The sequence below is a fragment of the Pseudophryne corroboree genome, chromosome 1 (genome assembly GCF_028390025.1).
Source record: "Pseudophryne corroboree isolate aPseCor3 chromosome 1, aPseCor3.hap2, whole genome shotgun sequence".
NCBI classification, from domain to species: Eukaryota; Metazoa; Chordata; class Amphibia; order Anura; family Myobatrachidae; genus Pseudophryne; species Pseudophryne corroboree.
In genome coordinates, this window is record NC_086444.1 from 311,566,889 (window position 1) to 311,855,246 (window position 288,358).

Here is a 288,358-nt window from a genome sequence, read left to right on the forward strand (position 1 = left end):
ATCGGAGAATCCTTGTGGCTTCTGCCATCGCCATCCTTCTTCTTGTGCCGCCCTGACGGTTTACATGGGCGACCGCCGTGATGTTGTCTGACTGGATCAGCACTGGCTGGTGTTGAAGCAGGGGTCTTGCCTGACTTAGGGCATTGTAAATGGCCCTTAGTTCCAGAATATTTATGTGTAGGGAAGTCTCCTGACTTGTCCATAGTCCTTGGAAGTTTCTTCCCTGTGTGACTGCCCCCCAACCTCGAAGGCTGGCATCCGTGGTCACCAGGATCCAGTCCTGTATGCCGAATCTGCGGCCCTCTAGAAGATGAGCACTCTGCAGCCACCACAGCAGCGACACCCTGGCCCTTGGAGACAGGGTTATCAGCCGATGCATCTGAAGATGCGACCCGGACCACTTGTCCAACAGATCCCACTGAAAGATCCTTGCATGGAACCTTCCGAATGGAATTGCTTTGTAAGAAGCCACCATCTTTCCCAGGACTCGCGTGCAGTGGTGCACCGACACCTGTTTTGGTTTTAGGAGGTCTCTGACTAGAGACGACAACTCCTTGGCCTTCTCCTCCGGGAGAAACACTTTTTTCTGTTCTGTGTCGAGAACCATCCCCAGGAACAGTAGACGCGTTGTAGGAACCAGCTGCGACTTTGGAATATTCAGGATCCAGCCGTGCTGTTGTAGCACTTCCCGAGCTAGTGCTACTCCGATCAACAACTGTTCCCTGGACCTCGCCTTTATAAGGAGATCGTCCAAGTACGGGATAATTAAAACTCCCTTTTTCCGAAGGAGTATCATCATTTCGGCCATTACCTTGGTAAATACCCTCGGTGCCGTGGACAGACCAAACGGCAACGTCTGGAATTGGTAATGACAGTCCTGTACCACAAATCTGAGGTACTCCTGGTGAGGAGGGTAAATGGGGACATGCAGGTAAGCATCCTTGATGTCCAGTGATACCATGTAATCCCCCTCGTCCAGGCTTGCAATCACCGCTCTGAGCGATTCCATCTTGAACTTGAACCTTCTTATATAAAAGTGTTCAAAGATTTTAAATTTAAAATGGGTCTCACCGAACCGTCCGGTTTCGGTACCACAAACATTGTGGAATAGTAACCCCGTCCTTGTTGAAGGAGGGGTACCTTGATTATCACCTGCTGAGAATACAGCTTGTGAATCGCCTCCAGCACTGCCTCCCTGTCCGGGGGAGCTGTCGGCAAGGCAGATTTGAGGAAACGGCGAGGGGGAGACGTCTCGAATTCCAGCTTGTACCCCTGAGAATCCAGGGATCCACCCGTGAACGAGCTCACTGATTGCTGAAGTTCTTGAGACGGGCCCCCACCGTACCTGGCTCCGCCTGTGGAGCCCCAGCGTCATGCGGTGGACTTAGAGGAAGCGGGGGAGGACTTTTGTTCCTGGGAACTGGCTGTATGTTGCAGCTTTTTCCCTCTACCTCTGCCTCTGGGCAGAAAGGACGCGCCTCTAACCCGCTTGCCTTTCTGGGGCCGAAAGGACTGTACCTGATAATACGGTGCTTTCTTTGGCTCTGAGGGAACATGGGGTAAAAAATAAGATTTTACTCACCGGTAAATCTATTTCTCGTAGTCCGTAGTGGATGCTGGGAACTCCGAAAGGACCATGGGGAATAGCGGCTCCGCAGGAGTCTGGGCACAACTAAAAGAAAGCTTTTAGACTACCTGGTGTGGACTGGCTCCACCCACTATGACCCTCCTCCAAGCCTCAGTTAGGATACTGTGCCCGGAGAGCTGACACAATAAGGAAGGATTTTGAATCCCGGGTAAGACTCATACCAGCCACACCAATCACACCGTATAACACGTGATACCATATCCAGTTAACAGTATGAAACATAACTGAGCCTCTCAACAGATGGCTCATAACAATAACCCGTTAGTGAACAATAACTATGTACAATTATTGCAGACAATCCGCACTTGGGACGGGCGCCCAGCATCCACTACGGACTACGAGAAATAGATTTACCGGTGAGTAAAATCTTATTTTCTCTAACGTCCTAGTGGATGCTGGGAACTCCGAAAGGACCATGGGGATTATACCAAAGCTCCCAAACGGGCGGGAGAGTGCAGATGACTCTGCAGCACCGAATGAGAGAACTCAAGGTCCTCCTCAGCCAGGGTATCAAATTTGTAGAATTTTGCAAACGTGTTTGCCCCTGACCAAGTAGCAGCTCGGCAAAGTTGTAAAGCCGAGACCCCTCGGGCAGCCGCCCAAGATGAGCCCACCTTCCTTGTAGAATGGGCTTTAACTGATTTAGGATGCGGCAGTCCAGCCGCAGAATGCGCCAGCTGAATTGTGCTACAAATCCAGCGAGCAATAGTCTGCTTAGAAGCAGGAGCACCCAGTTTGTTGGGTGCATACAGGATAAATAGCGAGTCAGTTTTCCTGACTCCAGCCGTCCTGGAAACATACATTTTCAAGGCCCTGACTACGTCCAGCAACTTGGAATCCTCCAAGTCGCTAGTAGCCGCAGGCACTACAATAGGTTGGTTCAAGTGAAAAGCTGATACCACCTTAGGGAGAAACTAGGGACGAGTCCTCAATTCTGCCCTATCCATATGGAAAATCAGATAAGGGCTTTTAAATGACAAAGCCGCCAATTCTGATACACGCCTGGCCGAAGCCAAGGCCAATAACATGACCACTTTCCACATGAGATATTTTAGATCCACGGTCTTTAGTGGCTCAAACCAATGTGATTTTAGGAAATTCAACACCACGTTGAGATCCCAGGGTGCCACTGGAGGCACAAAAGGGGGCTGAATATCACTAGAGCGTCCACCGCTATCGCCTGAGGGTCCCTTGACCTGGCGCAATATCTCTCTAGTTTTTTGTTTAGGCGGGACGCCATCATGTCCACCTGTGGTTTTTCCCACTGGTTTACAATCATTTGAAAGACTTCTGGATGAAGTCCCCACTCTCCCGGGTGGAGGTCGTGCCTGCTGAGGAAGTCTGCTTCCCAGTTGTCCACTCCCGGAATGAACACTGCTGACAGTGCTAGCACATGATTTTCCGCCCATCGGAGAATCCCTGTGGCTTCTGCCATTGCCGTCCTGCTTCTTGTGCCGCCCTGTCGGTTTACATGGGCGACCGCCGTGATGTTGTCTGACTGGATCAGTACCGGCTGGTGTAGAAGCAGGGGTTTTGCCTGACTTAGGGCATTGTAAATGGCCCTCAGTTCTAGAATATTTATGTGTAGGGAAGTCTCCTGACTCGACCATAATCCTTGGAAGTTTCTTCCCTGTGTGACTGCCGCCCAGCCTCGAAGGCTGGCATCCGTGGTCACCAGGACCCAGTCCTGTATGCCGAATCTGCGGCCCTCTAGAAGATGAGCACTCTGCAGCCACCACAGCAGAGACACCCTGGTTCTTGGAGACAGGGTTATTAGCCGATGCATCTGAAGATGCGATCCGGACCATTGGTCCAACAGGTCCCACTGAAAGATTCTGGCATGGAACCTGCCGAAAGGAATTGCTTCGTAAGAAGCCACCATCTTTCCCAGGACTCGCGTGCAGTGATGCACCAACACCTGTTTTGGTTTCAGGAGGTTTCTGACTAGAGACGACAGCTCCATGGCTTTTTCCTCTGGGAGAAACACTTTTTTCTGGACTGTGTCCAGAATCATTCCCAGGAACAGTAGACGTGTCGTCGGAACCAGCTGTGACTTTGGAATATTTAGAATCCAACCGTGCTGGTGTAGCACCTCCTGAGAATAGTGCTACTCCTACCAACAACTGCTTCTTGGATCTCGCCTTTATTAGGAGATCGTCCAAGTATGGGATAATTAAAACTCCCTTTTTTCGAAGGAGTATCATCATTTCCGCCATTACCTTTCTGGAATTGGTAATGGCAATTCTGTACCGCAAATCTGAAGTACTCCTGGTGAGGATGGTAAATGGGGACATGCAGGTAAGCATCCTTGATGTCCAGGGATACCATGTAATCCCCCTCGTCTAGACTTGCAATAACCGCCCTGAGCGATTCCATCTTGAACTTGAATTTTTTTATGTATGTGTTCAAGGATTTCAAATTTAAAATGGGTCTCACCGAACCGTCCGGTTTCGGTACCACAAACAGTGTGGAATAGTAACCCCGTCCTTGTTGAAGTAGGGGCACCTTGACTATCACGCGCTGGGAATACAGCTTGTGAATTGCCTCTAGCACAGCCTCCCTGTCCGAGGGAGTTGCTGGCAAGGCTGATTTGAGGTAACGGCGGGGGGGAGACGCCTCGAATTCCAGCTTGTACCCCTGAGATACTACTTGAAAGATCCAGGGATCCACCTGTGAGCGAGCCCACTGATCGCTGAAATTTTGGAGGCGGCCCCCCACCGTACCTGGCTCCGCCTGTGGAGCCCCACCGTCATGCGGCGGACTTGAAAGAAGTGGGGGAGGACTTTTGCTCCTGGGAACTAGCTGTTTGTTGCAGCCTTTTTCCCCTACCTCTGCCTCTGGACAGAAAGGACCCGCCTTTTCCTCGCCTGTTTTTCTGGGTCCGAAAGGACTGTACCTGATAAAACGGCGCTTTTTTAGGCTGTGAGGGAACATGGGGTAAAAATGCTGACTTCCCAGCTGTCGCTGTGGAAACGAGGTCCGAGAGACCATCCCCGAATAACTCCTCACCCTTATAAGGCAAAACTTCCATGTGCCTTTTGGAATCTGCATCCCCTGTCCACTGCCGGGTCCATAAGCCTCTCCTAGCAGAAATGGACAATGCACTTATTTTAGATGCCAGCCGGCAGATCTCCCTCTGTGCATCTCTCATGTATAAGACTGAGTCTTTTATATGCTCTATGGTTAGCAGAATAGTGTCCCTGTCAAGGGTGTCAATATTTTCTGACAGGGAATCTGACCACGCAGCGGCAGCACTGCACATCCATGCTGACGCAATAGCTGGCCTAAGTATAATGCCTGTGTGTGTATATATAGACTTCAGGATCGCCTCCTGTTTTCTATCCGCAGGCTCCTTCAGGGCGGCCGTATCCGGAGACGGAAGTGCCACCTTTTTAGACTGTATATGCAGTACCCCTTTTACAAACGTCTGAACTTCAGGGACTGAAGCTAGTTCTTTTTGGAAGAAAATTGACAGGGCCGAAATTTGAACCTTAATGGACCCCAATTTCAGGCCCATAGACACTCCTGTTTGCAGGAAATGTAGGAATCGACCCAGTTGAATTTCCACCGTCGGGCCTTACTGCCTCGCACCACGCAACATATTTTCGCCAATTGCGGTGATAATGTTTTTGCGGTTACATCCTTCCTGGCTTTGATCAGGATAGGGATGACTTCATCCGGAATGCCCTTTTTCCTTCAGGATCCGGCGTTCAACCGCCATGCCGTCAAACGCAGCCGCGGTAAGTCTTGGAACAGACAGGGTCCTTGCTGGAGCAGGTCCCTTCTTAGAGGTAGAGGCCACGGATCCTCCGTGAGCATCTCTTGAAGTTCCGGTTACCAAGTCCTTCTTGGCCAATCCGGAGCCACGAATATAGTGCTTACTCCTCACCATCTTATCAATCTCAGTACCTTGGGTATGAGAGGCAGAGGAGGGAACACATACCCTGACTGGTACACCCACGGTGTTACCAGAGCGTCTACAGCTATTGCCTGAGGGTCCCTGGACCTGGCGCAATACCTGTCGAGTTTTTCCCAACGGTTTCTAATCATGTGGAAGACTTCTGGGTGAAGTCCCCACTCTCCCGGGTGGAGGTCGTGCTGAGGAAGTCTGCTTCCCAGTTGTCCACTCCCGGAATGAATACTGCTGACAGTGCTATCCCATGATTTTCCGCCCAGCGAAGAATCCTTGCAGCTTCTGCCATTGCCCTCCTGCTTCTTGTGCCACCCTGTCTGTTTACGTGGGTGACTGCCGTGATGTTGTCCGACTGGATCAACACCGGCTGACCTTGAAGCAGAGGTCTTGCTAAGCTTAGAGCATTGTAAATGTCCCTTAGCTTCAGGATATTTATGTGAAGTGATGTCTCCAGGCTTGACCATAAGTCCTGGATATTCCTTCCCTGTGTGACTGCTCCCCAGCCTCGCAGGCTGGCATCAGTGGTTACCAGGACCCAGTCCTGAATGCCGAATCTGCGGCCCTCTAGAAGATGAGCACTCTGCAACCACCACAGGAGGGACACCCTTGTCCTTGGTGACAGGGTTATCCGCTGATGCATCTGAAGATGCGACCCGGACCATTTGTCCAGCGGGTCCCACTGGAAAGTTCTTGCGTGGAATCTGCCGAATGGGATTGCTTCGTAGGAAGCCACCATTTTACCCAGAACCCTTGTGCATTGATGCACTGAGACATGGCTCGGTTTTAGGAGGTTCCTGACTAGCTCGGATAACTCCCTGGCTTTCTCCTCCGGGAGAAACACCTTTTTCTGGACTGTGTCCAGGATCATCCCTAGGAACAGAAGACAAGTCGTCGGAACCAGCTGCGATTTTGGAATATTGAGAATCCAACCGTGCTGCAGCAACACTACCTGAGATAGTGCTACACCGACCTCCAACTGTTCCCTGGATCTTACCCTTATCAGGGAATTGTCCAAGTAAGGGATAACTAAAATTCCCTTCCTTTGAAGGAATATCATCATTTCGGCCATTACCTTGGTAAAGACCCGGGGTGCCGTGGACCATCCATACAGCAGCGTCTGAACTGATAGTGACAGTTCTGTACCATAAACCTGAGGTACCCTTGGTGAAAAGGGTAAATTTTGACATGAAGGTAAGCATCCTTGATGTCCCGAGACATCATGTAGTCCCCTTCTTCCAGGTTCGCAATCACTGCTCTGAGTGACTCAATCTTGAATTTGAACCTCTGTATGTAAGTGTTCAAAGATTTTAGATTTAGAATCGGTCTCACCGAGCCGTCCGGCTTCGGTACCACAACAGTGTGGAATAATATCCCGTTCCCTGTTGCAGGAGGGGTATATTGATTATCACCTGCTGGGAATACAGCTTGTGAATGGCTTCCAAAACTGTCTCCCTGTCAGAAGGAGACATCGGTAAAGCCGACTTTAGGAAACGGCGAGGGGGAGACGTCTCGAATTCTAATTTGTACCCCTGAGATATCACCTGAAGGATCCAGGGGTCTACTTGCGAGTGAGCCCACTGCGCGCTGAAATTCATTGAGACGGGCCCCCCCACCGTGCCTGATTCTGCTTGTAAAGCCCCAGCGTCATACTGAGGGCTTGGCAGAGGCGGGAGAGGTTTTCTGTTCCTGGGAACTGGCTGATTTCTGCAGCCTTTTTCCTCTCCCTCTGTCACGGGGCAGAAATGAGGAACCTTTTGCCCGCTTATCCACGAAAAGACTGCGCCTGATAATACGGCGTCTTCTCATGTTGAGAGGCGACCTGGGGTACAAACGTGGATTTCCCAGCTGTTGCCGTGGACACCAGGTCTGAAAGACCGACCCCAAATAACTCCTCCCCTTAATAAGGCAATACTTCCAAATGCCGTTTGGAATACGCATCACCTGACCACTGACGTGTCCATAACCCTCTACTGGTAGAAATGGACAACGCACTTAGACTTGATGCCAGTCGGCAAATATTCCGCTGTGCATCACGCATATATAGAAATGCATCTTTCAAATGCTCTATAGGCAAAAATATACTGTCCCTATCTAGGGTATCAATATTTTCAGTCAGGGAATCCGACCACGCCAACCCATCACTGCACATCCAGGCTGAGGCGATTGCTGGTCGCAGTATAACACCAGTATGTGTGTAAATACATTTTAGGATACCCTCCTGCTTTCTATCAGCAGGATCCTTAAGGGCGGCCATCTCAGGAGAGGATAGAGCCCTTACAAGCGTGTGAGCGCTTTATCCACCCTAGGGGGTGATTCCCAACGCACCCTAACCTCTGGCGGGAAAGGATATAATGCCAATAACATTTTAGAAATTGTTATCGGGGGAAACCCACGCATCATCACACACCTCATTTAATTTCTCAGATTTAGGAAAACTACAGGTAGTTTTTCCTCACCGAACATAATACCCCTTTTTTTTGGTGGTACTCGTATTATCAGAAATGTGTAAAACATTTTTCATTGCCTCAATCATGTAATGTGTGGCCCTACTGGAAGTCACATTTGTCTCTTCACCGTCGACACTGGAGTCAGTATCCGTGTCGGCGTCTATATCTGCCATCTGAGGTAACGGGCGCTTTATAGCCCCTGACGGCCTATGAGACGTCTGGACAGGCACAAGCTGAGTAGCCGGCTGTCTCATGTCAACCACTGTCTTTTATACAGAGCTGACACTGTCACGTAATTTCTTCCAACAGTTCATCCACTCAGGTGTCGACCTCCTAGGGGGTGACATCACTATTACAGGCAATCTGCTCCGTCTCCACATCATTTTTCTCCTCATACATGTCGACACAAAAGTACCGACATACAGCACACACACAGGGAATGCTCTGATAGAGGACAGGACCCCACTAGCCCTTTGGGGAGACAGAGGGAGAGTTTGCCAGCACACACCAGAGCGCTATATATATATACAGGGATAACCTTATATAAGTGTTTTTCCCCTTATAGCTGCTGTATAGTTAATACTGCGCCTAATTTGTGCCCCCCTCTCTTTTTTTAACCCTTTCTGTAGTGTAGTGACTGCAGGGGAGAGCCAGGGAGCTTCCCTCCAACGGAGCTGTGAGGGAAAATGGCGCCAGTGTGCTGAGGAGATAGGCTCCGCCCACTTATCGGCGGCCTTATCTCCCGTTTTTTTATGTATTTTGGCAGGGGTTAAATGCATCCATATAGCCCAGGAGCTATATGTGATGCATTTTTTGCCATCCAAGGTGTTTATTATTGCGTCTCAGGGCCCCCCCCCCCAGCGCCCTGCACCCTCAGTGACCGAAGTGTGAAGTGTGCTGAGAGCAATGGCGCACAGCTGCAGTGCTGTGCGCTACCTTGTTGAAGACAGGACGTCTTCTGCCGCCGATTTTCCGGACCTCTTCTGCCTTCTGGCTCTGTAAGGGGGCCGGCGGCGCGGCTCTGGGACCCATCCAAGCTGGGCCTGTGATCGTCCCTCTGGAGCTAATGTCCAGTAGCCTAAAAAGCCCAATCCACTCTGCACGCAGGTGAGTTCGCTTCTTCTCCCCTTAGTCCCTCGATGCAGTGAGCCTGTTGCCAGCAGGTCTCACTGAAAATAAAAAACCTAAACTAAAACTTTCACTAAGAAGCTCAGGAGAGCCCCTAGTGTGCACCCTTCTCGTTCGGGCACAGAGATCTAACTGAGGCTTGGAGGAGGGTCATAGGGGGAGGAGCCAGTGCACACCAGATAGTCCTAAAGCTTTCTTTAGATGTGCCCAGTCTCCTGCGGAGCCGCTATTCCCCATGGTCCTTTCGGAGTCCCCAGCATCCACTAGGACGTTAGAGAAACTACGGGTAGTTTTTTCTCCCCAAACATAATACCCTTTTTTGTGGTACCTGGGTTTAAATCTGAAATGTGTAACACCTCTTTCATTGCCTCAATCATGCAGCGAATGGCCTTAGTGGACATTAGATTAGACTCATCGTCGTCGACACTGGTATCAGTATCCGTGTCGACATCTGGGTCTGCCATCTGAGGTAGCGGGCGTTTTAGAGCCCCTGATGGCCTTTGAGACACCTGGGCAGGCACAAGCTGAGAAGCCGGCTGTCCCGCATTTGGCATGTCGTCAAATTTTTTGTGTAAGGAGTCGACACTTGCACGTAATTCCTTCCATAAAACCATCCACTCAGGTGTCTGCCCCGCAGGGGGTGACATCACTTCTACAGGCATCTGCTCCGCCTCCACATAATTTTCCTCCTCAAACATGTCGACACAGCCGTACCGACACACCGCACACACACCGGGAATGCTCTAAACAGAGGACAGGACCCCACAGAAGCCCTTTGGGGAGAGAGAGTATGCCAGCACACACCAGAGCGCTATATACTGCAGGGACTAACTGAATTATGTCCCCTATAGCTGCTATAATATTTACTGCGCCTAAATTTAGTGCCCCCCCTCTCTTTTTTACCCTTTTTCTGTAGTGTAGACTGCAGGGGAGAGCCAGGGAGCTTCCTTCCAGCGGAACTGTGAGGGAAAAATGGCGCCAGTGTGCTGAGGGGGATAGCTCCGCCCCTTTTTCGCGGACTATTCTCCCGCTTTTTTTAAGGATTCTGGCAGGGGTAATAATCACATATATAGCCTCTGGGGCTATATATTGTGATTGTTTTGCCAGCCAAGGTGTTTTTATTGCTGCTCAGAGCGCCCCCCCCCAGCGCCCTGCACCCTCAGTGACCGGAGTGTGAAGTGTGTATGAGAAGCAATGGCGCACAGCTGCAGTGCTGTGCGCTACCTTGGAGAAGACAGAAGTCTTCATGCCGCCGATTTTCCAGACTTCTTCTTGCTTCTGGCTCTGTAAGGGAGACGGCGGCGCGGCTCCGGGACCGAACACCAAGGCCAGTTCCATGCGGTCGGTCCCTCTGGAGCTAATGGTGTCCAGTAGCCTAAGAAGCCCAAGCTAGCTGCAAGCAGGTAGGTTCGCTTCTTCTCCCCTTAGTCCCTCGTTGCAGTGAGCCTGTTGCCAGCAGGTCTCACTGTAAAATAAAAAACCTAAAATATACTTTCTTCTAAGAGCTCAGGAGAGCCCCAAGTGTGCATCCAGCTCGGCCAGGCACAAAAATCTAACTGAGGCTTGGAGGAGGGTCATAGTGGGAGGAGCCAGTGCACACCAGGTAGTCTAAAAGCTTTCTTTTAGTTGTGCCCAGACTCCTGCGGAGCCGCTATTCCCCATGGTCCTTTCGGAGTTCCCAGCATCCACTAGGACGTTAGAGAAATGCTGACTTCCCAGCTGTCGCTGTGGAAACGAGGTCCGAGAGACCAGCCCCAAACAACTCCTCACCCTTGTAAGGCAAAACTTCCATGTGCCTTTTAGAATCTGCATCTCCTGTCCACTGCCGAATCCACAATCCTCTCCTGGCAGAAATGGACATTGCGTTTATTTTAGATGCCAGCCGGCAAATATCCCTCTGTGCATCTCTCATGTATAAGACTGCGTCTTTAATATGCTCTACGGTTAGCAATATAGTGTCCCTGTCTAAGGTATCAATATATTCTGACAGGGAATCTGACCACGCAGCTGCAGCACTGCACATCCATGCTGAAGCAATAGCTGGTCTCAGTATAATACCTGAGTGTGTATAAACAGACTTCAGGATAGCCTCCTGCTTCCTATCAGCAGGTTCCTTTAGGGCGGCCGTGTCCAGAGACGGTAGTGCCACCTTCTTTGACAGGCGTGTGAGCGCTTCATCCACCCTAGGGGATGTCTCCCAACGTGACCTATCCTCTGGCGGGAAAGGGTACGCCATTAGTAACTTTTTAGAAATTACCAGTTTCTTATCGGGGGAAGCCCACGCTTCTTCACATACTTCATTTAATTCATCAGAAGGGGGAAAAACCACTGGTAGTTTTTTCTCCCCAAACATAATACCCTTTTTTGTGGTACCTGGGGTAATATCAGAAATGTGCAACACATTTTTAATTGCCGTAATCATGTAACGGGTGGCTCTATTGGAATGTACACTAGTCTCATCATCGTCAACACTGGAGTCAGTATCCGTGTCGACATCTGTGTCTGCCATCTGAGGTAGCGGGCGTTTTAGAGCCCCTGATGGCTTTTGAGACGCCTGGGCAGGCACGAGCTGAGAAGCCGGCTGTCCCACATCTGCTATGTCGTCAAACCTTTTATGTAAGGAGTTGACACTGTCACGTAATTCCTTCCACATGTCCATCCATTCAGGTGTCGACCCCACAGGGGGTGACATCACATTTATCGGCCCTTGCTCCGCCTCCACATAAGCCTCCTCATCAAACATGTCGACACAGCCGTACCGACACACCGCACACACACAGAGAATGCTCTGACTGAGGACAGGACCCCACAAAGTCCTTTGGGGAGACAGAGAGAGAGTATGCCAGCACACACCAGAGCGCTATATAATGCAGGGATTCACACTACACACAGTGATTTTTCCCCTATAGCTGCTAATATTACACAGATTGCGCCTAAATTTAGTGCCCCCCCCCTCTCTTTTTTACCCTATGGAGTCTGGAAACTGCAGGGGAGAGCCTGGGGAGCGTCCTTCCAGCGGAGCTGTGAGGGAAAATGGCGCCAGTGTGCTGAGGAAGATAGCTCCGCCCCTTTTTCGGCAGACTTCTCCCGCTTTTTTATGGAAAGTTATGGCAGGGGATTTTACACATATATAGTCTTAATGACTATATTATGTGGTAATTTGCCAAGTAAGGTACTCTTATTGCAGCCCAGGGCGCCCCCCCCTGCCCCCCCCCCCCAGCGCCCTGCACCCATCAGTGACCGGAGTGTGTGGTGTGCATGGGGAGCAATGGCGCACAGCTGCAGTGCTGTGCGCTACCTTAATGAAGACCGAAGTCTTCTGCTGCCGATTTCCAGGAACGTCTTCTTGCTTCTGGCTCTGCAAGGGGGACGGCGGCGCGGCTCCGGGACTGGACGACCAAGGCTGGGCCTGTGTTCGATCCCTCTGGAGCTAATGGTGTCCAGTAGCCTAGAAGCCCAAGCTAGCTGCAAGCAGGTAGGTTCGCTTCTCTCCCCTCAGTCCCTCGTAGCAGTGAGTCTGTTGCCAGCAAATCTAACTGAAAATAAAAAACCTAATTTATACTTTCTTTTCTAGAAGCTCAGGAGAGCCCCTAGTGTGCATCCAGCTCGGCCGGGCACAAAATTCTAACTGAGGTCTGGAGGAGGGGCATAGAGGGAGGAGCCAGTGCACACCAGGTAGTCCTAAATCTTACTTAGTTGTGCCCAGTCTCCTGCGGAGCCGCTATTCCCCATGGTCCTTACGGAGTTCCCAGCATCCACTAGGACGTCAGAGAAAAAGAAATTACTTCACAGAAAGGGTAGTGGATAAGTGGAATAGCCTCCCATCAGAGGTGGTAGAGGCTAAGACAATAGAGCAACATGCTTGGGATAGGCATATGAATATCCTTACAAAGAATTAAGGTTAAAAAAATAAGATTTTACTCACCGGTAAATCTATTTCTCGTAGTCCGTAGTGGATGCTGGGAACTCCGAAAGGACCATGGGGAATAGCGGGCTCTGAAGGAGGGTGGGCACTCTAGAAAGATTTAGGACTACCTGGTGTGCACTGGCTCCTCCCACTATGACCCTCCTCCAAGCCTCAGTTAGGACACTGTGCCCGGACGAGCTGACATAAGGAAGGATTTTGAATCCCGGGTAAGACTCATACCAGCCACACCAATCACAACGTACAACTCGTGATACTATATCCAGTTTGACAGTATGAAAACAACTGAGCCTCTCAACAGATGGCTCAACAATAACCCTTTAGTTAGCAATAACTATTTACAAGTATTGCAGACAATCCGCACTTGGGATGGGCGCCCAGCATCCACTACGGACTACGAGAAATAGATTTACCGGTGAGTAAAATCTTATTTTCTCTAACGTCCTAGTGGATGCTGGGAACTCCGAAAGGACCATGGGGATTATACCAAAGCTCCCAAACGGGCGGGAGAGTGCAGATGACTCTGCAGCACCGAATGAGAGAACTCAAGGTCCTCCTCAGCCAGGGTATCAAATTTGTAGAATTTTGCAAACGTGTTTGCCCCTGACCAAGTAACAGCTCGGCAAAGTTGTAAAGCCGAGACCTCTCGGGCAGCCGCCCAAGATGAGCCCACCTTCCCTGTGGAATGGGCTTTCACTGATTTAGAATGCGGCAGTCCAGCCGCAGAATGCGCCTGCTGAATCGTGTCACAGATCCAGCGAGCGATAGTCTGCTTAGAAGCAGGAGCACCCAGCCTGTTGGGTGCATACAGGATAAATAGCGAGTCAATTTTCTTGACTCTAGCCGTCCTGGAAACATAATTTTACAAGGCCCTGACTACGTCCAGTAACTTGGAATCCTCCAAGTCCCTAGTAGCCGCAGGCACCACAATAGGTTGGTTCAAGTGAAAAACTGATACCACCTTAGGGAGAAACTGGGGACGAGTCCTCAATTCTGCCCTCTCCATATGGAAAAACAGATAAGGACTTTTATATGACAAAGCCGCCAATTCTGATACACGCCTGGCTGAAGCCAAGGTCAATAACATGACCACTTTCCGCGTGAGATATTTTAGATCCACGGTTTTTAGTGGTTCAAACCAATGTGATTTTAAGAAACTCCACACCACGTTGAGATCCCAAGGTGCCACTGGAGGCACAACCGGGGGCTGAATATGCAGCACTCCTTTTACAATGTCTGAACTTCAGGTACTGAAGTTAATTCTTTCTGGAAGAAAATCGACAGAGCCGAGATCTGTATCTTAATGGAGCCTAATTTTAGGCCTATAGACACTCCTGCTTGTAGGAAATGCAGAAATCGACCTAGTTGAAATTCCTCTGTTGGGGCCTTTTGTGGCCTCACACCAAGCAACATATTTCCGCCATATGCGGTGATAATGTTTTGCAGTTACATCTTTCCTGGCTTGAATCAGCGTAGGAATGACTTCCTCCGGAATGCCCTTTTCCTTTAGGATCCGGCGTTCAACCGCCATGCCATCAAAACGTACCTGCGGTAAGTCTTGGAACAGACAGGGCCCCTGCTGCAGCAGGTCCTGTCTGAGCGACAGAGGCCATGGGTCCTCTGATATAATTTCTTGAAGTTCTGGGTACCAGGCTCTTCTTGGCCAATCCGGAACCACGAGTATCGTTCTTACTCCTCGCCTTCTTATTATTCTCAGTACCTTTGGTATGAGAGGCAGAGGGGGGAACACATAAACCGACTGGTACACCCACGGTGTTACCAGAGCGTCCACAGCTATCGCCTGAAGGTCCCTTGACCTGGCGCAATATCTTTTATAGCTTTTTGTTGAGGCGGGACGCCTTCATGTCCACCTGTGGCCTTTCCCAATGGTGTACAATCCTTAGGAAGACTTCTGGATGAAGTCCCCACTCTCTCGGGTGGAAGTCGTGTCTGCTGAGAAGATCTGCTTCCCAGTTGTCCACTCCGGGAATGAACACTGCTGACAGTGCTAACACATGATTTTCCGCCCATCGGAGAATCCTTGTGGCTTCTGCCATCGCCATCCTGCTTCTTGTGCCGCCCTGTTGGTTTACATGTGCGACTGCCGTGATGTTGTCTGATTGGATCAGGACCGGCCTTTTGAAGCAGAGGCCTTGCCTGACTCAGGGCATTGTAAATGGCCCTCAGTTCCAGAATATTTATGTAGGGAAGTCACCTGACTTGACCAAAGTCCCTGGAAGCTTCTTCCCTGTGTGACTGCCCCCCAGCCTCAAAGGCTGGCATCCATGGTCACTAGGACCTAGTCCTGTATGTCGAACCTGCGGCCCTCTAAAAGATGGGCACTCTGCAGCCACTACAGTAGAGATACCCTGGTCCTTGGAGACAGGGTTATCAGCCAATGCATCTGAAGATGTGATCCGGACCACTTGTCTAACAGGTCCCCCTGAAAAGTTCTTGCATGGAACCTGCCGAATGGGATTGCTTCGTAGGAAGCTATCATTTTTCCCAGGACTCGCGTGCAATGATGCACCGATAACTGTTTTTGGCTTCAGGAGGTCTCTGACTAGAGAGGACAGCTCCTTGGCTTTCTCCTCCGGGAGAAACACTTATTTCTGGTCTGTGTCCAGAACCATCCCCAGGAACAGTAGACGTGTCGTAGGAAACAGCTGTGTCTTTGGACTGTTTAGAATCCAACCGTGCTGTTGTAGCACTTTCCAAAATAGTGCTACCCCGACTAGCAACTGCTCCTTGGACTTCGCCCTTATAAGGAGATTGTCCAAGTACGGGATCATTAAAAACTCCCCTTTTTCGAAGGAGTATCATCATTCCGGCCATTACCTTGGTGACACCCTCGGTGCCATGTACAGTCCAAACGGCAGAGTCTGGACTTGGTAATGGTAATCCTGTACCGCAAATCTGAGGTACTCCTGGCGAGGATAGGAAATGGGGACATGCAGGTAAGCATCCTTGATGTCCCGGGATACCATGTAATCCCCCTCGTCCAGGCCTTGCAATAGCCGCCCTGAGCGATTCCATCTTGAACTTGAATTTTTTTATGTATGTGTTCAAGGATTTTAAATATAAAAAAAGGGTCACACCGAACCATGCGGTTTCGGTACCCCAACCGTGTGGAATAGTAACCCCGTCCTTGTTGAAGTAGGGGCACCTTAAGTATTACCTGATGGGAATACAGCTTATTAATTGCCTCTAGCACAGCCTCCCTGCCTGAAGGAGTTGTCGGCAAGGCATATTTGAGGAAACGGCGGGGGGAAGACATCTCGAATTCCAGCTTGTACCCTTGAAATACTACTTGAATGAAAGAGATCCACCTGTGAGCGAGCCCACTGATCGCTGAAATTTTTGAGACGGCCCCCCACCGTACCTGGCTACACCTGTGGAGCCCCCGCGTCATGCTGTGGACTCAGAGGAAGCGAGAGAAGAATTATGATTCTGGGAACAGGCTGACTGGTGCAGCTTTTTCCCTCTTCCCTTGTCTCTGTACAGAAAGGAAGCGCCTTTAACCCGCTTGCTTTTCTGAAGCCGAAAGGACTGTACCTGATAATACAGTGCTTTCTTAGTCTGTGAGGAAAACTGAGGTAAAAATATTTCTTCCCAGCTGTTGCTGCGGATACGAGGTCCCAGAGACCATCCCCAAATAATTCCTCACCCTTATAAGGCAGAATCTCTATGCGCCTTTTAAAGTCAGCATCACCTGTCCAGTGACAGGTCTCTAATACCCTCCTGACAGAATGGACATTACATTCATTTTGGATGCCAGCCGGCAAAATATCCCTCTGTGCATCCCTCATATATAAGACGACGTCTTTAATATGTTCTCATGTTAGCAAACTAGTATGTTTGACAGGGTCACCGACCACGCTGCAGCAGCATGCTCTGCAGGTTTCAGTCTAGTACCTGAGTGTGTAAAAACAGACTTCAGGATAGCCTCCTGCTTTTTATCAACAGGTACCTTCAAAGTGGCCGTTCCTAAAACGGCAGTGCCACCTATTTTGACAACCGTGTGAGCGCCTTATCCACCCTAGGGGATATCTCCCAGCGTAACTTATCCTCTGGCGGGAAAAGGTACGCCATCAGTAACTTTTTAGAAATTACCAGTTTCTTATCAGGGGGAACCCACGCTTCTCACACACTTCATTCATTCATCTGATGGGGGAACAAAACACTGCCTGCTTTTTCTCCCCAAACATAAAAACCCATTTTTAGAGGTTAATGTCAGAAATGTGTAACACATTTTTTATTGCCGGGATCAAGTCACGGATGTTCCCAGTGGATTGTGTATATGTCTCAACCTTGTCGACACTGGAGTCAGACTCCGTGTCGACATCTGTGTCTGCCATCTGAATGAGCGGGCATTTTTGAGCCCCTGATGGCCTTTGAGACGCCTGGGCAGGCGCGGGCTGAGAAGCCGGCTGTCCCACAGCTGTTACGTCATCCACCCTTTTATGTAAGGAGTTGACACTGTCGGTTAATACCTTTCACCTAACCATCCACTCTGGTGTTGGCCCCACAGGGGGCGACATCACATTTATCGGCATCTGCTCCGTCACTATATAAGCCTCCTCCTCAAACATGTCGACACAGCTGTACCGACACACCGCACACACACAGGGAATGCTCTGACTGAGGACAGGACCCCACAAAGCCCTTTGGGGAGACAGAGAGAGAGTATGCCAGCACACACCAGAGCGCTATATAATGTGGGGATTAACACTATAATTGAGTGAATTTTCCCCCATAGCTGCTTGTATATACAATATTGCGCCTAAATTTAGTGCCCCCCCTCTCTTTTTAACCCTTTGAGCCTGAAAACTACAGGGGAGAGCCTGGGGATCTTTCTTCCAGCTGCACTGTGAAGAGAAAATGGCGCCAGTGTGTCTGAGGGAGATAGCTCCGCCCCTTTTCCGCGGCCTATTCTCCCGCTTTTTTCTGGATTCTGGCAGGGGTATTTACCACATATATAGCCTCTGGGGCTATATATTGTGGTATTTTTGCCAGCCAAGGTGTTTTTATTGCTGCTCAGGGCGCCCCCCCAAGCGCCATGCACCCTCAGTGACCGGAGAGTGAAGTGTGCATGAGGAGCAATGGCGCACAGCTGCAGTGCTGTGCGCTACCTTGGTGAAGACTGATGTCTTCTGCCGCCGATTTTCCGGACCTCTTCTTGCTTCTGGCTCTGTAAGGGGGACGGCGGCGCGGCTCCGGGACCGAACACCAAGGACTGGGCCTGCGGTCGATCGCTCTGGAGCTAATGGTGTCCAGTAGCCTAAGAAGCCCAATCCGGCTGCAAGCAGGCGAGTTCGCTTCTTCTCCCCTTAGTCCCTCGCTGCAGTGAGCCTGTTGCCAGCAGGTCTCACTGAAAATAAAAAACCTAATTCTATACTTTCTTTCTAGAGGCTCAGGAGAGCCCCTAGTGTGCATCCAACCTCGGCCGGGCACAAGATCTAACTGAGGCTTGGAGGAGGGTCATAGTGGGACCAGCATCCACTACGGACTACGAGAAATAGATTTACCGGTGAGTAAAATCTTATTTTCTCTAACGTCCTAGTGGATGCTGGGAACTCCGAAAGGACCATGGGGATTATACCAAAGCTCCCAAACGGGCGGGAGAGTGCAGATGACTCTGCAGCACCGAATGAGAGAACTCAAGGTCCTCCTTAGCCAGGGTATCAAATTTGTAGAATTTTGCAAACGTGTTTGCCCCTGACCAAGTAGCAGCTCGGCAAAGTTGTAAAGCCGAGACCCCTCGGGCAGCCGCCCAAGATGAGCCCACCTTCCTTGTAGAATGGGCTTTAACTGATTTAGGATGCGGCAGTCCAGCCGCAGAATGCGCCAGCTGAATTGTGCTACAAATCCAGCGAGCAATAGTCTGCTTAGAAGCAGGAGCACCCAGTTTGTTGGGTGCATACAGGATAAATAGCGAGTCAGTTTTCCTGACTCCAGCCGTCCTGGAAACATACATTTTCAAGGCCCTGACTACGTCCAGCAACTTGGAATCCTCCAAGTCGCTAGTAGCCGCAGGCACTACAATAGGTTGGTTCAAGTGAAAAGCTGATACCACCTTAGGGAGAAACTGGGGACGAGTCCTCAATTCTGCCCTATCCATATGGAAAATCAGATAAGAGCTTTTAAATGACAAAGCCGCCAATTCTGATACACGCCTGGCCGAAGCCAAGGCCAATAACATGACCACTTTCCACATGAGATATTTTAGATCCACGGTCTTTAGTGGCTCAAACCAATGTGATTTTAGGAAATTCAACACCACGTTGAGATCCCAGGGTGCCACTGGAGGCACAAAAGGGGGCTGAATATCACTAGAGCGTCCACCGCTATCGCCTGAGGGTCCCTTGACCTGGCGCAATATCTCTCTAGTTTTTTGTTTAGGCGGGACGCCATCATGTCCACCTGTGGTTTTTCCCACTGGTTTACAATCATTTGAAAGACTTCTGGATGAAGTCCCCACTCTCCCGGGTGGAGGTCGTGCCTGCTGAGGAAGTCTGCTTCCCAGTTGTCCACTCCCGGAATGAACACTGCTAGCACATGATTTTCCGCCCATCGGAGAATCCCTGTGGCTTCTGCCATTGCCGTCCTGCTTCTTGTGCCGCCCTGTCGGTTTACATGGGCGACCGCTGTGATGTTGTCTGACTGGATCAGTACCGGCTGGTGTAGAAGCAGGGGTTTTGCCTGACTTAGGGCATTGTAAATGGCCCTCAGTTCTAGAATATTTATGTGTAGGGAAGTCTCCTGACTCGACCATAATCCTTGGAAGTTTCTTCCCTGTGTGACTGCCCCCCAGCCTCGAAGGCTGGCATCCGTGGTCACCAGGACCCAGTCCTGTATGCCGAATCTGCGGCCCTCTAGAAGATGAGCACTCTGCAGCCACCACAGCAGAGACACCCTGGTTCTTGGAGACAGGGTTATTAGCCGATGCATCTGAAGATGCGATCCGGACCATTGGTCCAACAGGTCCCACTGAAAGATTCTGGCATGGAACCTGCCGAAAGGAATTGCTTCGTAAGAAGCCACCATCTTTCCCAGGACTCGCGTGCAGTGATGCACCAACACCTGTTTTGGTTTCAGGAGGTTTCTGACTAGAGACGACAGCTCCATGGCTTTTTCCTCTGGGAGAAACACTTTTTTCTGGACTGTGTCCAGAATCATTCCCAGGAACAGTAGACGTGTCGTCGGAACCAGCTGTGACTTTGGAATATTTAGAATCCAACCGTGCTGGTGTAGCACCTCCTGAGATAGTGCTACTCCTACCAACAACTGCTTCTTGGATCTCGCCTTTATTAGGAGATCGTCCAAGTATGGGATAATTAAAACTCCCTTTTTTCGAAGGAGTATCATCATTTCCGCCATTACCTTTCTGGAATTGGTAATGGCAATTCTGTACCGCAAATCTGAAGTACTCCTGGTGAGGATGGTAAATGGGGACATGCAGGTAAGCATCCTTGATGTCCAGGGATACCATGTAATCCCCCTCGTCTAGACTTGCAATAACCGCCCTGAGCGATTCCATCTTGAACTTGAATTTTTTTATGTATGTGTTCAAGGATTTCAAATTTAAAATGGGTCTCACCGAACCGTCCGGTTTCGGTACCACAAACAGTGTGGAATAGTAACCCCGTCCTTGTTGAAGTAGGGGCACCTTGACTATCACGCGCTGGGAATACAGCTTGTGAATTGCCTCTAGCACAGCCTCCCTGTCCGAGGGAGTTGCTGGCAAGGCTGATTTGAGGTAACGGCGGGGGGGAGACGCCTCGAATTCCAGCTTGTACCCCTGAGATACTACTTGAAAGATCCAGGGATCCACCTGTGAGCGAGCCCACTGATCGCTGAAATTTTGGAGGCGGCCCCCCACCGTACCTGGCTCCGCCTGTGGAGCCCCACCGTCATGCGGCGGACTTGAAAGAAGTGGGGGAGGACTTTTGCTCCTGGGAACTAGCTGTTTGTTGCAGCCTTTTTCCCCTACCTCTGCCTCTGGACAGAAAGGACCCGCCTTTTCCTCGCCTGTTTTTCTGGGTCCGAAAGGACTGTACCTGATAAAACGGCGCTTTTTTAGGCTGTGAGGGAACATGGGGTAAAAATGCTGACTTCCCAGCTGTCGCTGTGGAAACGAGGTCCGAGAGACCATCCCCGAATAACTCCTCACCCTTATAAGGCAAAACTTCCATGTGCCTTTTGGAATCTGCATCCCCTGTCCACTGCCGGGTCCATAAGCCTCTCCTAGCAGAAATGGACAATGCACTTATTTTAGATGCCAGCCGGCAGATCTCCCTCTGTGCATCTCTCATGTATAAGACTGAGTCTTTTATATGCTCTATGGTTAGCAGAATAGTGTCCCTGTCAAGGGTGTCAATATTTTCTGACAGGGAATCTGACCACGCAGCGGCAGCACTGCACATCCATGCTGACGCAATAGCTGGCCTAAGTATAATGCCTGTGTGTGTATATATAGACTTCAGGATCGCCTCCTGTTTTCTATCCGCAGGCTCCTTCAGGGCGGCCGTATCCGGAGACGGAAGTGCCACCTTTTTAGACTGTATATGCAGTACCCCTTTTACAAACGTCTGAACTTCAGGGACTGAAGCTAGTTCTTTTTGGAAGAAAATTGACAGGGCCGAAATTTGAACCTTAATGGACCCCAATTTCAGGCCCATAGACACTCCTGTTTGCAGGAAATGTAGGAATCGACCCAGTTGAATTTCCACCGTCGGGCCTTACTGCCTCGCACCACGCAACATATTTTCGCCAATTGCGGTGATAATGTTTTTGCGGTTACATCCTTCCTGGCTTTGATCAGGATAGGGATGACTTCATCCGGAATGCCCTTTTTCCTTCAGGATCCGGCGTTCAACCGCCATGCCGTCAAACGCAGCCGCGGTAAGTCTTGGAACAGACAGGGTCCTTGCTGGAGCAGGTCCCTTCTTAGAGGTAGAGGCCACGGATCCTCCGTGAGCATCTCTTGAAGTTCCGGTTACCAAGTCCTTCTTGGCCAATCCGGAGCCACGAATATAGTGCTTACTCCTCACCATCTTATCAATCTCAGTACCTTGGGTATGAGAGGCAGAGGAGGGAACACATACCCTGACTGGTACACCCACGGTGTTACCAGAGCGTCTACAGCTATTGCCTGAGGGTCCCTGGACCTGGCGCAATACCTGTCGAGTTTTTCCCAACGGTTTCTAATCATGTGGAAGACTTCTGGGTGAAGTCCCCACTCTCCCGGGTGGAGGTCGTGCTGAGGAAGTCTGCTTCCCAGTTGTCCACTCCCGGAATGAATACTGCTGACAGTGCTATCCCATGATTTTCCGCCCAGCGAAGAATCCTTGCAGCTTCTGCCATTGCCCTCCTGCTTCTTGTGCCACCCTGTCTGTTTACGTGGGTGACTGCCGTGATGTTGTCCGACTGGATCAACACCGGCTGACCTTGAAGCAGAGGTCTTGCTAAGCTTAGAGCATTGTAAATGTCCCTTAGCTTCAGGATATTTATGTGAAGTGATGTCTCCAGGCTTGACCATAAGTCCTGGATATTCCTTCCCTGTGTGACTGCTCCCCAGCCTCGCAGGCTGGCATCAGTGGTTACCAGGACCCAGTCCTGAATGCCGAATCTGCGGCCCTCTAGAAGATGAGCACTCTGCAACCACCACAGGAGGGACACCCTTGTCCTTGGTGACAGGGTTATCCGCTGATGCATCTGAAGATGCGACCCGGACCATTTATCCAGCAGGTCCCACTGGAAAGTTCTTGCGTGGAATCTGCCGAATGGGATTGCTTCGTAGGAAGCCACCATTTTACCCAGAACCCTTGTGCATTGATGCACTGAGACTTGGCTCGGTTTTAGGAGGTTCCTGACTAGCTCGGATAACTCCCTGGCTTTCTCCTCCGGGAGAAACACCTTTTTCTGGACTGTGTCCAGGATCATCCCTAGGAACAGAAGACAAGTCGTCGGAACCAGCTGCGATTTTGGAATATTGAGAATCCAACCGTGCTGCAGCAACACTACCTGAGATAGTGCTACACCGACCTCCAACTGTTCCCTGGATCTTACCCTTATCAGGGAATTGTCCAAGTAAGGGATAACTAAAATTCCCTTCCTTTGAAGGAATATCATCATTTCGGCCATTACCTTGGTAAAGACCCGGGGTGCCGTGGACCATCCATACAGCAGCGTCTGAACTGATAGTGACAGTTCTGTACCATAAACCTGAGGTACCCTTGGTGAGAAGGGTAAATTTTGACATGAAGGTAAGCATCCTTGATGTCCCGAGACATCATGTAGTCCCCTTCTTCCAGGTTCGCAATCACTGCTCTGAGTGACTCAATCTTGAATTTGAACCTCTGTATGTAAGTGTTCAAAGATTTTAGATTTAGAATCGGTCTCACCGAGCCGTCCGGCTTCGGTACCACAACAGTGTGGAATAATATCCCGTTCCCTGTTGCAGGAGGGGTATATTGATTATCACCTGCTGGGAATACAGCTTGTGAATGGCTTCCAAAACTGTCTCCCTGTCAGAAGGAGACATCGGTAAAGCCGACTTTAGGAAACGGCGAGGGGGAGACGTCTCGAATTCTAATTTGTACCCCTGAGATATCACCTGAAGGATCCAGGGGTCTACTTGCGAGTGAGCCCACTGCGCGCTGAAATTCATTGAGACGGGCCCCCCCACCGTGCCTGATTCTGCTTGTAAAGCCCCAGCGTCATACTGAGGGCTTGGCAGAGGCGGGAGAGGGTTTCTGTTCCTGGGAACTGGCTGATTTCTGCAGCCTTTTTCCTCTCCCTCTGTCACGGGGCAGAAATGAGGAACCTTTTGCCCGCTTATCCACGAAAAGACTGCGCCTCATAATACGGCGTCTTCTCATGTTGAGAGGCGACCTGGGGTACAAACGTGGATTTCCCAGCTGTTGCCGTGGACACCAGGTCTGAAAGACCGACCCCAAATAACTCCTCCCCTTAATAAGGCAATACTTCCAAATGCCGTTTGGAATACGCATCACCTGACCACTGACGTGTCCATAACCCTCTACTGGTAGAAATGGACAACGCACTTAGACTTGATGCCAGTCGGCAAATATTCCGCTGTGCATCACGCATATATAGAAATGCATCTTTCAAATGCTCTATAGGCAAAAATATACTGTCCCTATCTAGGGTATCAATATTTTCAGTCAGGGAATCCGACCACGCCAACCCATCACTGCACATCCAGGCTGAGGCGATTGCTGGTCGCAGTATAACACCAGTATGTGTGTAAATACATTTTAGGATACCCTCCTGCTTTCTATCAGCAGGATCCTTAAGGGCGGCCATCTCAGGAGAGGATAGAGCCCTTACAAGCGTGTGAGCGCTTTATCCACCCTAGGGGGTGTTTCCCAACGCACCCTAACCTCTGGCGGGAAAGGATATAATGCCAATAACATTTTAGAAATTGTTATCGGGGGAAACCCACGCATCATCACACACCTCATTTAATTTCTCAGATTTAGGAAAACTACAGGTAATTTTTCCTCACCGAACATAATACCCCTTTTTTTTGGTGGTACTCGTATTATCAGAAATGTGTAAAACATTTTTCATTGCCTCAATCATGTAATGTGTGGCCCTACTGGAAGTCACATTTGTCTCTTCACCGTCGACACTGGAGTCAGTATCCGTGTCGGCGTCTATATCTGCCATCTGAGGTAACGGGCGCTTTATAGCCCCTGACGGCCTATGAGACGTCTGGACAGGCACAAGCTGAGTAGCCGGCTGTCTCATGTCAACCACTGTCTTTTATACAGAGCTGACACTGTCACGTAATTTCTTCCAACAGTTCATCCACTCAGGTGTCGACCTCCTAGGGGGTGACATCACTATTACAGGCAATCTGCTCCGTCTCCACATCATTTTTCTCCTCATACATGTCGACACAAAAGTACCGACATACAGCACACACACAGGGAATGCTCTGATAGAGGACAGGACCCCACTAGCCCTTTGGGGAGACAGAGGGAGAGTTTGCCAGCACACACCAGAGCGCTATATATATATATATACAGGGATAACCTTATATAAGTGTTTTTCCCCTTATAGCTGCTGTATAGTTAATACTGCGCCTAATTTGTGCCCCCCTCTCTTTTTTAACCCTTTCTGTAGTGTAGTGACTGCAGGGGAGAGCCAGGGAGCTTCCCTCCAACGGAGCTGTGAGGGAAAATGGCGCCAGTGTGCTGAGGAGATAGGCTCCGCCCACTTATCGGCGGCCTTATCTCCCGTTTTTTTATGTATTTTGGCAGGGGTTAAATGCATCCATATAGCCCAGGAGCTATATGTGATGCATTTTTTGCCATCCAAGGTGTTTATTATTGCGTCTCAGGGCGCCCCCCCCCCAGCGCCCTGCACCCTCAGTGACCGGAGTGTGAAGTGTGCTGAGAGCAATGGCGCACAGCTGCAGTGCTGTGCGCTACCTTGTTGAAGACAGGACGTCTTCTGCCGCCGATTTTCCGGACCTCTTCTGCCTTCTGGCTCTGTAAGGGGGCCGGCGGCGCGGCTCTGGGACCCATCCAAGCTGGGCCTGTGATCGTCCCTCTGGAGCTAATGTCCAGTAGCCTAAAAAGCCCAATCCACTCTGCACGCAGGTGAGTTCGCTTCTTCTCCCCTTAGTCCCTCGATGCAGTGAGCCTGTTGCCAGCAGGTCTCACTGAAAATAAAAAACCTAAACTAAAACTTTCACTAAGAAGCTCAGGAGAGCCCCTAGTGTGCACCCTTCTCGTTCGGGCACAGAGATCTAACTGAGGCTTGGAGGAGGGTCATAGGGGGAGGAGCCAGTGCACACCAGATAGTCCTAAAGCTTTCTTTAGATGTGCCCAGTCTCCTGCGGAGCCGCTATTCCCCATGGTCCTTTCGGAGTCCCCAGCATCCACTAGGACGTTAGAGAAACTACGGGTAGTTTTTTCTCCCCAAACATAATACCCTTTTTTGTGGTACCTGGGTTTAAATCTGAAATGTGTAACACCTCTTTCATTGCCTCAATCATGCAGCGAATGGCCTTAGTGGACATTAGATTAGACTCATCGTCGTCGACACTGGTATCAGTATCCGTGTCGACATCTGGGTCTGCCATCTGAGGTAGCGGGCGTTTTAGAGCCCCTGATGGCCTTTGAGACACCTGGGCAGGCACAAGCTGAGAAGCCGGCTGTCCCGCATTTGGCATGTCGTCAAATTTTTTGTGTAAGGAGTCGACACTTGCACGTAATTCCTTCCATAAAACCATCCACTCAGGTGTCTGCCCCGCAGGGGGTGACATCACTTCTACAGGCATCTGCTCCGCCTCCACATAATTTTCCTCCTCAAACATGTCGACACAGCCGTACCGACACACCGCACACACACCGGGAATGCTCTAAACAGAGGACAGGACCCCACAGAAGCCCTTTGGGGAGAGAGAGTATGCCAGCACACACCAGAGCGCTATATACTGCAGGGACTAACTGAATTATGTCCCCTATAGCTGCTATAATATTTACTGCGCCTAAATTTAGTGCCCCCCCTCTCTTTTTTACCCTTTTTCTGTAGTGTAGACTGCAGGGGAGAGCCAGGGAGCTTCCTTCCAGCGGAACTGTGAGGGAAAAATGGCGCCAGTGTGCTGAGGGGGATAGCTCCGCCCCTTTTTCGCGGACTATTCTCCCGCTTTTTTTAAGGATTCTGGCAGGGGTAATAATCACATATATAGCCTCTGGGGCTATATATTGTGATTGTTTTGCCAGCCAAGGTGTTTTTATTGCTGCTCAGAGCGCCCCCCCCCAGCGCCCTGCACCCTCAGTGACCGGAGTGTGAAGTGTGTATGAGAAGCAATGGCGCACAGCTGCAGTGCTGTGCGCTACCTTGGAGAAGACAGAAGTCTTCATGCCGCCGATTTTCCGGACTTCTTCTTGCTTCTGGCTCTGTAAGGGAGACGGCGGCGCGGCTCCGGGACCGAACACCAAGGCCAGTTCCATGCGGTCGGTCCCTCTGGAGCTAATGGTGTCCAGTAGCCTAAGAAGCCCAAGCTAGCTGCAAGCAGGTAGGTTCGCTTCTTCTCCCCTTAGTCCCTCGTTGCAGTGAGCCTGTTGCCAGCAGGTCTCACTGTAAAATAAAAAACCTAAAATATACTTTCTTCTAAGAGCTCAGGAGAGCCCCTAGTGTGCATCCAGCTCGGCCAGGCACAAAAATCTAACTGAGGCTTGGAGGAGGGTCATAGTGGGAGGAGCCAGTGCACACCAGGTAGTCTAAAAGCTTTCTTTTAGTTGTGCCCAGACTCCTGCGGAGCCGCTATTCCCCATGGTCCTTTCGGAGTTCCCAGCATCCACTAGGACGTTAGAGAAATGCTGACTTCCCAGCTGTCGCTGTGGAAACGAGGTCCGAGAGACCAGCCCCAAACAACTCCTCACCCTTGTAAGGCAAAACTTCCATGTGCCTTTTAGAATCTGCATCTCCTGTCCACTGCCGAGTCCACAATCCTCTCCTGGCAGAAATGGACATTGCGTTTATTTTAGATGCCAGCCGGCAAATATCCCTCTGTGCATCTCTCATGTATAAGACTGCGTCTTTAATATGCTCTACGGTTAGCAATATAGTGTCCCTGTCTAAGGTATCAATATATTCTGACAGGGAATCTGACCACGCAGCTGCAGCACTGCACATCCATGCTGAAGCAATAGCTGGTCTCAGTATAATACCTGAGTGTGTATAAACAGACTTCAGGATAGCCTCCTGCTTCCTATCAGCAGGTTCCTTTAGGGCGGCCGTGTCCAGAGACGGTAGTGCCACCTTCTTTGACAGGCGTGTGAGCGCTTCATCCACCCTAGGGGATGTCTCCCAACGTGACCTATCCTCTGGCGGGAAAGGGTACGCCATTAGTAACTTTTTAGAAATTACCAGTTTCTTATCGGGGGAAGCCCACGCTTCTTCACATACTTCATTTAATTCATCAGAAGGGGGAAAAACCACTGGTAGTTTTTTCTCCCCAAACATAATACCCTTTTTTGTGGTACCTGGGGTAATATCAGAAATGTGCAACACATTTTTAATTGCCGTAATCATGTAACGGGTGGCTCTATTGGAATGTACACTAGTCTCATCATCGTCAACACTGGAGTCAGTATCCGTGTCGACATCTGTGTCTGCCATCTGAGGTAGCGGGCGTTTTAGAGCCCCTGATGGCTTTTGAGACGCCTGGGCAGGCACGAGCTGAGAAGCCGGCTGTCCCACATCTGCTATGTCGTCAAACCTTTTATGTAAGGAGTTGACACTGTCACGTAATTCCTTCCACATGTCCATCCATTCAGGTGTCGACCCCACAGGGGGTGACATCACATTTATCGGCCCTTGCTCCGCCTCCACATAAGCCTCCTCATCAAACATGTCGACACAGCCGTACCGACACACCGCACACACACAGGGAATGCTCTGACTGAGGACAGGACCCCACAAAGTCCTTTGGGGAGACAGAGAGAGAGTATGCCAGCACACACCAGAGCGCTATATAATGCAGGGATTCACACTACACACAGTGATTTTTCCCCTATAGCTGCTAATATTACACAGATTGCACCTAAATTTAGTGCCCCCCCCCCCCCCCCCCTCTCTTTTTTACCCTATGGAGTCTGGAAACTGCAGGGGAGAGCCTGGGGAGCGTCCTTCCAGCGGAGCTGTGAGGGAAAATGGCGCCAGTGTGCTGAGGAAGATAGCTCCGCCCCTTTTTCGGCAGACTTCTCCCGCTTTTTTATGGAAAGTTATGGCAGGGGATTTTACACATATATAGTCTTAATGACTATATTATGTGGTAATTTGCCAAGTAAGGTACTCTTATTGCAGCCCAGGGCGCCCCCCCCTGCCCCCCCCCCCCCCAGCGCCCTGCACCCATCAGTGACCGGAGTGTGTGGTGTGCATGGGGAGCAATGGCGCACAGCTGCAGTGCTGTGCGCTACCTTAATGAAGACCGAAGTCTTCTGCTGCCGATTTCCAGGAACGTCTTCTTGCTTCTGGCTCTGCAAGGGGGACGGCGGCGCGGCTCCGGGACTGGACGACCAAGGCTGGGCCTGTGTTCGATCCCTCTGGAGCTAATGGTGTCCAGTAGCCTAGAAGCCCAAGCTAGCTGCAAGCAGGTAGGTTCGCTTCTCTCCCCTCAGTCCCTCGTAGCAGTGAGTCTGTTGCCAGCAAATCTAACTGAAAATAAAAAACCTAATTTATACTTTCTTTTCTAGAAGCTCAGGAGAGCCCCTAGTGTGCATCCAGCTCGGCCGGGCACAAAATTCTAACTGAGGTCTGGAGGAGGGGCATAGAGGGAGGAGCCAGTGCACACCAGGTAGTCCTAAATCTTACTTAGTTGTGCCCAGTCTCCTGCGGAGCCGCTATTCCCCATGGTCCTTACGGAGTTCCCAGCATCCACTAGGACGTCAGAGAAAAAGAAATTACTTCACAGAAAGGGTAGTGGATAAGTGGAATAGCCTCCCATCAGAGGTGGTAGAGGCTAAGACAATAGAGCAACATGCTTGGGATAGGCATATGAATATCCTTACAAAGAATTAAGGTTAAAAAAATAAGATTTTACTCACCGGTAAATCTATTTCTCGTAGTCCGTAGTGGATGCTGGGAACTCCGAAAGGACCATGGGGAATAGCGGGCTCTGAAGGAGGGTGGGCACTCTAGAAAGATTTAGGACTACCTGGTGTGCACTGGCTCCTCCCACTATGACCCTCCTCCAAGCCTCAGTTAGGACACTGTGCCCGGACGAGCTGACATAAGGAAGGATTTTGAATCCCGGGTAAGACTCATACCAGCCACACCAATCACACCGTACAACTCGTGATACTATATCCAGTTTGACAGTATGAAAACAACTGAGCCTCTCAACAGATGGCTCAACAATAACCCTTTAGTTAGCAATAACTATTTACAAGTATTGCAGACAATCCGCACTTGGGATGGGCGCCCAGCATCCACTACGGACTACGAGAAATAGATTTACCGGTGAGTAAAATCTTATTTTCTCTAACGTCCTAGTGGATGCTGGGAACTCCGAAAGGACCATGGGGATTATACCAAAGCTCCCAAACGGGCGGGAGAGTGCAGATGACTCTGCAGCACCGAATGAGAGAACTCCAGGTCCTCCTCAGCCAGGGTATCAAATTTGTAGAATTTTGCAAACGTGTTTGCCCCTGACCAAGTAACAGCTCGGCAAAGTTGTAAAGCCGAGACCTCTCGGGCAGCCGCCCAAGATGAGCCCACCTTCCCTGTGGAATGGGCTTTCACTGATTTAGAATGCGGCAGTCCAGCCGCAGAATGCGCCTGCTGAATCGTGTCACAGATCCAGCGAGCGATAGTCTGCTTAGAAGCAGGAGCACCCAGCCTGTTGGGTGCATACAGGATAAATAGCGAGTCAATTTTCTTGACTCTAGCCGTCCTGGAAACATAATTTTACAAGGCCCTGACTACGTCCAGTAACTTGGAATCCTCCAAGTCCCTAGTAGCCGCAGGCACCACAATAGGTTGGTTCAAGTGAAAAACTGATACCACCTTAGGGAGAAACTGGGGACGAGTCCTCAATTCTGCCCTCTCCATATGGAAAAACAGATAAGGACTTTTATATGACAAAGCCGCCAATTCTGATACACGCCTGGCTGAAGCCAAGGTCAATAACATGACCACTTTCCGCGTGAGATATTTTAGATCCACGGTTTTTAGTGGTTCAAACCAATGTGATTTTAAGAAACTCCACACCACGTTGAGATCCCAAGGTGCCACTGGAGGCACAACCGGGGGCTGAATATGCAGCACTCCTTTTACAATGTCTGAACTTCAGGTACTGAAGTTAATTCTTTCTGGAAGAAAATCGACAGAGCCGAGATCTGTATCTTAATGGAGCCTAATTTTAGGCCTATAGACACTCCTGCTTGTAGGAAATGCAGAAATCGACCTAGTTGAAATTCCTCTGTTGGGGCCTTTTGTGGCCTCACACCAAGCAACATATTTCCGCCATATGCGGTGATAATGTTTTGCAGTTACATCTTTCCTGGCTTGAATCAGCGTAGGAATGACTTCCTCCGGAATGCCCTTTTCCTTTAGGATCCGGCGTTCAACCGCCATGCCATCAAAACGTACCTGCGGTAAGTCTTGGAACAGACAGGGCCCCTGCTGCAGCAGGTCCTGTCTGAGCGACAGAGGCCATGGGTCCTCTGATATAATTTCTTGAAGTTCTGGGTACCAGGCTCTTCTTGGCCAATCCGGAACCACGAGTATCGTTCTTACTCCTCGCCTTCTTATTATTCTCAGTACCTTTGGTATGAGAGGCAGAGGGGGGAACACATAAACCGACTGGTACACCCACGGTGTTACCAGAGCGTCCACAGCTATCGCCTGAAGGTCCCTTGACCTGGCGCAATATCTTTTATAGCTTTTTGTTGAGGCGGGACGCCTTCATGTCCACCTGTGGCCTTTCCCAATGGTGTACAATCCTTAGGAAGACTTCTGGATGAAGTCCCCACTCTCTCGGGTGGAAGTCGTGTCTGCTGAGAAGATCTGCTTCCCAGTTGTCCACTCCGGGAATGAACACTGCTGACAGTGCCAACACATGATTTTCCGCCCATCGGAGAATCCTTGTGGCTTCTGCCATCGCCATCCTGCTTCTTGTGCCGCCCTGTTGGTTTACATGTGCGACTGCCGTGATGTTGTCTGATTGGATCAGGACCGGCCTTTTGAAGCAGAGGCCTTGCCTGACTCAGGGCATTGTAAATGGCCCTCAGTTCCAGAATATTTATGTAGGGAAGTCACCTGACTTGACCAAAGTCCCTGGAAGCTTCTTCCCTGTGTGACTGCCCCCCAGCCTCAAAGGCTGGCATCCATGGTCACTAGGACCTAGTCCTGTATGTCGAACCTGTGGCCCTCTAAAAGATGGGCACTCTGCAGCCACTACAGTAGAGATACCCTGGTCCTTGGAGACAGGGTTATCAGCCAATGCATCTGAAGATGTGATCCGGACCACTTGTCTAACAGGTCCCCCTGAAAAGTTCTTGCATGGAACCTGCCGAATGGGATTGCTTCGTAGGAAGCTATCATTTTTCCCAGGACTCGCGTGCAATGATGCACCGATAACTGTTTTTGGCTTCAGGAGGTCTCTGACTAGAGATGACAGCTCCTTGGCTTTCTCCTCCGGGAGAAACACTTATTTCTGGTCTGTGTCCAGAACCATCCCCAGGAACAGTAGACGTGTCGTAGGAAACAGCTGTGTCTTTGGACTGTTTAGAATCCAACCGTGCTGTTGTAGCACTTTCCAAAATAGTGCTACCCCGACTAGCAACTGCTCCTTGGACTTCGCCCTTATAAGGAGATTGTCCAAGTACGGGATCATTAAAAACTCCCCTTTTTCGAAGGAGTATCATCATTCCGGCCATTACCTTGGTGACACCCTCGGTGCCATGTACAGTCCAAACGGCAGAGTCTGGACTTGGTAATGGTAATCCTGTACCGCAAATCTGAGGTACTCCTGGCGAGGATAGGAAATGGGGACATGCAGGTAAGCATCCTTGATGTCCCGGGATACCATGTAATCCCCCTCGTCCAGGCCTTGCAATAGCCGCCCTGAGCGATTCCATCTTGAACTTGAATTTTTTTATGTATGTGTTCAAGGATTTTAAATATAAAAAAGGGTCACACCGAACCATGCGGTTTCGGTACCCCAACCGTGTGGAATAGTAACCCCGTCCTTGTTGAAGTAGGGGCACCTTAAGTATTACCTGATGGGAATACAGCTTATTAATTGCCTCTAGCACAGCCTCCCTGCCTGAGGGAGTTGTCGGCAAGGCATATTTGAGGAAACGGCGGGGGGAAGACATCTCGAATTCCAGCTTGTACCCTTGAAATACTACTTGAATGAAAGAGATCCACCTGTGAGCGAGCCCACTGATCGCTGAAATTTTTGAGACGGCCCCCCACCGTACCTGGCTACACCTGTGGAGCCCCCGCGTCATGCTGTGGACTCAGAGGAAGCGAGAGAAGAATTATGATTCTGGGAACAGGCTGACTGGTGCAGCTTTTTCCCTCTTCCCTTGTCTCTGTACAGAAAGGAAGCGCCTTTAACCCGCTTGCTTTTCTGAAGCCGAAAGGACTGTACCTGATAATACAGTGCTTTCTTAGTCTGTGAGGAAAACTGAGGTAAAAATATTTCTTCCCAGCTGTTGCTGCGGATACGAGGTCCCAGAGACCATCCCCAAATAATTCCTCACCCTTATAAGGCAGAATCTCTATGCGCCTTTTAAAGTCAGCATCACCTGTCCAGTGACAGGTCTCTAATACCCTCCTGACAGAATGGACATTACATTCATTTTGGATGCCAGCCGGCAAAATATCCCTCTGTGCATCCCTCATATATAAGACGACGTCTTTAATATGTTCTCATGTTAGCAAACTAGTATGTTTGACAGGGTCACCGACCACGCTGCAGCAGCATGCTCTGCAGGTTTCAGTCTAGTACCTGAGTGTGTAAAAACAGACTTCAGGATAGCCTCCTGCTTTTTATCAACAGGTACCTTCAAAGTGGCCGTTCCTAAAACGGCAGTGCCACCTATTTTGACAACCGTGTGAGCGCCTTATCCACCCTAGGGGATATCTCCCAGCGTAACTTATCCTCTGGCGGGAAAAGGTACGCCATCAGTAACTTTTTAGAAATTACCAGTTTCTTATCAGGGGGAACCCACGCTTCTCACACACTTCATTCATTCATCTGATGGGGGAACAAAACACTGCCTGCTTTTTCTCCCCAAACATAAAAACCCATTTTTAGAGGTTAATGTCAGAAATGTGTAACACATTTTTTATTGCCGGGATCAAGTCACGGATGTTCCCAGTGGATTGTGTATATGTCTCAACCTTGTCGACACTGGAGTCAGACTCCGTGTCGACATCTGTGTCTGCCATCTGAATGAGCGGGCATTTTTGAGCCCCTGATGGCCTTTGAGACGCCTGGGCAGGCGCGGGCTGAGAAGCCGGCTGTCCCACAGCTGTTACGTCATCCACCCTTTTATGTAAGGAGTTGACACTGTCGGTTAATACCTTTCACCTAACCATCCACTCTGGTGTTGGCCCCACAGGGGGCGACATCACATTTATCGGCATCTGCTCCGTCACTATATAAGCCTCCTCCTCAAACATGTCGACACAGCTGTACCGACACACCGCACACACACAGGGAATGCTCTGACTGAGGACAGGACCCCACAAAGCCCTTTGGGGAGACAGAGAGAGAGAGTATGCCAGCACACACCAGAGCGCTATATAATGTGGGGATTAACACTATAATTGAGTGAATTTTCCCCCATAGCTGCTTGTATATACAATATTGCGCCTAAATTTAGTGCCCCCCCTCTCTTTTTAACCCTTTGAGCCTGAAAACTACAGGGGAGAGCCTGGGGATCTTTCTTCCAGCTGCACTGTGAAGAGAAAATGGCGCCAGTGTGTCTGAGGGAGATAGCTCCGCCCCTTTTCCGCGGCCTATTCTCCCGCTTTTTTCTGGATTCTGGCAGGGGTATTTACCACATATATAGCCTCTGGGGCTATATATTGTGGTATTTTTGCCAGCCAAGGTGTTTTTATTGCTGCTCAGGGCGCCCCCCCAAGCGCCCTGCACCCTCAGTGACCGGAGAGTGAAGTGTGCATGAGGAGCAATGGCGCACAGCTGCAGTGCTGTGCGCTACCTTGGTGAAGACTGATGTCTTCTGCCGCCGATTTTCCGGACCTCTTCTTGCTTCTGGCTCTGTAAGGGGGACGGCGGCGCGGCTCCGGGACCGAACACCAAGGACTGGGCCTGCGGTCGATCGCTCTGGAGCTAATGGTGTCCAGTAGCCTAAGAAGCCCAATCCGGCTGCAAGCAGGCGAGTTCGCTTCTTCTCCCCTTAGTCCCTCGCTGCAGTGAGCCTGTTGCCAGCAGGTCTCACTGAAAATAAAAAACCTAATTCTATACTTTCTTTCTAGAGGCTCAGGAGAGCCCCTAGTGTGCATCCAACCTCGGCCGGGCACAAGATCTAACTGAGGCTTGGAGGAGGGTCATAGTGGGAGGAGCCAGTGCACACCAGGTAGTCATAAATCTTTCTAGAGTGCCCAGCCTTCTTCGGAGCCCGCTATTCCCCATGGTCCTTTCGGAGTTCCCAGCATCCACTAGGACGTTAGAGAAATAAGAATTTACTTACCGATAATTCTATTTCTCGTAGTCCGTAGTGGATGCTGGGAACTCCGTAAGGACAATGGGGAATAGCGGCTCCGCAGGAGACTGGGCACAAAAAGTAAAGCTTTAGGACTACCTGGTGTGCACTGGCTCCTCCCCCTATGACCCTCCTCCAAGCCTCAGTTAGGATACTGTGCCCGGACGAGCGTACACAATAAGGAAGGATTTTGAATCCCGGGTAAGACTCATACCAGCCACACCAATCACACCGTATAACCTGTGATCTGAACCCAGTTAACAGCATGATAACAGAGGAGCCTCTGGAAAGATGGCTCACAACAATAATAACCCGATTTTTGTAACAATAACTATGTACAAGTATTGCAGACAATCCGCACTTGGGATGGGCGCCCAGCATCCACTACGGACTACGAGAAATAGAATTATCGGTAAGTAAATTCTTATTTTCTCTGACGTCCTAGTGGATGCTGGGAACTCCGTAAGGACCATGGGGATTATACCAAAGCTCCCAAACGGGCGGGAGAGTGCGGATGACTCTGCAGCACCGAATGAGAGAACTCCAGGTCCTCCTCAGCCAGGGTATCAAATTTGTAGAATTTAGCAAACGTGTTTGCCCCTGACCAAGTAGCTGCTCGGCAAAGTTGTAACGCCGAGACCCCTCGGGCAGCCGCCCAAGATGAGCCCACCTTCCTTGTGGAATGGGCTTTCACAGATTTTGGCTGTGGCAGGCCTGCCACAGAATGTGCAAGCTGAATTGTACTACAAATCCAACGAGCAATAGTCTGCTTAGAAGCAGGAGCACCCAGCTTGTTGGGCGCATACAGGATAAACAGCGAGTCAGATTTCCTGACTCCAGCCGTCCTGGAAACATATATTTTCAGGGCCCTGACTACGTCCAGCAACTTGGAGTCCTCCAAGTCCCTAGTAGCCGCAGGTACCACAATAGGCTGGTTCAGGTGAACGCTGAAACCACCTTAGGGAGAAATTGAGGACGAGTCCTCAATTCTGCCCTGTCCGTATGAAAAATTAGGTAAGGGCTTTTACAGGATAAAGCCGCCAATTCTGAGACACGCCTGGCTGAAGCCAGGGCCAACAGCATTACCACTTTCCATGTGAGATATTTTAAGTCCACAGTGGTGAGTGGTTCAAAGCAATGTGATTTTAGGAACCCCAAAACTACATTGAGATCCCAAGGTGCCACTGGAGGCACAAAAGGAGGTTGTATATGCAGTACCCAGCAGGACTTTTGCTCGGGGCGCCGCCTTCCGGAGGGCGCCGGCACCATCCGGAGGGCGCCGCACCATGGCAAGATCCTCCACTGTCAGTGTGCGCCCCAGCAGTGTCCCCCCGCTGTGCCCCCCCTCCCGCTGTGAGAAGGGAACCAGACGCTATGCGTCTGGTTTCCCTTCGTGGCGCTGGTCCTCCCCCGCTCTGAAGGGAATCAGACGCTAAGCGTCTAGTTTCCCTTCATGGAGAGGACCTTTGGTGTGCGGTGCGCGATGACGTCATCGCGCACCGCACAGCATTGTGGCATAGACGCTAGGGGTCATAATTGACCTCTAGCGCTTATGCTGTGCTATGGGAGAGACGTCATGACTGACGTCTCTCCCATAGATCCGAGGAGAAGAGCGGCGCCGGTCTGCAGGGTCTGGAAACAGGAGCGGGGTACAGTAAGTATACTTTTTTTTACTTCTTTTTTTTTTTCAGCGGCGCTACAAATGGGGGGCGTGACTGACCACGCCCCCATTTTAAGCCACGCCCCTAACTTTTGCCCGGGGCGCCGCAAGGGCAAGAACCGGCCCTGGCAGTACCCCCTTGACAAACGTCTGAACTTCAGGAACTGAAGCCAGATCTTTCTGGAACAAAATCGACAGGGCCGAAATTTGAACCTTAATGGACCCTAATTTTAGGCCCATAGACAGTCCTGTTTGCAGGAAATGCAGGAAACGACCCAGTTGAAATTCCTCTGTAGGGGCCTTCCTGGCCTCGCACCACATTTACGCCAAATACGGTGATAATGTTGTGCGGTTACATCCTTCCTGGCTTTGATCAGGGTAGGGATGACTTCATCCGGAATTCCTTTTTCCTTCAGGATCCGGCGTTCAACCGCCATGCCGTCAAACGCAGCCACGGTAAGTCTTGGAACAGACAGGGTCCCTGCTGGAGCAGATCCCTTCTTAGAGGTAGAGGCCACGGTTCCTCTGTGAGCATCTCTTGAAGTTCCGGGTACCAAGTCCTTCTTGGCCAATCGGGAGCCACGAGTATAGTCCTTACTCCTCTCCTTCTTATGATTCTCAGTACCTTGGGTATGAGAGGCAGAGGAGGGAACACATACACTGACTGGTACACCCACGGTGTTACCAGAGCGTCCACAGCTATTGCCTGAGGGTCCCTTGACCTGGCGCAATACCTGTCTAGTTTTTTGTTTAGGCGGGACGCCATCATGTCCACCTTTGGTTTTTCCCAACGGTTCACAATCATGTGCAAGACTTCTGGGTGAAGTCCCCACTCTCCCGGGTGGAGGTCGTGTCTGCTGAGGAAGTCTGCTTCCCACTCCCGGAATGAACACTGCTGACAGTGCTATCACATGATTTTCCGCCCAGCGAAGAATCCTTGCAGCTTCTGCCATTGCCCTCCTGCTTCTTGTGCCGCCCTGTCTGTTTACGTGGGCGACTGCCGTGATGTTGTCTGACTGTACCAGCACCGGCTGACCTTGAAGCAGAGGTCTTGCTAGGCTTAGAGCATTGTAGATGGCCCTTAGCTCCAGGATATTTATGTGAAATGATGTCTCCAGGCTTGACCACAAGCCCTGGAAATTCCTTGGTGACAAGATTATCCGCTGATGCATCTGAAGATGCGACCCGGACCACTTGTCTAGCAGATCCCACTGGAAGGTTCTTGCGTGGAATCTGCCGAATGGGATTGCTTCGTAAGAAGCCACCATCTTTCCCAGGACCCTTGTGCATTGATGCACTGAGACTTGGCCTGGTTTTAGGAGATTTCTGACTAGCTCGGATAACTCCCTGGCTTTCTCCTCCGGGAGAAACACCTTTTTCTGGACTGTGTCCAGGATCATCCCTAGGAATAGAAGGCGTGTCGTCGGGATCAGCTGCGATTTTGGAATATTGAGAATCCAACCGTGTTGCCGCAGCACTATCTGAGATAGTGCTACCCCGACTTCCAACTGTTCCCTGGATCTTGCCCTTATCAGGAGATCGTCCAAGTAAGGGATAACTAAAACTCCCTTCTTTCGAAGGAGTATCATCATTTCAGCCATTACCTTGGTAAAGACCCGGGGTGCCGTGGACAATCCAAACGGCAGCGTCTGAAACTGATAGTGACAGTTCTGTACCACAAACCTGAGGTACCCTTGGTGAGAAGGGTAAATTGGGACATGTAGGTAAGCATCTTTGATGTCCAGAGAGACCATATAGTCCCCTTCTTCCAGGTTTGCAATCACTGCTCTGAGTGACTCCATCTTGAATTTGAACCTTTGTATGTAAGTGTTCAAGGATTTTAGATTTAAAATTGGTCTCACCGAGCCGTCCGGCTTCGGTACCACAAATAGTGTGGAATAGTACCCCTTTCCCTGTTGCAGGAGGGGTACCTTGATTATCACCTGCTGGGAATACAGCTTGTGAATGGCTTGCAATACTGCCTCCCTGTCTGAGGGAGACGTCGGTAAAGCAGACTTTAGGAAACGGCGAGGGGGAGATGTCTCGAATTCCAATTTGTACCCCTGAGATACCACCTGAAGGATCCAGGGGTCCACTTGCGAGTGGGCCCACTGCGCACTGAACTTCTTGAGACGGGCCCCCACCGTGCCTGAGTCCGCTTGTAAAGCCCCAGCGTCATGCTGAGGACTTTGCGGAGGCGGGAGAGGGCTTTTGTTCCTGGGAACTGGCTGTTTGCTGCAGCCTTTTTCCTCTCCCTCTGCCACGGGGCAAAATGAGGCGCCTTTTGCCCGCTTGCCCTTATGGGGCCGAAAAGACTGCGCCTGATAATACGGCGTCTTCTTAGGTTGAGAAGCTACCTGGGGTAAAAATGTGGATTTTCCAGCAGTTGCCGTGGCTACCAGGTCTGATAGACCTACCCAAAATAACTCCTCCCCCTTATAAAGCAATACTTCCATGTGCCTTTTAGAATCCGCATCACCTGACCACTGCCGCGTCCATAAACCTCTTCTTACAGAAATGGACAGCGCGCTAACTCTCGATGCCAGTCGGCAAATATCCCTCTGTGCATCACGCATATATAAAAATGCATCTTTCAAATGCTCTATAGTCAGTAATATACTGTCCCTATCTAGGGTATCAATATTTTCAGTCAGGGAATCCGACCACGCCACGCCCGCACTGCACATCCAGGCTGAGGCGATTGCTGGTCGCAGTATAACACCCGTGTGAGTGTATATACATTTTAGGATATTCTCCTGCTTTCTATCGGCAGGTTCCTTTAGGGCGGCCGTATCAGGAGAGGGTAGTGCTACCTGTTTAGACAAGCGTGTGAGCGCTTTATCCACCCTAGGGGGTGTTTCCCAACGTGCCCTATCCTCTGGCGGGAAAGGGTATGATGCCAATAACCTTTTAGGAATTATCAGTTTTTCATCGGGGGAAACCCACGCCTCATCACACACTTCATTTAATTCCTCGGATACAGGAAAAACTACAGGCAGTTTTTTCTCACCAAACATAATACCCTTTTTAGTGGTACTTGTATTATCAGAGATATGCAATACATTTTTCATTGCTTCAATCATGTAACGTGTGGCCCTACTGGAAGTCACGTTTGTCTCCTCATCATCGACACTGGAGTCAGTATCCGTGTCTGTCATTTGAGGTAACGGGCGTTTTAAAGCCCCTGATGGCGTTTGAGACCCCTGGACAGGCACAAGCTGAGTAGCCGGCTGTCTCATGTCGTCAACTGTCTTTCGTAAAGAACTGACACTGTCACGCAATTCCTTCCATAAGCTCATCCACTCAGGTGTCGACTCCCTAGGGGGTGACAACTCTATAATAGGCAATTGCTCCGCCTCCATCTCATTTTCCTCCTCAAACATGTCGACACAATCGTACCGACACACCACACACACACAGGTAATGCTCTGATAGAGGACAGGACCCCACTAGCCCTTTGGGGAGACAGAGGGAGAGTATGCCAGCACACACCAGAGCGCTATATATAGACAGGAATACCACTATAAAACGTGCTTTTCCCTTTATAGCTGCTGTTATTATTAGAACTGCGCCAAATTAGTGCCCCCCTCTCTTTTTTACCCTTTTCTGTAGTGCAGGACTGCAGGGGAGAGTCAGGGAGACGTCCTTCCAGCGGAGCTGTGATGGAAAATGGCGCCCGTGTGCTGAGGAGATAGGCTCCGCCCCCTTCTCGGCGGCCTTTTCTCCCGCTTTTTGGTGAGTTCTGGTAGGGGTTAAAATACATCCATATAGCCCTGGGGGTTATATGTGGTGTAGTTTCGCCAGCCAAGGTGTTTACATTGCTGCTCAGGGCGCCCCCCCCTAGCGCCCTGCACCCTCAGTGACCGAAGTGTGACTGAGTAACAATGGCGCACAGCTGCATTGCTGTGCGCTACCTTGTTGAAGACTGATGTCTTCTGCCGCCGATTTTTCCGGACCTCTTCTTGCTTCTGGCTCTGTAAGGGGGCCGGCGGCGCGGCTCTGGGACCGGACTCCGAGGCTGGGCCTGTGTTCGGTCCCTCTGGAGCTAATGGTGTCCAGTAGCCTAAGAAGCCCAAGCTGGCTGCAAGCAGGCAGGTTCGCTTCTTCTCCCCTTAGTCCCTCGATGCAGTGAGCCTGTTGCCAGCAGGTCTCACTGAAAATAAAAAACCTAAAACTAAACTTTCACTAAGAAGCTCAGGAGAGCCCCTAGTGTGCACCCTTCTCGGCCGGGCACAAAAATCTAACTGAGGCTTGGAGGAGGGTCATAGGGGGAGGAGCCAGTGCACACCAGGTAGTCCTAAACTTTACTTTTTGTGCCCAGTCTCCTGCGGAGCCACTATTCCCCATGGTCCTTACGGAGTTCCCAGCATCCACTAGGACGTCAGAGAAAAAGGGTTGAGATTGCGTAAAGGACAAAAAAAAAAGGGGGCAGACTAGATGGGCCAAGTGGTTCTTATCTGCCGTCAAATTCTATGTTTCTATTACGTGCATTTGGGACTTTACCCAAAGAATGGTTTCTGCACGAAGTCACTTGGCTAGGTTGTGTAGCAGCTGCCAAAATGTTGTGTCCCCCCCCCCCCCAAACTCATGTACCTTTTTCGTACACCGCCGAGATCATTTAATACATCCCTTTGTACTAAATGTAATAAAATTTTGTCTTGTTATGTTTGGAAGGGGGCTAGATCTAAGATAGCCAGAAATGTCCTCATTCTTCCCAAAGGCGAGGGAGGTGTGGCCTTTCCTGACTTTGACACTTATCATAAAGCCTGTTTACTTAGTAAGCTCACAGACTGGTTTAAGGTGGATGATCCTAAACCATGGGTAATTATAGAACTTTCCTTTATGGACCCTATTCCGCTTCCGGATCTACTGTGGTTGCCAGTAGGCAGTATTCCGAAACGTTCTGGTCCGGGCAAAGCCATACAGTATGGGCGACCTTACAAGCATGGTAAAAGCATTTGTCACTTTCGGACATTGCTCATCTTATTCCTAATCTAAGCCTTAATTCTTGGGCATCCAGGGGTCTGTTGAAACTTAAGGATATTTAGGATTCCCACACCTTGGTAACTTTTAGTTGTCTGCAATTGACTTTTAATGTCCCACAACAGGATTTTTACAAATACCTACAGGTACGACATTGGCTAACTAGCCAGCCTCTGAATCCTCCTGGGTCCTCGGCAACATTGAGGATGGTATGTTTCAGTTTGCAAAATTCACGCAGTGGTATTTCTTGGTGTTACCTATATTTACTTATGGAGAATAAGAAAGGGAAACTACCGTCTCAGGTTAAATGGGATGCTGATCTGGCTAGACCCCTCTCAGTGAAGGATTGGAATTATATCAATCGTTTATGTTTTAAAATTTCTAAGTGTATAGGTCAGTGGTTTCCAACCTTAATTGGGGTGTGAGCTACTTTCGGAAAACAAAACCTCTGAAGGAGCTACCCCTCCTCCCAATGCGCGTGCATTCCTGCGAAAGTGGGTGTGGCCTCACAACTACAAGTAATGTCCACCCCCTGCATAGTGCCAGATACACAAATAATGCCCCTCAGCAGTGCTAGATACACAAATAATGCCCCCCACCAGTGCCAGATACAATTCCCCCGCAGTGCCATTAAAAATGCCCAAGCAGCGCCAGATAAAATGTTCCCCCGCAGTGTGCGATAAAGTGCCCCACGCAGTGCTAACCCTTGCTGGCTTCTTCTACTGCCGTTGGTGCTGCTTCTCCTGTATGAGGGACGGAAGGGGAGGAGAGAGCGGCGCTCGCCTCTCCTGTGAAGTCCGGAGAGCGGCTGCGGTGAGGGTGACAGGGTCTCCGGCGGCGGCGGGCATTTAAAATATGGTGCTGGTAAGTGAGCCAATCAAAACTCGCGGTCCGGCAGCCAATCAGATGCCGCCATCGCCAGTCAACAAGCTCTGATTGGCTGACAGCCAACACCATATTAAAAATGAAGGGAGGATGAGTGCCAGTGACCGCCCAAGCCCGTGCACTCTGTGAGCTACCAAAAATACTACGGCAAGCTACCGGTAGCTCGCGAGCTACGGGTTGGAGATCACTAGGTATAGGTCATTCTGAAATGTACTATAAATTGTGCCACAGAGTGTATTTTACCCCAGAAAAACAACATAGGACATGGCATTCCACCTCAATATTTTGTTGGAGACAATGTGGTTGTATAGGCACCTTGTATCATATTGTTTGGTCCTGATATGTTGGGTGTGGTTGTCCCTGTCCCTCCGAGTTGGAAGGTCCGAGCATGAAACCTCCCGTACTGGAGAGCCTCGTAGGAGGCCACCATCTTTCCCAAAAGGCAAATTAACTGATGAACCAACACCCGGGGTGGCTTCAGGACATCCCGGACCATGGATTGGATCACCAAGGCCTTGTCCCGCGGAAGGAACACCCGCTGTACTTCCGTATCCAGGATCATTCCCAGAAACAACCACCTCCGGGTTGGTTCCAAATGTGACTTTGGAAAATTCAGAATCCACCCGTGGCTCTGAAGCAGCAGTGTTGTGAGAGCAATGCACTGCAGCAACTGTTTCCTGGACAACGTCTTTATCGGGAGATCGTCCAGGTAAGGAATGATGTTCACGCCCCGCTTCCGGAGTAGCATCATCATCTCCATCAGCTTGGTAAACACCCTCGGCGCTGTCGAGAGGCCAAACGGCAAGGCCTGAAACTGAAAATGACAATCCAGAAACGCAAAGCGGAGATAAGCCTGATGCGGTAACCAGATCAGAATGTGAAGGTACGCATTCTTGATATCCAAGGATACCAGGAATTCCCCCTCTTCCAGACCTGATATCACCGCCCTGAGAGACTCAATCTTGAACTTGAACTCCTTTAGAAAGGGGTCCATTGATTTCAGGTACAGGATGTGCCTGACCGAACCATCCGGTTTCGGTACCACGAAAAGATTAGAATAGTAACCTTTCGCCAGCATGTGCGGTGGGACTGGCACAATGACTTGTGCCTCTACCAGCCTTTTGAACAGCCTCCTGTAGCACTGTGCTGTCCTCCAACAAAGCTGGCAAGCCCGACTTGAAAAACCGATGAGGGGGGAAGACTTTGAAATTCCTGCCTGTATTCCTGAGAGACAATATCCACCATCCAGGGATCCAGGCGGGAGGAGACCCAGACATGACTGAACTGTCCGAGTCTCACCCCCACAGGCCCCACCTCCGGGCCGTCCCGTCCACCGTCATGCTGAGGATTTAGGTGTACCCGAAGCAGGCTTTTGGTCTTGGGAACCAGCAGCGGCAGGCTTCCTGGACTTAACCTTACCTCCCCTGAAGAAGGAACTGGAAGATTTGGCCTTTCTGGTCTTGTTGGGCCGAAAGGACTGCTGCGAAGCTGAGAAGGACCTCTTCGGAGCAGGAGCTGTGGAGGGAAGATACGGAGACTTACCCGCTGTAGCTATCACGCATCTAGGGCTTCCCCAAAGAGAGCTTGACCTGTATATGGCAGCGACTCCACACTCTTTCTGGATTCCGCGTCGGCCGACCACTGGCGGAGCCATAGTCCCCGACTAGCTGAAACAGACATGGAAGAAATTCCCACAGCGATGGAACCCAGGTCCTTCATAGATTCTACCATGAAACCTGCAGAATCATAAATGTTACGTAAATACAATGCAACGTCATCCCTATAGATCCCGGTACCGGCAAAACCACCTTTTTTGAGAGTCTAGTTACAGAAGAGTCAACAATCGGCGGGTTTTCCCACTTTTTCCTATCCTCCTCAGGAAAAGGAAACGCTACCAGAATCCTTTTAGGGATCAGAAACTTCTTTTCAGGATTCACCCAGGCCTTTTCAAATATAGCATTCAGCTCTTTTGACGCAGGGAAAGTTAGCGAGGCTTTCTTGTTTTCAGTGAAGAAAGCCTCCTCAACCTGCTCAGGTGTGGTATCATTAACATTTAACACATCCCTGATAGCCTCTATCAACAATTGTACCCCCCTTGCAAGAGATGCGGACCCCCGCAACACATCCCCGTCACCATTCGTAGTGTCAGAATCGGTATCCGTGTCGTCTTGTGTTACCTGCACAAGCAAACGTTTGTGGGGGTATATAGCAGGGTGACCTGAGGTACATGACAAGGGCCACACAGCCATATAGGACTGTAAGACCTGGGTTGCCGACTCATTACTGGTAACCCTGTCAGAAATATGAGAAATCCAAGTCCTGATAGAGGAAAACCACACTGGTTCCCTTGCTGGAATCTGTGCTAATCTGATTGCATGGAATGGGATCATCCTCTGAGGATATATCCTAGGCAGCATATGACACTATCTCTGGACATTGCTGCTAGTGACCACCAAACACACACAGGATGGGGTAAGAGAGTTCCCCCCCCAAGAATGGCAAGAGAGAGAGAGATTGAAGCCAACCCACACCAGCACCCAAACCAAGGAGAAAAACCCCTTTTCAGCGCTGACTTGTGCACCTTAATAGGACACACAGTGAAGTACTTAGCTTCCCCCCCCCCCTTCTACAACCCCCTGGTACCGTTACAGTAACTGGAGCTGCTGTGGAGGGATCAGGATCTTCCTTCTGCTAGTCAGCATGCAGGAAAATGGTGCTGGAACGCTGCAGGTGCGCTCTGAGAAGCTCCGCCCCCTTCCCGGCACTGTCTTCCTGCTCATCTGAGTTCAAATTTGGTCTGAGGAGTTGTGCTGGCTGGGATCCCTGGGGCCCGACAGGCTTGCTGACCAAGTGTGAGGGGTAAGCGCTGGCCCAGGGCGCCCCTTACAGCACGCCACTGGTACCATCCGGGAGCATGGTTAATACCGCGCTCCCACCCCTGTTGCCGGCCCCCCGCTTACAAGGGGGGTCGGAGACTAACTCACCACTGCTTCAGCTCTGTAAGGGGTCGGCGGCATGCTGCTGGGGTGAGAGGTTCCCCTGCTGTGCAGACCGATCAGCCCCTCTGGAGCGCAGTGTCCAGTCAGCGGAGTCAGTGGCTCAGACCCCCCCCCCCCCCCCCCCCCCCCTTAGTCCCACGCTGTAGGGAGGCTGTTGCCAGCAGCCTCCCTGTAAAATAAAAACAACTCTAAACTAAACTTTTCCAGGAAGCTCAGGAGAGCTCCCCTTGCTGTGACCGGCTCCTCCGGACACAATTTCTAAACGGAGTCTGGTAGGAGGGGCATAGAGAGAGGAGCCAGCCCACACTCTCAAACTCTTAAAGTGCCAATGGCTCCTGGTGGACCTGTCTATACCCCATGGTACTAATGTGGACCCCAGCATCCTCTAGGACGGTAGAGAGAAAAAAATAGGATTTTAACACCTACCGGTAAATCCTTTTCTCTTAGTCCGTAGAGGATGCTGGGGACACGTCAAGAACCATGCGGTATAGACGGGATCCGCAGGAGACATGGGCACTTTAAGACTTTAAAAGGGGTGTGAACTGGCTCCTCCCTCTATGCCCCTCCTCCAGACTCCAGTTATAGGAACTGTGTCCAGGGAGACGGATATTTCGAGGAAAAAGGATTTATTTTGATTTAAACTAAGGTGAGATACATACCAGCTCACACCTCAAACATGCCATACAACATGGCATTCAACCCAATGCATGCAACGGCATGAATAAAGACAGCAACAGGCTGACTATAACCGCAACACAACACGTGTGTAACCATAACCAATAACTGCAGATACAGTACGCACTGGGACGGGCGCACAGCATCCTCTACGGACTATGAGAAAAGGATTTACCAGTAGGTATTAAAATCCTATTTTCTCCTTACGTCCTAGAGGATGCTGAGGACACTTCAAGAACCATGGGGTTTATACCAAAGCTCAAGAACAGGCGGGAGAGTGCGGATGACTCTGCAGCACCGATTAACCAAACAAGAGGTCTTCCTTAGCCAGGGTATCAAACTTGTAAAACTTTGCAAAAGTGTTTGAACCCGACCAAGTAGCTGCTCGGCAAAGCTGTAATGCAGAGACCCCCCGAGCAGCCGCCCAGGATGAGCCCACCTTTCTGGTAGAATGGGCCTTCACCGATTTCGGTAACGGCAATCCAGCCGTAGAATGAGCTTGCCGAATCGTATTACAGATCCAGCGTGCAATAGTCTGCTTGGAAGCAGGAGCCCCAAGCTTGTTGGGATCATACAGGACAAACAGAATCTCCGTTTTCCTAATCTGAGCCGTTCTGGCTACATAAATTTTCAAAGCTCTGACCACATCTAGAGACTTCGATTCCTCAAAGGCATCAGTAGCCACTGGCACCACAATAGGTTGGTTCATGTGAAACGATGACACCACTTTAGGCAGAAATTGCTGACGAGTTCTCAACTCCGCTCTATCTTCATGGAAGATCAAATAGTTGCTCTTGTGAGACAAAGCCACCAATTCAGACACCCGCCTTGCAGAGGCCAAGGCCAACAGCATGATCACTTTCCAAGTGACGAATTTCAACTCTACCTTACGTAAAGGTTCAAACCAAAATGAGATTGCAGGAACCGCAACACCACGTTAAGATCCCATGGTGGCACCGGGGGCACAAAAGGGAGGTTGGATGTGCAGCACGCCTTTCACGAAAGTCTGAACTTCCAGAAGGGAAGCCCATTCTTTTTGAAAGAAAATTGACAAGGCCGAAATTTGTACTTTAATTGAGCCTAACTTTAGGCCCGCATCCACCCCTGCTTGCAGAAAATGGAGAAAACGGCCCAGCTGAAATTCTGCCGTAGGAGCTTTCTTGGATTCACACCAAGACACATATTTTCTCCAAATACGGTGATAATGTTTCATCGTTACCTCTTTTCTAGCCTGAAGCAGTGTGGGAATTACTTCACCGGGAATACCCTTTCAGGCTAGGATCCTGCGCTCAACCTCCAAGCCGTCAAACGAAGCCGCGGTAAGTCTTGGTACACGCACAGCCCCTGCTGTAACAGATCTTCTCGTAGAGGAAGAGGCCAGGGATCTCCTATGAGCAATTCCTGAAGATCTGGATACCAAGCCCTCCTTGGCCAGTCTGGAACAATGAGGATTGCCTGAACCCTTATTCTTCTTATGATCTATCACTTTTGGAATGAGTGGAATCGGAGGGAACACATTTACCGACTGAAACACCCATAGTGTCACTAGGGCTTCACTGCTATTGCTTGATGGTCCCTCGACCAGGAACAATATCTCGGAAGTTTCTTGTTGAGACGCCATCATGTCTATTTGAGGAATTCCTCAACGACTTGTCACTTCTGCAAAGACCTCTTGATGAAGACCCCACTCTCCTGGATGGAGATCGTGTCTGCTGAGGAAGTCTGCTTCCCAGTTGTCTACACCCGGAATGAAGACTGCTGACAGAGCGCTTACATGCCTTTCCGCCCAGCGGAAAACTTTTGTGGCTTCTGCCATTGCCGCTCTGCTCTTCGTTCCGCCCTGGCGGTTTACGTACGCCACTGCTGTTATGTTGTCCGACTGAATCAAGACGGGCAGATCGAGAAGATGTTCCGCTTGTAGAAGGCCGTTGTAAATGGCCCTTAACTCCAGAATGTTTATGTGTAGACAAGCTTCCTGGCTTGACCATTTTCCCTGGAAATTTTCCCCCTGTGTGACTGCACCCCAGCCTCGGAGACTAGCATCCGTGGTCACCAGGATCCAGTCCTGGATCCCGAATCTGTGTCCCTCTAGGACATGGGTCTTCAACCTGCGGCCCTCCAGCTGCTGTGAAACTACACATCCCAGCATGCACTGCCTCAGTTTTAGCATACCTTAATAGCAAAACTGTGGCAGGGCATGCTGGGATGTGTAGTTTCACAGCAGCTGGAGGGCCGCAGGTTGAAGACCCATGCTCTAGGAGGCGAGAGCTGTGCAGCCACCACAGGAGTGAGATTCTGGTTTTGGAGGACAGGATTATCTGTCGGTGCATGTGCAGATGGGATCCGGACCATATGTCCAACAGGTCCCACTGAAACACACTGGCATGGAATCTGCCAACCTGAATGGCCTCGTAGGCCGCCACCATCTTCCCTAGCAACCGAGTGCATTGATGAATTGACACTCTTGCTGGCTGCAGAGTCTGTTTGACCATGTTCTGAATTTCCAGAACCTTTTCCACTGGAAGAAAAACTCTCTAATTCAGTGTCCAGAATCATACCCAAGAACGACAGTCTTGTTGTCGGAACCAACTGTGATTTTGGCAAGTTTAGGAGCCAACCATGTTGTTGCAGAATTGTCAGGGAGAACGTCACGCTCTGCAGTAATTGCTCCTTCGACCTCGCTTTTATCAGGAGATCGTCCAAGTACGGGATAATTGTGACTCCTTGCTTGCGCAGGAGAACTATAATTTCCGCCACAACTTTGGTGAAAACCCTCGGAGCCATGGACAGACCAAACGGCAGCGTCTGAAATTGGTAATGACAATCCTAAACGGCAAACCTCAGGTAAGCCTAATGTGGAGGATATATGGGGACGTGTAAGTAGGCATCCTTTATGTCGACTGACACCATAAAATCCCCTTCCTCCAGACTGGAGATCACTGCTCGGAGAGACTCCATCTTGAATTTGAATTTTTTTAGATAGAAATTGAGGGATTTTAAAGTTCAGAATAGGTCTGACCAAGCCGTCCGGCTTCGGGACCACGAACAGGCTCGAATAAAAGCCTTCTCCCTGTTGTGACGGGGGCACCGTGACAATGACTTGATTTTGACATAGATTTTGTATAGCACCGCATACCACCTCCCTGTCCGGAAGAGAAACTGGTAAGGATGATTTGAAAAATCGTCGAGGAGGCACGTCTTGAAATTCCAGCTTGTACCTTTGGGACACTATTTCTAATACCCATGGGTCTAGGGTCGAACTAACCCAGAAATGACTGAAGAGTCGGGAGACGTGCCTCCACCAGTGCGGACTCCCGCAGAGGAGTTCCAGCGTCATGCAGTGGATTTGGTAGAAGCCGGAGAGGACTTCTGCTCTTGGGAACCTGCCACAGCCGGTGTCCTTTTTCCCTTTCCTCTTCCTCTAGAAGCAAGGAAGGAAGACCCTCGTCCTTTTTTGTATTTATTGGGCCGAAAGGACTGCATCTGATAGTGGTGCGTTTTCTTTTGTTGTGCAGGAACATAAGGTAAAAAGGATGACTTACCCACGGTAGCCGTAGAGACCAGGTCAGCGAGGCAGTCACCAAACAAGACAGAGACTCCATAGCCTTCTTAGAGTCAGCATCAGGATTCCATTGATGAATCCACAATTCTCTCCTAGCTGAGAGTGCCAGAGCATTAGCTCTTGATTCCAAAAGGCCAATGTCCCTCGCGGCTTCCTTAAGGTAGGCTGCAACATCCTTGATATGACCCAGAGTCAAAAGAATGTTATCCCTATCCAGGGTATCAAACTCAGATGACAAGTTATCTGCCCACTTTTCAATAGCGCTACTCACCCACACTGAAGCAACGGCAGGTCTGAGTAGTGTACCCGTAGGGACATAAATGGATTTCCATGTATTTTCTAGCTTACGATCCGCAGGTTCTTTTAGGGCTGCAGTGTCAGGAGACGGAAGCGCCACCTTTTTGGACAGCCGTGACAGAGCTTTGTCCACAGTGGGGGGTGACTCACACTTTTCCCTATCCCCAGAGGGGAACGGATATGCCACCGGAATTCTCTTGGGAATCTGAAACTTCTGGTCAGGATTTTCCCAAACCTTTTCAAAAAGTGCGTTCAGTTCATGAGGGGGAGGAAACGTTACCTCAGGTTTCTTTCCTTTAAACATACAGACACTTGCATCAGGAACAGCAGGGTCCTCCGTGATATATAACACGTCTTTTATCGCCCCAATCATGTACTGAATGCTTTTAGCCAGTTTTGGATTTAATCTGGCATCACTATAGTCAACACTGGAGTCAGAGTCCAGGTCGGTATCTGTATCTGCTATCTGGGTAAAAACGCTTTTGTGACCCCGAGGGGGTCTGAACTTGTGACAACACATCCTCCATGGATTTCTTCAATGCCTGGGTCTGAGACTCAGACTTATCCAATCTCTTATTTAATAGAGCCACATTCGCATCCAAAGCACTCAAAACATTTACCCAATCAGGCGTCGGCAGTGCCAACAGAGTCACTCCCACAGTCCTTTCTTTCCCTAATACAGTCTCCTCCTGGGAAGAGCACTCCGCCTCAGACATACCGACACCACAAACACACTGGGCATATAGGGGACAGACCCACAATAAAGCCTGCCAGAGAAACACAGAGGGAGTTTGCCATCTCACAACCCAGCGCCGATCCCGGTACTGAAACGTTTTATACAATGCCTTAGACCTGTTAGCGCTTTTATTATTAAAACAGCACCAAATTAACTGTGCCCCCCATTTTGCACCCTGTTACTTGTACAGCAGTGTAGGAGGACAGGACCAGCGTCACTGCAGCTCTGTGAAAGAAAATGGCGCTAATGAGAGCTGTGAGGGCTAAGCCACACCCCCTTAATGGCACGCTTCAGCCCTGCTATTTTTCAAATATTTATACTGGCGGAGGTTCAGATTCAGTGCCCAGGCACTATATACCACTTTTGCCAGTTACTTAAAACGAGTTTTATGGTAAGAACTTACCTTTGTTAAAACTCTTTCTGCGAGGTACACTGGGCTCCACAAGGAAAGACATTGGGGTGTAGAGTAGGATCTTGATCCGAGGCACCAACAGGCTGAAAAGCTTTGACTGTTCCCAGAATGTATAGCACTGCCTCCTCTATAACACCACCTCCCTGCACAGGAGCTCAGTTTTTAGTTTACCAGGCCAATGCAGTAGCAGGAAAAGAGATGACAACGGTTAGTAGCCACATACACCACACTCTCACGACAGGAGAAGTGTCAGCGGCTAATGCCATACCAACCCAAAGAAGCTAAGTGCGTCAGGGTGGACGCCTTGTGGAGCCCAGTGTACCTCGCAGAAAGAGATTTAACAAAGGTAAGTTCTTACCATAAAACTCGTTTTCTGCTGCGGGGTACACTGGGCTCCACAAGGATAGACATAGGGGATGTCCTAAAGCAGTTCCTTATGAGAGGGGACGCACTGTAGCGGGCACAAGAACCCGGCGTCCAAAGGAAGCGGCAGTATTAAAGGCATAGAACCTTATGAACGTGTTCACAGAGGACCACGTAGCCGCCTTGCACAATTGTTCAAAGGTCGCACCACGGCGGGCTGCCCAAGAAGGTCCAACAGACCGAGTAGAATGGGCCGTAATGTGAGCAGGAGCTGATAGACCAGCACTCACATAAGCAAGTGCAATCACCATTCTAATCCATCTGGCCAAAGTTTGCTTGTGAGAAAGGCCAGCCCCGTTTGTGAAATCCAAACAGCACAAAAAGAGAATCAGATTTCCTAATAGAAGAAGTTCTCTTCACATAGATACAGAGAGCCCATACCACATCCAAAGACCGCTCTTTGGGAGACAAGTAAGGAGAGACCAGGGCCGGAACCACAATCTCCTGGTTAAGGTGGAACGAAGAAACCACCTTAGGTAAATATCCGGGACGAGTCCTAAGAACCGCCCGGTCACGGTGAAATATCAGATATGGGGAACTACAAGACAAGGCACCCAAATCAGACACTCTTCTAGCTGAAGCTATAGCCAGCAGAAAATAAGATTTTACTTACCGATAAATCTATTTCTCGTAGTCCGTAGTGGATGCTGGGACTCCGTAAGGACCATGGGGAATAGCGGCTCCGCAGGAGACAGGGCACAAAATAAAAGCTTGAGATATCAGGTGGTGTGCACTGGCTCCTCCCCCTATGACCCTCCTCCAAGCCAGTTAGGATACTGTGCCCGGACGAGCGTACATAATAAGGAAGGATATTGAATCCCGGGTAAGACTCATACCAGCCACACCAATCACACCGTACAACTCGTGATCTGAACCCAGTTAACAGTATGATAAATTTAAAGGAGCCTCTGAAAAGATGGCTCAACAATAATAACCCAAATTTTTTGTAACAATAACTATATACAAGTATTGCAGACAATCCGCACTAGGGATGGGCGCCCAGCATCCACTACGGACTACGAGAAATAGATTTATCGGTAAGTAAAATCTTATTTTCTCTAACGTCCCAAGTGGATGCTGGGACTCCGTAAGGACCATGGGGATTATACCAAAGCTCCCAAACGGGCGGGAGAGTGCGGATGACTCTGCAGCACCGAATGAGAGAACTCCAGGTCCTCCTCAGCCAGGGTATCAAATTTGTAGAATTTAGCAAACGTGTTTGCCCCTGACCAAGTAGCTGCTCGGCAAAGTTGTAAAGCCGAGACCCCTCGGGCAGCCGCCCAAGATGAGCCCACTTTCCCTGTGGAATGGGCTTTTACTGATTTTGGCTGTGGCAATCCTGCCACGGAATGTGCAAGCTGAATTGTACTACAAATCCAACGAGCAATCGTCTGCTTTGAAGCAGGAGCACCCAGCTTGTTGGGTGCATACAGGATAAACAGCGAGTCAGTTTTCCTGACTCCAGCCGTCCTGGAAACATATATTTTCAAGGCCCTGACAACGTCCAGCAACTTAGAGTCCTCTAAGTCCCTAGTAGCCGCAGGTACCACAATAGGTTGGTTCATGTGAAATGCAGAAACCACCTTAGGTAGAAATTGAGGACGAGTCCTCAATTCCGCCCTGTCAGAATGAAAATTTAGGTAAGGGCTTTTACATGATAAAGCCGCCAATTCTGACACACGCCTAGCTGAAGCCAAGGCCAACAGCATCGACACCTTCCACGTGAGATATTTTAAATCTACCGTAGACAATGGTTCAAACCAGTGTGATTTTAGAAATCTCAACACAACATTGAGATCCCAAGGTGCCACTGGAGGCACAAAAGGAGGCTGTATGTGCAGCACCCCTTTCACAAATGTCTGAACTTCAGGTACTGAAGCCAGTTCTTTCTGGAAGAATATCGACAGGGCCGAAATTTGAACCTTAATGGACCCTAATTTTAGGCCCATAGACAGTCCTGTTTGCAGGAAATGCAAGAAACGACCCAGTTGAAATTCCTGTGTAGGGGCCTTCTTGGCCTCACACCACGCAACATATTTACGCCAAATGCGGTGATAATGTTTTGCGGTTACTTCCTCTCTGGCTTTTACCAGAGTAGGGATGACTTCTTCTGGAATGCCCTTGTCCTTCAGGATCCGGCGTTCAACCGCCATGCCGTCAAACGCAGCCGCGGTAAGTCTTGGAACAGACAGGGTCCCTGCTGGAGCAGGTCCTTTCTTAGAGGTAGAGGCCACGGTTCGTCCGTGAGCATCTCTTGAAGTTCCGGGTACCAAGACCTTCTTGGCCAATCCGGAACCACGAGTATAGTTCTTACTCCTCTCCTTCTTATGATTCTCAATACTTTCGGTATGAGGGGCAGAGGAGGGAATACATACACTGACTGGTACACCCACGGCGTTACCAGAGCGTCCACTGCTATTGCCTGAGGGTCCCTTGACCTGGCGCAATATCTGTCCAGTTTTTTGTTTAGACGTGACGCCATCATGTCCACCTTTGGTCTTCCCCAACAGTTTACAATTTGGTGGAAGACTTCTGGGTGAAGTCCCCACTCTCCCGGGTGAAGGTCGTGTCTGCTGAGGAAGTCTGCTTCCCAGTTGTCCACTCCCGGAATGAACACTGCTGACAGTGCTATCACATGATTTTCCGCCCAGCGAAGAATCCTTGCAGTTTCTGCCATTGCCCTCCTGCTTCTCGTGCCGCCCTGTCTGTTTATGTGGGCGACTGACGTGATGTTGTCCGACTGGATCAACACCGCCTGACCCTGAAGCAGAGGTTTTGCTTGAATTAAGGCATTGTAAATGGCCCTTAGTTCTAGAATGTTTATATGAAGAGATGTTTCCATGCTTGACCACAAGCCCTGGAAATTCCTTCCCTGTGTGACTGCTCCCCAGCCTCTCAGGCTGGCATCCGTGGTTACCAGGATCCAATCCTGAATGCCAAATCTGCAGCCCTCTAGTAGATGAGCCCTCTGAAGCCACCACAGGAGAGACACCCTTGTCCTTGGCGACAGGGTTATCCGTTGATGCATCTGAAGATGCGATCCGGACCATTTTCCCTGACTAGCTCGGATAACTCCCTGGCCTTCTCCTCCGGGAGAAACACCTTCTTCTGGACTGTGTCCAGAATCATTCCTAAGAACAGTAGACGTGTCGTTGGAATCAGCTGCGATTTTGGAATATTTAGAATCCATCCGTGCTGACTTAGCACTACCTGAGATAGTGCCACTCCGACTTCTAACTGTTCCTTGGTTCTTGCCCTTATCAGGAGATCGTCCAAGTAAGGGATAATTAAGATGCCTTTTCTTCGTAGAAGAATCATCATTTCGGCCATTACCTTGGTAAAGACCCGAGGCGCCGTGGACAATCCAAACGGCAGCGTCTGAAACGGATAATGACAGTTTTGTACTACAAACCTGAGGTACCCTTGGTGAGAAGGATATATTGGGACGTGGAGATAAGCATCCTTGATGTCCAGCGACACCATATAGTCCCCCTCTTCCAGGTTCGCTATCACCGCTCTGAGTGACTCCATCTTGAATTTGAACCTTTTTATGTAAGTGTTCAAAGATTTTAGATTTAATATTGGTCTCACCGAGCCGTCCGGCTTCGGTACCACAAATAGTGTGGAATAATACCCCTTCCCCTGTTGTAAGAGGGGTACCTTGATTATCACCTGCTGGGAGTACAGCTTGTGAATGGCTTCCAGAACTGCCTCCCTGTCGGAGGGAGACTTTGGTAAAGCAGACTTCAGGAACCGATGAGGAGGAAACGCCTCGAATTCCAGTTTGTACCCCTGTGATACTACCTGTAGAATCCAGGGATCCACTTGCGAGTGAGCCCACTGCGCGTTGAAATTCTTGAGACGGGCCCCCACCGTGTCCGAGTCTGCTTGTAAAGCCCCAGCGTCATGCTGAAGACTTGGCAGAAGCAGGGGAGGGCTTCTGCTCCTGGGAAGCGGCTGCATGGTGCTGCCTTTTTCCTCTTCCTCTGCCCTTGGGCAGAAAAGAGTGACCTTTTGCTCGCTTGTACTTATGGGAACGAAAGGACTGAGTTTGAAAAGACTGTCTTTTTTCTGTTGATGTGAAGTAACCTGGGGTAAAAAGGTGGATTTTCCAGCCGTTGCCGTGGCCACCAGGTCTGTTAGACCAGCCCCAAATAACTCCTCCCCCTTATACGGCAATACTTCCATGTGCCGTTTGGAATCTGCGTCCCCTGACCACTGTCTGGTCCATAATGCTCTTCTGGCAGAGATGGACATTGCGCTTACTCTTGATGCCAAGGTACAAATATCCCTCTGCGCATCACGCATATATAGCAATGCATCCTTTAAATGTTCTATAGTTAACAGAATATTGTCCCTATCCAGGGTATCAATATTCTCAGTCAGGGAATCCGCCCATGCGACTCCAGCACTGCACATCCAGGCTGATGCGATTGCTGGTCGCAGTATAACACCAGTATGTGTGTATATACTTTTCAGGATATTTTTCCAGCCTCCTATCAGCTGGTTCTTTGAGGGTGGCCGTATCAGGGGACGGTAACGCTACTTGTTTAGATAAACGTGTGAGCGCCTTATCTACCCTAGGGGGTGTTTCCCACCGTGCCCTAACCTCTGGCGGGAAAGGGTATAGTGCTAATAACTTATTAGAAATTAGCTGTTTTTTTATCGGGGGAAACCCACGCTTTATCACACACCTCATTTATTTCCTCAGACTCAGGAAAAACTATTGGCAGTTTTTTCACACCCCACATAATACCCGCCTTTGAGGTATTTGTAGTGTCAGAAAGGTTCAATGCCTCTTTCATTGCCGTGATCATGTAACGTGTGGCCCTACTGGACATTACGTTTGTCTCGTCACCGTCGACACTAGATTCAGTATCTGTATCTGGATCCGTGTCGACCCACTGAGGTAGCGGCCGTTTTAGGGCCCCTGAGGGTGTCTGAGACGCCTGAACAGGCACTAATTGATTTGCCGGCTTTCTCATGTCGTCAACAGTTTTTTGTAAATTGCTGACATTATCACTTAATTGCTTAAACACAATCATCCAGTCAGGTGTCGACTCCCTAGGGGGTGACATCACTAACACAGGCAACTGCTCCGCCTCCACCTCATTTTCCTCCTCATACATGTCGACACACGCGTACCGACACACAGCACACACACCGGGAATGCTCTGATAGAGGACAGGACCCCACTTAGCCCTTTGGAGAGACAGAGGGAGAGTCTGCCAGCACACACCCAGCGCTATATATATATATACAGGGATAACCTTATATAAGTGTTAATCCCCTATAGCTGCTGTTAATCTAGTTATTTGCTGCCAAAATGCCCCCCCTTCTCTTTTTTACCCTGAATCAGATGCAGTACTGCAGGGGAGAATCAGGGAGCCGTCCTTCCAGCGGAGCTGTGAGGGAATAATGGCGCCAGTGTGCTGAGGAGATAGGCCCCGCCCCTTCACGACGTCCTTAACTCCCGCTTTTTTGTGTAAAATGGCAGGGGAAAAAATACATCCATATAGCCCTGGAGCTATATGTGATGTATTCCTTTTGCCAGCTAAGGTATATGTGTGTTATATTGCGTCTCAGGGCGCTCCCCCCCAGCGCCCTGCACCCTCAGTGACCGGAGTGTGAAGTGTGCGGAGAGCAATGGCGCACAGCTGCGGTGCTGTGCGCTACCTTAGTCTTGAAGACAGGATGTCTTCTGCCGCCGCTTTCACCGGACCTTCGTCTCTTCTGGCTCTGTAAGGGGGACGGCGGCGCGGCTCCGGTGACCCATCCAGGCTGAACCTGTGATCGTCCCTCTGGAGCTAACGTCCAGTAGCCTAAGAAGCCCAATCCACTCTGCACTCAGGTGAGTTCGCTTCTTCTCCCCTTAGTCCCACGATGCAGTGAGCCTGTTGCCAGCAGGACTCACTGAAAATAAAAAAACCTAACTAAACTTTTATTCTAAGCAGCTCTGGAGAGCTACCTAGTTTGCACCCTTCTTGGCCGGGCACAAAAATCTAACTGGCTTGGAGGAGGGTCATAGGGGGAGGAGCCAGTGCACACCACCTGATATCTCAAGCTTTTATTTTGTGCCCTGTCTCCTGCGGAGCCGCTATTCCCCATGGTCCTTACGGAGTCCCAGCATCCACTTAGGACGTTAGAGAAACACCACCTTAAGGGAAAGCCACTTAAGATCAGCTGAACCAAGAGGTTCAAACGGAGACTCTTGTAATACCTCCAAAATCACCGACAAGTCCCAAGGAGCCACAGGCGGGACATAGGGAGGTTGGATACGCAACATACCCTGAGTAAAGGTATGCACATCAGGTAAGGTCGCAATTTTTCTTTGAAACCACACCGACAAGGCAGATATTTGAGCCTTGAGGGAGGCCAGACGCAGGCCTAAGTCCAGGCCCTGCTGAAGAAAAGCCAACAACTTGGCCATACTAAACTTGGAAGCGTCATAATCGTTAGATGCGCACCAAACAAAGTAAGAATGCCAGGCCCTATAGTAAATCCGAGCCGAAGCCGGTTTCCGGGCCCTTAAGACGGAAGCTTCAAGAGCCATGCAGTCAAACACAGCCGGGCTAGGTCCTGGTAGACACAGGGGCCCTGAACGAAGAGGTTTGGGCGTTGTGGAAGTAGAATTGGATGCTCTGACGATAGGCCCTGCAGGTCTGAGAACCAGTGCAGTCTGGGCCACGCTGGAGCTATGAGAAGCAGATTTCCTTTTTCTTGCTTGAACTTCCGAATTACCCTGGGCAGGAGTGACACCGGAGGGAACACGTACGGCAGCGGAAACCTCCACGGCATCGCCAGCGCATCCACGAATGCTGCTCGAGGATCGCTTGTCCTTGCTCCGGAGACCGGAACCTTGTGATTGTGTCGAGATGCCAGCAGATCCACGTCTGGAAGGCCCCACTTTTCCACTAGTAGTTGAAACACCTCTGGATGGAGGCCCCACTCGCCGGCATGTACGTCCTGACAACCGAGAAAGTCCGCTTCCCAATTCAGGACTCCCGGAATGAATATTGCCGGTAGATGGCGTTCCGCCCAATGTACAATCCGTGAGACTTCCCTCATTGCCAAGCGGCTTTGAGTGCCGCCTTGATGATTTATGTAAGCCACTGTGGTGGCGTTGTCAGACTGTACTTGAACAGGACGGTTCTGAATTAAATGCTGGGCCAGGTTCAACGCATTGAAGACCGCCCACAATTCCCGAATGGTTGATCGAGAGGAGAGATTCCTCCTTGGTCCACCGACCCTGAAGGGAGTGTTGCTCCAGCACTGCGCCCCAACCTCTTAGACTGGCATCTGTCGTCAACAGGACCCAGTTGCATATCCAGAATGTACGGCCCCTGCACAATTGTCGGTCCCGGAGCCACCATAGTAGTGACAGACGGATCTCTGGAGTCAATGAGATCATGCGACACCTGATCCGGTGAGGCAGGCCGTCCCACTTGGCTAGAATCAGCTTCTGGAGAGGGCAAGAATGGAATTGAGCATACTCCAACCCTGTCGAATGCTGACACCATGAGGCCCAGCACCTGCATCGCCGAATGTATCGACACTTGCGGACGAGAAAGGAAGCAACGAATCCTGTCCTGAAGCTTCAGGACTTTCTCCTGAGACAAGAACAACCTCTCGTTGTGAGTGTCCAATAGCGCTCCCAGGTGCACCATGCTCTGAGCAGGGACCAGGGAGGATTTCTTCCAGTTGATGAGCCACCCGTGGGCTTGTAGAAACTGGACAGTCATATCCAGATGACACAGGAGAAGTTCTGGGGAATTTGCCAGGATTAACAAGTTGTCCAGATACGGCAGTATCCTGACCCCTTGACGGCGGAGTACCACCGTCATTACCCCCATAACTTTGGTGAAGACTCGCAGAGCCATAGTTAAACCAAAAGGTAACGCCCAAAACTGGTAATGGAGGTTGCCAATCGCAAACCTCAGGTATTGCTGATGTGACGCTGCTATAGGAATATGCAGGTAAGCATCCTGTATGTCCAGGGAGACCATGTAGTCCCCAGGTTCCAAGGCCAGAACTATAGAACGAAGGGTTTCCATACGGAACATTGAAACCTTCACAAACCTGTTCAATGCCTTGGAGGTTGAGAATGGGCCGGGAGGACACATTCGGTTTCGGGACTAGAAACAGCGGAGAATAGTAACCCCGGCCCCTCTGCGCAAGAAGCACCTGTACTACGACTCCTGTATCCAGGAGGGTCTGTACCACCGAATGTAGAGTGTTTGCCTTTGGTCCGACGGGACGCCTGTCCTGCAAAATCGATGAGGGGGTCGGTTTTTGAAGGCTATGGCGTAACCTTGAGTAACGACTTCCCGTACCCAGGCATCTGAAGTGGTCTTCAACCACTCCTGGGTATACCCTAGAAGCCGGCCCCCCACCCTGGGATCCCCCAGGGGGAAGCCCGCCCCATCATGCGGCAGGCTTATCGGTCTTGGAAGCTGGCTGACAGGCCGCCCAGGCTCTTTTGGGCTTTGGCTTACCAGGTTTGGAAGTGCGGGCCTGCTTGTTATACACCTAACCTTTTGCTTTACCTGAAGGGCGAAAGGAAGTACCTTTAGCCTTCGAGACAGAAGCAGCGGTACTTGGCAGACAGGCGGTTTTGGCCGTAGCCAAATCAGCCACAATCTTATTTAAGTCCTCCCCAAACAGAATATCTTCCTTGAAAGGGAGTACCTCCAGGGTTTTTCTAGAGTCCAGATCCACAGACCAGGATCGCAGCCACAAAATCCAGCGAGCCAGGACTGATGTAGTAGAGGCCTTGGCTGCTAGGATACCGGCATCAGAAGCCGCCTCTTTAACTTAGCGAGAAGCTGTGACAATATATGACAAGCATTGTCTAGCATGGTCAGAAGAGATTTCAGCTTCTAACTCCAAGGCCCATGCTTCAATAGCCTCTGCAGCCATGTTGCTGCAATAGTGAGCCTCTGTGCAGCACCCGTGAAGGTGTAAATCGCTTTTAGACAACCCTCCACATGTTTATCCGTAGGCTCTTTTAGAGACGTGACGGTAGTGACAGGTAGAGCTGAGGAAACCACCATCCTAGCCACATGCGAGTCTACTGGAGGTGTTTCCCAATTTTTAGACAGCTCTGGCACGAGGGGATAGCGAGCCAGCATCTCCTTTTGAGGCACAAACTTCTTACCTGGGTTTTCCCAGGGTTCCTGACGTATATCCACTAGGTGGTCAGAGTGAGGTAAAACTTGTTTAACCACCTTCTGACGCTTGAACCTATCTGGTTTCTTAGGAGGGACGGATGGCTCGGGATCATCCGTAATCTGTAAAATCAACTTAATAGCCTCCAACAGATCAGGAACATCCACATGTGAGCCACCCTCCCCATCAGCAGTATCTGAATCAGAATCTGTGGGGTCAGTGTAAGTGCCATCTTCATCAGACGAAGTGTCAGTGACAGCAGTGGATTGTGAGGAGGTAAGAGCTCGCTTAGAGGACCCCTTGGACTTAGGCGAGCGAGGGTCAGACTTTTTAGTAGTCAGGGACTGGTTCAACTTCTTCAACTGAGCAGATAAATTGTCCGCCCACGGCGGATTAGCGGCAGGGACCACGTACGGTTGTACCGGCATAGGGGGTCCCAATTTATTAACTAGCGTATGCAGAAGCGTGGAAAAAGCAGCCCACGGTGGGTCATTATGGACCTCCGTTGCCACAGTTGCACTGGGGGGCAAGGAGCCCCCAGAACCAGAACCCACAGCTGCTATATTCTCCTCATATGGATCTGTGGCTTCAGCAACACCAGCAGTGTGTTCCGCCCCAGAACCGTTACCGTCAGAAGCAGACATGATATAACTTGCAGTATCAGGTAACACCGTACAATTGGCAGCAGCACAATACCTCTTACCCAAACCCCTGCGCAGTGTAGTCAGCACAAGCAGGGACACAGGAGAGATACGGTGACTAAAATCACAGAGAAAAATACGTATTAGAGTATATCTTGTGAATATCCTATATTATTATAAGACCTGACACACCAAGCCCCCCTCAGGTTATAGAATATAGGGATAGCAAGTTGAGTGAGAGACACGAAATGGAAACCACTCAGCAAGCTTATGCACACACATAGTCACAGTTATACAATGCAGAGGTTATTACCAACAATAATACTGCACTGGACCAGCTGATATAGCTATGTAGTCAATAGATATAACACTGCACAGTAAGAACTGGATGTATATCACAGGGTAATTGTACTAGAAAACCCTGAATAAATGCACTCTCTTAACTAACACTGTCTAATTGACATGTAGAATACTTAAGTGTCATGTAAAGTCACAGCGCTGACAACCAGGCAGCGTTACACAGGAGGATTTGCCCAAGCAGTCCCAGGAACAATGTAGCTGAGAGAAATGGCGCCCAGACACTGACAGGGAGTGAGGAAAAGACAGATATGCAGCTCTGCAGCTCCAGGTCGGGAACATTTGCGGGAAATGGTGCCCTGGGGCTGGGGGAGGGGCTCCAGGTCAAAGCCTTATCCCCCTGCTGGCAAAACCACCAGGTACTGTGGGCTACTATTAAAATGGCTTTAAGAGAAAACCTGACCTGCACCCATGCCCTGGTGATCTAGTGGGATCGCCTGTACTGCCACAGTGTCCACCGCCAACACGCGCAGCCAGCCTCCCACTGACCGCGCCGGATCGCGATAAAGTACGGGTCCCACTCACCACCTCCCGAAGCGCGGCCACGCGATCCCGGAGAGCCCCCGTCGTGTGTGCCTGAGCATGGAAGAAAACCGGAGCCTCCTGCTGTAGTTACCCGGCAACCAGGGCTCGGGAGTGTACAGCGCCGCTGGGGAGAGATGGAGCCGCAGCAGTGTGTATACGTCTTTTGACATTCACTGCTGCGGCTCCATCTTCACTTTTCTTCTAAAAAGCTCTTCTCAGGGCTGCCCAGCGCAGCCCCTCTGTTATGTGCCTGCTATCTGCGGCACCAACTACAAAAACTGAGCTCCTGTGCAGGGAGGCGGGGTTATAGAGGCGGCGGCGCTATGCATTCTGGGAACAGTCAAAGCTTTTCAGCCTTTTGGTGCCTCGGATCAAGATCCTACTCTACACCCCTATGTCTTTCCTTGTGGAGTCCAGTGTACCCCACAGCAGAAATGAGGATTTATGCTGCCCAGGGCGCCCCCCCCCCCCACGCCCTGTAGTACTGCTGTGTGTGGGAGCATGGCGTGCTGTGCGGTACCTCAAAGCCGTCACTAAAGTCTTCTGATCTTCTTCTACTCACCCGTCTTCTGACTTCTGGCTCTGTAAGGGGGGAGACAGCGGGCTCCGGGAACGAGCATCTAGGCGTACCTAGCGATCAGACCGTCAGGAGCTAATGAAGACCTGTAGCCTAAAAAACAGAGCCTAGAAACTCACAGAAGTAGGTCTGCTTCTCTCCCCTCAGTCCCACGATGCAGGGAGCCTGTTGCCAGCAGGTCTCCCTGAAAATAATAAACCTAACAAAAAAGTATTTTTTCAAAGAAACTCAGGAGAGGCTCCTCAATGTGCATCCAGTCTCACTGGGCCAAGAATCTAACTGGAGTCTGGAGGAGGGGCATAGAGGGAGGAGCCAGTTCACACCCCTTTTAAAGTGCCCATGTCTCCTGCGGATCCCGTCTATACCCCATAGTTCTTGAAGTGTCCCCAGCATCCTCTAGGACATAAGGAGAAATCATAAACTAACAACTTCTGAAGAAAACTCTCTGGAGCTCCAGAGAATGCACCCAGCTCCTTGGCCACATTTTTCTAAATGGAGTCTGGTGGAGGGGCATAGAGGGGAGGAGCGAGCACACACTAATTATTTCTTAAAGTGCCAGGTTCCAATGGTTCAGGTGAGTTTAGGTACAAATAATTCTCCCGTTGCTTCCTGTTACCATATGGTGGTATACTTGCCAATACTGTAGAAACAAAGGAATACTCCAACGCTGTGTCATCCCTTTTCTTTTTATTATTTGTGTATTAAGTGGATTGGTTATCCATGGGAGGATTCCAGTTGCTGGATCATCATCGCAGGGTACATATCTATTATTCTGTTATTGATAAGAGTTAGGAGCTGATTGGCTGGTACTTTATCACTCTACATGGCTTAGTACATAGGTGGTCATTCAGAGTTGATCGCAGCCAGCAACTTTTTGCTGCTGCTGCGATCAACTAGAACACGCCTATGGGGGAGTGTATTTTAGCTTAGCAGGGCTGCGATCGCTTGTGCAGCCCTGCTAAGCTAAAAATTTTTTTTTAAAGCAGAACAAGACTAGGCCTATACCTACTTACCCTGTGCGATGGATCCAGCGATGATGGGCTCGGCTTTGACGTCACTCCTCCGCCCTCCGTTGTCCTGGACACGCCTGCGTTTTACTTACCACTCCCCGAAAACTGCTCCAAACGGTCCGGATCCACCCTGCCACGCCTCCTTCCTGTCAATCTTCTTAGCGATCACCTCTGCGACCGCTTCCATCAGTATCCGTGACGTAACCCAGCAACCAGTCGCCGAGCAATGTTGCACATGCGCACTGCGGCTGCCGCGCATGCCGCACCCATTCGCACCATGCGTACGAACAGGTCAGAATGATCCCCATAGTCCCCCTAATCTTATGTAGCCAGCCTGTTCTAGAACCAATTGATTGCTTTTAATTACAAAATAAGTTGCAAGACCAGATAGCAGTGCTTGCAATTTTATTTTTTACTAATAAATATTTATTCCACAGAATCCTCATTCTTTTGATACAAAAAAAAAAAAAAAAAAAAGTCTTCACATGATATTTTACACTCACTGCATAAAAAAGCCTCACCAGAGCAATCTGGACTTTTACAGTAACAAAATGTATGTCATTCTGGACTATGTTCATGAATCTACTTCAACACTATTTATACAACACATTTTTAGACCGGAACGGTCATGGCAGGGTACAGAATGGCATTTAAAATTTATATTATGCTAAAAAGGTGCTACTTTCCCACAGTTTCTGCTATATAGACAGATAAACCATTGCGGTTCAATCTCACAGATGGAAAAGCTTAGATTTCATAGTATATTGACTGAAGTTTAAAAAGTAGTTTCACAGGGAACAGCACACAAAAACAGTTTCAGAAGAATACTGCAAGGGGAGGGTAAAGGAGAAGAAAAAAAAGGGGGGGGGGGGGGTTTGGAATGCCACTTAATATAGGGGAATGCAACCTAGGACTTTTGAGATGTTGGAACAGCTGGAGGCGGAGCTTAGAGATGCAGCTTCCACATGCTGAAAACTACAGCTAAAGAAAAGGAACTTACAGGGCGTCTGCACCTTATTCTACAGGAGTGACTAGTAGCTATGAATGGAGTTGTGATCTCTTTGAGATTTAGACAATATTGACCCATGAAACATTTCCTTCTCCATTATACGCAAAGTATGTGGCAAGAATAAAAATCAGTGTCCAGTACATGGCCTTAACCCCCTGTAAACAGGAACAGAGTGGGCCACTATCATACAATAAGGATTGCTGCATATCCATATACTTACTGCTAATAATTATATGAAAGGGATCTAAATGGAATTGGACTTCCCATCATTAACTACTCTGGAAGAACAAGAGATAGTGTAGTACCGAGGGGGAAGGAGAAGATAAAATGATGCCTATAATTCTGCTAGATACTTGGGAAGCACAGACTTGCCTCTATGTAAAACACAGAAGAATGGAATATAAAAATAGCCTACATTTAAATTCAAGTGATCTGTGCATGTGCTAATGGAAGGAAACGAGGGAAAGGTTTTAAAACCAAGTCAGTTCACAGGAAAAAGGTGAAAATTCAGTGAATCCATATGACAGTCAGTGTTTAAGCCATGGATGTGCTTCAATGGAAGACTTGCTTCGATCTCCATAGTCATACAACAGTTCCTCCCCTGCTTCTATGTCCCTTGATGCAATCAATATTAGGTGAGGTACATCGTTTATACTGTGAAGTTTTGTATGGCAATTTCCAGCTTTGCTATGATTTATCAGCCTCCCAAGACGTTTGCTTTCTTTTGTGGCATCAACACTGAAAAACATTGGATAGTTTTAAGTCAAAATCAGAGATAAAAAGGAATTAAACTAGTTTAGTAAAACACTCAACATTGCACACATGGTCAGTTAATAAACTTTAAAACAGTGGTTCTCAATCCCAGTCCTCAAACTTCCCTAGGCCATGTTTTCCGGATCTCTGTCTGAACACAGATGTGTTAACAACTACTGAACTAGCAAAATAAATGAACTCTAAATCTTTAAATGAAAAGAAAGTATTTATTGGGACACGCACACATACAGGAATTAACAGCAAAAACACATAAAAGTTTAGTTTTTATTAGAACATTGAATTCTAAAGCCCAAGTGATCTGAAATACTGCTGCGTGAATGAAATTAGTAACTGTTAATAATGGGAAGTAGTCACCATACCGGTAGTCGGGATCCCGGACGTCACAATGCCAACACCAGAATCCCGACGCCACAGGCTTTTCTCCCACTATGGGTGTCCACGACACCCATAGAGGGATAATAAATACTGTGGTGAGCGCAGCGAGCCTGCAAAGGGCTTGCTAACGCTCACCACGCTGTCGGCATACCGGTGGCTGGGATCCCGCTGTCTGTATACTGGCCGCCGGGATTACATACTGATCCCCTGTACAGATATATACATAATCAATATTATCCCATGTGTTGGCCAATATCAGCAATATCCGCATGTGAATACCTTGGTTTTATAAGCTTTGCCACCAATTATTTGCATTAATGTGATCTCTCTCTGTATCCATCTCTATATATCTATATCCCTCTATATCCAAGTCTTGCCCACTGTAAAATGATCAGAGAAACGGCTACACACATTGTATGGTCCGTCACCAATTAAGATTTTTACTTAGCGGTAAATTTCTCGTAGTCCGTAGTGGATGCTGGGGACTCCGTAAGGACCATGGGGAATAGACGGGCTCCGCAGGAGACCAGGCACTTTAAGAAAGAATTTGAATTCTGGTGTGCTCTGGCTCCTCCCTCTATGTCCCTCCTCCAGACCTCAGTTAGAGAAACTGTGCCCGGAAGAGCTGACAGTACAAGGAAAGGATTTTGGAATCCAGTGCAAAACTCATACCAGTCACACCGTATAACTTGTGATAAACTTACCCAGTTAACAGTATAAACAACAACGGAGCATCAGATCAACCCTGATGCAACCATAACATAACCCTTATTTAAGCAATAACTATATACAAGTATTGCAGAAGAAGTCCGCACTTGGGACGGGCGCCCAGCATCCACTACGGGCTACGAGAAATAGATTTACCGGCAAGTAAAATCTTATTTTCTCTAACGTCCTAGTGGATGCTGGGGACTCCGTAAGGACCACGGGGATTATACCAAAGCTCCCAAACTGGCGGGAGATTGCGGATGACTCTGCAGCACCGAATGAGCAAACACAAGGTCCTCCTCAGCCAGGGTATAAAACTTGTAGAACTTTGCAAAAGTGTTCGAACCTGACCAAGTAGCTGCTCGGCAAAGCTGTAATGCCGAGACCACTCGGGCAGCCGCCCAAGAAGAGCCCACCTTCCTTGTGGAGTGGGCTTTTACGGATTTTGGCAGCGGCAATCCAGCCGCAGAATGAGCCTGCTGAATCGTGTTACAGATCCAGCGAGCAATAGTTTGCTTTGAAGCAGGAGCACCCAGCTTGTTGGATGCATACAGGATAAACAGCGACTCAGTTTTCCTGACTCTAGCCGTTCTGGCTACATAAACCTTCAAAGCCCTGACCACATCTAGTAACTCGGAATCCTCCAAGTCACGAGTAGCCACAGGCACCACAATAGGTTGGTTCATATGAAAAGATGACACCACTTTTGGCAGAAATTGTGGACGGGTCCGCAATTCTGCCCTGTCCATATGGAAAACCAGATAGGGGCTTTTATGTAACAAAGCCGCTAATTCTGACACACGCCTAGCTGAAGCCAAGGCTAATAGCATGACCACCTTCCACGTGAGAAATTTTAACTCCACGGTTTTAGGTGGCTCAAACCAGTGTGACTTCAGGAAACTCAACACCACGTTAAGATCCCAAGGTGCCACAGGAGGCACAAAAGGGGGCTGAATATGAAGCACTCCCTTTACAAAAGTCTGAACTTCAGGCAGTGAAGCCAGTTCTTTCTGGAAGAAAATCGACAGCGGAAATCTGGACCTTAATGGAACCCAATTTTAGGCCCATAGTCACTCCTGACTGTAGGAAGTGCAGAAAACGACCCAGCTGAAATTCCTCTGTAGGGGCCTTCCTGGCCTCACACCACACAACATATTTTCGCCAAATGCGGTGATAATGGTTTGCGGTTACTTCTTTCCTGGCTTTTATCAGCGTAGGAATGACTTCCTCCGGAATGCCCTTTTCCTTTAGGATCCGGAATTCAACCGCCATGCCGTCAAACGCAGCCGCGGGAAGTCTTGGAACAGACAGGGCCCCTGCTGTAGCAGATCCTGTCTGAGCGGTAGAGGCCATGGGTCCTCTGATATAATTTCTTGAAGCTCTGGGTACCAAGCTCTTCTTGGCCAATCCGGAACCACGAGTATCGTTCTTACTCCTCGCCTTCTTATTATTCTCAGTACCTTTGGTATGAGAGGCAGAGAAGGGAACACATAAACCGACTGGTACACCCACAGTGTCACTAGAGCGTCCACAGCTATCGCCTGAGGGTCCCTTGACCTGGCGCAATATCTCTTTAGCTTTTTGTTGAGGCGGGACGCCATCATGTCCACCTGTGGCCTTTCCCAACGGTTTACCAACAGTTTGAAGACTTCTGGATGAAGTCCCCACTCTCCCGGGTGTAGGTCGTGTCTGCTGAGGAAGTCTGCTTCCCAGTTGTCCACTCCCGGAATGAACACTGCTGACAGTGCTAAGACGTGATTTTCCGCCCATCGGAGAATCCTTGTGGCTTCTGCCACGACATCCTGCTTCTTGTGCCGCCCTGTCGGTTTACATGGGCGACTGCCGTGATGTTGTCTGATTGGATCAGTACCGGCTGGTTTTGAAGCAGGGGTCTTGCCTGACTTAGGGCATTGTAAATGGCCCTCAGTTCCAGAATATTTATGTGTAGGGACGACTCCTGACTTGACCAAAGTCCTTGGAAATTTTTTCCCTGTGTGACTGCCCCCCAGCCTCGAAGGCTGGCATCCGTGGTCACCAGGACCCAGTCCTGTATGCCGAATCTGCGGCCCTCTAGAAGATGAGCACTCTGCAGCCACCACAGCAGAGACACCCTGGTCCTTGGAGACAGGGTTATCAGCCGATGCATCTGAAGATGCGATCCCGTCCAAGAGGTCCCACTGAAAAGTTCTTGCATGGAACCTGCCGAATGGAATTGCTTCGTAGGAAGCTACCAATTTTCCCAGGACTCGCGTGCAGTGATGCACCGACACCTGTTTTGGTTTCAGGAGGCCTCTGACTAGAGATGACAGCTCCTTGGCTTTCTCCTGCGGGAGAAACACTTTTTTCTGTTCTGTGACCAGAACCATCCCCAGGAACAGTAGATGCGTCGTAGGAACCAGCTGCGACTTTGGAATATTCAGAATCCAGCCGTGCTGTTGTAGCACTTCCCGAGATAGTGCTACTCTGACAAACAACTGCTCCCTGGACCTCGCCTTTATAAGGAGATTGTCCAAGTACTGGATAATTCTTTCGGCCATTACCTTGGTAAATACCCTCGGTGCCGGGGACAGACCAACGGCAACGTATGGAATTGGTAATGACAATCCTGTACCACAATTTTGAGGTACTCCTGGTGAGGAGGGTAAATAGGGACATGCAGGTAAGCATCCTTGATGTCCAGTGATACCCTGAAATTCTCCAGGCTTGTAATAATCGCCCTGAGCGATTCCATTTCGAACTTGAACCTTCGTATATAAGTGTTCAAGGATTTCAATTTTAGAACGGGTCTCACCGAACCGTCTGGTTTCGGTACCACAATATTTTTGGAATAGTAACCCCGGTCCTGTTGAAGGAGGGGTACCTTGATTTCACCTGCTGGAAGTACAGCTTGTGAATTGCCGCCAGTACTAACTCCCTATATCCGAGGGCAGCAGGCAAGGCTGATGTGAGGTAACGGCGAGGGGGAGTCGCCTCGAACTCCAGCTTGTATCCCTGTGATACTACTTGCAGAACCCAGTGATTCACCTGTGGGCAAGCCCACTGGTCCCTGAAGTTCCCGAGACGCGCCCCCACCGCACCTGTCTGTGGAGCCCCAGCGTCATGCTGTGGACTCAGAGGAAGCGGGGGAAGATTTTTGATCCTGGGAACTGGCTGTCTGTGCAGCTTTTTCCTTCTTCGCATGTGCAGAAAAGAAGCGCCTTTGGCCCCCTTGCTTTTCTGAAGCCGAAAGGACTGTACCCGATAATACAGTGCTTCCTTAGGGTGTGAGGAAACCTGAGGTAGAAATTTTTCTTCCCAGCTGTTGCTGTGGATACGAGGTCCCAGAGACCATCCCCAAACAATTCCTCACCCTTATAAGGCAGAATCTCCATGTGCCTTTTAAAGTCAGCATCACCTGTCCACTGCCGGGTCTCTAATACCCTCCTGGCAGAATGGACCTTGCATTAATTCTGGACGCCAGCCGGCAAATATCCCTCTGTGCATCCCTCATATATAAGACTACGTCTTTAATATGCTCTATGTTAGCACCATATTCTCCCTGTCTAGGGTATTAATATTATCTGACAGGGTATCAGACCCTGCTGCAGCAGCACTATTCATGCTGAGGCAATTGCAGGTCTCAGTATAATACCTGAGTGTGTATATACAGACTTCAGGATAGCCTCCTGCTTTTTTTATCAGCAGGCTCCTTCAAAGTGGCCGTATCCTAAGACGGCAGTGCCACCTTTTATGACAAACGTGTGAGCGCCTTATCCACCCTAGGGGATATCTCCCAACGTGACCTATCCTCTGGCGGGAAAGGGTACGCCAGCAGTATTTTTTTATCGGGGGAACCCACGCTTCTTCACACACTTCATTCACTCATCTGATGGGGGAACAAAACACCGGCTGCTTTTTCTCCCCAAACATAAAACCCCTTTTATGTGGTACTTGGGTTAATGTCAGAAATGTGTAACACAATTTTTATTGCCGAGATCATGCAATGGATGTTCCTAGTGGATTGTGTATATGTCTCAACCTCGTCGACACTGGAGTCAGACTCCGTGTCGACATCTGTGTCTGCCATCTGAGGTAATGGGCGTTTTAGAGCCCCTGATGGCCTTTGAGACGCCTGGGCAGGCGCGGGCTGAGAAGCCGGCTGTCCCACAGCTGTTACGTCATCCAGCCTTTTATGTAAGGAGTTGACACTGTCGGTTAATACCTTCCACCTATCCATCCACTCTGGTGTCGGCCCCACAGGGTGCGACATCACATTTATCGGCATCTGCTCCGCCTCCACATAAGTCTCCTCATCAAACATGTCGACACAGCCGTACCGACACACCGCACACACACAGGGAATGCTCTGACTGAGGACAGGACCCCACACAGCCCTTTGGGGAGACAGAGAGAGAGTATGCCAGCACACACCAGAGCGCTATATAATTTTGGGATTAACACTATCACTGAGTGAATTTTCCCCAATAGCTGCTTGTATAAACACTATTGCGCCTAAATTTAGTGCCCCCCCTCTCTTTTTAACCCTTTGAGCCTGAAAACTACAGGGGAGAGCCTGGGGAGCTGTCTTCCAGCTGCACTGTGAAGAGAAAATGGCGCCCAGTGTGCTGAGGGAGATAGCTCCGCCCCCTTTTCTCCCGCTTTTTTATGGATTCTGGCAGGGGTAATTATCACATATATAGCCTCTGGGGCTATATATTGTGATTATTTTGCCAGCCAAGGTGTTTTTATTGCTGCTCAGGGCGCCCCCCACCCCAGCGCCCTGCACCCTCAGTGACCGGAGTGTGAAGTGTGTATGAGGAGCAATGGCGCACAGCTGCAGTGCTGTGCACTACCTTGGTGAAGACTGAAGTCTTCTGCCGCCGATTTTCCGGACCATCTTCATGCTTCTGGCTCTGTAAGGGGGACGGCGGCGCGGCTCCGGGAACGAACACCAAGGACGGGTCCTGCGGTCGATCCCTCTGGAGCTAATGGTGTCCAGTAGCCTAAGAAGCCCAAGCTAGCTGCAAGCAGGTAGGTTCGCTTCTTCTCCCCTTAGTCCCTTGTTGCAGTGAGCCTGTTGCCAGCAGGTCTCACTGTAAAATAAAAAACCTAACATATACTTTCTTTCTAGGAGCTCAGGAGAGCCCCTAGTGTGCATCCAGCTCGGCCGGGCACAGAAATCTAACCGAGGTCTGGAGGAGGGGCATAGAGGGAGGAGCCAGTGCACACCAGGTAGTACCAAATCTTTCTTTTAGTGTGCCCAGTCTCCTGCGGAGCAGTCTATTCCCATGGTCCTTACAGAGTCCCCAGCATCCACTAGGACGTCAGAGAAACATGATTTTCCGCCCATCGGAGAATCCTTGTAGCTTCTGCCATCGCCATCCTGCTTCTTGTGCCGCCCTGTCGTGTACATGAGCGACCGCCTTGATGTTGTCTGACTGGATCAGCACCGGCCGGTGTTGAAGCAGGGGTCTAGCCTGACTTAGGGCATTGTAAATGGCCCTTAGTTCCAGAATATTTATGTGTAGGGAAGTCTCCTGACTTTTCCATAGCCATGAAAGTTTCTTCCCTGTGTGACTGCCCCCCCCAGCCTCGAAGGCTGGCATCCGTAGTCACCAGGACCCAGTCCTGTATGCCGAATCTGCGGCCCCCTAGAAGATGAGCACAATGCAGCCACCACAACAACGACACCCTGGCCCTTGGAGACAGGGTTATCCGCCGATGCATCTGAAGATGCGACCCGGACCACATGTCCAACCGATCCCACTGGAAAATCCTTGAATGGGACCTGGCGAATGGAATTTCTTCGTAAGAAGCTACCATCCTTCCCAGGGCTCGCGTGCATTGATGCACCGACACCTGTATACGTATTAGGAGGTCTCTGTCTAGAGACGACAACTCCTTGGACTTCTCCTCCGGGAGAAACCCTTTTTATCCTGTTCTGTGTCCAGAACCACACTCAGGAACAGTAGACGCCTCGTAGGAACCAGCTGCGACTTTGGAATATTCAGAATTCAGCTGTGCTGTTGTAGCACTTCCCGAGATAGTGCTACTCCGCCGAACAACTGCTCCCTGGACCTCGCCTTTATAAGGAGATCGTCCAAGTACGGGATAATTATTTCGGCCATTACCTTGGTAAATACCTCGGTGCCGGGGACAGACCAACGGCAACGTCTGGAATTGGTAATGACAATCCTGTACCACAATTTTGAGGTACTCCTGGTGAAGAGGGTAAATAGGGACATGCAGGTAAGCATCCTTGATGTCCAGTGATACCATCCAGGCTTGCAATCATCGCCCTGAGCGATTCCATTTCGAACTTGAACCTTCGTATATAAGTGTTCAAGGCTTTCAATTTTAGAATGGGTCTCACCGAACCGTATGGTTTCGGTACCACAACATTTTGGAATAGTGACCCCGGCCTTGTTGAAGAAGGGGTACCTAGATTTCACCTGCTGGAAGTGCAGCTTGTGAATTGCCGCCAGTATTACCTTTCTCCGAGGGCAGCAGGCAAGGCTGAGGTGAGGTAACGGCGAGGGGGAGTCGCCTCGAACTCCAGCCTGTATCCCTGTGATACTATTTGCAGAACCTAGGGATCCACCTGTGGGCAAACCCACTGGTCCCTGAAGTTCCCGAGACGCGCCCCTACTGCACCTGTGTGGAGCCCCAACGTCAAGCGGTGGACTCAGAGTTAGATTTTTGATCCTGGGAACTGGCTGCTGGTGCAGCTTTTCCCTTCTTCCCTTGTCTCTGTGCAGAAAGGAAGCGCCTTTGACCCGCTTGCTTTTCTGAAGCCGAAAGGACTGTACCTGAAAATACGGTGCTTTCTTAGGCTGTGAGGAAACCTGAGGTAAAAAAAATTTTCTTCCCAGCTGTTGCTGTGGATACGAGGTTCCAGAGACCATCCCCAAACAATTCCTCACCTTTATAAGGCAGAATCTCCATGTGCCTTTTATAGGCAGCATCACCTGTCCACTGCCGGGTTTCTAATACCCTCCTGGCAGAATGGACATTGCATTAATTCTGGATGCCAGCCCGCAAATATCCCTCTGTGCATCCTTTATATATAAGACGACATCTTTAATATGCTCTATGTTAGCAAACTATTTTCCCTGTCTTAGAGTATTAATATTATCTGACAGGGTATCAGACCACGCTGCAGCAGCACTATTTATGCTGAGGCGATTGCAGGTCTCAGTATATAACCTGAGTGTGTATATACAGACTTCAGGATAGTCTCCTGCTTTTTATCAGCAGGCTCCTTCAAGGTGGCCGTATCCTAAGACGGCAGTGCCACCTTTTTTGACAAACGTGTGAGCGCCTTATCCACCCTAAGGGATATCTCCCAACGTGACCTATCCTCTGGCGGGAAAGGGTACGCCATCAGTAACTTTTTCGAAATTACCAGTTTCTTATTGGGGGAACCCACTCTACTTTACACACTTCATTCATTCATCTGATGGGGGAACAAAACACTGGCTGCTTTTTCTCCCCAAAAATAAAACCCCTTTTATGTGGTACTTGGGTTCATGTCAGAAATGCGTAACACATTATTATTGCCGAGATCATGTAACGGATGCTCCTAGTGGATTGTGTATATGTCTCAACCTTGTCGACACTGGAGTCAGACTCCGTGTCGACATCTGGGTCTGCCATCTGAGGTAACGGGCGCTTTTTTAAACCCCTGATGGCCTTTGAGACGCCTGGGCAGGGGCGGGCTGAGAAGCCGGCTGTCCCCCAGCTGTTTTACGTCATCCAGCCTTGTAAGGAGTTGACATTGTCGTTTAATACCTTCCACCTATCCATCCACTCTGGTGTCGGCCCCACAGGGGACGACATCCCATTTATCGGCCTCTGCTCCACCTCCACGTAACCTTCCTCATCCCACATGTCGACACAGCCGTACCGACACACAGCACACACACAGGGAATGCTCTGACTGAGGACAGGACCCCACAAAGTCCTTTGGGGAGACAGAGAGAGAGTATGCCAGCACACACCAGAGCGCTATATAATGCAGGGATTAACACTATAACAGTGATTTTTCCCCCAATAGCTGCTTGTATAAACAATATTGCGCCTAAATTTAGTGCCCCCCATCTCTTTTTAACCCTTTGAGCCTGAAAACTACAGGGGAGAGCCTGGGGAGCTGTCTTCCAGCTGCACTGTGAAGAGAAAATGGCGCCAGTGTGCTGAGGGAGATAGCTCCGCCCCTTTTTCGGCGGACTTTTCTTCCGCTTTTTTATGGATTCTGGCAGGGGTATTTATCACATATATAGCCTCTGGGGCTATATATTGTGATATATTTGCCAGCCAAGGTGTATTTATTGCTTCTCAGGGCGCCCCCCCCCCCCCAGCGCCCTGCACCCTCAGTGACCGGAGTGTGAAGTGTGTATGAGGAGCAATGGCGCACAGCTGCAGTGCTGTGCGCTACCTTGGTGAAGACTGATGTCTTCTGCCGCCGATTTTCCGGATTCTTCTTGCTTCTGGCTCTGTAAGGGGGCCGGCGGCGCGGCTCCGGGACCGAACACCAATGGCCGGTTCCATGCGGTCGAGCCCTCTGTAGCTAATGGTGTCCAGTAGCCTAAGAAGCCCAAGCTACCACCAGTTAGGTAGGTTCGCTTCTTCTCCCCTTAGTCCCTCGCTGCAGTGAGTCTGTTGCCAGCAGATCTCACTGTAAAATAAAAAACCTAAAATATACTTTCTCTCTAGGAGCTCAGGAGAGCACCTAGTGTGCATCCAGCTCAGCCGGGCACAGGATTCTAACTGAAGTCTGGAGGAGGGACATGGTGGGAGGAGCCAGTGCACACCAGGTAGTCCTAAATCTTTCTTAGCTGTGCCCAGTCTCCTGCGGAGCCGCTATTCCCCATGGTCCTTACGGAGTCCCCAGCATCCACTAGGACGTCAGAGAAATAAGATTTTACTTACTGGTAAATCTATTTCTCGTAGTCCGTAGTGGATGCTGGGGACTCCGTAAGGACCATGGGGAATAGACGGGCCCCGCAGGATACAGGGCACTTTAAGAAAGAATTTGGATACTGGTGTGCTCTGGCTCCTCCCTCTATGTCCCTCCTCCAGACCTCAGTTAAAGAAACTGTGCCCAGAAGAGCTGACAGTACAAGGAAAGGATTTTGGAATCCAGGGCAAGACTCATACCAGCCACACCAATCACACCGTATAACTTGTGATAAACTTACCCAGTTAACAGTATGAACAACAACGGAGCATCAGCTCAACCCTGATGCAACCAACATAACCCTTAGCAATAACTATATACAAGTATTGCAGAAGAAGTCCGCACTTGGGACGGGCGCTCAGCATCCACTACGGACTACGAGAAATAGATTTACCGGTAAGTAAAATCTTATTTTCTCTAACGTCCTAGTGGATGCTGGGGACTCCGTAAGGACCATGGGGATTATACCAAAGTTCCCAAACGGGCGGGAGAGTGCGGATGACTCTGCAGCACCGAATGAGCAAACACAAGGTCCTCCTCAGCCAGGGTATCAAACTTGTAGAACTTTGCAAAAGTGTTTGAACCTGACCAAGTAGCCGCTCTGCAAAGTTGCAACGCAGAGACCCCTCGGGCAGCCGCCCAAGAAGATCCCACCTTCCTTGTGGAGTGGGCTTTTACTGATTTTGGTAGCGGCAATCCAGCCGCAGAATGAGCCTGCTGAATCGTGTTACAGATCCAGCGAGCAATAGTTTGCTTTGAAGCAGGAGCACCCAGCTTGTTGGATGCATACAGGATAAACAGCGACTCAGTTTTCCTGACTCTAGCCGTTCTGACTACATAAACCTTCAAAGCCCTGACCACATCTAGTAACTCGGAATCCTCCAAGTCACGAGTAGCCACAGGCACCACAATAGGTTGGTTCATATGAAAAGATGGCACCACTTTTGGCAGAAATTGTGGACGGGTCCGCAATTCTGCCCTGTCCATACGGAAAACCAGATAGGGGCTTTTATGTAACAAAGTCGCTAATTCTGACACACGCCTAGCTGAAGCCAAGGCTAATAGCATGACCACCATCCACGTGAGAAATTTTAACTCCACGGTTTTAAGTGGCTCAAACCAGTGTGACTTCAGGAAACTCAACACCACGTTAAGATCCCAAGGTGCCACTGGAGGCACAAAAGGGGGCTGAATATGCAGCACTCCCTTTACAAACGTCTGAACTTTAGGTAGAGAAGCCAGTTCTTTTTGAAAGAAAATAGACAGGGCCGAAATCTGGACCTTAATGGAACCCAATCTTAGGCCCAAAGTCACTCCCGACTGTAGGAATTGAAGGAAACGGCCCAGCTGGAATTCCTCCGTGGGGGCATTCCTGGCCTTACACCAAGCAACATATTTTCGCCATATACGGTGATAATTTTTAGCCGTCACGTCCTTCCTAGCCTTTATCAGCGTAGGAATAACCTCATCCGGAATGCCTTTTTCTGCTAGGATCCGGCGTTCAACCGCCATGCCGTCAAACGCAGCCGCATTAAGTCTTGGAACAGACAGGGCCCCTGTTACAACAAGTCCTGTCTTAGAGGCAGAGGCCATGGGTCCTCTGTGAGCATTTCTTGTAGCTCTGGATACCAAGTCCTTCTTGGCCAATCCGGAACAATGAGTATTGTTCTCACTCTTCTTTTTCTTATGATTCTCAGCACCTTGGGTATGAGAGGAAGAGGAGGAAATACATAAATCGACTGGAACACCCACGGTGTCACTAGTGCATCTACAGCTATCGCCTGAGGGTCTCTTGACCTGGCGCAATATCTCTGTAGCTTTTTGTTGAGGCGGGATGCCATCATGTCCACCTGTGGCAGTTCCCACCGCCTTGCAATCTGCGTGAAGACTTCTTGATGAAGTCCCCACTCTCCCGGGTGGAGGTCGTGCCTGCTGAGGAAGTCTGCTTCCCAGTTGTCCACTCCCGGAATGAACACTGCTGACAGTGCTCTTACGTGATTCTCCGCCCAGCGAAGAATTCTGGTGGCTTCTACCATCGCCACCCTGCTCCTTGTGCTGCCTTGGCGGTTTACATGAGCCACTACGGTGATATTGTCTGACTGAATCAGAACCGGTTGGTCGCGAAGCAGGGACTCCGCTTGACGTAGGGCGTTGTCTATGGCCCTCAGTTCCAGGATGTTGATGTGAAGCCTGACTTGACCACAGCCCTTAGAAATTTCTTCCCTATGTGACGGCCCCCCACCCTCGGAGGCTTGCATCCGTGGTCGTCCAGGACCCAGTCCTGAATGCTGAATCTGCGACCTTCGAGAAGGTGAGCACTCTGCAGCCACCACAGGAGAGACACCCTGGCCCTGGGGGATAGGGTGATTAACCGATGCATCTGAAGATGTGATCCGGACCACTTGTCCAGTAAGGCCCATTGGAAGGTCCTCGCATGGAACCTGCCGAAGGGAATGGCCTTGTATGATGCCACCATCCTTCCCAGGACTCGAGTGCAGTGATGCACTGACACCTGTTTTGGTTTTTATAGATTCCTGACCAGTGTCACGAGCTCCTGAGCTCTCTCTATCGGGAGATAACCCTTTTCTGGTCTGTGTCTAGGATCATGCCTAGGAGAGGCAGATGAGCTGTAGGAACCAACTGCGACTTTGGAATATATAGAATCCAGCCGTGTTGCCGTTACGCTGTTCAGCCACTGCTCTCTTGATCTCGCTTTTATGAGGAGATCGTCCAAGTACGTGATAGTGACACCTTGCTTCTGCAGGAGCACCATCATTTCCGCCATTACCTTGGTGAACATTCTCGGGGCCGTGGAGAGACCAAACGGCAACGTCTGAAATTGGTAATGACAATCCCGTACCGCAATTCTGAGGTACGCCTGATGAGGTGGATAAATGGGGACATGAAGGTATGCATCCTTTATGTCCCGAGTCAACATAAAATCTCCCCCTTTCAGGCTTGCAATGACCGCTCTTAGCGATTCCATCTTGAACTTGAACCTTTCCAGGTATATGTTCAGGGATTTTAAATTCAATATGGGTCTGACCGAACCGTCCGGTTTCGGGACTACCACATGGTCGAATAATAACCCCCTCCTTGTTGAAGGAGGGGAACCTTGACCACCACCTGTTGAAGATACAATTTGTGAATTGCAGTTACCACTGTTTCCCTCTTGTGGGGGGAAGCCGGCAAGGCCGTCGGTGAGGGGGCATCTTCTCAAAGTCCAGCTTGTATCCCTGAGACACAATATCTATTGCCCAGGGATCTAACAGGGAGTGAACCCACTTGTGGCTGAACTTACGAAGGCGTGCCCCCACCGGGCCTAGCTCCGCTTGTGGAGCCCCAGCGTCCTGAGGTGGATTTTTGTAGAGGCCGGGGAGGACTTCTGTTCCTGGGAACTAGCTGTGTTGTGCAGCTTCATTCCTCTGCCCCCGCCTCTGGCAAGAAAGGACGCACCTCGGACTTTCTTGTTTCTTTGTTCGAAAGGCTGCATTTGATAATGTCGTGCTTTCCTAGGCTGTGCAGGAATATTAGGCAAAACAACAGAATTACCAGCTATAGCTGTGGAGACCAGGTCCGAGAACCCTTCTCCACACAATCCTCAGCCTTCCATATACCATTTAAGTCGGCATCATCTGTCCATTACATATTCTACAGGACACGTCAAGCAGAAATCGACATAGCTTTGACTCTCGAACCCAGTATACACTCATGTCTCTGGAGGTGTGTGTGTCTGTATGTATATATGTATATATATATATATATATATATATATATATATATATATATATATATATATATATAATAATTTACTTACCGATAATTCTATTTCTCATAGTCCGTAGTGGATGCTGGGGACTCCGTAAGGACCATGGGGAATAGCGGCTCCGCAGGAGACTGGGCACATCTAAAGAAAGCTTTAGGACTAACTGGTGTGCACTGGCTCCTCCCCCTATGACCCTCCTCCAAGCCTCAGTTAGGATACTGTGCCCGGACGAGCGTACACAATAAGGAAGGATTTTGAATCCCGGGTAAGACTCATACCAGCCACACCAATCACACCGTATAACTTGTGATCTGAACCCAGTTAACAGTATGATAACAGAGGAGCCTCTGAAAAGATGGCTCCCAACAATAATAACCCGATTTTTGTAACAATAACTATGTACAAGTATTGCAGACAATCCGCACTTGGGATGGGCGCCCAGCATCCACTACGGACTATGAGAAATAGAATTATCGGTAAGTAAATTCTTATTTTCTCTAACGTCCTAAGTGGATGCTGGGGACTCCGTAAGGACCATGGGGATTATACCAAAGCTCCCAAACGGGCGGGAGAGTGCGGATGACTCTGCAGCACCGAATGAGAGAACTCCAGGTCCTCCTCAGCCAGGGTATCAAATTTGTAGAATTTAGCAAACGTGTTTGCCCCTGACCAAGTAGCTGCTCGGCAAAGTTGTAAAGCCGAGACCCCTCGGGCAGCCGCCCAAGATGAGCCCACTTTCCTTGTGGAACGGGCTTTTACAGATTTTAGCTGTGGCAGGCCTGTCACAGAATGTGCAAGCTGAATTGTACTACAAATCCAACGAGCAATAGTCTGCTTAGAAGCAGGAGCACCCAGCTTGTTGGGTGCATACAGGATAAACAGCGAGTCAGATTTCCTGACTCCAGCCGTCCTGGAAACATTTTCAGGGCCCTGACAACATCCAGCAACTTGGATTCCTCCAAGTCCCTAGTAGCCGCAGGCACCACAATAGGTTGGTTCAGGTGAAAACGCTGGAACCACCTTAGGGAGAAACTGAGGACGAGTCCTCAATTCCGCCCTGTCCGAATGGAAAATCAGATAAGGTCTTTTACAGGATAAAGCCGCCAATTCTGACACGCGCCTGGCCCAGGCCAGGGCCAACAGCATGACCACTTTCCATGTGAGATATTTTAACTCCACAGATTTAAGTGGTTCAAACCAATGTGACTTTTGGAACCCAAAAACTACATTGAGATTTTAAAGTGCCACTGAAGGCACAAAAGGAGGCTGTATATGCAGTACCCCTTTTACAAACGTCTAAACTTCAGGGACTGAAGCTAGTTCTTTTTTGGAAGAAAATTGACAGGGCCGAAATCTGAACCTTAATGGACCCCAATTTCAGGCCCATAGACACTCCTGTTTGCAGGAAATGTAGGAATCGACCCAGTTGAATTTCCTCCGTCAGGCCTTACTGGCCTTGCACTACGCAACATATTTTCGCCAATTGCGGTGATAATGTTTTTGCGGTTACATCCTTCCTGGCTTTAGATCAGGATATGGATGACTTCATCCGGAATGCCTTTTTTCCTTCAGGATCCGGTGTTCAACCGGCATGCCGTCAAACGCAGCCGCGGTAAGTCTTGGAACAGACAGGGTCCTTGCTGGAGCAGGTCCCTTCTTAGAGGTAGAGGCCACGGATCCTCCGTGAGCATCTCTTGAAGTTCCGGTTACCAAGTCCTTCTTGGCCAATCCGGAGCCACGAATATAGTGCTTTCTCCTCTCCATCTTATCAATCTCAGTACCTTGGGTATGAGAGGCAGAGGAGGAAACACATACACTGACTGGTACACCCACGGTGATACCAGAGCGTCTACAACTATTGCCTGAGGGTCTCTTGACCTGGCGCAATACCTGTCGAGTTTTTTAATCATGTGGACGACTTCTGGGTGAAGTCCCCACTCTCCCGGGTGGAGGTCGTGCTGAGGAAGTCTGCTTCCCAGTTGTCCACTCCCGGAATGAATACTGTTGACCGTGCTATCACATGATTTTCCGCCCAGCGAAGAATCCCTGCAACTTCTGCCATTGCCCTCCTGCTTCTTGTGCCACCCTGTCTGTTTACGTGGGTGACTGCCATGATGTTGTCCGACTGGATCAACACCGGCTGACCTTGAAGCAGAGGTCTTGCTAAGCTTAGAGCATTGTAAATGGCCCTTAGCTTCAGGATATTTATGTGAAGTGATGTATCCAGGCTTGACCCTAAGCCCTGGATATTCCTTCCTTGTGTGACTGCTCCCCAGCCTCGCAAGCTGGCATCCGTGGTCACCAGGACCCAGTCCTGAATGCCGAATCTGCGGCCCTCTAGAAGATGAGCACTCTGCAACCACCACAGGATGGATACCCTTGTCCTTGGTGACAGGGTTATCCGCTGATGCATCTGAAAATGCGACCCGGACCATTTGTCCAGTAGGTTCCACTGGAAAGTTCTTGCGTGGAATCTAACGAATGGGATTGCTTCGTAGGAAGCCACCATTTTTACCCAGAACCCTTGTGCATTGATGCACTGAGACTTGGTTCGGTTTTAGGAGGTTCCTGACTAGCTCGGATAACTCCCTGGCTTTCTCTTCCGGGAGAAACACCTTTTTTCTGGACTGTGTCCAGGATCATCCCTAGGAAACAGAAGACAAGTCGTCAGAACCAGCTGCGATTTTGGAATATTGAGAATCCAATCGTGCTGCCGCAACACTACCTGAGATAGTGCTACACCGACTTCCAACTGTTCCCTGGATCTTACCCTTATCAGGGAATCGTCCAAGTAAGGGATAACTAAAATTCCCTTCCTTCGAAGGGATATCATTTCGGCCATTACCTTGGTAAAGACCCGGGGTGCCGTGGACCATCCCTACGGCAGCGTCTGAACTGAGCAGGAAAATGGCGCTGTGTGCCGAGGAGAATAAGCCCCGCCCCCTATTTCGGAGGGCTTTCCTCCCGTAGATTTAGATGACTGGCATTGGTTAAATACATACATATAGCCTTAATGGCTATATGTGATGTATTCTTTTGCCATAAGGTATTAAAATATTGCTGCCCAGGGCGCCCCCAGCAGCGCCCTGCACCCTCCGTGACCGCTTGGTGTGAAGTGTGTGACAACAATGGCGCACAGCTGCAGTGCTGTGCGCTACCTTCATGAAGACTGAAGAGCCTTCTGCCGCCTGTTTCCGGACCTTCAATCTTCAGCATCTGTAAGGGGGGTCGGCGGCGCGGCTCCGGGACGAACCCCAGGGTGAGACCTGTGTTCCGACTCCCTCTGGAGCTAATGGTGTCCAGTAGCCTAAGAATCCAATCCATCCTGCACGCAGGTGAGTTGAAATTCTCTCCCCTAAGTCCCTCGATGCAGTGAGCCTGTTGCCAGCAGGACTCACTGAAAATAAAAAACCTAAAAAACTTTTCTAAGCAGCTCTTTAAGAGAGCCACCTAGATTGCACCCTGCTCGGACGGGCACAAAAACCTAACTGGGGCTTGGAGGAGGGTCATAGGGAGAGGAGCCAGTACACACCACCTAATCCTAAAGCTTTATTTTTGTGCCCTGTCTCCTGCGGAGCCGCTATTCCCATGGTCCTGACGGAGTCCCCAGCATCCACTTAGGACGTTAGAGAAACTATTGGTAGTTTTTTCACACCCCACATAATACCCTTCTTTGTGGTACTTGTAGTGTCAGAAAGGTTCAATGCCTCCTTCATTGCCGTGATCATGTAACGTGTGGCCCTACTGGACATTACGTTTGTCTCGTCACCGTCGACACTAGACTCAGTATCTGTGTCAGGGTCTGTGTCGACCCACTGAGGTAACGGGCGTTTTAGCGCCCCTGACGGTGTCTGAGACGCCTGGACAGGCACTAATTGATTTGCCGGCTGTCTCATGTCGTCAACAGTTTTTTGCAAATTGCTGACATTATCACTTAATTGTTTAAATACAATCATCCAGTCAGGTGTCGACTCCCTAGGGGGTGACATCACCAACACAGGCAACTGCTCCGCCTCCACATCATTTTCCTCCTCACACATGTCGACACACGCGTACCGACACACAGCACACACACCGGGAATGCTCTGATAGAGGACAGGACCCCACTTAGCCCTTTGGAGAGACAGAGGGAGAGTCTGCCAGCACACACCCAGCGCTATATATATATATACACAGGGATAACCTTATATAAGTGTTATTCCCTTATAGCTGCTGTTATTATCGTTATTTGCTGCCAAAAATGCCCCCCCTTCTCTTTTTTACCCTGATTCTGAAGCAGGACTGCAGGGGAGAGTCAGGGAGCCGTCCTTCCAGCGGAGCTGTGAGGGAAAATGGCGCTTGTGTGCTGAGGAGATAGGCTCCGCCCCTTCACGACGTCCTTATCTCCCGCTTTTTTGTGTAAAAATGGCAGGGGTTAAAATACATCCATATAGCCCAGGAGCTATATGTGATGTATTCTTTTTGCCACCTAAGGTATATACTGTTATATTGCGTCTCAGGGCGCTCCCCCCCAGCGCCCTGCACCCTCAGTGACCGGAGTGTGAAGTGTGCTGAGAGCAATGGCGCACAGCTGCGGTGCTGTGCGCTACCTTAGTCTGAAGACAGGATGTCTTCTGCCGCCGATTTCACCGGACCTCTTCGTCTCTTCTGGCTCTGTAAGGGGGACGGCGGCGCGGCTCCGGTGACCCATCCAGGCTGAACCTGTGATCGTCCCTCTGGAGCTAATGTCCAGTAGCCTAAGAAACCCGATCCACTCTGCACTCAGGTGAGTCCGTTTCTTCTCCCCTTAGTCCCACGATGCAGTGAGCCTGTTGCCAGCAGGACTCACTGAAAATAAAAAAACCTAAACTAAACTTTTATTCTAAGCAGCTCAGGAGAGCCACCTAGATTGCACCCTTCTCGGCCGGGCACAAAAATCTAACTGTGGCTTGGAGGAGGGTCATAGGGGGAGGAGCCAGTGCACACCACCTGATCCTTAAGCTTTTATTTTGTGCCCTGTCTCCTGCGGAGCCGCTATTCCCCATGGTCCTTACGGAGTCCCAGCATCCACTAGGACGTCAGAGAAATACAGCTTAAAAGCTGTATTGTGTGTCAATTAGCCATGTAAGGTACTCTAATTGCTGCCCAGGGCACCCCCCCCCCAGCGCCCTGCACCCATCAGTGACCGGAGTGTGTGGTGTGCATAGGGAGCAATGGCGCACAGCTGCAGTGCTGTGCGCTACCTTAATGAAGACCAAAGTCTTCAGCCGCCGATTTTCAGGATTCTCTTCCGTCTTCTGGCTCTGCAAGGGGGACAGCGGCGCGGCTCCGGGACCGGACGATCGAGGTCGGGCCCTGTGTTCGATCTCTCTGGAGCTAATGGTGTCCAGTAGCATTAGAAGCCCAAGCTAGCTGCAAGCAGGTAGGTTCGCTTCTCTCCCCTCAGTCCCTCGTAGCAGTGAGTCTGTTGCCAGCAGATCTCACTGAAAATAAAAAACCTAACAAATACTTTTTACTAGAAGCTCAGGAGAGCCCCTAGTGTGCAACCAGCTCGGGCCGGGCACAAATTCTAACTGAGGTCTGGAGGAGGGGCATAGAGGGAGGAGCCAGTGCACACCAGATAGTACCTAATCTTTCTTTTAGAGTGCCCAGTCTCCTGCGGAGCCAGTCTATTCCCCATGGTCCTTACGGAGTACCCAGCATCCACTAGGACGTCAGAGAAAATACTTTTACTTACACACAAGGCCAATAACCAAAGTACACCAACGTACATCTCAAGGCTTATTTAAAGATTTCACACAACCTCCCCACTCTGCATCTCTCGGCTACACTCCTTACTTGCTCCTATTCACAATTGCAGGACTTTCTTCGGGCTGCACCCACTCTGTGGAATACCCTTCTACGCACAGTAAGACTCTCCTCTAGTCATTCCCTGAAAGCTCACCTCGTCGGGCAAGCTGATCAAATTCTGGAAACGCCCACATAACTTCCATAAACTTTCCTATCCAACTGCATCACCACTGTACAGTCCACACATATCCTCACGTTACTCTATTATATACACTGTATACCTGGACACTACTTGCTGGGTACCCTGCTTGAACATTGCAAGAAGATTACACTTGCTTATAAACCTGATGTTTTTGAATCTTTCCCCGATGACTCCTGTACTCCATCCTCGACACTCCCCCCATCTGGACCTTGGTGACCAGACAGTGAGCTTCTGCCTCACAATCTTTCCTGATGCTGCTATAAGCTGGGGCTCTGTTATCTGCTCCCGCTGATCACTGGAAGACTAAAAAACTCTCTCTGCACCACTATTCCCGGAAGCTGGGGAGCATACTCCAGATCAGGTACAAACCCACTAAATCCAGGACGTACAGCATCCCTACCCTAACCTAATGGTTTTAGAGATGAATGGGCATCTTCATACAGTCTGCTGGACATTAGTTCTAATGAAACACTCACCAGTAGGTTTTGTTCAGAAACTGAAAGTAGTACATGTAGCAGCCAACGGATGACTCTTCAGCATAAGATACTTCTCGTTCTTTGGCAGCTGTGATCTCTAGCAGGTCCCCATGGTATTCTACCACAAACTCCCCACGTAAGAAATTCCGAGTTGCAATCACCCCTCTACCTTTGCCAGGAGTCATATCAACCTGAGCAGAAAGAAAATTAGAATTGGTCAGTATACACAGACAAGTAAAGCTGGGTACACACTTTCAAGATTCTATAAACACACCGATCCACAGAGCGATCGGATGAGTGTTCACCTTGTACACACAAAGCTATATTTTAGCTCTGTATTTTCTTCAAGGAGATCCGAAAGAAGAGGAAAAAACAAAACACACACACACCCCAATTGTGCAGGACACCAGCACATTTCAGTGAATGAATACTTAACATGCAAGTAAAGATCAGGCAGGTTTATATACCAAGTATATAATTAACAGGCGCTGAAATGAGTGGTTCCTCCAAGCAGCTGTAGATAGTAAGGAGAGTCACTTTCTCCTAAGAATGAATGAACAATTAATAAAATTACAGCGCTATACAAAAGATGCTGATGGATGAATGAATTTATTAACTAAAACACATTTAAAAATTCTAAACATATAAAAAACTGATGATACACTTTTACTCAATTTGCTCAAAGACCAATTATTGGACATACAGTATACTCCTTATGGCAACCTTATTAAAGGCAATGAAGTCCATATAATGAATTAGGACACAAAATCTGTTTATAAGACCAGGACTGATGGAAATTATTACCCAGCTTGTGTTCCAATGCAGGGATCCAAATTGAGGGTCCTTAGTATGTAGAGTGGATTCTGGTTCAGTCTGTGGTGATGACACTTCGATATCCTGCACGCTGTGTTCCAATTGAATGAATCCTGTAGAATTGTTTCTCATAGGACCAAATCGAATAAGGGATCCTGGTTCACTTTTAGCAAACAGGTGGGTTGTCCTGGATTTGAAGCCGACAATAGTGGTGCCTTAGGTGGAGTCCAATGGTCTGGAGCAAAGTTCCCTTACACGTTTCGCTGCTCCTGGCAGCTTTGTCAAAGGGTAATGTGATGTTCAAATCAGCCCCTTTTTATAGGGGAAATTATGTAATCAATTAATTTGCATTACCGATCATGTGACATACACAGACAGTGACTTCCTATGTGGCTGTATCTTCATTGGAACAGCCACCCGTCACTCACATCATATAACCACGCTCCCGGGTCACGTGGGTGTATGGTCATCGGAAGTGATCCGCTTCTATAACAACGAAGCAGTCACTTCCTGGTGGGCGCTGTTAGCAACCACACAGGTGCTGGAAGATGAGAGGGAGGGAGGATTCTCATAGGTTACGTAAAACCTAGTGAGTTAGCGGGCACGTGACAAACATAGTTACGTAAAGCCTGGTGAGATGGCGGGCACGTGACCTAAACAAACGTCCCATGATCAGGCACATAATTGTATATAGGTGATATATTAACTCCCAAATTGCCTGATTAAGTTCTAATGTTTTAATTTAAAAGCATGCATTAGAAATAATAAATTAATAAACCAGTTATATAATACAGGTTGAGTATCCCATATCCAAATATTCCGAAATACGGAATATTCCGAAATACGGATTTTTTTGCGTGAGAGTGAGATAGTGAAACCTTTGTTTTCTGATGGCTCAATGTACACAAACTTTGTTTAATACACAAAGTTATTAAAAATATTGTATTAAATGACCTTCAGGCTGTGTGCATAAGATGTATATGAAACATAAATGAATTGTGTGAATGTACACACACTTTGTTTAACGCACAAAGTTATAAAAAATATTGGCTAAAATAACCTTCAGGCTGTGTGTATAAGGTGTATATGAAACGTAAATGCATTCTGTGCTTAGATTTAGGTCCCATCACCATGATATCTCATTATGGTATGCAATTATTCCAAAATACGGAAAAATCCCATATCCAAAATACCCCTGGTCCCGAGCATTTTGGATAAGGGAGACTCAACCTGTATCTGTTGGAACCAAAAATCACACGGTCAAAGCATTTTTATCTGTTTAGATGCAATATTCAGGTACTAAAAACCATGAGAGAACAAAAAGCAGAAACCACTAACGCTAAATGGCACATAAATCACCTCACTAAAGGGAATGAAAAAGTGGGTAAGGCTAAGGAAGGGATCTTATCTCTTGGCTAAAAGTAGAGAGAATCAAACATACCCCTCATAATGAGGACCAATTTTCATAGTTTCTTCCAGTAGTTTCTAAACGGTAATTTCACTTAAAATATATTAAACCTAGATTGATGACTTCTGTATTACTCAAGTATTGTATTAAGCTCTAAAGCTTCATTCAAACCTTGCAGATGCAATGAATTTAATTGAAAAGTCCAGTAAATCTCTTGCTTACAAAGCCTAGCAAATCTATCCCCTCCCCGTTCGGTTATTGGAATATGTTCCAGTCCAATAATTTTGAGAGATGCTGGATTACCCTCATGAAATTTATTGAAATGTCTGGGGACACTATGGTTCGTAACTTTATTGATTACGTTCCTCCTATGTTACATAAATCTCGTTTTAAGTGGCCTGGTTGTCCTTCCCACATACCTCATGTTACAACCACATAAAAGAGGATTTTGGTACTTACCGATAAATCCATTTCTCTGAATCCTCTAGGGGACACTGGAGTCCTATACAGTAGGGGTGTGAAGCCTTGAACCGGAGGTGTGGCACAATCTAAAATTAGCATTGTCTGCACAGCCAGTTCCTCCCACTTCACATCCCTCCTCCCTCAGTTTGAAAAATTTGACTGAGAGATTAGGACATGACACTATAGCACATAGCGAGGAACCGAACCGTACAACATATCAAACAGCGGCCAAGAACTCTTGACCGAATAAGGAACACCGTTTATACGAACTGTTTAAAACAAGAACTTAAAACACAGCAGGTCGACAGCACCGAGGTGGGCGTCCAGTGTCCCCTAGAGGATTCAGAGAAATGGATTTATCGGTAAGTACCAAAATCCTCTTTTCTCTTTCATCCACTAGGGGACACTGGAGTCCTATACAGTAGGGGACGTCCCAAAGTTTTCCCCCAGGGAGGGAGTGCTGTCGGTGGCCTGCAAAACTAAACGTCCGAACTTAGATTCTCCGGACACAAAAGTATCAAACTTGTAAAATTTCGCGAACGTGTGGGCTGAAGACCACGTCGCCGCCCTGCAAAGTTGAGTAGTGGAAGCACCCCTGACAGCCGCCCACGAGGCACCCACTGATCGGGTAGTATGAGCACCCATCTGAAACGGAACCTGTTTGCCACAGGAAATATAAGCTTGCCGAATGGCAAGTCTAATCCATTTAGACAAAGACTGCTTAGATGCCGGCCAACCCTTCTTTGGCCCATCATAAAGAACAAACAAATGGTCCGACTTTCTGAAAGACGACGTAACCTGTACGTATACCCTTAAAGCTTGGACAACATCCAATGACACGTCCTCATCTGTGAGACCCTGGAAAGATGGTACCACTATTGGCTGGTTTACGTGAAAACCCGAAACCACCTTCGGAAGGAAGTCTGCTCTTGTACGGAGTTCCGCCCTATCCTCATGAAAAACTAAGAAAGGACTCTTACAGGTTAAGGCTCCCAACTCAGAAACCCGCCTAGCCGAAGCCAAGGCAAGTAATAACGTGACCTTCCAAGAGAGATATTTCAGGTCTGTTCTTGTCAACGGCTCAAAAGTCGGTGACTTCAAATATTCTAACACCAAATTTAAGTCCCATGGTGCCGTGGGAGGACGAAAATGGGGTTGAATCCTCAAAACCCCCTGTAAAAAGGTTTGAATCTCTGGCAAGGATGCTAGCCGCTGTTGAAAACGGATAAGAGAGACGAAATCTGAACCTTCAAAGAGCCCAGTCTGAGTCCTCCCTCTAGACCGGCCTGAAGGAAAAGTAGAAGTCGAATAAATGGAAATTCGTTGAATTCCATCCCCGCTCCCGACACCAAGCACAGTCTCCAAATCCTGTAGTAGTGCCTGGCTGTGACCGGCTTCCTAGCGGCAATCATTGTAGCAATGGCCGTTCGTGGAATCCCTCTGTTTCTTAAGATCCGTGTTTCAATAGCCACGCCGTCAAACGCAGCCTGTTCAGGTCGGGTGTAGGAACGGTCCCCGAGATAGCAGGTACTCTCTCTGAGGTAACCTCCAAGGATTGTCCGCAAGTAACCCCCGCAGGTCGGAGTACCAACTCCTGCGGGGCCAATCTGGTGCGATTAGAATGGCCCACACTCGTTCCCGTTTTACCCTTTTTAGAACCCTGGGTATGAGTGGGAATGGGGGAAATATGTAAACCCTCCTGTAACACCAAGGAAGTGTTAATGCGTCCACTCCTTCTGCTGCTGGATCTCGAGTCCTTGACACATATCTGGGTAGCTGATGGTTTTGTCGAGACGCCATTAGGTCCACCTGAGGCAGACCCCATCTTCTCACAATCATGTTGAAAATCCGTGGATGAAGGCACCACTCTCCCGGATGCATGTCCTGGCAACTGAGATAATCTGCTTCCCAGTTCTCCACACCTGGAATGAACACTGCCGAGAGAATGATGTCTCGTCTTTCTGCCCACAACAAGATCTTTGTGGCTTCCTTTAACGCCATCCTGCTCTTTGTTCCTCCTTGACTGTTTATGTAAGCCGTCGTCGTGACATTGTCTGACTGAATCCTGATGTGTTGTTTCATGACTAGGTCTTCTGCTAAGAGAAGTGCATTGTAAACTGCTCTTAGTTCGAGGATATTTATGGGTAGTTTGCTCTCCTGTAGTGTCCACCGTCCTTGAAACTGATGGTCCTCTAGGACGGCTCCCCAACATCTGAGACTGGCGTCCGTTGTCAGGATCCTCCAATCCCAAATGCCGCATTTCTTGCCGGCTGCAAGGTTCTTGTGTAACGACCACCATATCAAGGAGACCCGTACTTGTGGTTGAAGTCGGATTCTCCTGCTCCGAGCAATGAGGTTTATTTGGAATGGTCGGGAATGAAGTCTGCCGTACTGGAGAGCTTCGAATGACACCACCATCTTCCCGAGAAGTTGCACACAGAGGTGCAGAGAAACGGTTCGCGTCCTCAGTACCTGAGCCACTAATCTCTGTAAGTCCTGGACCTTGTTCTCTGGTAGGAACACACGTAATAGGACAGTGTCCAAGATGAGACCGAGGAATTGAATCCGTTGAGTCGGTATGAGGTTGGACTTTTGGAAATTGACAATCCATCCATGTTGAATTAGAAATTGATGGGATGTCCGAACATCCTTGAGCAGTCGATTCTGAGATGGAGCCTTGATCAGTAATTCGTCCAGATAAGGTATAATCGTGACCCCCAACAGTCTCAGTCCTGCAACCATGATCGCCATGATCTTTGTGAAAATTCTTGGGGCTGATGCTAGACCGAACGGCAAGGCCCGGAATTGGTAGTGATCCGCCACCATTGCGAACCTTAAGTAAGCCTGGTGAGGAGTCCAGATTGGAATATGCAGATATGCATCCTTTATGTCCATGGATACCATGAACTCGCCCTGTTCTAAGCCTGCAATGACGGATTGGATTGATTCCATCTTGAATTTGTAGACTCTTAAAAACTGGTTGAAAACTTTTAAATTGAGTATTGGTCTGACCGTCCCGTCTGGCTTTGGCACGACAAAAAGATTGGAATAGAACCCCGTCGTTCCTCTCTGAGAAGCGGGAACCGGAATAATGACCTCTGCTTGTAGCAATTTGAGAATTGCTGCCCGTAGTGCCCCTGCTTTTTGAGGGCACCGAGGCAATCCTGTTGTAAAAAAATAAGAATTTATTTACCGATAATTCTATTTCTCGTAGTCCGTAGTGGATGCTGGGGACTCCGTCAGGACCATGGGGAATAGCGGCTCCGCAGGAGACAGGGCACAAAAAGTAAGCTTTTAGGATCACATGGTGTGTACTGGCTCCTCCCCCTATGACCCTCCTCCAAGCCTCAGTTAGGTACTGTGCCCGGACGAGCGTACACAATAAGGAAGGATATTGAACCCCGGGTAAGACTCATACCAGCCACACCAATCACACCGTATAACTTGTGATCTGAACCCAGTTAACAGTATGACAAACGTAGGAGCCTCTGAACAGACGGCTCACAACAAATAACAACCCGATTTTTTTGTAACAATAACTATGTACAAGTATTGCAGACAATCCGCACTTGGGATGGGCGCCCAGCATCCACTACGGACTACGAGAAATAGAATTATCGGTAAGTAAATTCTTATTTTCTCTAACGTCCTAAGTGGATGCTGGGGACTCCGTCAGGACCATGGGGATTATACCAAAGCTCCCAAACGGGCGGGAGAGTGCGGATGACTCTGCAGCACCGAATGAGAGAACTCCAGGTCCTCCTCAGCCAGGGTATCAAATTTGTAGAATTTTGCAAACGTGTTTGCCCCTGACCAAGTAGCAGCTCGGCAGAGTTGTAATGCCGAGACTCCCCGGGCAGCCGCCCAGGATGAGCCCACTTTCCTTGTGGAATGGGCCTTGACAGATTTAGGTTGTGGCAAGCCTGCCACAGAATGTGCAAGTTGAATTGTGCTACAAATCCAACGGGCAATCGTCTGCTTAGAAGCAGGAGCACCCATCTTGTTGGGTGCATACAATATAAGCAGTGAGTCAGACTTTCTGACTCCAGCCGTTCTTGAAATATATATTTTCAATGCCCGGACCACGTCCAACAACTTGGAATCCTCCAACTCGTTAGTAGCCGCAGGCACCACAATAGGCTGGTTCAGGTGAAACGCTGACACCACCTTAGGCAGAAAATGAGGACGCGTCCGCAGTTCTGCCCTGTCCGTATGGAAAATCAGATATGGGCTCTTATATGATAAAGCCGCCAATTCTGATACTCTCCTGGCTGAAGCCAGGGCCAGTAGCATGGTTACATTTCCATGTAAGATACTTCATCTCCACCGATTTGAGCGGCTCAAACCAATGGGATTTTAGAAAATCCAAGACATTAAGATCCCACGGTGCCACTGGGGGCACAACCGGGGGCTGTATATGTAGTACTCCTTTTACAAAAGTCTGGACTTCAGGAACTGAAGCCAATTCTTTCTGGAAGAAAATCGACAGGGCCGAAATTTGAACCTTAATGGACCCCAATTTGAGGCCCATAGACAATCCTGTTTGCAGGAAATGTAGGAATCGACCCAGTTGAAATTCCTCCGTAGGGGCCTTCCTGGCCTCACACCACGCAACATATTTCCTCCAAATGCGGTGATAATGTTGTGCAGTCACCTCCTTCCTGGCCTTTACCAGTGTAGGAATGACCTCTTCCGGAATGCCTTTTTCCTTTAGAATTCGGCGTTCAACCGCCATGCCGTCAAACGCAGCCGCGGTAAGTCTTGGAATAGACACGGTCCCTGCTGAAGCAGGTCCCGTCTTAGAGGTAGAGGCCACGGATCCTCCGTGAGCATCTCTTGAAGTTCCGGGTACCAAGTTCTTCTTGGCCAATCCGGAGTCACTAGTATCGTTCTTACTCCCTTTTGCCGTATAATTCTCAGTACTTTTGGTATGAGAGGCAGAGGAGGGAACACATACACTGACTGGAACACCCACGGTGTTACCAGAGCGTCCACAGCTATTGCCTGAGGATCTCTTGACCTGGCGCAATACCTGTCCAGTTTTTTGTTGAGGCGGGACGCCATCATATCCACCATTGGTTTTTCCCAACGGTTCACAATCATGTGGAAGACTTCTGGATGAAGTCCCCACTCTCCCGGGTGTAGATCGTGTCTGCTGAGGAAGTCTGCTTCCCAGTTGTCCACTCCCGGAATGAATACTGCTGACAGTGCTATCACATGATCTTCCGCCCAGCGAAGAATCCTTGCAGCTTCTGCCATTGCTGTCCTGCTTCTTGTGCCGCCCTGTCTGTTTACGTGGGCGACTGCCGTGATGTTGTTCGACTGGATCAACACCGGCTGACCCTGAAGCAGGGGTTTTGCCAGACTTAGAGCATTGTAAATCGCTCTTAGCTCCAGTATATTTATGTGAAGAGACATCTCCAGGCTTGACGATACTCCCTGGAAGTTTCTTCCTTGTGTGACCGCTCCCCAGCCTCTCAGACTGGCATCCGTGGTCACCAGGACCCAGTCCTGTATGCCGAATCTGCGGCCCTCTAACAGATGAGCACTCTGCAACCACCACAGAAGAGACACCCTTGTCCGTGGCGATAAGGTTATCTGCAGATGCGATCCGGACCATTTGTCCAGCAGATCCCACTGAAAAGTTCGTGCGTGGAATCTGCCGAATGGAATCGCTTCGTAAGAAGCCACCATCTTTCCCAGGACTCTTGTGCATTGATGCACAGACACTGTCCCTGGTTTTAGGAGGTTCCTGACAAGTTCGGATAACTCCCTGGCTTTCTCCTCCGGAAGAAACACCTTTTTCTGAACCGTGTCCAGAATCATTCCCAGGAACAGCAGACGTGTCGTCGGGGTCAACTGAGATTTTGGAAAATTCAGAATCCACCCGTGTTGTTGCAGCACTAGTTGGGTTAGTGCTACTCCGTCTTCCAGCTGTTCTCTGGATCTTGCCCTTATCAGGAGATCGTCCAAGTAAGGGATAATTAATACGCCTCTTCTTCGTAGAAGGATCATCATTTCGGCCATTACCTTGGTAAAGACCCGAGGTGCCGTGGACAACCCAAACGGCAGCGTCTGAAACTGATGACAGTTTTGCACCACGAACCTGAGGTACCCTTGATGTGAAGAGCAAATTGGGACATGCAGGTAAGCGTCCTTTATGTCCAGGGACACCATAAAGTCCCCTTCTTCCAGATTCGCTATCACTGCTCTGAGTGACTCCATCTTGAACTTGAATTTTTGTATGTACAGGTTCAAAGATTTGAGATTTAGAATAGGTCTTACCGAGCCGTCCGGCTTCGGTACCACAAATAGCGTGGAGTAATACCCCTTTCCCTGTTGTAGGAGGGGTACCTTGACTATCACCTGCTGAGCAAACAGCTTGTGAATGGCTTCCAATACCGCCGCCCTGTCCGAGGGAGACGTTGGCAAAGCAGACTTTAGGAACCGGCGAGGGGGAGACTTCTCGAATTCCAACCTGTAACCCTGAGATACTACCTGTAGAATCCAGGGGTCCACCTGTGAGCATGCCCACTGTGCGCTGAAATTCTTGAGTCGACCCCCCACCGTTCCTGAGTCCGCTTGTAAGGCCCCAGCGTCATGCTGAGGGCTTTGCAGAACCCTGGGAGGGCTTCTGTTCCTGGGCAGGGGCTGCTTGCTGCCCTCTCTTACCCCTTCCTCTGCCCCGAGGCAGATATGACTGTCCTTTTGTCCGCTTGTTCTTATAGGAACGAAAGGACTGCGGCTGAAAAGACGGTGTCTTTTTCTGTTGGGAGGGGGTCTGAGGTAAAAAAGTGGATTTTCCGGCAGTTGCCGTAGCCACCAGATCCGATAGACCGACGCCAAATAATTCCTCCCCTTTATACGGCAATACTTCCATATGTCGTTTGGAATCCGCATCACCTGACCACTGTCGCGTCCATAAACTCCTTCTGGCAGATATGGACATCGCATTTACTCTCGATGCCAGAGTGCAAATATCTCTCTGCGCATCTCGCATATAAAGGAAAGCATCCTTTAATTGCTCTATAGTCAATAAAATACTGTCCCTATCCAGGGTATCAATATTTTCAGTCAGGGAATCCAACCAGACGACCCCAGCACTGCACATCCAGGCTGAGGCGATGGCTGGTCGCAGTATAAACACCAGTATGAGTGTATATACTTTTCAGGGTAGTTTCCAGCCTCCTATCAGCTGGATCCTTGAGGGCGGCCGTATCAGGAGACGGTAACGCCACTTGTTTTGATAAGCGTGTGAGCGCCTTATCCACCCTAGGGGGTGTTTCCCAGCGCGCCCTAACCTCTGGCGGGAAAGGGTATAATGCTAATAACTTTTTTGAAATTAGCATTTTTCTATCTGGGTTAACCCACGCTTCATCACATACATCATTTAATTCCTCTGATTCAGGAAAAACTACAGGTAGTTTTTTCACCCCCCACATAATACCCCTTTTTGTGGTACTTGTAGTATCAGAGATATGCAAAGCCTCCTTCATTGCCGTGATCATATAACGTGTGGCCCTACTTGAAAATACGTTTGTTTCATCACCGTCGACACTAGATTCAGTGTCTGTGTCTGGGTCTGTGTCGACCGACTGAGGTAAAGGGCGCTTTACAGCCCCTGACGGTGTCTGAGACGCCTGGGCAGGTACTAACTGGTTTGCCGGCCGTCTCATGTCGTCAACTGATTTTTGTAATGTGCTGACATTATCACGTAATTCCATAAACAAAGCCATCCATTCCGGTGTCGACTCCCTGGGGGGTGACATCACCATTATCGGCAATTGCTCTGCCTCCACGCCAACATCGTCCTCATACATGTCGACACACACGTACCGACACACAGCAGACACACAGGGAATGCTCTTATCGAAGACAGGACCCCACTAGCCCTTTGGGGAGACAGAGGGAGAGTTTGCCAGCACACACCCAAGCGCTATAATATATATGGGAACAACCCTATATAAGTGTTGTTCCTTATAGCCGCTTAAATATATAAAAATATCGCCAAAATATGCCCCCCCTCTCTGTTTTACCCTGTTTCTGTAGTGCAGTGCAGGGGAGAGTCCTGGGAGCCTTCCTCCCAGCGGAGCTGAGCAGGAAAATGGCGCTGTGTGCTGAGGAGAATAAGCCCCGCCCCCTATTCCGGCGGGCTTTTCTCCCGGAGTTTTAGACATTTGGCATGGGTTAAATACATACATATAGCCTTCATGGCTATATGTGATGTATTCTTTTGCCATAAAAGGTATTATATATTGCTGCCCAGGGCGCCCCCAGCAGCGCCCTGCACCCTCCGTGACCGTCTGGTGTGAAGTGTGTGACAACAATGGCGCACAGCTGCAGTGCTGTGCGCTACCTTCATGAAGACTGAAGAGCCTTCTGCCGCCTGTTTCCGGACCTTCAATCTTCAGCATCTGTAAGGGGGGGTCGGCGGCGCGGCTCCGGGACGAACCCCAGGGTGAGACCTGTGTTCCGACTCCCTCTGGAGCTAATGGTGTCCAGTAGCCTAAGAATCCAATCCATCCTGCACGCAGGTGAGTTGAAATTCTCTCCCCTAAGTCCCTCGATGCAGTGAGCCTGTTGCCAGCAGGACTCACTGAAAATAAAAAACCTAAAAAACTTTTTCTAAGCAGCTCTTTAGGAGAGCCACCTAGATTGCACCCTGCTCGGACGGGCACAAAAACCTAACTGAGGCTTGGAGGAGGGTCATAGGGGGAGGAGCCAGTACACACCATGTGATCCTAAAAGCTTACTTTTTGTGCCCTGTCTCCTGCAGAGCCGCTATTCCCCATGGTCCTGACGGAGTCCCCAGCATCCACTTAGGACGTTAGAGAAACTGACTGAGGCCTCTGTTGAAATTCCAGCTTGTATCCCTGAGAGATTAAGTTGTTCACCCAAAGTTCTGGTGAGGTTTTGGCCCAGATATCCTGAAAACCTTCCAGTCGGCCGCCCACCAAGGGGGACCCCAGGTGAGCTGGGAGGCCGTCATGCCATGGTCTTGTCAGCAGGTTTATCGTGCTTTCTGGTTGCTGCTTGTGAGCGGCCTGTACCTCTGTCCCCACGTGCTTGTGTACCGAAACCCCTTCCTCTGGCTCGAAAGGACTGAGATCTAAATGAAATAAATGCTGGTCCCGAATAACCTCTCCTAGTTTGTGGAGCAGTTCTCGTATAAGGAGTAGGCAGAAAAGTGGACTTTCCCGCTGTAGCCTGCGAAATCCACTTGTCTAATTCTGGTCCGACAGCATTTCACCCCCAAAGGGGATGGATTCTACCGCCTTTTTGGTCTCGGAGTCTTCCTGCCATTCTCTGAGCCATAAAATCCGTCTAGCCGATATGGCCGATGCAGATATGCGCGATGCTATTCTGCTAATAGCCTTAGAAGCTTGACATAAGTACGAAGCAGATTCCCGAATGTGTTCCGCCAGTTGGTAATCTCTTCTAAACTGTTTTCCTCCTCAATAGCTTGTACAATACGGCCAGACCAGGCACCCATGGCCTTGTTGACCCAAGCACAGACTATCGCAGGTCTCTGCGCTGCACCAGCTGCAACAAAAATTTACTTTAACGCAGTGTCAACTTTACGGTCTGACGCATCCTTTAAAGTAGTTACGTTAGGAATCTGTAAAATTGTCTTTTTTGACAACCTTCCTAGTGAGGCGTCCACTACCGGCGGAGTCTTCCACTTGTCCATTACACCCTTAGGTAGGGGATAAGTTACCTGAAACCGTTTCGGAAATTGAAACCGTTTGTCAGGTTGTTTCCAAGCCTCCTCTATCCGAGATTGGAGGGATTTAGGAATGGGAAACACTGCTGAACGCGGCTTCTGGGATTCGAACAAATCGAAATCTTCCGGCTCCCGTATTTCCTCGTCCTTAAAGCTTAGGATCTCTTTTACAGCATCAATTAAGGCCTGAGATTGCAGAGTCCTCTTCTGGAAAGTCGGCGTCTAGGTTAGGTTCAATTAACTCACCTTCCTCCGTATCAAGAAGAAAACCCTCTTCCTCTTCTGATTCTGGTATCATAGGGAGAGTTCTTTTAACAGCCTTGCGCACACTTGTGTCTGCGTGTGCATGCGGCGTTAACCTGATGAGAAATTCCTCCATCGTCTTTGAGAATCCCACAGCCCATTCTGATTGCTGCTTGCGCGATTCTGCCATCTCCATGGAGATTCTATTAGCAAGGTTGTCTTCCCATGCCTTAGCCAGAGCACTACTCCCCGGTGGAGCGTCCTTGTCTAAGCAGGAGTCGCACACCCCGGAGCTGCCAACCCGCGTGCTCTTCTTGTTACATTTCGTACAAACATAACAGGTCTTGGAGGTCTTGGTTGCCTTAGACATGTTTTGAAAACCCTGTACCAGGGTAACCCGCCGCGCTTTCACCCTTTAAACTAGGAAGAGAAAGACTGGGAGATGACGGAAGCGAAGGTATTGGATCCGGCTGGAATTACCTGTCCTTTTCGTATATAAAAAGGAGCAGGCCAATATCTTTACTTTCATTTAATAAAAAAAAAAAAAAAAAAAAAAAAAAAAAACCACCAGCCGACTCGCAATCCTCACACCCCAACTGTAAATCAGCTACGATGTTAGAGTTGGTATTCGCTTGCTTCCGTGAATTTTCAGCGGGATCTTTGAAACAGAAGTCCCTTGAAAATATAAATTGTAAAGTTATAATAAGATTTTACTCACCGGTAAATCTATTTCTCGTAGTCCGTAGTGGATGCTGGGGACTCCGTAAGGACCATGGGGAATAGCGGCTCCGCAGGAGACTGGGCACAGCTAAGAAAGATTTAGGACTACCTGGTGTGCACTGGCTCCTCCCACTATGACCCTCCTCCAGACCTCAGTTAGGATACTATGCCCGGCTGAGCTGGATGCACACTAGGGGCTTCTCCCTGCAGTTTCTGACTGAAAAATGGCGGGGGTTTTACACATATACAGTCACAGACTGTATTATGTGTATTTTTATGCCAAAAGGTATTTTATTGCTGCCCAGGGCGCCCCCCCCCCCCTCCACAGATTCTAACTGAGGTCTGGAGGAGGGGCATAGAGGGAGGAGCCAGTGCACACCAGGTAGTCCTAATTCTCTTAGTTGTGCCCAGTCTCCTGCGGAGCCGCTATTCCCCATGGTCCTTACGGAGTTCCCAGCATCCACTAGGACGTCAGAGAAATAAATAATTAAAAACTATACTTGCCCCTAGCTATATGAAACCTGTAAAAGAACCAGAAAAAAAAACAGACTACAAGCATGGTTACCAACAAAACAAAGGATTTTTTAAATGTGGTAAAACAAAAATGTACCACATGTCAACATACAGTGAACAAAACATTGACTCTGCCTCGAGATTGGGTACAAAAAGAGCATACCATCACAAGTTTCATTAACTGTGACTCGAGCTGGGTCATTTATTTACTTTTATGTGGTTGTAACATGAAGTATGTGGGAAGGACAACCAGGCCACTTAAAACGAGATTTATGGAACATAGGAGGAACGTAATCAATAAAGTTACGAACCATAGTGTCCCCAGACATTTCAATAAATTTCATGAGGGTAATCCAGCATCTCTCAAAATTATTGGACTGGAACATATTCCAATAACCAAACGGGGAGGGGATAGATTTGCTAGGCTTTGTAAGCAAGAGATTTACTGGACTTATTAAATTAAATTCATTGCATCTGCAAGGTTTGAATGAAGCTTTAGAGCTTAATACAATACTTGAGTAATACATAAGTCATCACTCTAGGTTAATATATTTTAAGTGAAATTACCGTTTAGAAATTAATGGAAGAAACTATGAAAATTGGTCCTCATTATGAGGGATATGTTTGATTCTCTCTACTTTTAGCCAAGAGATAAGATCCCTTCCTTAGCCTTACCCACTTTTTCATTCCCTTTAGTGAGGTGATTTATGTGCCATTTAGCGTTAGTGGTTTCTGCTTTTTGTTCTCTCTTATGGTTTTTAGTACCTGAATATTGCATCTAAATAGATAAAAATGCTTTGACCGTGTGATTTTTGGTTCCAATAGATATTATATAACTGGTTTATTAATTTATTATTTCTAATGCATGCTTTTAAATTAAAACATTAGAACTTAATCAGGCAATTTGGGAGTTAATATATCACCTATATACAATAATGTGCCCGATCATGTGACGTTTGTTTATGTCACGTGCCCGCTAACTCACTAGGTTTTACGTAACCTATGAGAATCCTCCCTCCCTCTCCTCTTCCAGCACCTGTGTGGTTGCTAACAACAGCGCCCACCAGGAAGTGACGGCTTCGTTGTTATAGAAGCGGATCACTTCCGATGACCATACACCCACGTGACCCAGGAGTGTGGTTATATGATGTGAGTGACGGACGGCTGTTCCAATGAAGATACAGACACATAGGAAGTCACGTGATCGGTAATGCGATCACGTGACTAATAGTTAGAAAATGTAAATATAAACTATTTTAACCAATTTGTGAGTATATTTATGATTATTGGTTTACTATTTATTTTATCTGTGAGTCTCTGCTGTTTCTGCTTGATTATATTGTAGAAATTATGATGCTTGTTTTTAATTGACTGTCAATGCAAATTAATTGATTACATAATTTCCCCTATAAAAAAGGGGCTGATTTGAACATCACATTACCCTTTGACAAAGCTGCCAGGAGCAGCGAAACGCGTAAGGGAACTTTGCTCCAGACCATTGGACTCCACCTAAGGCACCACTATTGTCGGCTTCAAATCCAGGACGACCCACCTGTTTGCTAAAAGTGAACCAGGATCCCTTATTCTATTTGGTCCTATGAGAAACAATTCTACAGGATTCATTCAATTGGAACACAGCGTGCAGGATATCGATGTGTCATCACCACAGACTGTGAACCAGAATCCACTCTACATACTAAGGACCCTCAATTTGGATCCCTGCATTGGAACACAAGCTGGGTAATAATTTCCATCAGTCCTGGTCTTATAAACAGATTTTGTGTCCTAATTCATTATATGGACTTCATTGCCTTTAATAAGGTTGCCATAAGGAGTATACTGTATGTCCAATAATTGGTCTTTGAGCAAATTGAGTAAAAGTGTATCATCAGTTTTTTATATGTTGTTTAGAATTTAAATGTGTTTTAGTTATTAAATTCATTCATTAGCATATTTTGTATAGCGCTGTAATTTTATTCATTGTATATTCAAGTAAAGATCAGGCCCCAGGCTTCAGCCTGCTCTTGCCCACACCACCATAGCGCTTCTGGAGCTGGTAATCACTGCATTTCTATAGCAATCACTTTGTAGTGAGAACTTAAATTATAAAGCATTTTTTTTAACCAAGCACTTTTGGACACTTGTTCTAAAACACTGCACTTTGTATATGGGGTTTTAGGTGCCTGTGCAGACATTTAATACCTACATCCCGATTTAAGTTACTTGTTACCTCCTAAAAGGTGGCTAAGACTATAGGATATATTTGTGCAATCTTGGTACTTTCTGCACAACAGTCGTATAGTGCATACACCCAAATCTATTGTTTACACGTTATTCACTGCATCGTCCCATCTGATCTTCTGCATGAACGATGAAGCGTTGTTACGGTAAGCATGTAACAATATATTGGGTCAGTGTCAGACGGATCATGTAGTGTGTACGGCAGTGTGATATATAGTTGCTCCCCATAGCACCCACTTTTTCTCCAACATTTCTATTCACCGAGACCTTTAGATCAATAATGCAGTCTGCGATTTAATTTGCCCTTGGTTAGGACACATTAGCTGCGTTTTATACAGTTTTGTTTTAACATAGAGAGAGGATTTTGGTACTTACCAATAAATCCATTTCTCTGAAACCACTCAGGGACACTGGAGATCTCAAACAGCAAGGGGTGTGAAAGATGCAGACCGGAGGTAGCATAATATTATTAAAAAAATAAGATTTTACTCACCGGTAAATCTATTTCTCGTAGTCCGTAGTGGATGCTGGGAACTCCGAAAGGACCATGGGGAATAGCGGCTCCGCAGGAGACTGGGCACAAACAAAGAAAGCTTTTAGGTCACCTGGTGTGCACTGGCTCCTCCCACTATGACCCTCCTCCAAGCCTCAGTTAGGACACTGTGCCCGGACGAGCTGACATAATAAGGAAGGATTTTGAATCCCGGGTAAGACTCTTACCAGCCACACCAATCACACCGTATAACTCGTGATACAATACCCAGTTAACAGTATGAAAACAACTGAGCCTCTCAACAGATGGCTCAACAATAACCCTTTAGTTAACAGTAACTATGTACAAGTATTGCAGACAATCCGCACTTAGGACGGGCGCCCAGCATCCACTACGGACTACGAGAAATAGATTTACCGGTGAGTAAAATCTTATTTTCTCTGACGTCCTAGTGGATGCTGGGAACTCCGAAAGGACCATGGGGATTATACCAAAGCTCCCAAACGGGCGTGAGAGTACGGATGACTCTGCAGCACCGAATGAGAGAACTCAAGGTCCTTCTCAGCCAGGGTATCAAATCTGTAGAATTTTGCAAACGTGTTTGCCCCTGACCAAGTAGCAGCTCGGCAAAGTTGTAAAGCCGAGACCCCTCGGGCAGCCGCCCAAGATGAGCCCACCTTCCTTGTGGAATGGGCTTTTACTGATTTAGGATGCGGCAGTCCAGCCGCAGAATGCGCCTGCTGAATTGTGCTACAAATCCAGCGAGCAATAGTCTGCTTAGAAGCAGGAGCACCCAGCTTGTTGGGTGCATACAGGATAAATAGCGAGTCAGTTTGCCTGACTCCAGCCGTCCTGGAAACATACATTTTCAAGGCCCTGACTACGTCCAGCAACTTGGAATCCTCCAAGTCCCTAGTAGCCGCAGGCACCACAATAGGTTGGTTCAAGTGAAAAGCTGATACCACCTTAGGGAGAAACTGAGGACGAGTCCTCAATTCTGCCCTATCCATATGGAAAATCAGATAAGGGCTTTTACATGACAAAGCCGCCAATTCTGACACACGCCTGGCCGAAGCCAAGGCCAATAACATGACCACGTTCCACGTGAGATATTTTAGATTCACGGTTTTAAGTGGCTCAAACCAATGTGATTTTAAGAAACTCAACACCACGTTGAGATCCCAAGGTGCCACTGGAGGCACAAACGGAGGCTGAATATGCAGCACTCCCTTCACAAACGTCTGAACTTCAGGCAATGAAGCCAGTTCTTTCTGGAAGAAAATCGACAGAGCCGAGATCTGTACCTTAATGGAGCCTAATGTCAGGCCCATAGTCACTCCTGCTTGTAGGCAATGCAGAAATCGACCTAGTTGAAATTCCTCTGTTGGGTCCTTTTTGGCCTCACACCAAGCAACATATTTCCGCCATATGCGGTGATAATGCTTTGCAGTTACATCTTTCCTGGCTTTAATCAGCGTAGGAATGACTTCCTCCGGAATGCCCTTTTCCTTCAGGATCCGGCGTTCAACCGCCATGCCGTCAAACGCAGCCGCGGTAAGTCTTGGAACAGACAGGGCCCCTGCTGCAGCAGGTCCTGTCTGAGCGGCAGAGGCCATGGGTCCTCTGAGATCATCTCTTGAAGTTCCGGGTACCACACTCGTCTTGGCCAATCCGGAACCACGAGTATTGTTCTTACTCCTCGTTTTCTTATTATTCTCAGTACCCTTGGTATGAGAGGCAGAGGAGGGAACACAAACTGACTGGTACACCCACGGTGTCACCAGAGCGTCCACAGCTATCGCCTGAGGGTCCCTTGACCTGGCGCAATATCTCTCTAGTATTTTGTTTAGGCGGGACGCCATCATGTCCACCTGTGGACGTTCCCATCGATTTACAATCAGCGTGAAGACTTCTGGATGAAGTCCCCACTCTCCCGGGTGGAGGTCGTGCCTGCTGAGAAAGTCTGCTTCCCAGTGGTCCACTCCTGGAATGAACACTGCTGACAGTGCTAGTACGTGATTTTCCACCCATCGGAGAATCCTTGTGGCTTCTGCCATTGCCATCCTGCTTCTTGTGCCGCCCTGTCAATTTACATGGGCGACTGCCGTGATGTTGTCTGACTGGATCAGTACCGTCTGGTTTTGAAGCAGAGGCCTTGCCTGACTTAGGGCGTTGTAAATGGCCCTTAGTTCCAGAATATTTATGTGTAGGGAAGTCTCCTGACTCGACCATAGTCCTTGGAAGTTTCTTCCCTGTGTGACTGCCCCCCAGCCCCAAAGGCTGGCATCCGTGGTCACCAGGACCCAGTCCTGTATGCCGAATCTGCGGCCCTCTAGAAGATGGGCACTCTGCAGCCACCACAGCAGAGACACCCTGGTTCTTGGAGACAGGGTTATCAGGCGATGCATCTGAAGATGCGATCCGGACCACTGGTCCAACAGGTCCCACTGAATGATTCTGGCATGGAACCTGCCGAAAGGAATTGCTTCGTAAGAAGCCACCATCTTTCCCAGGACCCGCGTGCAGTGATGCACCGATACCTGTTTCGGTTTCAGGAGGTCTCTGACTAGAGAAGACAGCTCCTTGGCTTTCTCCTCAGGGAGAAACACTTTTTTCTGGACTGTGTCCAGGATCATACCCAGGAACAGTAGACGTGTCGTCGGAACCAGCTGTGATTTTGGAATATTCAGAATCCAACCGTGCTGGTGTAGCACCTCCTGAGATAGTGCTACCCCCACCAACAACTGCTCCTTGGACCTCGCCTTTATTAGGAGATCGTCCAAGTACGGGATAATTAAAACTCCCTTTCTTCGAAGGAGTATCATCATTTCCGCCATTACTTTGGTAAACACCCTCGGTGCCGTGGAGAGTCCAAACGGCAGCGTCTGGAATTGGTAATGGCAATTCTGTACCACAAATCTGAGGTACTCCTGGTGAGGATAGTAAATGGGGACATGCAGGTAAGCATCCTTGATGTCCAGGGATACCATGTAATCCCCCTCGTCCAGGCTTGCAATAACCGCCCTGAGCGATTCCATCTTGAACTTGAATTTTTTTATGTATGTGTTCAAGGATTTCAAATTTAAAATGGGTCTCACCGAACCGTCCGGTTTCGGTACCACAAACATTGTGGAATAGTAACCCCGTCCTTGTTGAAGTAGGGGCACCTTGACTATCACCTGCTGGGAATACAGCTTGTGAATTGCCTCTAGCACAGCCTCCCTGCCTGAGGGAGTTGTCGGCAAGGCAGATTTTAGGAACCGGTGGGGTGGAGACGCCTCGAATTCCAGTATGTACCCTTGAGATACTATTTGCAGGATCCAGGGATCCACCTGTGAGCGAGCCCACTGATCGCTGACATTTTTGAGGCGGCCCCCCACCGTACCTGGCTCCGCCTGTGGAGCCCCACCGTCATGCGGCGGACTTGGAAGAAGCGGGGGAGAACTTTTGCTCCTGGGAACCTGCTGTTTGTTGCAGCCTTTTTCCCCTACCTCTGCCTCTGGACAGAAAGGACCCGCCTTTTTCACGCCTGTTTTTCTGAGTCCGAAAGGACTGTACCTGATAAAACGGCGCCTTTTTAGGCTGTGAGGGAACATGGGGTAAAAATGCTGACTTCCCAGCAGTTGCTGTGGAAACTAGGTCCGAGAGACCATCCCCGAATAACTCCTCACCCTTATAAGGCAAAACTTCCATGTGCCTTTTTGAATCTGCATCCCCTGTCCACTGGCGAGTCCATAAGCCTCTCCTAGCAGAAATGGACAGTGCACTTATTTTAGATGCCAGCCGGCAGATCTCCCTCTGTGCATCTCTCATGTATAAGACTGAGTCTTTTATATGCTCTATGGTTAGCAGAATAGTGTCCCTGTCTAGGGTGTCAATTTTTTCTGACAGGGAATCTGACCACGCAGCGGCAGCACTGCACATCCATGCTGACGCAATAGCAGGTCTAAGTATAATGCCTGAGTGTGTATATACAGACTTCAGGATAGCCTCCTGCTTTCTATCAGCAGGTTCCTTGAGGGCGGCCGTATCCGGAGACGGTTGTGCCACCTTTTTAGACAAACGTGTGAGCGCTTTATCCACCCTAGGTGGTGTCTCCCAACGTGACCTATCCTCTGGTGGGAAAGGGAACGCCATTAGTAACTTCTTAGAGATTACCAATCTTTTATCAGGGAAAGCCCACGCTTCTTCACACACTTCATTTAATTCTTCTGATGGGGGAAAGACTACGGGTAGTTTTTTCTCCCCAAACATAATACCCTTTTTAGTGGTACCTGGGTTTATATCAGAAATTTGTAACACCTCTTTCATTGCTTCAATCATGCAACGAATGGCCTTAGTGGACATTAGACTAGACTCGTCGTCGACACTGGTGTCAGTATCCGTGTTGACATCCGCGTCTGCCATCTGAGGTAGCGGGCGTTTTAGAGCCCCCGAAGGCCTTTGAGACACCTGGACAGGCACGAGCTGAGAAGCCGGCTGTCCCGCATTTGGCATGTCGTCAAATTTTTTGTGTAAGGAGTCGACGCGTGCACGCAATTCCTTCCATAAGTCCATCCACTCAGGTGTCTGCCCCGCAGGGGGTGACATCCCTTCTATATGCAACTGCTCCGCCTCCACATCATTATCCTCATCAAACATGTCGACACAGCCGTACCGACACCGCACACACACAGGGAATGCTCTAACAGAGGACAGGACCCACAAAAGCCCTTTGGGGAGACAGAGTGAGCATGCCAGCACACACCAGAGCGCTATATAATGCAGGGACTAACTGAATTATGTCCCCTATAGCTGCTGTTATATATACTGCGCCTAAATTTAGTGCCCCCCCTCTCTTTTTTACCCTTTTCTGTAGTGTAGACTGCAGGGGAGAGCCAGGGAGCTTCCTTCCAGCGGAGCTGTGAGGGAGAAATGGCGCCAGTGTGCTGAAGGAGATAGCCCCGCCCCTTTTTCACGGACTATTCTCCCGCTTTTTTCTGGATTCTGGCAGGGGTAATTATCACATTATTTTTGCCAGCCAAGGTCTTTTTATTGCTGCTCAAGGCGCCCACCCCTAGCGCCCTGCACCCTCAGTGACCGGAGTGTGAAGTGTGTATGAGGAGCAATGGCGCACAGCTGCAGTGCTGTGCGCTACCTTGGTGAAGACAGATGTCTTCTGCCGCCGATTTTCCGGACCTCTTCTTACTTCTGGCTCTGTAAGGGGGACGGCGGCGCGGCTCCGGGACCGAACACCAAGGCCAGTTCCATGCGGTCGGTCCCTCTGGAGCGAATGGTGTCCAGTAGCCTAAGAAGCCCAAGCTAGCTGCAAGCAGGTAGGTTCGCTTCTTCTCCCCTTAGTCCCTCGCTGCAGTGAACCTGTTGCCAGCAGGTCTCACTGTAAAATAAAAAACCTAAATATATACTTTCTTTCTAGAAGCTCAGGAGAGCCCCTAGTGTGCATCCAACCTCGGCCGGGCACAAAATCTAACTGAGGCTTGGAGGAGGGTCATAGTGGGAGGAGCCAGTGCACACCAGGTGACCTAAAAGCTTTCTTTAGTTGTGCCCAGTCTCCTGCGGAGCCGCTATTCCCCATGGTCCTTTCGGAGTTCCCAGCATCCACTAGGACGTCAGAGAAATATATATATATATATATATATAAATGTATGCACAGCTGGCTCCAGCACCTTCACGCCCCCTAATCTCTCCAGATTGAAAGTTTGACAGAGAAGAGGGAACATGAAAAAAAATCAAAGCCATACGGGGAGGAACCAACCGTACTACCAAGTCAAACAGCAGCCAAGAACTTATGAAAATAAACTGTTTGAACTAAATTTAACAAGACCACGAAGCACTGAGGCGGGCGTCCAGTGTGGATTCTGAGAAATGGATTTATCAGTAAGTACCAAAATCCTCTCTTCCTCTCTTCTCTTTCATCCACTAGGGAACACTGGAGATCTCAGACAGCTGGGGACGTCCCAAAGATACTCCCATGGGCGGGAGTGCTGTCCAAAGCCTGAAGAACCAAACATCCAAACCTTGCATCTCCTGGTACAAATGTATCAAACCTGTAGAAACAAGTGAACGTGTGTGCTGATGGACACGTTGCAACTCTGCAACATCGGGTAGTGGAGGCTCCTCTAGCCACAGCCCATGAAGCCTCCACCAATCTAGTGGTACCTGAAATGGAACCCTCTTACCACTAGAGATACATGCCTGTTTGATGGTTAGCCTTATCCATCTAGCCAAGGTTTGTTTTGAAGCTGGCCATCCCCTCCTGGGCCCATTATACAGAACAAGCAAAGCGTCATATTTCCTAATCGAAGCCATAGCCTGTACATAAACCCTTAAGCTCTGACCACATCCAAGGCCAAGTCCCCCTCTGCCAATCCTTGGTAGGTGGGGACCACAATGGGTTGGTTAATGTGGAAACCCGAAACCACCTTAGGTAAAAACTCACTTTTGTACGGCGTTCCGCTCTGTCCTCATGAAAAACTGGGAGAGGACTTTGACACGACAGAGCCCCTAACTCCGAAACCCTCCTTGCGGATGCCAAGGCCAGGAGCAGGGCTACTTTCCAGGACATGTATTTCAGATGTCTTCTCCAAAGGCTCGAAAACAGAATTAAAAAAATTCCAGCACTAAATTTAGAGCCCATGGGGCAGTGGGAGGCCGAAACGGTGGTTGTATCTTCAACACACCCTGCAAAAATGTCTGGACTCCCTGCAACGACGCCAGACGTTGCTGGAAAACAATGGAGGGGGCTGATACTTGTACCTTCAAGGATGCCAATCTCATACCTCCACCCAAACCATTCTGGAGAACCCTAAAAAAAAATAAAAAAAAAAATAAGATTTTACTCACCGGTAAATCTATTTCTCGTAGTCCGTAGTGGATGCTGGGGCCTCCGTAAGGACCATGGGGAATAGCGGCTCCGCAGGAGACTGGGCACAGCTAAGAAAGAATTAGGACTACCTGGTGTGCACTGGCTCCTCCCACTATGACCCTCCTCCAGACTTCAGTAAGGATACTGTGCTTGGAAGAGCGGACACAATAAGGAAAGGATTTTGAATCCCGGGTAAGACTCATACCAGCCACACCGTATAACTCGTGATATTATACCCAGTTAACAGTATGAACATAACAGAGCCTCTCAACAGATGGCTCAACAATAACCCTTTTAGTTAACAATAACTATATACAAGTATTGCAGACAGTCCGCACTTGGGACGGGCGCCCAGCATCCACTACGGACTACGAGAAATAGATTTACCGGTGAGTAAAATAAGAATTTACTTACCGATAATTCTATTTCTCGGAGTCCGTAGTGGATGCTGGGGTTCCTGAAAGGACCATGGGGAATAGCGGCTCCGCAGGAGACAGGGCACAAAAGTAAAGCTTTCCGATCAGGTGGTGTGCACTGGCTCCTCCCCCTATGACCCTCCTCCAAGCCAGTTAGGTACTGTGCCCGGACGAGCGTACACAATAAGGGAGGAATTTTGAATCCCGGGTAAGACTCATACCAGCCACACCAATCACACCGTACAACTTGTGATCTAAACCCAGTTAACAGTATGATAACAGCGGAGCCTCTGAAAAGATGGCTCACAACAATAATAACCCGATTTTTGTAACTATGTACAAGTATTGCAGATAATCCGCACTTGGGATGGGCGCCCAGCATCCACTACGGACTCCGAGAAATAGAATTATCGGTAAGTAAATTCTTATTTTCTCTATCGTCCTAGTGGATGCTGGGGTTCCTGAAAGGACCATGGGGATTATACCAAAGCTCCCAAACGGGCGGGAGAGTGCGGATGACTCTGCAGCACCGAATGAGAGAACTCCAGGTCCTCCTTAGCCAGGGTATCAAATTTGTAGAATTTAGCAAACGTGTTTGCCCCTGACCAAGTAGCTGCTCGGCAAGGTTGTAAAGCCGAGACCCCTCGGGCAGCCGCCCAAGATGAGCCCACCTTCCTTGTGGAATGGGCATTTACATATTTTGGCTGTGGCAGGCCTGCCACAGAATGTGCAAGCTGAATTGTATTACACATCCAACTAGCAATAGTCTGCTTAGAAGCAAGAGCACCCAGTTTGTTGGGTGCATACAGGATAACAGCAAGTCAGTTTTCCTGACTCCAGCCGTCCTGGAACATATTTTCAGGGCCCTGACAACATCTAGCAACTTGGAGTCCTCCAAGTCCCTAGTAGGTGCAAGGCACCACAATAAGCTGGTTCAGGTGAAACACTGACACCACCTTAGGGAGAGAACTGGGGACGAGTCCGCAGCTCTGCCCTGTCCGAATGGACAAACAGATATGGGCTTTTTTGAGAAAAAACCACCAATTTGACACTCGCCTGGTCCAGGCCAGGGCCAAGAGCATGGTCACTTTTCATGTGAGATGCTTCAAATCCACAGATTTGACTGGTTTTAAACCAATGTGATTTGAGGAATCCCAGAACTACGTTGAGATCCCACAGTGCCACTGGAGGCACAAAAGGGGGTTGTATATGCAATACTCCCTTGACAAACTTCTGGACTTCAGGAACTGAAGCCAATTCTTTCTGGAAGAAAATCGACAGGGCCGAAATTTGAACCTTAATGGACCCCAATTTGAGGCCCATAGACACTCCTGTTTGCAAGAAATGCCGGAATCGACCGAGTTGAAATTTCTTTGTGGGGCCTTCCTGGCCTCACACCACGCAACATATTTTCGCCACATGTGGTGATAATGTTGTGCGGTCACCTCCTTTCTGGCTTTGACCAGGGTAGGAATGACCTCTTCCGGAATGCCTTTTTCCCTTAGGATCCGGCTTTCCACCGCCATGCCGACAAACGCAGCTGCGGTAAGTCTTGGAACAGACATGGTACTTGCTGAAGCAAGTCCCTTCTTAGCGGCAGAGGCCATAAGACCTCTGTAAGCATCTCTTGAAGTTCCGGGTACCAAGTCCTTCTTGGCCAATCCGGAGCCATGAGTATAGTTCTTACTCCTCTACGTCTTATAATTCTCAGCACCTTAGGTATGAGAAGCAGAGGAGGGAACACATACACCGACTGGTACACCCACGGTGTTACCAGAACGTCCACAGCTATTGCCTGAGGGTCTCTTGACCTGGCGCAATACCTGTCCCGTTTTTTGTTCAGACGGGACGCCATCATGTCCACCTTTGGTATTTCCCAACGGTTTACAATCATGTGGAAAAAACTTCCCGATGAAGTTTCCACTCTCCCGGGTGGAGGTCGTGCCTGCTGAGGAAGTCTGCTTCCCAGTTTCCATTCCCGGGATGAAACACTGCTGACAGTGCTATCACATGATTTTCCGCCCAGCGAAAAGTCCTTGCAGTTTTTGCCATTGCCCTCCTGCTTCTTGTGTCGCCCTGTCTGTTTACGTGGGCGACTGCCGTGATGTTTTTCCCACTGGATCAATACCGGCTGACCTTGAAGCAGAGGTCTTGCTAAGCTTAGAGCATTATAAATTTACCCTTAGCTCCAGTATATTTATGTGGAGAAAAGTCTCCAGACTTGATCACACTCCCTGGAAATTTTTTCCTTGTGTGACTGCTCCCCAGCCTCTCGGGCTGGGCTCCGTGGTCACCAGCATCCAATCCTGAATGCCGAATCTGCGGCCCTCTAGAAGATGAGCACTCTATAACCACCACAGGAGAGACACCCTTGTCCTTGGATATAGGGTTATCCGCTGATGCATCTGAAGATGCGATCCGGACCATTTGTCCAGCAGATCCCACTGAAAAGTTCTTGCGTGAAATCTGCCGAATGGAATTGCTTCGTAGGAAGCCACCATTTTTACCAGGACCCTTGTGCAATGATGCACTGTTTTTAGGAGGTTCCTGACTAGCTCGGATAACTCCCTGGCTTTCTCTTCCGGGAGAAACACCTTTTTCTGGACTGTGTCCAGAATCATCCCTAGGCACAGCAGACGTGTCGTCGGGATCAGCTGCGATTTTGGAATATTTAGAATCCACCCGTGCTGTTGTAGCAGTATCCGAGATAGTGCTACTCCGACCTCCAACTGTTCCCTGGACTATGCCCTTATCAGGAGATCGTCCAAGTAAGGGATAATTAAGACGCCTTTTCTTCGAAGAAGAATCATCATTTCGGCCATTACCTTGGTAAAGACCCGGGGTGCCGTGGACAATCCAAACGGCAGCGTCTGAAACTGATAGTGACAGTTCTGCACCACGAACCTGAGGTACCCTTAGTGAGAAGGGCAAATTTGGGACATAGAGGTAAGCATCCCTGATGTCCCGGGACACTATATAGTCCCCTTCTTCCTGGTTCGTTATCACTGCTCTGAGTGACTCCATCTTGATTTGAACCTTTGTAAGTGTTCAAAAAAATTTTTAGAATAAGTCTCACCTAGCCTTCTGGCTTCAGTACCACAATATAGTGTGGAATAATACCCCTTTTCTTGCAGTAGGAGGGGTAATTTAATTATCACCTGCTGGGAATACAGCTTGTGAATTTTTTCCCATACTGCCTCCTTGTCGGAGGGAGACCTTGGTAAAACAGACTTCAGGAGCCTGCGAAGGGGAAACGTCTCGACATTCCAATCTGTACCCCTGGGATACTACTTGTAGGATCCAGGGGTCCTGTACGGTCTCAGCGCCATGCTGAGAACTTGTCAGAAGCGGTGGAACGCTTCTGTTCCTGGGAATGGGCTGCCTGCTGCAGTCTTCTTCCCTTTCCTCTATCCCTGGGCAGATATGATCTTATAGGGACGAAAGGACTGAGGCTGAAAAGACGGTGTCTTTTTCTGCAGAGATGTGACTTAGGGTAAAAACGGCGGATTTTCCAGCAGTTGCCGTGGCCACCAGGTCCGATGGACCGACCCCAAATAACTCCTCTTCCTTTATACGGCAATACACCTTTGTGCCGTTTGGAATCTGCATCACCTGACCACTGTCGTGTCCATAACATCTTCTGGCAGATATGGACATCGCATTTACTCGATGCCAGAGTGCAAATATCCCTCTGTGCATCTCGCATATATAGAAATGCATCCTTTAAATGCTCTATAGTCAATAAAATACTGTCCCTGTCAAGGGTATCAATATTTTTAGTCAGGGAATCCGATCAAGCCACCCCAGCTCTGCACATCCAGGCTGAGGCGATCGCTGGTCGCAGTATAACACCAGTATGTGTGTATATACTTTTTATGATATTTTCCAGCCTCCTGTCAGCTGGTCCTTGAGGACGGCCCTATCTATAGACGGTACCGCCACTTGTTTTGATAAGCGTGTGAGCGCCTTATCCACCCTAAGGGGTGTTTCCCAACGCGCCCTAACTTCTGGCGGGAAAGGGTATACCGCCCATAATTTTCTATCGGGGGGAACCCACGCATCATCACACACTTTATTTAATTTATCTGATTCAGGAAAAACTACGGTAGTTTTTTCCACATCCCACATAATACCCTCTTTTGTGGTACTTGTAGTATCAGAAATATGTAACACCTCCTTCATTGCCTTTAACGTGTGGCCCTAATAAGGAATACGTTTGTTTATTCACCGTCGACACTGGATTCAGTGTCCCTGTCTGTGTCGACCGACTAAAGTAAACGGGCGTTTTAAAACCCCTGACGGTGTTTTTGAGACGTCTGGACCGGTACTAATTGTTTGTCGGCCGTCTCATGTCGTCAACCGACCTTGCAGCGTGTTGACATTATCACGTAATTCCCTAAATAAGCCATCCATTCCGGTGTCGACTCCCTAGAGAGTGACATCACCATTACAGGCAATTGCTCCGCCTCCTCACCAACATCGTCCTCATACATGTCGACACACACGTACCGACACACAGCACACACACAGGGAATGCTCTGATAGAGGACAGGACCCACTAGCCCTTTGGAGAGACAGAGGGAGAGTTTACCAGCACACACCAAAAACGCTATAATTATATAGGGACAACCTTATATAAGTGTTTTCCCTTATAGCATCTTTTTTATATATTTCTAACGCCAAATTAGTGCCCCCCCTCTCTGTTTTAACCCTGTTTCTGTAGTGCAGTGCAGGGGAGAGCCTGGGAGCCTTCCCTCCAGCCTTTCTGTGAGGGAAAATGGCGCTGTGTGCTGAGGAGATAGGCCCCGCCCCTTTTTCGGCGGCCTCGTCTCCCGCTCTTAACGGATTCTGGCAGGGGTTAAATATCTCCATATAGCCTCCGGAGGCTATATGTGAGGTATTTTTAGCCAAAATAGGTATTCATTTGCCTCCCAGGGCGCCCCCCTCCCAGCGCCCTGCACCCTCAGTGACTGCCGTGTGAAGTGTGCTGAGAGGAAAATGGCGCACAGCTGCAGTGCTGTGCGCTACCTTTAGAAGACTGAGGAGTCTTCTGCCGCCGATTCTGGACCTCTTCTTACTTCAGCATCTGCAAGGGGGCCGGCGGCAAGGCTCCGGTGACCATCCAGGCTGTACCTGTGATCGTCCCTCTGGAGCTGATGTCCAGTAGCCAAGAAGCCAATCCATCCTGCACGCAGGTGAGTTCACTTCTTCTCCCCTAAGTCCCTCGTTGCAGTGATCCTGTTGCCAGCAGGGCTCACTGTAAAATAAAAAACCTAAGCTAAACTTTTCTAAGCAGCTCTTTAGGAGAGCCACCTAGATTGCACCCTTCTCGGCCGGGCACAAAAATCTAACTGGCTTGGAGGAGGGTCATAGGGGGAGGAGCCAGTGCACACCACCTGATCGGAAAGCTTTACTTTTGTGCCCTGTCTCCTGCGGAGCCGCTATTCCCCATGGTCCTTTAAGGAACCCCAGCATCCACTAGGACGATAGAGAAAATCTTATTTTCTCTAACGTCCTAGTGGATGCTGGGGACTCCGTAAGGACCATGGGGATTATACCAAAGCTCCCAAACGGGCGGGAGAGTGCGGATGACTCTGCAGCACCGAATGAGAGAACTCAAGGTCCTCCTCAGCCAGGGTATCAAATTTGTAGAATTTTGCAAACGTGTTTGCCCCTGACCAAGTAGCAGCTCGGCAAAGTTGTAAGGCAGAGACCCCTCGGGCAGCCGCCCAAGAAGAGCCCACTTTCCTCGTGGAATGGGCTTTTACAGATTTAGGCTGTGGCAGGCCAGCCACAGAATGCGCAAGCTGAATTGTGCTACAAATCCAGCGAGCAATAGTCTGCTTTGAAGCAGGAGCACCCATCTTGTTTGGTGCATACAGGATAAATAGCGAGTCAGTCTTCCTGACTCCAGCCGTCCTGGAAACATAAATTTTCAAGGCCCTGACTACGTCCAGTTACTTGGAGTCCTCCAAGTCCCTAGTAGCCGCAGGCACCACGATAGGTTGGTTCAAGTGAAAAGCGGATACCACCTTAGGAAGAAATTGGGGACGAGTCCTCAATTCTGCCCTATCCATATGGAAAATCAAATAGGGGCTTTTACATGACAAAGCCGCCAATTCTGACACCCGCCTTGCCGAAGCCAAGGCCAAAAGCATGACCACTTTCCACGTGAGATATTTTAAATCCACGGTTTTGAGTGGCTCAAACCAATGTGACTTTAGGAAACCCAACACCACGTTGAGGTCCCACGGTGCCACTGGGGGCACAAAAGGAGGCTGAATATGCAGCACTCCCTTGACAAATGTCTGAACTTCAGGTAGTGAAGCCAGTTCTTTTTGGAAGAAAATCGACAGAGCCGAAATCTGGACCTTAATGGAACCCAATTTTAGGCCCATAGTCACCCCTGACTGTAGGAAGTGCAGAAATCGACCTAGCTGGAATTCCTCCGTTGGGGCCTTCCTGGCCTCACACCACGCAACATATTTTCGCCATATGCGGTGATAATGTTGTACGGTTACATCTTTCCTAGCTTTAATAAGCGTAGGAATGACTTCCTCCGGAATACCCTTTTCAGCCGCGGTAAGTCTTGGAACAGACAGGGCCCCTGCAGCAGCAGGTCCTGTCTGAGCGGCAGAGGCCATGGGTCCTCTGAGATCATTTCTTGAAGTTCCGGGTACCAAGCTCTTCTTGGCCAATCCGGAACAATGAGTATAGTTCTTACGCCTCTTCTCCTTATTATCCTCAGTACCTTGGGTATGAGAGGAAGAGGAGGGAACACATAAACCGACCGGTACACCCACGGTGTCACTAGAGCGTCCACAGCTATCGCCTGAGGGTCTCTTGACCTGGCGCAATATTTTTCCAGCTTTTTGTTTAAGCGGGACGCCATCATGTCCACCTGTGGCCTTTCCCAACGGTTTACAATCAGTTGGAATACTTCTGGATGAAGTCCCCACTCTCCCGGGTGGAGGTCGTGCCTGCTGAGGAAGTCTGCTTCCCAGTTGTCCACTCCCGGAATGAACACTGCTGACAGTGCTAACACGTGATTTTCCGCCCATCGGAGAATCCTTGTGGCTTCTGCCATCGCCGTCCTGCTTCTTGTGCCGCCCTGTCGATTTACATGGGCGACAGCCGTGATGTTGTCTGACTGGATCAGAACCGGCCGCTTTTGAAGCAGGGGCTTTGCTTGACTTAGGGCATTGTAAATGGCCCTCAGTTCCAGAACATTTATGTGTAGGGAAGTCTCCTGACTCGACCAAAGTCCTTGGAAGTTTCTTCCCCAAGTGACTGCCCCCCAGCCCCGAAGGCTGGCATCCGTGGTCACCAGGACCCAGTCCTGTATGCCGAATCTGCGGCCCTCTCTGAGGTGAGCACTCTGCAGCCACCACAGCAGAGACACCCTGGTCTTTGGAGACAGGGTTATCAACCGATGCATTTGAAGATGCGATTCGGACCATTGGTCCAACAGGTCCCACTGAAAAGTTCTGGCATGGAACCTGCCGAATGGAATCGCTTCGTAGGAAGCTACCATCTTTCCCAGGACTCGCGTGCAATGATGCACCGACACCTGTTTTGGTTTCAGGAGGCCTCTCACTAGAGACGACAGCTCCTCGGCTTTCTCCTCTGGGAGAAACACTTTTTTCTGGACCGTGTCCAGAATCATCCCTAGGAACAGTATACGTGTCGCCGGAACCAGCTGAGACTTTGGAATATTCAGAATCCAACCGTGCTGGTGTAGCATCTCCTGAGATAATGCTACCCCGACCAACAACTGCTCTCTGGACCTTGCCCTTATCAGGAGATCGTCCAAGTATGGGACAATTAAAACTCCCTTTTTCCGAAGGAGTATCATCATTTCGGCCATTACCTTGGTAAATACCCTCGGTGCCGTGGACAGGCCGAACGGCAACGTCTGGAATTGGTAATGACAATCCTGTACCACAAATCTGAGGTACTCCTGGTGAGGATGGTAAATGGGGACATGCAGGTAAGCATCCTTGATGTCCAGAGATACCATGTAATCTCCCTCTTCCAGGCTTGCAATAACCGCCCCGAGCGATTCCATCTTGAACTTGAATTTTCTTAAATATGTGTTCAAGGATTTCAAATTTAAAATGGGTCTCACCGAACCGTCCGGTTTCGGTACCACAAACATTGTGGAATAGTAACCCCGTCCTTGTTGAAGTAGGGGCACCTTGACTATCACCTGCTGGGAATACAGCTTGTGAATTGCCTCTAGCACAGCCTCCCTGCCTGAGGGAGTTGTCGGCAAGGCAGATTTTAGGAACCGGTGGGGTGGAGACGCCTCGAATTCCAGCCTGTACCCCTGAGATACTACTTGAAGGATCCAGGGATCTACCTGTGAGCGAGCCCACTGATTGCTGAAGTTTTTGAGACGGCCCCCCACCGTACCTGGCTCCGCCTGCTGAGCCCCAGCGTCATGCGGCGGACTTAGCAGAAGAAGCGGGGGAGGACTTTTGTTCCTGGGAAGTGGCTGTATGCTGCAGCTTTTTTCCCCTACCTCTGCCTCTGGGCAGAAAGGACGCGCCTCTACCCAGTCTGCTCTTTTGGGGGCGAAAGGACTGCACCTGATAATACGGTGCTCTCTTTGGTTGTGAGGGGACATGTGGCAAAAATGCTGACTTCCCAGCTGTTGCTGTGGACACTAAGTCTGAAAGACCATCCCCGAACAACTCCTCACCCTTATAAGGCAAAACTTCCATGTGCCTTTTGGAATCTGCATCCCTGTCCACTGCCGGGTCCATAACGCTCTCCTGGCACAAATGGACAGTGCACTTATTTTTGATGCCAGCCGGCAAATATCCCTCTGTGCATCTCTTATGTAAAAGACAGCGTCTTTAATATGCTCTATGTTTAGCAATATAGTGTCCCTGTCTAGGGTGTCAATGTTCTCTGACAGGGAGTCTGACCATGCAGCTGCCGCACTGCACATCCATGCTGAGGCAATAGCTGGTCTCAGTATAATACCAGTGTGTGTATATATAGCTTTTTGGAGAGCCTCCTGCTTTCTGTCAGCAGGTTCCTTTAGGGCGGCCGTATCTTGGGACGGCAGTGCGACCTTTTTTGATAAGCGCGTAAGTGCTTTATCCACCTTAGGGGGTGTTTCCCAACGTGACCTATCCTCTGGCGGGAAAGGGTACGCCATTAGTAATTTTTTTGAAATTACAATTTTTTTATCAGGGGAAGCCCACGCTAGTTCACACACGTCATTTAATTCTTCAGAAGGGGGAAAAACTACTGGTAGTTTTTTCTCCCCAAACATAATACCCTTTTTTGTGGTACCTGGGGTCACTTCAGAAATGTGTAATCAGGATTTTGGTACTTACCGATAAATCCCTTTCTCCGATTCCACAGGGGCCACTGGAGCGTAGTTACAATGGGGAATAGTAGGCAGTAATTGGGAGCTGGCACTTTAAAAATTTTCACACTGTGGCTAGCTCCTCCCCTACTATCTCCCCTCCAAGCCAGTCTACGTAAAATTGTGCCCGAGGAGAGCTGGAATAAACAAACCGTAAGGTAGAGGAGGTTAATGAAGCCCTGTAAACCAGGATAACAGACCAAACCTGGAACAGAACCTAACAAACAAACGGCTAGCCCGAACTCAACAAGCAGTCATGTGGTGATCTGCAAACCGTTAAGCAAAAAACCAGGAGGAACAGCGCTGGGCGGGCGTCCAGTGGCCCCTGTGGAATCGGAGAAAGGGATTTATCGGTAAGTACCAAAATCCTGATTTCTCCTTCATCCACTAGAGGCCACTGGAGCGTAGTTACAATGGGGACGTCCCAGAGCTCCCAAAACGGGTGGGAGAGCGCTGAGAGTCCTGTAAAACCGCTCGGCCAAACTGTGATGCAGAGGCCACAAAAGTGTCAAACTTGTAGAATTTGACAAAACGGAAGGCGGTCCGACCAAGTAGCCGCCCAACATAAAGTATTCATGGAGACCCCACGGGCAGCTGCCCACGAAGGTCCCACAACGCGCGTAAAGTGCGCTGAAATGGAAAACGGAGGCTCCTGAGCAACCGCCAAGAAGACTGTCTGATGGTCAGATGTATCCAACAGCCCAGCATATGCTGGGGACCCCGGCTATTTAGTACAGGAGCATCGTACAGAACAAAGAAGAAAAGCCCTTCGTCGAATAGCCTAGGACCGCTGTAGAGAGAGTCGGTGAGCCCTGACAACAGTCAAAGAGGACCGAAAAACACTAGTGTCAGGTTTATATGAAAAACAGACATCCCCTTTGGAAGAAACGATCGCTGAGGCCGAAGCTCAGCCAGGGGAGTTGCCAATAGAGAACTCCCTGAAAGAGAGCCCGAACTTATGGCCGCCAGGCTAATCTCTTTTGGAAGAAAACCGAAAAAGGCAGAGTCCTAATATTCAGGTCAATGTGGTTTGAAGCGCAGCGGAGCAAAACCTCCCAGAGAAGCCAAAGATGACGGCTGAATGGTAACTGAAAGAAGGGGAAAACCCCTCTTATCCTTAGTATGTCCCATACAGTTTTCCAAAAGTGGCAAAAGCGAGAAGAGGTAACCGACTTCTGAAATCAGGGCCCAGTAGGCCTAACCGAACTAGGGAACTCGTCCCTTCTGAGGTCTCGTGAAGTGTCACACGGTTAAATGAAACCAGTGTAAGATTGAATAAAGAAAAAAGGGGCCCTGTTGAAGTAGACAGTCCAGTCGAGGTAGGAGCCAAGGCTCCTCTACTGACAACAGGTGTAGCTGTATCTTCAAGTCATGCGTGGCCCAACCAGAGCCACCGAGAGGACTAGCACGCATATTTCCCTCCTGTGATACCGAAAGAGAGGTAGAAATAGAAAAGGAGGCAGGATAGAATAACCAGAAAACTCCCAGGAGCCCTGAGGGCATCCTCGGCTACTGCCGCCAGAGCTCACATCCGAGAGTAGTAAAGGGTTAGTCAGAACGCCCTGAGGTCGATCCGAAATCTCCGCCCACAGCGGACCAGTTGACAAAACTCCGGGGAATGTCCCCTCACCCGTGAGTCTGACCTGGCGGTGTGTGGAAAGAAGATTGTTGTCCCCCGCTTAAAGGGGAATGTAGGCGACCACTCATTGCGTCGCAGCTTGACTGAAGAAACAGAGTACCTGGTGCCGAGGAAGGAAAAATCCTTCGACGGACCGTGCTGAGAAACGTCTACGAGGAGCATAATTTTTTTGGATCAGTGTTGAACCAGAAGCTCCTGGATCCTCCGGATATTCAGAAGCCACCTAATGTACAAAGTGGGATAGTAGCAGTAGATTGTCCCATTAGGGAACCAACGTACTTTCTGCCCTTGGGAAAGATTTATTCTGTGATCTTCCTGAACCCTGTGTGAGCGGAAGAGAGACCGAATGGAAGTGGACTGACGTTGAAAATGAGTATCCTGTAATGCGAATCTGAGAGAAGCCAGATGAGGAAACCCAACGGAAATCAGTAAACAGGCCTCCCTGCAGACAAGGGACACGTAGAACTCCCTATCTTGTCCAAAACTAGCAATCACAGACTGAAAGGATTCTAAGGCCAGAATAGGCCTGGCCGAGCCAACAGGCTTCGGAACGTGAAAAGAAAACAAAGGCCTGGGAACTGTCCTGATTCAAATGATATCTGAAAAATAGGGATCAACATCCTTTGCGGTTAGAAGCATATGGAGCGCCGACTGCAGTATGACTCTCTTGACTCTTGAGACGGTTGTACTCCAAAATTTTGTCTGTGACCACCCAGGCCTTCTCAGTACTCTCCGTAGGACCCCGACATGCGCCTACCCTGGGACCCTCCAGGTGTTAGGAAGGTTTGACCTGTAGTAGGTGTATAGGATGACTTAAAATCAGACTGGATCGAGGATGCTGAACATCTGCTTCAGCTTTTTGCCCTGAGATCCCCTGGCGACGGAGATATCGCCCGTGTGGAGTCGAAAGCTTGAAAGGGCACGGAAAAATCTAAAGGAAAGACCGGTAAAGGTCTGTCTTGGAGCTGGGGCAGTAGTAGGAGAAAGCAAAGTGGACTTACCTCCAAAGGTTTAAGAAATCCTGCAAAAAATTCCTTCCCTTGAACCATCTGCCCCTTAGGATTTCATGTTCACCTGTCACTGTCGCAGCCCAAGCGAAAATGCAGGTTCCGAGTCCGCAGACGTGAAGACCTCCAAAGAACATTAAGCAGAATCGTGATTCTGACCGTACCAAAGTATCAATTGATCCTGTTGCGAAACATCCTGTAACCTAGAGGACAATTGTTCCACAACTTACCTGCTCCGGACAAGGTAGAAACCCCGCTGCCGTATATGTGCGTTCGATGGATCCCTGAGCAAGGTTGCCTCGGGAAAAAAACGGCAGCTTGTTGGACTGGCGATACATCGAGGGGTATACCCTGGAGAGGTACTGATACCTTTTTCTGCCATCTGCGGGGAAAGGATAGGAAAACAAACATTGTTTGATACCTGAAATTATGTATTCGGGTGTCTACCAGAGCCTGCCCCGCTCATCCGATACTGGACCAGTCGCTGCCTGATGTACTTGACGTGTCCGCCTCCTTTACCTGCAGTATCAGACGAACTGCTGTATAATGCACCTGGATATTCTGAGACACTGGTTCAGACTCCACAGAAAACAGACATCAGTATTGTAACATGGAAGGTTAGTTAGCAAGGTTCCTTTAGAAACTTGGAGAGGTGAAATGACGTACAAGGTCTCTGGTTAAGAGTGACATTACCTGCATAATCTGAGCTGTTCAAACAGGAGTGTCCTGCAGGTGCGTGGAGGGTTAAGCAGATGACTCTACCGCATATTTTACACCTAAGAGGGAATTCTTTGACTATTCCAGGTGACACAAACGAAAGGAGAAAAAGGTGGGTTAAATAAACACAGCCCTATGTAAGGTCTGTGCTATAATGTGTGACCGACACGATTCAAATAAACTTTCTGGAGCAGGGGAGACCTGAACCATTAGTGCTGCGCTGTTCTTAGCCCTAGGCTATAGGAGCTCCCCTTAAAGTTTTTTTTTTTTGGATTCAAACCTCTGTTCAGATACCCGCTACTAGCGTACTGAGCCACCGCGCTATTTGTCTGATGTCTCACACTCCTTCCCAAATTCCAAATAGCATTAGTAACTAGTGACACCAAGGAAAAATAAGAATTTACTTACCGATAATTCTATTTCTCGGAGTCCGTAGTGGATGCTGGGGTTCCTGAAAGGACCATGGGGAATAGCGGCTCCGCAGGAGACAGGGCACAAAAAAGTAAAGCTTTTACCAGATCAGGTGGTGTGCACTGGCTCCTCCCCCTATGACCCTCCTCCAGACTCCAGTTAGGTACTGTGCCCGGACGAGCGTACACAATAAGGGAGGCAATTTGAATCCCGGGTAAGACTCATACCAGCCACACCAATCACACCGTACAACTTGTGATCTAAACCCAGTTAACAGTATGATAACAGAAAGAGCCTCTTAAAGATGGCTCCTTAACAATATAACCCGAATTTGTTAACAATAACTATGTACAGTATTGCAGATAATCCGCACTTGGGATGGGCGCCCAGCATCCACTACGGACTCCGAGAAATAGAATTATCGGTAAGTAAATTCTTATTTTCTCTATCGTCCTAAGTGGATGCTGGGGTTCCTGAAAGGACCATGGGGATTATACCAAAGCTCCCAAACGGGCGGGAGAGTGCGGATGACTCTGCAGCACCGAATGAGAGAATTCCAAGTCCTCTTTTGCCAGGGTATCAAATTTGTAGAATTTTACAAACGTGTTTTCCCCCGACCACGTAGCTGCTCGACAGAATTGTAATGCCGAGACCCCTCGGGCAGCCGCCCAAGATGAGCCCACCTTCCTTGTGGAATGGGCCTTAACAGATTTAGGCTGTGGCAGGCCTGCCACAGAATGAGCAAGTTGAATTGTGTTACAAATCCAACGAGCAATCGTCTGCTTAGAAGCAAGGGCACCCAACTTGTTGGGTGCATATAGTATCAACAGCGAGTCAGATTTTCTGACTTCAGCCGTCCTTGAAATGTATATTTTTAAGGCTCTGACAACGTCCAACAACTTGGAGTCCTCCAAGTCGCCAGTGGCCGCAGGCACCACAATAGGTTGGTTCAGGTGAAACGCTGATACCACCTTAGGGAGAAAATGCGGACGAGTCCTCAGTTCTGCCCTATCCGAATGGAAGATTAGATAAGGGCTTTTATAAGATAAAGCCGCCAATTTAGATACTCTCCTGGCGGAAGCCAGGGCCAGTAACATAGTCACTTTCCATGTGAGATATTTAAAATCCACCTTTTTCAATGGTTCAAACCAATGGGATTTGAGGAAATCTAAAACTACATTTAGATCCCACGGTGCCACCGGAGGCACCACAGGAGGCTGTATATGCAGTACTCCTTTAACAAAAGTCTGTACCTCAGGAACTGAGGCCAATTCTTTTTGGAAGAATATTGACAGGGCCGAAATTTGAACCTTAATAGATCTCAATTTGAGACCCATAGACAATCCTGATTGTAGGAAATGTAGGAAACGACCCAGTTGAAATTCCTCCGTCGGAACACTCCGATCCTCGCACCACGCGACATATTTTCGCCAAATGCGGTGATAATGTTTCGCGGTGACTTCCTTCCTTGCCTTAATCAAGGTAGGAATGACTTCTTCTGGAATGCCTTTCCCTTTTAGGATCTGGCGTTCAACCGCCATGCCGTCAAACGCAGCCGCGGTAAGTCTTGAAAGAGACAGGGACCCTGTTGTAGCAGGTCCCTTCTCAGAAGTAGAGGGCACGGGTCGTCCGTGACCAACTCTTGAAGTTCCGGGTACCAAGTCCTTCTTGGCCAATCCGGAGCCACTAGTATTGTTCTTACTCCTCCTCACCGTATAATCTTCAATACCTTTGGTATGAGAGGCAGAGGAGGAAACACATATACTGATTTGTACACCCAAGGTGTTACCAGTGCGTCCACAGCTATTGCCTGTGGATCTCTTGACCTGGCGCAATACTTGTCCAGTTTCTTGTTGAGGCGAGACGCCATCATGTCTACCATTGGTCTTTCCCAACAGTTTATTAGCATGTGGAAGACTTCTGGATGAAGACCCCCCTCTCCCGGGTGAATATCGTGTCTGCTGAGGAAGTCTGCTTCCCAGTTGTCCACGCCCGGGAAGAACACTGCTGACAGTGCTATTACGTGATTCTCCGCCCAGCGAAGAATCTTGGCAGCTTCTGCCCTTGCACTCCTGCTTCTTGTGCCGCCCTGTCTGTTTACATGGGCGACCGCCGTGATGTTGTCCGACTGAATCAACACCGGTTTTCCTTGCAGGAGTGGTTCCGCCTGGCTTAGAGCATTTTAGATTGCTCTTAGTACCAGAATGTTTATGTGAAGAGACTTTTCCAGGTTCGTCCATACCCCCTGGAAGTTTCTTCCTTGTGTGACTGCTCCCCAACCTCTCAGGCTGGCGTCCGTGGTCACCAGGATCAAATCCTGTATGCCGAATCTGCGGCCCTCCAATAGATGAGCCTTTTGCAACCACCACAGAAGATATACCCTTGTCCTTGGCGACAGGGTTATTCGCAGGTGCATCTGAGGATGCGACCCTGACCATTTGTCCAACAGATCCCTTTGGAAAATTCTTGCATGGAATCTGCCGAATGGAATTGCTTCGTAAAAAGCCACCATTTTTCCCAGGACTCTTGTGCATTGATGTACAGACACCTTTCCTGGTTTTAGGAGGTTCCTGACAGGTCGGATAACTCCTTGGCTTTTTCCTCGGGAAGAAAAACCTTTTTCTGAACCGTGTCCAGAATCATCCCTAGGAACAGCAGACGTATCGTCGGAAAACAGCTGCGATTCTTGGAATATTTAGAATCCAGTCGTGCCGTCGAAGAACTACTTTAGATAGTGCTCTTCCGACCTCCAACTGTTCTCTGGAACTTGCCCTTTTTAGGTCGTGCAAGTAAGGGATAATTTAGATGCCTTTTTTCTTTGAAGAAACATCTTTTCGGCCATTACCTTGGTAAAAAGGCCCGGGGTGCCGTGGATAATTCAAACGGCATCGTCTGAAACTGATATTGACAGTTCTGTACCACGAACCAGAGGTACCCTTGATGAGAAGGACAAAATTTGGACATGGAGGTAATCCTTGATGTCCAGGGACACCATATAGTCCCCTTTTTTCCGGTTCGCTATCACTGCTCTGAGTGACTTTATCTCGATTTGAACCTTTTATGTAAGTGTTCAAAACATTTTAGATTTAGACTATGTGTCACCAAGCTGTCTGGCTTCAGTACCACAATATAGTGTGGAAAAATAATACCCTTTTCCTTGTCGTAGGAGGGGTACTTTGATTATCACCTGCTGGATATACCGCTTGTGAATTGTTTCCAATGCTGCCTCCCTGTCGGAGGGAGCCGTTGGTAAAGCAGACTTCAGGAACCTGCGAGGAGAAGATGTCTCGACTCTCCAATCTTTACCCCTGGGATAATACTCGTACGATCTAGGGGTCAACTTGCGAGTGATCCCACTGCGCCCTGAGACTCTTGAGACTACCCCCCCACCTTGAGTCCGCTTGCACGGCCCCAGCGTCATGCTGAGGACTTGGCAGACGCGGTGGAGGGCTTCTTTTCCTGGGAAAGGGCTGCCTGCTGCAGTCTACTTCCCTTACCTCTATGTCTGGGCAGATATGACTGGCCTTTTGCCTGCATGCCCTCATGGGAAAGGAAAGATTGAGGCTGAAAAGACGGTGTCTTTTTTAGCGGAGATGTAACTTGGGGTAAAAAAGGTTGGATTTCCCAGCTGTTGCTGTGGTCCCCAGGTCCGATGGACCGACCCCCAAATAACTCCTTCCCTTTATACAGCAATACTTCCATCTGCCGTATGGGATCTGTATCACCTGACCACTGTCGTGTCCCTGACATCTTCTGGGAGATATGGACAACGCACTTATCTTGATGCCAGAGAGCAAATATCCCTCTGTGCATCTCACATACATATATATAGAATGCATCCTATTAAATGCTCTACATGAATAAAATATTTTCAGTCAGGGAATCCGACCAAGCCAACCCAGCACTGCATCTCCAGGCTGATGGCGATCGCTGGTCGCAGTATAACCACCGTATGTGTGTATATACTTTTTAGGATATTTTTCCAGCTTCCTATCAGCTGGCTCCTTGAGGGCGGCCGTATCTGGAGACGGTAACGCCACTTGATAAGCGTGTGAGCGCCTTATCACCCTAAGGGGTGTTTCCCAACGTACCCTAATTTCTGGCGGGAAAGGGTATAACGCCAATATTTGCTATCGGGGTAACCCTACGCATCATCACACACTTCATTTTATTTTATCTGATTCAGGAAAAACTACAGGTAGTTTTTTCCACTCCCACATAATACCCTTTCTTGTGGTACTTGTAGTATCAGAAACACGTAACACCTCCTTCATTGCCCTTAACGTGTGGCCCTAATGAGAAATACGTTTGTTTATTCACCGTCGACACTGTATTCAGTGTCCGTGTCTGTGTCTGTGTCGACCGACTGAGGTAAATGGGCGTTTTTAAAACCCCTGACGGTGTTTCTGAGCCGCCTGGACCGGTCCTAATAGATTGTCGGCCGTCTCATGTCGTCAACCGACCTTGCAGCGTGTTGACATTCTCACGTAATTCTCTAAATAAGCCATCCATTCCGGTGTCGACTCCCTAGAGAGTGACATCACCATTACAGGCAATTTCTCCGCCTCCTCACCAACATCGTCCTCATACATGTCGACACACACGTGCCGACACACAGCACACACACCGGGAATGCTCTGACAGAGGACAGGACCCACTAGCCCTTTGGGGAGACAGAGGGAGAGTCTGCCAGCACACACCAAAAAACGCTATAATTATATAGGGACAACCTTATATAAGTGTTTCTCCCTTATAGCATCTTTTATATATATACAATATCGCCAAAATCAGTGCCCCCCCTCTCTGTTTTAACCCTGTTTCTGTAGTGCAGTGCAGGGGAGAGCCTGGGAGCCTTCTCTCCAGCTTTTCTGTGAGAGAAAATGGCGCTGTGTGCTGAGGAGATAGGCCCCGCCCCTTTTACGGCGGGCTCGTCTCCCGCTATTTTTGAAGTTAGGCAGGGGTTAAATATCTCCATATAGCCTCTGTGGGCTATATGTGAGGTATTTTTTGCCTCTAATAAGGTTTTTATTTGCCTCTCAGAGCGCCCCCCCCAGCGCTCTGCACCCTCAGTGACTGTTGTGTGAAGTGTGCTGAGAGGAAAATGGCGCACAGCTGCAGTGCTGTGCGCTACCTTTATGAAGACTCAGGAGTCTTCAGCCGCCGATTTTGGACCTCTTCTCTCTTCAGCGTCTGCAAGGGGGCCGGCGGCGCGGCTCCGGTGACCATCCAGGCTGTACCTGTGATCGTCCCTCTGGAGCTAGTGTCCAGTAGCCAAGCAGCAAATCCACTCTGCACGCAGGTGAGTTCACTACTTCTCCCCTAAGTCCCTCGTTGCAGTGATCCTGTTGCCAGCAGGACTCACTGTAAAGTAAAAAACCTAAGCTAAACTTTCTCTAAGCAGCTCTTTAGGAGAGCCACCTAGATTGCACCCTTCTCGTTCGGGCACAAAATCTAACTGGAGTCTGGAGGAGGGTCATAGGGGGAGGAGCCAGTGCACACCACCTGATCTGGTAAAAGCTTTACTTTTTTGTGCCCTGTCTCCTGCGGAGCCGCTATTCCCCATGGTCCTTTCAGGAACCCCAGCATCCACTTAGGACGATAGAGAAAATAAAGTGAAGGCAACACCCCGCCCTGCGTTGAGGGCTGAAGAGATGGCTGTCCCGCACAATCCCCACCTAACATGATATGAACGAATTAAAGATGCGTAGCTGCGGTATAACCTGCAGTGACAGAATAGGAGCTTTAAAGCAGGTTTTTGTTGGGATCACAACCCTGGTCCCTGTGTTCAGAAGTCCCCGCTACTATCTGATGCCACACACATTCCCCAAAGTACCAGTGACATAAAGGAATAATAAAGGGAAAGAGAACCTGGATGGTCACCGCAAATGGCGGTTAGCCAGTGATAAAAGCTGGGGGGAAATGTTATGTGGCAAGGCGGAGCTATGTAAACTCTTATAACTGAACTTCCAATATACATGGGACTTTACTTCTATTTGTCTCTGAGTATGCAAGATTAGCCCACTAGGCTATAGGAGACACTGCAACTATGAACCCAGGTCTGTACCTGGATGTGGCAGAGGTTTCCCCTGCAGGGAGGAAATGGCCGCCATAGTGAAACTCCTCTCTATGAGATAAAATCTATATAGTGGATAACTGGATTAGTGCTGCTGACTATATTACATTCACAACAGCACCATTGCATGAACCTCACATAAATGGCCATTACACTATAACAGTGGCCGGAGAGCGGAGAGCGCTGAGCCCGCTGTACAGAGCGGGAGTTAGCTCCGCCCCCCGGTTATGGCGCCTTATTGAAAAACTATATTTACCTAAGCGGGAAGCGCCCTGTACCCTCCTCTGGACCTGCGAGTCATCGCGGGGAGCGTTGAGCCCGCTATACAGAGCTAGTAGAGCCCTGTATCTGCGAGCCGCCGCCGGGGAGTGTTGCGCTGTACAGAGCGCGAGTCGCCGCCGGGGAGCAGGGAACGCTGAGCCCGCTCTACAGAGCGGGACTTAGCTCCGCCCCCTCCGTACAAGGCGCTAAATTTAAAACTTGCTTTGCGCTCCAGCGGGATCCCTGTGCCGGCTCTGTGAGTCGCGCAGAGCGGGGATCCGTGCAGGGGGAGCGGGGAGATGAGCCACAGCCGCCGGAGAGCTGGGGGAGCGGAGGGGGGGCCGCACTAATTTACAGACAATGCCTTATGATCCTCAGTAAGCGATGGATATCAGAATGACACACACCCCGTAGTTGTGCAGGGGATCTGTATAATCACATACTCAGCCTCCCCCATTCATCATGTCTGTTTCTCCATAAGGAGGAACAGGTAATACAATGAAGCACTCAGTACATTACAGCCCCAGAGAGCCCTTCTGGAGTGGTTGTACAACAATAAACAGTGCATTGCTCTAAAAACAAATAGCCACCACAAATAAAGTACAGCTCACTCACCACTGCTGCTGCTGCTGTTCTTGGTGGATCGGCCCCGACACTCGCCGCACGCAGCGGTGTCCGGCCATTTTTGATACTCACCGCTGCCTTGCTGCCGGAATCTTCTGCTGGATGGAGTGGCCGCGACACGCGCCGCACGCAGCGGTGTCCGCCAACTCAGGAGAGCTCAGTGTCTCCCTCAGCCGGGGCCCATCCCGAGCCGCACGCAGCTGCGATGGGACCCCGCCGGCAGCTCCCGCGGTGCAGACTGGCAGTGGCAGAGCTGCCAATCTGTGAGTGTAAGTAAGAAAAAATTAAATAATAAAGAAAAAATAAAAATTCTTCAGCTAAACCCAAGTGAACCAGCTACCTCGGGCACTAAACTAAGACTGGCTTGGAGGGGAGATAGTAGGGGAGGAGCTAGCCACAGTGTGAAAATTTTTAAAGTGCCAGCTCCCAATTACTGCCTACTATTCCCCATTGTAACTACGCTCCAGTGGCCCCTAGTGGATGAAGGAGAAAAACATTTTTCATTGCCTCAATCATATAACGAGTGGCCCTATTGGACATTACATTAGTCTCTTCGTCGTAGACACTGGTATCAGTATCCGTGTCGACATCTGTGTCTGCCACCTGAGGTAGCGGGCGTTTTAGAGCCCCTGATGACTTTTGAGACGTCTGGGTAGGCACGGGCTGAGAAGCCGGCTGCCCCACATTTGGCATGTCGTCAAATTTTTTATGTAAGGAGTCGACACTTTTGCGTAATTCCTTCCACAAGTCCATCCACTCCGGTGTCTGCCCTGCAGGGGGTGACAACACATTTATAGGCACCTGCTCCTACTCCACATAAGTCTCCTCATCAAACATGTCGACACAGCCGTTCCGACACACCGCACACACACAGGGAATGCTCTGACAGAAGGCAGGACCCCACAAAGCCCTTTGGGGAGACAGAGAGAGAGTATGCCAGCACACACCAGAGCGCTATATAATACAGGGATTAACTAAATTATATCCCCTCATAGCTGCTATATATGTATTTTGCGCCTAAGTTTAGTGCCCCCCCCTCTCTTTTTTACCCTTTTCTGTAGTGTAGACTGCAGGGGAGAGCCAGGGAGCTTCCTTCCAGCGGAACTGTGAGGGAGAAATGGCGCCAGTGTGCTGAGGGAGATAGCTCCGCCCCTTTTTCGGCTGACTTTTCTCCCGCTTTTTTATGGATTCTGGCAGGGGTATTTATCACATATATAGCCTCTGGGGCTAGATATTGTGATGATTTGCCAGCCAAGGTGTATTTATTGCTTCTCAGGGCGCCCCCCCCCCCCCCCCCCAGCGCCCTGCACCCTCAGTGACCGGAGTGTGAAGTGTGTATGAGGAGCAATGGCGCACAGCTGCAGTGCTGTGCGCTACCTTGGTGAAGACTGATATCTTCTGACGCCGATTTTCCGGATTCTTCTTGCTTCTGGCTCTGTAAGGGGGCCGGCGGCGCGGCTCCGGGACCGAACACCAATGGCCGGTTCCATGCGGTCGATCCCTCTGGAGCTAATGGTGTCCAGTAGCCTAAGAAGCCCAAGCTACCACCAGTTAGGTAGGTTCGCTTCTTCTCCCCTTAGTCCCTCGCTGCAGTGAGTCTGTTGCCAGCAGATCTCACTGTAAAATAAAAAACCTAACATATACTTTCTTTCTAGGAGCTCAGGAGAGCCCCTAGTGTGCATCCAGCTCGGCCGGGCACAGGATTCTAACCGAAGTCTGGAGGAGGGTCATAGTGGGAGGAGCCAGTGCACACCAGGTAGTCCTAATTATTTCTTAGCTGTGCCCAGTCTCCTGCGGAGCCGCTATTCCCCATGGTCCTTACGGAGTCCCCAGCATCTACTAGGACGTTAGAGAAAGGCTATTTAGGCGGAACTCTCTGGGATTCCAACCCTTAGACTGACACCAGTCCATGTACTTCTTCCATATTTTATAGTAGTGTGCTGCAGTGACTGGCTTCCTTGCAGCTAACATGGTGGGAATAGGCGATTTCGGAATAATCGTCTTAGTATCCTGGTTTCAAGAACCACGCCGTCAAACGTAGACTGTTCAGGTCAGGATGAAGGAACAGGCCTTGTGACAACAGGTCCTCCCCTCTATGGCAGCTTCCAATGTTCTTCTGCCAAGAGTCCCCTCAGGTCCGAGTACCAACTTTTGTGAGGCCGGTCTGGTGCTATTAAAATCCCCCACGCTCTTTCTTGTTTAACTTTAAAAAACAAAACCCAAAAAAAAACAAAAACACCTCTCGGTAACAGGGGAAACGGCGGGAAGAAATACACCAGATCGTATGACCATGGAATCGCCAGCGTATCCACTGACTCTGCTGCTGGATCCTGTGTCCTGGCCACATACCTGGGCAGCTGTTGGTTGTTCCGAAAGGCCATTAGGTCTATCTGCGGTAGACCCCCACCATCGTATCACTGCCTCGAATACCTGTGGGTATAGACACCACTTTCCTGAATGCATATCCTGACGACTGAGGTAGTCCGCTTCCCAATTATCCACTCCTGGAATGAAGACTGCCGATAGGATTATGTTGCGCTTTTCTGCCCAAGACAGAATCCTTGTGGCCTCTTTTAAAACCATGCGGCTTCTTGTTCCTCCCTAATGGTTTATGTATGCAGTCGCCGTCACATTGTCCGACTGCACTCTCACGTGTTGAGCCCATAATAGGTCTTCCGCCAGAAGTGCATTGTAAATGGCTCTTAACGCCAGTACATTTATTGGGAGACTGCTCACCTGTGGTTACCATCTTCCCTGAAACTGATGGCTGTCCAGTACTGCTCCCCATACTCTGAGACTGGCATCTGTTATCAAAATCTTCCAATCCCATATTCCAAACCTCTTTCCTGCTGCTATGTTCTTGTGGACAGACCACCAAATTAACGAGGTCCTGGCCTGGGGTGACAAGCGAATGGCATACCTGCCCCCTGAGCAATCAGATTCAGCTGAAAGGATTGGGAATGTAGCCTGCCATATTGGATTGCTTCGAAGGATGCTACCATCTTTCCTAGGAGCCGTACACAAAGATGCAGAGAGAGACTGTCTGGTTCTGTAGAACCAGACGTACCATTTCCTTGATGTCTCGAATCTGGTCTTCTGGGAGAAACAACTTCATTTGAATCTTATTTAAAATGAGGCCCAGGAATTGAATCCTCTGCGTCGCTAGCAGATTGGATTTCTCGAAATTTATGATCGATCCGTGTCGAATCAGGAACTGATTAGTGATCTGAGCATCTTGGATCAACTGTTCCAGAGAGGAGGCCTTAATCAGGAGGTCGTCCAGATACAGTATTATCGTTACCCCTAACGATCTCAATTTCGTTACCATGACTGCCATGATCTTCGTGAAGATTCGAGGCAGATGACAGGCCGAACGGAAGGGCTCTGAATTGGTAATGAGTCTTGCCCACCGCAAACCTTAAATAGGCTTGATGCGGGGTCCAGATTGGGACATGGAGGTACGCATCCTTTATATCCATCGACACCATGACATTCCGATGCTCCAGGCCCACAATAACTGACTGGATTGATTCCATTTAGAATCTGTAAATTGTCAGGAATTGATTTAACACCTTTAAATTGAGGATTGGTCTGATGGACCCATCCGGTTTTTGGCATTATAAACTAGGATTTTAATACCAACCGGTAAATCCTTTTCTCGTGGTCCATAAGGGACAATGGGGGGAAACTAGTACGATGGGGTGTAGAAGGGGTCCAAAAGGAGCCAGTGCACTTTAAGTTTCTTAAAAATTTCTTTCCCCTCTATGCCCCCTCCCACAGGCAGTTCTAGGTAAAAATGTGCCCGAATGAGAAAGGACATATGAGAGAAGGAACATAACAAAAGATGGTGAGATTTACATACCAGCACACCATTAACATAACCAACGGGTGGCGTGGCCTGGCACAGCATGGAGTAAGCAGCAGGCTGCTGTAGCTCCCTATTCTTCATCCTTGAACCCATCCTTAACCCCAGTGTTTTTGGAATTCACACTCCTCTGCTGCTGTGTGAACCTCTCCTGCACCCCGAGACGTCTGGCGCCGCTGTACGCCTTGTACCTGCAGAAATTTGGACATTGTGGAGGGACCTCCCCGGCCCGCAGCAGCGCCTTCTGCCCTGCTTGTGACCTCTCCCTGCACAAGGTACTCTCCCCTCCCCTCTCTGTGGTGCTGGGCACATGCTCCATTATTAACTGTTCCTGGCAATTACAGAGGCCTGCTGCTTCCCACCCAGTGTGCTGCAGTATATATGTTTATACCTGGGCCTTGCATTGAGCTGGTTGCCTGAGTCTGTCTCAACATATCTGGATTACAATTCTGATGTGCTGCACTGCCTTCTATGAATACTGACTGTGCCCTGTTTAACTTGGATCCTGTTTGATCACACTCAAGGGTGCATTTTGTGTTTCTAAATTCCCTGAAGCAGCTACTGTACTCCAAGCTTCACAATATAAGACTTTGCCACTCTCTTTGTGCTTACTCTTTTTCCTGAAGCGGTTATTCCTCCTGCAGTAGTATGGGAAAAACCGGCAATGCTGCTGCCACTGCTGCGCGCTTGGAAAGATTTGCTAGAAATCCACGCGGGCAGACACCCCCGCGTACCCAGGCTACACCGCCTCCCTCACCGCAGCACGCTTCGGAGGAAACCTCTGTTACTGATGTTATGCAATCCACACAGCAAATTCTGCAAGCCATCAATACGTCTGAGACGAGGGTGATGGACAAGATCGGCCAGGTTCAGGCCGATATCTCAATTATTCGTCATGACATGCAAAGGCTGCGTGAGCGTGTGGGGGGTGTAGAGCAACGTGTCTCTGACATTGAAGATGTGACTGCACCACTCAAGGATAGTGTCGCTGACCTTTCATCCCAGATGGCTGCTATTAAAACCAAGTTGTCGGATATGGAGGGCCGCTTACGAAGAAATAACATATGCTTTGTGGGGCTGCCTAAGCGAGCTGAGGGTACACATCCAGAAAAATTCTTGGAGGACTGGCTACTCAGTGTGTTTAAAAAAAAAGATGATTTTAGTGCGCAGTTCACGGTGGAGCGCGCACATAGTTTACCCTTTCAGGCACCCCCTCCCGGTGCCCCAGCGCGCACCTTTATTGCCCGCATGCTCCACTTCAAGGATCGGGATGCCATTCTCCGCCTGGCCAGGTTGCACGGTCCGTTGCAGTTTGATAACTACTCTGTGTCTGTTTTCCCTGACTTTGCTATGGACGTACAGAAATCCAGGTCCCAATTTCTTCAGGTCAAACGAAAGCTGAGGGACAGGCAGATTCAGTATTCAATGCTGTTCCCTGCCAGAATGCGGGTAATATATGAGGGCTCTACCCATTTCTTCAACTCTCCGAGAGAGGCCGAGGCGTGGCTGGAGCAGAGACCCCATGCACCTCGCTGAATGGAGCTCCTATTGTACCGCCAGTTTATTCTGTGGGTTTTTTCTCTCTCGGGTTCTTCTTTTTTTTTTATTATGTGAGAGTTCATATGGTTGACTATTGTATGTGAAGGTTTATTTGTATGTCTTTTTACCGGGGGCCACTCTCCTTTACAGGGAGCCCTTGCTGTGATATAGTAGTTGGGGGTGTCTACTCCTAACTGTTCCCTTTTTACGACCTTAACTATTTAGTTTTTTTTTTAGTTTAGGTAACAGGAAGTTTGGTTGGGGATATAGGTATATCTAGGTTCCTGATGGATGTACAGGGTGGGGGGTGGTTGGGTTGTTGCTGTTTTATTGCTTTTTTGCTTAAATATTGGTATTTTTTGTTATGGTCAAGTACTGCTGGTGATTTAAGGCTGCAATGTATCTTTATATTCATGGGGGATGTGTTCTGGTGTCCTTGTTTCTCGATTGCTCTGAACTTTTTCTCTTCCTCTCTTTTGCGTATTTGTACGCCTGCTGCTCTGATCTACATGTGCTCTGATGAGGTATTCTGTCATTGTGTCATTTCACCTTTTTCTCCTGTTTTCCAGTCTAACGTCTTTCAATGTTGGTAGCATCTGAGAGGCTTCACCTACTCGGCTGGAACGTGAGGGGCCTTAATAAAATAAAGAGCATTGGTCCTGTCGCAAGCTAAAAAATATAAGGCGGATATTATTTGCTTTTCAGAGACTCATTTGGTTGGTGTTAAGACGATGGCCCTGAAAAAAACGTGGGTGGGATGGCTGTTTCATTCTACCTTTTCACAAAATGCCAGGAGGGGGTGTCTGTACTTATCAGAAAATCTGAAAATGTTCATTTAGATCATAGTCAGGTGGATCAGTATGGTCGCTTTGTTTTTCTTAGAGCCTTCGTTAACTCCACCCTTCTACATATTCTTGCAATATATGTCCCCCCCCCCCCCCCCCCCTTACAATAATGATGTTTTGCGACAAGCTATGTCGTTTGTTGCATTGTCACCATCTACTCCCACCATCTGTATTGGTGACTATAATAATGTAATGGACTTATCTTTAGATAGGTGGAGAGAGAGCCCCCATACTGATCTATCATCTCCTTCTCCTACCCCCTTCTCTAATTTAACTACTGAATTGGGATTAATTGATATTTGGAGGGTCCGGTTTCCCCATGAGAGCCAATACTCCTGCTATTCGGCTACTTTTAATACATTCTCCTGTATTGACCTGGCCCTCATATCACCAGATTTGACCCCTAAGGTAACTCCGATTAAATACTCACCCAGAGGGATTTCCGACCATTCACCTGTCTTATTGGTCTTAGATCCTTTGTCTCCCCATGGGGTCTTGTTTTGGAAGCTTAACCCATTCTGGCTGTCCTTAATGGGTGATGGAGCTGATTTGCTTGCTGACTGGCGAGACTTCCAGGATTTTTACGCCTCCTTCCCTACTGTTAAGCATGATGCATTTAAAGCCTCTATCCGTGGCTCCCTTATTAAAAGGGTGGCTGCTATTAAAAGGTCTAGTAGGGAAGAAGAATCCCACCTTGAAAAAATGTTGTCGTCAATTAGAAGCCGACTATATTTTGCACAAATCCCCCTCCTTGCATGCTAGCTGGGAGATGGCCAGACGGGAGTGGACGACGTTTCTTTTATATAAATCCAAGCGTTGGTTATTGTTCTCCAAGCATTCTCTATACTAACAGGCGGAGATTGGGGGTAGTTATCTCGCCTTCCTATCTAGGGAAGAGAGGGGTAGTATTTCTGTCCAACAGGTGTGTGATCCCCAGGGTGTTATGAAGTACTCGTGCCCTGATATTACTGAAGTATTTTTTGATTACTACTCTTCGATGTACGGGTCTAAAGTGTCTTATACAATGGATCAACTGAGAGACTCTCTCCCATATACAATTGCCCCAACTGTCTCCGGAATCTGTTGAATATTTGGATTCCCCATTCACCACTGAGGAATTAGATGCTGCTATAGCATCGTTCCCCAATAAGGCTCCCGGGTGTGATGGAATACCCATTGAATTGTACAAACGCTTTAAAAAATTCTATACCCCTTATTTGGTTGAACTATTTAACACTTTGTTTGACTACGGTTCTTTGCCCCCCTCGATGTCTGAGGCTATAATAATAGTAATTCTTAAGCCAGGTAAGGACCCCACCTCCCCGGACTCCTATCGCCCTATCTCGCTATTATCTACAGATGTAACAAATGTGGCTAAAATTTTAGCTGTTCGTTTAAATAAAGTTGTTACATCTATTGTCCACTGTGACCAAACGGGTTTTATGCCGGGGTAGTCTACGGTACAGAACCTCCGAAGACTCTTTTGCCATCTGCAGAGAGGGGATAGGTCCGAGGCGGGGGCAGTGGTGGTGTCCCTGGATGCTGCCAAGGCCTTTGACTTGGTAGAATGGGGGTACCTGTGGGAAGTGCTTCATAAATTTGCGTTCGGTCCTAAATTTGTTCGGTGTGTCCAGTTGCTCTATTCTTCCCCGGCTGCTCGTGTTTCAGTCACTGGTCATGTGTCACGACCCTTTTCACTGGAGAGGGGTACGAGACAGGGCTGCCCACTCCCTCCGGCCCTATTTGCCCTTGCCATTGAACCGCTAGCTAGTTGCATACGTATGTCCCTGGACATTGTATGCATTAAGGTTGGGAGCCATGTTGATACTATCACACTATATGATGATGATATGCTTTTATTTCTTAATGATTCTGAGAATTCGTTACTCACTATGTTGCAGTTAGTTAATCATTTTGGAACTTATTCTGGTTTACAGATAAATTGGAACAAGTCCAATATCTACCCCATATCTGGTGTTCTCCCTGATGTGACGGACTCCTCTTGCCCGCTGCAGTGGACCCTCCAGTTTAAATATTTGGAGATTTGGATCTCTCCTTGTCCGCAGGACTATGTTGCGTTAAACATGTAACTTTAAAAAGAAGGCACACCTGTGGAAGAAGCTTCCTCTCACTGTGATGGGCCGTATTAATTTATTTAAAATGTCTATCCAACCCAGGTATGTGCTGCAACATTCTCCTGTGTACATACCTAAAAAAGTTTTTTTCTCTATTGACAGCGTATTGAACTCTTGTTTGGGGAGGCGGGCAGCCTAGGGTGGCTATGAAGGCCCTGGTTAAGTCCAAGTTAGATGGAGGTCTTGGCCTCTCTAATTTGAGACTATACTACTTGGCCTCTCAGCTGATTTACCTTTCTTGTTGGCTCCTGGATGCAGGTGGGGACACATTGTTGGGGTTCTATGCCGAGTGGGTGGAGTCTCCTCTCACTCTACTTCAGTTTTTGCTATCTGGCTCTACTCTCTCTGGTCTTCCCCCTATTCTTAGACAGGCTCTTCTGGTCTGGCGATTGGCGCACACCTTTTTTGACTGGCAAGACATTGATACACCCCTGTGGTTTAATGCCTCTTATAGTGAGCTACTGCCCCTATCCTCGGATACTTTATGGCGGCGGATGGGAGTTATAACATTTGCTCAGCTTTATGATAATGGTATTCTTAAATCATTTGAGCGGCTACGTGGCGACTATGCTGTTGCTAATTCTGCTTTTTTTCACTACCTCCAGCTGCGTCATGCACTGCAGGCGCAGCTGGGTACGGCCCCCTTAACTATATCGGTGTCTCCAGTCAAGAAATTGCTCCTTTCGTTGGGGTCCAGGGGACACATCTCCGATTTATGCCGCATTGAATGTGCAGGTTAATTCTCATCTGTTTGAACCCTTGAAACTTAAATGGGAAGGTAATATTGGCGCTCTCCAATGAACAATGGATACAGATTTTGGGATCCATTCGTTATACCACCCCGTGTGTTCGATATCAGCAGGTATATTTTTATACCTTACATAGAACATATCGTACCCCAGTAATGTTGTATAGTGCACATCTTCGCTCGGATACCTGCTGTCCGAAGTGCAATGGGGAGGGTGCTGACTTTTGGCACCTATTATGGTCATGCCCAAGGTTGGCACCATTTTGGGCTGCAGTTTGGAATGATATTGTCCTTACAGAACCATCATTGCCAGTAATGAACTCTAGATTGTGCTTGTTCGGGTTAGACCTTTAAGAGACGCATTCTCTGGTCATATATCGTTATGTACTATGCTTAACCACTCTGGCAAAAGTCTTGATAACCAGAAAATGGTTCTCCCCTGAATTACCCAATATATCTCATTGGCGGGCTCTGGTCAACGAGGTTTCTGGCCATGAACGAGCAATGTTTAGATCTAGTGACATGCTGGTTAAATACTCTAATAAATGGGATAGACTGAATACGTCAGCCCTTGGAGTGGGTGGGACGTGATGGTAAGGGGAAGGTATCCTGTGTAATGTATACTGTAGCTAATACGGAATGTGATATTATGCCTGTTTGCTCTGGGGCGATGCGGGAAGCATGGAGGCTTTAGAAATGACTCATTGTTGTATTGACTATGTATATGCGATATGTTGCCTGCTACATGTCATACTGTATCTTGTTTAACAGATATACTGTAAATCCAATGTCATTGATGTTTTTTATATACTATTTTTTGTACTTGACCTGTTTGTTGAGCTAGGTTTAGCTGCTGTATGGTTTTTTTTTGTTTGTATATGTAAAACACTATCGATAAAAAATTACTGAATTTAAAAAATAAAATAAAAAAACATAACCAACAACAACACAGGTAACCACATAACAAGAACCTGCAGAAAAGTCAATGCACTGAGGCAGGCGACCGGTAGGTATTAAAATCCTATTTTCTCTAGCATCCATAAGGGATATTGGGGGAAACTAGTGCGATGGGGACGACCCAAAGCTTCCAGAATGTGCGGAGACTGCTGCAGCACTGCCTGCCCAAACTGGGTATCCTCTTTGGCCAGGGTATCAAACTTGTAGAACTTCACAAAGGTGTTCTTCCACGACCAGGTAGCAGCTCAGCATAGCTGCAAGGCAGAGACTCCACGGGCAGCTGCCCAGGAAGAGCCCACTGATCTTGTAGAGTGGGCCTTCAGAGACAGGTAAGGCTGCCAACACAGGCCTGTTGCATAGTAAGCCTAATCCAACGAGCAATGGACTGCTTAGAAGCAGGGCAACCCATTTTCTGCGAATCATACAGCACGCACAAGGAATCCGTTTTTCTGACCCGAGCGGTGCGCTTGACTTAGATCCTCAAGGCACGCACAGCATCCAAAACCACTGGAGGAGCAGAAGCGTCAGAACTGGACGGAACTGCTGTCTAGTCCTGAGCTCCGCTCTGTCCACATAAAAGACCAAAGTACGGACTTTTACACGATAAGGCCCCCAAATTCGGAGACACGTCGAGCAGAAGCCAGGGCCAGTAACCTCACCATCTTCCACGTGAGGTACTTGTCTTCTACAGTCATCTGAGGTTCAAACCAGGAGGACTGTAGAAATTCCAACACTACATCCAAATCCCAGGGTGCCGTAGGTGGCACAAAAGGAGGTTGTATGTGGAGTACCCCTTGCAAGAAGGTCTGAACTTAAGGCAACACTGCCAATTTCTTCTGAAAGAAAATTGAGAGAGCTTAAATCTGGACCTTAATGGAACGCAGACGTAAGCCCTTATCCACACCAACCTGCAGGAAACATAAGAAACGTCCCAAGTGAAACTCTGCAGGCGGATATGTGCGTTTCTCGCAACAAGAGACATTTCCTCCAGATATTATGATAGTGTTTTAACGTCACAGGTTTCCTGGCCTGAACTATGGCAGCAATAACCTTCTTGGAAAGGCCCTTGTGAGCTAGGATGTTCCGCTCAACCTCCATGCCGTCAAACGAAGTCGCCTTAAGTCCGGGTAGACGAATGGTCCTTGTTGAAGAAGATCTCTTCTGAGTGGTAGAGGCCAAGGGTCTTAGACAGACATGTCCAGAAGGCCCGCGTACCACGCCCTCCGAGGCCAATTCGGGGCAATCAGAATTGATTCCCGATTCTCTTTAGCACCCTTGGGAGCAATGGGATCAGAGGAAACCAGTAGACTAGTCGTTACGACCAAGGTGACACCAGTGCGGCCACTGCCCTCACCCGAGGGTCCCTGGTTCGTGAGCAATACCAGGGAAGTTTCTTGTTGAGACGAGAAGCCATCATGCCTATTTGTGGGCAACCCTTTCCGGTCAATGAGCTGCTGGAACACCAGATGGAGGAGTCCCCACTCCCCCGGGTGGAAGTCGTGATGACTCAGGAAATCCGCCTCCCTGTTGTCCACACCCGGAATGAAGATTGCCGATATGGCTCTTCCATTTCTTTCCACCCAGAGGAGTATCTTTGACACCTCTCGCATGCAGGCTCTGCTTTTTGTCCCTCCTTGTCGATTGATATACACCCCCACCGTGGCGTTGTCCGACTGTACCTGGATTGCGTGATCCTTGAGCAGAGGAGAGTATATCGCCCAAAGTTCCAGAATGTTGATTGTAAGGAGGCTTTCGTGGGCTGACTACCTGCCCTGGAACTGCACCCCTTGGGTGACAGCTCCCCATCCTCTCAGACTCGCATCTGTCGTGAGGAGGGTCCAATCCTGAATCCTGAAACTCCGGCCTTCCAGGAGACTGGAGGACTGTTGCCACCACAGGAGGGAAATCCTGGCCTGAAGTGACAGCTGAATCATCCGGTGCATCTGTAGATGTGAGCCGGACCTCTTTTCTCAGGAGATCCAATTGAAACGTTCCGGAATGGAACCTCCCATACTGGATCACCTCATATGAGGCAACCATCTTTCCTAACAATCTTATGCAAAGGTACAGACACTCGAGTAGGTCGAAGAATCATGCGGACCATCTCCTGAAGTTTTTGCCTTGTCCTCTGGTAGAAACACCTTCTGGGCAACAGTATCCAGCAACATTCCCAGGAACAGGAGCCTCTGAGCTGGTTCCAGGTGGGACTTCTGTAAGTTGGAGGATCCACCCATTGTCTGACAGAAGATGGATGGTGCGGTCGACATTGAGCAACAAAAGCTCCCTGGATCTTACCTTTATCAGAAGATCGTCCAGATAAGGGACCACATTGACCCCGTGGACCCAGAGTTGAAGCATCATCTCCGCCATCACCTTTGTGAAAACTCTCGGGGCTGTTAACAGGCCAAAGGGCAGTGCCTGGAATTGGAAGTGATCGTCCAGCAGGACAAACCGCATGTACACCTGATGAGGCGGCCAAATCGGAATATGGAGACATTTATATCCAAGGAGACCATAAATTCCTTTTGTTCCAGGTCCGCAATCACTGCTCGCAGGGATTCCATTTTGAACTTGAACACCCTCAAATAAGGTTTCAAGGATTTTAGATTCAGAATGGGTCTTACCAAACCATCCGGCTTCGGCACCAAACAGATTTGAGTAAAACCATTTGCCGCACTGCGGTAGTGGTGCTGTAACAATGAAATGGGACTGGACCAACTTAGCCTGTTGCAACGTAACTTGCATAGCCTCCAAAGCTAGTAAGCTTGATTATAAAAATCGATGGGAGGGGAGCTGAAGTGACGCAGTCGAGCTCCCACCTCGAAATCCCCTCGGGGTGGGTGAGCACCATCATGCTGAGGCCTTAGTGGAAGCAGAACCAGTGGACTGTTCACGAGAACTGGTGCTTGCAGGTTTTCTGGACTTCCCTCTGGTGCTTCTAGACACATTGGAGGCACCTCTGGCCTTCGATCGAAATCTGCAAGACCGAAAGGACTGGACAGACGTCCCGGGATAGGAGAGTCTTGCCAGCGGATTTTCCTGCCGTAACTTTGGAAATCCAGGTATCCAATTCAACCCCAAAAAGCCATTCCCCAGAAAAGGGGAGGGATTCCACACTACGTGTGGATTGTGAGTCCACAATCCACCGACGCAACCACAAGGCCCTGCGCGCCAACACTGCCATGGTAGAAGTCCAAGCATTAATGTTCCCCATCTCCTTGAGAGAATCACAAAGGACACGAGTAGTGTCCTGAATGTGCTTCAGGAGGGTTACCATAGTAACCAAGGGCATATCTCCCAAGAGGCCCCCCTGAATTTGAGTGGCCCAGGAATGAGCGGCATGGGTCATCCAGCAATCCGCAATGACCGGTCTTTGTGATATATATAGATATAGATATATACACTGTAGTGTAGTCTCTATCTTCCTATCCCCAGGATCCTTTATGGTAAAAGGAGCCCGGAGCAGGCAGCACCGTCTTTTTAAAACAGACGAGAGAGACATCCACCCCAGGGGGGTTCCTCACAAAATTTGATTGAGGTTTCTGAGACGCAAATAAATCAAAGACCTCAGGTTCCTTAACTTCTTCTCCCTTGAAGTTAAGGACCTGTTTTACCGCTTCAATAAGTATCTAACCCCCTGACGACAGCCTCCTCCTCCTGAGGAGTGACGTTAATTATCACCTCCACAGACACTCCGTCATCCTCTATGAGACACTCCTCCTTCGATTCCTACTGCAGGAGTGGGAGGGGTCTCTACCACTTTACTCACATTCCTTTCTACCTGTGCGGGCGGAGTTATTCCAGTTAGGAATTCTTCCGTAGACTTGGAAAAACCTGCAGCCCATTCCAAATGTTGCTTACGGGATTCCTCCATTTCCCTAGAAATATACGCCAGGGCATGTTCCCATGACCCAGACGGACCACTGCTCCCAGGCTGAGCGTCCATTCCCAAACATGTGTCGCACACCCCGGAGCTGCCAACATTAGTGCTCTTTTTTTAACATTTTGAACATACATAGCAAGTCTGTTGTCTTGGTTGGTGCTTTAGACATGTTGAAAACACGCACACAGCAATCAGCAGTACTTTCACCCTATTAGAGTAGGAGGAGAAAGACTGTAGGGATATAAGGAGCAATGAAAAAAAATGGGAGTCACACAGCTGGATTGTGAGAATACTTTTTTTTTTTTTTTTAAACCAGCCTGATGTTTACAACCCACCCCCCACCAACTTTTGATACAGCTTGAAGTTAACTGGGTTGAGAATTCTGATGCTCCTCCGCAGGACCTTTCAGCAGTGTCTCTTGGAAGATAAAACATTTAAGGGGACATTTACTAAGCAGTGATAAGTGCGGAGAAGTGAGCCAGTGGAGAAGTTGCCCCATTAACCAATCAGCAGCTCTATCATTTTATAGTATGCAAATTATAGTTGTTACTGCAGTGTTGATTGGTTGCCATGGGCAACTTCACCACTAGCTCACTTCTCCGCTCTTATCACTGCTTAGTAAATGTCTTTGTTTTAGAGTATTCAAGTTCAGAAGAGCCCTACCAAAACCCTATTCTAGAAGTGAGCGCCTGTTCGTAATAAGCAGCAGCTCCTATAAACAATTACCATATATACAGAAACATTAGATCCTACATTAGCCTTCCTTATTTGCATGCCTAAACAAAACTTAAGATGGCAGCAAACTGAAATTTGCTATCCACCTCGCAGGCCCTGTCCTAACAACGCAGAATATCTGTATTTCACAGTGAGGGAACTGTGCAGTTTCTGTACCTTAACTATCCATTTACAGCCCGCCTGCATGCCATAGAAAGCTCTTTACGTCAGTGTTTCACTGTGTCTGCATGCCAATGCGGTCTTCCCCGCTGTGTAACCGCCGCTCACTAGCCTTCCTGCTACGGCTTGACCCCCACTGCCTTTGCCACTGGTCTCCGGCTGCCTTAGCGGTTTACTGTGTTGCGGGAAGAACATACCAGCAGTTACTGGGGAGAAAGGTCCGCTTGCTGCCCCTACTCAATTACTCACTGCTGCGGCTCTCTGCTTAGTGAACTTCTGACAGAGATGCAGATCCCTTCTTCCGGGATCTTTGTCTCTCCTATACAGAGTATAGTATGTGGGAGCTTTAACCCTCCTTTTTGATAGGCTGGATCGGCCCCTTATATTAAAATAGGTTTTCCTCTGGAGCAAGAGCTCCTTTTCTGTGCTGCTACCTCCAGCACAATTTCTCAAACTGGAAGGATTAGGGCAGGGCTGGCCAAACCGGTCCTCGAGATCTACCAACAGTTCACGTTTTCCAGGCCTCCTGGAGATCTGTAGAATTGTCAGTTAGGAATGAATGCAGCACATCTTAATTAGTAATGACTACACCTGTGCACCAGCTAGGTGGTCTGGAAAATGTGTACTGTTGGTAGATCTCGAGGACTGGTTTGGCCAGCCCTGGATTAGGGGGTGTGAAGGGGGAGGAGCCAGTTGTGTGTATATATATATATATATATATATATATATATATATATATATATATATATATATATATATATATATATATATATATATATATATATATATATTTTTTTTTTTTTTTTTATAATATTGTGCTCCCTCCGGTCTGCATCCTTCACACCCCAGCTGTCTGAGATCTCCAGTGTCCCCTAGTGGATGAAAAAGGAGAAAGTCTTTATAAAAAGAATATCAACAAATTACAAGGTTCATTAGAACTGGTGTCGGGAAGCGGTTACAATACCGCTAGTTGGGATCCCGGACGTCACAATGCCAACGCCGGAATCCAGACTAGTGGTGAAATACCGCCGACTGAATCCCGGCTCCACAGGCTTTTCTCCCTCTATGGGTGTCCACGACACCCATAGTGGGAGAATATAAACGGTGGCGAGCGCAGCAAGCCCGCAAGGAACATGCTAGCGCTCACCCCGCTGCTGGCACAGCGGTGGCCGGGATACCGCTGTTAGTATACCGACAGCGGGGATCCCGGCCGCCGCTTTTTCATACCGATCCCCTGGTTACGATTGTGAACATGGCTAATGTCTATATTAATCCCTTTATGAAGTCACAGAATATGCACTATGAACCAGTTAGTAGAGGCTGGACTGCCAGGGCTGGTGTTATTACAAGAGAGTTACTAGTGAAGACAAGGATCAAAACAAAAATTCCCAACTACCTTCAATCCCTCTTCTTTGCCACTTTTAATCAGCTCATCTATTCTCTGTTTTTCTTCAGACTGGAAAAAAAAATAAGATTTTACTCACCGGTAAATCTATTTCTCGTAGTCCGTAGTGGATGCTGGGACTCCGTAAGGACCATGGGGAATAGCGGCTCCGCAGGAGACTGGGCACAACTAAGAAAGCTTTAGGACTAACTGGTGTGCACTGGCTCCTCCCACTATGACCCTCCTCCAGACCTCAGTTAGGATACTGTGCCCGGAAGAGCTGACATAATAAGGAAGGATTTTGAATCCCGGGTAAGACTCAAACCAGCCACACCAATCACACCGTATAACTCGTGATATTATACCCAGTTAACAGTATGAACATAACAGAGCCTCTCAACAGATGGCTCAACAATAACCCTTTAGTTAACAATAACTATATACAAGCATTGCAGACAGTCCGCACTTGGGACGGGCGCCCAGCATCCACTACGGACTACGAGAAATAGATTTACCGGTGAGTAAAATCTTATTTTCTCTAACGTCCTAGTGGATGCTGGGACTCCGTAAGGACCATGGGGATTATACCAAAGCTCCCAAACGGGCGGGAGAGTGCGGATGACTATGCAGCACCGAATGAGAGAACTCAAGGTCCTCCTCAGCCAGGGTATCAAATTTGTAGAATTTTGCAAACGTGTTTGCCCCTGACCAAGTAGCAGCTCGGCAAAGTTGTAAAGCCGAGACCCCTCGGGCAGCCGCCCAAGAAGAGCCCACTTTCCTCGTGGAATGGGCTTTTACAGATTTAGGCTGCGGCAGGCCAGCCGCAGAATGCGCAAGCTGAATTGTGCTACAAATCCAGCGAGCAATAGTCTGCTTCGAAGCAGGAGCACCCAGTTTGTTGGGTGCATACAGGATAAATAGCGAGTCAGTCTTCCCGACTCCAGCCGTCCTGGAAACATAAATTTTCAAGGCCCTGACTACGTCCAGTAACTTGGAGTCCTCCAAGTCCCTAATAGCCGCAGGCACAACAATAGGTTGGTTCAAGTGAAAAGCTGATACCACCTTAGGGAGAAACTGGGGACGAGTCCTCAATTCTGCCCTATCCATATGGAAAATCAAATAGGGGCTTTTACATGACAAAGCCGCCAATTCTGACACTCGCCTAGCCGAAGCCAAGGCCAAAAGCATGACCACTTTCCACGTGAGATATTTTAACTCCACGGTTAAAAGTGGCTCAAACCAATGTGACTTCAGGAAACCCAACACCACGTTGAGGTCCCACTGGAGGCACAAAAGGAGTCTGAATATGCAGCACTCCCTTAACAAATGTCTGAACTTCAGGCAGTGAAGCCAGTTCTTTTTGGAAGAAAATCGACAGAGCCGAAATCCGGACCTTAATGGAACCCAGTTTTAGGCCCATAGTCACCCCTGACTGTAGGAAGTGCAGAAATCGACCCAGCTGAAATTCCTCCGTTGGGGCCTTCCTGGCCTCACACCACGCAACATATTTTCGCCATATGCGGTGATAATGTTGTACGGTTACATCTTTTCTAGCTTTAATGAGCGTAGGAATGACTTCCTCCGGAATACCCTTTTCTTTTAGGATCCGGTGTTCAACCGCCATGCCGTCAAACGCAGCCGCGGTAAGTCTTGGAACAGACAGGGCCCCTGCAGCAGCAGGTCCTGTCTGAGCGGCAGAGGCCATGGGTCCTCTGAGATCAATTCTTGAAGTTCCGGGTACCAAGCTCTTCTTGGCCAATCCGGAACAATGAGTATAGTTCTTACTCCTCTTTTCCTTATTATCCTCAGTACCTTGGGTATGAGATGAAGAGGGGGGGGGGGGAACACATAAACCGACCGGTACACCCAGGGTGTCACTAAAGCGTCCACAGCTATCGCCTGAGGATCCCTTGACCTGGCGCAATATTTTTCTAGCTTTTTGTTTAGGCGGGACGCCATCATGTCCACCTGTGGCCTTTCCCAACGGTTTACAATCAGTTGGAAGACTTCTGGATGAAGTCCCCACTCTCCCGGGTGGAGGTCGTGCCTGCTGAGGAAGTCTGCTTCCCAGTTGTCCACTCCCGGAATGAACACTGCTGACAGTGCTAACACGTGACTTTCCGCCCATCGAGAATCCTTGTGGCTTCTGCCATCGCCGTCCTGCTTCTTGTGCCGCCCTGTCGGTTTACATGGGCGACTGCCGTGATGTTGTCTGACTGGATCAGAACCGGCTGGTTTTGAAGCAGGGGTTTTGCCTGACTTAGGGCATTGTAAATGGCCCTCAGTTCCAGAACATTTATGTGTAGGGAAGTCTCCCGACTTGACCAAAGTCCTTGGAAGTTTCTTCCCTGTGTGACTGCCCCCCAGCCTCGAAGGCTGGCATCCGTGGTCACCAGGACCCAGTCCTGTATGCCGAATCTGCGGCCCTCTTTGAGATGAGCACTCTGCAGCCACCACAGCAGAGACACCCTGGTCCATGGAGACAAGGTTATCAACCGATGCATTTGAAGATGCGATCCGGACCATTGGTCCAACAGGTCCCACTGAAAGGTTCTGGCATGGAACCTGCCGAATGGAATTGCTTCGTAGGAAGCTACCATCTTTCCCAGGACTCGCGTGCAGTGATGCACCGACACCTGTTTTTGTTTCAGGAGGCCTCTGACTAGAGATGACAGCTCCTTGGCTTTTTCCTCTGGGAGAAACACTTTTTTCTGGACTGTGTCCAGAATCATCTCCAGGAACAGTAGACGTGTCGCAGGAACCAGCTGTGACTTTGGAATATTTAGAATCCAACGTGCTGGTGTAGCACCTCCTGAGATAGTGCTACGCCGACCAACAACTGCTCCCTGGACCTCGCCTTTATCAGGAGATCGTCCAAGTATGGGATAATTAAAACTCCCTTTTTTCGAAGGAGTATCATCATTTCGGCCATTACCTTGGTAAATACCCTCGGTGCCGTGGGCAGGCCGAACGGCAACGTCTGGAATTGGTAATGACAATCCTGTACCACAAATCTGAGGTACTCCTGGTGAGGATGGTAAATGGGGACATGCAGGTAAGCATCCTTGATGTCCAGTGATACCATGTAATCCCCCTCTTCCAGGCTTGCAATAACCGCCCTGAGCGATTCCATCTTGAACTTGAATTTTCTTAAATATGTGTTCAAGGATTTCAAATTTAAAATGGGTCTCACCGAACCGTCCGGTTTCGGTACCACAAACATTGTGGAATAGTAACCCCGTCCTTGTTGAAGTAGGGGCACCTTGACTATCACCTGCTGGGAATACAGCTTGTAAATGGCCTCTATCACAGCCTCCCTGCCTGAGGGAGTTGTTGGCAAGGCAGATTTGAGGAAACGGCGGGGGGGAAATGTCTCGAATTCCAGCCTGTACCCCTGAGATACCACTTGAAGGATCCAGGGATCTACTTGTGAGCGAGACCACTGATTGCTGAAGTTTTTGAGACGGGCCCCCACCGTACCTGGCTCCGCCTGTTGAGCCCCAGCGTCATGCGGCAGACTTAGAAGAAGAAGCGGGGGAGGACTTTTGTTCCTGGGAACTGGCTGTATGCTGCAGCTTTTTTCCCCTACCTCTGCCTCTGGGCAGAAAGGACGCGCCTCTACCCCGCCTGCTCTTTTGGGGACGAAAGGACTGTACCTGATAATACGGTGCTTTCTTTGGTTGTGAGGGGACATGTGGTAAAAATGCTGACTTCCCAGCCGTTGCTGTGGACACTAGGTCTGAAAGACCATCCCCGAACAACTCCTCACCCTTATAAGGCAAAACTTCCATGTGCCTTTTAGAATCTGCATCACCTGTCCACTGCCGAGTCCATAACCCTCTCCTGGCAGAAATGGACAGTGCACTTATTTTAGATGCCAGCCGGCAAATATCCCTCTGTGCATCTCTCATGTATAAGACAGCGTCTTTAATATGCTCTATGTTTAGCAATATAGTGTCCCTGTCTAGGGTGTCAATGTTTTCTGACAGGGAATCTGACCACGCAGCTGCAGCACTGCACATCCATGCTGAAGCAATAGCTGGTCTCAGTATAATACCAGTGTGTGTATATATAGCCTTCAGGAGAGCCTCCTGCTTTTTATCAGCAGGTTCCTTTAGGGCGGCCGTATCCGGAGACGGTAGTGCCACCTTTTTTGATAAGCGTGTAAGCGCTTTATCCACCTTAGGGGGTGTTTCCCAACGTGACCTATCCTCTGGCGGGAAAGGGTACGCCATTAGTAATTTTTTAGAAATTACCAATTTTTTATCTGGGCAAGCCCACGCTACTTCACACACTTCATTTAATTCTTCAGAAGGGGGAAAAACTACTGGTAGTTTTTTCTCTCCAAACATAATACCCTTTTTTGTGGTACCTGGGGGTCACATCAGAAATGTGTAAAACATTTTTCATTGCCTCAATCATGTAACGAGTGGCCCTATTGGACATTACATTAGTCTCTTCGTCGTCGACACTGGTATCAGTATCCGTGTCGACATCTGTGTCTGCCATCTGAGGTAGCGGGCGTTTTAGAGCCCCTGATGGTCTTTGAGACGTCTGGGCAGGCACAAGCTGAGAAGCCGGCTGTCCCGCATTTGGCATGTCATCAAATTTTTTATGTAAAGAGTCGACACTTTCACGTAATTCCTTCCACAAGTCCATCCACTCAGGTGTCTGCCCCGCAGGGGGTGACAACACATTTATAGGCATCTGCTCCGCCTCCACATAAGCCTCCTCATCAAACATGTCGACACAGCCGTACCGACACCGCACACACACAGGGAATGCTCTGACAGGAGACAGGACCCCACAAAGCCCTTTGGGGAGACAGAGAGAGAGTATGCCAGCACACACCAGAGCGCTATATAATACAGGGATTAACTAAATTATATCCCCTTATAGCTGCTATATATGTATATTGCGCCTAAATTTAGTGCCCCCCCTCTCTTTTTTACCCTTCTGTAGTGTAGACTGCAGGGGAGAGCCAGGGAGCTTCCTTCCAGCGGAGCTGTGAGGGAGAAATGGCGCCAGTGTGCTGAGGGAGATAGCTCCGCCCCTTTTTCGGCTGACTTTTCTCCCGCTTTTTTATGGATTCTGGCAGGGGTATTTATCACATATGTAGCCTCTGGGGCTATATATTGTGATGATTTTGCCAGGCAAGGTGTTTATATTGCTGCTCAGGGCGCCCCCCCCCCAGCGCCCTGCACCCATCAGTGACTGCAGTGTGAGGTGTGCATGAGGAGCAATGGCGCACAGCTGCAGTGCGCTACCTTGTTGAAGACAGGAGTCTTCTGCCGCCGATTTTCCGGATCACTTCTTGCTTCTGGCTCTGTAAGGGGGCCGGCGGCGCGGCTCCGGGACCGAACATCAAGGCCGGTTCCATGCGGTCGATCCCTCTGGAGCGAATGGTGTCCAGTAGCCTAAGAAGCCCAAGCTACCACCAGTTAGGTAGGTTCGCTTCTTCTCCCCTTAGTCCCTCGCTGCAGTGAGTCTGTTGCCAGCAGATCTCACTGTAAAATAAAAAACCTAAAATATACTTTCTCTCTAGGAGCTCAGGAGAGCCCCTAGTGTGCATCCAGCTCAGCCGGGCACAAGATTCTAACTGAGGTCTGGAGGAGGGTCATAGTGGGAGGAGCCAGTGCACACCAGTTAGTCATAAAGCTTTCTTAGTTGTGCCCAGTCTCCTGCGGAGCCGCTATTCCCCAAGGTCCTTACGGAGTCCCAGCATCCACTTAGGACGTTAGAGAAATAAATAAATAAGTAAATTGAAAAGTGGTCAGCACATTTACGCTTAAACATGTATTTATGCCTGCTAGTGGGGGTAGTTACAATACTGGTTCAGGGAGAAAATTTACAATGTTAAGTATGTGGATTACGATTTGTTTACGGACTTCAGTAAATATGTATTCCAGAGGTTCTCAAACTCTGTCCCCGGGGGCCCACACAGTGCACGTTTTGCAGGTCTCCTCACAGAATCGCAAGTGAAATAATTAGCTCCACCAGTGGACCTTTTAAAATGTGTCTGTGAGTAATTCATACACCTGTGCACCTGCTGGGTTACCTGCAAAACATGCACTGTGTGGGCTCCAGAGGACCGAGTTTGAGAACCTCTGATGTATTCTGTGGGATGAATGCAATTGGAACAGTATCTATTGGGAACGCCCACTGTATATGTACACTGAAATGTCTGTACTATTAATTATTTTGTTGAATAAAAACACTATTAAAAAAAAAAACACAACATGTATTTATGAAGAAGTCACTGTCGCTGGGTACCTCAAGATCCTTTTTGCATTTCCTACAGCTTCGTCTAACAGGGAAATAATCTGTAACCTTTCTGTTAGGAGATTTTGTTCCTTGTACTCTGTGGAAAATAAGTAACACATGCTATAACAGTTATATATATAAAATAATAAAGTATGAACGCAAAATCAGCGGTGCAAGTATGCGGGTACGCTAAGGTTCGGAGTACCCTTAAGAAATTGGCAGCGGGTACGCAGTACCACCTGCCACACACTTTGCCATTACCACAATTATAATGTGCCACAAAGCAACAAGACCATGGTGCTTGGCAGCATGACGGCTCCTCCCCCTTTGTCATGGTTACTGGGAGTGTGACAGTGGCTGTATTTTCCTGTTATAATGGAGGCATTACTATATATTGTTATTAAATTGGGGCATTACTATATATTTCTATTATACTGGAGGTATCACTATATATTTCTATTATGCTGAAGGCATTACTATATACTTTTAGCCTTGCCCCCAGATTCCCCCCCAAAAAGGGGCTGTAGTGTAGCCACGCTGCTAGTGTCATATAGCCACTCCCACTAGCATGTGGCCATGCCCCCTCAAACCACATGACCACGCCCATTTGTCGGCACTCAGTACCACTAAGAAAATATTTCTACTTGCACCACTGCGCAAAATACACCATTAGGGTAAACAAACCAAGGATCACTGTGACTAGACAGCAATTGTGCCAACTAGTAGAACCAGCCATGTGGGCAGAGCCAATAATTATAAGATTGCAGTGTACTTGGGACCAGTGTAATCATTCAGACACACCCAGGAGAGCCTATAATTTAATATTGCTTACAGAGGCGAGGTATAGAAGAAACCAGTCTGGGAGAGCATAACAGCTAGGTTCAGCAGCAACACAGCAAGCAAAGAAAACTGGAGGTTCTTTCTGGGAAGAATGGAGGGGGCAACTCTCGGAAGGTGCATAGAGCACCAGGATTTCAAAATACTGGCTATAACGGCTCGATTAAGGAAAGTAATATAATTTCTTGAAAAGTAAACCGCTATAATGGCACTTCTGTATTTAGGGCAGAGGTTCTTAAACATGGTCCACAAGGCACCCCAACGGTCCAGGTTTTAGGTATCAGTCATGGCTCAGCACAGATGATTAAAATCAAATTGACTGAGGTACTAATTAAGTCACCTGTGGGCAGTCAGGAATATACTTAAAAGTTGGGCCGTTGGGGTGCCTTGAGGGACGCGTTTGATAACCTCCGATTTAGGATATAGCTGGCAGAACAGATCTGGGAAAATAAATCCCATTTATAAAGACCTTATAAGAAAATTCATATTTGTAACTAGGCAGACAACCATTGTATGAAAGCATTGCATACTCACTTCCTTCTGTGGCGTTTTGTTTTGCCCACCTTCTGAGGCTCAGCGTTCCTGTCAGCGGGAGGCAACTTCTTCTGTGTGTCTGTTCCTGTGGGTTTCTGGTTAGGACCAGATTCTGTGAAAACATCCGAAATGTAAACTATACAGACACGACACCAGGGAGACCAGAACAAAAAAAAAAAAAAAAAAAATCACCCCCCCCCCCCCAACTTAACGTAATAACTTATACAGCAAAAAAGCATCATTGTATCCAAAGTCCCTTCAAACATAAGCGATAACTCCATGTTTTATATATACACTTCACAAAGTGAAGTCATAATCAGATGAATGAAAAGGTCAAAATGAGCTTTTTATATTTTATTGGTGTCGTTTTCTTCGTAAAGTGTCCGGGAACCCCAATCAGTGCACCGACCTCCTGTTCTCAAGTCTTCTATTCACCTGACGTGCTTCACCGTGTACTGTATCTCAAACAGACATATGAAAAAGGACTTTCATCCGGCCAGCTCGTTTAATCCTCCAAAATCCTGCCGTTTGGGAACCACTGATCTAGAGACTAGTGGGCAGATGATGACTTTAAGGCTTAGCACGAGTGGAGAGAGAGAACCCATCAACCAATTAGCTCCTGTCATTTATTACTTTTTTTGAACACTTGTAGCATGGGAGTTAGAAGCAGACTGGTTGGCTAGGTAAAGAAAGACGTCGGGGTGGAGGAATAATTCCCCAAAATAAAGATCTGTCTGAGAAAAACTGCTTCACAGTGGTCTACTCCCACAAGAAAAACCTGCAATGTTGCCCAATGCATAATCATAATCCTCCAGGACATTGTGTGACTGGGTTTTTCCCAGCTTTCCACTGAACCCCCCCCCAAAAAAATATCATTTTAATACCTACCGGTAAATCCCTTTCTCATAGTCCATAAGGGATATTGGGGTTCACTTAGTACGATGGGGTATAGAAGGGGTCCAAAGGAGCCGGTGTACTTTAAATTTCTTCAACTGGGTGTGCTGGCTCCTCCCCTCAATGTCCCCTCCCTCAGGCAGTTATAAGTAAAATAGTGCCTGAAGGAGAAAAGAACATACTTGAGAGAAGGAACATAACGACAATGAGTGGTGAGATTCACACACCAGTACACCATAACATAAAACCACCAGCAACAGCTGGGACAAAACAGCAACAGCTGAACAGGCAACTTTTTAGAAAAGAAAAAAGCTGCAGATAAGTCAAAGCACTGAGGCGGGCACCCAGTATCTTTTATGGACTACGAGAAAGGGATTTACTGGTAGGTATTAAAATTCCGTTTTCTCTAACATCAATAATGGATACTGGGGTTCACTTGGCACGATGGGGACGTCCCAAAGCTTCCAGAATGGGCAATAATGTGTGGAGACTGCTGCAGCATCGCCTGCCAAAACTGGGTATCCTCTTGTGCAGGGTATCAAACCTGTTGAACTTCACAAATGTGTTCTTCCCCGACCAGGTAACAGCTCGGCATAGCTGTAAGGCCGAGACTCCGCTGGCAGCCACCCAGGCAGACCCCACTGATCTCATAGAGTGGGCCTTCAGAGACCATGGAACAGGTAAGACACATAGGCCTGTTGGATAGTAAGCCTAAGCTAACGAGGAATGGACTGCTTAGAAGCAGGGCAACCCTTTTTCTGCACATCAGAGCACAAACCAGGAATCCATCTTTCTGATCCGAGCTGTTCTCTTGACATAGATTTCAAGGCTCGTACAGCATTCAATGCCTCCGGAGGAGCAGAAGTGCCAGAACCACAATAGGTTGATTCAAGTGGAACGCAAAGACGACCTGCGACAGGAACTGCTGTCTAGTCCTGAGCTCCGCTCTGTCCTCGTAAAAGACCAAGTAGGGACTTTTACACTATAAAGGTCCCCAATTCTGAGACAGACTAACAGAAGCCAGCGGCAGTAACATCACAGTCTTCCACGTGAGGTACTTGTCTTCTACTGTCATCAAAAGGTTCTAACCAGTAGGACTGTAGAAATTCCAACACCACATTCAAGTCCCAGGGTGCCATGGGCGGCACAAATGGAGGTTGTATGTGGAGAACTCCTTGCCAGGAAGTTTGAACTTCTGGCAACATCTTCTGGAAGAAAATTTGAGAGCTAATATCTGGACCTTAAGGGAACCCAGATGTAAGCCACACCAGTCTGCAGGAAACGTAAGAAACGTCCTATGTGGAACTCAACAGGTGGATATGTGCGTACCTCGCACCAACATATCTCCTCCAGAAATGATGGTGTTTTGATGTTACAGATTTTCTGGCCTGAACCATGGTTGCAATAACCTTCTTGGAAAGGCCTTTGCGAGCTAGGATATTCCGCTCAAGTTAACAGCCGTCAAATGAAGTCGCCATAAGTCCTGGTAGACGAACGGTCCTTGTTGCAGAAGATCTTTTCTCAGTGGCAGGGGCCAAGGGTCTGTCACGGACATGTCCAAAAGATCTGCGTACCATGCCCTCCGAGGCCAATCCAGGGCAATCAGAATTGCTTGGACCCCCTGATTCCCGAATTGTTTGAGCACCCTTGGGAGCAACGGAATCGGAGGAAACAGGTAGACCAACCGATAAGGCCAAGGAGGGTCCTGGGTTCTTGAGCAATACCAGGGAAGCTTCTTGTTGAGTCGAGAAGCCATGAAGTCTATCTGTGGGCAGCCCCACAAATCGATAATCTGTTGAAACACCTGTTGGTAGAGAGCCCACTCTCCCGGGTGGAGATCGTGGTGACTGAGGAAGTCCGCCTCCCAGTTGTCCACCCCCGGAATGAAGACGGCGGACATCGCTTCTGTGTTTCTTTCTGCCCAGAGGAGAATTTTTGACACCTCTCACATGCAGGCTCTGCTTTTTGTCCCTCCTTGTCGATTGATGTAAGCCACTGCCGTGGCGTTGTCCGACTGAACTTGGATCGCCTGATACCCGAGCAGAGGAGAGGCCTGAAGCAGAGCATTGTAGATCACCCGCAGTTCTAGAATGTTGATCGGATGGTAGGACTTTGTGGGCAGACCACCTGCCCTGGAACTGAGCCCCCTGGGTGACAGCTCCTCATCCTCTCAGACTAGCATCTGTCGTGAGGAGGCTCCAATCCTTAATCCCGAAACTTCAACCTTCCAGTAGATTGGAAGACTGCAGCCACCACAGGAGGGAAATCCTGGCCAGAGGTGACAGCCATATTATCCGATGCATCTGAAGATGTGATCTGGACCACTTCCAATTGAAACTTTCTGGCATGGAACCTTCCATACTGGATTGCCTCATATGAGGCTACCATCTTCTCCAATAATCATAAGTAAAGATGGATGAATATTCGCGCAGGCCGGAGGACCATTCGGACCATCTCCTGAAGTGTTCTCGCTTTGTCCTCTAGGAGAAACACTTTCTGGGCCACTGTATCCAGCAACATTTCCAGGAACAGGAGTCACCGAGTTAGATCCAGGCGGGACTTCTTGAAATTAAGTATCCACCCATGGTGTGACAGAAGTTGGATGGTGTGGTCTATATGGAGCAATAAAAGCTCCCTGGATCTTGCCTTTAACAAGAGATCGTCCAGATAAGGGACAACATTGACCCCCTGGACCCGGAGCAGGAACATCATCTCCGCCATCACCTTAGTGAAGACCCTCGGAGCTGTAGACAGGCTGAAGGGTAGCACCTGGAACTGGTAGTGATCGCTCAGCAGGGCAAACCGCAGGTTAAGCCCAGTACCCACGGGCCGACGCTGGAGAGATGTGTGCTGAGCGAACCGCTCAGCACACATCTCTCCTGCCGCTAAGCACAGCGCGATCTGTGCTGAGCGTGCGGGGGGAGACAGGGGGGCCGCTCATTTCACCCAGCGGGTGAAGTGAGCGACCTGCTAGATTGGCCTGCATGCAGGCCAATCTAGCAGCAGCGATAGCGATGTGCGGGGACGCGCATCGCTATCGCCGAGGGGGCTACACACGGAGCGATCATGCCGATATTCTAAGCAATCTAGTCAGATTGCTTAGAATATCGCTCCGTGAGTACCCCCCTTTAGCTTGGCGAGACGGCCAAATCGGGATATGATAAGCGTCCTTTATATCCAGAGAGACCATGAACTCCTGTTCCTCCAGGACCGCAATCACTGCCCTCAAGGATTCCATCTTGAACTTGAAAACCTTGAGGTAAGGGTTCAAGGATTTTAGCTTCAGAATGGGCCTTACCGAACCATCCGGTTTCGGAACCACAAACAGGTTGTAGTAACACTTTCCCTGTTGTAGCAGTGGTACTGGAACAATGACCTGGGACTGTATCAACTTTAGGATAGCATGTTGCAGCGTAACCCATGTATCCTCAAAAACTGGTAAGCACGATTTGAAAAATCGTTGGAGAGGAGCGCTGTCGAACTCCAGCTTGTAGCCCTGGGAAGATAGGTCCTTTGCCCAGGTATCCTGGCAGGAACCTTCCCAGATACGGCTGAAGTGATGCAGTCGAGCTCCCACCTCGAGATCCTCTTGGGGTGGGGAGGCACAGTCATGCTGAGGCTTCGTGGAAGCTGAACTGGTGCTTTGTTCCTGGGAAACAGCAGCAGCTGGCTTTCTAGTCTTACCTCTGGTGCCACGTGCCGCATTGGAGGCACCACTGGCTTTTGATCTGAACCTGTTAGCCTGAAAAGTACTGGGTAGACAGCCCCGGGTAGGAACACCTAGCCAGCGGACTCCTAGAGGGGAGAAACGTGGATTTCCCTGCAGTAACCTTAGAAATCCATGTATCTAACTCAACCCCAAAGAGCCATTTCCCTGAGTAAAAGGAGAGACTCCACACTGCGCTCGGAATCCGCAATCCACTGACGCAGCCACAAAGCTCTGTGCGCCAACACTGCCATGGTAGTAGTTCTAGCATTAATAGTGCCTATCTCCTTGAGAGAGAGTCACATAGCGTCTTGAATGTGTTTAATGAGGGTTACCGTAGTGACCAGGGGCATATCCACCGCAAGGCCCTCTTGAATTTGAGTTACCCAGGTATGGATGGCATGAGACATCCAGCAACCCCTTATCACAGGCCTTTGTGACATGCCAGCCGCTGTGTAAATAAACTTCAGTGTAGTTTCTATTTTCCTATCCCCAGGGTACTTGAGCTGAAAGGACCCAAGGGCCAGTAATACCACCTTCTTAAAGAGGCGGGAGACAGACATCTACGGCTGGGGGTTCTTCCCAATGTTTTCTACCCTCCGGTGTAAATGGGAAAAAGCGTAAAAAAAATAAGAATTTACTTACCGATAATTCTATTTCTCATAGTCCGTAGTGGATGCTGGGGACTCCGAAAGGACCATGGGGAATAGCGGCTCCGCAGGAGACTGGGCACAAAAGTAAAAAGCTTTAGGACTACCTGGTGTGCACTGGCTCCTCCCCCTATGACCCTCCTCCAAGCCTCAGTTAAGATACTGTGCCCGGACGAGCGTACACAATAAGGAAGGATCTTGAATCCCGGGTAAGACTCATACCAGCCACACCAATCACACCGTACAACTTGTGATCTGAACCCAGTTAACAGTATGATAACAGAAGGAGCCTCTGAAAAGATGGCTCACAACAACAAAAACCCGATTTTTGTAACAATAACTATGTACAAGTAATGCAGACAATCCGCACTTGGGATGGGCGCCCAGCATCCACTACGGACTATGAGAAATAGAATTATCGGTAAGTAAATTCTTATTTTCTCTAACGTCCTAGTGGATGCTGGGGACTCCGAAAGGACCATGGGGATTATACCAAAGCTCCCAAACGGGCGGGAGAGTGCGGATGACTCTGCAGCACCGAATGAGAGAACTCCAGGTCCTCCTCAGCCAGGGTATCAAATTTGTAGAATTTAGCAAACGTGTTTGCCCCTGACCAAGTAGCTGCTCGGCAAAGTTGTAAAGCCGAGACCCCTCGGGCAGCCGCCCAAGATGAGCCCACTTTCCTTGTGGAATGGGCTTTTACAGATTTTGGCTGTGGCAGGCCTGCCACAGAATGTGCAAGCTGAATTGTACTACAAATCCAACGAGCAATCGTCTGCTTAGAAGCAGGAGCACCCAGCTTGTTGGGTGCATACAGGATAAACAGCGAGTCAGATTTTCTGACTCCAGCCGTCCTGGAAACATATTTTCAGGGCCCTGACTACGTCCAGCAACTTGGAAACCTCCAAGTCCCTAGTAGCCGCAGGCACCACAATAGGTTGGTTTAAGTGAAATGCTGAAACCACCTTAGGGAGAAATTTAGGACGAGTCCTCAATTCTGCCCTGTCCGTATGAAAAATTAGGTACGGGCTTTTATAGGATAAAGCCGCCAATTCTGATACACGCCTGGCTGAAGCCAGGGCTAACAGCATCACCACTTTCCATGTGAGATATTTCAAGTCCACAGTGGTGAGTTGTTCAAACCAATGTGATTTTAGGAATCCCAAAACTACATTGAGATCCCAAGGTGCCACTGGAGGCACAAAAGGAGGCTGTATATGCAGTACTCCCTTGACAAACGTCTGAACTTCAGGAACAGAAGCTAGTTCTTTTTGGAAGAATATCGACAGGGCCGAAATTTGAACCTTAATGGACCCTAATTTGAGGCCCATAGACAGTCCTGTTTGCAGGAAATGCAGGAATCTACCCAGTTGAACTTCCTCTGTAGCGGCCTTCCTGGCCTCGCACCACGCAACATATTTACGCCAAATACGGTGATAATGTTGTACGGTTACATCCTTCCTGGCTTTGATCAGGGTAGGGATGACTTCATCCGGAATGCCTTTTTCCTTCAGGATCCGGCGTTCAACCGCCATGCCGTCAAACGCAGCCGCGGTAAGTCTTGGAACAAACATGGTCCCTGCTGGAGCAGGTCCTGTCTTAGAGGTAGAGGCCACGGTTCTTCCGTGAGCATCTCTTGAATTTCCGGGTACCAAGTCCAATCCGGAGCCACGAGTATAGTCTTTACTCCTCTCCTTCTTATGATTCTCAGTACTTTTGGTATGAGAGGAAGAGGAGGGAACACATACACTGACCGGTACACCCACGGTGTTACCAGAGCGCCCACAGCTATTGCCTGAGGGTCCCTTGACCTGGAGCAATATCTGTCCAGTTTTTTGTTGAGGCGAGACGCCATCATGTCCACCTTTGGTTTTTCCCAACGGTTTACAATCATGTGGAAGACTTCTGGGTGAAGTCCCCACTCCCCCGGGTGGAGATCGTGTCTGCTGAGGAAGTCTGCTTCCCAGTTGTCCACTCCCGGAATGAACACTGCTGACAGTGCTATCACATGATTTTCCGCCCAGCGAAGAATCCTTGCCACTTCCGTCATTGCCCTCCTGCTTCTTGTGCCGCCCTGTCTGTTTACGTGGGCGACTGCCGTGATGTTGTCCGACTGGATCAATACTGGCTGACCCTGAAGCAGAGGCCTTGCCTGACTTAGGGCATTGTAAATGGCCCTTAGTTCCAGTATATGTATGTGAAGTGACGTTTCCATGCTTGACCACAAGCCCTGGAAATTTTTTCCCTGTGTGACTGCTCCCCAGCCTCTCAGGCTGGCATCCGTGGTCACCAGGACCCAATCCTGAATGCCGAATCTGCGGCCCTCTAGGAGATGAGCACTCTGTAACCACCACAGGAGAGACACCCTTGTCCTTGGAGACAGGGTTATCCGCTGATGCATTTGAAGATGCGATCCGGACCATTTGTCTAGCAGATCCAACTGAAAAGTTCTTGCGTGGAATCTGCCGAATGGAATCGCTTCGTAAGAAGCCACCATCTTTCCCAGGACCCTTGTGCACTGATGCACTGACACCTGGCCTGGTCTTAGGAGCTTCCTGACTAGGTCGGATAACTCCTTGGCTATCTCTTCCGGGAGAAACACCTTTTTCTGTACTGTGTCCAGAATCATCCCTAGGAACAGCAGACGTGTCGTCGGAATCAGCTGCGATTTTGGAATATTTAGAATCCATCCGTGCTGTCGTAGTACTATTTGAGATAGTGCTACTCCGACCTCTAACTGTTCTCTGGACCTTGCCCTTATCAGGAGATCGTCCAAGTAAGGGATAATTAAGACGCCTTTTCTTCGAAGAAGAATCATCATTTCGGCCATTACCTTGGTAAAGACCAGGGGTGCCGTGGACAATCCAAACGGCAGCGTCTGAAACTGATAGTGACAGTTCTGTACCACAAACCTGAGGTACCCTTGGTGAGAAGGGCAAATTGGGACATGGAGGTAAGCATCCTTGATGTCCAGAGACACCATGTAGTCCCCTTCTTCCAGGTTCGCTATCACTGCTCTGAGTGACTCCATCTTGAACTTGAACCTTTTTATGTAAGTGTTCAAGGCTTTCAGATTTAAAATGGGTCTCACCGAGCCGTCCGGCTTCGGTACCACAAACAGCGTGGAGTAATACCCCTTTCCCTGTTGTAGGAGGGGTACCTTGATTATCACTTGCTGGGAATACAGCTTGTGAATGGCTTCCAATACCGCCTCCCTGTCGGGGGTAGACGTTGGTAAAGCAGACTTCAGGAACCGGCGAGGGGGAGACGTCTCGAATTCCAATTTGTACCCCTGAGATACTACCTGCAGGATCCAGGGGTCCACTTGCGAGTGAGCCCACTGCGCGCTGAAAATCTTGAGACGGGCCCCCACCGTGCCTGAGTCCGCTTGTAAGGCCCCAGCGTCATGCTGAGGACTTGGCAGAAGCGGGGGAGGGCTTCCGTTCGTGGGAAGAGGCTGTCTGTTGCAGTCTTTTTCCCCTTCCTCTGCCCCGGGGCAGATATGAGTGGCCTTTTGCCCGCTTGCCCTTATGGGGACGAAAGGACTGAGCCTGAAAAGACGGTATCTTTTTCTGCTGCGAGGTGACTTGGGGTAAAAAGGTGGATTTCCCAGCCGTTGCCGTGGCCACCAGGTCCGATAGACCACCCCCAAATAACTCCTCCCCTTTATACGGCAATACTTCCATATGCCGTTTGGAATCCGCATCCCCTGACCACTGTCGCGTCCATAATCCTCTTCTGGCAGAAATGGACATCGCACTTACTCTTGATGCCAGAGTGCAAATGTCTCTCTGTGCATCTCGCATATATAGGAATGCATCCTTTAAATGCTCTATAGTCAATAATATATTGTCCCTGTCCAGGGTATCAATATTTTCAGTCAGGGAATCCGACCAAGCCACCCCAGCACTGCACATCTAGGCTGAGGCGATTGCTGGTCGTAGTATAATACCAGTATGTGTGTATATACTCTTAAGGATATTTTCCAGCTTTCTATCAGCTGGTTCCTTTAGGGCGGCCGTATCAGGAGACGGTAACGCCACTTGTTTTGATAAGCGTGTGAGCGCCTTATCCACTCTAGGGGGTGTTTCCCAACGCGCCCTAACCTCTGGCGGGAAAGGGTATAATGCCAATAATTTTTTAGAAATTAGCAGTTTCTTATCGGGGGAAACCCACGCTTCATCACACACCTCATTCAATTCATCTGATTCGGGAAAAACTACGGGTAGTTTTTTCACACCCCACATAATACCCTTTTTTGTGGTACTTGTAGTATCAGAAATGTTCAAAACCTCCTTCATTGCCGTGATCATGTAACGTTTGGGCCTACTGGAAAATAAGATTTTACTTACCGATAAATCTATTTCTCGTAGTCCGTAGTGGATGCTGGGGACTCCGTCAGGACCATGGGGAATAGCGGCTCCGCAGGAGACAGGGCACAAAAAGTAAGCTTTTAGGATCACATGGTGTGTACTGGCTCCTCCCACTATGACCCTCCTCCAAGCCTCAGTTAGGTACTGTGCCCGGACGAGCGTACACAATAAGGAAGGATCTTGAATCCCGGGTAAGACTCATACCAGCCACACCAATCACACCGTACAACCTGTGATTTGAACCCAGTTAACAGTATGATAACAACGAAGGAGCCTCTGAAAAGATGGCCCACAACAATAACAACCCGATTTTTGTAACAATAATTATGTACAAGTAATGCAGACAATCCGCACTTGGGATGGGCGCCCAGCATCCACTACGGACTACGAGAAATAGATTTATCGGTAAGTAAAATCTTATTTTCTCTAACGTCCTAGTGGATGCTGGGGACTCCGTCAGGACCATGGGGATTATACCAAAGCTCCCAAACGGGCGGGAGAGTGCGGATGACTCTGCAGCACCGAATGAGAGAAACTCCAGGTCCTCCTCAGCCAGGGTATCAAATTTGTAGAATTTTACAAACGTGTTCCCCCCTGACCACGTAGCTGCTCGGCAAAGTTGTAAAGCCGAGACCCCTCGGGCAGCCGCCCAAGATGAGCCCACCTTCCTTGTGGAATGGGCATTTACAGATTTTGGCTGTGGCAGGCCTGCCACAGAATGTGCAAGCTGAATTGTACTACAAATCCAACGAGCAATAGTCTGCTTAGAAGCAGGAGCACCCAGCTTTTTGGGTGCATACAATATAAACAGCAAGTCAGACTTTCTGACTCCAGCCGTCCTGGAATTTATATTATATATATATATATATATATATATATATATATATATATATATATATATATATATATATATATATATATATATATATATATATATATATATATATATATATATATATATATATATATATATATATTATATTTTTTTTTCAGGGCCCTGACAACGTCTAGCAACTTGGAGTCCTCCAAGTCCCTAGTAGCCGCAGGCACCACAATAGGTTGTTTCAGGTGAAACGCTGACACCACCTTAGGAAGAAACTGGGGACAAGTCCGCAGTTCTGCCCTGTCCGAATGGAAAATTAAATATGGGCTTTTGTAAGACAAAGCCGCCAATTCTGACAATCGCCTGGCCGAGGCCAGGGCCAACAGCATGGTCACTTTCCATGTGAGATATTTAAAATCCACAGATTTGAGCGGTTCAAACCAATATGATTTGAGGAATCCCAACACTACGTTGAGATCCCACGGTGCCACTGTAGGCACAAAAGGGGCTGTATATGCAATACTCCCTTGACAAACGTCTGGACTTCAGGAACCGAAGCCAATTCTTTCTGGAAGAAAATCTACAGGGCCGAAACTTGAACCTTAATGGACCCCAATTTGAGGCTCATAGACACTCCTGTTTGCAGGAAGTGCAGAAATCGACCTAGTTGAAATTTCTTCGTGGGGCCTTCCTGGCCTCACCCACGCAACATATTTTCACCACATGTGGTGATAACGTTGTGCGGTCACCTCCTTCCTGGCTTTGACCAGGGTAGGTATGACCTCTTCCGAAATGCCTTTTCCCTTAGGATCCGGCGTTCAACCGCCATGCCGTCAAACGCAGCCGCGGTAAGTCTTGGAACACACATGGTACTTGCTGAAGCAAGTCCCTTCTTAGCTCCCGAGGCCATTAGTCCTCTGTGAGCATCTCTTGAAGTTCCGGGTACCAAGTCACTCTTGGCCAATCCGGAGCCACGAGTATAGTTCTTACTCCTCTACGTCTTATAATTCTCAATACCTTGGTTATGAGAAGCAGAGGAGGGAACACATACACCGACTGTTACACCCACGGTGTTACCAGGACGTCCACAGCTATCGCCTGAAGGTCTCGTGACCTGGCGCAATACCTGTCCCGTTTTTTGTTCGGGCGGGACGCCATCATGTCCACCTTTGGTCTTTCCCAACGGTTCACAATCATGCGGAAAACTTCCCGATGAAGTTCCCACTCTCCCGGGTGGAGGTCGTGCCTGCTGAGGAAGTCTGCTTCCCAGTCGTCCACTCCCGGAATGAACACTGCTGACAGTGCTATCACATGATTTTCCGCCTAGCGAAAAATCCTTGCAGTTTTTGCCACTGCCCTCCTGCTTCTTGTGCCGCCCTTTCTGTTTACGTGGGCGACTGCCGTGATGTTATCCCACTGGATCAATACCGGCTGACCTTGAAGCAGAGGTCTTGCTAAGCTTAGAGCATTATAAATTTGCTCTTAGCTCCAGTATATTTATGTGGAGAGAATTCTCCAGACTTGATCACACTCCCTGGAAATTTTTTCCCTGTGTGACTGCTCCCCAGCCTCTCAGGCTGGCCTCCGTGGTCACCAGCATCCAATCCTGAATGCCGAATCTGCGGCCCTCTAGAAGATGAGCACTCTGTAATCACCACAGGAGAGACACCCTTGTCCTTGGATATAGGGTTATCCGCTGATGCATCTGAAGATGCGATCCGGACCATTTGTCCAGCAGATCCCACTGAAGAGTTCTTGCGTGAAATCTGCCGAATGGAATCGCTTCGTAATAAGCCACCATTTTTACCAGGACTCTTGTGCAATGATGCACTGACACTTTTCCTGGTTTTAGGAGGATCCCGATTAGCTCGGATAACTCCCTGGCTTTCTCCTCTGGGAGAAACACCTTTTTCTGGACTGTGTCCAGAATCATCCCTAGGACCAGCAGACGTGTCGTCGGAACAACTGCGGTTTTGGAATATTTAGAATCCACCCGTGCTGTCGTAGAACTACTTGAGATAGTGCTACTCCGACCTCCAACTGTTCTCTGGACCTTGTTCTTATCAGGAGGTCGTCCATTTTCTTTGAAGACGAATCCTCATTTCGGTCATTACCTTGGTAAGGACCCGGGGTGCCTTGGACAATCCAACGGCATCGTCTGAAACGGATAGTGACAGTTCTGTACCACGAACCCGAGGTACCCTTGGTGAGAAAGGCAAATTTTGGGACATGGGAGGTAAGCATCCCTGATGTCCCGGGACACCATATAGTCCCCTTCTTCCCGGTTCGCTATCACTGCTCTGAGTGACTGCATCTGGATTTGAACCTTTGTAAGTGTTCAAATATTTCAGATTTAGAATAGGTCTCACCTAGCCTTCTGGCTTCAGTACCACCATATAGTGTGGAATACTACCCCTTTCCTTGTTGTAGGAGGGGTAATTTTATTATCACCTGCTGGGAATACAGCTTGTGAATTGTTTTCAATACTGCCTCCCTGTCGGAGGGAGACATTGGTACAGCAGACTACAGGAACCTGCGAGGGGGAAACGTCTCGACATTCCAATCTGTACCCCTTGGATACTACTTGTAGGATCCAGGGGTCCTGTACGGTCCCAGCGTCCTGCTGAGAACTTGGTAGAAGCGGTGGAGGGCTTCTGTTCCTGGGAATGGGCTGCCTGCTGCAGTCTTCTTCCCTTTCCTCTATCCCTGGGCAGATATGACTCTTATAGGGACGAAAGGACTGAGGCTGAAAAGACGGTGTCTTTTTCTGCAGAGATGTGACTTAGGGTAAAAAACGGTGGATTTTCCAGCAGTTGCCGTGGCCACCAGGTCCCATGGACCGACCCCAAATAATTCCTCCCCTTTATACGGCAATACATCTTTGTGCCGTTTGGAATCTGCATCACCTGACCACTGTCGTGTCCATAAACATCTTCTTGCAGATATGGGCATCGCATTTACTCTTGATGCCAGAGTGCAAATATCCCTCTGCGCATCTCGCATATATAGAAATGCATCCTTTAAATGCTCTATAGTCAATAAAATACTGTCCCTGTCAAGGGTATCAATATTTTTAGTCAGGGAATCCGACCAAGCCACCTCAGCTCTGCACATCCAGGCTGAGGCGATCGCTGGTCGCAGTATAACACCAGCATGTGTGTGTATACTTTTTAGGATATTTTCCAGCCTCCTATCAGCTGGCTCCTTAAGTACGGCCCTATCTGTAGATGGTACCGCCACTTGTTCTGATAAGCATGTGAGCGCCTTATCCACCCTAAGGGGTGTTTCCCAACGCGCCCTAACTTCTGGCGGGAAAGGGTATACCGCCAATAATTTTCTATCGGGGGAAACCCACGCATCATCACACACTTCATTTAATTTATCCGATTCAGGAAAAACTACAGGTAGTTTTTTCACATCCCACATAATACCCTTTTTTGTGGTACTTGTAGTATCAGAAATATGTAACACCTCCTTCATTGCCCTTAACGTGTGGCCCTAAAGGAAAATACGTTTGTTTCTTCACCGTCGACACTGAAATCAGTGTCCGTGTCTGGGTCTGTGTCGACCGACTGAGGTAAATGGGCGTTTTACAGCCCCTGACGGTGTTTGAGACGTCTGGACAGGTACTAATTTGTTCGCCGGCCGTCTCATGTCGTCAACCGGCTTGCAGCGTGTTGACATTATCACGTAATTCCATAAATAAGCCATCCATTCCGGTGTCGACTCCCTAGAGAGTGACATCACCATTACAGGCAATTTGCTCCGCCTCCTCACCAACATTTACCTCATACATGTCGACACACACGTACCGACATACAGCACACACACAGGGAATGCTCTGATAGAGGACAGGACCCCACTAGCCCTTTGGGGAGACAGAGGGAGAGTTTGCCAGCACACACCAAAACGCTATAATTATACAGGGACAACCTTTATATAAGTGTTCCTCCCTTATAGCATTTTAATATATATTCATATCGCCAAATCAGTGCCCCCCCTCTCTGTTTTAACCCTGTTTCTGTAGTGCAGTGCAGGGGAGAGCATGGGAGCCTTCCCACCAGCATTTCTGTGAGGGAAAATGGCGCTGTGTGCTGAGGAGAATAGGCCCCGCCCCCTTTTCGGCGGGCTTCTTCTCCGGAGTCTGTGATATCTGGCAGGGGTTAAATACATCCATATAGCCTCAAGGGCTATATGTGATGTATTTTTCGCCATAAAGAAGGTATTATACATTGCTGCCCAGGGCGCCCCCCCCCCGCGCCCTGCACCCTCCGTGACCGCTGTGTGAAGTGTGCTGACAACAATGGCGCACAGCTGCAGTGCTGTGCGCTACCTGATGAAGACTGAAAGTCTTCTGCCGCCTGGTTCCGGACCTCTTCAATCTTCAGCATCTGCAAGGGGGGTCGGCGGCGCGGCTCCGGGACGAACCCCAGGGCGAGACCTGTGTTCCGACTCCCTCTGGAGCTAATGGTGTCCAGTAGCCTAAGAAGCCAATCCATCCTGCACGCAGGTGAGTTCACTTCTCTCCCCTAAGTCCCTCGATGCAGTAAGCCTGTTGCCAGCGGGACTCACTGAAAATAAAGAACCTAAAAACTTTTTCTAAGCAACTCTTTAAGAGAGCCACCTAGATTGCACCCTGCTCGGACGGGCACAAAAACCTAACTGAGGCTTGGAGGAGGGTCATAGGGGGAGGAGCCAGTACACACCATGTGATCCTAAAAGCTTACTTTTTGTGCCCTGTCTCCTGCGGAGCCGCTATTCCCCATGGTCCTGACGGAGTCCCCAGCATCCACTAGGACGTTAGAGAAAATACGTTTGTTTCCTCACCGTCGACACTGGAGTCAGTGTCCGTGTCTGTATCGACCTGAGGTAACGGGCGCTTTATAGCCCCTGACGGTGTTTGAGACGCCTGTACAGGTATTAACTGATTTGCCGGCTGTCTCATGTCGTCAGTCTTTTTTAAAGTGCTGACACTATCACGTAAATCTTTCCATAAGACCATCCAGTCAGGTGTCGACTCCCTAGGGGGTGACATCACTAACACAGGCAATTGCTCCGCCTCCACACCATTTTCCTCCTCATACATGTCGACACAACGTACCGACATACAGCACACACACAGGGAATGCTCTGATAGAGGACAGGACCCCACTAGCCCTTTGGGGAGACAGAGGGAGAGTTTGCCAGCACACACCAGAGCGCTATATATATACAGGGATAACCTTATATAAGTGTTTTTCCCTTTATAGCTGCTGTATATATTTCTATGCCAATTTAGTGCCCCCCTCTCTTTGTTTTACCCTGTTTCTGTAGTGCAGGACTGCAGGGGAGAGTCAGGGAGCCTTCCTCCAACGGAGCTGTGAGGAAAAATGGCGCCAGTGTGCTGAGGAGATTGGCCGCCGAGAAGGGGGCGGAGCCTTTCTCCCGCTTTTCTATGGAAATTTGGCAGGGGTTAAATGCATCCATATAGCCCAGGAGCTATATGTGATGTATTTTTTGCCAACAAAAAGGTGTTTTATTGCGTCTCAGGGCGCCCCCCCAGCGCCCTGCACCCTCAGTGACCGGAGTGTGAAGTGTGCATGAGAGCAATGGCGCACAGCTGCGGTGCTGTGCGCTACCTTATAGAAGACAGGACGTCTTCTGCCGCCGATTTTCTGGACCTCTTCAGTCTTCTGGCTCTGTAAGGGGGCCGGCGGCGCGGCTCCGGGACCCATCCATGGCTGGGCCTGTGATCGTCCCTCTGGAGCCAATGTCCAGTAGCCTAAGAAGCCCAATCCACTCTGCACGCAGGTGAGTTCGCTTCTCTCCCCTTAGTCCCTCGATGCAGTGAGCCTGTTGCCAGCAGGTCTCACTGAAAATAAAAAACCTAAAACTAAACTTTTCACTAAGCAGCTCAGGAGAGCCCTTAGCCTGCACCCGTCTCGTTCGGGCACAAAAATCTAACTGAGGCTTGGAGGAGGGTCATAGGGGGAGGAGCCAGTGCACACCAGGTAGTCCTAAAGCTTTTTACTTTTGTGCCCAGTCTCCTGCGGAGCTGCTATTCCCCATGGTCCTTTCGGAGTCCCCAGCATCCACTAGGACGTTAGAGAAAACCTCCTTGTAACCCGATATCTTTTATCAGTATTTTTCCAGGCTTGTTTAAAAACCTCATCTAGTTCCGAAGAATCAGGGAAGGGGATGCTGAGCTTTTTCTGCGCTAGGAAAAAACGACTGCGGTGCAGCAGTGTCTTCCAAAGGGATTTTAAACACATCCCTGATAGCAAGAATGAGGGACTCAATACCCTGTGCCGAAGTGGAATCTTCTATATCAGGTTCCAATTCCTCCCCCTCCTCCTGAATATCCTCATCAGAGTCGGAGAGTAGAGCAGGCAGCCCACGTTTAAGTGGCCCTGAACTAGGGAGGGGAGGCTGTCTTTCATCAGCCTTAGCAGCCAGGTCTGCAACAGCCTGTTGCAGTTCTTGTGTTGTCTGTTTATTAACATTGAGCCGAGATAACGTCTGCCATCATAGTTTTTATGGCACCGAGCCAGGATGGCTCCTGACCCTCCCCCCCAGTCTCCACACTAACTTGGGAAGACTGACTGCATTGGTCACACGATAGGGAACCAGTTGTAGAAGGGGAGAATCTGGTGTGACAAACCTGGCTTAATGTGCGTGACAGCACACACACACAAAAAACACACACACACACACACACACACACAATAACAAGCCTGCCCTACTGCGTGTGAGATGGAGACCTAGAGTTAGAGGAGGACAGCACACCCCAGCCTGTCAGACTCAGGAAATCTGCAGGCTGAATATATTTATATCACAGTAGAAACCGGATTACTTGTCCTTTCAGGACACTAGATGTGTACAATAGCGGTTCTCCACCTATTAGACACCCAGTTTCCTGTGTATCCCGGAGTGCATGGAGGAGCTGTGTGTCCTTGCTGCTGCTGCCCTAATGCAGAGGAAGGCACCATAATGCTGCTGGTCCCGCTCTGAATAAGCTCCGCCCCCTGTAATGGCGCCAGAGCTACATAGATTCTTTATACTAGCAAGCCTCCTTATACTGTGCAAACCTCGCAATGGGGGTCATTCAGAGTTGATCGCTCGCTGCCATTTTTCACAGCGCAGCAATCAGGTAAAAAGAATAAATAAATAATATGGCAAAACTGCGCATGCACCGGCATGTCGTACGGTTACAAAGAGGTTCAATGCTGGGCGATGGATTTAGCGAAGATTCCAATCGCACAGCCGAATGCAAGGAGATTGACCAGAAGAGGGTGCTTATGGGTGTCAACTGACCGTTTCTGTTTCGGAAAACACAGGCGTGTCCAGGCGTTTGCAGGGCGGGTGTCTGACGTCAATGTCGGCACCAAAAAGACTAAAATGATCGCAAGGGCTGAGTAAGACCAGAGCTACTCAAACTGCACAAAATGTTTTTGCTGCGCTAGGCTGCAAAGGCGTCCGCACACTTGCAAAGCGAAAGATACACTCCCCCGTGGGCGGAGACTATGCGTTTGCATGGCTGCTAAAACTAGTTAGCGAGCAAACAACTCAGAATGACCCCCAATGGCTGTTCGTTTGCACTACAGCTGCCAGTGTACACAGGGGGGCTATAGCGATTCCCCCCCGTGGAGAGTCTTGAATACCACCCCTGCTTTGAGCCGCACCAAGTACCGGAATCCCCGGTTTGTACTCACCACTCTTCTCACCTTCAGGCTATGTTAGGGGTGTTCGGCGTGCTGCAATTGCAACCGCCAAGGTACAGTGCCCCGCGGAACTAACCTTTCAGGACAGTGGTCCTGCAGCGGGGAAGCGGCCCTGACTCCTTATAGAAGCCGATGGCGATAAATCTAACGGAAATAAAGTCCCAGCCAATCTGCTCTTAACTGCCATGTCACATGCTGGGTTTGAAAAAATAAGAATTTACTTACCAATAATTCTATTTCTCATAGTCCGTAGTGGATGCTGGGGACTCCGAAAGAACCATGGGGAATAGCGGCTCCGCAGGAGACTGGGCACAAAAGTAAAAGCTTTAGGACTAGCTGGTGTGCACTGGCTCCTCCCCCTATGACCCTCCTCCAAGCCTCAGTTAGGATACTGTGCCCGGACGAGCGTACACAATAAGGAAGGATTTTGAATCCCGGGTAAGACTCATACCAGCCACACCAATCACACCGTACAACCTGTGATCTGAACCCAGTTAACAGCATGATAACAGAGGAGCCTCTGAAAAGATGGCTCACAACAATAATAACCCGATTTTTGTAACTATGTACAAGTATTGCAGACAATCCGCACTTGGGATGGGCGCCCAGCATCCACTACGGACTATGAGAAATAGAATTATCGGTAAGTAAATTCTTATTTTCTCTGACGTCCTAGTGGATGCTGGGGACTCCGAAAGGACCATGGGGATTATACCAAAGCTCCCAAACGGGCGGGAGAGTGCGGATGACTCAGCAGCACCAATTGAGAGAACTCCAGGTCCTCCTCAGCCAGGGTATCAATTTTGTAGAATTTTACAAACGTATTTGCTCCTGACCAAGTAGCTGCTCGGCAAAGTTGTAAAGCCGAGACCCCTCGGGCAGCCGCCCAAGATGAGCCCATCTTCCTTGTGGAGTGGGCATTTACAGATTTTTGGCTGTGGCAGGCCTGCCACAGAATGTGCAAGCTGAATTGTACTACAATTCCAACGAGCAATAGTCTGCTTAAAAGCAGGAGCACCCAGCTTGTTGGGTGCATACAGGATAAACAGCGAGTCAGATTTTCTGACTCCAGCCGTCCTGGAAACATATATTTTCAGGGCCCTGACAACGTCTAGCAACTTGGAGTCCTCCAAGTCCCTAATAGCCGCAGGCACCACAATAGGTTGGTTCAGGTGAAACGCTGAAACCAACTTAGGGAGAAACTGAGGACGAGTCCTCAATTCCGCCCTGTCCGAATGGAAAATCAGATAAGGGCTTTTACAGGATAAAGCCGCCAATTCTGACACGCGCCTGGCCCAGGCCAGGGCCAACAGCATGACCACTTTCCATATGAGATATTTTAACTCCACAGATTTAAGTGGTTCAAACCAATGTGACTTTTTGGAACCCAAAAACTACATTGAGATCCCAAGGTGCCACAAAAGGAGGCTGTATATGCAGTACCCCTTTTACCAACGTCTGAACTTCAGGGACTGAAGCTAGTTCTTTTTGGAAGAAAATTGACAGGGCCGAAATTTGAACCTTAATGGACCCCAATTTCAGGCCCATAGACACTCCTGTTTGCAGGAAATGTAGGAATCGACCCAGTTGAATTTCCTCCGTCGGGCCTTACTGGCCTCGCACCACGCAACATATTTTTGCCAAATGCGGTGATAATGTTTTGCGTTTACATCCTTCCTGGCTTTGATCAGGATAGGGATGACCTCATCCGGAATGCCTTTTTTCCTTCAGGATCCGGCGTCCAACCGCCATGCCGTCAAACGCAGTCGCGGTAAGTCTTGGAACAGACAGGGTCCTTGCTGAAGCAGGTCCCTTATTAGAGGTAGAGGCCACGGATCCTCCGTGAGCATCTTTTGAAGTTCCGGTTACCAAGTCCTCCTTGAGAATCCGGAGCCACGAATATAGTGCTTACTCCTCTCCATCTTATCAATCTCAGTACCTTGGGTATGAGAGGCAGATGAGGGAACACATACACTGACTGGTACACCCACGGTGTTACCAGAGCGTCTACAGCTATTGCCTGAGGGTCCCTTGACCTGGCGCAATACCTGTCGAGTTTTTCCCAACTGTTTATAATCATGTGGAAGACTTCTGGGTGAAGTCCCCACTCTCCCGGGTGGAGGTCGTGTCTGCTGAGGAAGTCTGCTTCCCAGTTGTCCACTCCCGGAATTGCTGACAGTGCTATCACATGATTTTCCGCCCAGCGAAGAATCCTTGCAGCTTCTGCCATTACCCTCCTGCTTCTTGTGCCACCCTGTCTGTTTACGTGGGTGACTGCCGTGATGTTGTCCGACTGGATCAACACCGGCTGACCTTGAAGCAGAGGTCTTGCTAAGCTTAGAGCATTGTAAATGGCCCTTAGCTTCAGGATATTTATGTGAAGTGATGTCTCCAGGCTTGACCATAAGCCCTGGAAAATCCTTCCCTGTGTGACTGCTCCCCAGCCTCGCAGGCTGGCATCCGTGGTCACCAGGACCCAGTCCTGAATGCCGAATCTGCGGCCCTCTAGAAGATGAGCACTCTGCAACCACCACAGGAGGGACACCCTTGTTCTTGGTGACAGGGTTATCCGCTGATGCATCTGAAGATGCGACCCGGACCATTTGTCCAGCAGGTCCCACTGGAAAGTTCTTGCGTGGAATCTGCCGAATGGGATTGCTTCGTTGGAAGCCACCATTTTTTCCAGAACCCTTGTGCATTGATGCACTGAGACTTGGCTCGGTTTTAGGAGGTTCCTGACTAGCTCGGAACACTCCCTGGCTTTCTCCTCCGGGAGAAACACCTTTTTCTGGACTGTGTCCAGGATCATCCCTAGGAACAGAAGACGAGTCGTCGGAACCAGCTGCAATTTTGGAATATTGAGAATCCAATCGTGCTGCCGCAACACTACCTGAGATAGTGCTACACCGACCTCCAACTGTTCCCTGGATCTTACCCTTATCAGAGAATCGTCCAAGTAAGGGATAACTAAAATTCCCTTCCTTCGAAGGAATATCATCATTTCGGCCATTACCTTGGTAAAGACCCGGGGTGCCGTGGACCATCCATACGGCAGCATCTGAACTGATAGTGACAGTTCTGTACCATAAACCTGAGGTACCCTTGGTGAGAAGGGTAAATTTGGACATGAAGGTAAGCATCCTTGATGTCCCGAGACATCATGTAGTCCCCTTCTTCCAGGTTCGCAATCACTGCTCTGAGTGACTCAATCTTGAATTTGAACCTCTGTATGTAAGTGATCAAAGATTTTAGATTTAGAATCGGTCTCACCGAGCCGTCCGGCTTCGGTACCACAACAGTGTGTTGCAGGAGGGGTACCTTGATTATCACCTGCTGGGAATACAGCTTGTGAATGGCTTCCAAAACTGTCTCCCTGTCAGAAGGAGACCTCGGTAAAGCCGACTTTAGGAAACGGCGAGGGGGAGACGTCTCGAATTCCAATTTGTACCCCTGAGATATCACCTGAAGGATCCAGGGGTCTACTTGCGAGTGAGCCCACTGCGCGCTGAAATTCATTGAGACGGGCCCCCCACCGTGCCTGATTCTGCTTGTAAAGCCCCAGCGTCATACTGAGGGCTTGGCAGAGGCGGGAGAGGGTTTCTGTTCCTGGGAACTGGCTGATTTCTGCAGCCTTTTTCCTCTGCCTCTGTCACGGGCAGAAATGAGGAACCTTTTGCCCGCTTGTCCACGAAAAGACTGCGCCTGATAATACGGCGTCTTCTCATGTTGAGAGGCGACCTGGGGTACAAACGTGGATTTCCCAGCTGTTGCCGTGGCAACAAGGTCTGAAAGACCGACCCCAAATAACTCCTCCCCTTAATAAGGCAATACTTCCAAATGCCGTTTGAAATACGCATCACCTGACCACTGTCGTGTCCATAACCCTCTACTGGTAGAAATGGACAACGCACTTAGACTTGATGCCAGTCGGCAAATATTCCGCTGTGCATCACGCATATATAGAAATGCATCTTTTAAATGCACTATAGGCAAAAATATACTGTCCCTATCTAGGGTATCAATATTTTCAGTCAGGGAATCCGACCACGCCAACCCAGCACTGCACATCCAGGCTGAGGCGATTGCTGGTCGCAGTATAACACCAGTATGTGTGTAAATACATTTTAGGATACCCTCCTGCTTTCTATCAGCAGGATCCTTAAGGGCGGCCATCTCAGGAGAGGGTACAGCCCTTACAAGCGTGTGAGCGCTTTATCCACCCTAGGGGGTGTTTCCCAACGCACCCTAACCTCTGGCGGGAAAGGATATAATGCCAATAACATTTTAGAAATTATCAGTTGTTATCGGGGGAAACCCACGCATCATCACATACCTCATTGAATTTCTCAGATTCAGGAAAACTACAGGTAGTTTTTCCTCACCGAACATAATACCCCTTTTTGGTGGTACTCGTATTATCAGAAATGTGTAAAACATTTTTCATTGCCTCAATCATGTAACATGTGGCCCTACTGGAAGTCACATTTGTCTCTTCACCGTCGACACTGGAGTCAGTATCCGTGTCGGCGTCTATATCTGCCATCTGAGGTAACGGGCGCTTTAGAGCCCCTGACGGCCTATGAGACGTCTGGACAGGCACAAGCCGAGTAGCCAGCTGTCTCATGTCAACCACTGTCTTTTATACAGAGCTGACACTGTCACGTAATTTCCAACAGTTCATCCACTCAGGTGTCGACCCCCTAGGGGGTGACATCACTATTACAGGCAATCTGCTCCATCTCCACATCATTTTTCTCCTCATACATGTCGACACAAACGTACCGACATACAGCACACACACAGGAAATGCTCTGGTAGAGGACAGGACCCCACTAGCCCTTTGGGGAGACAGAGGGAGAGTTTGCCAGCACACACCAGAACGCGCTATATATATATATATATATATATATATTTTAAATTATATATTTTAAATTATATATTTTAAATTATATATTTTAAATTATATATTTTAAATTATATATTTTAAATTATATATTTTAAATTATATATTTTAAATTATATATTTTAAATTATATATTTTAAATTATATATTTTAAATTATATATTTTAAATTATATATTTTAAATTATATATTTTAAATTATATATTTTAAATTATATATTTTAAATTATATATTTTAAATTATATATTTTAAATTATATATTTTAAATTATATATTTTAAATTATATATTTTAAATTATATATTTTAAATTATATATTTTAAATTATATATTTTAAATTATATATTTTAAATTATATATTTTAAATTATATATTTTAAATTATATATTTTAAATTATATATTTTAAATTATATATTTTAAATTATATATTTTAAATTATATATTTTAAATTATATATTTTAAATTATATATTATATATTATATTATAATATATATATATATATATTATATATATATATATATATATTATATATATATATAATAAGAATTTACTTACCGATAATTCTATTTCTCGGAGTCCGTAGTGGATGCTGGGGTTCCTGAAAGGACCATGGGGAATAGCGGCTCCGCAGGAGACAGGGCACAAAAAGTAAAGCTTTACGATCAGGTGGTGTGTACTGGCTCCTCCCCCTATGACCCTCCTCCAAGCCTCAGTTAGGATACTGTGCCCGGACGAGCGTACACAATAAGGAAGGATTTATGAATCCCGGGTAAGACTCATACCAGCCACACCAATCACACCGTACAACCTGTGATCTAAACCCAGTTAACAGTATGATAACAGAGGAGCCTCTGAAAGATGGCTCCCTACAACAATAACCCGAATTAGGTAACAATAACTATGTACAATTATTGCAGATAATCCGCACTTGGGATGGGCGCCCAGCATCCACTACGGACTCCGAGAAATAGAATTATCGGTAAGTAAATTCTTATTTTCTCTATCGTCCTAGTGGATGCTGGGGTTCCTGAAAGGACCATGGGTATTATACCAAAGCTCCCAAACGGGCGGGAGAGTGCGGATGACTCTGCAGCACCGAATGAGAGAACTCCAGGTCCTCCTTAGCCAGGGTATCAAATTTGTAGAATTTTACAAACGTGTTCTCCCCCGACCACGTAGCCGCTCGGCAGAGTTGTAATGCCGAGACCCCTCGGGCAGCCGCCCAAGAAGAACCCACCTTCCTTGTGGAGTGGGCTTTTACCGATTTTGGCTGTGGCAGGCCTGCCACAGAATGTGCAAGCTGAATCGTACTACAAATCCAGCGAGCAATAGTCTGCTTAGACGCAGGAGCGCCCAACTTGTTGGGAGCATATAGTATAAACAGTGAGTCAGATTTCCTGACTCCAGCTGTCCTTGAAATGTATATTTTTAAAGCTCTGACAACGTCCAACAACTTGGAGTCCTCCAAGTCGCTTGTAGCCCAGGCACTACAATAGGCTGGTTCAGATGAAATGCTGACACCACTTTAGGGAGAAAATGCGGACGAGTCCGCAGTTCTGCCCTGTCCGAATGGAAAATCAGATATGGGCTTTTGTAAGATAAAGCTGCCAGTTCTGACACTCTCCTGGCCGAAGCCAGGGCTAGTAGCATGGTCACTTTCCATGCGAGATATTTCAAATCCACAGTTTTTAGTGGTTCAAACCAATGAGATTTGAGAAAGTCCAAAACAACATTGAGATCCCACGGTGCCACTGGAGGCACCACAGGGGGCTGTATATGCAGCACTCCCTTAACAAAAGTCTGGACTTCAGGAACTGAAGCCAATTCTTTCTGGAAGAAAAATCGACAGGGCCGAAATTTGAACCTTAATAGATCCCAATTTGAGACCCATAGACAAGACCCAGTTGAAATTCCTCCGTCGGAGCACTCCGATCCTCGCACCACGCAACATATCTTCGCCAAATGCGGTGATAGTGTTGCACGGTTACTTCCTTCCTTGCTTTAATCAAAGTAGGAATGACTTCTTCCGGCATGCCTTTTTCCTTTAGGATCCGGCGTTCAACCGCCATGCCGTCAAACGCAGCCGCGGTAAGTCTTGAAACAGACAGGGACCCTGCTGAAGCAAGTCCCTCCTTAGAGGTAGAGGCCACGGATCTTCCGTGATCATCTCTTGAAGTTCCGGGTACCAAGTCCTTCTTGGCCAATCCGGAACCACTAGTATCGTTCTTACGCCTCTTTGCCGTATAATTCTCAATACTTTTGGTATGAGAGGCAGAGGAGGAAACACATACACCGACTGGTACACCCAAGGCGTTACCAGCGCGTCCACAGCTATTGCCTGCGGATCTCTTGACCTGGCGCAATACCTGTCCAGTTTTTTGTTGAGGCGAGACGCCATCATGTCCACCATTGGTCTTTCCCAACGGGTTACCAGCATGTGGAAGACTTCCGGATGAAGTCCCCACTCTCCCGGGTGAAGGTCGTGTCTGCTGAGGAAGTCTGCTTCCCAGTTGTCCACTCCCGGGATGAACACTGCTGACAGTGCTATCACATGATTCTCTGCCCAGCGAAGAATCCTTGCAGCTTCTGCCATTGCACTCCTGCTTCTTGTGCCGCCCTGTCTGTTTACATGGGCGACTGCCGTGATGTTGTCCGACTGGATCAACACCGGTTTTCCTTGAAGCAGAGGTTCTGCCTGGCTTAGAGCATTGTAGATTGCTCTTAGTTCCAGAATGTTTATGTGAAGAGACGTTTCCAGGCTCGTCCACACTCCCTGGAAGTTTCTTCCTTGTGTGACTGCTCCCCAGCCTCTCAGGCTGGCGTCCGTGGTCACCAGGATCCAATCCTGTATGCCGAATCTGCGGCCCTCCAATAGATGAGCACTCTGCAACCACCACAGAAGAGATACCCTTGTCCTTGGAGACAGGGTTATCCGCTGGTGCATCTGAAGATGCGACCCTGACCATTTGTCCAACAGATCCCTCTGGAAAATTCGTGCATGGAATCTGCCGAATGGAATTGCTTCGTAAGAAGCCACCATTTTTCCCAGGACTCTTGTGCATTGATGTACAGACACCTTTCCTGGTTTTAGGAGGTTCCTGACAAGTTCGGATAACTCCTTGGCTTTTTCCTCCGGGAGAAAAACCTTTTTCTGAACCGTGTCCAGAATCATCCCTAGGAACAGCAGACGTGTTGTCGGAATTAACTGGGATTTTGGAATATTCAGAATCCACCCGTGCCGTTTTAGCACTTCTTGAGACAGTGCTAATCCCATCTCTAGCTGTTCTCTGGACCTTGCCCTTATTAGGAGATCGTCCAAGTATGGGATAATTAATACGCCTTTTCTTCGAAGAAGAATCATCATCTCGGCCATTACCTTGGTAAAGACCCGAGGTGCCGTGGACAATCCAAACGGCAGCGTCTGAAACTGATAGTGACAGTTCTGTACGACGAACCTGAGGTACCCCTGGTGTGAGGGGTAAATTGGAACGTGGAGATACGCATCCTTGATGTCCAAGGATACCATAAAGTTCCCTTCTTCCAGGTTCGCTATCACTGCTCTGAGTGACTCCATCTTGAACTTGAACTTTTTTATGTACAGGTTCAAGGATTTCAGATTTAGAATAGGTCTTACCGAGCCATCCGGCTTCGGTACCACAAATAGAGTGGAATAATACCCCTTTCCTTGTTGTAAAAGAGGTACCTTGACTATCACCTGCTGAGAGTACAGCTTGTGAATGGCTTCCAAGACCGTCACCCTGTCGGAGGGGGACGTTGGTAAAGCAGACTTCAGGAAACGGCGAGGTGGATCCGTCTCTAGTTCCAACCTGTACCCCTGAGATATTATCTGCAGGATCCAGGGATCTACCTGCGAGTGAGCCCACTGCGCGCTGAAATTCTTGAGACGACCCCCCACCGCCCCCGAGTCCGCTTGAGAAGCCCCAGCGTCATGCTGAGGCTTTTGTAGAAGCGGGGGAGGGCTTCTGTTCCTGGGAAGGAGCTGCCTGTTGCAGTCTCTTCCCCCTTCCTCTGCCTCGTGGCAGATATGAATATCCCTTTGCTCTCTTGTTTTTAAAGGAACGAAAGGGCTGCGGTTGAAAAGTCGGTGTCTTTTTCTGTTGGGGAGTGACTTGAGGTAAAAAGGTGGATTTCCCGGCTGTAGCCGTGGCCACCAAATCCGATAGACCGACACCAAATAACTCCTCCCCTTTATACGGCAAAACTTCCATATGCCATTTTGAGTCCGCATCACCTGACCACTGTCGCGTCCATAAACTTCTTCTGGCCGAAATGGACATAGCACTTACCCGTGATGCCAGTGTGCAAATATCCCTCTGTGCATCACGCATATAAAGAAATGCATCCTTTATTTGCTCTAAAGACAGTAAAACATTGTCCCTATCCAGGGTATCAATATTTTCAATCAGGGACTCTGACCAAGCTACCCCAGCACTGCACATCCAGGCTGTCGCTATAGCTGGTCGTAGTATAACACCTGTATGTGTGTATATACTTTTTTGGATATTTTCCATCCTCCTATCTGCTGGATCTTTAAGTGCGGCCGTCTCAGGAGAGGGTAACGCCACTTGTTTTGATAAGCGTGTGAGCGCCTTGTCCACCCTAGGAGGTGTTTCCCAGCGCGCCCTAACCTCTGGCGGGAAAGGGTATAAAGCCAATAACTTCTTTGAAATTAGCATTTTTTTATCGGGGGCAACCCACGCTTCATCACACACCTCATTTAATTCATCTGATTCAGGAAAAACTATAGGTAGTTTTTTCACACCCCACATAATACCCTGTTTTGTGGTACCTGTAGTATCAGCAATATGTAACGCCTCCTTCATTGCCAAAATCATATAACGTGTGGCCCTACTGGAAAATACGGTTGATTCATCACCGTCGCCACTGGAATCAGTGCCTGTGTCTGGGTCTGTGTCGACCGACTGAGGCAAAGGGCGTTTTACAGCCCCTGACGGTGTTTGAGGCGCCTGGACAGGTGCTAATTGATTGTCCGGCCGTCTCATGTCGTCAAACGACTGCTTTAGCGTGTTGACACTATCCCGTAATTCCATAAATAAAGGCATCCATTCTGGTGTCGACCCCCTAGGGGGTGACATCCCCATATTTGGCAATTGCTCCGCCTCCACACCAATATCGTCCTCATACATGTCGACACACACGTACCGACCCACAGCAGACACACAGGGAATGCTCTTAAAGAAGACAGTACCCCACTAGCCCTTTGGGGAGACAGAGGGAGAGTTTGCCAGCACACACCAAAAAGCGCTATATATGACAGGGATAGCCTTATAATAAGTGCTCCCTGTATAGCTGCTTTAATAATATAATTTTGCCACAATTTTGCCCCCCCTCTCTTGTTTTACCCTGTTTCTGTAATGCAGTGCAGGGGAGAGCCTGGGAGCCTTCCTGACCAGCGGAGCTGTGTGAGGAAAATGGCGCTGTGTGCTGAGGAGATAGGCCCCGCCCCTTTTTCGGCGGCCTCGTCTCCCGCTCTTTAGTGGATTCTGGCAGGGGTTAAATATCTCCATATAGCCCCCGGAGGCTATATGTGAGGTATTTTTAGCCAAAATAGGTTTTCATTTGCCTCCCAGGGCGCCCCCCTCCCAGCGCCCTGCACCCTCAGTGACTGCCGTGTGAAGTGTGCTGAGAGGAAAATGGCGCACAGCTGCAGTGCTGTGCGCTACCTTAAGAAGACTGAGGAGTCTTCTGCCGCCGATTCTGGACCTCTTCTCGTTTCAGCATCTGCAAGGGGGCCGGCGGCGAGGCTCCGGTGACCATCCAGGCTGTACCTGTGATCGTCCCTCTGGAGCTAATGTCCAGTAGCCAAGAAGCCAATCCATCCTGCACGCAGGTGAGTTCACTTCTTCTCCCCTAAGTCCCTCGTTGCAGTGATCCTGTTGCCAGCAGGACTCACTGTAAAATAAAAAACCTAAGCTAAACTTTTCTAAGCAGCTCTTTAGGAGAGCCACCTAGATTGCACCCTTCTCGGCCGGGCACAAAAATCTAACTGAGGCTTGGAGGAGGGTCATAGGGGGAGGAGCCAGTACACACCACCTGATCGTAAAGCTTTACTTTTTGTGCCCTGTCTCCTGCGGAGCCGCTATTCCCCATGGTCCTTTCAGGAACCCCAGCATCCACTAGGACGAGATAGATATATATATATATATATATATATATATATATATATATATATATATATATATATATATACACACACACACACACACACACACACACACACACACACACACACACACACACACACAGGGATAACCTTATATAAGTGTTTTTCCCCTTATAGCTGTTGTATCTTTAATACTGCGCGTAATCAGTGCCCCCCCTCTCTTTTTTAACCCTTTCTGTAGTGTAGTGACTGCAGGGGAGAGCGAGGGAGCTTCCCTCCAACGGAGCTGTGAGGGAAAATGGCGCCAGTGTGCTGAGGAGATAAGGCCGCCGATAAGTGGGCGGAGCCTATCACCCGTTTTTCTATGTATTCTGGCAGGGGTTAAATGCATCCATATAGCCCAGGAGCTATATGTGATGTATTTTTTGCCATCTAAGGTATTTTTATTGCGTCTCAGGGCGCCCCCCCCCCAGCGCCCTGCACCCTCAGTGACCGGAGTGTGAAGTGTGCTGAGAGCAATGGCGCACAGCTGCGGTGCTGTGCGCTACCTTATTGAAGACAGGACGTCTTCTGCCGCCGATTTTCCGGACCTCTTCTGCTCTTCTGGCTCTGTAAGGGGGACGGCGGCGCGGCTCCGGGACCCATCCATGGCTGGGCCTGTGATCGTCCCTCTGGAGCTAATGTCCAGTAGCCTAAGAAGCCCAATCCACTCTGCACGCAGGTGAGTTCGCTTCTTCTCCCCTTAGTCCCTCGATGCAGTGAGCCAGTTGCCAGCAGGTCTCACTGAAAATAAAAAACCTAATTTAAACTTTTACTCTAAGCAGCTCAGGAGAGCCACCTAGATTGCACCCTTCTCGTTCGGGCACAAAAATCTAACTGAGGCTTGGAGGAGGGTCATAGGGGGAGGAGCCAGTGCACACCAGGTAGTCCTAAAGCTTTTACTTTTGTGCCCAGTCTCCTGCGGAGCCGCTATTCCCCATGGTCCTTTCGGAGTCCCCAGCATCCACTAGGACGTCAGAGAAAAGACAGTTAGGAGCCGATTGGCTGGGACTTTATCTCTGTCAGAGTTATCTCCATCCAAGGCTTAGTAAATAGACCCCTAAGCCCAGGAGTCTCAAGCTCCTATGAGCATTTACTTCTTCGTGCCACTTGAAGAATCTTGGGTTGCCTCCAGGTAGGGGAGGGGGCTTTCAATTTAGGCATATTCATGTATGTGCCATTATCATGTAACATAACAATATGCAATTATATGGCCCAGAGTGGGTGCTATTATGCAGCGTTAAGAACGGCCAGAACAGAGATGCCTTGACGCAGCCTGACAGCTTAATCATATCTTTACAAATATAACAACTGAGATCTCTATTTCTATTACTATGTAGCATAACAAACTGATCCAGTTTTGCCAGATTACGACTTCACCTGAAAAAGGAAGAGATTTCAGATCCCCCTTAGACTAAGCATCTGCGCCAGTCCTAGTGGGGTCCTACTGTTCACAGCAAGTTCAGCTGTATACCTTATAAATGTAGACACCTAATGCTATAGTCCAATTGCGGCTTTGAACAAAATGATGTCTCCCAGAATGTTTGAGACATTTATCTGTCCTCCAGTGTGTGGTGGTACAGCAGCTACCAGTGGGATGCAGTGATGCTCCCTCTGATGAGGTCCACTGTAGAGGTGGGGGGCGTGGGGGGGAGGAGGAAGAAAACAACCCACAACACAACTAAAGCGAATGCAGAAGCAGCCTAGAGAGGCGCTAAACAGCGGCTCATGCATGTGTAGGTTATAGAAGAGCTACAGACATTTTAAAGATAAAAAGTGCATGCACTCACGGATTCACACTTAATACCATAACATGCCACCAACTAACCCCCACCCCAAAAACAAAAAACAAAAAAAAAAAAAAAAAAACCACCAATACAAAATCATGCACACAGATACAAATTAATGTTTTACACTAGCTACAACCACCTGTTTATAGCCTTTCCCGTCCTATATTAAGGGCTAAGAACATGTGGGTGCAGTATGATTTGTCCAGTCATCAGGTCAACATGAGAATGTCGGCATGGTCAAACTGTTGACATGCCTGTTAACATTCAGGTGTACTCAGATTATATGTCGACAGGATCAACTGTTTACAAACCATCCCTGGTGGTCTAGAGGTATCTTACCTTCTCCCAGCTGAGTTTCACTATGTTGACATTCAAAATGTTGATGGTCGGCTGTAGCCATATGTGACTGGATACAGCTATCATTTATTTACATGAATCAGTGGGTCCTTACCTTCTGTTTTCCTGTGAACATCTGAAGAGGTTTTCCCCAGAGCTTTGCCCTCATGGTGTAGAGTGGAGTTTTCTTCTTGCAGAGGCGGGCGTGCACAGGACGATTTAATAGGGCTCACAAAAGAGTCGATTTTTAACTGACAAAGATCCTGCAGACAATGCAAACGATAATAAGATTTTACTTACCGGTAAATCTATTTCTTGTAGTCCGTAGAGGATGCTGGGACTCCGTAAGGACCATGGGGAATAGACGGGCTCCGCAGGAGATAGGGCACTTTAAGAAAGTTTTTGACTCTGGGTGTGCACTGGCTCCTCCCTCTATGCCCCTCCTCCAGACCTCAGTTAGGGAAACTGTGCCCAGAGGAGATGGACAGTACGAGGAAGGATTTTTGTAAATCTAAGGGCGAGATCCATACCAGCCACACCGTATAACTTGTGATAAACTACCCAGTTAATAGTATGGACAACAACATAGCCACAGTTCAACCGATAAACTATAACATAACCCTTATGTAAGCAATAACTATATACAAGTCTTGCAGAAGAAGTCCGCACTTGGGACGGGCGCCCAGCATCCTCTACGGACTACGAGAAATAGATTTACCGGTAAGTAAAATCTTATTTTCTATAACGTCCTTGAGGATGCTGGGACTCCGTAAGGACCATGGGGATTATACCAAAGCTCCCAAACGGGCGGGAGAGTGTGGATGACTCTGCAGCAACGATTGAGCAAACAGGAGGTCCTCCTCAGCCAGGGTATCAAACTTATAGAACTTTGCAAAGGTGTTAGACCCCGACCAAGTAGCTGCTCGGCACAACTGTAATGCCGAGACCCCTCGGGCAGCCGCCCAAGAAGAGCCCACTTTCCTAGTGGAATGGGCCTTAACCGATTTCGGTAACGGCAATCTTGCCGTAGAATGCGCCTGCTGAATCGTGTTACAGATCCAGCGAGCAATAGTCTGCTTTGAGGCAGGAGCGCCAACCTTGTTGGCCGCATACAGAACAAACAGAGCTTCAGTCTTCCTGATTCTAGCCGTTCTGGTCACATAAATCTTCAAAGCCCTGACCACATCCAGGGACTCGGAATCCTCCAAGTCCCGTGTAGCCACAGGCACGACAATAGGTTGGTTCATATGAAAAGATGAGACCACCTTTGGCAGAAATTGAGGACGAGTCCTCAACTCTGCCCTATCCACGTGAAAAACCAAGTATGGGCTTTTATGTGATAAAGCCGCCAATTCTGAAACACGTCTAGCCGAAGCTAATGCCAACAACATGACCACTTTCCACGTGAGGTATTTCAACTCCACAGTTTTGAGTGGTTCAAAGCAAGGTGACTTGAGAAAACGTAACACCACGTTAAGATCCCAAGGCGCCACCGGAGGCACAAAGGGAGGCTGAATATGCAGCACCCCCTTCACAAAAAAGTCTGTACTTCAGGAAGAGAGGCTAATTCTCTTTGAAAGAAAATGGATAAGGCCGAAATTTGGACCTTTATGGACCCTAATTTAAGGCCCAAAGTCACTCCTGTTTGAAGGAAGTGAAGCAGACGGCCCAAATGGAACTCCCCCGTAGGAGCAGCTCTGGCCTCACACCAAGACACATATTTCTGCCATATACGGTGATAATGTTTTAACGTCACATCTTTCCTAGCCTTGATCAGGGTAGGAATGACTTCCTCCGGAATTCCTTTTTACGCTAGGATCCGGCGTTCAACCGCCATGCCGTCAAACGCAGCCGCGGTAAGTCTTAGAACAGACAGGGCCCCTGCCGCAGCAGGTCCTGCCTTAGAGGAAGAGGCCACGGATCTTCTGTTTGCAACTCTTGTTGCTCCGGATACCAAGTCCTCCGTGGCCAATCTGGAACAATGAGGATTGTTCTGACCCTGCTCATTCTTATTATTCTCAACACTTTGGGTATGAGAGGTAGAGGAGGAAACACATAGACTGATCTGAACACCCAAGGTGTCACCAGAGCGTCTACAGCTACCGCCTGAGGGTCCCTTGACCTGGCGCAATACCGCTTTAGCTTTTTGTTGAGACGGGATGCCATCATGTTGATTTGAGGCAGTCCCCATCGATCCGTGATCTGTGCGAAGACTTCTTGATGAAGTCCCCACTCTCCCGGATGCAGGTCGTGCCTGCTGAGGAAGTCCGCCTCCCAGTTGTCCACCCCCGGGATGAACACTGCTGATAGTGCGCTTACATAGCCTTCCGCCCAGCGTAGAATCCTGGTCGCTTCTGCCATGGCCACTCTGCTCCTTGTTCCGCATTGCCGGTTTATATGAGCCACTGCCGTGACGTTGTCCGACTGAATCAGAACCGGTTTTCTCCGAAGCAATTCCTCCGCTTGACACAGGGCGTTATATATGGCCCTCAACTCCAGGACGTTGATGTGGAGACAAGTCCCTAGGTTTGACCAGAGACCTTGGAAATTTCTTCCCAGTGTTACTGCTCCCCAGCCTCGGAGGCTTGCGTCCGTGGTCACCAGGATCCAGTCCTGAATGCCGAACCTGCGACCCTCTAGCAGGTGAGCACCGTTTAGCCACCACCGGAGAGATACCCTCGTCCTGGGAGACAGGGTGATCCTTTGATGCATTCGTAAATGGGACCCGGACCACTTGTCCAAGAGGTCCCATTGAAAGGTCCTCGCATGGAACCTGCCAAAAGGGATGGCCTCGTATGAAGCCACCATCTTCCCCAGGACCCGCGTGCAATGATGCACTGAAATCTTTTTTGGTTTTAAGAGGTTCCTGACCATGGCTATGAGCTCCTGAACCTTTTCGATCGGAAGAAAAACCTTTTTCTGGTCTGTGTCTAGAATCTTTCCCCTACCTTTCCCTCTGGCAACAAAGGACGATCCCCGTACCTTTTTGTTTTTATTGGAACGAAAGGACTGCATTTGATAATGAGGTGCCTTTTTTGTATGCTGCGGGGGGACATAAGGTAAGAAATTCGACTTACCAGCCGTAGCGACAAGGTCCGAGAGGCCGTCTCCAAACAACTCCTCCCCTTTGTAAGGCAAGGACTCCATATGCCGCTTTGAATCGGCATCTCCCGTCCACTGTCGGGTCCACAAGAGCCGCCTAGCAGAAATAGACATAGCATTTATTCTGGAGCTTAATAAACAAATGTCTCTCTGAGCATCTCTCATATACAAGGCAGCATCTTTGATATGCTGTATGATCATTTGAATGGCACCCCTATCTAAGCTGTCAATCTCCGTAGATAAGGAATCTGCCCATGCCACAACCGCACTACAAACCCAGGCCGACGCCATAGCCGGTCTAGCAATAGTACCTGAATGAGTGTAAATGTGCTTTAAGGTAATTTCCTGCCTGCGGTTAGCAGGTTCCTTGAGGGAAGCCGTATCCTGAGAAGGCAGTGCCAACTTTTTGGACAAGCGTGTCAGCACCTTGTCTACTTTAGGCGAAGATTCCCAGCGTATCCTATCAGTTTGTGGAAAAGGATACGCCATAAGAATCCTTTTGGGAACTTGTGGTCTCCTATCCGGAGATTCCCAAGCCTTTTCGCACAATTCACTTAGTTCAAATGAGGATGGAAAGGTGACTTCAGGCATTTTCCCTTTATACATGTGTACCCTCGTGTCAGGGACCGGGGGTTCCTCAGTAATATGCAAAACCTCTTTAATGGCAATAATCATGTACCGAATACCCTTTGCCACCTTCGGCTGTAATTTTGCATCTTCATAGTCGACACTAGGGTCAGTATCTGTGTCATCGATCTGGGATATGGTGCGCTTCTGAGACCCCGAAGGGCCTGGCGCCACAGGGACAGGCATGGACTGGCTACCTGACTGATCCGTAGCTTCAGCCTTGTCTAACCTTTTATGCAATAGATTAACATTTGCATTCAAGACATTCAGCATATCCACCCATTCCGGTGTCGGCGTTGCCGACGGCGACATGACATTCAAGCACTCCCCCTCCACATTAAGCGAGCCTCTCTCGTCAAACATGTCGACACACGCGTACCGACACACTTCACACACACAGGGAACCCCTTTCCTGAAGACAGTATCCCTGTCAAGGCCCTTTGGAGAGACAGAGAGAGTATGCCAGCACACACCCCAGCGCAATGATCCTGGAGACCAACACAAAATGTTTTTCCCCAGCAGCGCTGTATAAAATGTTATCCGCCAATTATGTGCCCCCCCTCTCTTTTAAACACCCCTTCACCGTGTGTAAGCAGGGGAGAGTCCGGGGAGCTTCCTCTCAGCGGTGGTGTGGAGAGAAAATGGCGCTGGTGAGTGCTGAGGGAGAAGCCCCGCCCCCTTGGCGGCGGGCTTCTGTCCCGCTCAAACTTACAAAAATATGGCGGGGGCTCTTTTATATACATGTACAGTGCCCACCTGTACATGTATATTGTCTTTTGCCATAAGAGGTGTTTATATTGCTGCCCAGGGCGCCCCCCCCTGCGCCCTGCACCCTTACAGTGACCGGAGTGTGTGAGGTGTATGGGAGCAATGACGCACAGCTGCACTGCTGTGCGTTACCTCCGTGAAGCTGAAGGCTTCTGCCGCCTGACGCCTTCTAGCTCTGTGAGGAGAACGGCGGCACGGCTCCGGGGGTGGACGCCCAGTAAGAACCTGCGTTCACCCCCTCTGGAGCTAATGGTGTCCAGTAGCCGAGGAAGCAGAGCCTATCTTAGACAAGAAGGTCTGCTCCTCTCTCCTCAGTCCCTCGATGCAGGGAGCCTGTTGCCAGCAGTGCTCCCTGTGAAAAAGTAGAGAAAAAATCCAAACAAAAACGCTTTTAGGCAGAGAACTCAGGAGAGCTCTCTGCAGTGCAGCCATCCTGCTCTGGGCACAGTGTAAAACTGAGGTCTGGAGGAGGGGCATAGAGGGAGGAGCCAGTGCACACCCAGAGTCCAAAGCTTTCTTAAAGTGCCCTATCTCCTGCGGAGCCCGTCTATTCCCCATGGTCCTTACGGAGTCCCAGCATCCTCAAGGACGTTAGAGAAAATGCTTTATAAAACCACCAGAGATTATGTTGTACCAATCTTTAGCAATCAGAAGTAACGGATACATTTGTAGCAATCGCTCCCTTTACTACACAACAGTTTACAGCAGAGAAATACTGGGCGGGATTTACTAAAGGGAAAACGCGGTAAAAAACCTGTTTTACCGCATTTTCATATGTACTAACCCCCGACCGCCGCGTTTTCGCCCAATAGGGTATCGCCATCTTTTTATGGCGTTACCCTATAGAAGCCTATGGGACTCTTACCGCCGCCGCCGGATCCCGCCGCATCCCACCGTCGCCCCACTCACGACGACCCCCCCCTTCCCCCCGGCATACCTGAGGCTGCAGGTGCGGCCCCCTCCTCCTTCTCTCCTGCAGCACAGCCTTGTCTCCTTCCGGCAGCAGGGGGGAGGAGGAGGAGGAGCCCGGGGACTCCCTGCGCACGTCACCTCCCGGGTCTGGGAGGTGACGGAGACCTCCGCTGACCCCCACAGACATCATCGCAGGGGGCCTCCTATACCGCATTGCGATACTAATCGCATGTTAGTACATATGCGATTAGTATCGCTGCGGTAGTTGGCGAGGGGTGGCAATGTCTTATAGTACATCCCGCCCACTGTGCGAGTATTCATGTGGTTGTGCTGCTGTACATATAACATGGAGGCTAATTCCATACCTCAACTAAAAGGTGTAACTTCTAATCACCCTTAAGCAGTGCACACGCTCAAAGTTAATGGGATTACCTTAAATGTTGTGAAATACAAAGATCTCATATTGCAGATCTGAATACAAGTAGCTTTCACATAATCTTTCCTATTGGTTTAGTACTGTCCTGTAGTGACTATACTGCTTAATGCAGTGCCATGGATGTTAAAATGTAACAATCAAATATAAAATATTGGCTGATCGGTTGAGCAAACATGAAGAAATACATATATACTCGATCAAAATCATTACAGGTGCTCAAAAACAGTCATCTGGAAAGCTTGCTTCACAGACAGCAATCTCAGGAGTTTACCAGAAAGAGCCATTATATGACAGAGTACATGTAGGGGGCGATAAACAAGACGGTCAAGATCTGAACTTCTCCCTTTGCTAGACAGAATAAGTAAATCCTACGAGCCCTACCGACCCCGTTCATTTTCGGCTTGTTCTCATTGGTTCCACCGGTTCGACAGGTTTCCGGTGCGTCCCCGCTTCTTCCGTCGCTGGCCTTGGACATTTTCTTCCCTAAGAAACAGACAGGGTGGGTTTGTTGGCGTTTGATGTAATGCGGGAGGTCAGCAGATTGTTACAGGGCCGGGCGCCGCCATCTTTAAAGGGACTGGCAGGAGAGCGACAGCTCAGAGCAGCCTTCCTAGGGCCGGCCCCCGTCATTGCCAACGCATACACAGCCGCTATTGCTTTCACACTTAGCATACCCCAGTGTGCCCCATGAATGACGGAGAGGAGAGAGAACAGTTATACAGGCAGGAAACTACGGAACTGCAGTTATCCTGAATAGCTGATTGGGTTTTGCTTTATAAAGACGTTTGTCATATTATGCACCTTTGTGATTGAAACAAAACCAACTAGTACTGCTGTGATCCGTTGCGCACATTACATAAAATCCGTATACAGGGCAGTATGCACGAATGGCTCAAATGCAGTCAAAACCTAAAAAAAAATGCCGTTTTATGAGGTTAGACTGCATTCTCCATATGTGCCAAGCCCTGGAAAGTGCAAATTTATAGTGGACTTGGGAAACACCATCTATAAATGGCGTTGTCTTTCAATAGAAGCCTATGGGCGTCTGATTAACAATCCTCAAAAAAGGATCCAATAGGAGCCCTCCTCCCAGTGTACCCCCAGCTCACACATGCAGAGAAGGACTCCCGAGTCGTAAACAATCCGCAAAGGACAGCCCTTATTGCTAGAGCCGTCTTTTGCTTAAAGGTACATACATACAGCATTCATTTATTATCGCTGCTAAGCATGCAACCCAGAGGCGGATTTAGACCTCATGTGGCCCTTCGCGAAATACCGATTTGGGGCCCCCCTGCCTCAAACAATCCATAGCACTATATTTTTGTTATGACTTATGCCCCCTTACATTACAGATGGAGTTCCGTCTGTGCTTGGGCCTATCACCGCGTCGGGGGTGCGCACGTGTCCGTGACACGCACACGCCCCATTCACTAGAATGAGAACGTCTGTGTGCACTCCTGGCGGGGCTAAGCAGCGACCAGACAGAGAGTGCCCCATAGAAGTGCTGAAGGCGCGCGCCAAAAAAAATGGGTGTGGCCAATTAAAATGGGACGTGATACACAGACATATGCCCCCCAATTGTGCAGTGCCAGATCCACAATTGCCCCCACAGTGCCAGATCCACAATTGCCTCCACAGTGCCAGATCCACAATTGCCCTCACAGTGCCAGGTACACAAATGCCCCCACAGTGCCAGGTACACAAATGCCCCCACAGTGCCAGGTACACAAATGCCACCACAGTGCCAGCCAATTGCCACCACAGTGCCAGCCAATTGCCACCACAGTGCCAGCCAATTGCCACCACAGTGCCAGGTACACAAATGCCCCACAGTGCCTACAAATGCCCCACAGTGCCAGGTATAGAAATACCCCCACAGCAGTGCTGCAGCTACTTACCGCTGCTGCTGGGGCTGAAGCTGCTCAGAACGCGGACACGCGGCTATGTCTGGCGGCGTGTAGGGACTTCAAACTAGCCGCCGGTTCGTAAGCCAATCAGAGCTCGCGGACCGGCGGCTCCTGATTGGCTGCCGGTCCGTGAGCTCTGATTGGCTCACTAACCGGCGGCTGGTTTGAAGTCTCTACACGCCGCCAGACTTAGCCGCGCGCCTGCGTTCTCCTCTCATGATAGCTGAGACATGCTGCCGCCGGACTGAGCGGCAGCGTGTCTGTGACACAAGCGGGGGGCCCGCTTCGGGCCCCTTGCGACCCGCCAGGCCCTAGGTAACCGCTTAGGTTGCCTAGCGGCAAATCCGCCACTGATGCAACCAGTGGCAGGATGCATTACATTGAAAATGCAATGCATGATGCCACGTGGGCACCGTGCGGGTGATGCAGGTGATGGAACATAAGATAACAGAAAAGTCACACAGACCTGTTGCATGGGATTTAAGCTGGGTACACACTAGACGATAAAGTGAACGATGTGGTCAATATCGACCCATCGTTCATGATATCGTTTAGTGTGTAGGCATACTCCCAAGCGTCGTCAACGACAATCGCCCATAGGCCTTGCATGTATGTCCGGCGGGCGATATCGCCAGTGAGGACCATGCTGCCGAATGCAGCATGGCCCCTGCGCAATCACTCGCGGCATCAGCAAGCATGCATGCAGTTGCCGATGCCTGCCCTGCTGCCGGGTACACACGTCGTCTAGTGTGTACTCAGCTTTACATTATCGGTTTGAGCACCAGAATCATTGCAGTATTTAGGTCAGTGTTCAGTATTAAACATGAAGACAGGTTTTGTTGTGTTTTTTGTGTATGTTTTTTTTTTCTTAAACAAATCTATTTGAATTTGAGAGATTTAGCCAATGTAATGTACCTCCTGCCACAATTATTTGCTCTCAGAGTATTTAACACAGAAGTTCCCAAACGCTGCCAACAGTACAGGTTTTAAGGATATCCATGCTTGAGCCCAGATGGTTCAATCAATTTGACTGAGGTACTAATGTCAAGCATGCATAGCCTTAAGACTTGGACTATAATGGCAGAGTTTGGGAAACTTTGCTTAACCTCTTCAGATTTCAAGACCAACTCTTTATCAAGCACCACCATCAACTATTTTACATCTCAGTACAAGCAGTCTACCCTGAACCCCAAACTAAAAAGAGCTGCTGGTGCTTCTTAGAACTAGCAGAGGCTGGCCAGTAGCCCGATCTTGCACCAGACTCATGGCATTTTCGACACAGTCATATGGGGCTGCAAACAAAAGTCTGCTTCAACTATCAACAAAAAGTGTTTAAGACTAGGGGGCATATTTATAAGCCAGATTTTCATAAACTTATGCAGAAAAAGTTCTTGATAAATGTATGTATCCTGGCTATGTAACAACAGCCCTAATGCAGGAGATTTTACAGCGCGCTCCTGCAACAGGCTGACCACTGCTTGCAGATTGGGGACTGCAGTCTGATCCAGATGTACCAAACTCCAAAAAGCTTAACTTTTCAGAGCTTTGCCCCAGCAGTCACCTCAGACACTTAAATTTCTATGGAGGCATTTTCTTCAGAGAACGCTCTAAGGGCTGTTTCACACTGGCCAGGTAGCGCCGGCCGGCAAAATAACGGACGGCTTTTTGCTGCGGACGTCCCGCAGAGAGACATGCAGAGTAATGTGTCAATTCACACGGCATGGATGCCAGGTTGCAGCCGGAAATATCCACTGAAAGATCCAGCTGCCGTGCCGTCCCTATAGGCAGAGAACCAAGTGTGTGAATGGGCGCTCTCTCACACACACACGTTTTTTTTAGCATGTGCACAGCATTCAGCACAGCTCCAAGCCGGTGTGTGAAAGATACTGCCGGATGGCAAAAAGCTGTACAAAAGTTTGTCCGTCTTTTTGCCATTCGGTGAAAACCGGTATGTGTGAAACAGCCCTTACAATGCAGGCACAGTAGGAGACACTGCAGAGGAGTCTTTCAAAAACATGGACTCCTCTAATGTGCTGGGAGGTATGTCCTAGGACAGCACTTTATCGAAAGCCCTGTTCCTGTAGAACTAGTACACAGCAGGGGGTGTAGTATGGTATGCCGGCGGTCGGGCTCCCGACCGCCGACATACAGACAGTGTGGCGAGCGCAAATGAGCCCCTTGCGGGCTCACCACGCTGCAGGCACGGTGGCGCGCTACACGCGCCACTATTTTATTCTCCCTCCAGGGGGGTCGTGGACCCCCACGAGGGAGAATAAGTGTCGGTATGCCGGCTGTCGGGATCCCGGCGCCGGTATACTGTGCGCCGGGATCCCGACAGCCGGCATACTGAAGACCACCCCTCAGCAGGGATAATTATGTAAAAAAATTATTAATCCCACTGGCATTATACAGAAGAAGAAACATGTACAGATGTGCCCTTATACATCTACACTCCATTCACCACGTAGCGGGAGATGCATGGCGCAAGTGAGCAACTCAGCTAGCATCAGGAATCCTTTTCCCAAAAGTGTCTCAGTCGCAATGTGATGCACCAGGAGACTATGCGGGATCAGTACTAATTGCCGCCGGTCGGAATCCCGGCGGTCGAAATACCGACGCCGGAATCCCGACCACACAATCCCGACAGGGGTGGTGAGCGGAACGAAGCCCCTTGCGGGCTCGCTTCGCTCGCCACGCTGCGGGCACGGTGCCTCGCTACGCTCGGCACACTATTATATTGTCCCTCTATGGGTGTCGTGGACACCCACGGAGGGAGAATATGTCGGGATTGTGGCGGTCGGGATTCCGGCGTCGGTATTTCGACCGCCGGGATTCCGTCCGGCGGCATCCTGACCGCATCCCGACTATGCAGATAATGTGATGTGCAGCAGTGGTATATCTGTATGCAACAGAGTCTGTATATGAAGCACAATAGAACTTGGAATGAAATAAAAGCCACAGGATTTAGTATACAGATTCCAGACTCAAGTGCACACAAGCGTTGCATATCAAATTAATCAGCAGAGTCTCTTGGTGCATCCTAGATGCATTTTTGATAAAAAACAAAAGGGTGCCCAATGCTAGCACTGTCTCACAGGGCCTGGCGTGCCAAGATAGGCTGCAGCAAAGATGTATTTAGACACATCTGAACATAGAAGGATTTAAAGAGCACTCTAGGTTAAAAAATAAATTTAAAAAAATTGTAGCCTATAAACCTATGTTCCCTCAACTTTAGTTATCTGGGACACCTAACAGCACATGTTTTACAAGTCTCAGAATCAAGCGTGTGGGGTGGGAATTCAATTAGATCAGCTATGAGTGTGGAAAAAGGGATGTAGACTATTTAGAGCCTGTGAAATTAACTGTTTTTGGGTATTAACATATAGGGGTGGAAGGGTGTGAGGGATACAATTATTGTTGTTAGCACGGCTATTAGTTTTGGAGCGCCCGACGGAGCAATTCAGTTGTAGCTCCATTCGGACAGATCGGGACATACACGCATTGCAGACATCCTCCATTGCAACAATTACTCAAAAGTGCACGAATTATTCAATATCTCGGATACACGATGATTACTGAAAACACTGACCCATATAAGATAATGGGATTCCCGATAAGAATACATTCCAGCGGTGCAACATCCACACCAGTAATTATTACCTCTAGCCATGGTGTCTCCGGAGACGACTGAGAATGCCCGGCAGAGAATCAGCAGCGTGTGGGCAGCAGAGACTGATCGCAGTCAGAGGGTAAATCGAAGCATAACCCGACGCTGCACAGCCTCTGCCATAAAACAACAAAAGTTAAATCACCAGCCACGCTCGGCTTCCCCCATGAACGCCCTGCCGCGCATATCCCCGCCCACGTCGCTGCTGATTGCTCAAAACGCTGTCTTTAACAAAATCTGATCTTTCTACTGGTCACAAATCGCCGCCCCTTTTTTACTCCCACCGCTTAGTCCCGCCCATTGCGCACCCACCGAATTTTTAAATTTTTCCTTCAAAGATATTTGATTGGCTGAAGGACAAAATGCATCTGAAACTTCATTGGTCAAAATAAGTGACGAGCTTGTTTCGGTTAACACTATTGCGTTTGTGTCTGTTTCTGTGTGCAGTAGTTGCACGGTTTGCTGTGCAGTGTGGTGATACTAGGAATAGGAAGCATGTCTGTGTATATCTTTTTCTTTTCCTAGTTGGGCTTATTATACAGAATTATTTGGATTAAAAGTGTTTAATATATTTGTAGTCAAACCAATTGATTTATACAGATGTAGCCACACTCAGCTTTGCGCAATGTGCATAGCTGGTGCGACTAGTGTGCCCATATCTAGGACGCACATGTGCATGTTCATAGGAATTAATGGTGCGATTGCTGAATAGTCGCAGCCTGGAGCACCATGCAGCATTCCGCATTGCGGCAAAGTGGAACATGGCTAGATCTGTAGTTGGCTACCACAATGTGGAGACATCTAGGAGTTTTGTATGATGTCATTCATCCTATATGAGCTGTAGGATATTGCTGCTACCAAACTGCTTTTGGTGGCAGCACTGAATCACACATGCATGCAGGAGGTGTCTACTTATACCAGACACCTCCTGCTGCATATATGTGCATTGCTGCTGCTGCTCCAAGTATGCAGTCAGCAGCAATGCTCAAACCAGCCACATCAAAATCAAGCCAATTGGGGGGGTCATTCAGGTGCGGTTGGAGTAGCTATATGTAAATGTATGTATGTAAATGCAGCAGGAGGATTCTATTACATGCAGGCGCCTCCTGCTGCACTAGTGATCCGAGCTGTGTCCTAGGATGCAGCATCAGATCAAAGCACCCAGTATGGCAGAGGGCAGAAAATCTTCCAACGATAGAGATCCCTGGCCTTTTTCCACCCCTAAACGGTGGCGACACGCCTCTGTTTTTTCAAACGGATCCCATTGCTGCCCCCAAAATGTCATTAGACTGTCAATCAAGGACAGTTTGATGCCAGCTTGATGCCAGAATGGATCCTGTGCACGTGCAAAGTACCGATAATCTGTACTTTGCGCCAATTGTGTCAGGTGCAATAGCACCTGAATGACCTTTGTGCGAGGTTCCATAATTCATTGTGGGGGGTTTGCACTCCAGCTGCAATTTTCAGCAAAAACCTACCAACTTTCTCATGACACCACACAAGTATTATGCAGGTATAATAGTATACAAAGGGTGGATAAAAGAGAATTGCTGCAGTTTCCTTCAATAGACAAAAATCTACCCCCAATATGTCTGTAAACGTCATTGTTCACATACATATCTCGTCGGCCCTGCAGCAAAGCTGATGACTAATATATCTACAGATAAATCAGCGCATCTGCCTGTACACTGCCGACTGCCGTATACTTGCTGCAGGGACCGCCAGTGACTGACATCTACCCACCCAGTTGTAAAGTCAGGTACTGTACAACATATTGGGCGGACAATTGGAAAGCACGTTTGCACTTACCAATCATCAGATTAGGGATGGCCATCAACCATCGATGATTCCAAATCATCAATGGTTTATGCCCGATGTCGAATGTTTTTGCCATCGATGGGTGAGAACCAGATGGTTTCCCTCCGTCGATGGCACAGCCTAAACAAATATTTCTTATAAAAAAAATTTTTTTGCAAGGTGCTGGGACGTAGCCCCACCCCTGTTTTTTTATTGGCCCGCAGCCTGGCCAGCACCTTTCAGCGATGGCCATCGAGTGGTGCAAACCATCAATGGTTTGCCAAAGATGGTTTAAGTGCCATCGATGGTTATCACCGATGGTGCCACCGATGGCAACCATTGATGGAAAGCCCACCAGTGGCCATCCCTACATCAGATAGGTTGCCAGATCAGCTGAATGGTTGATCTGTCGACCAAGTGTGTACCCATATTAAGAAATGATCACTCCCAGTTACCACCTACAAGTGTCTTCCTCCTGTCAATCACATGGCGAACGCCCGTGCAAAAAAAATTTTTGCATCAACCCGCCACAGGCCAGCGATGCCCTTTGTTGTCCGCGCGTGTGCACTTTGCGGTGCATATGCATGTGCTGTTAGTACCTGATTGCCCGATGTGCGAAAACGCACAGCAGCGATCAGATCTGAATTACCCCCAAAGTCTCAGCATCACTTGGCCATGCACCTGTGTAGTGCGCTCACTGGTCCTGATTCATGTTTGTGAGTAAGGGAAAAAAGCAAGCAACTGGGCAAAACCATGTTGTGTTGCAGGTGGGGCAGATGTAACATGTGCAGAGAGATTTAGATTTAGGTGAGTACCGGTTCAAACTGAAATTTAAATTGCTGTGTGAAAATAAAAATGTCTAATATTTGTTGGCAACATGGAAAATCAGCCAGTATTTACCCTGCAGAGAAAAAAATATCATTGTATTTGCTCCCCTTGCATGGCAACATGGTTTGTTTCAGACACAAAATTATTTGCTTTGTCTGCTTTACTTACATATCTGAATCATGTCCACTGTCCCAACTAGGGGCTTATGCATAGACTTGGGGGTGGGAGTGGGGGGGGGGGGGGAGAGTTTGGGGGTTAGAAGTGTCTGGAAGTTTTTTACCCTAGGCAGGGCCGGTGCAAGGTTTCTCGGCACCCTAGGCAAAATTTCTGCCTACACCCCCCCCCCGTCCCCCGTCCTCCCCCCGTTCTCCCGGCCCTCCCCTTCCCCCGTTGCTTGGACAGTGGAGTGATCACGTTATCTAGAGGCTGTGTTAACAGTATGTTGATCCTCCTGAAGCAGCCAAATAACAGCAAAAGAAAACCTGACAAATATTATATTAAATGCACACAAGTTAAAAAGCATCCAGCCCCACATCCATATATAGTATAATACCGCAGTCTGTAGTTTTATACAGTATTATAGATAGGCACCAGGGTTGTAACTAGAACTTTGTGGCAGTGACGTGCGGTGAGGTCATTGGCTGGGGAGGCACTGAGATTTTATATATATTATATATATATACACACACACATACATATACAGTGGTCGAAGTGGACATTTTGAAGTGGGGGTATGGAAAAGTGAAGGTTGCAATTATGCGCGCGCCTCCGGAAGTGGGGGTGTGGCCACTCAAATGGGGGCGTGTCCATCAGTGTATTAGGACCCCTTATACTATCTAGAAATTCTTATACTATCTAGAAATTCACATTACAGCACACGGAATGAGCCAAAATTCACACTACAGCACATGGTATGATCCGAAATTCATATTTTACCACACAGTATGAGCCGAAATTCACATTATAGCACACGGTATGAGCCGAAATTCACATTACAGCACACGGTATGAGCCAAAATTCACATTACAGCACACCGTATGATCCGAAATTCATATTTTACCACACAGTATGAGCCGAAATTCACATTACAGCACACCGTATGAGCCGAAATTCACATTACAGCACACAGTATGAGCCGAAATTCACATTACAGCACACGGTATGAGGCGAAATTCACATTACAGCACACGGTATGAGCCGAAATTCACATTATAGTTAACGGTATGACCCACAATTCAGGGACAGGGAGAGAGAGTGACAGCAAGGACTGAGAGAGTGACAGCAGGGACTGAGAGAGTGACAGCAGGGACTGAGAGCGTGACAGCAGGGACATAGGGTAACATTACCTGATATGTGCAGCGGAGGTGCGGAAGGGACTGTGGTTGTTGGTGGCGTATGAGCCCATGGTCTGCGGGGGATGCGGCGGTACTAAGCTGTCCTTCTTCGCTGCGGCGTTGATGTCCCTCTGACCACCGCCAGTTGTGGTCTGCGGTGGTCAGCTTTCAATGGCGGTGCAGCGTGCAGAAGTGAGCGCTGGTCAGCGGTGGGAGGCGGGCAGCTGTGATATAAATATATCATTTTTTTACATTTATTTTATTTATTTTTCCCTGTCCCTGCGTCCAAGTGATCTGGGGGTGAGCTGGAGTCCAAGTGATCTTGCCCAGATCACTTGGACTGCAGCTCACCCCCAGATCACTTGGACTGCAGCTCACCCCCAGATCACTTGGACTGCAGCTTACCCCCAGATCACTTGGACTGCAGCTCACCCCCAGATCACAAGGGGGGAGCTGCAGTCCAAGTGATCTGGGGGTGAGCTGCCCAGACACTTGCCACCAAGCACAACTCCCCCCACCCCTCGCCTTAGTGGTCCTGGTTCCTCAGTCCCGGAGGAAGCAGATGCTGCCGGAGATGCTGAGGGCACGGAAATAGAGGTAACAGCGCTGCCTGTTGTCTCCAGAGCTGCCGCTGCTGTAGGCAACTCCAAGATCGGGAGGCGCAGGGAGGGAGGGGATAGGGAGACGTGGGGTGGGAGGGAGGGGATAGGGAGACGCGGGGTGGAAGGGAGAGGATAGGGAGACGCGGGGCGGCAGGGAGGGAGGGGATAGGGAGGTGCGGGGCGGCAGGGAGGGCGGGGATAGCGAGACGCGGGGCGGCAGGGAGGGGATAGTGAGACGCGGGGTGCGAGGGAGGGGATAGGGAGATGCAGGGCTGCAGGGAGGGAGGGGATAGGGAGGCGCGGGGCGGCAGGGAGGGAGGGGAAAGGGAGGTGCGGGGCGGCAGGGAGGGCGGGGATAGCGAGACGCGGGGCGGCAGGGAGGGGATAGTGAGACGCGGGGCATCAGGGAGGGGATAGGGAGATGCGGGGCGGCAGGGAGGGAGGGGATAGGGAGGCGCGGGGCGGCAGGGAGGGAGGGGATAGGGAGGCGCGGGGCGGGAGGGGATAGCGAGACGCGGGGCAGCAGTTAGGGGATAGTGAGACGCGGGGTGAGAGGGAGAGGATAGGGAGACGCGGTGCGGCAGGGAGGGAGGGGATAGGGAGGCGCGGGGCGGTATGGAGGGCGGGCATAGCGAGACGCGGGGCGGCAGGGAGGGGATAGTGAGACGCGGGGTGCGAGGGTGGGGATAGGGAGACGCGGGGCGGCAGGGAGGGAGGGGATAGGGAGGCGCGGGGCGGTAGGGAGGGCGGGGATAGCGAGACGCGGGGCGGCAGGGAGGGGATAGTGAGACGCGGGGTGCGAGGGAGGGGATAGGGAGACGCGGGCGGCAGGGAGGGGATAGGGAGGTGCGGGGCGGCAGGGAGGGAGGGGATAGGGAGGCGTGGGGCAGCAGGGAGGGAGGGGATAGCGAGATGCGGGGCGGCAGTGAGGGGATAGTGAGACGCGTGGTGGGAGGGAGAGGATAGGAAGACGCGGGGCGGCAGGGAGGAAGGGGATAGGGAGGCGCGGGGCGGCAGGGAGGGCGGGGATAGCAAGATGCGGGGCGGCAGGGAGGAGATAGTGAGACGCGGGGTGCGAGGGAGGGGATAGGGAGACGCGGGGCTGCAGGGAGGGAGGGGATAGGGAGGCGCGGGGTGGGAGGGAGGGGATAGGGAGGCGCGGGGAGGGAGGGGATAGGGAGACTTCCCTTGCCTTTCAGATCGATGCTCCAATTAAATATATTTGACATTAAAAAAAAATATTTTGATGAGTAAGCCCAGACCAGGGGCGGCTGCGGCGAGGGTCTAGCCTGCCACAGCCGTCAGTCACCTCACCGGCGCCAGTGTATTGATTTCCCTGCTCCCTGTCTCTAACAGAAATAGACGGAGCTGCGCGTATGAGAGAGTAGGTCAGGAGACGGGCGCCACACAAGCGCACGGCATGCTCGTGCTGACGGCGCCTAGGATGCGTGTTAGGCTGTCAGTGTGGGCGGCGCCCGTCTCCTGACCTGCTCTCTCATACGCGCAGCTCCGTCTATTTCTGTTAGAGACAGGGAGCAGGGAAATCAATACACTGGCGCCGGTGAGGTGACTGACGGCTGTGGCAGGCTAGACCCTCGCCGCGGCCGCCCCTGGTCTGGGCTTATTTATCAAAATATATAAATATTTTTTTTAAATATATTTAATTGGAGCATGCTGCCCTCCAGTGGCCAGCGCCCATAGGCAGCTGCCTAAAGCTGCCTAATGGTAGCGCCGGCCCTGACCCTAGGCTTGTATTTGTGAATGGATAGTTTGCATGTTATACAAAGGTGTTTCCATAATTTCTATAATGGGTGCAATGTGTGCGATTCACACAGGCCCCTAGGTCTGGCACACGCTGCACCCATATAGTATACTTACCCCTCCGGGGTCCCACAGCGGCTCTCTGCAGTGCGGACACAAATCACTTGGAAAATGGCCAGCGCGGCCATTTCCGAGTGATTCGCGCATGAGAACTGGAGATGTCCCCGGGAACAAGGTGAGGGCGCCATATTCCTGGAGACCTGCACATGAGAAGTAGACTCTGGCATTATGCACTAGGCTGATAGCTGAGGGTCTCCTCTTTCCAGGGGTACCAGATTTTTTTAAATCGCCCATAGGGAAGCTGAGATATTCGACTTCTAAGCAGTGGTCCCCATCCGGGCCTGTTAATTGCTCTTCCCAACCAGATACAGTCAGGGCCGTCTCCAGGCCTACTAGCACCCTGAGCGAGAAAATTTGGAAGCGCCCCACCCCAGGAAAAGTGGGCGTGGCCTCACAACTTTATATTATCAAACTATAAATAAATATAATTTCACACCCCCTCTACACCCACAATTAGAAGCCTTACACATAACAGCCACAGTAGTGTTCCTTACACATAATGGGGGTCATTCCGAGTTGATCGCTCGCTAGCTACTTTTTGCAGCCATGCAAACACATAGTCGCCGCCCACAGGAGAGTGTATTTAAGCTGTGCAAGTGTGCGAACGCTTGTGCAGCCGAGCAGTACAAAAACAGTTTGTGCAGTTTCTGAGTAGCTCAGAACTTACTCAGCCACTGCGATCACTTCAGCCTGTCCGGTCCCGGAATTAACGTCAGACACCCGGCCTGCAAATGCTTGGACACGCCTGCGTTTTTCCAACCACTCCCTGAAAATGGTCAGTTGACACCCATAAACGCCTTCTTCTTGTCAATCTCCTTGCGTTCAGCTGTGCGATTGGAATCTTCTTGCGATCGGCTGTGCGAATTGATTCTTCATTAAATCCATTGCCCAGCAACGATCCGCTTTGTACCCGTAGGACACGCCTGCGCATTGCGGTGCATACGCATGCGCAGTAGTGACCTGATCGAGAAAAACAGCAGAGTGCGATCAGGTCGGAATGACCCCCAATGTCTCCAGTATAGTGTCAGATACAGATAATGACCCCAGTAGTGCACGGCCAGATAGACATGATATGCCCCCCAGCAGTGCCAGATAGACATGATATGCCCCCCAGCAGTGCCAGATAGACATGATATGCCCCCAGCAGTGCCAGATAGACATGATATGCCCCCAGCAGTGCCAGATAGACATGATATGCCCCCCAGTGCCACATACATATATGCCCCACAATGCCAGATACCAGTGACGTGCGGTGGGGTGAGTCTGGTGAGGCAGAGTCTTTCCTGTCATACTAACATTCGTGCCAGAGTTTTGACTGTATAAAGTATATGATAAATACAAAGAATATGTTTGAAATATCTTCATTGCATTTTTCTAATAATTTTTATAGCCAAAACTCTGGAGTAAAAAGTCTATGGCAGGTGAGGCAGTGCCTCTCCTGTCTATCTTTTTCGCTCATCTCTGATCAAAACTCAGCAAATTTCCAGGCGTTTATACTGCTGTACCTGTGTATGATGCCCAGATGTACCCTTTGGCTTATATATTGTGTGTAAATCTGGCTCTGGTGCTAGCTCGTGCCTCCTGAGCCATTTAGTTCACTGCACGTCCCTGCCAGATACACATGTCCCCACAGTGCCAGATATGCCCCCAGTGCCAGATACATATATGCCCCACAGTGCCAGATACATATATGACCCCAGTGCAAGATACACATGGCCCTACAGTGCCAGTTACATATATGCCCCACAGTGCCAAATACACATGTCCCCACAGTGCCAGATATTCCCCCAGTGCCAGATACACGTCTCCACAGTGCCAGATATGCCCCCAGTGCAGATACACATGTCCCCACAGTGCCAGATATGCCCCCAGTGCCAGATACACATGTCCCCAATGCAGTGCCAGATATGCCTCGAATGCCAGATACACATGTCCCCACACAGTGCCAGATATGCCCCCAATGCAGTGCCAGATATGCCCCCAAGCCAGATACACATGTCCCCACACAGTGCCAGATATGCCCCCAATGCCAGATACACATGTCCCCAATGCAGTGCCAGATATGCCCACAATGCCAGATACATATGTCCCCACACATTACCAGATATGCCCTAAATGCAGTGCCAGATATGCCCCCAACGCCAGATACACATGTCCCCACAGTACCAGATATGCACCCAGTGCCAGATACACAAGTCCCCAATGCAGTGCCAGATATGCCTCCAATGCCAGATACATATATGCCCCACAGTGCCAGATACATATATGACCCCAGTGCCAGATAAACATGACCCTACAGTGCCAGTTACATATATGCCCCACAGTGCCAAATACACATGTCCCCACAGTGCCAAATACACATGTCCCCAATGCAGTGCCAGATATGCCCCCAATGCCAGATAAACATGTCCCCACACAGTGCCACATATGCCCCCAATGCAGTGCCAGATATGCCCCCAAGCCAGATACACATGTCTCCACACAGTGCCATATATGCCCCCAATGCCAGATACACATGTCCCTAATGCAGTGCCAGATATGCCCACAATGCCAGATACACATGTCCCCACACATTACCAGATATGCCCCAAACGCAGTGCCAGATATGCCCCCAACGCCAGATACACATATACCCACACAGTGCCAGATATGCCCCCAATGCAGTGCCAGATATGCCCCCAATGCCAGATACACATGTCCCCACACAGTGCCAGATATGCCCCCAATGCAGTGCCAGATATGCCCCCAATGGCAGATACACATGTCCCCAATACACCGCCAGATACGCCCCAATGCCAGATACACGCGTCCCCAAACAGTGCCAGATATGCCACCAATGCAGTGTCAGATATACCCCCAATGGCAGATACACATATCCCCACATAGTGCCAGGTCCCCCCAGTGCTGCTCACCGCGCTGCTGCCTGTTCTTGAGGGCGGGGAGGAGAGCTCATTGTGCGCCTCTCCTGTCCCTCAGTCTCCGGCGGCCGCAGCGGTGTCTAGCTGCAATTAGGCATCGGTCCTCGAGCCAATCAAAGCTCATGGTCTGGCAGCCAATCAGGAGCCTCAGCTGCCAGACCGCGAGCTCTGATTGGCTCACGGGACGACGCCGGTTAGCAGGGAGGGGGCTGTGATGCCGTGACAGCTAGGAGGTGGACGCGTCGCTGCTGCTGCTGTAGGGACGGCTCCAATATGGCAGGGAGAACTAGCGGTGCCCATTAAGTGTGGCGCCCTGTTCGGCCGCTCTATTGGAACATGCCTGGAGCCGACCCCGGATACAGTATCTCGGGTTCTGTCTGACAGAGTTTTTCTAAGGGTATACTCCAAAGGTTGGGACTCTCCCCTTTTGGTGGACACTGTCAGCTTTTCTCTTCTATGCCCAGAACCAGAGATATCGGTTTTCCAGCAGCTGGTCCCTGCTCCAGCTCCACATGCCTGGTATGCAGTTTTATATATTCATTGGTGGATTACTCTGACTCCTGAACTCTGATCCCCAAGTCCCCAGTAACTACTGAAAGGTGGGACTCTTTAGTGTTTTACCCCAACTAAGAAATCTATTTCCAAGAACTGGAGATATCCGCAGTCAATCAAGCATCCCTCCCACCAGAAAATTATGAATATGAAGCCCACTCCAATATCCACCCCTCATTAAGCCCAATGCCCCTTCTACAGTTTAGTGTTCTCCCTCCCGCCCCATCTCCCACCATCAGTGCAGTAAAGGATGATAATGTCGATATTACCTTAAAACACAAAGCTATACCTTAAATCACACCTTTACCATGGAGCCACTGCGGCCGCTAGACTTAATACTCACGCTACGTACTTCGTACGCTATTTGCGTACAAACACCGCGCTGGGGGTACAAAGTACACACAGCGCGTACACACTCAATTGATATACTTTAAACCTTATTCGTAATACAATGCAATGATACGATTACACTTTAAACCTTATGCAGCAAAGCACTGCAATGATGTTACACCTTAAACCTTATGTAGCGCTGACGGTACATAGTACCCGCAGCACGTACACACCTTATCAATACACTTTTAAACCTTATACAGTTAGGTAATGTAATACGCTTTAAACCTTAGCAGGGAAATGAGGACACAACACCGATTTGTAGTTAACCGCTGGGTTCTAACGCCACAGTGGATTATTTGAAAGGGGATAACAATACAAATTATACACTACAAGGCTAACAAGATAAATCTACAACAGAATAATGGCTACAGTCAATGTACATACGTGAGAATATTCGCTTGCGCAACCTGGACCAGTCCTCCGCTCATCAGGTAGATAGCGTTCAGAGTCTGTGATAGTGACCTGGCCTGCAGCTCGCTCTTTATTCAGTAGATCAAAACATAATACAATAGACACTGTGGGGTAAATTTACTAAGATTCGTAATTTCCGAAAAAAGGTCAAAGTTCAATCACGAATTACATCGACAGTGTAAAACTGCAACTTTTTGAATTGATTACGATGGATTTACTAAGCTGTCGTATTCGGGTTTTTCTTTTCTTCCGATGTCGATGTCATTCGTGGTTTTTTACCTATTTTTACGGCAGTGATTAGCAAAACACTGCCGACTTTTTTTACAATCAATCTCGGCCGGATCTGTGTGATCCGTGCTGGGGTTTATTTTTTTTTTTTTTTTTAATTAAACACTGTAAAATAATAAAAAAAAATGCGTGGGGTCACCCCTCCTAAGCATAACCAGCCTCGGGCTCTTTGAGCCGATCCTGGTTGCAAAAATATGGGGGGAAAAATGACAGGGGTTCCCCCATATTTAAGCAACCAGCATCGGGCTCTGCGCCTGGTCCTGGTCCCAAAAATACGGGGGACAAAAAGAGTAGGGGTCCCCCGTATTTTTAAAACCAGCACCGGGCTCCACTAGCTGGACAGATAATGCCACAGCCGGGGGTCACTTTTATATAGTGCCCTGCGGCCGTGGCATCAAAAATCCAACTAGTCACCCCTGGCCGGGGTACCCTGGGGGAGTGGGGACCCCTTCAATCAAGGGGTCCCCCCCCCCAGCCACCCAAGGGCCAGGGGTGAAGCCCGAGGCTGTCCCCCCCCATCCAATGGGCTGCGGATGGGGAGGCTGATAGCCTTTGTTGTAAAAGAAAAGATATTGTTTTTAGTAGCAGTACTACAAGGCCCAGCAAGCCTCCCCCGCATGCTGGTACTTGGAGAACCACAAGTACCAGCATGCGACGGAAAAACGGGCCCGCTGGTACCTGTAGTACTACTACTAAAAAAATACCCCAAAAAAGACAAGACACACACACCGTGAAAGTAAAGATTTATTACATACATCCACACAAACATACATACATACTTACCTTATGTTCACACGCAGGTCGGTCCTCTTCTCCAGTAGAATCCAAGGGGTACCTGTTGAAGAAATTATACTCACGAGATCCAGGGGTCCAGGCTCCTCGGGAAATCCATGGGTAATCCACGTACTTGCATAAAATAAGAAAACGGAAAGCCGAGCCACGAACTGAAAGGGGCCCCATGTTTTCACATGGGACTCCTTTCCACGAATGCCAGAAACCCACTCTGACTGATGTCTAAGTGGGTTTCTTCAGCCAATCAGGGAGTGCCACGTTGTAGCACTCTCCTGATCGGCTGTGTGCTCTTGTCCTCACTGACAGGCAGCACACGGCAGTGTTACAATGTAGCGCCTATGCGCTACATTGTAACCAATGATGGGAACTTTCTGCCCTGCGGTTGACCTAAAGTGACGTCACCGCTGAGCTGAAAGTTCCCATCATTGGTTACAATGTAGCGCATAGGCGCTACATTGTAACACTGCCGTGTGCTGCCTGTCAGTGAGGACAGGACCACACAGCTGATCAGGAGAGTGCTACAACGTGGCGCTCCCTGATTGGCTGGAGAAACCCACTTAGCCAGAAGGCAAAGTGGGTTTCTTGCATTCGGGGAAAGGTGACCCATGTGCAAACATGGGTCCCCTTTCAGTTCGTGGTCGGGACACCGTTTTTTTATTTTTGGCAAGTACGTGGATTAACCCTGGATTTGCCGAGGAGCCTGGACCCCTGGATCTCGTGAGTATAATTTATTCAACAGGTACCCTTGGATTCTACTGGACAAGAGGACCGACCTGCGTGGGGCCATAGGTAAGTATGTATGTATGTGTGTATGTAAGTAATAAAATGATACTTTCACGGTGTGTGTGTCTTGTCTTTTTTTGGGTATTTTTTTAGTGGTAGTACTACAGGTACCAGCGGGCCCGTTTTTCCACCGCATGCTGGTACTTGTGGTTCTCCAAGTACCAGCATGCGGGGGAGGCTTGCTGGGACTTGTAGTACTGCTACTAAAAACAATATCTTTTATTTTACAACAAAGGCTATCAGCCCTCCCATCCGCAGCCCATTGGATGGGGGGGGACAGCCTCGGGCTTCACCCCTGGCCCTTGGGTGGCTGGGGGGGGGGGGACCCCTTGATTGAAGGGGTCCCCACTCCCCCAGGGTACCCCGGCCAGGGGTGACTAGTTGGATTTTTGATGCCACGGCCGCAGGGCGCTGTATAAAAGTGACCCCCGGCTGTGGCATTATCTGTCCAGCTAGTGGAGCCCGGTGCTGGTTTTAAAAATACGGGGGACCCCTACTCTTTTTGTCCCCCGTATTTTTGGGACCAGGACCAGGCGCAGAGCCCGATGCTGGTTGCTTAAATATGGGGGAACCCCTGTCATTTTTTTCCCCATATTTCTGCAACCAGGATCGGCTCAAAGAGCCCGAGGCTGGTTATGCTTAGGAGGGGGGACCCCACGCAATTTTTTTGGCAAAAATAAGCACTTTCACACCCCTTCCCACTGATATACATGCACGGATCTCATGGATCCCTGCATGCATCTCAAATCACGGATAAAAAAAGCAGGTCTGTTTTTTTTTAGGACTTTTTTACGAGTTGTAATTTTTCACGGCAGTGTTTTGTGTTTTTTTGCTTTGCACTTCTTAGTAAATGACCGAGATTCATACTTAAACAGCCGCGTTTTGACCGATGGTGTATTCATTCGTAATTTTTTACCTGAACTAGCAAAAAATTACGAATGCCCTCATCACTGCCGTGATTAGTGTTTAGTAAATGACCGAGATTTACCGAGATGACACTTTGATGAAAAAACGGCATCTCGGTCAAAATCGGGAGCTTAGTAAATATACCCCTGTGTGCTCTTCTTCCATTGGTTCGGGGGTGGGACATATCCTGTGCACCGGGGACCATTGGTCAGTTCAAGAAGTGGGCGATGGCTAGGACTTGAGATGTGGTTTCTGTTGTTTACATCTGAGTTCCCACCCCATGACCAGTTAAACCCATCACATTAATCATACATAAATCTGGTATTATTAATAACTTAATGAGGTAATATATAATAATGTTCTTATTCCCACCAGATTAATGTTTACGTGACTCTGAACAATATGATCCCACACATGATATGATTATCTATTTCAATCCTCAAGATATACATATATCCACATATATCCATATACTCATATATATATATATATATATATATACACACACATACTCTGGCTATTACAATTTGTTAGGAATTATATATATATATATATATATATATACAAACACCCACATCTCCATGAGTTTTAGCCTATGAATGTTAATTTCTTAGATTTCTAACTGTCTGGTCTTGTGTTTTGGTTAGCTATTGTTAATTGATTTTTGTCACGATCCGGGTATCTGGACGCCATTTCTTACCCATCAGATGCCTCCTAAGGCTGGCTCAGCGCTCCATGACCGGATCCCATCTGTTATCCTAATGTTCACATTCCTGCATCCTCTCCTGTCTCTCTGAGACGCTGTCACAGTAACGCCATATTACATCTGGCATGGCGTCTCCCGCGGCCTCCGCCGCCGTCCCTGAGCTTCTGCATGCAGAGTGTCAGAGTGGCGATTACGTCAGCCGCGGCCTCCGCTGTGTCCGCGTGGTTGGATGTGCACTTGTCAGCCTGGCGTCTCCTGTCTCCAGTGGCCGGCGCCGCCATTACTGTTTTCATTACCACATGGATTACAAACCAAACTTCCCTCCAAGTGTCTGCATGGGCGCAGCCATCTTGGATTCTGTCAGCTGATCATTTCCTCCAATCTGTTGTCAGTATCGTTAATCTGCATAATTGCCTAGCCAATCCCTTCCTTGCTGCAGGTATAAATACACTGTGCCTGAGCAAGGAAGGCGTCAGTGCTTTGGTTGTCAAACCTAGTTCCTGTTTGTCTCTCTCCTGTGATTGTCTTCCAGGTTCCAGCTCCTGTCTCAAGACTTCCACCATAGAGACCCGCACCAGCATTCCACCTGCGGTGTAGCCTGACTCTCCGATCCATTGTGGATTCATCTGTTTCCAGCTACAACATTACCTGCTTCCAGCCCAGCTTCCAGCAGAGTACAGCTTCTCTTAAAGGGCCGGTGTCCTTTCTACACTTTACCACTCTCCACCGGTATTATTATTTCTCCGCTCTCAAGTTCTACATTTCATTCATATTGCATCGCTCTCAAGCTTCATTTATTATTTAACTGGTTCCAGCCAGTATCCACTCCGTGCTAACAACAGTCTGGTTCCAGCCAGTATCCACAGCAGCCGTTTTATCTTCAGCAACCCAGCTTTTCCTGGAACACCAGCTGGTACAATCCTGGGTTATCTCCATTGCTACAGTCGGGCCTGGTAAGGACTTTCCATCTAGAAGATTATAAGAACTATCTCACACTACCAGTGCCCTGTGGCTCCTGCCACCCTGTAGTACCCAGGAACTGTATTTATTCTTTGCTGACTTTTATGTTTTCTTTTACTGCTGCTGTGTTGCGGAGTTGTCATAATAAACATCATTGACTTTTATCCAAGTTGTCGTGGTCACGCCTTCGGGCAGTTATTATTCATGTTACTTACATGTCCAGGGGTCTGATACAACCTCCCAGGTTCCGGTACATCTCAGCCCCTACAACTGAGGCTGCCTCCCGTCAGCTCAGGCCCTCAGTTGTGACAGTAAGCACTGACCTAATGAATCCAGCCGGAGACCAGGATCAAGCGGCCAGGCCGATGCAAGAACTGGCAGCCCGACTAGAACATCAGGAGGCTGCACAGGGCCACATCATCCGCTGTCTCCAGGATTTCTCTACTCGGCTGGATGGGATTCAGACAACTCTCTGTGGATCAGGCGCGTCTGGTGCGTCAACCACAGTGACTCCAGCTATAACCCCACCCACCTTACCCATTTCTGCTCCACGTCTTCATCTTCCAACGCCAGCAAAATTTGACGGATCTCCAAGATTCTGCAGGGGATTTCTCAACCAGTGTGAGATTCAGTTTGAGCTACAACCTGGCAATTTTCCCAGTGACCGTACAAAAATTGCCTACATTATTTCTCTTCTCAGTGGCTCAGCCCTTGATTGGGCATCACCGTTATGGGAGAGGTCCGACACCCTGCTATCTTCCTACACTGCCTTCGTGTCAACATTCAGGCGCATCTTCGACGAGCCAGGCCGGGTAACCTCAGCTTCATCCGAGATTCTCCGTTTACGCCAGGGGTCACGTACTGTAGGACAATATCTGATACAGTTCCAGATCCTGGCATCCGAACTGGCATGGAACGACGAGGCCCTGTATGCTGCATTCTGGCATGGCTTATCTGAGCGTATTAAAGATGAGTTAGCTACCAGAGACTTACCCTCTAAGTTAGATGAGCTAATCTCACTCTGCACGAAAGTTGATTTACGTTTCAGAGAGAGAGCAATTGAGCGTGGAAGATCATCTGCTCCAAAATCTTCTGCTCCTCCTCCTCGCCAACTGTCACCAACTAAAGATGAGCCCATGCAAATTGGCCGTTCCCGTTTAACTCCTGCTGAGCGCCGAAGACGTCTCTCCAAGTCTCTCTGTCTTTATTGTGCAGCTCCGTCTCACACCATTAATGCCTGTCCCAAACGTCCAGGACTCCAGACCCTAGCTCGCCAAGGAGAGGGCCGGCTAGGAGTAATGATCTCCTCTCCATCTCCTCAAGATTGTAATCTCCCAGTCTCGCTTCAAGTTGCTCAACGTTATCGGAACGTCATTGCCCTCCTTGATTCCGGAGCAGCTGGGAACTTTATTACCGAAGCCTATGTTAAACGGTGGTCCCTACCCACCGAGAGACTTCCTGCGTCCATCTCCTTAACTGCCGTGGATGACAGCAAGATCTTTGAGGCAGTTATTTCTTTAAGGACTCTACCAGTTCGTCTGAGAGTGGGAGTTCTTCATTCCGAACTTATTTCTTCTTTAGTGATTCCAAGAGCCACACATCCTGTGGTCCTGGGCCTTCCATGGCTCCGTCTTCACAATCCTACAATTGATTGGACGACTACGCAAATCCTGGCATGGGGTTCCTCCTGTGCTGAGACATGTTTGTTTAAAGTATTGCCTGTCTGTTCTTCCTCCCCCAGGTCGTCTGATGTTCCACCTCCTCCATATCAAGATTTCACGGATGTGTTCAGTAAAGCTTCTGCTGATATCCTTCCTCCTCATAGAGAATGGGACTGCCCGATTGATCTCGTTCCAGGGAAGGTTCCACCTCGAGGCCGAACTTACCCGTTGTCTCTGCCTGAGACGCATTCTATGGAGGAATACATTAAAGAGAACCTAGCAAAGGGGTTCATTCGACCTTCTTCTTCTCCAGCCGGCGCAGGCTTCTTTTTTGTAAAAAAGAAAGATGGTGGTCTGCGGCCGTGCATCGACTACAGAGGTTTGAACGACATTACCATCAAGAACCGTTATCCTTTACCCCTGATTACTGAGCTCTTTGACAGAGTTAGCGGAGCTACCATCTTTACAAAGCTGGACTTGAGAGGTGCATACAATCTCATCCGGATCCGTGAGGGTGACGAGTGGAAGACCGCCTTTAACACCCGTGACGGACATTATGAGTACCTCGTCATGCCCTTCGGATTGAGCAATGCTCCAGCTGTCTTCCAGCATTTTGTCAATGAGATCTTCAGAGACATTCTATACCGTCATGTCGTGGTCTATCTAGACGATATCCTCATTTTTGCCAACGATTTAGAGGAACATCGTTTTTGGGTTAAAGAGGTTCTGTCCCGTCTCCGTGTCAATCATCTCTATTGCAAATTAGAGAAATGCGTCTTTGAAGTCAAGTCCATTCCGTTTCTAGGGTACATTGTGTCCGGTTCCGGACTAGAGATGGATCCTGAGAAACTACAAGCAATCCAAAATTGGCCGGTACCCTTAACCCTCAAAGGGGTCCAGAGGTTCTTAGGGTTCGCCAACTATTACCGAAAGTTTATACGAGACTTTTCCACCATTGTGGCGCCTATTACTGCTTTCACTAAGAAGGGTGCTAACCCGTCCAAGTGGTCTGAAGAAGCCATGCAAGCATTTCATCTTTTAAAACAAAGGTTCATCTCTGCGCCTGTTCTGAAACAGCCTGACATCGACTCTCCTTTCATCTTAGAGGTGGATGCCTCCTCCGTTGGAGTAGGAGCGGTGTTATCTCAGAGGGCTAAAGATGGCCATTTACACCCTTGCAGTTTCTTCTCCCGGAAATTCTCCCCAGCTGAGCGCAACTATGCCATTGGCGACCAGGAGTTGCTAGCCATCAAGCTCGCTCTAGAAGAGTGGAGGTATCTGTTGGAGGGAGCTTCTCATTCAATCACCATACTTACAGACCACAAGAACCTTTTATATCTGAAAGGCGCACAATGTCTCAACCCTCGTCAGGCCAGATGGGCACTTTTCTTTTCCAGGTTCGACTTTAAACTCCAGTTCTGTCCGGGCTCTCAGAATCGCAAGGCCGATGCCCTTTCCCGCTCATGGGAGCAAGAAAATGAGTCAGAGTCTTCAGACAAGCATCCTATTATAAATCCGTTGGCATTCTCCACGGTAGGGATGGACTCTACGCCCCCATCAGGGAAAAGTTTTGTGAAACCGATGCTAAGGAAGAAGCTCATGCATTGGGCCCATGCTTCCCGTTTTGCCGGACATACAGGTATCCAAAAAACCCTGGAGTTTATCTCTAGGTCCTATTGGTGGCCAACTCTGAAAAAGGACGTCTTGGAGTTTATTGCATCTTGCCCAAAGTGTGCTCAACATAAGGTATCCCGCCAGTCGCCTGCGGGGCAACTGGTTCCACTATCTGTTCCCCGTCGACCTTGGACCCATTTGTCGATGGATTTTATTACAGATTTACCCATGTGCAACAAGTTCAATACCATCTGGGTGGTAGTTGACCGGTTCACCAAGATGGCACACTTCATTCCTCTCACCGGTCTTCCGTCAGCTTCCAAGTTGGCTCAAGTATTCATACAAGAGATCTTCCGACTCCACGGTCTTCCTGAAGAAATTATTTCAGATCGAGGAGTTCAATTCACAGCCAAATTCTGGCGAAGTTTATGTCAAGTCCTCCAAGTCAAGCTAAAGTTTTCTACGGCTTACCATCCTCAGACCAATGGTCAAACCGAGAGGGTGAATCAGGACTTGGAGGCCTTCCTCCGCATCTATGTGTCCTCCTCTCAAGATGACTGGGTTCAATTACTTCCCTGGGCCGAGTTCTGTCATAACAACCAGTATCATTCTTCATCTGCTTCAACACCATTCTTCACTAACTTTGGATTCCACCCTAAAGTCCCTGAGTTCCAACCGCTTCCAGCAACTTCTGTTCCCGCAGTGGATATCACCTTGCATCAGTTTGCCAATATCTGGAAGAGCGTACGATCAGCTCTGCTCAAGGCATCGTTCAGGTACAAGAAGTTTGCGGATAAGAAGCGTCGAGCAGTTCCTGCTCTCAAGGTGGGTGACCGGGTATGGTTATCCACGAAGAATTTGAGGTTAAGAGTTCCCAGTATGAAGTTTGCACCTCGCTATATCGGTCCTTTCAAGATTGAACAAGTCATCAATCCTGTTGCTTACAGACTTCAGTTGCCTCCCTTCTTAAAAATACCCAGGACATTCCATGTTTCCCTGTTGAAACCGCTGATCTTGAATCGGTTTCATTCCTCACTTCCTCCAACTCCGAAAGTCCAAACTCAACGAGGCGTTGAGTATGAAGTAGCCAAGATCCTGGACTCACGTCACCGTTACGGTCAACTACAATATCTTATTGACTGGAAGGGTTATGGCCCTGAGGAACGTTCATGGACCAATGCTTCTGATGTCCATGCTCCTGCCTTGGTCCGGAGATTCCATTCCAAGTTTCCTCAAAAGCCAAAGAAGTATCCTGGGGCCACTCCTAAAGGGGGGGGGGGTGCTGTCACGATCCGGGTATCTGGACGCCATTTCTTACCCATCAGATGCCTCCTAAGGCTGGCTCAGCGCTCCAGGACCGGATCCCATCTGTTATCCTAATGTTCACATTCCTGCATCCTCTCCTGTCTCTCTGAGACGCTGTCACAGTAACGCCATATTACATCTGGCATGGCGTCTCCCGCGGCCTCCGCCGCCGTCCCTGAGCTTCTGCATGCAGAGTGTCAGAGTGGCGATTACGTCAGCCGCGGCCTCCGCTGTGTCCGCGTGGTTGGATGTGCACTTGTCAGCCTGGCGTCTCCTGTCTCCAGTGGCCGGCGCCGCCATTACTGTTTTCATTACCACATGGATTACAAACCAAACTTCCCTCCAAGTGTCTGCATGGGCGCAGCCATCTTGGATTCTGTCAGCTGATCATTTCCTCCAATCTGTTGTCAGTATTCTTAATCTGCATAATTGCCTAGCCAATCCCTTCCTTGCTGCAGGTATAAATACACTGTGCCTGAGCAAGGAAGGCGTCAGTGCTTTGGTTGTCAAACCTAGTTCCTGTTTGTCTCTCTCCTGTGATTGTCTTCCAGGTTCCAGCTCCTGTCTCAAGACTTCCACCATAGAGACCCGCACCAGCATTCCACCTGCGGTGTAGCCTGACTCTCCGATCCATTGTGGATTCATCTGTTTCCAGCTACAACATTACCTGCTTCCAGCCCAGCTTCCAGCAGAGTACAGCTTCTCTTAAAGGGCCGGTGTCCTTTCTACACTTTACCACTCTCCACCGGTATTATTATTTCTCCGCTCTCAAGTTCTACATTTCATTCATATTGCATCGCTCTCAAGCTTCATTTATTATTTAACTGGTTCCAGCCAGTATCCACTCCGTGCTAACAACAGTCTGGTTCCAGCCAGTATCCACAGCAGCCGTTTTATCTTCAGCAACCCAGCTTTTCCTGGAACACCAGCTGGTACAATCCTGGGTTATCTCCATTGCTACAGTCGGGCCTGGTAAGGACTTTCCATCTAGAAGATTATAAGAACTATCTCACACTACCAGTGCCCTGTGGCTCCTGCCACCCTGTAGTACCCAGGAACTGTATTTATTCTTTGCTGACTTTTATGTTTTCTTTTACTGCTGCTGTGTTGCGGAGTTGTCATAATAAACATCATTGACTTTTATCCAAGTTGTCGTGGTCACGCCTTCGGGCAGTTATTATTCATGTTACTTACATGTCCAGGGGTCTGATACAACCTCCCAGGTTCCAGTACATCTCAGCCCCTACAACTGAGGCTGCCTCCCGTCAGCTCAGGCCCTCAGTTGTGACAATTTTCTTAAACAGCTTCGGTTCCTGGGTATTGTCTCTTCGTATGTTTTTGCCTTCAGGTGAGACAATGACAATCCAGTACTCATTGTTTAAAATAGAAACTCGGCTCTCCTAGTAAACAAAGGTGTTTGCCTTCTTCATAGAATTTCAAAGCTTAGTGTAAATAAGGCCATTGTATTTTAGTCTCTGGGAGTTTTAATTTATGTGTGACTAACCTTCATGCTATTTAGAAGAAAGATCAGACGGTGTGGGATTTTTACAAAATATATATTAGATCTATGATATATCTTTGTGGCTTTTCCATGAGAGTACAAATTCCACTGTAATTACTCGTACCACGCTCTAATGCGCCGGACCGCGGGTGCGACCATACGCAATTTGCGGATATGTGCACGCATGGCGGAACAAGTGCACGCGCAGCGGGCATGTGTGTGTGGTTTGTACGTGATGTGTGTACTGCAATATTTTTCGACTTTGACAGTCCAACCTTTGGCAGTCAACAATAACTGCCACTATCTAAACACTAAACAGAAAAATATACAATATCTACAAAAGTTTGGATAGTCGGGAGAGAGGGGAAGGTAGGAAATGTATGACCTAGTGGGATAGTAAAAAGCATGTAAGTATGAATCCATGTCTGAGGGGCATGTATCATCGTGCCATATATGTTCTAAAAAAGCTTCGAGGTATTGCGAAGTATACATTAAATCCTTCTCATCCCGTATTAAGGGTCTGTAAGTGGGCCAACAAACACTACCGAGCTCTTTTCGGCTTCTTGTTCCAACAAATGGGGTGCACATTTAGTTGATGATACATGGAGGGGTAACATATGTGAGTGCTAATATATGTGGATATCACCTGTCGACTATGTGTGTCATTAAATGAAGGTTGTAGAGATGAAGATAAGACACATATCTAAAATATATTCACATAACATTTTCATAATCATTCTTGGGTGGTGATCGAAGTTTTTTCCGGATGGGTGTATTTTTGCTGAGGGGGAAACAAAGGAAAAATGGGTGAAAGAAACAGGCCATGAAATTCATTTGCAATCCTTATCATAACACTGTCTCTATGGATGGGTCGTAAATTAAATCTGCTGCTGTAACAATGCCCCCGCTCCTTAAACTCATCAATTTTGTACTGCGCTTGCGCCGCATTAGAATTCGAACACACCTAAATATCAAACCAATAATTATGACGACTCCCAGGATACAAAGGAGAAACTTTCCTACACTCATAATAACATTTTGAGCCCATTCTCCTAAACCTGAGAACCAATTGCGTGGGTTCAACCATGAGACCCAGCCGGTCAGTTCATTACTCACAGCTGTCAGGGTAAGGTTGTGTCTCCTTCGGAACTCCCACTTCAACTGCAAGATATCGTCCATCTTTTGATCGTGGGGTCGTCAGTGCTGTTTGTAATATACGTGCAGCACTTCACACCATATTGAGTTGCCAAAGTGACACAGTACCCACCCGTCACAGCTGTGATATAATTGAGGACCATCCTGTGCTGGATCAGTTCTGTTTTGTAAGCTTGCAACTCCCTTCCCGTATACCTGAAGGTGTCGTCATACATCTCAGTGATATTATCTATCAGGTTCGCTAGCACATGGATATACCTATAATTTATAATTCCTCTGGCAGTACGGGTGATGTCTAATGCGAGAAGGAATTGAATCCCGGTGGATTCGTGGATCAAATCAGAGGCTACACGCTCTGTCCTATGAGGTGTCTCTTAACGATGTGTTCATAATGAGTATGAGTATAAGGAGCTTGAGCACTGCGGTGAACGTCTTTCATCTTATCATGGGTTATGGTCATGACCTCTGGCAACACTCTCCCAACGTAACACAATCCCTCTGAGTTTGGGGCAAGCCACTTAAACGCCTTCCTCCCACATATGAAATAGGCATCATCGGGGAGAACATATGGGACAGAATATGACATTACCATATTACAAACTTTCCAAGTGAAAAACCCTATCCCTAGTTCTCTCATCTGTTCAGTACAAGTATCAGGCTTTATGTTATGCGCACAGTACCCTGGTGATACTTCTCCAACCTGCATGGTCTTGCTTCCTAGAGTAAACCTATACCGAAAATACCTTCCACTGTTGGCTATTTGGCGTATAATTTCAGAGTCTACGGGTATCCTATCAGCTCTGTGCGAAAATGCCATGGTCTGGTTATTCCATGTCACCTCCCAATTTCCCGGCTTTCGGGAATTGGAAATGTTGAAACACACTAAGGATCTATCTACATGATACTGGTGGAGCTTCAAACTAGGGGGCCTAGAAATATTAAATTTCTTGTCCACCGGTCTCCCACCCCATAATTCGAGTACCTCATCTATGAGGCACTTGCGAGCACACCCAGCATTCTGTCTGGTTTAAGACCTTACCCACTAGTGAGTGGTAATCACTCAATGGATGACGGTCCATGTTGATATTAAGACTGGACTGACATCTCTGGATGCACCCATCCTCAACTATATTCTCACAATTCCTACAAATGCAATTTTCCTCAGCCAATAACCCTTCACAGTGCCTCCTAGTTTCCTGACTACCAGATCGTTTTCTGATACTCGCCTTTGCTCGATTGATGTGTTGCTCTTGGAATTCTACAAATCCGTCCTTGCCATCAGAACCCATTCCAGATCCTTTCTCGACCTCACTGGTACTCTCACCGAATCAGACTGTTCTGGTCAACAACAGGGTTAACAGGAAAACCCGGAACGCAGTCTCTTGGGGTAAGTCCATCTTGTTAAGGGAAGAGAAAGGGAACAAGAAGGGGGAGGAAAGGAGGGTAATGGGAGATGGAGAAAATAAAAAAAAAAGGAAAAAGAAAACTGGTGCGACAACCGCCTCTGGTCTTGTTGTTCTCCGCGCTCAGGTGCCGTCTCAACAGTACTGCCTCTCAGCCTTCCCGGAACAGACACTCCAGTGATACGATGTTCTCTACACTCTGCTCTTTGTCACGGGTTCTCTCTGGGTCAGCGACCTTCTTACAGTGGGACGAGTGGACCCAAGTCTCTCTTTCGGCAACCTTTAATGCTGTCGTGCTGGTTAGTAAGACTTGGTACGGTCCTTCCCACCTGTCAATGAGGCAACCTGAGCGTAGAAAATTTCGAATCATTACATAATCCCCAGGTTCAATGTCATGACAATTACTGTTCGGTAGGTCAGGAATCACCAGCTTTAGATTTCTGTTTTGATTCCTCAGCTGCTGGCTCATCGTAACCAAATATTTTACAGTCACTTCGTTATTGCATTTCAAATCATCCTGGGGGTCTATCATTACATGGGGTTGTCGACCAAAAAGAATCTCAAATGGTGATAGGTTAAGTGGGGACCTGGGAGTGGTTCTGATGCTGTACAATACTAGTGGCAAAGCTTCTGGCCACAACAATCCAGTTTCAGCCATCACTTTGCTCAGCTTGTTCTTAATAGTGCTGTTTACTCTCTCCACCTTCGCACTCGCCTGTGGGTGGTACGGAGTATGCAGCTTGCTATTAATTCCCATCAGTTTGCACATAACCTGAAAGACTTCACCTGTAAAATGGGTACCCCTATCGCTTTCAATTATCCTAGGGATACCATATCTGCACACAAATTCCTGCACAATTTTCTTTGCAGTGAACGTAGCAGTATTTGTGGCAGCAGGGAACGCTTCTACCCAATTGGAAAACACATCAATACAGACTAACACATATTTTAAATTCCTGCAGGGTGGTAACTGTATAAAATCAATCCGTATCACCTGAAAAGGGACGTCTGTAAGCGGGATATGGGATGGTTCTGTTGGTATTGACTTTCCAATATTCTTCCTCAAGCAAATAAGACATGTCATTGCTCTCTTACCCGCATGAGAAGAAAATCCTGGCGCACACCAGTAGGCTCTCACCAGCTTACACATACCCTCTTTGCCCAGATGAGTCAGACCGTGTGCCGCCTCAGCTAAGCTTGAAAGATATGCTCTGGGGGCCACTGGCTTACCCTGTCCATCTGTCCAGAGTCCTGAGGACTCCTGGCCATACCCCTTTGACCTCCAGACTGCCTTTTCCTGTGGAGAACACAAATTTTGCATTTCACTTAATTTTTGTGTGTTGACGGTGTTGAATATCATCAGTGATGTGATATCTGTTTGTATGGGGGTGCTGGCTGCTGATTTAGCAGCTTCGTCTGCCCGGCTGTTACCAAGTGACACTGGGTCTTGACTGTAAGTGTGGGCTTTGCACTTGATAACAGCCACTCTGTCTGGTTCTTGTATCGCTGTTAGAAGCCTTTTTATGTGGGATGCATGCGCTACAGGTGTGCCAGCTGCCGTCATGAAATTTCTGAGGCGCCATAGGGCCCCGAAATCATGCACTACTCCAAAGGCATACCTAGAATCTGTATATATATTGGCTGACTTACCCTTGGCCAATTCACACGCTCTGGTTAGGGCGACCAGCTCAGCAACTTGTGCTGAGTGCGGTGGGCCCAGGGGCTCAGCTTCTATGATACCTCTGTCATCTACGACTGCGTATCCAGTACACAAGTCTCCCGAGTCCGTCTGTCTGTGTCAACTACCGTCAGTGTAAAAACTAAAATCTACGCCTTCCAGTGGGTTGTCACTAATGTCGGGTCTTGCAGTGAAAGTCTGGTTCAGATATTCCATACAATCATGTGTGTCAGTGTCTATACTAAATCCTCCTTCACCATCATTCTCATCCTCCACCCTTTGTGCCTGTCCAGGCACACCTGGCAGATAAGTTGCAGGATTTAGTGCGCTGCATCTCTTTATGGTGATGTTTACAGGGGCCATTAGTGCTAATTCCCACCTTGTAAACCATGCTGATGAGACATGTCTGGTTTGGGCAGAGTTTAGTAAGGCTGACACTGCATGAGGTGTATGGATGGTCAAGTTGTGTGCTAACACTACGTCTTCACTTTTACTTACTAGCAAAGCTATCGCTGCAACACTTCGCAAGCATGTGGGGAGAGACCGCGCTACGGTGTCCAACTGTGCACTGTAGTAAGCTACCGGCCTGCTGGCATCACCATGCTTCTGGGTTAGGACACCTGCCGTGCACCCAGCACTTTCCGTACTGTACAATTCAAAGGGTTTCCCATAATCTGGCATGCCTAATGCAGGTGCCTGTGATGGGCACTGTTTAAGTCTCTCAAATGCCAGTTCGGACTCATCTGTGTGAGAGATCCGATCTGGTTTGTTCGATGAGACCATTTCTTGCAAAGGTAGAGCCAGTATGGAGAACCCTGGGATCCAGTTTCGGCAGTACCCACACATTCCAAGAAAAGTGCGGATTTGTTGCTGGGTTTGTGGCAGAGTCATGTCGCGAATCGCCTGTATTCTATCAGCGGTGAGGTGTCTAAGTCCTTGTGTCAAGCAATGTCCCAAATATTTTACCTTGGTCTGGCACAACTGCAACTTATCCTTTGAAACCTTGTGTCCCGTATTAGAAAGGTGAAACAAAAGCTGTTTCGTGTCTTTCAAGGACGATTCGAGTGAATCTGAACACAGCATTAAGTCATCTACATACTGTATTAATACTGATCCACTCTCAGGTTGAAAGGATTGTAAACAGTCATGCAAAGCCTGGGAGAAAATACTTGGGCTGTCAATGAAACCTTGGGGTAGGCGAGTCCAGGTGTACTGTACTCCCCTGTATGTGAATGCAAACAGGTATTGGCTGTCAGGGTGCAGAGGGACCGAAAAGAAAGCAGAACAGAGGTCAATGACAGTGAAAAATTTTGCAGTAGGGGGAATTTGCATGAGGATGACAGCTGGATTTGACACTACAGGGAATTGGCTCTCAACTATCTTGTTTATACCCCTTAGATCCTGCACTAGCCTGTAACCCCTCCCCCCACTCTTTTTCACAGGGAAGATGGGACTATTGGCAGTGCTGGACGTCCTAACTAGGATGCCCTGTTGTAGCAAGCGCTCTATGACTGGGTACACTCCTAATTCCACCTCTGGCTTCAGAGGATACTGTGGGATTTTTGGAGCTATCCTACCATCTTTTACTTGCGCTACTACAGGAGCTACATTCGCCATCAATCCAGTGTCTTGTCCATCTTTGGTCCAGAGGGATTCCGGTATCTGGGAGATCATTGCCTCTACCTTGGATGGACACTTGTCTATAACAGCAGAGTGTGACATTAACCTTTGTGGGGTGTCTAACATATCCTGCACTTCCTGAACGTGATTCTCGGGTATATCCAAGAAGACACCCTCAGGAGTACAATATATGACACACCTCATTTTACACAATAAATCTCTCCCAAGTAGATTAGTCTACTTGGGATGAGCCAGCAAAAAGGAGTGCTTGGTCTGCAAAGGCCCTATCGTAATCTCCGCTGGTCTACTTAAAGGGTAGTGTTGCACTATTCCTGTTACTCCTATTGCTGAAATTGTTTTACCCGTGGTTTTCATACCTACCGTTGAATTTAACACTGACCTGGCCGCCCCTGTATCTACAAGAAAAGGTAATGATCTACCAGCTACATCAACTGTGACCTCAGGTTCACTACCTAGGCTAGCAGTCAATTTTATTGGCTGCAGACTACAGGTGTGGCCTAACCCCTATTGTATATTGTGACCCTCCCGCAGCGCGCTGGCAGCTACAATATGTGAGGGGGGTAACTGAGAATTTTCGGAGGCCTGCCAGTCCCTCCTAGGTGGATACCTCCTTGTTTCCCCTGCGTGTGGCTCATAATTTTTCCTATGTGATCCCTGATCCCAGTTACGTGTATCATAATGTGGTTCATGTCCTGGTCTAGGGGGTCGGTATACCTTATGTGTGCCTTTATAATTACAGTTCCGTGCAAAATGTCCTTCCCTCTGGCAGTTATAACATACTACTACACGTAACTTACCATCAGGGGTCTGTGGTTTTGGCTGATGCGGCTTCATTGTAAGGGCTTTTATACTTACTGTCATCAGCTTATCCCCCTGTGACTCCCTGTGCTTAATGATGTTTCGATCGTGTTCGATAGCGGACTCTCTTAATGCAGCCACCGAGATACCTCTCCAGTTAGGTTGAGTGGTTTGTACCCTGGTTCTCAATGTTTCTTTTAACCCGTCCATTAATACTGACACAGCTACCTCCCTGTGATGTACATTTTCCTTAATGTCCTCGACCCCAGTATATCTAGCCATTTCCTGCAGTGCTCGATGGAAATATTCAGATGCCGTTTCACCTTCTTTTTGTCTTATGGAAAAGATTTTATTCCATTTGACAACAGTAGGAAAATATACTCCTAATTGCAGATTGATCTGTCGTACATTCTCCTGAGTGTATTCATCAGTGAGCGGTACTTCTACGTCTAATTTACAATCAGTAATGAATTTCGCGGGGTCAGTATTGGAGGGTAAACATGTCCGTAGCACTGTTCGCCAATCTGTGTTTGTGGGTTCGGTGGCATTACCTAATTCTTTAATAAACCTCTGACATGCGGCTAGATCCTTTTTGGGATCGGGAAATTCAGACATAATTGTCCTCAATTCTGTCCGGGACCAAGGACAATGCATAGCAATGTTCCTGATGGGAGTGATTCCCTGAGCGTCAGTCTTCCCATTGGGGACTGCGATCTCCCTGACAGGATTTAGTTCAATTACATCATTTTGAGTTGACTCTACAATCTGAGGTGCTATTGTCTCTGCATAATGTACGGTACCGTACTTACCTGTGGACACGACCTCACCTATCCCTCCGCTAGGGGCCTTTACTACTGCTCTTACTGGTTGGGCCGTGCCCACCTGGGTGTCTTGTATGGTGGCTGCTAGAGAGAGTGCCGATATCGTGCTGGGCTCATCTTCTTGCTCGCAGTCCTGAGGGAAGTTTAAAATGGGATACAACTTGCACGGGTTAGCATTAGTACATTTATCAACTTTACTCTTATCATATACCAGTATGCCATTGTCTGTAGCCACTTTCTCCCCTACAATATACGGTGGTGGTGGTGCGGTTGCCATCAGTTTCCTGCTAGGTTTGGAACCGGTTGCGTGAGCTAGTTCCCTCTGCATATCGCCCTCTTGCTGCCATAAATTTAAACAGTTTGTGTGTCTGACCATTTGTTTTCGGGATTTTATCAGACATATCCTAATCCTTAGATTCTGCAACACCTCTGGTTCAAAACTGCTTACCTTAGGGAATGGTTCCCTATCTTCCACAGTCATACGTTCCCATTCATTGCAAAAAACTTCAGTGTGTGATCCATGCTTCTCACACATTATGCACCTCGCTGACACCCTGGGCCGCGGAATGTCAACCTGAACCCTGGTTGAACGTCCCTTACTTGAGCAACTGGCCCCCATATTTTGCAGGTATTGCCTTCTCAGCTAATTCCCACAAAAAAACAAAATACTCAATATAAGGCAACGGTGAAAGTTCTACGAGTGCTTTCACCCACTCACCGCCCACGTTGGCCAATACTACCAAACACTGTCGTTAGCGGAGGTACGTACCCAACCTAGGGCCCCTATGTAACCTCTATTTACTGGAAGTATATGGGAGTGACTTACCCTTTCCAGTAAATATTGGTTGTTGGAGATTTCCTGAGTGACCAGTGAAACTCCCTTAAAATAAAAGTTTTTTTATACAAATCACGCTTGCGTATGCTATATCCAGCGCTAATGATCCCGCGATTTTACGCAAAGCTCGTAAAAAGGTATCATGTTGCGCTAATTATTGCACCCACGAATGCGCGGTCCAATCGCACGTATAGGTAACTGTTACTTATCCGCCGTACGACCAATGGAATCGATTTTTCAGGCTGTGAAACCTCAGCCGGAGTGTATCAAAAACGGGCCTATATGGGTTTCTTCGCTAACCCCCTGGGCTGCGGTATCTAAACAAAAACCTTGCTGACCTTTGGTCTGCGGTACTCTAAACCTTCGCTGACCTTTGGTCTGTGGTATCTGCTACCTTGCTCCTTTGTACTTTAATCTATGTTAACGTGAGCAAGCTATTCTCACGCCACCAAGTCTCCACTCACCTGGTGTGGTCTCCTATGGGATCCCGAATTCCCTGGGTCCACAAAACCTTTATTGTTTGCACACTCACGCTCGTTCACTCAAATACAGTTTGGTTTTTCTGTACAGAAAATTAACTTTCATTCAGATAAACAGCCTTAGTAGCAGAGGTAATACAGTAAAAAAGGTTTTAAACTAAATCTTGGAAACTGAGCAATTTGTGCTATCGTCGCGTGGCTAAACTAAACAATGCTATTGTGTAATTTGTACTTAGCGGCCGTACCCTTACGCACGTTGCGTAAACACGCGACCGTGCGTATGTCTTTACGTTGCGTACGCAGTTCCGTACTCTGTCCGAGACACGTGTGCAAAGACCGTACGTCCGCAGTAGTACAAATCCCACACTTCTATAAATGTAAGCGATATTACCTATAATCGTTTACTTAACACAACACAGTATCTTTCTGTATAAACCTGTTTAACTAGGCCAGACTGTATTTGTGTTTTATGTTTTACTTCCTTAATATTTTAGTCTATGTTTTAACTAAATAGCAACAAATTTCTCAGCACAGGTCAAAATGAATCTAATAATCACTACTTATGGCAACAATGCGAGCAGGTATACAAAGTACAAAGTACAGGTGTATGCTTGTGTTGTGTGCGCATTTGGCGCCAAAATAGAAATTCACAGATTTTTAAAATAGCTTTGCTTATTTACTTTACGGGTCCCACCAGCATCCCTACAAACCATGCAGAGCAGACGTCATCTAATCAGCAATAAATTTAGGGTTTCCAGTGTATCCACCAACCAGAAGAAGGCTTACGTGGGATACCTTTCCGCCATTTGCTGATAGATAAAGTCTGCTTAAACCTGCTAGGCTGCGGGTATGAGGAAAAACCAGACGTTGCCCCCAATTGATAGTGTCGATATTACCTTAAAACACAAAGCTATACCTTAAATCACACCTTTACCATGGAGCCACTACGGCCGCTAGACTTAATACTCACGCTACGTACTTCGTACGCTATTTGCGTACAAACACCGCGCTGGGGATACAAAGTACACACAGCGCGTACACACTCAATTGATATACTTTAAACCTTATTCGTAATACAATGCAATGATATGATTACACTTTAAACCTTATGCAGCAAAGCACTGCAATGATGTTACACCTTAAACCTTATGTAGCGCTGACGGTACAAAGTACCCGCAGCGCGTACACACCTTATCAATACACTTTTAAACCTTAAACAGTTAGGTAATGTAATACGCTTTAAACATTAGCAGCGAAATGAGGACACAACACCGATTTGTAGTTAACCGCTGGGTTCTAACGCCACAGTGGATTATTTGAAAGGGGATAACAATACAAATTATACACTACAAGGCTAACAAGATAAATCTACAACAGAATAATGGCTACAGTCAATGTACATACGTGAGAATATTCGCTTGCGCAACCTGGACCAGTCCTCCGCTCATCAGGTAGATAGCGTTCAGAGTCTGTGATAGTGACCTGGCCTGCAGCTCGCTCTTTATTCAGTAGATCAAAACATAATACAATAGACACGGTGTGCTCTTCTTCCATTGGTTCGGGGGTGGGACATATCCTGTGCACCAGGGACCAGTCAGTTCAAGAAGTGGGCGATGGCTAGGACTTGAGATGTGGTTTCTGTTGTTTACATCTGAGTTCCCGCCCCATGACCAGTTAAACCCATCACATTAATCATACATAAATCTGGTATTATTAATAACTTAATGAGGTAATATATAATAATGTTCTTATTCCCACCAGATTAATGTTTACGTGACTCTGAACAATATGATCCCACACATGATATGATTATCTATTTCAATCCTCAAGATATACATATATCCACATATATCCATATACTCATATATATATATATATATATACACACACATACACACATACTCCTGCTATTACAATATTACAATTTGTTAGGAATTATATATATATATATATATATATATATATATATACACCCACATCTCCATGAGTTTTAGACTATGAATGTTAATATCTTAGATTTCTAACTGTCTGGTCTTGTGTTTTGGTTAGCTATTGTTAATTGATTTTCTTAAACAGCTTCGGTTCCTGGGTATTGTCTCTTCGTATGTTTTTGCCTTCAGGTGAGACAATGACAATCCAGTACTCATTGTTTAAAATAGAAACTCGGCTCTCCTAGTAAACAAAGGTGTTTGCCTTCTTCATAGAATTTCAAAGCTTAGTGTAAATAAGGCCATTGTACTTTAGAAAGATCAGACGGTGTGGGATTTTTACAATATATATATTAGATCTATGATATATCTTTGTGGCTTTTCCATGAGAGTACAAATTCCACTGTAATTACTCATACCACGCTCTAATGCGACGGACTGCGGGTGCGACCATACGCAATTTGCGGATATGTGCACGCATGGCGGAACAAGTGCACGCGCAGCGGGCATGTGTGTGTGGTTTGTATGTGATGTGTGTACTGCAATATTTTTTGACTTTGACAAGGAGTAATTAGCGGAAATGACTGCTACAGGTCCTACATGCTGAGCGGAAGATAGAACACCCCATACTGCGCGCGGGACATCAAAGTTTCCACTGATAGCACCTCCCACCCCTACCGCTGCAGGATGGGTAGGGGCCCCAGTGCATTGCTTTGCTCAGGAGCCTACACTGCTAAGATGGAGCTAACGGGAGCAGCTCCACTCTACTGCACAACTGACCCCTTTCTGTTTCCACAAGCACCTGGTTCCCAGCTCCACGACAGTAGCTAACAGAGTCCCCAGTGGCACCTGTACTGTACCTGTCACCCGGCAGCATTGTGGAAGTGATGAGATGACGATACAATGGTGCCTGTTAGAGGAGATGAGCCTGAGACAAGAAAGACCAAGAAGAATGCCAAAGGCACATTAACTACCAGGGAGGGAGAGGACCATATGGAATGGTGAGTGAGGGGGGGTATTATGGGGAACGTACAAGGGGTGGAGCACAGTGCAAACCATACTCAGAGGAAAGGGGGTTGTAACATATTCAGTGCTGCTTCAGTCCCAGACCGTATTTAAATAAAATAACAAAAAATTGCCTCTTTGTATGTTTTCCTGTGCTGGGGCTTTTATTTAGTAAACCTTTAAAACTGAAAGAAAGTCCATGTTGCCTCTCAAATTAGAGCACATCCAGATATACATGGAATTCAAGTAGGCCCCATAGATCCTAAAATTTCCCTTTTCGCAGACGACATTCTCCTTTCTCTGACCCAGCCCCTTATCTCACTCCCAAATTTATTTTCAGTCCTCCATTCTTATAGCCTTATATCAGGGTACAAGATCAACTACTCCAAATCCGAAGCCATGCTGCTTCATATCCCCCATCGAGAGGCTGAGTCCCTCCGCGCTAACTTTAACTTTAAATGGCAGCCCACAAAGATTAAATATCTGGGAATATACCTAACTTCCCGTTATGACTCCCTCTTTTGGGAAAACTTCCCACCCCTCCTCACCAACGTACTTGCCGATCTGACCCTCTGGAACAGACATTTCATCTCGTGGCTGGGCAGGATCATAGCGGTTAAAATGACCATAATTCCCAAATGGCTCTACCTTTTCCAGACCCTCCCAGTAGCAGTCCCGGCCCCCTTTCTACGTATTATCCAACGAGCCCTCGTGCGCTTTATTTGGAATCAAAGACCCCCCGCATTGCTGCCAATACCTTGAAAAGACCAACCTCCGCGGGAGGTAGAGGTCTTCCCGATGTCAAACTTTACTACCTAGCTTCTCACCTATCCCATATTGTTACCTCTTATGCTCCCCCGGGTTCGGTATCTTGGTTGGACATTGAGGCAGCCTTCATTGGTCTTCCGGACCTGACCCCCTTGTGGGGTCTCCCCTCCACCTCCCGACCCTTAACCTCTAAACTCCTCCCCACTATTAAATTCAACCTTAAAACTTGGGACTCCCTTTCTCTGAAGAAGGACCTCACCACTACCCCCTCACCCTTGACCCCCATTTGGCAGAACCCTATGTTTCCCCCTGGACTCTCAACTGCGAGGTCCCGTTCATGGGTTATGCTGGGCCTCAAATTCCCAATCAACTTTGCCGATCGGGGCCAATGGTTGTCTCTGCCCGATCTCCAACAAAAGACCCCTTCACAAACACTTAACCCCTTCCAATTCCTACAAATACGCCACTTTCTAGGCTCTCTCCCCTCCACCGCCCTACTTCGGTCCCTCACCCCCTTTGAAAGCTTATGCATCAACTCCCACCTCTCCAAGGGCGTAATCTCCCAACTTTACTCTCTTTTACTAGACTCCTCCCTTCCCCCCTCCCGGCCCCATGAGATTGCATGGGAACGAGATCTCGGGCCCCACCAGAAAGTGAAGATTGGGAGGACATGAGACTGGGGATTGCTAAATGCTCCATTGCCACTGCTTTTAAGGAAATGGCCTACAAAGTTTACTATCGCTGGTACTACACCCCCGACCGACTCAACAAATTTTTCCCATCTTCCTCCCCTGCTTGCTGGAGGAACTGCGGGGCTAGAGGCACTATGCTCCACATATGGTGGACCTGCCCGGCCATTAAGTCCTTCTGGGATCTAGTCCACTCCCTCCTCAACTCGCTATTGGAATCTCCTGTCCTGAAAGATCCTTGGATCTTCTTACTATGTTACCCTCCCCCGCTGCTCAATAAATTCTCTCAAAAGCTGGCCACTCACATCCTAACTGCAGCAAAGTCGCTGATAGCTCTCAATTGGAAGAGCCCCTCCCCGCCCTCCCTCCCACCCCTTAAAACTAAAATTTGAAATTTGCCTCAATGGAAAAGATGACATACTATCTCCACGACCGGGGCCACATCTTTGAGCAGGTATGGGCCCCTTGGCTCGCTGCTGAACGCAGAATGCCATCCTCCTCCCTACGCCCCTAGCTTCTCCCGTGGACCCATGGGTGCTACCTAACATCTCTCCTTCCGATCTATCTCCTTCTCGCTTCTTCTCTCTCTCTCTGTCCTCCTTCTTCCCCTTCTCGGGCCTGTCCCCGTCTTCTTCTTGACCCCCCTCCTCCCCCGCTGCTCTGATCCTAATGCTTCTAGAACATATCCAATGCACAGATTGTACTGTGGTCTCCCCCCCCCCCTGTTCCTCTCTCCCATCCCCCCTCCCCTATTCCTATGTTTGAAAATGACTGCTCTTTCTACATTGACTGACCTTGTTGTTTATTTGAAAATTTGTGGTGCTTACTGGACGCTGGCTCGGCTGGCCACCTGTCCCATGTATTCATGTAATGTTCTCTTTCTATGCTTAACCACGTATAAATAAAGAATTTCAAAAAAAAAGAAAGAAAGTCCATGGCTGACATCTGTGTTGTTCTATCTATATTCATGTTGATATGTATAATGCAGAGAGGTCAGAATATGTGTGTCAGGAATCGACTCACCACAGCCACATCTGTCCGTCGGTGCGGACTCCGTCCGGGGTCCCTACGTTCTGCTGTCGTCCGCTCCTCTGCCGCCAGACGTCATCCTGGGCCTAGGAACGCTCCTGTAACAGCGGGCGTGTGAGCACGCCGCGTTCACGCCGGGCCGCGGCATGGGCGCCGCCATGACAGTCTCCGTCGGTCAGAGTACGGCGGCCAATCCGGAGCTTGGCCGCACCTCCTTTTCCCACTCCAACCAATGTCTGCACACCAGGGGGTATATCAGGAGCTGCAGGGTGAGCCTGTGGTTGTCCTGAACTTTGTGTCACTCCTGCGACCCATGTGCCTGGATTCCTCCGTGTTCCTGGTTACCTACCTGTTCCTCCGTGTTCCTGGTTACCTTCCTGCATTTCCGTGGAACTACAAGCATCAGCAATCCCTGCATTTGTATTTGGCTCCACACCTATCTACAACCACTGTGTGCTTCAGCCTCAGCAGTAGAGACTCTCTCCAGGTGCATTCCATCACCTCACCTGTGAAGCAGCTTGCTAGCTGCCTGTGCCTAACGAACTACACTGTGGACTTCCACCTGAGTCTCCTGCATCTGCTACCAGGTTTGCTACACATTTATTACCATCTCTGCTGGCTCCACGTTTTAAACCATTCTGGTTCTCACACCAGTGAACTTATCCATCATTACCATTTCCTCCATAGACTCTCAGCTTCCAAGCTGCACCATTTCCATTGCATACTTTTTATTGTTTATTCCTGCACGTTATTCTGCTGCCTTATTGTGTGAACTTTTATGTTAATAAAACACCATTGCGCTGATGCGCAGAAACCCAATCCAGCCTCCTCACTTCTTCCATCCTACCTCCACTGACCCACTAGCGCCCCCTCCGGGGACACAAGTAAAACCGAACCTGACAGTAAGTTCAGGACAGATGGACTCGGACGGTGGTCAGAGTGTGGGGTCAGGGGCCTTACAAAATCTGGTCTCCCGCTTGGATGGTCAAGAGGCTGTGCAGCAGCAGATGTTCCAGTTTCTGCAAGGGATGTCCTCCCGGATTGATACACTACAGCAAACCCTGCCTAGTGTACTTGCTACTCCAGTTCCAGTTACCCCAGCACCTGCAAGTGCTGTGAGTTCTTCTACGCCGGCTGCATCAGCTCCAGTGTCACGCTTGCACCTGCCCGTGCCTAGCAAATATGATGGCAGTCCGAAGTTATGTCGCGGGTTCCTTAACCAATGTGAAATCCAGTTTGAATTATTATCACACAATTTCCCCACGTCAAGATCCAAGGTTGCCTACATTATCTCACTGCTCTCTGGTTCTGCCTTGAGTTGGGTGTCTCCTCTGTGGGAACGTGCCGACCCTCTGATGAACAACTACGCTGATTTCGTGTCAACCTTCAGACGTATCTTTGACGAGCCAGGTCGTGCAACATCAGCCTCTGCAGACCTTATTCAGCTTCGTCAAGGTACCCGGAGTATGGGACAATATGTCATCCAGTTCCAGACGTTAGCCGCAGAGATTCAGTGGAATAATCAAGCCCTGGTAGCAGCCTTCTGGCATGGACTTTCAGATCGGATCAAGGATGAACTGGCAACCCGCGATGTCCCTGAGCAATTGCCTGAACTGATTTCTCTATGCATCAAGTTGGACTCTCGCATCCGCGAACGCAACAGTGAGCGTGCTCGTAGTGAGCCGCGCAAGTCAAGAATGGTACCTTCAGTACAATTTCAGTCTCCACCTTCTGATGAGCCTATGCAAATCAATAGGTCCCGTCTAACTCCTGAGGAACGATCAAGAAGACTCCGTGAGAGATTGTGTCTTTATTGTGCGGCTGCAGGCCACCAGATCAATTCTTGTACAGTGCGTGCGGGAAACGCCAGATCCCGACTTGTAAAGGAGGAGTCAAGTTGGGATCTTCTAGACAAGCTCCTTCAAACCAAGACCTCATTCTTCCTGTGACTTTAGAGACTACAGATGGTCTTCAGTCTGCATCTGCGTTAGTGGACTGTGGAGCCGCAGGAAACTTCATCACTCAAGCTGCGGTAGATAAGTTTTGTTTGCCTATCTGCGAACTCTCATATCCAGTCTACATCACTGCAGTAGATGGTAGCCGAATCTCCAAGGGGAATATCTCTCACCAAACCAGACCAGTGGTTCTGGGAGTCGGGTTCCTGCATTCTGAATTAATAAAGTTTTTAGTTATTCCTCAGGCAACCCAGGAGATCGTGTTGGGAATGCCCTGGCTCCAACTACATAATCCGCAGATTGATTGGTCTACGTTACAACTCACTTCCTGGGGTTCGCATTGTCGCCAGTCCTGCTTAGCCCAAGTTTGTCCTATCAAGTCTTCTGAAGTCAAAACCCAGTCAAATCTTCCAGCGGCTTACCAAGATTTCTCTGACGTCTTCAATGAAAAGGCCGCTGATGTTCTGCCGCCCCATAGAGAGTGGGATTACCCCATTGACCTCATTCCCGGCAAGAAACAACCAAGGGGGCGTACCTATCCGTTATCCGTTCCTGAAACTGAGGCGATGAGCGACTACATCAGGGAGAACTTACAGAAAGGATTTATCCGTCCCTCATCTTCACCCGCTGGTGCGGGCTTCTTCTTTGTTAAAAAAAAGGATGGAGGATTACGTCCATGCATTGACTACCGGGGTCTCAATGACATTACCATCAAAAACAGTTATCCATTACCACTCATCACTGAATTGTTTGATAGAGTTAAGGGAGCCCGCATCTTCACCAAGTTAGTTCTCCGCGGTGCCTACAACCTCATCAGAATCCGTAGTGGTGACGAATGGAAGACAGCTTTTAATACTCGAGATGGTCATTACGAGTACCTGGTAATGCCAGTCGGGTTGAGCAATGCCCCAGCAGTGTTCCAGCACTTTGTTAATGAAATCTTCCGTGACGTTCTGTACAAATATCTCATAGTTTACCTGGATGATATCCTCATCTTCTCCCAAGATCTCTCTTCTCATCGTCTGCAAGTCCGTGAGGTCCTCCGACGTCTTCGTGAGAACCGTCTCTACGGCAAATTATCCAAGTGTACCTTCGAAGTTCCCTCCATACCCTTCCTGGGGTATATAATTTCCGGATCGGATCTCCAGATGGACCCGACAAAGTTGGAAGCCATTGCCAATTGGTCCATTCCAAGTAGTCTCAAGTCTATTCAGCGATTCCTGGGATTCGCCAATTATTATAGGAAGTTTATCCGAGGATTTTCAACTCTCATCGCTCCTATTACCAACTTAACTCGGAAAGGGGCAGATCATTCCAACTGGTCAGAAGAAGCTTTAGCTGCATTTCAAAAGATCAAGCTGGCCTTTATGTCTGCTCCAGTTCTGTCTCAACCGGATGTAAACAAGCCATTCGAGTTGGAGGTGGATGCCTCCACAGTAGGAGTTGGAGCTGTTCTCTCCCAGAAGGGAACTAATGGGAAGATTCACCCTTGTGGATTTTATTCTCGTAAATTCCTCCCTGCAGAAGCTAACTATTCCATTGGAGATCAATAACTACTAGCGATCAAGCTGGCCCTTGAGGAATGGAGGTATCTCCTGGAAGGGGCCAAATTTCCGTTCAACATCTATACGGATCATAAAAATCTGCTTTATTTGAAGGCAGCCCAGTGCCTCAATCCTCGCCAGTCCCGGTGGGCTATGTTCTTCTCTCGTTTTAACTTTAAGCTTCATTTCCGCCCAGGTTCTCAGAATATCAAGGCAGACGCTTTATCCCGATCTATGGAGTCCGAAGAGGAGACGTCCGACTCGGTTCTGCATTCCATCCTGAGTCCAGTGGTATTTGCTTCGTCTCAAGTTTCTCCTGCTCCACCTCCTGGTAAGACTTTTGTTTCCCCAGAACTCCGTTCCAAGTTGCTGTCTTGGGCTCATCAGTCCAAATTCACTGGGCATCCTGGTGTCCTGAAAACTTTCAAGTTCCTCTCTGAGACATACTGGTGGCCGAAGATGAAAGTTGACATCAAAGATTTCGTGGCATCCTGCCCGAAGTGTGCGCATGCACAAGACTCCTCGACAATCTCCAGCAGGTCAGTTACAACCATTATCTGTTCCCAGCCGTCCCTGGTCACACTTGTCCATGGATTTCATCTCTGACCTTCCCTCTTCTCAAGGATTCAATACCATCTGGGTTGTGGTTGACAGGTTTACCAAAATGGCCCATTTTGTACCACTCCAGGGTCTTCCTTCCGCACCAAAACTTGCCCAAATCTTCCTACGGGAGATTTTCCGCTTACATGGGCTACCCACTGAAATTATATCTGACCGTGGAGTTCAGTTTGTGGCAAGATTTTGGAGAGCCCTTTGTTCTGCCATGCAAGTCAACCTCAAGTTTTCGTCAGCCTACCACCCTCAGACGAATGGGCAGACGGAGAGGGTAAACCAAGAGTTAGAAACCTTTTTAAGACTTTATGTTTCGTCTTCTCAAGATGACTGGTTGGACCTGCTCCTATGGGCTGAATTTGCCCACAATTTCCGCTACCATACTGCTACAGAAACAACTCCGTTCTTTGCTGTATATGGACAACATCCCCGTGTTCCAGATTTTCAAGAACTTCTTCACATTGATGTTCCTGCTGCCGCTGCTGTCTTGAGTCAGTTCTCTTCAACCTGGAGGAAGATTCATGCTTCTCTCAAGAAGGCTTCTAGCCGGTATAAGTTCTTTGCTGACCGCAAAAGACGTGCAGTTCCTAGCCTGAAACCTGGTGACAAGGTTTGGCTTTCCACCCGGAACCTCCATCTTAGAGTCCTGTCGATGAAATTTGCACCACGTTTCATCGGTCCCTTTTCCATCGAAAGAGTCATCAGTCCTGTGGCCTACAAGCTCAAGTTACCACCTTCTCTACGAATACCTAATGCCTTTCATGTCTCTCTCCTCAGACCGTTAGTCCTGAATCGCTTCCAAAGAGCTCTTCCAGTCGGCCCCAAAGTGCGAACTCAGCGGGGCGTGGAGTTCGAGATAGAGAAGATTCTGGATTCCCGTTGCCGGTACGGTCGTCTACAATACCTTATCGACTGGTCCGGTTATGGTCCTGAGGAGAGAAGTTGGGTGAATTCGTCAGATGTCCACAGAACTCATCCTTCCAAGCCACGTGGGTGTTCAGTGCCCACCCATAAAGGAGGGGGTACTGTCAGGAATCGACTCACCACAGCCACATCTGTCCGTCGGTGCGGACTCCGTCCGTGGTCCCTACGTTCTGCTGTCGTCCGCTCCTCTGCCACCAGACGTCATCCTGGGCCTAGGAACGCTCCTGTAACAGCGGGCGTGTGAGCATGCCGCGTTCCCGCCGGGCCGCGGCATGGGCGCCGCCATGACAGTCTCCATCGGTCAGAGAACGGCGGCCAATCCGGAGCTTGGCCGCACCTCCTTTTCCCACTCCAACCAATGTCTGCACACCAGGGGGTATATCAGGAGCTGCAGGGTGAGCCTGTGGTTGTCCTGAACTTTGTGTCACTCCTGCGACCCATGTGCCTGGATTCCTCCGTGTTCCTGGTTACCTACCTGTTCCTCCCTGTTCCTGGTTACCTTCCTGCATTTCCGTGGAACTACAAGCATCAGCAATCCCTGCATTTGTATTTGGCTCCACACCTATCTACAACCACTGTGTGCTTCAGCCTCAGCAGTAGAGACTCTCTCCAGGTGCATTCCATCACCTCACCTGTGAAGCAGCTTGCTAGCTGCCTGTGCCTAACGAACTACACTGTGGACTTCCACCTGAGTCTCCTGCATCTGCTACCAGGTTTGCTACACATTTATTACCATCTCTGCTGGCTCCACGTTTTAAACCATTCTGGTTCTCACACCAGTGAACTTATCCATCATTACCATTTCCTCCATAGACTCTCAGCTTCCAAGCTGCACCATTTCCATTGCATACTTTTTATTGTTTATTCCTGCACGTTATTCTGCTGCCTTATTGTGTGAACTTTTATGTTAATAAAACACCATTGCGCTGATGCGCAGAAACCCAATCCAGCCTCCTCACTTCTTCCATCCTACCTCCACTGACCCACTAGCGCCCCCTCCGGGGACACAAGTAAAACCGAACCTGACAATGTGTCTGCATGGGAAACTAGATCCATTAACGAGCCCTTGGGGGTAAGGATGGAGAGGCTTGGCCATCCAATAACTGAGACCAGACCACGTAGCTTGGGCAATTAAATTGGTCACAGTTTTATTTCTCATAACACCATCACAACAAACTAATCACAGGGCAAGGAAAAGGAAGCGGTGTGCACAGGCTCTCTCCACGTTGTACCACCTAGGGTATGCCCATCCCAACCTTGTAGGCAAGCGACCACGCCTCCTACCATGTGGGACCAGCTACCATTCACACAACACCCTCACCTGGCGCGCATCCGTAGGACCCATGCCGCATTATTGCCGGATCCAGGCGTGCGACAACCTATTGATGAATATGCAAGGCATTCTGACAATCCCCTATTTTTATGCCTTGAGCACCACTCCCACCACAACACACGAGGTCCCATTGACCCGGGTACCAAAGCCCCCCACCCTGTGGCTACCACCCTAAGCCTTCCAGGGCATCCTGTAAGGCATTGTTGAATATGTCCAGGCCTATGCTGGGCAAGTGTACCCCATTGCTCTTGTACAGACCTCTGTACTTTGCTGCCAACTCATTGTGCTGAATGGTGCTACCACTGCCGGTTGTGACCAACTTACTGATGGCTGCATTTACCTTTTTCCTGGCCCTATCTATTCCCGACCCCACCCTGGCTCCTCTCCAAGCTAACCTTGGGATGATTTTTGGCCATATTATGTGCACATTGCCCCACTGCCCTTTTATCCAAGCAATGTCCTCCCGGGCAAGCTTAATGATATTGTCAGGAATCGTCGTTCAGCTGCGTCTCACTTACCAGCACGCTGGTGTGCAGGCCTCCGGAGGTCATGGCCCCAGTTGCGGCTGCATGGATGCGCTGACCGCGAGCGTCATCTCCCGTGTCGCTGAGTACCCCTGAGTCTGGTCCTGTGTGTGTATTCTGCTGTGTGCCGGCATCCGGCCTGTATGGACGCTGCCATGACATCTGCACTCAGCTGATCCCGGCATCCAATCCAGCACTGTGTTTCCAGCTAGAGTTCAGTGACCAATCACTGCAGAGCAAGGGGTATAAGTTCCAGTCCGTGGCTCACTCACATCGCCTTGGACAACGAGTCACATACTGTGTGCCTTGTTCTCCTGGTTCCAGCGTTCCTGTTTCCAGCGTTCCCCTGTGGTTATCTTCATTGTTCCAGTTACCATTCCTACAATTCTCCTGTTACTCCGGACTCCAGCTACATCCAGCCACAAACCCATCAACAGTAAGAGACTCTCCTCAGGTGTTCATTTCATTACCTTTTCTGTGCACTCGTTATCAGCATACCATCTGTGCATCTCAGCAGTTATACTATTTACTTAGAGACTGTCTCCTGCTTAAGCCTAGTGTGGCTATATGGTCTTGTGCAAGATAGAGACTGTGTGTTTCTCAAATATACCGGAGTTCTGCTCTTCCAACAGTTGTCAGTTTATCTCATCTTGTGTTATACAGAGACTGTGTGCTTTCAAGTACTATTGGAGTTCTGTTTTATATCATCTGCATTCAGTATCAAGTTGTTTTACAGTTTACTGCAAGAGACTTTCAGTTGTTTGGATTCAGTTACCTATCATTGTTTTCTACATTACCGGTTTTCAGTTTATTCAGTGTCATAGCATCTGCTCTGTGCTAATACACATCAGCGCATATGCGCAGGACTTTTATATTGCCTCCACGCTTTATACATCGCACCAACACTGATCCACTAGCGCCCCCGCCTGGGACAAACAAAACCAGAGACCTGACAGTTTGTCCGAGGCCCATGGACCCAGAAGGTGGTCAGAGTGTGGGGTCAGGGACACTCCAAGGTTTAGTGTCACGACTGGATGGTCAAGAGGCTGCGCAGCAGCAGATTATACAATTCCTGCAAGAAATGTCGTCTCGTTTAGATACTCTGCAACAATCATTTCCAACTTCAGCTCCTCCAGTGTCCTCTTCAGTTTCTGCTCCTGTTCCTAGTTCCTCAGTTTCTAGTGCTCCAGTTGCTTCTGTTCCAATGTCTCGCATTCATCTTCCTACACCAAGTAAATTTGATGGTAATCCTAAAATGTGTCGTGGATTTCTGAATCAATGCGAAGTCCACTTTGAATTGCAACCACAGAACTTTCCAACACCAAGAGCAAAGGTTGCATACATTGTTTCTCTTTTAGCTGGCTCTGCTCTGAACTGGGTCTCTCCGCTGTGGGAGCGAGCAGACGCATTGCTGAATAATTATACAGAGTTTGTTGCCGCATTCCGACGCATCTTTGACGAACCTGGACGCACGACCTCTGCTTCTTGAGACCTCCTTCAGATCCGCCAGGGAACACGTACTGTGGGTCAGTACGTTATTCAGTTCCAGACATTGGCATCAGAGGTGAAGTGGAACAACCAGGCATTGGTTGCCGCCTTCTGGCATGGTCTGTCTGACCGCATAAAGGATGAGTTGACTACCCGAGACTTACCAGAGCAACTGGAAGCCCTAATTTCCCTATGTGTCAAGTTGGATCTACGTTTACACGAGCGAGCCTGTGAACGCTCTCGAGGTGATCTTCGCAAGCACCGAGTTATGCCTCCTGTACAGTTTCAACCTATTACTGATGATGAACCCATGCAGGTAAACAAGTTTCGTTTAACACCTGAGGAGCGGTCCAGAAGATTAAAGGAAAGACTGTGTCTCTATTGTGCTGCTGCTGGTCATCTGATTGGTTCCTGCCCTGCTTGGTCGGGAAACGCTAGGTCCTAACTTGTAAAGGAGGAGTCAAGTTAGGGACCTTGAATAAAGCTCCTTCATCTCAAGACCTTATATTGCCTGTCACTTTGGAAATGCCAGATGGACTCCAGTCTCTGTCCGCTTTAGCGGATTGTGGTGCTGCTGGGAATTTTATCACACAAGCTGCAGTGGATAGACTTCATCTCCCAGTGTCAAAGCTGTCTCGTCCAGTTTATCTCACTGCCGTGGATGGAAGCCGTATTGCTGAAGGTTCCATCATTCAGCAAACCAAGCCGGTGGTTCTGGGAGTAGGCTTCCTGCATTCCGAGCTCATTGAGTTCCTGGTTATACCAAAAGCTACCTATGAGATTGTACTGGGTATGCCTTGGCTCCAATTGCACAATGCGCAATTTGACTGGTCTACATTACAGTTAACGGCATGGAGTTCCTCCTGTCTTCAGTCATGTCTAGCTCAAGTATTTCCAATAAAATCAACAAGTGTAAAACCTCAGTCTGGCCTTCCGGAGGCCTATCAGGAAATCACTGATGTCTTCAGTGAGAAAGCTGCGGATGTCTTGCCTCCCCATCGAGAGTGGGATTGTCCCATCGATTTGGTTCCAGGGAGCAAGCCACCTAGAGGGCGGACATACCCTCTTTCATTTCCAGAGACCCAAGCAATGAGTGAATATATAAAGGAAAATTTACAGAAGGGGTTTATCCGTCCATCCTCTTCCCCGGCCGGTGCGGGATTCTTCTTCGTTAAGAAGAAAGATGGAGGACTACGACCCTGTATCGATTATCGGGGTTTAAATGACATCACGATTAAAAATAGCTACCCGTTACCTCTTATCACAGAGTTGTTCGACAGAGTTAGAGGTGCGTCCATCTTCACGAAACTGGATCTTCGCGGGGCTTACAATCTTATCAGGATTCGAAGTGGTGATGAGTGGAAAACCGCCTTCAATACTCGTGACAGCCACTATGAATATCTAGTGATGTCCTTCGGTTTGAGTAATGCCCCGGCCGTGTTTCAAAACTTTGTCAACGAAGTATTCAGAGATCTCCTGTATAAGTGTGTGGTAGTTTACCTCGATGACATCTTGATATTCTCCCGTGATTTAGTTTCTCATCGCCAACAGGTAAAAGAGGTTCTTCGACAGAATCATCTGTATGGCAAACTGTCTAAATGCACATTTGAAGCTTCTTCAATATCTTTCCTGGGATACATCATTTCCGGAACAGACCTTCAAATGGACCCAGCTAAATTAGAAGCTATAGAGAACTGGTCTCTTCCAACAACACTCAAGTCAGTTCAACGCTTTATTGGCTTCGCTAATTACTACAGAAAGTTTATTAAGGGCTTTTCCACATTAATAGCTCCAATCACCTTGTCAAAGTTGAAAAATATCGTGATTCACAATGCCTTGTACTAACCCCAATGCACATGCCCGCTGCTCGTGCACCCACTCCCCCGTGCGTACGCATCCCCTCAGGTTGCGTAAGGGACGCTCCGACGTCTCCTGCGCATGGAGATGTGTATTTACGGCGGAGTTTGTGAGCGTCTAGCGAGCGACTCGATCGCAATATATTTAACCTAAATAGTGTGTTTTATAGATAGTATTTCCCTTAACAATGTCAGAAAGTATGTTTAGTGTAAACGGTTCTTGGACGGAGAAATTCCTCTTTGCATGATATGAAGGGTCAGACAAAGGTAGAACGGTGATGTCTAGTATCCAGCTGTAGAGTATTTTAAATGTAACATTTCGGTGTTAGTTAGGAAGAGATTGTTCGCTCCTGCGTATAGTTATGTTTAAAAGTAGTTTCTAGACATTGACTGTATTTACTGTTCATTATCCATGCGGCGGGAATCCTGAGGATACCTCCCACCTGAGCAGTTGGAAACAGACACAGCCCACTTGTTCGAACCCACCTATGACCTTTTGTTATAATGCAGAGACACATTCCTGTGTCCAATGAACTATAAGATTGTAGGGCCCATTGTATTGTACTGTATGATGTGTATATAAAGGCCACCCTAGCCGGACCAGCTCTCTCTCCCTCTCTCATCAACATTTATCTACCTGATAATTGGAGGACTGGATCCGGGTTGCGCAAGTGAATCATTCCCATGTGTGTAAGTTTCTCTGTAGCCATTTTGTTATTCTTTATGTACGCCATTCGTTCTCATTTTGTTATCCTTTAAGTGTTTGCCATTTTATTCTCTTTGTGTTTATTCTGTTTGCGATCGTTTGCTATTGTTCACATTTATTTCTTGTTATTCTGTTTAGATATTGATGTTAGGTCTGTAGTGTATAAGCTGTAACTGTTTTTCCCCTTTTTATACTAAAGTATCTTCTACGAAGGTGTTGGAACCTTACCAGGTCTTGTGTATTTCACCAGTTATTGTAAAGGGTTTCTGAGCGTCTCAATCGCTCAAACAGCTTTCATATAATCAAGGTCAATAAGCGTTACATTGTGGTAATCTTACAGTACTAAGGTTTACAGTATAAGCATACCCTTACAGTGTGTTGTTAAACAAGGTTTACAGTGTGTCATTCAGTGAGCATCAGCGCCGCTCGTGTCTCACTCTCACGGCACAGCGTCCGCTACGCCAACAGCGTAGCAGTACGGTACTCGGACCGCCTATAGCGTGCTCGATACCAAGTGTAAAGCCCGACAGCGTACGTGCCGCTCGTGCGTCGCGCCCACGGTTAAGCGTCTGCTACGCTAAGTGCGTACCCTTACGGTACTCCGTGCGCCGATTGCGTACTAGTCCATAATAAGTATATAGCTTATGTTCAAAGGTAATATTTGACTCTATCAATTGGGGGCATCGTCCGGGCCTCCTCATACCCGCAGTCAAGCGGAACCAGGCAGACTTTTATCCATCAGCAAAGGGCGGGAAGGTAGTATCCCCTGTATCCATGTTTATGGTTGGGGATACGGTAGTGCTGATTAGATAAGCGTCTGCTCCGCTTGGTTTGTAGGGATGCTGGTGGGATCCGGAACCGAAAGGTAAGAACGTTAAGCTATTGTCTTTTTAAACTGTTTTAATTTCTGTTTGGTGCAAATTGCATACGCAACACACACACACACACACCTGTATTTTCATTTGTGTACTTTCACATATCTAACTTTCCTGTTTGCCATTTGCATTGATAACGTGCTGAGAAAATTTGTTGCTATTTTAGTTAAAAGTAAAGAGTAATACTTAAGGGAGTAATTGTAAAGCACGCACACAGCCTGGCCTAGTTGTAAAGGTTGATACAGAGGAAACTGTGTGTAGTGTTAAGTGAGCGATTATAGTTAAACATCGTTTACATTTATAGAAGCGTGTTATTTGTGTTACTGCGGACGTATCCGGCCTGTGTACACGTGTCTCTCACCGAGTGCGAGTCAAGCGTACGCGACGCAAAGGCCTACACACGTGGCGTAAATTACGCAACGTGCGTACAGATACGCCCACTAGATACAAATCACACGATAGCATTGTTTTAGTAAGGCGATACGGAAGCCACGAGATAATAGCACAATTTCTTTCAGTTTCCTAAAACTAGTTTAAAGGAAAAAGATCCTTCTCTTGCTGCATCTCCTCTAGGATTAACCTGTATTACCTGAATGAAAGAAATTTTCTGTACAGAAAAATCAAAGTATATTTGAAGTGAAAGAAGCGTGTATATGCAAGTGAATTTTTCTTTGGGTGAACCTTGAGAAAAATCGAGATCTCGTAGAAGTACACCCGTGAAGTGAAGCACGTGGTGGCGTGGGAGGCATCTCACGTTAACAGTGAAATAAGATAAAAGGAGCAAGTAGTGTTACAGCAGACCAGAAGGTCGCTAAAATCAGAAATCCGTTAAAAGTACCTATATGAAGTTCTGAAGACCCTGACTTAAGAAAGGTCAGAGGTAGTGAGCACAACCCAGAGGGGGGTTGGCGCAAAACCCATATAGGCCCGTTTTGAGAATACGGGCCGGCTGAAGGTTTCGCAGCCTGAACAACCGATTCCGCTGGTCGTTCTGCAGATAAGTAGTAGTTACTTATACGCATTGCGACTGTACCGCACGTAATTGTGTGCATTAGTTGGTTACCTTGATACCCATTTTGTGGGATCATAAACGCTATTTGTACATTCTAACGTGATTTGTGTAGGTTTTTATTTTATTTTAAGGGAGGTTCGCTGATCACTCAGGAATTCTCCAGCAACTGATACTTACTGGGGAGGGTAGCATACTCCCACACGCCCCAGTAAATAGAGGTTCAGGTTGCAGGGGCCCTGGGTTGAGTACGCCAGCGCTAAGGCAGTGTGTGGGCATATTGGTCGACGTGGGCGAGAGTGAAGTGAAGGCACTCGTTGAACTTTCACCGTCGCCTTACCTCTGGGAACTTGTTTTTTTGTAGGAATTCGCTGAGAAAGCAATACCTGCAAATAATGGGGGCCAGTTGCTCAAGTAAGGGGCGATCAACCAAGGTTCAGGTTGATTCAGTACCGCGAATAGTTGGGTCGGCCAGGTATATAATGTGTGAGAAATATGGATCACACGCTGAGGTTTTATGCAATGAATGGGAACGTATGACTGTGAACGATGGGGAGAAGTTTCCCAGGGTAGGCAGTTTTAATCCTGAGGTTTTGCAAAATTTAAGGAGAAGGATATGTCTAATAAAGTTCGGCAAGCAACGGATTAGACATTATGATTATTTACAGTTATGGCAACAGGAAGGCGAGATACAAAGAGTATTAGCTCAAGCAGCTGGTTCCAATCCTATCAGGAAAGTGATAGCTACCGCACCACCACCACCATACATAACAGGAGAGAAAATGGCTGCAGAGAATGGCACACTGGTATATGATAAAAATGCACTTAATAAATGTATTAGTGATAAGAGTAAAGTAGATAAGTGTATTGATGTTAATACTAACCCGTGCAAGTTGTATCCCGTCTTAAACTTCCCCCAGGATTGCGAGCAGGAAGATGAGCCTACCACAATATCGGCACTCTCTCTAGCAGCCACCATAGCAGAGACTACAGTGGGCACGACCCAACCAGTAGGAGGAGTAGCAAAGGCCCCTAGTGGAGGAACAGGTGAGGTCGTGTCGGCAGGTAAGTACGGCACTGTACACTACGCAGAAACAATTACACCACATATTGTAGAATCAACCCAGAGTGATGTCATTGAACTTAATCCTGTCAGGGTAATTGCGGTCCCAAATGGGAAAACTGACAATGCATTGTCCCTTTTCCCGGACAGAATTAAGAGCAATTATGTCTGAATTCCCTGATCCTAGGAAAGATCTAGTTGCAAGCCAAAGGTTCGTCAGAGAACTAGGTAACTACGTAGAACCCAATAACAAAGATTGGCGGACAGTGCTGAGGGCATGTTTGCCCCCCAATATCGACTCTGCGAGATTTATCACTGATTGTAGGTTAGATGAAGAGATGCCTCTCACAGATGCATACAATCAGGAAAATGTTAAGCAGATCAACATGCAATTAGGAGTATATTTCCCAACTGTTGTCAAGTGGAACAAAATCTTCTCCATAAGACAAAAAGAGGGTGAAATAGCTTCTGATTATTTCCATCGGGCACTGCAGGAAATGGCTAAGTATACTGGAATAGAAGACATTAAGACAAATGTGCATCACAGGGAAGTAGCAGTTTCTGTGTTAATGGATGGTTTAAAGGAAGTGTTAGGGACAAGGGTACAGACCACTCAACCAAGTTGGCGAGGTCTGTCGGTGGCTGCTTTAAGAGAGACCGCTATTGAACATGATCGGAACATCATGAGACACAGGGAGTCACAGGGCGATAAGCTGATGGCAGTAAGTATACAAGCCCTTACAACAAAGCCACCTCAGCCAAAACCCCAGACCCCTGTGGGTAAGTCAACTGTGATAAAATGTTATAATTGTAGCAGAGAAGGACATATTGCACGGAATTGTATGTTTAACGACCCACATAAGGTATACCAACCCCCTAGACAACGACAAGACACACGTAATTGGGATCAGGGACCGCAGAGACGGAGTTATGAGCCACATGCAGGGGAAACAAAAAGGTACCCACCAAGAAGAGACTGGCAAGCCTCTGATAATTCCCAGTTACCCCCTTCACATGTAGTAGCTGCCAGCGCGCTGCGGGGAGGTCACCACACACAATAGGGGTGGGGCCACACCTGTAGTCTGCAGCCAGTGAAATTAATTGCGAGCCTTGGAAATGAACCCGAGGTCACAATTGATGTAGCTGGTAGATCTCTACCTTTCCTTGTAGATACGGGGGCGGCCAAGTCAGTGATAAATTCAACAGTGGGTATGAAGACCACTGGTAGAACAATTCCAGCCATGGGAGTAACAGGAGTAGTACAACACTACCCTTTAAGCAAACCAGCAGAGATTACGATAGGGCCTTTGCAGACCAAGCATTCCTTTTTGCTAGCTGCATCGGCTCCGACTAATCTACTTGGGAGAGATTTACTGTGCAAGATGGGGTGTGTCATATATTGTACTCCTGAAGGTGTGTTCTTAGATATACCCGAGAATCACGCTCAGGAAGTGCAGCATATGCTAGATTCCCCACAAAGGTTAATGACGCATACTGCTGTTACAGAAAGGTGTCCGTCCAAGGTAGAGAAAATGATTTCCCAGATACCGGAGTCACTTTGGACCAAGGATGGACAAGACACTGCATTAATGGCAAATGTAGCTCCTGTAGTAGTCCAAGTAAAAGATGGTAGGATAGCTCCAAAAATCCCACAATATCCTCTGAAGCCAGAGGTGAAGTTAGGAGTTTACCCAGTAATAGAGCACTTGCTACAACAGGGCATTCTGGTTAGGACGTCCAGCACTGCCAATAGTCCCATCTTCCCTGTGAAGAAGAGCGGGGGGAGGGGTTACAGGCTAGTGCAGGATCTAAGGGGGAGCAACAAAATAGTAGAGAGCCAATTCCCCGTAGTGCCAAATCCAGCTGTCATCCTTATGCAAATCCCTCCCACTGCGAAATTTTTCACTGTAATTGACCTCTGCTCCGCCTTGTTCTCGGTACCTCTGCACCCTGACAGCCAATATTTGTTTGCATTTACATACAGAGGAGTACAGTACACCTGGACTCGCTTACCACAAGGTTTCATTGACAGCCCAAGTATTTTCTCGCAGGCTTTGCATGATTGTTTACAATCCTTTCAACCTGAGAGCGGATCAATATTAATACAGTATGTAGACGACTTACTACTGTGTTCTGATTCACTCGAATCGTCCTTGAGAGACACGAAACAGCTTCTGTTTCATCTTTCTGATACGGGACACAAGGTTTCAAAGGATAAGTTGCAATTATGCCAGACCAAGGTAAAATATTTGGGGCATTGTTTGACACAAGGACTGAGACACCTCACCACTGATAGAGTACAGCCAATTCGCAACATGACTCTGCCACAGACTCAGCAACAGATTCGCACGTTCCTAGGAATGTGTGGGTACTGTCGTAACTGGATCCCAGGATTTTCCATACTGGCCTTACCTTTGCAAGAGATGGTCTCATCAAACAAACCAGATCGGATTTTGCACACAGATGAGTCCGAACTGGCATTTGAGAGACTAAAACAGTGCCTAACGCAGGCACCAGCATTAGGTATGCCAGATTATGGGAAACCCTTTGAACTGTACGGTACGGAAAGTGCTGGATGTGCGGCAGGTGTCTTAACCCAGAAGCATGGTGATGCCAGCAGGCCGGTAGCCTACTACAGCGCTCAGCTAGACACGGTAGCGCGATCCCTCCCCACATGCTTGCGAAGTGTTGCAGCGATAGCATTGCTAGTGAGTAAAAGCGAAGATGTAGTGCTAGGACACAACCTGACCATACACACACCTCATGCAGTGTCAGCTTTACTGAATTCTGCCCAAACCAGACACGTCTCATCCGCACGGTTTACAAGGTGGGAATTAGCACTAATGGCCCCTGTAAACATCACCATAAGGAGATGCAGCGCACTAAATCCTGCAACGTATCTCCCAGGTGTGCCTGGACAGGCACAAAGGGTGGGGGATGAGAGTAATGGTGAAGGAGGATTTAGTACAGACACTGACACACATGATTGTATGGAATATTTGACCCAAAATTTCACTGCAAGGCCTGACATCAGTGACAACCCACTGGACGGTGTAGATTTTACTTTCTACACTGACGGCAGTTGCCACAGACAGACGGACTCGGGAGACTTGTGTACTGGATACGCAGTCATAGATGACAAAGGCACCATAGAAGCGGAACCCCTGGGCCCACCTCACTCAGCACAAGTTGCTGAGCTGGTTGCCCTAACCAGAGCGTGTGAATTGGCTAAAGGTAAGTCAGCCAATATCTACACGGATTCTAGGTATGCCTTTGGAGTAGTGCATGATTTCGGGGCCCTATGGCGCCTCAGAAATTTCATGACGGCAGCTGGCACACCTGTGGCACATGCAACCCACATCAAAAGACTTTTAGCAGCGACACAGGAACCTGACAGAGTGGCTGTTATCAAGTGTAAAGCCCACACGTACAGTCAAGACCCAGTGTCACTTGGTAACAGCCGAGCAGACGAAGCTGCTAAATCAGCAGCCAATACCCCCAGACAGACAGACATCACACAACTGATGGTATTCAATACCGTCAACACACAGAAATTGAGTGAAATGTAAAATTTGTGTTTGCCACAGGAAAAGGCAGTCTGGAGGTCAAAAGGATATGGCCAGGAGTCCTCAGGACTCTGGACAGATGGACAGGGTAAGCCAGTGGCACCCAGAGCATACCTTCCGAGTTTAGCAGAGGCGGCACATGGGCTGACTCATCTAGGTAAAGAAGGTATGTGCAAGTTGGTAAGAGCCTACTGGTGCGCACCAGGATTTTCTTCTCATGCGAGCAAGAGGGCAATGACATGCCTTACCTGCTTGAGGAAGAACATTGGAAAGGCAATACCAACAGAACCATCCCATATTCCGCCAACGGAAGGCCCTTTTCAGGTAATACAGATTTATTTCATACAATTGCCACCTTGTAGAAATTTGAAGTATGTATTGGTTTGTATTGATGTGTTTTCAAATTGGGTTGAAGCGTTCCCCGCTGCCACAAATACCGCTACGCTTACTGCAAAGAAAATTGTGCAGGAATTTGTGTGCAGGTATGGTATCCCTAGGATAATCGAAAGTGATAGGGGTACCCATTTTACAGGTGAAGTCTTTCAGGTAATGTGCAAACTAATGGGAATTAATAGTAAGCTGCATACTCCGTACCGCCCACAGGCGAGTGCGAAAGTGGAAAGAGTAAACAGCACTATTAAGAACAAGTTGAGCAAAGTAATGGCTGAAACTGGATTGTTGTGGCCAGAAGCTTTGCCACTTGTATTGTACAGCATCAGAACCACTCCCAGGTCCCCTCTTAATCTGTCCCCTTTTGAAATTCGTTTGGTCGACAACCCCATGTAATGATTGACCCCCAGGATGATTTGAAATGTAACAATGAAGTAACCGTAAAGTATTTGGTTAAGATGAGCAAGCAGTTGAGGAATCAGAATAGCAATCTAAAGCTGGTGATAAATAACAAACAAAATAGCAGCGCTAGAATCAAAAAATTGGATGTAAAATCAACATAACGATATATATCACTTGGAACAAATGGAGATGAATGGACTGAAAAGGAAAGGTACCAAATTATTTAATAGCATGAATAATTAAAAGTGCACAGCATTGCCGAAGCAATAATAAAATTAGTAAATAGTAATAAAATCAAAATACAGATCACCAGGGGGCTATTTTGTGTATGTCCGTTCCTTAATTGATGTGTGTCAGATTGTGTTTGGTCTGTGTCCCCGGAGGGGGCGCTAGTGGGTCAGTGGAGGTAGGAGGAAAGAGACGAGGAGGTTGAATCACGTTCTTGCGCATGAGCGCAATGGTATTTATTCAGCAGATAAGTATTAACAGAAATGCAGCAGAAATAATAATAATAATAGCAGATGGAAAAGTCAAACACTTGGAATGATAACAACAGTCTATGGCAATGGGTGATAGGTGAGTTGAGAAATCATATCCGGAAATATAAAACAACGGAATGAATGTCAATGAAATGATTCTGGTTTAGAAACCAGTGCAGGGTTTTAAAACAGAGAACTAAGGCAGTAGATGGATATTGCAAACCTGAGCATAAGCAGGAGACCAACTCACAGTGCAGGTGATGAGGCACTGGCAGCAGCAAGCTGTGTCACAGGTGGAGGAAATGAACACACCTGGAGTTTAGTCTTCAACTGCAGGCTGAAGCACACAAGGTAGTGATGAGTGTGAAGCCCAATGCAGGTTGCTGGTATTGCTGAGCCTTGAAGTTCCACGGGAGAAATGTAGAATCACCAGGAGTATAAGTTCTTAGCAGAGAACCAGGAACTCAGGAGAAACAGGAGCCGATCCTTTCATGCGAGTTGTCAGAATGACACAAAGTCCAGGATGCCTGTGAGGTGAAACTGTAGCCTCCTATATACCCCATGGTGTGCAGGGATTGGATGGAGGAAAGAACAGTGGGTGCGGCCACGCACCGGATTGGCCGCAGCATACTAGCTGTTTGGAAACTGTCATGGCGGCGCCCACGCCGCGGCCCAGCGGGGACGCGGCGCGCACACGCCCGCTGGCCCAGGAGCGCTCCCAGGACCCCGATGATGCCCCATGGCAAGGGCACAGGCGACAGGTGACCGCAGGGAGCCAGGACGGAGTCCGCAGCGGCGGACGGATGCCAGTCTGGTAAGTCGATTCCTGACAGTACCCCCTCCTTTAGGGGTGGACACCGAACACCCACGTGGTTTGGAGGGATGAGTGCTGTGGAAGACACGGACCAACCTAGGAGCATGGACATCAGATGAATTCACCCAGCTTCTCTCCTCTGGGCCATAACCGAACCAATCGACCAGGTACTGGAGACGTCCATACCGGCAACGAGAGTCCAGAATCTTGTTGATCTCAAATTCCACGCCCCGCTGAGTTCGAACCTTGGGACCTGCTGGAAGAGTATTCTGAAAGCGGTTTAGGACTAGAGGTCTGAGGAGAGAAATGTGAAAGGCATTAGGAATACGAAGTGAAGGTGGTAATTTCAACTTGTAAGCCACTGGGTTGATGACACTCTCAATAGGGTATGGACCAATGAAGCGTGGTGCAAACTTCATGGATGGGACCCTGAGACGAAGGTTGCGGGTTGATAACCAAACCCTGTCCCCCGGTTTCAAATGGGGAACCGCACGTCTCTTGCGGTCGGCGTAGATCTTGTATCGACTGGAAGCTTTTTTGAGGGAAACATGAATTCTTTTCCAAATGGAGGAAAACTGAGTCAGAGCAGTAGTGGCAGCAGGAACATCCATGTGAGGGAGTTCTTGGAATTCAGGTACCCGGGGATGTTGCCCATAGACTGCAAAGAAAGGTGTTGTGTCTGTAGCAGTGTGGTAACGAAAGTTATGGGCAAACTCGGCCCATGGGAGCAGATTGAACCAATCATCCTGGGAGGATGTTACATATAGCCTTAGGAAAGTCTCAAGTTCTTGATTGACTCTCTCTGTCTGCCCGTTCGTCTGAGGATGGTATGATGACGAGAATTTCAATTTTATCTGCATGGCAGAACAGAGGGCCCTCCAAAACCTCGCTACAAACTGTACCCCCCGATCAGATATTATTTCGGAGGGTAAACCGTGTAAACGGAAGATCTCCTGTAGGAAGATCTGGGCAAGTTTCGGGGCAGAAGGGAGACCCTGGAGAGGAACGAAATGAGCCATCTTGGAAAATCTGTCCACTACAACCCAAATAGTGTTATGTCCCTGAGAAGGTGGAAGATCAGTGATAAAATCCATTGATAGGTGAGACCAAGGACGACTAGGGACTGATAAGGGTTGTAACTGACCTGCTGGAGACTGACGAGGAGTCTTGTGCTGCACACATTTAGGACAGGATGCCACGAAATCCTGGATGTCCACTTTCATCTTTGGCCACCAATATGACGCAGAAAGGAACTTGAATGTCTTCAGGACACCAGGATGACCAGTGAACTTGGATTGGTGGGCCCAAGCTAGCAACTTGGGACGGAGTTCTGGGGAAACAAAAGTCTTACCCGGAGGTGGAGCTGGAGAGACTTGAGAGGTAGCGAAAACCACGGGACTCAGGATGGAATGTGGCACAGAGTCAGATGTTCCCTCTTCTGATTCCATGGACCGGGATAATGCGTCGGCTTTCACATTCTGTGAACCTGGGCGGAAATGAAGCCTGAAATTAAAACGTGAGAAAAACATAGCCCACCTGGACTGGCGAGGGTTAAGGCACTGAGCTGCTTTTAGGTATAGCAGGTTTTTATGATCCGTGAAGATGTTAAACGGATGTTTAGCCCCTTCTAGGAGATATCTCCATTCCTCGAGAGCCAGTTTGATTGCCAGTAACTCTTGATCTCCCACGGAGTAGTTAGCTTCTGCGGGAAGAAACTTGCGAGAAAAGAATCCACAAGGGTGGACTTTCCCATCAGATCCCTTCTGGGAGAGAACAGCTCCAACCCCAACTGTAGAGGCATCTACTTCCAACTCGAACGGCCTGTTGACATCTGGCTGTGACAGCACTGGAGCAGACATAAAGGCTAGCTTGATCTTCCGGAAGGCTGCCAAGGCTTCTTCTGACCAGTTGGAATGATCTGCCCCTTTCCGAGTCAGGTTGGTAATAGGAGCGATGAGAGTGGAGAATCCTCGAATAAATTTTCTATAATAGTTGGCAAAACCCAGGAACCGCTGGATAGATTTGAGGGAGTTTGGAATGGACCAATTGGCAATGGCTTCCAATTTTGCCGGGTCCATCTGAAGATCCGATCCGGAAATTATATACCCCAGGAAGGGTATAGAGGGAACTTCGAAGGTACATTTAGATAATTTCCCGTAGAGACGGTTCTCACGAAGACGTCGGAGAACTTCACAGACTTGTAGGCGATGAGATGGAAGGTCTTGAGAAAAGATAAGAATATCATCTAAGTAAACAACAAGGTACTTATACAGGACATCACGAAAGATCTCGTTCACGAAGTGTTGGAATACCGCTGGAGCATTACTTAACCCAAATGGCATTACCAGGTATTCATAATGGCCATCTCGAGTGTTGAAGGCTGTCTTCCACTCGTCACCACTCCGGATTCTGATGAGATTATAGGCACCGCGGAGATCTAACTTGGTAAAGATGCGAGCCCCCTTAACTCTATCAAAAAGTTCGGTAATAAGTGGTAGAGGATAACTATTCTTGATGGTAATGTCATTGAGACCCCGATAGTCAATGCATGGACGTAGTCCACCATCCTTCTTTTTGACGAAGAAGAAACCTGCACCAGCGGGTGATGATGACGGACGGATGAATCCTTTCTGAAGATTCTCTCTGATGTAATTACTCATCGCCTCTGTTTCAGGAACAGACAAAGGGTAGGTGCGCCCCCTGGGTGGCTTCTTGCCAGGAAGGAGATCGATGGGACAATCCCATTCCCTATGGGGCGGCAGGATATCAGCAGCCTTTTCACAGAAGACGTCTGCGAAGTCTTGATAAGCTGCTGGGAGTGTTAGCTGTGACTTTACTTCGGTAGACTTGATGGGACACACTTGGGCTAAGCAGGAATGATGACAGTGTGAACTCCATGAGGTAAGCTGCAACGTTGTCCAGTCGAACTGTGGGTTATGTAGTTGAAGCCAAGGCATGCCCAAGACAATCTCCTGGGTGGCTTGAGGGATGACCAGGAACTTGATCACTTCTGAATGGAGAAATCCAACTCCCAGAACCACTGGGGTAGTTTGATGTGAAATGTTCCCTTTAGAGATTCTACTACCATCCACAGCAGTAATGTATACAGGATAAGAGAGTTCACAGGTAGACAAGCAAAATTTGTTTACCGCAGCTTGGGTGATAAAATTTCCTGCAGCACCGCAGTCCACTAATGCTGACGCAGACTGGAGCCCAACGGAAGTTTCTAGCGTCACTGGAAGAATGAGATCTTGTTGAGAAGGAGCTTGACTGAATGATCCTAACTTGACTCCTCCCTTACAAGTCAGGATCTGGCGTTTCCCGAACGCATCGTGCAGGAGTTAATTTGATGACCCGCAGCAGCACAGTATAGGCAAAGCCTCTCTCGTAATCTTCTTGCCCGCTCCTCAGGGGTTAGGCGGGACCTATTTACCTGCATAGGCTCGTCAGAAGAAGGAGGCTGAAACTGTACAGAAGGTATGAACCTTACTCTGCGAGGTTCACTCCGAGCGCGTTCATTATTGCGTTCGCGGATGCGAGAGTCCAGCTTTATACACAGGGAGATCAAGTCAGACAGTTGAACAGGAATGTCACGGGTTGCCAGTTCGTCCTTGATCCGATCCGAAAGTCCGTGCCAGAAGGTTGCTACCAGAGCTTGGTTGTTCCATTGGACTTCCGCAGCCAACGTCTGGAACTGGATGACATATTGTCCCATGCTTCGGTTACCTTGACGAATTTGGATCAGGTCTGCCGAAGCTGATGTTGCACGACCAGGCTCGTCAAAGATCCGTCTAAAGGTTGACACGAAGTCAGAGTAGTTATTAATCAGAGGGTCAGCACGTTCCCACAGAGGAGACACCCAATTCAGAGCAGATCCAGAGAGTAAGGAAATAATGTAGGCAACCTTGGACCTTGGTGTAGGAAAGTTATGTGGCAATAACTCAAACTGTATTTCGCACTGATTAAGAAACCCGCGACATAATTTAGGACTGCCATCATATTTGCTCGGCACGGGCAGGTGCAGACGAGACACTGGAGCTGATGCAGCCGACATAGAAGAACTTACAGCACTGGCAGGTGCTGGGGTAACAGTAGGTGAGAGTACACTTGGCAGGGACTGCTGCAGTGTATCCAATCGGGAGGACATCCCTTGTAGAAAGTGAAGCATCTGCTGCTGCGCAACCTCTTGACCATCCAGACGGGAGACCAGATTTTGCAAGGCCTCTGACCCCACACTCCGTCCACCATCCGAGTCCATCGATCCTGGACTTACTGTCAGATTGTGTTTGGTCTGTGTCCCCGGAGGGGGCGCTAGTGGGTCAGTGGAGGTAGGAGGAAAGAGACGAGGAGGTTGAATCACGTTCTTGCGCATGAGCGCAATGGTATTTATTCAGCAGATAAGTATTAACAGAAATGCAGCAGAAATAATAATAATAATAGCAGATGGAAAAGTCAAACACTTGGAATGATAACAACAGTCTATGGCAATGGGTGATAGGTGAGTTGAGAAATCATATCCGGAAATATAAAACAACGGAATGAATGTCAATGAAATGATTCTGGTTTAGAAACCAGTGCAGGGTTTTAAAACAGAGAACTAAGGCAGTAGATGGATATTGCAAACCTGAGCATAAGCAGGAGACCAACTCACAGTGCAGGTGATGAGGCACTGGCAGCAGCAAGCTGTGTCACAGGTGGAGGAAATGAACACACCTGGAGTTTAGTCTTCAACTGCAGGCTGAAGCACACAAGGTAGTGATGAGTGTGAAGCCCAATGCAGGTTGCTGGTATTGCTGAGCCTTGAAGTTCCACGGGAGAAATGTAGAATCACCAGGAGTATAAGTTCTTAGCAGAGAACCAGGAACTCAGGAGAAACAGGAGCCGATCCTTTCATGCGAGTTGTCAGAATGACACAAAGTCCAGGATGCCTGTGAGGTGAAACTGTAGCCTCCTATATACCCCATGGTGTGCAGGGATTGGATGGAGGAAAGAACAGTGGGTGCGGCCACGCACCGGATTGGCCGCAGCATACTAGCTGTTTGGAAACTGTCATGGCGGCGCCCACGCCGCGGCCCAGCGGGGACGCGGCGCGCACACGCCCGCTGGCCCAGGAGCGCTCCCAGGACCCCGATGATGCCCCATGGCAAGGGCACAGGCGACAGGTGACCGCAGGGAGCCAGGACGGAGTCCGCAGCGGCGGACGGATGCCAGTCTGGTAAGTCGATTCCTGACAATGTGGACGTCAGATGATTGGATCAGAATAAACATTAGAACTGGTGGCACAGTTCTGTTGGTGATAGTTACCACAATAATTACCGCTGGAGGGAAGGAGTCCTCTAAATAGCGTCCCTTTGAATGGATGGGATCTTTGGGGTCCTTAGTCCTCACCAGATTGCGGAATCCTCACTGCTGAGTTAATAATTGCGGTGTCACCAATGTGTTGGAATGGATCATCTGATCATCTGGTAGTAGTAGTCCACTAAAGGTCCGGATGTAGCTCATACAGCTTCCCAATAGCAGGTGATCTGGAATAACTGACGCGTTTCGCTGCAGGGCCTGCAGCTTTTTCAAAGGTGATCTAGTCAGTCTGAAAGTTGCCATATTTATACTCTTACTGACCAGCACAACAGCATTGAAGGTTGCCGAGAGAGAGACTTGGGTCCACTCGTCCCACTGTAAGAAGGTCGCTGACCCAGAGAAAGCCGTGACATAGAACAGAGTGTGGAGGAAACCATATCATTGGAGTGTCTGTTCCGGGAAGGCTGAGAGGCAGGACTGTTGTCACGGCACCTGAGCACAGAGAATTACAAGATCGGAGGCGGTTGTCGCGCCAAGTTTTCTTTCCCTCATAGTTGTTTTTCTTTCCCCCATTACAACTTTCTCTTTCTCCTCCTGTAAGATGGACTCGCCCCAAGAGACTGCAGTTCGTGTTTTCCTGTTGACCCTGTTGTTGACCAGAGCAGTCTGTTTCGGTGAGAGTACCAGTGAGGTCGAGAAAGGATCTGGAATGGGTTCTGATGATCAGGATGGATTCGTAGAATTCCAAGAGCAACACAATCACCGAGTAAAGGCGAGTATCAGAAAACGATCTGGTAGCCATGACATTAATAGACATTGTGAAGGATTGTTAGCTGAAGAGAACTGCATATATAGAAATTGTGACAACATAGTTGAGGACAGGTGCATTCAGAGATGTCAGTCCAGCATTAATATCAATATGGACCGTCATCCATTGAGTGACTATCACTCATTAGTGGGTAAGGTTTTAAACCAAACGGAATGCTGGGTGTGCTCACAAGTACCTCAAGGTCATAGAAAGTCAGGACTAGTGCCATACTCATTAACGATAGATGAGGTACTTGAATTAAGGGGTGGGAGACCGGTGGACAAGAAATTTTATATTTCTTTCCCTCCTAGTTTGAAGCTCCACCAATACCATGTAGATAGGTCCCTAATATGTTTTAACATTTCCAATTCCCGAAAGCCGGGAAATTGGGAAGTGACATGGAACAACCAAACCATGACATTTTCACACAGAGCCGATAGAATGCCCATCGACTCAGAGCTTATACGCCAAATAGCCAACAGTGGAAGATATTTCCAATATAGGTACACTCTAGGAAGTAGGCCCATGCGAGTTGGAGAAGTATCACCAGGATACTGTGCGCATATCATACAACCTGATACGTGTACTAGTCAGATGAGAGAGTTAGGGATAGGAGTTTTCACCTGGAAGGTTTGTAATATGGTGATGTCATATTCTGTCCCATATGTCCTCCCCGATGATGCATATTTCATATGTGGGAGGAAGGCGTATAAGTGGCTTGCCCCAAACTCAGAGGGATTGTGTTACATTGGAAGAGTGTTACCGGAAGTAATGACCATTACCCATGGAAAGATGAAAGATGTTCACCGCAATGCTCAAGCTCCTTACACTCACACCCATTACGAACACATTGTAAAAAGACACCTTATAGATAGGACAGAGCATGCAGCCTCTGATTTGATTCATGAATCCACCGGGATTCAATTCCTACTCGCGTTAGATATCACCCGTACCGCCAGAGGAGTTATAAATTATAGGTATATTACCGCGCTAGCGAACCTGATAGACAATATCACCGAGATGTATGATGACACCTTTAGATATACTGGGAGAGAATTGCAAGCTTACAAAACGGAACTGATCCAGCACAGGATGGTTCTAAATTACCTCACAGCAGTGACAGGAGGGTATTGTGTCACCCTAGCAACTCACTATGGAGTGAAGTGTTGTACGTATATCACAAATAGCACTGAGGACCCAACAGAGGTCATAGATCAAAAGATGGACGATATCTTGCAATTAAAGTGGGAGTTTTGAAGGAGGCACAATCTTACACTCGCTGCTGTGGGTAATGAATTGATCGGCTGGGTATCATGGTTGAACCCACTAAATTGTTTTTCAGGTTTAGGAGAATGGGCTCAAGGCGTTATCATGGATGTAGGAAAATTCCTCTTGTGTATCCTGGGAGTTATCATACTGATTGGTCTGGTATTCAGATGTGTTCGGATTTTAATGAATTGCAAGCGTAGAACCAAATTGATGAGTTTGAGGAGCGAGGGCATTGTAACAACATCTAGTTTAATTTATGACCCGTCAATCGAGACAATGTTGTGATAAAATGTGATTCCACGGTCCGTTTCTTTCACCCGTTTCTCCTTTGATTTTCTCCGAGGTACAAAGACATCCACCTGGAAGAAGAATTTGATGACCCTTTATACAGACCACTGATGAACTGTGTCACAGACACCTAATGAGCTTTTAGAGACTGTAATTCTTTTTATGGACACTTGAAGAAGATTTGCTTGCCAATTACCACAAAGCTACAGTAAAGATACGACAACCAGACAAGACATCAGACAAGACATCAACAAGACTCCAATCGGCGACCACATACATAATCATATGAATGCATTTATAATGCATGTTTCTTATCTTCATCTCTACTATCTTCAGGTAGTAACACACATAGTCGACAGGTAATATAGGCACATATATTAGCACTCACATATTTTCCCCTTTCATGTATCATCAACTAATGTGCACCCCATTTGTTGTAACCAAAAGCCGAAAAGAGCTCGGTAGAGTTTGATAGCCCATCCACAGACCCTTAATACGGGATAAGAAGGATTCAATGTATACTTCGCAATACCTCGAAGCTTGATTTAGAACACGTACGGCACGATGATACATGACCCCTCAGACATGGATTTCATACACACATGCTATTACTATCTCACTAGGTCATACATTTCCCACCTCCTCCTCTCCTCCCTACTCCCAATCATAATGAGGTATTTCATGATAACATATATTTTTCTGTTTGATTATTTAGATAGTGGCAGTTATTGTTGACTGCCAAAGGGTGGACTGTCAAAGTCGAAAAATATCGTGATTCACAATGCCTTGTACTAACCCCAATGCACATGCCCGCTGCTCGTGCACCCACTCCCCCGTGCGTACGCATCCCCTCAGGTTGCGTAAGGGACGCTCCGACGTCACCTGCGCATGGAGATGTGTATTTACGGCGGAGTTTGTGAGCGTCTAGCGAGCGACTCGATCGCAATATATTTAACCTAAATAGTGTGTTTTATAGATAGTATTTCCCTTAACAATGTCAGAAAGTATGTTTAGTGTAAACGGTTCTTGGACGGAGAAATTCCTCTTTGCATGATATGAAGGGTCAGACAAAGGTAGAACGGTGATGTCTAGTATCCAGCTGTAGAGTATTTTAAATGTAACATTTCGGTGTTGGTTAGGAAGAGATTGTTCGCTCCTGCGTATAGTTATGTTTAAAAGTAGTTTCTAGACATTTACTGTATTTACTGTTCATTATCCATGCGGCGGGAATCCTGAGGATACCTCCCACCTGAGCAGTTGGAAACAGACACAGCCCACTTGTTCGAACCCACCTATGACCTTTTGTTATAATGCAGAGACACATTCCTGTGTCCAATGAACTATAAGATTGTAGGGCCCATTGTATTGTACTGTATGATGTGTATATAAAGGCCACCCTAGCCGGACCAGCTCTCTTTCCCTCTCTCATCAACATTTATCTACCTGATAATTGGAGGACTGGATCCGGGTTGCGCAAGCGAATCATTCCCACGTGTGTAAGTTTCTCTGTAGCCATTTTGTTATTCTTTGTGTACGCCATTCGTTCTCATTTTGTTATCCTTTAAGTGTTTGCCATTTTATTCTCTTTGTGTTTATTCTGTTTGCGATCGTTTGCTATTGTTCACATTTATTTCTTGTTATTCTGTTTAGATATTGATGTTAGGTCTGTAGTGTATAAGCTGTAACTGTTTTTCCCCTTTTTATACTAAAGTATCTTCTACGAAGGTGTTGGAACCTTACCAGGTCTTGTGTGTTTCACCAGTTATTGTAAAGGGTTTCTGAGCGTCTCATTCGCTCAAACAGCTTTCATATAATCAAGGTCAATAAGCGTTACATTGTGGTAATATTACAGTACTAAGGTTTACAGTATAAGCATACCCTTACAGTGTGTTGTTAAACAAGGTTTACAGTGTGTCATTCAGTGAGCGTCAGCGCCGCTCGTGTCTCACTCTCACGGCACAGCGTCCGCTACGCCAACAGCGTAGCAGTACGGTACTCGGAACGCCTATAGCGTGCTCGATACCAAGTGTAAAGCCCGACAGCGTATGTGCCGCTCGTGCGTCGCGCCCACGGTTAAGCGTCTGCTACGCTAAGTGCGTACCCTTACGGTACTCCGTGCGCCGATTGCGTACTAGTCCATAATAAGTATATAGCTTATGTTCAAAGGTAATATTTGACTCTATCAACCTGCCTTACTCAGAAAGGGGGAAATTCTTCCCAATGGTCTGACGAAGCACTGTCTGCTTTTCATAAAATAAAACACAGGCTTTTATTTCAGCTCCTGTGTTACAACAGCCAGATGTCAATAAGGCATTCATTTTGGAAGTAGACGCCTCAAGGGTTGGTGTGGGTGCAGTCCTGTCCCAGGTGGGTGTTGATGGTAAGACTCACCCCTGTGGGTTTTTCTCTCGTAGGTTCTTGCCCGCTGAAATTAACTATACCATCAGTGACCAGGAGCTGTTGGCAATCAAATTGGCCCTTGAAGAATGGAGGTATCTGCTGGAGGGTGCGAGATTCCCTATTACCATCTACACGGACCACAAGAACCTCCTCTACTTGAAGGCAGCGCAGTGCCTCAATCCTCGGCAAGCTAGGTGGGCCCTATTCTTTTCCCGTTTTGACTTTAAGTTAATGTTTAGACCTGGCTCAGAAAATGTTAAGGCAGATGCATTGTCTCGCTCTATGAGCTCAAATGAAGAATCATCAGAACAAGCTGCTCGACCAGTACTAAATCCTGTGGTATTTGCAGCTACAGGGGTGTCTCAAGTTCCACCTCCAGGCAAGATGTTTGTCTCTCCTGAGTTTCGTCCAAACCTTCTGTCCTGGGCTCATTCGTCCAAATTTACTGGTCACCCTGGAGTCCTAAAGACTTTCAAGTTCCTATCTCAAACTTATTGGTGGCCTCATATGAAAGTAGATATCCAAGAATTTATAGCTTTATGTCCCAAATGTGCTCAGCAAAAAGTTTCTCGTCAGGCTCCCGCGGGCCAATTACTACCAAATTCAATTCCCAGGCGCCCCTGGTCTCATTTATCGATGGATTTTATTTCAGATCTTCCTCCCTCCAAAGGGTATGATACCATCTGGGTAGTGGTCGATAGGTTTTCAAAAATGGCGCATTTCTTTCCACTCATGAGGTTACCCTCTACTCCAAAGTTGGCACAGTTATTTCTTCATGAAATTTTTAGGTTACATGGACTTCCAACAGAAATCATATCTGACCGAGGTGTACAGTTTGTGGCAAAGTTTTGGAGGGCTCTGTGTTCTGCGCTGCAAGTTAAACTTAAATTCTCTATGGCCTATCACCCTCAAACAAATGGGCAGACAGAGAGGGTAAATCAAGAGCTTGAGACCTATTTGAGACTGTATATTTCCTCTTCACAGGATGACTGGGTAGATTTATTGCCTTGGGCGGAGTTTGCTCATAATTTCCGTTATCATACTTCTACAGATACTACTCCTTTTTTCGCAGTTTACGGTCAGCATCCTAGAGTACCGGATTTCCAAGATTTACCCGTCATAGATGTGCCTGCGGCTGCTTCTGCTCTTCAGCGTGTTAGGTTCCTGGTGCTCAGAACAAGGGAGATGTTCATGAAGTGAGTCCAGAGCACCAGGACGTAATGCTGGGAAAGGGGAATAGAAAGGGAATAGCCCCTGGCGCCCTAACTCTGTTGTCTCACCCGTGCTATCGGAAATCCCTTGCGAGACTATGGTTTCTTGAGCCCTTGGCAGCCACGTTTGAAGGGCGGATTATGTCTGCCCAACTCCGGTGCCCCCCGGTCTTAATGAGAGACAAAGGGAAATCCGAGGCAGAATGATAACAAGAGGACCTCTAACTAAGCAAACAGGCCAGGGGCTACAAGCTAACTAAAAACCTAAAGTATGTGCGGAGAAACCGCCAAAGGAAAAGAACAACAAAGGAAATGTTGATCACACGCCGACACAATACCTTTGTGTACCGGCGGTGACAGCATAAGCAGAACCCTCTGCAAAACACCAGGGACAGAAACAATAATGGAATACAGCGGCCTAGGCCAACGGACGCGGGAGAGCCGCTACTCACGGAACCGGTACGAATACTGGCAAACGGACAGGAACTTCTAATGCTGCCGACACTGACTCTCAGAACTGGAGGACAGGCAGAATCCCAAACGACAGACCGGTGGACACCAGGAAGCCAGAAGACTTGACCAGGGACAGGTAAAGGCACTGGAACTCAGGGCAGGAACGCCTCACAGCAGGACACGGGATCAGACACAGGAATAGACACAGGGACTGACACAGGAATCAACACAGAGACTGACACAGGAATCAACACAGGGACTGACAGGAACCAGCTCACACTTCAAGCAGACTGCAAACCAAGGAATATCACCAGCGTCTGTGAATTGCAGTCAGCCAGCATATAACAGAGACCTAATTAATAATCCCATGCAGCTGCCCTGTTGCATGATTCCAAACTGACAAGATGCAATTAGCAGCCAGGTGAGGCTGAACACATGGGAACAAGCTGCAATTACACAGACTCACCAGCGGCAGCAGACAAGAGTATTCTAAAACAGAGCAACAGGAAATCCTGGCATGCAAGACAACTTTATAAACATAAAATAGGAATGAACCACTACCTGTGGTTCATAACAGTATCCCCTCCTAAAGGGTGAGCTCTGAGCACCCCATGACACCCACGGGGAACATAAACAGAAGTATAACATGAAATACAGAACAAAACTGCAAAACAGGAATGAGCCAAAGCCGTGGCTCATAACACAGCGGTTCTCTCAAATTTGGAAGAAGATTCATTCATCTCTTAAAAAAGTTTCTCAACGGTATAAAATATTTGCTGATCGAAAGAGACGAGCAGTCCCTAGTTTAAAGCCGGGCGACAAAGTCTGGTTATCTACCCGAAATCTCCGTCTCAGGGTTCCTTCAATGAAATTTGCTACACGGTTTATTGGGCCATTTCCAGTAGAAAGTGTTATTAATCCGGTGGCTTATAAATGAAAACTGCCTTCGTATTTGTAAGTTCCCAACTCATTCCATATTTCTCTCCTCAGACCACTAATTCTCAATCGTTTCCAGAGAACGCTTCCAGCAGCTCCAAAGGTACAAACTCATCGGGGCGTGGAATACGAGGTGGAAAAGATCTTGGACTCTCGACATCGCCATGGTTGCACTACCTGATTGACTGGTCTGGATATAGTCCTGAAGAGAGGAATTGGGTCAACGCCACGGATGTGCACGCTCCACGGTTGGTACAAGCCTCCACAGACTCTTCCCTGCCAAGCCTCGTGGGTGTTCGGTGCCCACCCATAAAGGAGGGGGTACTGTCAGGAATCGGCGTACAGCTACGTCTCACTTACCAGCGCGCTGGTGTGCAGGCCTCCGGAAGTCATGGCCCCAGTTGCGGCTGCATGGATGCGCTGACTGCGAGCGTCATCTCCCGTGTCGCTGAGTACCCCTGAGTCTGGTCCTGTGTGTGTATTCTGCTGTGTGCCGGCATCCGGCCTGTAAGGACGCTGCCATGACATCTGCACTCAGCTGATCCCGGCATCCAATCCAGCACTGTGTTTCCAGCCAGAGTTCAGTGACCAATCACTGCAGAGCAAGGGGTATAAGTTCCAGTCCGTGGCTCACTCACATCGCTTCGGACAACGAGTCGCATACCGTGTGCCTTGTTCTCCTGGTTCCTGTGTTCCTGTTTCCAGCGTTCCCCCGTGGTTATCTTCCTTGTTCCAGTTACCATTCCTACAATTCTCCTGTTACTCCGGACTCCAGCTACATCCAGCCACAAACCCATCAGCAGTTATACAGAGACTGTGTGCTTTCAAGTACTATTGGAGTTCTGTTTATATCATCTGCATTCAGTATCAAGTTGTTTTACAGTTTACTGCATGAGCCTTTTAGTTGTTTGGATTCAGTTACCTATCATTGTTTTCTACATTACCAGTTTTCAGTTTATTCAGTGTTATACCATCTGCTCTGTGCTAATAAACATCAGCGCATATGCGCAGGACTTTTATATTGCCTCCACGCTTTATACATCGCACCAACACTGACCCACTAGCGCCCCCGCCGGGGACAGACAAAACCAGAGACCTGACAGATATCTAGTGACTTGATCTTACTGAGGTAATTTCTGCCAAGGTGCAACACTATCGCATCAGGCCACCCTGCCGCCTGCTCCACCTTGCACAGGGCCTATCTGCCGTGGACCCAGGACATGGCCCTGCTGCCGAACCAAAATACATTTCCTGCCTCTTGCAGCAGCTCCAGTTGGCACCCATATGGCCTGCAAGCAGCCCTCTCTCTAGCCCAGTGTACATATGAATGTCCAGTGATCTTACTGTTTCTTCCCACCAAGCTCTGTGGAACACAAGGGAGGGGGGGGGGGGAGGTGTTAGTAGATTACAACATCTGTTCTGGTGATGCCATCCTCTCCACATGCCTTACGTACGTTTTGTAACTATCCGAACTCCACCTCTCTAGCACCGTCATCTCTTCCACTGACCGACCCTGGCTGGCCGTGGATGTTGCCTCCCCAATCCTGAAAGAGTGCGTAACAAAATTTTTGCCATTATATCCCAGTGCTGCTATGCATCTTTTCAGGATTGCTGCAAACTGGTATCTGCTGAGAGAAGTCCTGTTCACGTGAATGAGGAAATTCTCCCCTCCTGCTGGCACAGGTTCCGCAAAACTATGCACCGCAAAAATTATGCAAACTGCTGCGTCCTGGTGCTTGGCCAGCCAGATCCATCTCCCTTTTCCTACCTGGTATGTCTTTGATTTGTGGATCCTGCACAATACCCCTTCCACGTTTACCACTATGTTTTTGAATGGCAGCCCAGTTCCCGCTGCCCTATTTGATTCTGCCACCAGCTCCCTCACCCTAAACGCTCCACTAAACACCATTGTAAATGCCGCCCTAAATAGCTTCTCCTCGTACTTGCTGCTACACACCCTTGACACCATGGGGGTAATTCCAAGTTGATCGCAGCAGGAAATTTTTTAGCAGTTGGTCAAAACCATGTGCACTGCAGGGGAGGCAGATATAACATGTGCAGAGAGAGTTAGATTTGGGTGGGTTATTTTGTTTCTGTTCAGGGTAAATACTGGCTGCTTTATTTTTACACTGCAAATTAGATTGCAGATTGAACACACCACACCCAAATCTAACTCTCTCTGCAAATGTTATATCTGCCTCCAACTGCAGTGCACATGGTTTTGCCCAGTTGCTAAAAAATGTCCTGCTGCGATCAACTTGGAATTACCCCCAAGTGCGTTATTTACGGAGCCTCTCTATGGTTACTGGCTCTTGCATACCTGCTCTCCTTTGCTCCACTCTGGCCCATCCTCTCATCACGGTGTGCACCATAAATGCCTTAGTATCATCCCCTTTGCTATGTAACTTGAAAAAAGAAAGCTATACCTGCCAGCGTGGTGTTGACTGTGGCTTTAGATGCCCACACCTGCCTCATCTTCCCTAAGAAAGCAAACAACTGCCAAGGGGGATCCTTCCACTCGGAGGCTCCCCTCCCTTGAAACTGCTGCCATCTCCTCCAGGCTGCCCTGTAGGCTTTCCACGTCTTAGGTGCCTGGGACCTTTCCACTAACTCGCTTAGACAGGCTCGACTTTCTGCCAAAGATGAGAGGGGCATGTTAAGAGTTTTTCCCACTCAAGTGGTGCTGCTGCCTTAAATACCTTCCAATTCTGGCGCAAAAATTCATCCGCAATCATATTCTGCTCTCCAGGGACATGTTTGACCCTGAATGTGATGTTATACTGGATGCATCCTGCCACCATGCACCACAGCACTTTTATTACCAGAGGTGAAGAAGCCAATTGATTGTTCATGGCTTGCACCATGCCCATATTGTTGGACCAAAACTGGATGAATCTATTTGCAAACTTGTGACCCCAGATGTCCACTGCTACCACTATAGGAAATTACTCCAACGCTGCCAAGTTCTTAGTGAAGCCTCTCTCCTCCAATTGTCTGGCCAATCCACCGCACACCACTCCCCTTTCAAGTATGCTCCAAAACCTGTGGCCACCGCCGCGTCTGTGAACAAATCCAATGTATGGTTTGACTGCACAGTGCTAGGCCAGATGCGTACCCCATTGAACTGCTGCATGAAATTCTCCCATACCAGCAAATTGTCTTTTGAACTCCCTATTGATGCGGATGAGGTTTTTCACCCCTGCTGAGGCCCTCTCTAAGTGCCTCTTGAAAATCCTACCCATGGGGATTACCTGGCAGGCAATATTGAGCAAGCCTAGTAACGATTGCATCCTAGGGTAACTTTTTCCGCCCTGGCGCATAAACAAATATCTCCCTACCTAGCTTCTCAACCTTCTCCACCGACAGCTGGCATTCCATTCTCTCTGTCAATCTCTCTGCCATTCTCTCTGTCAATCTCTATGCCCAGATATGAAATTATTGTATCAAGCCCTCGGTTTTTTCCCTGGAAATGGGGACCCCAAATTCGTCTAGCATAACTTCACGCTTGCGCAGCAACTCTGCGCACTGGTCTGATCGCGCCAGACCTGCCAGCAGGAAATCGTCCAAGTAATGTACTACTGCCCTGTATCCGGCGCATGCTTCCAGGCACCATTGTAAGAACGACCTGAAAGTTTCAAACAAAGCGCAGGATATGGCGCAGCCCATGGGCAGGCATTTGTCCATGAAAAAACAACCATCAAAATGAAAACCCATGAGTTTGAAAATATCCAGGTGCAGGGGTAGGAGCCTAAAAGCAGATTCAATGTCCAGCTCCGCTAACAAGGCTCCCTTTCCCTGCCTCCTGACCATTCTAATTGCATGGTCAAATGACTGATATTGCACCGAACATTACTCCTCGTCCAGGGCATTGTTAACCAATGCCCCTTCCGTGAAGGATAGGTGCTGAATGAGCCTGAACTTCTTTGGAGCTTTCTTCAGCACCAGACCTAAGGAAGAAATTACGCAAATGTGCCTGTCATCCTATCCAGGACTAACTCTTTCACGATTGTTTTGTGCGCTGCCTGTGGATGCGCGCTGATGGAACACAGGGGAACAGACCTTTTTCTTGGGATCCTAAACCCCCCTTGAAAAACCCCCTGCAACAACTTGGCTTAGGAACGCTTGGGGTACCTGGATAGCCACTCCTAGGCCCCCCTAGCCTCACAGGGCTAGTTGCCTTTGCCAGGCACAGATGCTCCGGATACCTTCGCTCCCTGTTGTCCCTTCTGCTTATAGCACTCTTTTGCAGGGTAACTCCCACTACAGAGCGTGCAGGCATGCGTAAATCTGCAGGAGGTTCTGGTACACCGTGCGTCGTTAAAGGCATAACATTTAAGCCTATCATGTTTGGGTGTGCCAAGCCTCCCTGTTGGCTTATGCGTCGCACTACCTTTCTCTCCTCCGCCCCTTGCCTGTGCTTTAAACCACAGCTCAATATCTCTTGTGCCAAACTTAATGGACTTATGACCCTGCTACTTCAGCCTAAAAGCATTGTCGTATCTGCACCATGCATACCCACCATACTCCTTGTACATAGAATAGATGAAGTTGACATATTTCATTATATTCCTAGCCATGTTAGGGTATATTTCCACGTAATAGCCTGATTAAGCAAACATTCCGCTCATCCAATGCTCAGTTGTCTTATAGGACTCTTTTTTCCATCCCCCTTTTTACTGCATCTTTCCTTGTCCCTCCAGACTTCTTCAGTTAGGGAGCATATATCACTGAAATCTCGCCTTTCAATTTCCTTCCTGAGTTGCGTAGGCAAATGCACCTCCCTCCTGCAAGAACTCCAGCTATCCCAGCCTGACCCATCTTATTCAATGCTGTGTCTGCACGGGGGCAAATGTAGCTGCTGCTGGGCTCCCATGGAAAGGGGTTTATTGGCCTGTTGCGGCATATGGAGACACTGCTCCTCCCCCCTGACTCTAGACAGTCTGATTCAGTGCCTTCTGGTATTATGTCCACCTGCATGCACTGGTAATCCCCTTCCCCCCCTGGGGATGATGGGGCCACACTGAGTGAAGGAGGGTTGTTTAGGGGCCACAGGCTGGAAGTTATCGGAGCCACATTGTATAAAGCGACGTGTGAGGGCCACAGGCTGGTGGTGATGTGGGTCACACTAGATGGGGGAGGGGTATGTGAGGGTCACAAAAAAGATCATTTGATAAAGCTGCAGTGCCTGCAGCGAAACGCGTCAGGAACATTTCTGGGTCATTATTCAATCTACCATCATTGCCTATGTATATCCGGACGAAGACTGGACTTTGATCTTAGCAGAAAAATCGTGGTGACTAAAGTTCTGGAGTTTACTGACCTTCACCTCTAAAATAAGACACCGCATTATTATGCGGACCCTATATTTGGACACCTGAATCATACCAAAGATATCCAAGGGACTACACCTCTAGCGGTTCTGGTAAAGTTGTTTGGCGAGACTGCGTTGCCAGTCCACTCTTACACAATTCACCCATCTGCAAATCCAGCTTATTATAATAGGAACGGACTACACCATTACAGGGAGTTACATTGAGACCCTCAGTTTCCATTTGATTTTTATGGGCTTGGTATATATGTTTTTAATGTGGTTTAATTTGCTAACATATTAAATGTGAAGTTTTTATCACTCAATCCTTCATATGTATTATTATCACTTTAGCGCTGGTATTTTGTGTGTTTTCTTGTATGTGAGGGTCACACTGGGTCAAGGGGGGAGTGAGGGTCACCATCTGGGTTCTGATGGCTCATAGGGAGCATTGGAGGACGCACTGAGTAGTGTTAGGCCATAAAATGAGTGTTGTGGCAGTCAGGGTCTGTGTGTGAGGGCCACTAATGGGAGAATGGGCTGATCGGAGCAGATGGTGAGGACACAGGGTACTGGAGTGTGTGAGGGTTCTATGGTTGACAACGTTTGATTCAATGCTGCATAACTTATTATTATTTTCCCATAATATTTATTACTAGCTGGAGTACCCGGGATTTTAAGAATGTCTGTTTACAAAAATACATTTAAATATTAAACACACAGTATAAATAACATTGTAGATAGCTGAATACCCGTGCTTCGCTACGGGATGAGGATGGTAAATTAGAATGATAGTTGTTTGTTAATTGACGTTGGTTGGAGATCTAGTATATAGGCATATCTTGCTTCCCTGATGCACTTTGTGTAGTGGTCGAACCCCTTTTTGGTCCCCAAGGATCCCTGCTCTTCCCACTATACAACTCTCAGTCTGTGGCTTCCTGCTGCCTCCATTCCCCTCCTCACATCATGTCAGTGCCCCTGTGAAATTATACATTTTTTTACAGTTTCTTATATAGCGCAGCACATTATGTATCTCCTGATATACTCTGTGCTGCTGGGGAACCGTGCTACTTCCACTATAGAACTCTCAGTGTGTGGGTTTGTGCTACCTGCATTCCCCTCCTCACATCATGTCACTGGCCCTGTCACATGAAGCTCTGTCATCACTGACATATCATACATGTCCTGATATAGTCTGTGCTGCTGGCCTACCCCTATGGGTGCTAGTGTTGTGTTACCCCCACATTGTTTGTTCCCAGAGTGTAAGTCATATGTATAGCAAGTTTGGTGTGAATTGCTTCAGGCTTTCCAGAGTTATGCTGTCTGCTGAAAAACTCTGTGCTGCTGCCTCTCCCCTAGGGGTGCTAGGGGTGTCTTACCACCTCAGTGTTTGCTCTCAGCTTGTAAGTCATATGTGTACCAAGTTTGTTGTAAATTGGTCCAGGCATTCAGGAGTTATGCTGTCTCCTGAAATACTCTGTGCTGCTGTACCACCCCGAGGGGTGCTAGGGGTGTCTAACCCCAACAGAGTATGTTCCCAGATTGTAAATCAGATGTGTATCAAGTTTGGTGTAAATTGCTCCAGGCCATCCACAGTTTTGCTGTCTGCTGACATACTCTGTGCTGCTGTCCCACCTCTAGGGGTGCTAGAGGTGTCTGACCCTCGCAGTGTTTGTTTCCAGAGTGTAAGTCCTATGTGTACCAAGTTTGTTGTAAATTGCTGCAGGCATTCCAGAGTTATGCTGTCTGCTGAAGTACTCAGTGCTGCTGCCTCACCCCTAGGGGCGCTAGTTCTGTATCCCTCCCCCCCCCACCCCCACCCCACAGTGTTTGTTGCCAGATTGTAAGGCATATGAGTACCCATTTTTGAGTACATTGCTCCAGCAATTCCAGAGTTATGCTGTCTCCTGATATATTCTGTGCTACTGTCTGCCCCCTAGGGGTGCTAGGGATTTCAAATTGTTTTAGTTACCCCGCCGTGTTTTAATACGCTCATATGTAAAATTTCACGATCTTCGCTTGTAAACTGTGGATTTGTTTAGAAAGACAGAAGGACAAATTTTCATTTTATATATTAGATTATTCACTATGCCCTACGGGCACTCTTCACACCGTCGTAAGGGGCTACGCCCACTTAACCATTGCACGCCCTTGTGCGTGCAATATTTTTATTATATGGAGTATTACCTCCAGTCATACTGAGTGGTTAAATATTGCACGGACAAAGAGCGTTAATGGGTTGTAGCCCTTGCAACGGACTGAACAGCGCACACAGGGCCTGATGAATCACCTAGTAGGTGCTGTGGTTAGGGGAGTGGCGGGTACGGGGGAGGCGTGGATGGGGTCCAGGGGAGATGCGGATGGGGGAGGAGAGATTTGCGGGGTTGCCGCGGGTGGGGGAGGGGTTGGTGCGGTGGTGCCGCGGGTGGGGGTCTGGAGCCACCGCGGGTGGGGGAGGAGCGGTTGCGGGGGTGCCGCAGGTGTGGGAGGGGCAGGGGTGCTGCAGGTGGGGGAGGGGGGTGTGGGGGTGCCGTGGATGGGGCCTGGAGGGTGGGGGAGGGGTGGGTAATGCCTCTCCTGCTTCTCTTCCTGGAAGCAGCTAAGCTGCTGTCCTCCCTTTGGCAGTGGCTCTTCCGGAGACTCGCACAGCAGCCAAGCAGCCAGTGTCCCAACGCACCGCATTACAGGGAAGAAGATGCACTCAATAAACTACAGCTCCCAGTAGCCCTTAGCGCCGGAATGCTTCAGCGCTAAGGGCTGCTGGGAGCTGTAGTTTTTTAGTTCGTCTACTTCCCTGTAATGCGGCGCGTTGGACACCAGTGCTAACAGGAGTGACTGGCTGGCAGAACTGACTGACTCGCTGAATCAATGTAAAAGGTGAGAGTGCTGTGCAGTGTCAGTGAAACTGCACAACCACTGCACTGCACAGCACTGTCACCTTTTATATTGATTCAGCATCCAGAAATTACCCTCAGAGATATCACCCACTCTATCCGTTACATTGGCCATCTCGGGCTTCCAGGCCAGTAGCCCAGGTGCTGTGTTGCAGAGTCAGGGCCTCTGGGGATCTGGGCGCGGCTATGGCGGGGAGGCACTTCTGTGACATCACGCCCAGAGGAGGCTCCGGTGCTAAAGAGAGTTTGCGGCACAGGGAGGGCTATGAAAGCCTTCTTCTGCGCCGCTTTCATACACATCTATGCCGGTGGCCGCAGCAACATATGTTCCACCTGCACTACGGCTAGGGAGTGGGGATTGTTGATGGCAGAGGGGGCAGGAGACTGACAGCAGGACATAGGACGCTGCAGTAAAAGGATTTTGTCCCTATCTACAGCGCAGAGACTTGCTGCAGATGCAATAGCATACCCTCCAGCTGTACTTTTTTGGCAGGTACAGTACCTTTTTTTTATCGTCTGTACCGATTTTTGGCTCTCCAAACTTCCATAGAAAGTACAGGAAAAGGGGCGTGGCCACAACACTTTACACGTGGTTATGCCCCCTTTTAGGATTTGTAGCGATTTTTATTAGTAAATTGTTGGAGGGTATGTTGCTGCAGATGCAGTGGGCCTATTTTGGGGTGTAGACCTGGAGCTGCAGCTCCATCAGCCCCATTGTTAATCCTGCTATGGGAACACACAGCAGCCAAAGGGCAGAGCCTCCCATTGGATGTAACCTGTGTGGAAGGGAGTTTCTCGACCAATCAGCTGTGGACTGGATGTGATAGACCTGCTGCTAACCCAATGAGAGCACCTAGCCACGCCCAGCATTATACACTCAGGCACAGAGTCACAGATCTGGGCTATTATATAGGAGATTATTATTCTCTCTCTCTCTCTCTCTCTCTCTCTCTCTCTCTCTCTGCTTCTTTCACCTTTCTCTCATCTCTGTGCCTCGCTCATATCTCTCTGCCCCTTATCATTTCTCTCTTTCTCTGCCCCCCTCTCCCTGGCTGCCTCTCTCATCTTTCTGCCTTTCTCCTCTCTGCCCCTCCCACCTCTTTCCCATCTCTTTCTGCCCCCTCTTTCTCATCTTTTTGCCTCACTCTCATATTTCTGCCCCTTCTCTCTCTCCTCTCTGTGCCTCTCATCTCTCTCTGCCCCGCCCCCCTCTCTCTTCATTCTCTCCTCTGCCTCTATATCCACTTTCTGCCTCTATCTCCTCTCTCATCTTTTGCTGACCAGTTATAGTGCTATGGATTGATGAAGTGGGGCCCCAAATTGTAATCTTGCTTGGGGCCCCATGAGGTCTAAATCTGTCTCCGGTCACAATAAGTGCATGTGTCTTATTGGTAGCTATCCCGAGGGCGTGATCATGAGCTTTAATAAAGTAATAACTTTATTGTACTTCAACAGGGTTTGAGATAATGGTACTAGTACTGGACTGGCATCCAGACTGGAGTTGGATACAACTGTACTTGAACCGGCTTGGCAACTGGACTGAAGTTGAAGACAATTGTACTGGAACTGGCTTAGCAACTGGACTGGAATCAAAGACAGCTTCACTGGAAACGGCTTGGCAACCAGACTGGAGTCGAAGATAACAGTACTGCCAACTTGGCAACTGGACTGAAGCCAGAGACAACTACTGGAACCAGCTTGGCAACCAGACTGGAGTCAAAGAGATGACCGGATTGGTGACCAGATCGGAACTGGATAAGTGACCGGACTGAAACCAGATAAGTGAACGGACTTGAACCAGATATGTGACTGGATTGGAATTGAGCATACAGCGAATCTGGAGCTAGCAACATCAGAGATGCTAGGAGAACAGCACTAGAGTAGTAACCTCAAGAGAAGCAACATTGTACTGGCACATTGTGAGTATACAGGAAGTCCCTTTTATAGGAACAGCTGGTCTCTCATTGAAAGCCGCAGCAGCGCTCTGACTGGCTCAGAGAGGACATGTGACTGAATCCAACATGTCTGCACCCTTGTCCTGATTCTGGAGCGAACTCTGGAGTGGAGATGTACTGGCAGCACACAGTGGGGGTGGGGGGTGCGGGGTGGGAGTGGTGATGCGTACAGACAACAGGAGCGGACCTCAGCGCCAGCCAGGACAAACACTGCAGTGGAAAAAATCTCTGTTTAAGCCTCCGAAGTGTGACATGTCTAAAAAAGATTCATAATTATATGGCCCCAGGGAGGGCACACCATACCCTTTAAGAACAAACTTATTTAGGTAGGTGTGTTTGTGTGTGAGGTAATGAGTTTTTGCCTCTGGTGAAGGAAAGGCTGTGTTTGCCTTTGCAGCTGAGCTGCTGTACCTGCCAGCCATTGGGTTCCGCATTTGCAAGTTGTCATTATCACAATGGCTGTAATCTAAAGATGGTGTTAGCTAATGAGGCAAAGCTCAAAAAAAGGTTAGCTCAGTCCTCGTTTACAGGTGCCTTCTTAAATAGGCCACAATATTCTATGTTGTAGAAATGTGGAAAAAGCTGCCTTCAAAGGCTTGACCGCAATTTTAAATTTAATAAGTAAGCCACTAACAGCATATACAAATCTACATCATTTATGAAAAAGAAGTAATAAAACACACACACACACACACACACACACACACACACACACACCTATAATATATGAATGAACAATGAGATTAAGTTGTAATCAGTAAATCAGAAGCTGTTATGTAAGGCTGGTGCCCATCATCATCATCATCATCATCATTATCAAAATGCTGCCTCACCCCTAGGGGGTGAACCAGCTTGGCAACCAGACTGGAGTCAAAGAGATGACCGGATTGGTGACCAGATCGGAACTGGATAAGTGACCGGACTGAAACCAGATAAGTGAACGGACTTGAACCAGATATGTGACTGGATTGGAATTGAGCATACAGCGAATCTGGAGCTAGCAACATCAGAGATGCTAGGAGAACAGCACTAGAGTAGTAACCTCAAGAGAAGCAACATTGTACTGGCACATTGTGAGTATACAGGAAGTCCCTTTTATAGGAACAGCTGGTCTCTCATTGAAAGCCGCAGCAGCGCTCTGACTGGCTCAGAGAGGACATGTGACTGAATCCAACATGTCTGCACCCTTGTCCTGATTCTGGAGCGAACTCTGGAGTGGAGATGTACTGGCAGCACACAGTGGGGGTGGGGGGTGCGGGGTGGGAGTGGTGATGCGTACAGACAACAGGAGCGGACCTCAGCGCCAGCCAGGACAAACACTGCAGTGGAAAAAAATCTCTGTTTAAGCCTCCGAAGTGTGACATGTCTAAAAAAGATTCATAATTATATGGCCCCAGGGAGGGCACACCATACCCTTTAAGAACAAACTTATTTAGGTAGGTGTGTTTGTGTGTGAGGTAATGAGTTTTTGCCTCTGGTGAAGGAAAGGCTGTGTTTGCCTTTGCAGCTGAGCTGCTGTACCTGCCAGCCATTGGGTTCCGCATTTGCAAGTTGTCATTATCACAATGGCTGTAATCTAAAGATGGTGTTAGCTAATGAGGCAAAGCTCAAAAAAAGGTTAGCTCAGTCCTCGTTTACAGGTGCCTTCTTAAATAGGCCACAATATTCTATGTTGTAGAAATGTGGAAAAAGCTGCCTTCAAAGGCTTGACCGCAATTTTAAATTTAATAAGTAAGCCACTAACAGCATATACAAATCTACATCATTTATGAAAAAGAAGTAATAAACACACACACACACACACACACACACACACACACACACACACACACACACACACACACACACACACACACACCTATAATATATGAATGAACAATGAGATTAAGTTGTAATCAGTAAATCAGAAGCTGTTATGTAAGGCTGGTGCCCATCATCATCATCATCATCAAAATTTATCTGCACCTGACCTATACAGTGCATCTGGAAAGTATTCACAGCGCTTCACTTTTTCCACATTTTGTTATGTTACAGCCTTATTCCAAAATTGAAAAAATTCATTTGTGCCTCAAAATTCTACACACAATACCCCATAATGACAACCTGAAAATAGTTTTTTTTGTTTTTTTTTAGATTTTTGCTAATTTAGTAAAAATAAAAACCTTAGAAATCACATGTACATAAGTATTCACAGCCTTTGCTCAATACTTTGTTGATGCCCCTTTGGCAGCAATTACAGCCTCAAGTATTTTTGAATATGATGCCACAAGCTTGGCACATAGTAACATAGTTAATGAGGTTGAAAAGAGGCAAAATGCCTATCTGGTTCAAGCTGTATTCTGTATTAAGCAGTGCAAATTATAATGCACCAGACGAAATAATGTTTTTTTACCTATTAACAACTATATTTCGTATCACTCCCATATACATAATGGGGGTAATTCCAAGTTGATCGCAGCAGGAATTCTGTTAGCAATTGGGCAAAACCATGTGCACTGCAGGGGAGGCAGATATGACATGTGCAGAGTTAGATTTGGGTGTGGTGTGTTCAATCTGCAATCTAATTTGCAGTGTAAAAATAAAGCAGCCAATATTTACCCTGCACCAGCGACGTGCGATGGGGTGAGGCAGGTGAGGCAGAGCCTTTCCTCTCATACTAACGTTTGTGCCAGAGTTTTGACTGCGTAAAGTATATGAAAAATAAATTCTTTGCATTACTCTAATAATTTTTATAGCCAAAACTCTGGAGTAAAAAGTCTATGGCAGGTGAGGCAGTGCCTCACCTGTCTATCTTTTCCGCACATCTCTGATCAAAACTCACCAAATTTCCAGGAGTTTATACTGCTGCACCTGTGTATAATGCCCAGATGTACCCCTTTGGCTCATATATTGCATGTAAATCTGGCTCTGGTGCTAGTCAGTGCCTCCTGAGCTATTTAGCTCACCGCACGTCCCTGCGGGTCTGCACAGAAATAAAATAACCCACCCAAATCTAACTCTCTCTGCACATGTTATATCTGCCACACCTGCAGTGCACATGGTTTTGCCCAACTGCTAAAAAATTTCCTGCTGCGATCAACTTGGAATTACCCCCAATGTCAATATATTAAATGCTATAGCCTTGGATACCTTTTTCAGCTAGAAAACTGTCCAATCCGTTTTTAAATTCCGCCATTATTATCTTCTCTGGCAGGGAGTTCCAAATCCTTATTGCCCTTACGGTGAAGAACCCTTTCCTACGTTGTGTACGGAATTTTATCTCCTCTAGCCTCAGTGAGTGCCCACGTGTCCTGTGCAGAATTCAATTAATAAACAAATCCCCTGCTAAACTCTTTGTATTGACCCTTTACATATTTGAAGATATTAATAATGTCTCTTCTTAGGGCCTAATTCAGACCTGATCGTAGCAGCAACTTTGTTAGCAGATGGGCAATACCATGGGGGTCATTCCGAGTTGATCGCTGCTAGCAGTTTTTAGCAGTCGTGCAAACGCTATGCCGCCTCCCTCTGCTAGTGTATTTTAGCTTAGCAGAAGTGCAAGCAAAAGGATCGCAGAGCGACTACAAAAAAAAATTGTGCAGTTTTAGAGTAGCTCCAGACCTACTCAGCGCTTGTGATCACTTCAGACTGTTCAGTTCCGGATTTGACGTCACAAACACGCCCTGCGTTCTCCCAGCCACGCCTGCGTTTTTCCTGGCACACCTGCGTTTTTTCGAACACTCCCTGAAAACGGACAGTTGACACCCAGAAACGCCCCCTTCACGTCAATCACTCTGCGGCAGTCATTGCGACTGAAAAGCTTCGCTAGACCTTGTGTAAAAATACATCCGTTGTGAAAGTATGTCGCACGTGCACATTGCGCCGCATATGCATGCGCAGAAATGCCGTTTTTTGCTGCACAGTGAACATTTTTAGCTAGCGATCAACTCGGAATGACCCCCCATGTGTGCTGCAGGGGGGCAGATATGACATGTGCAGAGACAGTTAGATTTGGGTGGGGTGTGTTCAAACTGAAATCTAAATTGCAGTGTAAAATAAAGCAGCCAGTATTTACCCTGCACAGAAACAAAATAACCCACCCAAATCTAACTCTCTCTGCAAAATGTTATACAGGTATCTGCTACACGTGCAGTACACATGGTTTTGCCCAACTGCTAACAAATTTGCTGCCGCGATCAACTCTGAATAACCCCCATAGTCTCCTTTCAAGGGAATACAGTATTTAACCTAGTAAGCCTTTCCTCATACTCCAGTGTCTCTAACCCTTTAATCAGTTTAGTAGCACGCCTTTGAACTCTTTCGAGCTCCCCGATATCTTTTTTATAATATGGTGCCCAAAATTGAACACAATATTCCAGATGCGGATGTACCAATGATTTATACGGAGGCAGGACTACATCCTTGTCCTTGTCTCAATGCCCCGTTTTATGCACACAAGGACTTTACTTGCCTTCTTTGCTGCATTTTGACATTGTGTACTGTTATTAAGCCTATTATCTATGAGCACCCCCACATTTTTTTCCACTACTGCTACCCCTATATTTTCAGCATTAAGTGTATAGAATGCAAGTTTGTTTTTAATCCCAAAGTGCATAACTTTTTCAATATTGAACCTCATTCCTCATTTAGACGCCCAGATTTTCAAGTTTAAGTAAGTTACTCTGTAGAGACTCCACATCGATTTCTGAATGAATTACCTTACACAGTTTAGTATCATCTGCAAAGATTGACACTGTTCTTCCCAGGCCTACTCCTAGATCATGAATAAATATATTGAACAGTAGCGGGCCAAGTACGGACCCTTGTGGTATTCTGCAGACTACTGGTGCCCAGCTGGAGAACATCCCATTGACCACTACTTGTTTTACCCTGTTATCCAGCCAATTACCTATCCATGTACAAATAGTATTTCCTAGTCCAAGTTCCCTTAATTTGATGATCGGTCTCCTGTGAGGCACTGTATCGAAGGCTTTTGCAAAATCTAAAAAGACCACATCCACTGCTTTGCCCTGGTCGAGATTATCGCTCATTTCCTCGTAGAAGCTAATTAAGTTAGTTTGACACGATCTGTCCCTCACAAACCCATGCTGACTCTTGCTAATAAACATAGCATTCCGCAGATAATCCTCTATGCTATCCCTCAAAATTCCTTCCAATATTTTACCTACTAAAGAGGTTATACTAACTGGTCTATAGTTCCCAGGATGATTTTTAGATCCCTTTTTAAATAATGGCACTACCTCAGCTATACCCCCAGAGCCGGCCATAGGCATAGGTAAACTAGGCAATTGCCTAGGGCATTTGATATGCCTAGGGGCATCAGCAGCTTCTGCTGATTAAAATGATATGCGGCATGCCTTTATTCTGTGTGCAGCATTTCATATGCAGATACAGCCACAGTCTCACACAGTATATAGGCATGCTGCATGTTTGTGCATCCGAGCCACATAACAATGCAAATAAGATGCATTTTCATTAAAAAAAGGTGCCCAAAGTTAGCATTGAGGCAAGATTTATGAGGACACATCTGTATCCAAGCAGAGGCAGAGGTCACAGTGTTAGTAGCAGTGTGAGTGCTGTGTGCATGTGAGTGGGTTGGTTGTGCAGTAGTGTTCAGAATATGTGTAAGGGGCATTAAGTGTGTCATGTAAAAATGCATTAATAATGTGCAACATATGTGTAAGGAGCACTATGTGTGTCAATATGTGTATAAGGGCATTAATAATGTGCGGCATATTTGTAACAGGGCACTACTGTATGTGTGTCATTATGTGTAAAGGGGCACTAATAATGTGCAGCAAATGTGTAGGTGGCACTATGTGTGTCATTATGTGTATAAGGGCATTAATGATGTGCAGCATATGTCTAAGGGACATTATGTGTAAAAGGGCATTAATAAAGATAGTCATAATGTGTAAGGCGCATTAATAAGGTGTCTCATATGTGTAAGGGGCATTACTGTGTGGAATTATGTGTATAAATGCATTACTAATGTGTGGCATTATGTGTATAAGGTTCTCTACTATGTGGCATTGCGTATAGAAAGGGCACTACTGTGTCGTCTAATGTGAACAAAGAGCAATAGGGTGTGGTGTAATGTGAATAAGGAGCAATTCAGTGTGATGTAATGTGAATAAGGGGCTCTACTGTGAGGAGTAACGTTTATAAGGTAAAGTGATACTACTGTGGGATGTAATATGAATTATCAACACTATCGCATGATCAAATGTGAATAAAGTTGCAGTAACGTGTGGTATAATTGGAATTGGGGTTACTATTTTGTGGCCATGCCCCTTGCCAGCAAAAACACACCCATTTTTGGGCTGTGCGCCAAATGTGCGAGCTGTTCCTATTTAAAGGTGCAGAGAAAAAAGTGTTCAGCGCTCTCCCTTTCCCCTTCCTGAGATATTATATATACAATGTATTAAATAATTTTCACAATCGAGAATGGTGTATAAAAAATATATATTTTTATTTGAAGTATATGTAAAAACAATGAATATAGATTCCTCTCAAATAATTGATCAATTAATTAATTAAGATGTAAAAAATAGATGAAGAGGACTTTTATGGTAAAAATATATATAAACCTATACTAATATCCAGTTGATGTCAGATATAACTAAAAATTGAACCAATTAAAATAATGACTTTGTTAAAGTGACCTGAATAAATATATTACACACCTAATACCGGTATACAAAAACAGAAACAGACATGCAACACAAATGTGGACACAAGTGGATGCTGCAGTACTTTCACCTGTGGGTACACTAATTAGCGTTTTACCCCATTCGGTGCAGGTAAAGTCTCTATAAGGTGCAGTAACCTATGGGCAGTCTGTAGTAATAGAGTTGATGGAAATCACTTAGATCTTTAAAAGTGAAGATGTTCCAGGAACAAGGTACTAAATTCCTTGCTTGGAATTAGTCTTTGTTGGTACCTTAATCCGTTGGTGGAGTGGTGAGGTTCTCGTGGTCTGCCGGCAGACACCCGCTGCTCCGTGTCCCTCAAATTCCGGACTCCGTGCAGGGATCGATTGTTCCGCAATCGACGCGTTTCGCCTTGGTACAGGCTTCGTCAGGATGGCTGGATAATCGATTTCACGGATCCCCTCCGTCTTTATAGCCGCTGCTGTGCTCCGTTCTCTTCCGCCCTTACTTTCGATGGCCACACTGTATTCTTGCCTTGGTTAGAGTGTGTATTTTGCCCATACATTAGAAATAGCCATATATACTGTTTCTTTGGCTTAAAATGCTCATAATCTATGGCAGTTCAGTAAAGCAGAGTAAATCCAAGATGATTTTTAATACTTTTTTGTACTTTTTTGTAGTCTCCACATTGGTTGCTATTGGTTACAGCCGTTTGAATTATATTACATAAATGTGAAAATCCCTTATAGAGACATTGATGGACATAGGGAGGGAAAACAACATGCAACAAACACAGAACACAAAAAATTCTTTAGAGGTTTATATTAGGAGATTTAAAAGTCTGTTGAAGAGTATTTTATATTATTGAAGGGATTTTTACAAATTTATATAAATTATATTATTATTTATTTTTATGTTTAGGATATAAAAATAATAAAATTATAAAAATATAAAAATATATATAAAGATATGGGTATGATGTTCTATCCTCTATTTTTCCTTATATTAAGTGAGTGAAGAAGTACTAGTATAGTGCTTACATATAAAGAGGTACATTTTATTTCAAAAATGATGCTAATTCTATATCTATATTGAGGCCCCTTGGAACCAGGGTACCTAGTTCATAGATCATTTTTGTTTCTTCTCTGGACAGGAGGTCTTCAATATTTCCTCCTCTCCATGGTTTTATGATTTGCTTCAATCCAACGAATTGTAGAAGACTTGGGTTTGAATTATGTTTTTCTTTAAAATGCACGGGTACGCTATGGTTATCTTTTCCATTCTTTATATTGCATAGATGTTCCTGTACCCGTACATGGAGTTTTCTTTTTGTTCTACCTACATACTGCAGGCCACACGGGCACCACAGCATGTAGATTACTCCTGTAGTGTGACAGCTTATTCTCCCTTTTATTGTGATCGTTTTTTTATTTGTGAAGGACTCTACCTCTTTGATTATTTTTGTAGAGTTGCATCTTGTCTTTCTGCAGGCTGTGCAGACTCCGCATCGTGAAAAGCCATTCATATTCTTTTTCTGTCCACCTACGATCAAGCTCTGATGACTTCTGACCAAGGCTGTCTTGATGGTGGGGGCCCTTCTGTAAATTATCCGTGGGTATTTTGGCAGTATTTCCTTAAGGTCTTCATCTGTTTTAAGTACGTGCCAATGCTGTTTTATACTTTTTTCGAGTAATTTACTCTGGGCGGAATAGTCTGATATGAAAAGAATTTCTTTCTGATCTTCTGTTTTCTTACTCTTATATTTCAGCAGATCTTTCCTGTCTACTTCTCCGATTCTTTTTCTTTCATCCTTCAAATACTCTGGATTATATTTCTTCTCTATAAAATTGTCCATCATATTATTTGCTTGTAGTTCAAAATCTGATTTTCTGGAACAGTTTCTTCTAATTCTCCTGAATTGTCCTCCGGGAATGTTCCTAATCCATTTTTGATGATGGTTGCTGGTTGCATTGAGATAACTATTACAGTCTGTTGGTTTGACAAATGTCCTTGTTTCCAATCTGTTATTATTTTTGAAGATGGTTAGATCCAGGAAATTGATGGATTCCTCACTGATGGTAAAAGTGAATTCTAAGTTTTCTGTATTGTTATTCAGTTGTTTAAGGAACATCTCTAGGTCTTCTCTCTTACCTTTCCATATAATAATGATGTCGTCTATAAATCTTGCCCAAAGTTTCAAATTGTGCAGCTGGGGTTGGTTATTCCATATTTTCTTATTTTCCCATTCTGCCAGGAAGAGATTAGCGTAAGCTGGCGCAAATTTACTGCCCATGGCGGTCCCTTTCGTCTGGACAAAAAACTCTTCTTTGAATTGAAAATAATTATGTTGTAGAATGAACATCATGGATTCCACTAGGAACTGTATTTGTTCTTTCTTGAGGCTTGCATCTTCAGATAGTCTTTTCTCCACATATTCACATCCTATCTCGTGGTGTATGCAGGTGTACAGTGATTTAATATCACAGGTTGCTAATAAGAGGGCCTCCTCGTATTCTATGTTGTTGATCAGGTTTATCACATGTGTGGTATCTTTGATGTAACTCCGTTGCTTTACCACTACCGGTTGGAGGAATTTATCCACATATCCTGATAGATTGGCAGTCAGGGATCCAATGCCTGCAATTATAGGTCTTCCTGGTGGTTTCTTCTGATCCTTATGGATCTTTGGCAGGTGGTAAAAATTTGGGGTAATTGGATTTTTTTGATTGAGATATTCAAATTCTTTTTTATTTAAAATTCCTTGGTCCATCCCTTTTTTCATAAGTATCGTCAGTTTCTCCATATATCTTGTAGCAGGATTTGTTTTCAGTTTCTGGTAAGTGGTGCTGTCTTCTAATTGTGATAGCGCTTCTGCTTCATATGCTGATCTGTTCATGATCACAACTCCTCCTCCTTTATCAGCTGGTTTGATCGTTATGGTGTTATTTTTACTTAATGTCACCAGTGCTTTTCTTTCCTCCTTGGACATATTCCATTTTCTCTTGGGGATGTCCTCTGTCATATTCTCTATATCTCCTTCTATTAATTTCTGAAAAGTTTTTATGGATGGTCCTTTCAGGTAATGTGGATAGAATGTAGATGGTTCTTTTAGACCTGAGTGTATGAATTCTTCCTCGTTTTCATCCTGTTCACCTGCATTTGGCAGTTTTTTCTTATGGAATTTCTTGAGTGTTAATTTCCTGATAAATTTATGTAAGTCTATGAAAGTTGTGAATTTATTCAATTTATTAGTTGGTGCAAACTTGAGTCCTTTCTGTAATACTTTTATTTCCGTAGGGTTCAGATTGTAGTCACTTGGTCAGAAGTCATCAGAGCTTGATCGTAGGTGGACAGAAAAAGAATATGAATGGCTTTTCACGATGCGGAGTCTGCACAGCCTGCAGAAAGACAAGATGCAACTCTACAAAAATAATCAAAGAGGTAGAGTCCTTCACAAATAAAAAAACGATCACAATAAAAGGGAGAATAAGCTGTCACACTACAGGAGTAATCTACATGCTGTGGTGCCCGTGTGGCCTGCAGTATGTAGGTAGAACAAAAAGAAAACTCCATGTACGGGTACAGGAACATCTATGCAATATAAAGAATGGAAAAGATAACCATAGCGTACCCGTGCATTTTAAAGAAAAACATAATTCAAACCCAAGTCTTCTACAATTCGTTGGATTGAAGCAAATCATAAAACCATGGAGAGGAGGAAATATTGAAGACCTCCTGTCCAGAGAAGAAACAAAAATGATCTATGAACTAGGTACCCTGGTTCCAAGGGGCCTCAATATAGATATAGAATTAGCATCATTTTTGAAATAAAATGTACCTCTTTATATGTAAGCACTATACTAGTACTTCTTCACTCACTTAATATAAGGAAAAATAGAGGATAGAACATCATACCCATATCTTTATATATATTTTTATATTTTTATAATTTTATTATTTTTATATCCTAAACATAAAAATAAATAATAATATAATTTATATAAATTTGTAAAAATCCCTTCAATAATATAAAATACTCTTCAACAGACTTTTAAATCTCCTAATATAAACCTCTAAAGAATTTTTTGTGTTCTGTGTTTGTTGCATGTTGTTTTCCCTCCCTATGTCCATCAATGTCTCTATAAGGGATTTTCACATTTATGTAATATAATTCAAACGGCTGTAACCAATAGCAACCAATGTGGAGACTACAAAAAAGTACAAAAAAGTATTAAAAATCATCTTGGATTTACTCTGCTTTACTGAACTGCCATAGATTATGAGCATTTTAAGCCAAAGAAACAGTATATATGGCTATTTCTAATGTATGGGCAAAATACACACTCTAACCAAGGCAAGAATACAGTGTGGCCATCTAAAGTAAGGGCGGAAGAGAACGGAGCACAGCAGCGGCTATAAAGACGGAGGGGATCCGTGAAATCGATTATCCAGCCATCCTGACGAAGCCTGTACCAAGGCGAAACGCGTCGATTGCGGAACAATCGATCCCTGCACGGAGTCCGGAATTTGAGGGACACGGAGCAGCGGGTGTCTGCCGGCAGACCACGAGAACCTCACCACTCCACCAACGGATTAAGGTACCAACAAAGACTAATTCCAAGCAAGGAATTTAGTACCTTGTTCCTGGAACATCTTCACTTTTAAAGATCTAAGTGATTTCCATCAACTCTATTACTACAGACTGCCCATAGGTTACTGCACCTTATAGAGACTTTACCTGCACCGAATGGGGTAAAACGCTAATTAGTGTACCCACAGGTGAAAGTACTGCAGCATCCACTTGTGTCCACATTTGTGTTGCATGTCTGTTTCTGTTTTTGTATACCGGTATTAGGTGTGTAATATATTTATTCAGGTCACTTTAACAAAGTCATTATTTTAATTGGTTCAATTTTTAGTTATATCTGACATCAACTGGATATTAGTATAGGTTTATATATATTTTTACCATAAAAGTCCTCTTCATCTATTTTTTACATCTTAATTAATTAATTGATCAATTATTTGAGAGGAATCTATATTCATTGTTTTTACATATACTTCAAATAAAAATATATATTTTTTATACACCATTCTCGATTGTGAAAATTATTTAATACATTGTATATATAATATCTCAGGAAGGGGAAAGGGAGAGCGCTGAACACTTTTTTCTCTGCACCTATATACCTCTAGGGGGTGTGTATAGTACACTCTCCATCTGTTCTATAGCTGCTACCCAGACCCTATAGCCGCATCTAGGAGTGGCGCAGTTCCTCACACAACCCTTCTTTATAAACTTTTCTACTATTGGAGGAACAGCAGCCTTCCTATATATATATATATATATTTTTTGGTTACCATTTTTTTTTTTGGTTGATTTATTTTGAACAACTACAAGTGTTAAAAAGTTATAATATAGAAATATATAAAATTATATACAAAGATAATGGCATTTAATAAGGCAGAAAGAATTAAACACCTGGAAGACTTTACTGCACCAGGGATAAAAAGGAGGAGTGACAAGATTAAAAATACATCAGTCTCAGAAGAAAATTTTTGTACATTATATCTCACCTTAGAAAAACTAGAGATAATGGAAGTGAAACAATGGTGGGAGAGTACTACACTTAGTAAATATTTGAACCAGAAAATGATACCCAGAGGTCTTCGAATTTTGAAAAAACCAACGTTTCTTTCAAATGACGTTAGGTTTTTGGAAAAATGGAACACTACATTGGATAAATGCTCCAATAAATTGATGGAATTAATTATAGAGGACAGGGAACTTTCCATCAGGAGGATTGAAGAGGACATAGGAAAAATTAGGAAGAAGATTGAACCCCTAAGAGATCTAGAAGATTTTAAGAAACTTGACAACTTAACCCGGAATAAGATTAGAAGAGTAGAGGAAGAAGTGATAGAACAGAAAAAACGAAAATTCAATAGAGACCTAGAGGACTACGAGAATGACTATAGGAACTGGAAGAAGGATTCCCGCCAAGAAGATAGGTATTATGGCATGAGGAAAGGGGTACAATCCCAATACCCTCAGTACAATGGAACCTATGATGCAGGAAGAAGAATACCCCACCAGAGGGATCAAGGAACAAACAGACAGGACGTACGAGAGAACAGATATCAGACAGATACCAGCAGGTACAAGTCCTATAGAGATAATGAAACCCGTAGAGGAGAACGACAGAGGAGATATAGAGATGAAGACCATCCCAAGGACCACACACAGACCAGACCTTGGAGAGAAAGGGAACAGGGACATGAAAAGAAGAAGCCCGACACACGGTATCCGAATGAGCAAACCATAAGATCAAGCTTCAACCAAGGACGACGGGATCAAGAGGAGGAAATGAATCTATCAGCCAACACCCTCATACATAGACTTGCAAATAGAATAGATTATATTAAGGATAGGAAAATACATGTGGTAGAAGATGAGGAATATGGAGAGGAAGAAGATGCGGACCAATACATGGACACTTTTTTAGGCATGGTCTACAAAGATCAAGTCTTGATGAACCAAGGAGCAATACCAAAAACAACACAATCCCAGCAAGAGAAGGGGAAGAGAAAACGGAGAACATTAAGTTCAAGCACAAGCGAGGAAAACGGGGAGGTATTAAAACCAAGCGGAAAACGAAACAGCAACAAAACAAAAAAGAACACGAAGAAACGTCTACAGAAGGCATCTTCAACCTGAGTGACTACAATCTGAACCCTACGGAAATAAAAGTATTACAGAAAGGACTCAAGTTTGCACCAACTAATAAATTGAATAAATTCACAACTTTCATAGACTTACATAAATTTATCAGGAAATTAACACTCAAGAAATTCCATAAGAAAAAACAGCCAAATGCAGGTGAACAGGATGAAAACGAGGAAGAATTCATACACTCAGGTCTAAAAGAACCATCTACATTCTATCCACATTACCTGAAAGGACCATCCATAAAAACTTTTCAGAAATTAATAG

The 288,358-nt window shown here is 48.1% G+C and overlaps 1 protein-coding gene across 1 annotated transcript; it reads right to left on the minus strand.

The window, feature by feature from the left end:
* Positions 1-64,588: 64,588 nt before the first annotated feature.
* On the minus strand, positions 64,589-197,074 carry KMT5A (lysine methyltransferase 5A). The gene is made up of 8 exons (XM_063964504.1): positions 196,884-197,074; positions 191,702-191,799; positions 185,587-185,734; positions 154,112-154,223; positions 152,750-152,837; positions 146,489-146,548; positions 86,215-86,405; positions 64,589-65,947 (listed from the first exon to the last, which is right to left on the minus strand). Exons 1-8 carry the CDS (start codon positions 196,891-196,893, stop codon positions 65,737-65,739), a joined length of 918 nt encoding a protein of 305 aa, XP_063820574.1. The 5' UTR covers positions 196,894-197,074; the 3' UTR covers positions 64,589-65,736.
* Between the last annotated feature and the right edge of the window lie 91,284 nt (positions 197,075-288,358).

What these genes read in the sequence shown, in the direction of transcription:
- KMT5A (XM_063964504.1), bottom strand. An exon ending in ACAAGCCGAAAATGAACGGG is followed by an intron (nt 185,735 to 191,701) that starts GTCGGTAGGGCT and finishes CATTGTCTGCAG; the next exon opens with GATCTTTGTCAGTTAAAAAT. An exon ending in ACAAAACGCCACAGAAGGAA is followed by an intron (nt 152,838 to 154,111) that starts GTGAGTATGCAA and finishes TATTTTCCACAG; the next exon opens with AGTACAAGGAACAAAATCTC.